At 46.7% G+C, this 288358-nt stretch overlaps 3 protein-coding genes and 1 long non-coding RNA gene across 8 annotated transcripts; 1 reads left to right on the forward strand and 3 right to left on the reverse strand.

The window, feature by feature from the left end:
- Positions 1-28377: 28377 nt before the first annotated feature.
- On the reverse strand, positions 28378-175513 carry LRRC4B (leucine rich repeat containing 4B). 3 transcript variants are annotated; one of them, XM_080976757.1, is made up of 2 exons: positions 175100-175513; positions 28378-31382 (listed from the first exon to the last, which is right to left on the reverse strand). In XM_080976757.1, the coding sequence occupies exon 2, from the start codon at positions 31326-31328 to the stop codon at positions 29385-29387; it is 1944 nt and encodes a 647-aa protein (XP_080832883.1). In that variant the 5' UTR covers positions 31329-31382; positions 175100-175513; the 3' UTR covers positions 28378-29384. The 3 variants fall into 3 exon arrangements, with proteins under 3 accessions (XP_080832883.1, XP_080832885.1, XP_080832884.1); XM_080976759.1 differs by lacking the exon at positions 175100-175513 and adding an exon at positions 171677-172141; XM_080976758.1 differs by lacking the exon at positions 175100-175513 and adding an exon at positions 96982-97205.
- A 70815-nt stretch (positions 175514-246328) lies between these two features.
- On the reverse strand, positions 246329-248328 carry LOC308460641. Of its 2 annotated transcripts, XR_013978674.1 has the most exons (3): positions 248092-248328; positions 247511-247611; positions 246329-246482 (listed from the first exon to the last, which is right to left on the reverse strand). It is a non-coding gene; the product is annotated as an uncharacterized lncRNA (long non-coding RNA). The 2 variants fall into 2 exon arrangements; XR_013978675.1 differs by having other exon boundaries at positions 246329-247611.
- A 270-nt stretch (positions 248329-248598) lies between these two features.
- Positions 248599-266970, forward strand: LOC308460344 (E3 SUMO-protein ligase ZBED1-like). 2 transcript variants are annotated; one of them, XM_080976592.1, is made up of 6 exons: positions 248599-248952; positions 249904-249973; positions 251392-251654; positions 260554-260618; positions 260962-261119; positions 263194-266970. In XM_080976592.1, the coding sequence occupies exons 1-6, from the start codon at positions 248698-248700 to the stop codon at positions 265218-265220; spliced, it is 2838 nt and encodes a 945-aa protein (XP_080832718.1). In that variant the 5' UTR covers positions 248599-248697; the 3' UTR covers positions 265221-266970. The 2 variants fall into 2 exon arrangements, with proteins under 2 accessions (XP_080832718.1, XP_080832719.1); XM_080976593.1 differs by having other exon boundaries at positions 248599-248901.
- Positions 266971-268871: 1901 nt separating this feature from the next.
- On the reverse strand, positions 268872-288191 carry CLEC11A (C-type lectin domain containing 11A). The gene is made up of 4 exons (XM_080977029.1): positions 287875-288191; positions 281482-281698; positions 270979-271170; positions 268872-269975 (listed from the first exon to the last, which is right to left on the reverse strand). The coding sequence occupies exons 1-4, from the start codon at positions 287986-287988 to the stop codon at positions 269575-269577; spliced, it is 924 nt and encodes a 307-aa protein (XP_080833155.1). The 5' UTR covers positions 287989-288191; the 3' UTR covers positions 268872-269574.
- Between the last annotated feature and the right edge of the window lie 167 nt (positions 288192-288358).

Raw genomic sequence — 288358 nt, forward strand, 5'->3', positions numbered from 1 at the left:
CATTAAGGACCATTACAGCTCTTTGCTGATGTCCTAAGCATCCGTCAAGCCACTGAGGCCCATTCATACGCTGACTGAAACAGCCCAACCTGCATTGAAACCTCCGGTAAGCATTGCAGATTTCAGACAGGAGATGGCTGACAGAGAACTCTATTTCATATGGTACACAACATAGCCATTTGCCTTGAAACCTCAAGATAAGGTAGGATGCAGACCTGCTTGGCTATTCATCCTTTCTTTGCAGATTTATGGGCAATATGATTCTCAGGATCCATGGTAGGCTACGTTAAACACTGTAACTAGAAACCGCACTGTAACCGCACAGCAGAATTGAGAACCAATGGGTAGGAAACAGCTTTCTTGAAGATGTTATTGGGTTCCAAACTCTTCATATACAGTGGTACCTCGGGTTAAGAACTTAATTCGTTCCGGAGGTCTGTTCTTAACCTGAAACTGTTCTTAACCTGAAGCACCACTTTAGCTAATGAGGCCACACACTGCTGCCGCGCCGCCGGAGCACAAGTTCTGTTCTCATCCTGAAGCAAAGTTCTTAACCCGAAGTAATATTTCTGGGTTAGCGGAGTCTGTAACCTGAAGCATATGTAACCCAAGGTGCCACTGTATATTGCATACAATATCATGGTGGAGTTGCTGCGGATACAGTTGTGTGTAGACCAGGGATAGAGATCTGGTGACACTGTTAGGACTACATCCCCCATTATCTCTGAACACTGGCTATGCAATCTGGGGCTGATGGGAGTTGGAGCCCAACCACATGAGGAGGATGCATCCCTGAGGCAAGTCACGCTCAGCTATGAAATTCTCAAGAAGGACAAAGCCATCCATATTCACCTTGGTTCTGAGGCACGCACGGGCCTCTCAGGAAGCCATGGCTGTGTGTTTGCTGCCTACTGGGAAAGGTCTGTGAGGTAGCGTCTGGGTCAGTAGCTTTGTCTGGCCTTGGTACAGCTGAATTATTTTGACCTTAAAACCGCCTCGGGGCCTCTCCTGTTCTTCTGCTCAGTCCAGAAGAAGAGAAAATGCAGCCAGAGTTTGAGGTATGGGTGAGGAAGGGAAGGGAAGGGGGAAAGTCAGAGAGAGCGAGAGCAGGGATGGATGGGAGGTTGTGACTGCTATTCTTTTAGAAGAACTGAGTGGTATTAACAGATTCAAGGGAAATAAGGCAGGGGTGGAAGAATGGGGAGAGTGGTGGGCTGAGATTTTTGGGACATCCACCAGCATAATTAAGAATAATAATTTTATCATTTATATCCCACCCATTTGAATGGGTTGCCCCAGCCACCCTGGGCAGCTTCCAACATACAGTGGTACCTTGGGTTAAGAACTTAATTCGTTCTGGAGGTCCGTTCTTAACCTGAAGTACCACTTTAAGTAATGGGGCCTCCCACTGCCCCTGTGCCGCCGCTGTGCGATTTCTGTTCTCATCCAGAAGCAAACTTCTTAACCCGAGGTACTATTTCTGGGTTAGTGGAGTCTGTAACCTGAAGCATCTGTAACCCAAGGTACCACTGTATATAAAAACATAATAAAAAGTTTCACATTAAAAGACTTCCCTATACAGGGCTGCTGTCAGTTGTCTTCTGAATGATGAGGAATGAAGTGAATCACTAACAATTGGGGAGCCAGGAGCCAGGAGGCACTTTGCCCCTGGCCCGGAAGGTTCCTTCTTAATCCTTTAAGGAGACAGGGTGTGAATACAGAGGCTGCTTCCAGACCAGTGGGGTAGTAAGGGGCGGGTGACCACAGGGGCACAGAATTGTTAGGGGTGCAATATTTTGACATCCAGTGCTGCCTCAATACTGTTGTGTGCTTCCGTTGCTGGGCTCCACTGAAAACGGCTTCTCCATGTGAACCAGGAAGTGACCTCTCCAGACAACGGTACAGCTTTTCTTTTCTTATCTCTGTGGCTGCAATTTCCGGGGTGATGTGGACACTGTAATGCAGTTGAATGTGCATGGCTACTCTGCCCATTTCCCTCCCCCCCCCACGCCCTCTGTGTGGCCCCGGGTGCTGGTAACCCACGCTAGGCCACTGTTCCAGTCTACTTGCATCCCGACTCGTTTGCGTAAAGTTTGCGGAGCGGCTAGAGGACGGCACATCGAGAAAAATGTCGCCCCACACTTTCTGCAGCATTTTCCTTGTTGCAGGGGTGAGGGGGAGTGGGGAAGTAGGTTTGTTGTAGAAAAGCTCAAAATCTGTGATTGACGTGATTAAATCTCACCCGAAAATAGGCTGCGTACTTACCAGACATTTGAAGCACCTCACCCTAAGAATCCTGGGAGCTGTAGTTTGTTAAGGGTGCTGGGAACGGTAGCTTTGTGAGGGGTAAATTACAGTTTCTCAGGATTCTTTGGAGATGTGTGCTTTAAATATGCAGCGTTGGTCCAGAAGTACCCTTAGCAGAATAAAAGAACTACCGTATGTTTTGCTCTATAAGACTCACTTTTTCCCTCCTAAAAAGTAAGGGGAAATGTGTGTGCATCTTATGGAGCGAATGCAGGCTGCGCAGCTATCCCAAAAGCCAGAACAGCAAGAGGGATCACTGCTTTCGCTACGCAGCGATCCCTCTTGCTGTTCTGGCTTCTGGGATTCAGAATATTTTTTTTCTTGTTTTCCTCCTCCAAAAACTAGGTGCGTCTTATGGTCTGGTGTGTCTTATAGAGCAAAAAATACGGTAATTAAAGACTAGCATTCCATCAGAGGAACTGAGTGGTATTAGCAAACTCATAGGAAATAAGGCAGGGGAGAGTGGGGAGAGTGATGGGCTGGGATTAGCAGAATAAAGGAACTCCTTACATCATGACTGATGAATGGAGCCCTCTGACCCTCTCTCCTCTCTCTGGGCGAGGGGTAGGCAACCTAAGGCCCAGGGGCCAGATGTGGCCCAATCGCCTTCTAAATCTGGCCCACAGACGGTCCGGGAATCAGCGTGTTTTTACATGAGTAGAATGTGTCCTTTTATTTAAAATGCATCTCTGGGTTATTTGTGGGACATAGGAATTCGTTCATTATTTTTTTCTTCTCCAAAATATAGTCCGGCCCCCCACAAGGTCTGAGGGATGGTGGACTGGCCCACGGCTGAAAAAGGTTGCTGACCCCTGCTCTGGGCCATGCTCCATGCCCTCCTCGAGTCTCAAGCGCTTTTGTCGGGCTGGAATGCATCCTTGAACTGTGGCCATGCCTTTTGTTTGTGTGGCTGGAGGATGGAAACGTGTCATGCACAAAGGTGAGAGACGCATCTAGATCTCAGTGTTTGGGCTGACCGATGTGGGTGGAGACGCTCCTTCAGGTTCCCTGTATACCTGAATGAGCATCTTCTCTCCATTGTTCAGCCCAGACACTGAGGTCCAGCTCCGAGGGCCTTCTAGCTGTTCCCTCCCTGCGAGAAATGAAGTTACAGTGGTGCCCCGCAAGACGAATGCCTCGCAAGATGAAAAACTCGCTAGACGAAAGGGTTTTTCGTTTTTTGAGCTGCTTCGCAAGACGATTTTCCCTATGGGCTTGCTTCGCAAGACGGAAACGTCTTGCAAGTTTGTTTCCTTTTTCTTAACACCGTTAATACAGTTGCGACTTGACTTCGAGGAGCAACTCATAGAACGCGGTGTGGTAGCCTTTTTTGAGGCTTTCAAAGACTTTGGTGATTTTTGACGCTTTTCCAAAACTTTCCCGACACCGTGCTTCGCAAGACGAAAAAAACTGCAAGACGACAAAACTTGCGGAACGAATTAATTTCGTCTTGCGAGGCACCACTGTACAGAGGACCAGCTCTGAGGGCCTTCTCCCATCAGATGTCAAGAAAATAAACATTATAATGTGGTTATGATTTGCTAGATAGAAGATAGGGTGCAGTGGAAGGAGATAAACAACAACTCCATGGAAAAGGGGGTGGGAAGTCGGGGAAAATATAAGAGAAAAGACGAAGTTGTGTTTTGACTGTGTGTGTTAAAAATGTTGAAACTTAATGAAATATATTTTTTTTAAAAAATAAACAGAAGCCAAGGAAATAAACAGTTATCTGATTGTTATCTGAAGGCAGCCATGTACAGGGAAGTTTTTAATGTTTGAAGGTTTACTGTAGTTTATAATTTGTTGGAAGCTGTCCAGAGTGGCTGGGGCAACCCAGTCAGGTGGGCGGAATAATAATAATAATAATAATAATAATAATAATAATAATAGGGAATGTTGCCATCAGGCGGGGGGGAAAGGTGCTGCATCTGTGCTATTGTGTCCCATATTTTAAGATCTGGTGACGAAAAATATGCTGAGTTCAAGGCTGGAATCCTAAACACAGTTTATTTACACGTACTTTGCTCTGCTCTTTCTAAGCACAGCTCTGGGCTTACCAAGTCTGTGTCCAAATGGGGTGTTGTTTTTTTCCTGGTGCATTCCCTGAGGAAACCTGAATTTTACAGCTGAATCTGAGCAAACAGAAATCCATGCAAAACCCGACTGCGGGTTGCTCCGATTCAGTAGACAAAAACACACACACACCTGTTCAGACCTCTGGAAAGCCCAGACCTGTGCCTAGAAACTGGGGACTAAAGGAGGTTTGGGTGAGTTGCATCTAGAGAGGGGTTCTAGATAGTTGCTTCTAGATAGGGGTTTCATCCTTGGTTTTGGTGAGCTAAGGTAAGCTCTCTTTGGCATGGAACAGAGGACAGAGGGAAGCATGACCTGAAACTGGGACTACAGGGGTACCTCGGGTTAAGAACGTAATTCGTTCTGGAGGTCAGTTCTTAACCTGAAACTGTTCTTAACCTGAAGTACCACTTTAGCTAATGAGGCCACACACTGCCACCGTGCCGCTGCTGCACGATTTCTGAGGTAAAGTTCTTAACCCGAGGTACTATTTATGGGTTAGCGGAGTCTGTAACCTGAATTGTCTGTAACCTGAAGCGTCTGTAACCTGAGGTACCACTGTATAGGTAATAACTGAGGCACATTTCTCAAATTCCTGGAATAAGGAATACTGGGGATCAAGCCTGGCTGCAATGGAGGCCCCTTCCCTTCCAAATCCTAAACAGGCATGGAAGGTTTGGGGTTGCTTAGCAAAGGCAGGAGAGCACTCTGGACAAAGATGTTCCCTTCATGATCATTTGGTTAGAGTGAGGTGCTGATAACGGCAAGGTTGCAGGTTCGATCCCCGTATGGGAAAGCTGCGTATTCCTGCATCGCAGGGGGCTGGACTAGATCGATCCTCAGGGTCCCTTTCAACTCTACAATTCTAGGATTCTATGTATTATTGTCACAGGTGCCCGAGCCCAGGCATAAAGCAAATGGATTTCAGGGCTATATAGTCAGATGAGTCCTGCCTCAATTTAATGGCTTACAGAGGTGGGGAGGCACTGAGTGCACCCCCAGAACTAGCTCTCTGTGAACCAGCCATTCTCTCTCTCTCTCTCTCTCTCTCACACACACACACACACACACACACACACACTTTTCTTCTTTACACTTCTCTGGCAGAGGCCTCTTTATTAATTCAGCCCCCCCTTCTCCCATCTTCTCACTCACTCACTTACTCTCCCCCCCCCCCGCCACCGCTGCACTGTTGCTGCCACCTGGAGCCTGCGGAGTTGCTATGGCAACTGGGAATCCGCAGCACTGGCGAAGTCGCCATGGCAACAAGGGATCCACAGTGCGGCTGCAAAGTTTCCATAGCGACAAGGTTTCAAGAGAGCCAAGTGGGACTGGCACCAGGCCGGGGGGGGGGCGGCGGGTTGGAGAGAGAAGAGAAGCGAGAATCAGTCAAGGTATTTCCATAATCTCAGGGTTACCCCTGCTTCCGCCCCCCCCCCCACCAAACCTCAAGGGTCAGTCCAGAGTTCTCCATTGCAGAAAAGGCAGCAACAGTTTGGATGCACCAAGCCTGACTCAAGTGAATAAGGAGTCGAAGACCGATGCACCCCCCCAAAAAAACCCACCAACGGTGGCCACATACAGTGCCCATAGGAAGGTTTACAATGGAACAGGTGCCTGGAACTCTCATTTTGTTTCATATTTTTTAAAAAAAGAATCAAGTATCTAGGCCTCATGGTACAAAGTTTGGAAACCTGAGTGTTATGGTCAGCAAACACTCTGAGGCTTCCCCTTTCTTGCCCTGCTGCTGTTTTCCTGCCCCACTACCTTACCTGCTCAATATCCACCTTGCTCCCTATATATTTGGTACTGTCATGCTGGGAGAAGAAGAGGAGGAGGAGGAGGAGGAGGAGGAGGAGGAGGAGGAGGAGTTTGGACTCAATATCCCGCCTTTCACTCCCCTTAAGGAGTCTCAAAGCGGCTAACAATCTCCTTTTCCCTTCCTCCCCCACAACAAACACTCTGTGAGGTGAGTGAGGCTGAGAGACTTCAGAGAAGTGTGACTAGCCCAAGGTCACCCAGCAGCTGCATGTGGAGGAGCAGGGAATCAAACCCGGTTCACCAGATTATGAGTCCACCGCTCTTAACTACTACACCACACTGGAGGACTTGGCTGATTCTTCTAACACAGATTCCCTTCACCCTTACCCTTCCCTTGGTGAAAACCAGCAAGTGTCTGGAGAAATCCATTTCACGGATGTGCTGGTTTCTTTCACTTTGCTCTCATCTGAAACCACGGGAAAGCCTTTCCCACTTGGATGCTCATTTCATTCACTGTCTCCCCTCTCCTGCAACCACTACAAGGCTGGAGGAAACTTCATTGACCTCTGCTTTCCTCTGCCTCCACCACTGCTTCTGCTCAGAAGAAGGGGGGCTGGTTCGAGATTTTTGTTTGCTCTTCCTTTATAAAGGATCTCCTGCGATTTACAGATAGCTCCGTCAGTAGAGCACAAGACTCTCAATCTGAGGGTTGTGAGTTCAAGCCCCATGTTGGGCAAAAGATTCCTGCATTGCAGGGAGTTGATAACCCGTGTCTCGTCCAACTCTATGATTCCATGAATGTCGGCTATCTGTACCGTACAACGCTAAATGCTATTGTGCTTCAGCTATTCGATACTGTCAAATATCAATGGTCAAATAAGAAATAATGAAGTCAAAGGTTGTTGTGTGCCAAAGGCAGACATTCAGCCCAGCCATCTAAGGAGCTATGAGGCCTACCTGAAGGTCGTGCCCCTCCAGGAATTACATTTCTCTGATGACTTTCTTTGAAGAACTTTCTTATTTTGTTCTCAGACCAGGTAACACCACAGCATTTACCCAAGGTGTCATGGGCTTTGACGATGCTTAAACTCAGGATGCAAGGGAGAAATGTGCTAAGAGGAAGGCACGCTTGGCAAACCCACACCGCGATCAACTCCTGCCCGGAAACCTATGTTCCCACTGTGGAAGGAGGTGTGGATCCAGAATTGGCCTCCACAATCACTTACTGCTAAAACTGTATTTATGGAAGACAATCTTACTCAGCTACGAGTGATCGCCAAAGAAGAAGAAGAAGACAGTTGCTCCATTTTATGTCTTGCTGTTTTGACCCAGGGCTGGCCCAAGATATTTTGCTGCCTGAGGCAAAGGACAAGATGGCTGCTCTCCCCCTTCCCACACTTCTGTTTACAAAAGCCTATCGGACTGGCAGCTGAATCTTAGGCCATGTTTGCATTTAAAGAAATCTCAAGCTGCTTTAAAGTCATGGCTTCCCTCAAAGTATCCTGGGAAAGTGTCATTTGTTAAGGGGTGCTGAGAGAGAGAGAGAGAGAGAGAGAGAGAGAGAGAGAGAGAGAGAGAGATTCTTAAGATGTCCAAATAAGGATATAAGATGAACAAACCACCATGGAATAACTCTAACAGAAAAAAAGGGTTAGGATGAAAATGAGAAAATGTAGATGCCTTTTTTTACGACTGCTCTGCAGATAAACCACATGCAGGAATCTAGGGTCATAAAAAGACCAGACAAACATTGTTCATGCTTTGTAATGGACAGATGAAAAACAAAGTTTTACAGCGGATGTTAGCAGAAGCAGAGAACACACAGCTACTTGTGGAAGCAGAGGCCGTATGAGTGAAAATTTTCCAGCAAGCCAAATTGCACAACAGCAACCACGAGTCAAGATTCATCTGGCAGCACATGCACACACAAAAACAATGCTTTCAGTTGGCTCATTAATTGTGTGTGGTACTGAATTCATTGTTTTGGCATTTAGCATTTTAAAAATCTTTGTCTTTGTGCTGCGTGTTTATAGTGCCCCTGACAAAAGATAACTGTCGAAACGCATTTGGGCTCGTCACATATTATAGTAATTTTTTATTCCTGAGCATTAGCCCTAGGCTTTGTCTTCCCCTTTTGTTTTGTTTTTGTGTTGCAGGAAGGGCACTCAAATGAAACGGATTGACGGTAAGTTCTTTCAGGACCGCTAAATTACAACGTGCAGGATAAAGCTCACAGGCAGGAGCCAGGTGGGTGGGTGGCACAGATACCTCCAGGTTGCTGCTGGTGGGAGACGTTTAGTCTTTGTTAGGGATTTTGTGGGGTTTCTATGTCTTATTATGGAAAAATCTAGGTGTGAGGCTGCTCAGTCACCCAGCTCATCGGGCACAGCCCGTGGGTCCCTGCGGAATAAAAGGAGTCCAGCCACCAACCGGAGCAAATAGCTGTAGACCAAAGTTTATTGCGCAACAGGTTCAAAGAGGAATTTTGAACCCTGAGGATGGGGTGACAAGGACTTTTTAAAGTTTCTATCTTATCCCAGCATAGAGTTCATTAAGCATCATCACTACATCATTGCTACATCAGAAAAGGGGAGGGTTATACATGATTAACAAAGAAGGAATGTGTTAGGGCAACAGGCATCAGATATGGGATATGTTTTGGGAAGTACATTCTAAGCACCTACAATGGTACCTCGGGTTAAGTACTTAATTCATTCCGGAGGTCCATTCTTAACCTGAAACTGTTCTTAACGTGAAGCACCACTTTAGTTAATGGGGCCTCCTGCTGCCACTACACCGCCGGAGCCCGATTTCTGTTCTTATCCTGAAGCAAAGTTCTTAACCTGAAGCACTATTTCTGGGTTAGCCGAGTGTGTAACCTGAAGCGTATGTAACCTGAAGTGTATGTAACCTGAGGTATCACTGTACTACAAAGGGACAACAGAACTTTGGTTTGCATAGTCTGCCACCTGGGCAAGTCCAGAGGAGTGCCTTTGCCCAGCAATTGACACCTATGAGTACCTGGTAAAGGAGCTGATTTTATATGATTTTTAAAGCTAGGTAACTTCCCTGAGCTGTCAAGTTGAAAGGATACATTTATGCATAATATTTGTAACATTTAACAACTTTAAAGATGTGCCCCCCACCATAATTTTCGTAACAGTCTCATGGGGCCAAGCAAGATTTCAGGAGGAAAGGGGACAGTAGGTCCTTTAAATGGGCTGGCCAGCTCCGCCACCAGCCTTCTCAGAGCTAGGGTCAAAATGTAAGAGGAACCCTTACAAGAGGTCTTGAGAAGATGCACATGTTCCTATCCTGAGCTCAGGTGGGCTGGGCAGGGCAGGGCACCGCTCCTCTCAGGTTACCAGCTAGATTTCAGCCACATGACATCCACCATGCTGGGTCCTTCTATGCTAGCTTACTCCCATGACAGGTGTGTCATGGGGACTAACAGATCCTGACACAATGTCATGCCAACGCCACCTACCATACTGTAACCAATAAAAGTTGTGGCCACATTTTGTTATTGTTGTTTAGCCGTGTCCGACTCCTCATGACCCCATGGACCAGAGCATGCCAGGCACTCCTGTCTTCCACTGCCTCCCACAGTTTGGTCAAACTCATGCTGGTAGCTTGAGAACACTGTCCAACCATCTCGTCCCCTGTCGTCCCCTTCTCCTTGTGTCCTCAATCTTTCCCAACATCAGGGTCTTTTCCAGGGAGTCTTCTCTTCTTGTGAGGTGGCCAAAGTACTGGAGCCTCAGCTTCACGATCTGTCCTTCCAGTGAGTACATAGAATCATATAATTGTAGAGTTGGGAGGGACCCCGAGAAATGTGGGAATCTCAACTAGATCATCCGTGACACGTGGCCATCCAACCTCTGCTTGAAAACCTCCAAGGAAGGAGAGTCCACCACCTCTCGAGGGAGACCATTCCACTGCCAAACAGATCTTGCTGTCAGAAAGTTCTTCCTGATGTTGAGTTGGAATCTCCTTTCTTGTAACTTGAATCCATTGGTTTGGGTCCTACCCACCGGAGCAGGAGGAAACAAGCTGGTTCCATCTTCCATGCGACAGCCCTTTAGATGTTTGGAGATGGCTATCAAATCTCCTCTTAGCCTCTTCTTTACCAGGTGAAACATACCCAACTCCCTCAACCGTTCCTCATAAGGCTTGGTTACCAGACCCTTTATCATCTTGGTCGCCCTCCTCTGCATGCATTTCAGCTTGTCAATATCCTTCTTAAATTGTGGCATGTAAAACGAGACACGGGTCTCCAGGAGTGGTCTGATCAAGGCAGAATAGAGTGGAACTATTACTTTCCTTGATCGGGACACTATATTTTTGTTGATGCAGCCTAGAAAAGCATTAGCTTTTCTTTTCTTTTTCTTTCTTTTTTACTGCTGTATCACCCTGATGACTCATGTTAAGTTTGTGGTCTACTAAAACCCCTAGATTCTTTTCACATGTACCACTGGCAATACAGGTGTCTCTCAACTTTTTCAGCTGGTTCTTCTTAGAATCATAGAATCATAGAGTTGGAAGAGACCACAAGGGCCATCGAGTCCAACCCCCTGCCAAGCAGGAAACACCATCAGAGCACTCCTGACATATGGTTGTCAAGCCTCTGCTTAAAGACCTCCAAAGAAGGAGACTCCACCACACTCCTTGGCAGCAAATTCCACTGTCAAACAGCTCTTACTGTCAGGAAGTTCTTCCTAATGTTTAGGTGGAATCTTCTTTCTTGTAGTTTGGATCCATTGCTCCGTGTCCGCTTCTCTGGAGCAGCAGAAAACAACCTTTCTCCCTCCTCTATGTGACATCCTTTTATATATTTGAACATGGCTATCATATCACCCCTTAACCTCCTCTTCTCCAGGCTAAACATGCCCAGCTCCCTTAGCCGTTCCTCATAAGGCATCGTTTCCAGGCCTTTGACCAATTTCAAAGGATTAATTTCACTTCTTGCCTAAGTGAAATTAATTTTGTTAGTTTGGGCCCAGTTTTCCAATCTGTTAAGATCATCTTGAATTCTGATTCCATCTTCAGTGGCATTGGCTACCTCTCTTCTTTTCGCCCACATACATGTTCTGAATTTTCTTTTTTACACCCCCAACACATGATTTGGTCTAGGTCCAGGAGGAGAAACCAACAATGTGCCTGTCACACAATAACCAATGAACTTCACTGCCAGAAGGTGTGGTAAAAGTTTGTTTTTTTAAAGGAACAGACAGATCTGTGGAAAGTTGGTGTTTGTTGCTGTACTAATGTTGCTGTACTAAACAAGAACTGTAACAGAAAAACAAAAATAACAGTATAACATAAAAAAGAAAGTTGGTGTTTGTCGCCAATTATGAGCTTTAAATAACAAATCAAGCCTCCATATGCAGGGACAGTATACCTTGGATTATCAGGTGATGCTAGGGGCAAACCGCAGGTGTAGATTGTCGTCTTCCTCTCCTGTGATTAAACTTCCAAAGGCATGAGGCTGACAACAGCTGGAGCTTAATATACAGTATATGCCTGTTTCCACCTTTGATCTACTCCATTTTTATGTATACTGCTTAGAAGCTTTTGTTAGACATATATAAATCTTCTTAAAAATATAAAATAAGCTGCAGGCTGAGGACCAAACCAGACATGATGCAAAGTGCGTTGCTCTGAAGTGGGTCACATTTTTAAAACTAATAATAATAACAGCTGTTGGGTAAAGGGGGCAATTTTCACTGGGATCCTAGCACAGCAGTGTCAGGGACTGGGCAAAGGAGGAATGGTAGAGGCTGCCACCCCAGTCTGACCCTTCCAGAGAAGAAGAAGACCGTTCAGAATTACAACAGGGGTTTGAGGGAGGCCACAGCTCAGAGGCAGATGAGGGGGAAAGCTGGGTTATAATGGGAGAGGAGGAAGAAGAAGCACGGGGGGACGGACGGACGGCAGTTGACGGACACAGTGTCTTTAGAAAGCATTCCAGACCCACCCCTCTCTCCCAGAACCCGGCAAGCATTGAAAGTAGGAGAGCAGAGGGCTCAGAGGCAGAGGGCACATCTCAGCACCTGTAGTGATGACGCATGAGAGGAAGGGGGTGAAGATTCACTCAGGGCAACGCCATTATTCTGAGAGGCTGTATTTCCAAGCCTCTCTCTGTGAATATTGAATAAAAAGCAGTTGGTAAGAACTTTTCCCTGCCTTATCCGTTCCTGCGACCTGTCGTGGGGGGTTAGATCCACTGCCGTCTGACAGGCAGGAATGATCTCAGTGAAAAGTCACCCTCCTGGTACTAAAAGCGACAATGGAAGCTTTTTTTGGGGGGTGAGTAACTAATAGCAGAATAGGGATGACTTTCAGCAGGGCAACTGATAAGTTGCTCTCACCTCCATGCCTGTTCTATTTTTAAAAAACATATTATTATTATTATTATTATTATTATTATTATTATTATTATTATAAAGCTATGCTTCAGAGTGGTGTTTTTAACATCTCACTAGCTTGGTTCTGAGCCTGGTTGCTTCTATGCTAGAGCCCTTTAGCGCTGCTAGGGCTCCGCATCCCCATAATAATTAGCTGGAATTGAAGCTGGGGTTTTTTATACTGCTATCTCATCCAGCAGTGCTTTTCCCCAGGGCCAAGAACCTTCTATAAGGTTTGCTCACACTTAAGTCCTGTTCAGCAAAGGTACTTTCCAACGTTAATGAAAACTTTCCTCTTTGTAGGTCCTGCCCTTTGATCATGGCTTGGCGGGTCGGGGGATATTCGTTAATGGTTGCCCCTCTTGGATAACAACCTCTGACACTGCAATCCTATACATGTCTACTCAGAAGTAGACTCCAGTGGGTTCAGCAGCACTTACTCTCAGAGATAGGATTGCAGCCTTCATTGCCCCAGGGTTTATTTCGGTTCACGCAACAAGATTTACTTAGTAGGAGGGAGAGAAGGGCAGGATGCAAGTTTGCCCTCTTGGTGGTGCAGCCATAAAATTGCTAGCACGTTTGCAAAGCTCAACAGGGTCTGACCCTGTCTATCTGAAGGAGCATCTCCCCCCTCCACATCGTTCAGCCCGGACACTGAGATCCAGCTCCAAGGGCCTTCAGGCAGGTCCCTCATTGCAAGAAGTGAAGTTACAGGGAACCAGGAAGAGGGCCTTCTCAGTGGTGGTGCCTGCCTTGTGGAACACCCTCTCATCAGAAGTCAAGGACATAAACATCTATCTGACTTTCAGAAGACATCTGAAGGCAGCCCTGAATAGGGAAGCTTCTAATGTTTGATGGTTGACTGTGTTTGATGTTTTAATTCGTTGGAAGCCGCCCAGAGTGGCTGGGGCAACCAAGTCATATACATTTATGATGGTGGTGTCTCAAACTGTATGGGGGATGTTGTGCTGAGATTCCTGCATTGCGGGGGGGGGGGGGGCTTGATGATCCTCGGGATCCCTTCCAACTCCACAATTCTATGGTTCTGTGAAAATCAACGAATAAATAAAAACAAAGAATTGTTCTCATCAGTCTCTCAGTCTCTGCCTGTCTTCATGAACTCTCTCCAAGCCTCCAGACACACCATGACCTCCCACTCCTGACCCTTCCTGCCACATGTTGCTGTGATCTTCTATCACCACCTGCCACTCCTCTATGCAGAAAAGGGGATGCAGAGGTGAGGTGCTAGAGGCAGATGCAGGGAGAGGATTCTCCATAGCAACCGAGCTCGCTATAGTAAAGGTGCATTGCTGCTTCCTGGTGACAATGTACATATTCTAGTGGAGGCGAGAGCATTGCTAAGGGGGATCAGCAGCAGTAGCAGTAGCAGCAAACAGCAGCATTTGCACCCTGGAAGGAGAGATCCAGGACATAACAATAGCAGGCGTTGTGGGCGAGTGCCGGAGACGGAGACAGACTGACGGATCAGATCATACATCTGCAGAGTGTCTACCTGCGTGAAATGGAACAGTCCCAGTGCATTTGTTTCTGTGGCTTGGGTATATTGGAAGAGTCTCGTCGTCTGTTTGCAGCCTCTCCTTCTGTCGAGTTCACCTTTCTCCAGCGTGAGAAAAGGCAATGCACACCCACTTAGCCGTGATGCCGGCGCATCCAGCATTACGACAATGATGTTCTTCAAGACAAGCACATCTCACAGGTGGCATGGAAGATTACAACGCGGACATAAAAACCCCTGCCTTCGCGGCCTTCGGCTGAATGGAAAGCTGTGTCCTCCTTTGAGCTGCCTGTCCATTTTGCATTTATATATACGGTATTTTTCGCTCCATAAGACACACTTTTTTCTTCCTAAAAAGTAAGGGGAAATGCCTGTGCGTTTTATGGAGCGAATGTGTGGTCCCTGGAGCCAAATTGCCCAGGGGCGAAAAGCAGATCATGCTTTTTATTTTTTGAAAGAGGGAAGTGGGTGTTGAAACAAAGCAACTGATCACAAGCGATCGCAAGCGAGATAAGGGACGCTAGCAATAAAGGAGGCTGCCTGGGAGTGGGGAGGTAAAGACAGCAAACTTGCAAGGAGAAGAAACAGGAAGACTAAATCAATGAGGAGAGAAATTAGAAGAAAAGGAGGAGCAAAAAACTGCTCCAGCTAAGGAAAAGACACTAAGGCAAACAAGAGGGAAGGGAGTGTTGAAAGGAAGAAGCTGATCGGTGGGATCGGGAGAGAGATAAGGGACACTAGCGATAAAGGAGGCTGCCTGGGAGGGGGGAGGTAAAAGCCCATGGGTCCTCAGGATTTTTACATTGGGTCACCCCAAATTCACCATCAGATCACATAGCATGTCCGTGGCTACAGCCTACACCAAAAAAATCACGCACCCACTGTTGTGTGGGGCCACAATGGCGCAAAAACATGGTTACAAAGCAGGGATCCACATGGATCCTCAGGATTTTTGCATTGGGTCACTCCAAATTCACCATCAAATCACATGTCTGTGGCCACAGCATGAACCACAAAAATCATACATCCACTGCTTCGTTCAGAATATTTTTTTTCTTGTTTTCCTCCTCTAAAAACTAGGTGTGTCTTATGGTCAGGTGCGTCTTATGGAAACAAACAAACACACACACACACACACACACACACACACACATATATATATATATATATATATATATATATATATATATATATACACAAACAGTCCTGCCACCATGGACAGCAGCCCCACTGCATAAAAATAAAAAATAAAGCAGGAATGGGTGGGTGTCAAAGGCATTTGTGTGTCTGTGAAGCCTAGCTAGTGACTTCCCTGCCAAGGTCTTTTTGAAACACAGGCCACAATCTCCAATCTGTCAGTGGTGTTGCTGCCTGTTCCTTGCTCCGCTTTCCCCTGTCTGCGGATGTTGGTACCAGCTGTGGCTCATCCAGGCCCCTGCTGACTTTCAGTGTCGGGAGGCGTCAGTTTGATAGGATTGTCCCTAATCGCTTTAATGTTGCCCTCAGGGAGCCACCAAGCCCAGAAATGGAAGACATGCGTGTCAGGAGGGGTGGGGGAAGGAGAGAAGGAAGTGGGGAAGGAGGGACAAGACAGGGGAGATACGTATCTCTGTGGTGGCTTGGGGAGTCACTGATGCCAACCTCCCCTGCAGAGATGACTTTCTCTCACATGTGCCTTCTGCAAACAGGAAGGCCCGCCTCTTATTAAAAGTGGGCCTGCAAACCGTGCATTTGTTCCAAGAACAGGAGTCAAGAGTTGGTCCCTCCACTGTCCCCACCATTGCCACAAGAGCACAAGATTATTTACTTTTTGGTCGCTATTTTGTTAATTCTGTTTCATAGATTATAAATGCTGTATTGTTAATCATATAAGAGGGCTTTTGCTTTCATTGTGACGCTGAGCTTATTCTTTAGTTGTTGCTTTGTCAACTGTGCTTTCTAGATTTGTAATTGATTTGCAGAGGATTTGTTAATTATTCTGTGTGTTTTGAGTCGTATTGGTGATGTTCTGTTCTGTTCTATTATGTTATTGTTAGTTATTGTTTGTAAGCCACTTTAGGATTCATTTCGATGAGAAGTGGCATAGAAATATAATACTGCTAATCAAATAAATCAAAGCAAATACCAGACATTTAAAGCACATGTCTTCTCCCCCCCCCCCAAAAAAAGAAGAATATTGGGAACTGTAATTTATCCCCTCACAAAGCTACCATTCTCAGTCACCTTAGGACAGGAGTCAGCAAACTTTTTCAGCAGGGGGCCGGTCCACTGTCCCTCAGACCTTGTGGGGGGCCAGACTGTATTTTGGAAGAGGAAAAAGAGAACAAATTCCTATGCCCCACAAATAACCCAGAGATGCATTTTAAATAAAAGGGCACATTCTACTCATGTAAAAACACGCTGATTCCCGGACCATCCACGGGCCGGATTTAGAAGGCAATTGGACCGGATCCGGCCCCCGGACCTTAGTTTGCCTACCCATGCCTTAAGACATGCTAGTTCCTAGGGTGCTTTGTAGGGAAGGTATGTGCTTCAAATGTGCTTTAAATGTATTGGTGTGCATTTGACCTTCGTTTAGAAAAAAGGTACACATCTCAAATAACACTTAGGGCCACTTCTATGTTTTTAGTCATTCAAGAAGGCCGCATCACCACACAAACAGCACTTGCTGTTGTTATTAATGTGCTTTCGTCTTAGCCCATTCCTCAGAGCTACCCTGAGGTAATTTTAGTTGCGATTCTGGTCTTAGTGGGCTCCCGGGGCCTCTTCAGATGGCCATGTGTATGACTTCAATTACTTTCAAATGTGGTGAGCCAGAGTCCTGCTTCACCGAGGGCAAAGTTTGGCTTCCTGAACTTCTGCAAGAGTTTCTTTGCCCTAAAGTCCTGCCCTGATGGCGTCGGCGGCGCTTTCTCTGACAACTCTCCTTTCTTCACTGCACCCCCACTGTCATTTTGCAGCGCTACAAATCTGCACCCCCATAAGGACACAAAATGCACACACCTTTTTATCGGGCTCCACACAGAAGTATCTTCCTCCAGTGGGTGTTAATTTCTCTGCTGCACAGCATGCTACGCTTTTAATATCAATTGTGATTAATTACGTTTTAAAACCACCCTTCCTCCAAGAAGCGCAAGGGAGTATGTAAGCCATATTCCACACTCCCTTCCCCCCCCCCCCGTAACGCTGAGGAGAAAGCTGAAGGAATGACAGGCCGAAGGTCAGTCCTGGTTCTGCTGGGTCTCAGCTGGTGCATCTGTCCATTTCGATTTCTCTCAGGTACCTAGTATTATATTCAGCCCTCTACATTTCTGCATCAGCTGCTATATGTTGGATTTTCAAAGCCCTCCCCAAAACTGATCAGGGATTTTAGTAAGAATTTCTCTCTCTACCCACCCGCCAAACCTCTCATTTTTTGGTATAAAATTCTGCCACATTTTTGCAAATCACTTCCCATAGCATAATGTTTATTGCTTTCCTTTTATGGATCAGTAGTCTCGTTAGATAGTAAAATTCATGTTAAATTGCTGTTTTAGGGGTTGTTTTTAAAAGTCTGGAACGGATTAATCCATTTTACATTACTTTCTATGGGAAAATGCGCCTTGGTTTTGGAACACTTTGGTTTTGGAACGGACTTCCAGAACAGATTAAGTTTGAGAGCCAAGGTACCACTGTATCCATTTAAACATTTTATAGTACCTTTTTAAAAAGTCAGTCTAAGGGGTTGGTTCTTTGTTTTGCTTTTAAAGACTTAAAACGTTGTTCCCTGACCAATGGAGTGGGAAGTAGTTTTGTGATTGCCATGAAAGCCAGCCAATCAACACTCTGCACAGCCAGATCCTCCAACTACACTAAAGGGTGCAATAGCACTGTGTTGATGGGGTATGAACAATTCACCCAGGCATGTCATTGTAACCATTTTATCCCTCTCTGCTTTTTTTTCCAAGTCATGTTTTGGAAAATGTGTACTTAACCTTTGACAATTTCACCACTATTATTTGAGTGCTTCAAATAATGTTAAAAGGTAGAAGCAAAAGTAATAAGCCCTTCCAAATACCGTATTTTTCGCCTCATAGGACGCACTTTTCCCTCTCCAAAAATGAAGGGGAAATGTGTGTGCATCCTATGGAGTGAATGAAGGCTGAAGCCTGGAGAGCGAGAGGGGTCGGTGTGCACCGACCCCTCTCACTCTCCAGGCTTCAGGAAGCTATCCGCAAGCCTGTGGAGCCCGGCGGAAACTTCCTCTGGGCTCCGCAGGCTTGCGGACAGCTGCCTGCAGCCCGAAGCCTGGGGAGCGCTGCGTTGCGCACCCCGGGTTTCAGGCAGCTGTTCGCAAGCCTGCAGAGCCCAGCGGGAGTTCCCGCCGGGCTCCGCAAGCTTGCGAACAGCTGCCTGCAGCCCGAAGCCCGGGGAGCAGCAATGAAATGCAGCAATGAAATATGCAAGTCACAAAGGCACCATGTATTTTTTTAAATGTTTTTCTGTTGTGAAGTGCCCTGGGATCTCTGGGTGAAAAGTGGTATACAAATTTTATTATTATTATTATTATTATTATTATTATTATTATTATTATTCTAAAGTACAAAAATGCTTTTCCAGCTAGGCGCTATATTTTAATTTAGAAAAATATCATTGGGGGAAAAACATTTTTAAAAATTCTTTAAAACATATCTGAAATTACACTCATAGGATATAGATATGAAGATGATGTCCCATGCATCACCACACATGTCGAGAGCATGCCTCTTTAAAAAGATGGAAGAAATAAAGCAGTCTATGCTTTTGGAGAGTGTCGTATTGTTCTGTTCCCTCCAGCCCCCGCTTGCAAGAGAGAGAAAGAGATTCTGCAATCTGAAAAGATGGAAGAACCATAAAGAACAAACAGGGGGCTTGTGATTTGAGGATGACATCCTGCTGATTGCCTATAAAAGGGGAGTGAACCTAGCGTGGCAATTCCACAGTAAATAGCCAGTTAGGGCGTCTCGATGTCCTATTTCATCAAACAGCTCCTGCTATTTCCAGCACTGCCTGAGATGGTGACCTCTTTCCTTATTCATCTTTTAAAATTCCAGGGAACCGGATATTCAGCAAAATGGGCTCCAAGGTAGCTGCTGGAAGGTGCGAATCCTCCGTTTTATTATTATTTTATTTATTTATTTCCTCCCTTCCCTTACTTAGAGCAGCTGCCTTGCAGTCAAAAATGACACAAAACGAAGCCTCAAATCTTGCCACTGGTAAAGGGTTGGACATGTTCGCATCCTCCTGTTTCTGTTTGCAGGCACATTGCATGGGGAGAGAATGGCTGCCCACATGGCGTTACCCGTAATGGCAGGCAGCCCCTTTTTAATTTCCCATACAGCATCCCTGGGGGGAAAGAAATGGCAAAACATCGTTTCTCACATCCCTTCAATTCCGGTGAAGGATCCTTTGTGGCAGCAAGTCAGGAGTTTGCCCATTTATTGAGCTAAAACGTCAAATAAAACGGCCATCGCCCTCCAATCCAATCACCATCACATCTCAAAGTAAGACCTCCCTACCTCAATGGGAATTGTGTGCCCCCCATTTATATTGAATTCTATTAGAAGGGGTGACAACGATTGAAGAACAGGGGTAATTATTAAGGGAAGGGAAATAGATTTGGAGCCGGGTTCATCTCAATGGGAAATTAACCGGAGACAAATTAATGTAAGATCAACCAACTGATTTGGGGATAGGATGCAAATAAACTGGAAGCAAATATTTGGAATGATTTGAATGGGAAATGAACTGGCTAGCCTAGGAAATTTAAATTCTGGCAATTGTTTTTACATCTGCACCTGCATGCATAAATTAGCACATGCAAATTTGTCTCCTTCTCAGTGGTGTAGTCCTTCATCTTGGCAACACGCAGCCAGCCTTCATCTTCTAGTGCAGAAGCACCGCAAATTCTCCATGCATTCACAAACAGCAGGAGAAGAGCAGTAGCCGGGCCGACTGAAAAGCAGGTAAAACTTTTGTTGCCATCTTCCTGCTTTGCTTTGGTACTGCTCTCCCCTGAAGGGAGAGGAGAGATGCTGGACCATTCCTGGAGGACAATGGACTCACCTATCTCTGATTTGTAACAGCTGGCCTTGAGACTTCCCAGTGGGGAGGTTAAAGAGGGAAAATTATGAGTTCAGTGTGAACAATTTTTGGATTAGAGGGAGGTTGAGGTTCTGTCAATTTGCTAATTAATGGGTTAGAGCATGGGTCAGCAAACTTTTTCAGCAGGGGGCCAGTCCACTGGCCCTCAGACCTTGTGGGGGGCCGGACTATATTTTTTGGAGGGAAATTCCTATGCCCCACAAATAACCCAGAGATGCATTTTAAATAAAAGCACACATTCTATTCATGTTAAAACACCAGGCAGGCCCCACAAATAACCCAGAGATGCATTTTAAATAAAAGGACACATTCTACTCATGTAAAAACATGCTGATTCCTGGACCGTCCTTGGGCTGGATTTAGGAGGTGATTGGGCCGGATCTGGGCTCCGGGCCTTAGTTTGCCTACCAATGGGTTAGAGTATTGATTTGTTTATTATCTGAGAATTGTTAATATTGTTCACTACTATTTACAGTGGTACCTCGGGTTAAGAACTTAATTCGTTCTGGAGGTCCGTCCTTAACCAGAAACTGTTCTTAACCTGTCCTTAACCTGCTACCACTTTAGCAAATGGGGCCTCCCACTGCCGTTGCGCCGCCAGAGCACGATTTCTGTTCTCATCCTGAAGCAAAGTTCTTAACCTGAGGTACTATTTCTGAGTTAGCGGAGTCTGTAACCTGAAGCATCTGTAACCTGAGGTACCACTGTATACGGCTGGCATGGAGTTTTTCAGTTTTTCCATGGATGTTATGTTGTACGGAATAGTAATGTATTACTTATTACCCAGAAGAATGGCAAGAACCAATATTCGCAAATTGGACTTCAGCAAACTCTGGAAGGTAGGACTCGAACCAATGCCTTCAAGCTCCAAGAAAGGAGATTCCGACGAAACATCAGGAAAAAGCTTTCTAACGGTAGGAGATGTTCAACAGTATCCCTCAGGAGGTTGTGGACTCTCCTTCCTTGGAGGTTTTTAAGCAGAGATTGGGTGGCCATCTGTCATATATGCTTTAGCCAAGATTCCTACATTGCAGGGGGTTGGACTAGATGACCCTTGGGGTCCCTTCCGACTCTACAATTCTATGAAACTTAACTAGATTGGTCTGTCATTGAGTGAGGAGAAGGGCAAGCTGGGATTTTGTCTTTGGTTTTTTTGTGGGTTTTTTTGCAATTGTTATATATAGGAAATTAATAAAACTATACCATTACGTATCGTATATTTTTCTTTGCTGTAAGTCGCTTGGAGACCTTTGGGTGACAGGCGGCTAATAAATTTAATAAATAATTATAATCCAAAACGTCACCATTCCCAGAAGTCTGCCATGAAAGGCTGTAAGAACCCCACTCTGATGGTAAGTGCAACAGGTCAGTCAAAGGCTGTTTTAGGGGCAGGTGAATTTAGGGGCACATCAAATGATCTTTCGAATAAAACAAAATCATGTGTCTCACACGCTGTGTACACTGCCCTTTCCCCCATTCACTCTGCATCCAGTGTGCTCCCACTGCTGAATTCAGAAATTGTTTGTGCACATTAACCACAGTTCCTAACTATCCTGGTGTTTCTGAGGAAATACAGTGGTACCTTGGGTCAAGAACTTAATTCGTTCCGCAGGTCCGTTCTTAACCTGAAACTGTTCTCAACCGGAGGTACCATTTTAGCTAATGGGGTCTCCCAATGCCGCTGCACCACCGCGCCACAATTTCTGTTCTCATCCTGAAGCAAAGTTCTTAACCCAAGGTACTATTTCTGAGTTAGTGGAGTCTTTAACCTGAAGCATCTGTAACCTGAAGCGTCTGTAACCTGACGTACCACTGTACGGCGTTTTGATGCATTCCCCCTGCAAACCAGTAATGTCTACACAACCTTACTGTGCTGGGGGGGGGGAGAGAGAGAGAGAATCACTAAGCAGCATTGTGCATTGATGTTAATCTGCTAAATTCATGGTTGCTGTTTTCCTCCTTGCCTTGCAACCACCTCTGTTTTTCAGGCAGAGAGGTTGGCTACTCAATAACTTGCCTTCCGAAAGAAGCAACGGTCGCTGCAGATTCCCTGTCAACACAACCAGCAGAAGTCGGAGAGGGATCCACCCCAAATGCCTGCGCTCAAGGTCAGGCGACAAGCCAAATGCCAATGAAGTAAATAAGAGTGGAAAGGTCTCTCTGTGCACGCCGACTTCTGGAACCGAGTAGGAAAACAGCAACGCTGCACACACACACACACACAAGAGCCTGCCGACCCCTGACAATACAGAAGAGGAGCATTTTCCTCTTAGTTCTCACAGCTATGCCTGGGCTGTACCGCTTCAGGCTGTACGTTGCAGGTGGGGCTCATATTACTGAATACTTTTCCAGACCCTCCAAGTGCCCCTATTTTCCAGGGACAGTCTCAATTTCTGATTACATCCCAGAATGTCCTTGTTTTTCCTTAAAGGTAAAGGTACCCCTGACCGTTAGGTCCAGTCACGGACGACTCTGGGGTTGCACACTCATCTCGCTCTATAGGCCAAGGGAGCCGGTGTTTGTCTGCAGACAGCTTCTGGGTCATGTGGCCAGCATGACTAAGCCGCTTCTGGCGAACCAGAGCAGCACACGGAAACGCCATTTACCTTCCCGCCGGAGCATTTACGTCCCTTTGCTTTTCCTTAGAATGACCCTATTTTCACTGGAGAAAAGTTGGAGGGTATGGTGTTATGCAACCCCCGAGCCAAGAATTAACTATACAACCTTTAGAAGACATCTGAAGGCAGCCCTGGATAGGGAAGTTTTTTTAACGTTTACAATTTAATTTAATATTATGTTTCTATATCTATTGGAAGCCGCCCAGAGTGGCTGGGGCAACCCAGGCGAGGTATTGTTGTTGTTGTTGAATAGGACATCTCTGTTTTCATCGGAGAAATGTTGGAGGGTATGTTTTTCCATAAACAGGATTATGTATAGAAAACATGGGGAAATGCTTCTAGCTTAGCTATTTCCCTGCTAAGCTGGTTTCCTTTGTGCAGGGTATGTTCCACTTGACGTGATCAGAAGAAATGCCTGCCATATAATCAGAGGAAATCCAGACAATATATTTTAAAATATTGGGGTATTATAAAGTATTCTTGGGGATTACAGGCCTAACAAAAAAGCGGTGATAAAATTGTTGGCACCCATCTGTCTTGAGAGACAACGGAAGGCACCTCCGGGGATGGGGGGAGCCAAATTCTTACATTAGCAGCACCGAATTGACGCCGCGCCCCCCCCCCCCGGGTACAAGCCTGGACAGTGTCTATGGGGGTCCTGGGCTGCCCAGATGACAAGACCCTCCCCCTCTCGACCTCGCTGACGTGGTCCCAAGGAAAGCAGAGCAATACGTTTGGCACCAGCTTGGTGGCAGGAGTTGCCGGAAGGAGGTGTATATGGCACCATCCAACTGCCTTATGGACTCCACTCTGGATTTGTGCAGGGCAGGGGTCAGCAAACATTTTCAGCAGGGGGCCGGGCCACTGTCCCTCAGACCTTGTGAGGGGCTGGACTGTATTTTGGAAAGAAAAAAAAAATAACGAATTCCTATGCCCCGCAAATAACCCAGAGATGCATTTTAAATAAAAGGACACATTCTACTCATGTAAAAACACGCTGATTCCCAGACCATCCGCAGACCAAATTTAGAAGGCGATTGGGCCGGATTTGGCCCCCGGGCCTTAGTTTGCCTACCCACGGTGTAGGGTTTACTCCTCAGCCTTTTCTTCTCCTGAAGATATCCCACAAGGCAGCGGAGGTTTAGGATCTGAGTTTTCCTTCTCCCAGATGGGCTACCTTCCCGACCTGATGAGCCCAATACTTACACTATTAACTTTCAGCTATGTAAATACACAGGGCCAATGAGGACTGAGCATGTTTGGTAGCTATAGAACGCTGAGAGTCAGCTGGGAAAGGAAAACAGACAAGTGAGCGAGGGAATGGCTGGTTGGAACTCTAAACAGGAACACTATCGTTGTGGGGAGGATCTACTGCAACATTTTGTTGCAGATCCCACTGATAACATCTCTATTGTCAACATCTTTCTGGAATGTTGGTGGCACCCATAACGGAGCACAGTGTGCCAAGTGAGGTCTTAAGCAGTGTGATTTCCCAGGGCTTGGAAACAAAGCTGCAGTTGATGCGACCTGAAATTCCACTGGCTCATAGGGTCACATTGCTAACTCATATTCAGTTCATGGCAACTTTTGGCTCCCGTGCTGCCCCTAAGCAAGTTATTTCCCATCTTGTATTCATATCTGGCTCTCTGTCTTTTTCCCCCTTCTTTTTTTTAAACTCATACAAAACAGTCTACACATGAAGAACAATTGAAATAGCAACATACACGTATTAAATAGCCTTTTTCTGTTTGGCTAGTCTACTCCGTACATCCTGGATTGACCAACATCTATAGAAAGCAGACCAAAAAAAGCAGGCCCAAATCGTGCAAAAGGTATGCAATCGTTCCGCCACCACTTGATCACTTGTGATCTCCAATGAGCACAGCCGGGATTTCCATTTGGGAGATGTGGTGGATCTTGTGGTTCTTAGCACTGGAGGCTGTGGAAAGTAGACCAGTGCAAATGATATCATACATTGGTGTCACTTCAAGCCAAATTGCTCATCGCATGGGAGATCCACAATCAAATTGCTCTACATCAGCCTTCTCCAACCTGGTTCCATCCAGATGTTGTTGGACTACAACTCCCATCAACCCCAGCCGCCAAGGTTAATGGTTGGGGATGATGGGAATTTTCTAATGCTTAAAAGCAGCCACGACTGGGCTTGGAATGACTTAAGAGCAACAGTATTGTGAGAAGGATGTCTAACCTTATGTACTGTTTTCCTGTATGAAATCACCCTCCCTATAACTCTATAGGAAGAGGGGAAACAAACAGAAATGGGGGAAAGGATTTTGACTTGGGGAAATGGGGCGGACGGACCGGCCCCACTGCCTTGGGAACTCAGCTATATAGCTGTAAATATAACATTTTAAGTGCGTTTTAAGTGCATTATTTAAATGTGACACTAGGTGGCCGTGGTGAGCTTATGGCAAATTCAATATATTTTTAAAACCTTTTTTAAAAAAGCATTTTCACAGCATTTTTTTATATGTGTCTAGATTCCACCTTGTACAGTGGTACCTCGGGTTAAGTACATAATTCGTTCCAGAGGTCCATTCTTAACCTGAAACTGTTCTTAACCTTTAGCTAATGGGGCCTCCTGCTGCTGCCGTGCTGCCAGAGCACGATTTCTGTTCTCATCCTGAAGCAAAGTTCTTAACCCGAGCTACTATTTCTGGATTAGCGGAGTCTGTAACCTGAAGCATATGTAACCTGAAGCGTATGTAACCCGAGGTACCACTGTACTAATTTGGGGTCCTCTGTGGGCTGCAGCTGCTTTTAAGATTATTATTTCTATAAACGATACGAGGATGTCCAATCATGTGTCTTAAGTGTCACATCTATTTTGGCCCTTAAAATTTAGGTGCACCTTGTCACCCACAAAAACTCTATTCGCTGGAACCATCCCCTATCCCAGGGTTATGGAACCTGTGCTTCTTTTGGTCATGCTGGCTGATGGGAGATGGGACTCCTAGAACATTTGAAGGGCCATTGGTTCCCCACCCTTGAAATAACCCCACCACAAATCTCTGGAGTGCATTCTGGTACTTCAGTATCAACAGGAACCATCCAGAGCAGCTGAAAAATAAAAGTAACCCTGAAAAGGTGGTGGGACAGGAAGAGGTGAATTCTTTTCCATCTAGTCAGTGTGCAAAAGCATTTCCAGTGGAGATTTCTGCCTTCCTGCGTTCATGTCCGTGCAGGTCCAAATCCTCATTGCACACGTGTGTTTTGAAAGAAAAGCATGTTCCAGGCGCATGTGCCCATAGGATCAAAGCTGCATCAAGTCCCCTTTTGGGAAACATACTTCAAAGCAATATAAATCCCACTGGGGAATAACGATGCATTTATGCCCTCAAATGTAATGCTGAGAGGGCATGGGAAATACTTTGCAGCTTTCATTTTCCAGCTAATGCATTTCAGCTGATGTACCCAGTTGCATTTTACTCCCAGCCTCCCCAATAAAGTCACTGATAATATTCATAGGAGAGTCTCGGCGGATCGCCCACTGAATAGGAAACAGCTTGGATCCACTAAATATAATAGTCACGTCATCTTCTAGCCAATAGCTCAACTGGATATTCCAGGCGATTTTGGGTGAAAGGTACTAGTATGCTGGGAGCAGAATCTGAGAATGTCTGAAAGCTCTTTTCAAGTTACAGGTAGGTAGCCATGTTGGTCTGCCGTAGTCGAAACAAAATAAAAAAAATCCTTCCAGTAGCACCTTAGAGACCAACTAAGTTTGTTATTGGTATGAGCTTTCGTGTGCATGCACACTTCTTCAGTGAGCCAGTGTGATGTGTGAGCCAGTGTGGTGTAGTGGTTAAGAGCAGTAGTCTCATAATCTTGTAAACCGGGTTCGCTTCCCCACTCCTCCACATGCAGCTGCTGGGTGACTTTGGGCTAGTCACACTTCTCTGAAGTCTCTCAGCCTCACTCACCTCACAGAGTGTTTGCTGTGGGGGAGGAAGGGAAAGGAGAATGTTAGCCGCTTTGAGACTCCTTCGGGGAGTGATAAAGCGGGATATCAAATCCAAACTCCTCCTCCTCTTCTTCTTCAGAAGTGTGCATGCACGCAAAAGCTCATACCAATAACAAACTTAATTGGCTTCTAAGGTGCTACGGAAAGCTCTTTTCAAGAATCTCTCAGGTTGCAGGAAATTAAATCTCCATTTGTTTCCGACAAACCAAGGTCGTAAACTGCAGCATTTTCCTGTGTATGTGCTCAGCCTGATGCATTAGACCCGTCCCTTCAAGAAATGCTTGTTGTATCTCACATACAAAAGTGTGCACATGGTCAAATCATGGCACACATCCTCCACACTCCTCAGCCCTCGCCACTGGTGGGCGGTCATGTGCCAGATTTCGGGGGGGGGGGGCTAGCCTGGCTTGGTTGGGGATAAGGCATTGGGTAGGAGGTTTTAAGCCTCTTTGTTCACTTTGCATTTTCATGCAGCCCTACCCAATTTGCCCTTCCTGAACCAACAGATGCGCTGAAACACAGCTGCCCTTCAAAATATTGTGATGCATGCCAAAATGGGCACAATGAGAACTACACTTCTCAAGCCTGCCTTTCAAAAGCCTTTCCCACCAGCTATTTTGCACTATTCTAAATCATTGTTATCGTTCATTATTAAATCCAATTTTGTTTTTAAGTATATATAGAGGGATGGGGCAGAATTGTGGGGTCGGGAAAACCTTTTGGCATCACTCGAAGGAACCTGCAGGAGCAGTTGTTTTGAGGCGGGTGGAGGTGTGTCTCGCTCCAGCGAAATAACAATTGGGAACCTGCTTTCAGCTCCCGATTTTTCCTATGGAGTGTGGCACTCATCTTGTTCATCCACAGACAACTTTCCAGGTCATGTGGCCAGCATGACTAAACCGCTTCTGGCACAATGGGACACCGTGACGGAAACCAGAGTGCACATAAACACCGTTTACTTTCCTGCCGGAGTGGTACCTATTTATCTACTTGCACCGGCGTGCTTTTGAACTGCTAGGTTGGCAGGAGCTAGGACAGAGCAACAGGAGCTCACCCCTTCGTGGGGATTCGAACTGCTGACCTTCCGATCGGCAAGCCCAAGAGGCTCAGTGGTTTAGACCACAGCACCACCCGCGTCCCTACAAATAATAACAGCACCATACTCATCAATGGGGCTATATAAATTAGCAAACAACAGAACCACATTCTAGGGTTTTTTAAAAAATAAAAAATAGCAGGCTCCGTTCTTGGGATTCCATGTAAAAAAAGGAGATTCATCAGCAGAGGCCACATTTCACTCCCTAGGGAGCAACGATATCAGTGCCAACTCCTAAACTGCCCTTCCTGTCAAAGGTATGAGATCCAGCCATGTATACAGTGTATGGTACAGCCACAGGGGTGTTCTTTGCGAGATAATGCATGTTGCAGCCTGCGTGCACATACCTCGCTGACGTCATCGCCATGGCAATCCCTCAACAAACCTGGCGCACGTGACACTCCGTTGGCGCTGAGCCACAGCAGCCTCACGATGCAAGCGGCACACTCACTTGCCCCCATCCCAAAAGAAGCACCCTAGGGAGGGTTGGAAACATCTTTATGGATTTTATTAAAATAGGAAACTCAGACCAGACCCCAAAATGCCAAGGGAATCGACAGGCCTTGATTTTTTGTGTGTGTGGCCGGAAGTGCAGCCCCCCACCAAACCCCTCATTCCCACCCCCAGATTATTACAAATTAAAAAATACCTCCACGCCCCTGTGTCTCTGGGGGGCACACCGGCCATGCCTGCCATCCCATAGTAATAATACTAGTCATAAAAAATTCCCCCCGAACCCTGTGCGCCTGGCATCCCCGCGTGCTCCAAAGGTGGGGGGGGGGACCCTGGCACCACCATGACCTTTCGTCTCTTTACTTAATTTATTTAGTTTGTATATCCCATTTGGATGAAAATAGAATTTTGACGGAAAGCGGATCAAAATAAGATTTCTTTCTTCTTTTTCATCATCTTCTTCTTCTTCTTCCCTCTCCCGTTTCCCTTGGGTTTTATTTTCCTTTCCTAAAGTTTATTCCCATGACGTCAAAAAGGAAAACAAATCGGATAGCGATCTTTCCTTATTTTGTTGTTGTTTGTTTTCTTCCTTCCTCTTTTTTTTAAAAAAAAAAATTATTAAAGTAATACAGCAGGTAGTTGGATACAGAAACAGCCCCATCTGTATAAAAAGAAAGAAAAAGAAGAAGTCTCCAATGCAGAGGGAGATCGGTAGAAAAAAGAAGAAAAGTGAGGTGGGGGGTGGAGAAAGGAAAGGGGGGGAAATGGTCAGGCCGAGGGCGAGCGTAGTACCTTGTTCTGCAAAAGGAAAATAAGAGAACTGAAAAGGCTAAAGTGGTGAGAATCAAAGGTGTCCACTCGGGCAAGGGCTCAGCATCCAAGATCTGCCACAGTGGTGGAAAGATCTGCTGATGTTTGTTTGTTTGTTTGTGGGGGGGGGAGGGCACGGAGGAGCCGTTCCTCAACTCCCCCCCCACTGCATGTACGAATCCACTTGCTCCCTCCCACCACACAAGAATTCCCCGTTGCCTGGGTCTGTTGGCCGTCATATCTGTGTCTCTTGGACATTCTCTTTCGAGCTGCTCTTGAACAAGAGAGGTTCGTGGATGGAATTGAGCATGGGGTTCTTGGAGCCGCAGGTGAGGGGTCCGCCACCGCTGTTGTTGTTGTAGTGGGCCTTGAAAGCGGCGTAGTGGTTGAGGTGGTCGTGCTCGATGGCGGGCAGAGCCAGGTGGCTGTCGCCGGGCGCCCTGGCCGAGGCGGGCAGCTCATCCTCGACGTTGATGATCTCGATGGTGCGTGTGGGGCCGTGGTGCTTGTGAAGCTGGTGCTGCTTGCGAAGCTTGTAGAAGACGATGAGCATCACGGCAGCCATGAAGGTGATGGCCACGAAGCAGCCGATGATGATCTTGGTGGTCTTCATGACGTCGTCCAGGTCCTTCATGCCGCTCTCGGTGACGTCGGTGATGGGGATGGTGAATGGCTTCTCCGTGCTGCGGGTGCTGCGAGGGGTCAGTGAGGTGGTGGAATAAGTCATGCCCCAGCCCTGAGACGGCGTCGGCCCAGGTTCCTTCTTCGTGGGGACGGATTCTTCTTGGCCCGGGTCCATGGTCTCCACGGTCACCGTTGTGAAGTAGGTGTAACCTGTGGTGGCTGGGTCCACCGCTGAGACATTGAGTGTGGCCGAAGCCGTGGTGTTGCCCGCCGAATTAGTCACCATGCAAGTGTACTGTCCCGTATCCTGGACGGTCACATTGGTGAAGTTGAGCGTGCCATCGTGGAGGACTGAGATGCGCACCCGGTAGGAACCATGCGTCATCAGCGTGCCGTTGGGCGTCAGCCAGTTGACGGATGTCATGGAGGTCCCTGTCCGGCATTTCAGCTCAGCCGCCATCCCCTCAGTCACATTAAGGTCAGTGGGAGGCTCCACTATAACTGGGGCGTAGCAGGTGAAATGGCTTTGATCCAGCTCTCCGATGTAGCGCCCTTTGAGGTTGGGTGGGGCGTGGCACCGGGCGCAGCAGGTGGTGTTGTTGGGCACCGTCTCCTTGAGCCACCAGCTGAGCCACAACACGTCGCAGTTGCAGTGCCAAGGGTTGTGGTTGAGGTGGACGCGCTCCAGGCGGTGCAAGGGGGTGAAGAGATCGTGCGGCAACGACATCAAGTTATTGTGGGAGAGGTTGAGCTCCTCCAAGGACTTGAGGTCATCGAAGGCGTTGCGTTCGATGGTAGCCACCTGGGCGTGCATCAACCACAATTTGCGGAGGCTGGTCAGCCCCTGGAAGGAGCCTGGCCGGATCATGTCCAAGCGATTCCCAGAGAGCTCCAGTTCCTCCAGCCGCACTAAGGCTGTCAAGTTAGGGATGTCCTTGAGATTGCACATGCCCAGGTTCAGGTAGCGCAGGTTGACCAAGCCTTCGAAAGCTGCCTCTGAGATGTACTCTAGCTTCTTGAGCTCTCCGAGGTCCAGCCGGCGCAAGGAAGGGACTCGGTTGAAGGCATAGGAAGGGATGCTTTCAATGGGGTTGTTCCTCAGCCACAGCTCCCGCAACTTGGAGAGGTACTCAAAGGCTTGTGTGGGGACAGTGGTCAGCCGGTTGTCAAAAAGCTCCAGCGTGTTGAGGTTGGGCAAGCCATTGAAGGCTCCCACCTCAATCTTGCGGATGAGGTTCTTGCTGAGCTGCAAAATCTCGAGGTGACGGAGGTGCTTGAAAGTGTCCGTCTTTATGACCTGGATGTTGTTCTCCTGCAGGTTGAGGTACCGCGTGTTGATGGAGATGCTCTCGGGCACCTCCACCAGCTCCCGGCGCGTACAGATGACCCGGCTGGCCTGGTTGCTGCAAGAACAAGCGGCCGGGCAGGAGGTGGGGGAGGCTCCGCCCCAAACGAGCGATGGCAGCCAGAGGAAGAAGAGGACCAGGTGCTTCCAAACCATCCTAGAGACTCCAGGCACCAGCGAAGGCTTCCGAGTGCAGCGGCGGGTGGCCATGTCCAATGTTCATGCTTCAGTGAAGAGCAGGGTGGGTGCTCAGGTCTTTAGAAACTGGAGGTGAGAAACAAGAGAAAGAGAAATCAGCCAGGAATCTGATTACTGGGGTTTTGGGTGCATGATAGCAATCAGAAGAAACAGTAATACTGGCCTCAGTAAAATGCATTTGCTGTTGGTTTAAGATAGGCATAGGGAAGTTCTCCTTTGCACAATGTATTGTGGACACATGTAAATCACTAGCACAAGGTCTGGTGATGGCTGCATACTTGTCATAAGAAGAAGAAGAAGAAGAAGAAGAAGAAGAAGAAGAAGAAGAAGAAGAAGAAGAAGAAGAATTTAATTATACCCCACCCATCTGGGCAGCTCCCAACATCATCATCATCATCATCATAATAATAATAATAATAATAATGCGATAGAACAACAAACATTAAAAACTTCCCTAAACAGGGCTGCCTTCAGATGTCTTCTAAAAGTCAGAGAGTTATTTATTTCCTTGACATCTGATAGGAGGGAGTTCATACTCCTCCTGCTCTGTCTCTACTTTCTCTCTCAGGGAGAACTATTTCGGGTGAGAGAGAGGCATGGAAATATCTGCTCAAGTAAATCTAGTCAAAACAGAGGCATTCCAGAATTTGAGCTGCCAGAGGTTAAAGAGCGGTGTCTGTAAGTGATGGTGTTGGTTGTTGGGTTTCAGAAAAAGTCGCCTTGGCTTCCATGCTATCAGTAATGGTCAAGTCTCTCTCTCTGGTCAAGTCGTTAGGAGCCTGAGATTTTACCACCCACGCCTATTATTACTATTATTATCATTATTATTATTATTATCATCATCAACATCTATGCTACCATTCATCTGAGGATCACAAAACTGTACTGCTTCAGAATACAGAGGGAGGGTTGTACAAATGAATAGTTGTATGACTCCCTGCAGAATAAAAGCTAAAACGTTAGATGTCAAAGCTAAGACCTTGACCTGCTAGTTTTCTATGTTCCAGGATCTGAACACGTGTTTTTGTGTTTCATATAATGGAAAAGTAAGGCAGCAGTCCCTCCTCTTCAGTTCTAAAGCATCACCATCCCAAGAATGCTGTGCCATGTGATTTATTTCTGGTGTTCTACACAAAAGCTGGTGCATTGCACAGAATTTGTGTTCATCTTTTTATCTTAGTACGGTTTTGAAAGCTTTCTCCTGTGATACTCTGCAAAAGCTTCATTCCTAAGGCTTAGTTTTCAAGACGTAAGTCCCATTGAACTCAGTGGAGCTTATTTCTAAGTAAACATGTTTCATATCAGGAAGAAAAACAGGGTAACATCACCTTCTGAAATGCAGTGTACTTTATAATTCCTTGCACACTGCAGGAGAGCATTGCCTCCCCAAACACAACCACGTCTGGATTGACATTGCCCTCAAGCAGTGAAAAAAAATGGATGCTCAGATTCTTATTTCATTTAACATCAACAACTTGGCTAGTTGTCAGCTGTGGAAGAAAAATAATAACAGGCATCTATGTTTATGTCAATTTATTTCTACTCACTCTAGCGAAAGAGTGGCATAGGAACCAGATTAGTAGATTATCTGTACTCTACTGGCTATGCCCAGGTGCCAAGGGAATAGCCAGCCACATTGGCAAAGCTGTAAAGTGGACATTATGGCATCAGATACTGCGGCCCCAGTCATAATTTCTTTCTCAGTTAACTCTGCATGCTGCAATTTTTATTGGCTACCACCAATGCATTAAAGCAATGTTGTGTCATTCCGTAGCCTAGTTTCTGTGGGAGTTCTGGCCACATTTTCAACCTGAGAGTTAGGCTGTTTAGAGCAACTTAAACCACCACTTGGAGCAGTGGCTTAAACGGTCAGGGAATCCTCAGCCACCTCCTCTATAAAGCCCCCCCCCCCCGGAATAATAATAATAAATAATAATAATAATAATTTATTTATTTATACCCTGCCCATCTGGCTGGGCTTCCCCAGCCACTCTGGGCGGCTTCCAAGCAAATATTAAAATACAGTCCTGCTTTTCCTTGGGACATCCCTATTTTCATCGGAAAAATGTCGGAGGGTATGGAGTTATGTGACCCCCTGAGCCAAGGAGATAAGTAATTAAACAACCTTTAGGAGACATCTGAAGGCAGCCCTGTATTGGAAAGTTTTTTTAATGTTCGATATTTTATTATGTCTTTATATCTGTTGGAAGCCACCCAGAAAGTCTGGGGCAACCCAGACAGATGAGTGAGGTGCAAATAATTAAATTATTGTTATTATGGAGTAGGACGTCCGTATTTTCGTTGGAGAAATGTTGGAGGGTATGGAGTTATGTGACCCCCTGAGCCAAGGAGATAAGTAACTAAACAACCTTTAGGAGACATCTGAAGGCAGCCCTGTATTGGAAAGTTTTTTTAATGTTCGATATTTTATTATGTTTTTACATCTGTTGGAAGCCGCCCAGAAAGTCTGGGGCAACCCAGACAGATGGGCGGGGTACAAATAATTAAATTATTGTTATTATGGAGTAGGAGGTCCGTATTTTCATTGGAGAAATGTTGGAGGGTATGGTCCCCGCTTCCAAAAGTGCAGGTAAAAGCTCAATCAAAGACTTCAGCCTAGCATTGCTTTAGACACCGAATAAAACCCCCATGATTTCACTAGGTTTTAAAAGGGTTTTAATGTGATTTGTTGCTATTTTAATCTGCTGGCTGCTTTGGCTATATTTTATTGGTGATTGCTTTGTTTTATGGCAATGGATCCAACTATGTCATACTCCAAGTAGACTCGCTGAAATCAATAGACTTATGTTAGTCATGCCCATTAATTTACTGGATACAAACCTGTGTCACTTGCACTCAGTTCCCATTGTAATCAAGTCACTGCTAACTGGATTTTCAATGGGACCTTAGCTCAATCAACTTGACCGTCTGTATCCAGCCTGTTGTTCACCTTGTGAAGAGGCTAGATATAAATATTTTTAAACCGTTGAAAAACAAAGCTGACCGCCTGCCTTTTGATTGATTAATCAAGTAAATGTAAACACACGTGTATTAGCAAAAACCCAGAGCGGACATCGTTCTGAAACACCAAAAGAAGTGTGAGATAAATGAGATGAGATGCAAATTATTTCAGTAATTTATAGCCCCCTTCTCCCATTTTCGATGAAAATGTGCAAACTGGCGTGCAGTTAAAAAGAAAGAAAGACTAAAACATCAAATTAAAATGCGACAGCTCAATGCAAAGCAAAATTCAAAAGCAACACGCTGCAGCAAAAATATTAAAATACTTAGGATGGCTAGCAGCCCAACCTATATAAGATTTACTTAGAAGATTACATCAAAATCACACATGCACAGACAATAAATAAAGATATTGACCTTGTGCCTAGAACTTAGCAAACAGGATGCCACACAGACCCCTTGCCTCACCCCAGAAAGAGTTGTCCATCGATGGAACCTCACCATTGACAATCCTCTTTCCCTAGTTACTTCTTCCCCCACCTCACTTCCTGCATTGCAGATGACCAACTCCACCCCCATCATTCTGCCCGGACACTGAGATCCAGCATCGAGGGCCTTCTAGCGGTTCCCTTACTGCAAGAAGCCAAGTTACAGGGAACCAGGCAGAGGGCCTTCTTGGTGGTGGTGCCCGCCCTGTGGAACACCCTCCCATCAGATGTCAAGGAAATAAACAACTATCTGCCTTTTAGAAGACATCTGAAGGCAACCCTGTTTAGGGAAGTTTTTAGTGACTGGTGTTTTAATGTATTTTTTATACTTTGTTGGAAGCCGTCCAGAGTGGCAGGGGAAACCCAGCCAGATGAGAGGGATATAAATAATAAATTATTATTATTATTATTATTATTATTATTATTATACAATCGTATGATTCTACCTCTGAAGGTGAGTCTCAGGAAAAGGCCTCTGAAGAAGATGCTAGCACTTGGGCATATTCTCATAGAAGCATCATACCCTCCAAATGTCCCCGATTTCCCAGGGACAGCCCCAGAATTAACGAAATCCATCCCGGCTTCTGATTTGATCCTGGAAAGTCCCTATTTCCCCTGCCAGAAGAGGCCCAGCAGGGCTGAGGTTGGTGCAGCCCAGGACGGTGAAACAAGGCTAATATTCCGGAAATCCTTGTCTTAGACTCTGTGAAAGGATTCTGTGGAAATGTAACAACCTTTCGTGTGGATTGTTGGACTCTCTGAACTGACAGGTGAAATAGACATTTTCACTAATATGGACCTCATGCATAAACTGATTAGAGAATGAACTGATCCACTGGGTCTTCTACTTTTTTCATTCAACTTTATGAGCTACTTCTGTTGAAATCTACAATTCTTAACAATGAATAGTATATATTATTTTTTCAAACGTACAGCCGGTTACGTCTTGTGTGTTTGTTGAATATGTTTCATGTAACCAGATGTTTTGTGCATCAGTTAGCAAGCATAAGTCGCCACTTGTTCTTGGAATAATTGTAGGTGTGTGCAATATGTTAAAAAAGAAAGAAGCCAAATTAGGTAATAAACCTAGTGGTAGCAGTACAACCTGCTTCCCCACTGCCCAATAAATTTTCTGCCCAATTTTCAGCTATGCCCTATCTTGAAAGGGTAAAAGGTTATCTGAAATTTTCAGTGTTAGAATGTAAGACACCTTTTCTATTTTTTGCTACCAACTGGAACCGTGATACCCTGAAACACTTTTTTTTAACGTGTTCCTTTCACTTTCAGCCCCATACTTTTAAAAAATATGACCTCCCACCAGTTAATCAACTCAGCTTCAGTTGATTAATCTACTGTCCAAAGCTTGCAGCTTTAGTTAATAGGGCTCTTGAGCAACAATTGCAATGAATTGCCATTCATGCATTAGACGTCGCCTGGAAAGAACATTAAAACTGGCTGGAGTGCGAGAAGAATTGGAGCGGGGTGGGTCAAGTGGGGTGAAAATGAGGTTGTGCTGTCAGCCTCGATAAGGCTACTCTGCAGTCCGGCAGTCCGGACAAGCAATTACATTCCTGGACACTGCTGGGCATTGGAGGAAAGGAAGGAGAGGGCAAAGTTGAAACATTCAAGAGCAGAGAATACATCTTTTGTTAATGAGACCTGGAGCAAGTACAGGAAGCCGAGGTTAGGTCAGGATCTGCAGAAAAAGCAAGAGGGGGGTGCTTTTGGATGAATAAACAAGGAGGGAGGGAACGAGGGAGGGAGGGTGGCAAGCAATTATGCTCCTTGGGACACGATGACTGGAATACTGGTGACCACTTTCTGTAAAGGCCATTGGAATGCAAGAGAAGGGATTATAGCAGAGTGTTTAAGCAAGCCTCAGAGTTCACTGAGGCCCCTGATAAAGTATAATTAGCTAAAAATAGTGCTGAACTTAACTTGCTCCCAAACGTTTCTCCTCCATGGGTTTTGATGCAGCAGATCCTCCAGATCTTCTCCTGTCAACTAAGCGCTGACCTTGCTCTGATACCCAACCAGTATTTGATTCCAATCTTTGATATTTGATACATCTGAGTTCAAGACGGGATGCCTTGACAGCTGATATTTGACAGTAGTTGGCCACCGGCACGAAACAGCATTTAGTGATTCGCGGCACTCTATAATGAATGTTGGGCGATGCTCAGCACTTTATCTTTGACACACAATGGTAATTCCACATTTGACTGCTGGAAGCTTTCCCCGATTTCAAATTTGCCATCTGTGCAAACCAAGGATGCCAGCAAGTCGAAAGGCTTCAACCCAAGATGCACATACCTGGGAGTAACCCCACTGAACTCCGAAGGGTTTACTCCTGGGTAGACACACACACAAAGAACTGCACTGTTAAAACACTTAAATTTGAGAGGAAACCTTGCAGTCGGGTTTGGAACTCTGAATTTCTATTTTGAAACGGCTCTTGTAGAACTGGCCTGACCTACGAAGAAGACAGGTTTATTTATTTATTTGACTTGCAAATGATTGCAAGAAGGTCACGCTAAAGGTCGCAACCATCGCTTAAGCACTGGCTAAAATGCAATTAAACCATGTTAACAGCCATGCGCTTGATTATCATTTGGCTCAACGGGGATCTGACAACGTTCCTTTTTTTATGAAACCTTGATCTGTGTGGATGGCAGATTATCTTTTTTAAGATTATGGCAGTGCCCTGTTTATGCTGGTCATTATCGATATTGCACCATCAATGTGCATTGCTCCTTAACAAACAGCACAGCATCCTGCCTTAAGGAATGTGCTATCTAAAATGAATTCATCGCAGGGGAGACGAAAGAGAAAAGAGGTGGAGGCTGAAGAAAACAGGAGGAAAATAAGGATTTTAGCATGGGTGGGGAACTGTGAACAACTGGAAGCATTTTAACTCCCATTTGCCCCAGCTAGCATGTAATTCAGCAACAACTACAAGACCATAGGTTCATTGTCCCTGAATTTCAGCCTATGGCTGGAAAGAAATGAACTCTGATGATGGTGGTGATGATGATGACAAGAACAGGAGAAAAGCCTGCTGGACCAAAGGCGCATCTAGTCCAGTCTACTGTTGTCAAAGTGGCCAACTAGATGCCTAACACAAGTTCCAGAGAAGGATAATGATGATAAATCTTTAAAACCAACTTTTGTTCAAAACTTGGAATGGCAAAACTGGAAACCCTACTCCATACCCTCCAACATTTCTCCTATGAAAATAGGGACTTGACTGAACCTTTCCAAGTATTTGTTTTAGCCTTTTCTTTGAGTTTCTCAACGGGGCAAATCATTGGGAACGTTGCAGCATATTCACAGATAGCCCCCCCCCAAGTGTCCCTATTTTCCAGGGACAGTCCCGGATTTACAGAAGCCGTCCCAGTTTCTGATCTGATCTTGGAATGTTCGGCTTTTCCTTAGGACATCCCTATTTTCACTGGAGAAATGTTGGAAGGTATGTGATCCCCAAGACAAGGAGATAAGTAACTAGACAACCTTTAGAAGATGCCTGAAGGCAGCCCTGTATAGGGAAGTTTTTAAAAAGTTTTAAAATGTTTGGTGTTGTATTATATGAAGATATCATAAAACATGTTTTCAACATATGTTTCCAACAAAAATGCTGGAAGCCGCCCAGAGCAATGTCAGATGGGATGGGTATAAATAACAACATTGTTGTTGTTGTTGTTGTTGTTATTGAACCGGATGTCCGTTTTCATCAGAGTAATGTTGGAGGCTATATATTCAGGGCCTGCCTAAAGTTGTTGGTGCAGGATGATGAACCAACTTCCACTGTATCAAAAGCCACGCAGTGTCTGCCTTAATGCCACAAAACGCCAAACTTCTGCTTGTTGCCCATTACAATCTGGAGCAAGTGTGAACAGATTTCAGGCTTGTAGATTTGTCATTATTATGTATCAGGTTTCTGGGGAATAGCTCAAAGGCCTGCTAGTGTGCAGCCTGGCAAAACAACCGACTGCATCTGTGGAAACTGGAACCATTGACCTCCAAGTGGGGCCTGGATGTTTACTGTACACGTGCCCCAAACATCAGGGCACTGCTATATCCATGGCTAACATCCACTGCGGTTAGAGTGTCTGACCTGGGAGATGATGATGATAATTTATTTATAGAGACGCGGGTGGCGCCGTGGGTTAAACCACAGAGCCTAGGACTTGCCGATCAGAAGGTCAGCAGTTCGAATCCCCGCAATGGGGTGAGCTCCTGTTGCTCAGTCCCTGCTCCTGCCAACCTAGCAGTTCAAAAGCATGTTAAAGTGCAAGTAGATAAATAGGTACCGCCCCGGCGGGAAGGTAAACAGCATTTCCGTGCGCTGCTCTGGTTCGCCAGAAGCGGCTTAGTCATGCTGGCCACATGACCCGGAAGCTGTACGCCGGCTCCCTCGGCCAATAAAGAGAGATGAGCGCCGCAACCCCAGAGTCGTCCGAAAGTGGACCTAATGGTCAGCGGTCCCTTTACCTTTACCTAATTTATTTATACCCCGCCCATCTGGGTGGGTTTCCCCAGCTACTCTGGGTGGCTCTCAACAGAATATTCAAAACACAATAAAACATCAAACATTAAAAACTTCCCTAGAAAGGGCTGCCTTCAGATGTCTTCTAAAAGCAAGGTAGTTGTTCATCTCCTTGACATCTGATGGCAGGGCGTTCCACAGGGCGGGTGCCACTACCAAGAAGGCCCTCTGCCTGGTTCCCTGTAACCTCACTTCTTGCAGCGAGGGAACCGCCAGAAGGCCCTCGGAGCTGGACCTCAGTGTCCGGGCTGAACAATGGGGGTGGAGACGCTCCTTCAGGTATACTGGGCTGAGGCCGTTTAGGGTTTTAAAGGTCGGCACCAACACTTTGAATTGTGCTCGGAAACATACTGGGAGCCAAGGTTCAAATCAACGGGGTGACCACCTCTCAGGGCTGTTGTGGGGGTTAAAGGAGGAGGGGGAGAACAATGTACGCCACCTTAAGCCGCTTATGCGAAAAGGCAGGGTATGACTGCAATAAATAACAAATAACTTCAGCAAGTAATGATTCAGGACCTGTCCACAATGTCACTCTGTCGATGCTCACCTGATAACTCCACTCCTGCAGGGCTGATTACAACAGCTCAGTCAGGGCTTATCAATGCGAGCTCTTTAGCACTCTATCAGAACGTTTGGGTTTTCTCTGGATTGCTGTTTGCTCTGATTTAAAGCCAAAGAGCGGACTTTCCCTGGAACGGAGCAAGGGAGAAACCGCTCACACCCTTGCCTGACTTTTAATAGTTTTAAAAGTTGTGCGTCCTTGTTTCTCAATTTGATCCTTTTACATGGTTTTGCATGTTTCGTGGTATTTTATGTATTGCGATTTCTTGTTATTTTTATTGATTATAGATTGGTAATTCTTTATTGGGGTTGATAAGTGTAAACTGTTTGATTATTATTAGCTGATGTTTAATTTTACTGTTGACTATTAGATTCTGGTGGATTGTTGAACGTTGCTTTGTTTGATATAAGTTGTTTATTTTATAAAGTCACTGTGATTCTTTATATTGGGTCAGATTGCTACTATTAATGTCTGGTGTTTTTATGTGTTGGAAGCCACCCAGAGCGGCTGGGGCAACCCAGCCAGATGGGCAGGGTATTAAAAAATATAATTATCATTGCCTAGAAAGCATGGGTCAAGCAGAAAACCACTACAGCAGCAAGACTGCTGTTAGCTAAAAATTGGAAGTCTCAAGAAATTCCAACGGTGGAAGAATGGCAGATGAAGATGTTGGACTTTTTGGAGCTAGCCGACCTGACTGGAAGAATCTGCGACCAGAAAGAAGAGGAATATTAAGAAGATTGGAAGAAATTTAAGGACTATCCGAATAAATATTGTAATTAGAAGTCACTTGAAAGTACCAAATAGGCCTAGGAATAAGTTGGGATTTAATTAAATAAATGGGATTTAGAACAGTAAGAAAAGTGAATAAGATAGATAATAATTGGAAATATTTTGTTTAAGAATGATATTGGAAAGCTGTTACATGCAGATACAATGAAATTCAAAAGGGAGGAATTTGAGGAAGTCACAATGTAAACAAAATTGGGTTTTCAAGGGATATGGGATTAAGATTACTTTTTTATTGTTGTGGTTTTGGTTCTTTTTCTTGTTGTTGTTTTTAGTATTGTATTTTTTTATATGGTATGTTTTTCTGTTTTTGTTTTTCCTTTTGTTATGTTCTATTTGTTATAATTGTGAGCGGTCCTCCTTTCAGAGACGCCAGGAGTTGAGCCAGGAACCTCATCACAGGTTGAAAATGGAATTCCAGCCTAGAGAGGCAGAAAAGGGAATAAGCGGCCAGAGCATCGGTCCCTATAACTGGCCAGCAGTATGTTGTCCCTGGATTGACCAGGCCTAACTATTAAGACTCAGAGCAGGACCTTTCGGCCTTAGCTTGTCAACAGAACTTGTGTTCTGCATTGTGTGCTGGGGGCTGCAAAGAACAAGGTTGCATTTTAAAGGAAAGGAATAGCAACACATTATTGTACGCATTGTGGCACATCATGACGGCGCAAAAACAAAACAAAAAAACTTCATACTAAAAGACATCCTGAACAAGAAAACAAATGATTGCATTTGAAAGATGCTGAAGTTCCCACCTTGGCAGATGACTAGGAGGAGAATGTTCCATAGCTCATAAGAACTATCTTTTATATGCCAATACAAAACTCCTCAATGTGTGAGCTTTTCAAGGGAGAGATTAAAGCATACAACAGTGGACAGTGAAACCTTGGTTCCCGAACAGCTTAGCTGTCGAACAAATAGGCTCCTGAATACTGCAAACCTGGAAGTGAGTATTCCAGTTTGCGAACGTTTTTCGGAAGCCGAACGTCCCACGCGGCTTCTGATTGTTCCTGCAGCCAATCGGAAGCCGTGCCTTGGATTTCGATCCATTCCAGGAGCACAATTCAAAGTGTTGGTGCTGACCTTTAAAGCCCTAAACAGCCTCAGTCCAGTATACCTGAAGGAGCGTCTCCACCTGCATCGTTCAGCCCGGACACTGAGGTCCAGCATCGTGGGCCTTCTGGCGGTTCCCTCACTGAGGGAAGCCAAGTTACAGGGAACCAGGCAGAGGGCCTTCTCAGTAGTGGCACCCGCCCTATGGAACACCCTCCCACCAGATGTCAAAGAGAACAACAACTACCAGACTTTTAGAAGACATCTGAAGGCAGCCCTGATTAGGGAAGCTTTTAATGTTTAATAGATTATTGTATTTTCATATTCTGTTGGAAGCCGCCCAGAGTGGCTGGGGAAACCCAGCCAGATGGGCGGGGTATAAATAATAAATTATTATTATTATTATGGTTTGAGAACCAAGGTACCACTGTACTTGGATGGAGCGGGTACTTAAGCAGAAGCATACCATCCTTTTCTTTTTACTTTCGAGGAGGGGGGAGTTCCCCCACAATACCGAGTTCTAGAAACTTGATCTTTTAAAAACACACACACAAAAACCTGAATGGGAAGATCCTAAGAAGGGGTAGGGAAGCACATTTTTCACAGCTCACATTCACGAAAATGCCCAGCCCCTGGATTCCGAGCAACATAGCAATCACAGTCCTTGCATGAGATGGGATACAACTGGATGCAGATCTGGGAAGCCTAGAGTGTGGCCAGGGGAAGGAGAGGGTAAAGAATGGAAGATGATTTCCCTCTGCAGGACTGATAGGATTAGGATGATCAAAATAGGATTTAAAAAAAAATAAATCTGTTGAGTGTCCAGGCACTTAACGGGGATGAGCCAGGCAACTGAGATTATGGATTAGTGGTAAAAGGGGGGGGGGGAGAGGGAGAGGGATAGAGAAATGCAATAGAGTGGACTTCACTTATAACTGTGTTTCATGAGTATTTGCGCTTTATATTTGTATCAGTATATGTCTGGCTGCTGGTCCCATCACCTCCTGGCAAATAGAAGGGGAAGAAATGGAAGCAGTGAGAGATTTTACTTTCTTGGGTTCCATGATCACTGCAGATGATGACAGCAGCCATGAAATTAAAAGACGGCTGCTTCTTGGGAGAAAAGCAATGACAAACCTAGACAGCATCTTAAAAAGCAGAGACATCACCTTGCCAGCAAAGGTCTGTATAGTTAAAGCTGTGGTTTTCCCAGTAGTGATGTAGGGAAGTGAGAGCTGGACCATAAAGAAGGCTGATCGCCGAAGAATTGATGCTTTTGAATTATGGTGCTGGAGGAGACTCTTGAGAGTCCCATGGACTGCAAGAAGATCAAACCTCTCCATTCTGAAGGAAATCAGCCCTGAGTGCTCACTGGAAGGACAGATCCTGAAGCTGAGGCTACAATACTTTGGCCACCTCATGAGAAGAGAAGACCCTGGAAAAGACCCTGATGTTGGGAAAGATGGAGGGCACAAGGAGAAGGGGACGACAGAGGACGAGATGGTTGGACAGTGTTCTCAAAGCTACCAGCATGAGTTTGACCAAACTGCGGGAGGCAGTGGAAGACAGGAGTGCCTGGCGTGCTCTGGGCTATGGGGTCAAGAAGAGTCGGACACGACTAAACGACTAAACAACAACAAAATGTCTGGCTGCTAGTGAAATGTGCGCACACACACATACACACACTGAAAAGCAGAGATCATCAAGGGCTGGGCTAGCGGAAGGCTGCATGGAGGCAGATAAGGGCGCCAGGGTCCAAATCACACAGCTCAGGTGAAAGGGGGTAGATGGGAGAGGAATGGTGACACAGGCCTTTGTGTGTCAGAGCAGAGTGTCCATGTGTCCTGTTTTACAGAGGGCAGCCCTCTTTTGAAGAGCTGTCAGGGGAAAGTCTCCCATTTGGAGAAGTCCTCTGTGTGAAGTGCTGTCAAGTCCAAATAGCATAAATAAAATCTGGGAGAAGAGAAAGCAGAGGCCACAAAGTTGTCCATCAGCAGTTAAAACTTGGGGGAGTAGGCTGAGCATCCACAGAAGTCACCTGTTCGCACAGAACTTCCTACTCATGTAAGATGCATTGTATTCCTTTTTAAATTACGGTGATACTTTGGTTCCCAAACACTTTGGTACTCAAACAACTTGGAACCTGAACATTGCAAACCCGGAAATAAGTGTTCCGGTTTGCGAACATTTTTCAGAAGCCGAACATGCTCTGGTTTGAGTGTTACGCTTCCGTTTTGAATGCCACACTTCCGTTTTGAGTGTTACGCTGAGGTCTGTCTGTTTTTGCCGTTTATTTTGCATTTTTGTGGCTCTTTTGTTTTGTTTTTGTGTGGAACCCAGTTCAGCTACTGATCGATTGATTGTGTGACTGTGGTACATTGTTTATTGCTTTCATTTTATGGATCAATGGTCTCGTTAGATAGTAAAATTCATGTTACATTGCTGTTTTAGGGGTTGTTTTTAAAAGCCTGGAACAGATTAATCCATTTTGCATTGCTTTCTATGGCAAAGCGTGCCATGGTTTTGGAATGCTTTGGTTTTGGAACGGTCTTCTGGAACGGAATAAGTTTGAGAACCAAGGTACCACTGTATAGCAATTTTGCATTGTTTTGCATCTATACATATGAATCAGCATGTGCACATTGGCAGCCTTTTTCTGTCTTTCGGTGCTCTGTGAGCGCCCACCCTGCAGCGGAGACAGGGAGAAAGGGAAAGCAGGAGATGGAAAGCAGGAAACGTAAGGAAAGAAAAAGCAAGGTGGAGGCAGGCTTTCAGCTTTCCAGCCAGGCCCCTACCTTTGCACACACACGTTTGTGTCCAAGGACCCTTCTAAGCTGCCTTGCCATCTGCCTGACTCCAAGAGAACAAGGGAGGCAGGGGCGCATATGCAGTGGTACCTCAGGTTAAGTACTTAATTCGTTCTGGAGGTCCGTTCTTAACCTGAAACTGTTCTTAACCTGAAGCACCACTTTAGCTAATGGGGCCTCCTGCTGCCGCCGCGCCACCAGAGCACGATTTCTGTTCTTATCCTGAAGCAAAGTTCTTAACCTGAAGCACTATTTCTGGGTTAGCGGAGTCTGTAACCTGAAGCGTATGTAACCGAAGGTACCACCTTATTTGATCTGCACCAGGACCAGGGGCAACCCCAAAACCAACTAGGGAGACAGATTGCCGTAGTTTTTAGCAGCTCCATAGGCAGCGAATGCAGCTGTTGTCAAACTGGCATCTGTTCTGGGCTGCCCCAGGTCGCCTGGTGACTTACTGTGATGACTTCATGGGGAGTTCTGGCACCACTTTTTCCTTGGAAAAAAAACACGGAGGGCAACTAACGGCAATTTGGGTTTCCTTGGTGGGGGGGGGGGAGGAACCTTGTCCATAGCCCAACAGGTGCTTGTTCTGTTCTCGTGTACATTCTAAGAAGCTGTTACGGAAATTACGGGGGGGGCACATCTTTAAAGTTGTTAAATGTTACAAATATTATGCATAAATGTATCCTTTCGACTTGACAGCTCAGGGAAGTTAAAAAGGTAAAGGGACCCCTGACCATTAGGTCCAGTCGTGGCCGACTCTGGGGTTGCGGCGCTCATCGCGCTTTATTGGCCGAGGGAGCCGGCGTACAGATTCTGGGTCATGTGGCCAGCATGACTAAGCCGCTTCTGGCAAACCAGAGCAGCGCACGGAAACGCCGTTTACCTTCCCACCGGAGCGGTACCTATTTATCTACTTGCACTCTAACGTGCTTTCAAACTGCTAGGTTGGCAGGAGCAGGGACCGAGCAACGGGAGCTCAACCCGTCGCGGGGATTCGAACCGCCGACCTTCTGATCGGTAAGTCCCAGGCTCTGTGGTTTAACCCACAACTTTAAAAATCATATAAAATCAACTCCTTTGCCAGTTTCCTTCATTCCAGCACCAATTTGCTTCATTGGCCAAGGACTTGGAAACCACTTGGTCTCAAGCGGGAGATCATGTATTCACAGGAACGGGCAAAGGCACTCCTCTGGACTTGCTCAGGTGCCAGACTATGCAAACCAAAGTTCTGTTGTCATCCTGTAGTAGGTGCTTAGAATGTACTTCCCAACACATATCCTGTATCCACATTCCTCCTATGTTAATCATGTATAACCCTCCCCTTTTCTGATGTAGCAATGACGTAGCAATGATGTAGTGATGATGCTTAATGAACTGTATGCTGGGATAAGATAGAAACTTTAAAAAGTCATTGTCACCCCATCCTCAAAATTCCTCTTTGAACCTGTTGCGCAATAAACTTTGGTCTACAGCTATTTGCTCCGGTTGGGGACTTCACTCCTTCCTTTATTCCACAGGGACCCACGAGGAGCTGGGTGACTGAGCAGCTTCACACCTAGGTTTTTCCGTAACAAAGCGAAGAAGGGAAGGTCAGTCGTGGAATGTGGAAAATAATGCGAAGAAGGGAAGGTCAGTCGTGGAATGTGGAAAATGATGGAAGATGTTGTGAGTGAAAAGGAAAGTTATCCTTCCTAGCAGAAAAAATATAAAACCGTTGCACTACACGCATAAGAGAGACAGGAAGATCTGCGTGCTGCAAAGGAGCCCAGAGGGTCAAAGGCCAATCAGACAAGGCTAGGGAGGGGTTGTTGGCTCAATGGGGGTGCCATACTGAGAGGTGATGAGGGATAAATTTCAAATATAGCTGCAAACTACCCAGACAGATCATGGGCTTCAATATCTAGTGCGTGTTTTTTTATGTATTCATTTTTATTTATTGCCCTGCATACTACCAAGCCTTCAGAGAAGGTTAACAGCACTATACATAAAAAAAAGAGACAATGTCCCCATCAGGAATCTAAATTAGACACCAGGCTGTTAGAATTGTGTAGGGAGAGAAGGAAAGGGGGTGGGGGTTGGAAAAACACAAGTTAATTCTCTTTTAAAATTCGTCAACATTCCTCTGGTACTTTGCTTCTCTCTTGGGAAGACGTGCTTATTCCTTTCTCATACAAACCATCTTCACAGCATGGTTCATAATTAATCGTTAGTCAGTTTGATAGTATATTCCGAATGGTAATGTTAAGAAGAAAATGAAGAAGAGAAATAATATAGGGCTTCGCATTCATGATCTAACAACCGCCCTGCGAGGTCAGTCGGTCAGCTTTGTTATCTTTATATTGCAGATGGAAGGGGGAGGTTGTGTGATAATGGCTTAACTTAGGACATTCGGTGATTTCACGGCAAATCAGAGAGTCTAACCTTGAAAAGGAAGAGAAGCTTTCACAGAGAGCAGTGCAACCCCATACATGTCTACTCAGAAGTAAGCCCCCCATTGAGTTCAATGGGGCTTCCGGGAAAGCAAGCAAGGGGTTTTTGTGGGCGCAAAACATACTCGTAAGAGTTGGAAGGGACCTCGAGGGTCATCTAGTCCAACCCCCTGCAACGCAGGAATCTTTTGCCCAATGTGGGGCTCGAACTCACAACCCTGAGATTTAGAGTCTCACGCTCTACCCACTGAGCAGCACAGCCTTGTTCTCTTGGTCACTATATAAAAGCGTGAGAAGAAACTGCACGATTAGGCCAGTGGAGCATCTAGACCAGCATTCTGTTCTCATAGTGGCCAACCAGATGCCTATGAGAAGCCACAACCAGGATCTGAACACAGCACCCCTCTCTCCTCCTGTGATTCCCAGCAACTGGCGTTCAACGCTGGAGGGAAAACACAGCCATTGGGGCTTATAGCCTGCCAAGTTGGTGGCCCCCATGACAGTTTAACTATGACCTGTGCAAAGTACTTTCTTTTGTCTGTCCTGAACCATTTAACTATGCTCCATTCCATTCTATTCCACTACACTGACTCTTATATTCTCCTAACAGCCCATATGCTAGGCTAGTAGTAATCTGATCTCGCAGGTAAGGGACTGAGGCTGGGGGTAATGGTTTATAAGGAAGGCACCATCACCCCACGCCTCTGATTATGATAGCAACACTTCTTAGCCCAGAAGCATGCTTGTTTGATCCTAGATTTGGTGCTTTTCATAGCTCTCTGCAGAAGTGTCCTTCACCTGTTCAGTGAATGCAGGGAGGAGGGATGGAGGCTGTGTCTGCTCACACACACACACACCTCCACAAATGTTAAGTTGTGGGTGAACATATATCAGACAACACAGATATTCTTCAAACAGCTCTTGTTTATTCACAGGCCAGAACAGAACTGAACTGAAGGGTTCAGCCAGCCTGCTTATATAGAGCTCCACTACAATGCAACAGTAACCATTTTCTGTAACTATCCAATCATTGAATGTCACTTTCGATCCCTTATTTGCATATGTGGACCTGAACTATCTACAGTATGCCCCTGCTGGCCCAGGGTGAGAACTTCAGTACATAACAACAAAAGTCAGTATCCTCACTGGTTCAAGCCCCTGATCTTTGCACATCCAGTAGAAAGTTGTGGATCTTTAGATTTCATTAAACTGCCCCCAACTAATTAAAAAACTATCAAGTCTGTTGGAATGAAATAGTCTAGCTCAGGACTGCCTGCACTGACTGGCAGCAGCTGCCTAAGGTTTCAGTCTGTGTCCCTCCACCCCCATCGTTCAGCCTGGAAACTGAGGTCCACCTCCGACGGCCTTCTAGTGGTTCTCTCACTGAGAGAAGTGAAGTCACAGGGGACCAGGCAGAGGGCCTTATTGGTAGTGGCCCCCGCCCTGTGGAGCGCCATCCCATCAGATGTCAAGGAGATAAAGAACTACAGTCGTACCTTGGATCTCAAATGCCTTGGCTCCCAAACAGATCGGTTCCCGAATGATTGAAACCCGGTTTTCCAATGTTCTTTTGGAAGCCAAATGTCCAACAGGGCTCCCACGGCTTCCGCTTGGCTGCAGGAGCTTCCTGCAGCTAATCAGAAGCCGCTCTTTGGCTTCGGAAGTAGAACGGATTTCCGGAACGTATTCCATTCGACTACCAAGGTACGACTGTACACAACTTTTACAAGACATCTGAAGGCAGCCCTATACAGGGGAGTTTTTAATGTTTGATGTTTTACTGTGGTTTTTTAAATTGTTGGAAGCCACGCAGAGTGGCTGGGCAACCAAGCCAGATAGGCAGAATATAAATAATAAAATTATTATTATTATTAGTATTATTATTATTATTATTCCCTGGGAGATGCCAGGGGCTGAACCTTTGATCTTTTGCATGCAAACCACACACTCTACCATTGAGCTGTGACTGAGCTGTAGACATTCAGCTTTTGGCTAAAGTCTTACTAAACATTTTTGTGGGGTTTTTTTAGTCCTACTAAAACCAAAAACATAATTACCATACAATAGATTACCAGCAGTTCAAACTACACCTTAGCAGTTGCAGTGTGTGAAATGGCCGTGGTGTCTTAAGTGTTCGTTTCTGCGCATTTATAGGCACCTGAGACATTCATTTCCTGCTCAGAGATTTCAAGTTCTAGAGAACCTGGGGAGGGAGCTAAACCCTAAAGAACGACAGCAGCTCCAGCAAGCGAGACACACAGAGAAGACACACACACACCCCCAGGGAAAAACAGGGACAGCAGTGCACCACAGCAGGTACCAGAAAATAAGGAAGTATACGGGAACAGTTGAAGCATACGCAATTCAAGAAAGAAAAGTCAATATGAAAGCAAGTATCTATCTTGTTGGTGCACAATGCAAGGGAAACAAGAAAAGTCTAGCAGGTGCAATAGAGCACAGGAGTTTGTAGCATCACTCAGTTGAAGCTCGGGAAGAGAGAATGGGTTTCACTTGTTATCTCTAGGAAACCTGGGAAACTTCAGTTCCAGGGGCCACACAAAGTCCTCTAGGCCTCTCTGTCCTTCGACTGTGACAATGGCTCTTGTGTGCCTGGATGAATGATGGAGGGGTTTGTGTATGTCACATCAATCTCTTGAGTGACATGCGCGACTGGAATGTGGTCTACTGTACAGAGGTGAAAGTCTCACCCATTCCTCCATCTACTTTTGGCTCCATCGCTGGCAAGTGGCCCCTGCCAAATTCCTCCATGAGTCTGGGGAATAAGTCTGGGGAAGGTGCTTCACCTTTGAGGTGCCACCAGATACAAGCCCCCCTCCCACCATTACTACCTGCTCTCCAGCACACGGGGTCAGGGTTGGGGAAGCTGTGTCAGCCCCAGTCAGCATGGCCAATGGGCTGGGGTGATGGGAGGTGCAGTCCATCAACACTTGCAGGGCCATAGGTCCCCTGCCCCAGTGCTAGACCAGGGCCATGTCTACACACACAGCTCATTGAGGTTGCAGCAAACTGAGCAGGTAGAATGGACTTTACCACTCCAGGTTGTTAGTAGGAAATAGCTTTTTTTAAAAAGAAAAAAAAATTAAAATACACTACTTTGCTATCATACTCTCCAACATTTCTCCGATGAAAATTGGGATGTCGTATTCCATCATCAACATCATCATCATACGGTTGGGGGGGAAGAAGAACCATATGGAGTGTAGGGTGTCATAGCGTGGCATTATGGATTTCTTTATGTTTGACTGGTGGCACTCTTGCCAAAAAGGCTGGCCACAAATGCCTTAATAGCATAAACCAGCTGTTCTCAAACATTTTCTTCTGCACACCACTTGACAAATGCGCCGACGTTGTCATCAAAACAATGCCATATTATGAAAACCACAGGCCCTAGGCCAGGCCACCGCAAAGGGCCCCTTTTAAGTAGTAAGATTCAAGGGGAAACTAGTAAACTGCAGCAGTTTTGTTAAGCCTTAGTAAAAACAGCTTTAGCTTCCACTGTCAGAAAAAAAAATCAGATGCAAGGTCAACTACAGACATTCATCTTTATTGTTCTGCTGCATACCACATGAATGCAGTTTGTGTAACACAAATGTTTGACAAACAGTAGTTTTGCACAAACATTGGTTTTTACTTTATTTTTTTCATCTTGCTCCCCAATAACCCCTACGAGGTAGATTAGTTTGATGCTGACTTGCCCAGTGAGCTTTGTAGCTAAGCAGGGTTTTGAACCTCGATTCCCCACCTCTAAACACCAGCTGCTACGTCACGCTGGCTGGCTGTTCTTAAGAGACTGGCAATGTCTTTTCCCTGAGGAGGTGCTATCTGTTAGTGATTTTTTAAATCAAGGAACTTAACAGTTGCATTCATAATGCGTTCACAGCATGCATTATGCTGTGATGTCCCGTCCCCCCTGCCACACACACACGATAATAGCGACACAAGCGCTTGCCACTTGAGACAACTGCACCCCTCTGAGGGCTTTCCAGCCCTGCAGGCCGCCATGAGAGATGTTGTACAGCGTTTATAGTATTATTTCTCTGAACACGCTGGGGAAGTGAAAGAGCTCTTCCTCAGATGCAACCTAAATAATCCTTTCTGTTAAAATGAATTTTTTTAATAAAAAAAAAACGTGTTTGCTTCTTCCTTTATCCTAAGTGGTTATACGCTGAATATCTTGCTCGATGGTTGTTATCACACCAACCCTCCCCGAGCGAGCCTTTCTTCAGGCTAAACCTGCCCGGGTCTTTCAACCTCTCTGCCGATTTTGCTCCCTAATCTTATTGTTCATCCTAAATTAATTCCCTTTCATTTCCTTTCTCGGCTCTCCACGCTGCACAAGGGGGCTCTCAAACTTTGTCAGTCATCTGAGGAGAGAAGGAGGAACAAGGTCTGCGCCTCTCCAACCACCACAAGCGGAGTATCCATACACAACATGGGGGTTTTAATCAGTTTTTAGCACTAACTGACACAACTTCTCCTGAGGGGGCCTGGGAGCTGCAACTTTTGGAGCACATGAATTCTGTTATCGTCAACCGCCGCTTCTAGATTCCTGAATGCGGGTTGCCAGTTGGAACCTAGGAAAATAGGGAGCTCCTTTATACAAGGGGAGATCGTTTGCCCATCTAACACAATACAGTGGTACCTCGGGTTAAGTACCGTATTTTTTGCTCTATAAGACTCACTTTTTCCCTCCTAAAAAGTAAGGGGAAATGTGTGTGCGTCTTATGGAGCGAATGCAGGCTGCGCAGCTATCCCAGAAGCCAGAACAGCAAGAGGGATCGCTGCTTTCGCTGCACAGCGATCCCTCTTATTGTTCTGGCTTCTGAGATTCAGAATATATTTTTTCTTGTTTTCTTCCTCCAAAAACTAGGTGTGTCTTATGGTCTGGTGCGTCTTATAAAGCGAAAAATACAGTACTTAATTCGTTCTGGAGGTCCGTTCTTAACCTGAAACTGTTCTTAACCTGAAGCACCACTTTAGCTAATGGGGTCTCCTGCTGCTGCTGCACCACCGGAGCACAATTTCTGTTCTCATCCTGAAGCAAAGTTCTTAATCCGAGGTAATATTTCTGTGTTAGCAGAGTCTGTAACCTGAAGCGTATGTAACCAGAGGTATTGTCTACTCCACAGACGAGGGACTTGTGATCCTACAGATGTTGCTGGAATACAACTTCCATTATCTCAGCCATGCTGTCAGGGACTGGTGAGAACGAGTCCCACAACGTCCGGTAGCCCACAGGTTCCCCATCCCTGGTTGTCATGGGCTGGCTGGATGCAGGGGAGTGGGGGGCAGGAACCAACTGGGGAACCCCCCCAAGGGAACCCCCAGAGGAAGAAAGCTCAGAGTCAGAGGACTGGTGGTGGGACGACGGTGAGTGGTCAGATTGAGAAGACTGGGAAACGGAGGTGTTGGAAACTGAAGAGGCAGCAAAGTTTAGTGAGCAGGAAGAGGCTGGGACAGAGAGCAGTCCAGAATCAGAGGCAGGAGAGGAGTGGGGCCAGGAGGCAGAGGTGGGGCAGGCTGCTGGAGAAGCCAGGAAGTCTCGCCCTCCTGATGTGACCAGCTCCCTTCCTTGCTGGCACCCCAGAACCAGAAGAGGAATGAAGAGGGAGGAGCCAAGAGAGACAAGACGACCGAGCCTTGGGCTGCTGGGGAAAGAACCAGGTGAACAGCCCTAGGCTGGATCTAGACGCATCAAAGAAGCATTCCAGGAAAACGCATTGTAAACTACGTATGGGAACTCGCGTTGGCAAAAATGGAACTCCACAGCGCCACCCGGTGTCACAGTGTTATAATGCATATACAACGCATATAAAACGCCTTTTCTTTACCAATCTGGCTGGGTCTGTAGAGAGCGATGGAATGGCAGGGACCTTCATTCCTCGCAACTGCCTCATTGGGGCAAGACTTACTGGGACTGGGATGGTATGCATAGGCTTCAACTTTGCTTTCTCAAAGAGGTGGCAACAGACCCGTTTAAGAAAGGATAAAAGCGATGCTTCAGAAGTGTCCCTTTTTCCAGGGACAGTCCCGGATTTACAGAAGCCATTCCAGTTTCTGATTTGATCCTGGAATATCCCACTTCTCCTCAGGATGTCCCTATTTTCATCAGAGAAATGTATGGTAGGGCATCCCTATTTTCATCAGACAAATGTGGAGGGTCAGATGGACAGGGTATAAATAGTAAAATTGTTGTTGTTGTCGTTGTTGGCTATTGAATAGGATAACCCTATTTTCACCAGAGAAATGTTGGAGGGTATGAGAAGGCATCCTCATCCCCGTTCTATAAAGGGTTATTGGTTTTGCTTTTTGAGCTTACAAAGTAGGGACAGACAGGTGAGAAAATGATAGATATACCTCTGAATTCTCATTGGCATCTCTTGTTAAATGCCATTTCCCTGACATTGAGAAGTGTTGACAGGCGTAAGCCATGGCTCAGACCAAGCCCAGAGTAACTGGAGTTCTTTAAAACTACAAGTCTGGGCAAATTCCACACAGAGATAGCAGTAAAGGCAGGCATGTCTTGCCCCTGCCCTCTACAGATTCACACATTCACACAGAGGCACACGTTAACACAAAGGCAGAAGTGCATCACTGCTGAGAATGTGTGTGTGTGTTTGTGTGTCCATTAAGCAATGCCAACAACAAGGTTGGGGTGGGAATATTCCTTGGCGATACACGATCCCTCTACAGCAGTTTTTAATACACTAGAGCATTTCAGTTCTTAGAGCTAACATGCTATTAGCTAACTTTAGCACATTAATTCTAATCGCCAAATTAAATGCCAGAGCACTGGATTGCTGTAACACTTTTTTACCTCTTGACTCATTCTCAGAGAAAGAGCTTTCCTCCCTCTCCGGCCCCTGGGAAGAACAAAACATGAACTGAATGTATTTTGGAACCTTAAGACAGACAGACAGACAGACAGACAGACAGACAGAGGAGGGACACAGTCGCCACAAGCAGGGGAATCTCCTTCCTCATGTGGCAGAAACTGGAGTTGCCATATTGCTGGCCGAGGTGAGGGACAAGATGGCGCCTCACCCCATTCCTTGTTCAAAAGCTTGGCCGTTGAATCTTACGTTGACACAGACAGCATCCTCCACTCTGAGGGCAGAAGACAAACTTTGAGGGAACAGGGCAAGCCGCATGGCACACACAGCTCTGTTCATTCCCTGGCCTAAGGTGGCTGCCTCAGCACGCCTCATGGTAGGGCCATTCCTAGGGCACATATCTCAAAGGCTGATAGGGATCTTCCCAAGAAAGGTCCCAAGAAAGGCCCTGGCGTTGCCACCTCTACATACCCTCCCACATTTCTTTGATAAAAATAGGGACATGTTGTTGCTGTTGTTGTTGTTGTTATACCCCGCCCATCTGACTGGGTTGCTCCAGCCACTCTGGGAGGCTTCCAACATATATAAAAACAGATATAAAACATTAAACATTTTTTTAAAAACTTCCCTATACAAGTTACAGATAGGTAGCCGTGTTGGTCTGCCATAGTCAAAATAAAAAAAATCCTTCCAGTAGCACCTTTAAGACCAACTAAGCTAGTTCTTGGTATGAGCTTTCGTGTGCAAGCACACTTCTTCAGATATATACAAGATTGACTTCAGAGGTCTTCTATGATTGTACAGTTATCTATCTCCTTGGCTCGAAGGCTGCGTAACTCCATACCCTCCAATATTTCTCCGATGAAAATAGGGATGTTCTACCACATTCTCCAACACTTCTCCAATGAAAATAGGGACATCCTAAGAAAAAGTGGGGCATTCCAGGATCAAATCAGAAACCAGGATGGCTTCTCTAAATCCGGGACTGTCCCTGGAAAATAGGGACACTTGCAGGGTCTGCAGGCTTCTAAATGCCATGCACTTCTATATACCATGCATATGCCTTCCTTAAATCCTGTTTTCCATTGCAAAGTTGGAAAAGTAGAGTTAGGCCACAAATGGATCCCAAAAGGTTGTGATGCTGCACACAATAACCTAAGAGTAAGACCCGCTGAGGTAAATAAGATTTACTGCGGGGGAAAATGTACTACATAACCCAAAACTGAGGTGGAGGGAAGTCAATAACTTACATGTTTGTCTTTGTGTTTTTTTGTTTGTTTGTTTGTTTGTTTTCTTATAATTAAGTTATGTTGTTCTTATTATTGTTTTTTTTGTGAAGAATTTATTTTCTGTACATATGTGTGTATATGTGTGTATGAAAATTAATAAAGAGAAATTAAAAAAAAAAAAGGTAAATAAGATTTACATCTAAGATGACATATACGGAATTGCAGAAGGACCTACCTCGGACTTACTCCTAGGTAGGCCTATAGGATCAGCAAACCAATCCTACACATGTTTACTCAGTAGCTTAGAATCCCACTGCATTCTAAGGGCTTTCTCCATAGTGAGTGAGTGCAGGATCACAGCCCAACTGCTGCAGTCCTAGATTTTATAAATACATATATAAATATATATAAATACATATATACCGTATTGGCCTGAATATAAGCCTCACTTTCTTTCCAAGTTCCGACTGCAAAAGTGCGGCTTAAATTCACAGCTTTACAGAAATTGGCTTTTAAGATATCGCTGCTGAAACAGACGTACGGTAAAACGGAACGGGTATGAGTGCCTGCGGAATTTTAAGGGAGTGGCTTATATTCGGGTATTGACTTTTTTTCTTTTCCCCCCTTGAATTTTAAAGTTGCGGCTTATATTCGGGTGCAGCTTATATTCGGGCCAATACGTACGTGTGTGTGTGTGATGGTTTTCTAATGTCCTAGCTTGAGTATCCTCCAGAAATCATTGCAAGATCTTTTTGCTTTGGCCTGGCAATTGTTGACGGATGGTAGCAATTCATTATTTAAATGAATGCATTTTATATCTCCATAGTTTAAGCACATAATCCATCAGGAAGGGTTTCCTTCTTGTGCCCTCGCGCTGCTCCCATTCATCTCAAAGGGTCTCACAGGCAGAGAAAGGCCTTCCCGCCGCACGGCACTCAATATCTTTTATTTTAAATGATTCGAGCCTCGGAACAGGCTGTCTTCAAGACCCAAATGAAGTGTTCAGCCCCTGTCAGGCAATTAAGTGGTTCTAGGAAAACATATTCAAGCGCCATTCCTGGCACTGCACAATGCCAGGTTCCCAGAGAAAGAAAGAAAGAAAGGAAAAAACTCCTCATATGTTTACTTAATGCCCCAGTAAAGAATTAATATTTCAAACACCATGAAAAATTAATTCCCTTTTTATTATTGGCAGGGAGACGAAGGAGGCTGCACTCCCAGGCACACTTATTTGCAAGCAGGTCCCAGTGATCACGCTTCTGGCAGAAGATGTATAAGCCGGGGTTCCAAATGTTGCTGCCTTAGCAGTTTGAGAGGCTGATAAAAAGTGAAATGTTACGGCCATGGAAAAAATAGTTCCCCCAAATACCCATCTCGGAGCAACCTTCCCTGCCCTGAAATGGAAGCCCTCCAGCAAAGGAACCCAAGTTCTTGTCTATAGAGTTTTTGAATATTAATACAGCTTTTGCATTCAACTTGCCCTAGGCGAGTAAGGCAAGTGGCTGGGGCGTCAGAGGCGTGCCAGATCATAAACACGTAAGAGGCCTGCTGGATCTGACCCAGTGCCCATCTAGTCCAGCACTCATTGCTCACAGTGGCTAACCAAATGCCTTATGGGAAACCTGAGTTCTGCAGTTCCCAGGAACAGGTACAGTGGTACCTCTGGTTGCAAATGGGATCCATTCCGGAGCCCCATTCACAACATGAGCAGAACGCAACCCGCGTCTGCGCATGTGTGGGTCACGATTCACTGCTTCTGTGCATGCACGTGATGTCATTTTGAGCAGCGAAACCCGGAAGTAACCCTTTTCGGTACTTCCGGGTCACCACAGGACACAACCTGAAAACACTCAACCTGAAGCAAACGTAACATGAGGTATGACTGTATTCCCCAAGGGGCAACTGTGGATACAGTTCCAATACATTTCAATATGGTTCAAAGAGGCAAAGCAGACCCACCCACTGTCCCTATTTTCCAGGGACAGTCTCAGATTTACAGAAGCTGTCCCAGTTTCTGATTTGATCCCGGAATATCCTGTTTTTCCTTAGGATGTCCTCATTTTCATCAGAGAAATGTTGGAGGGTATGGAGTTATGTGACCCCCGAGCCAAGGAGATAAGTAACTATGCAGTCATACCTTAGAAGTCGAATGGAATCCATTATGGAAGTCCGTTTGACTTCCAAAACGTTCAAAACCCCAAGCGCGGCTTCCGATTGGCTGCAGGAAGCTCCTGCAGCCAACCGGAAGCCGCAGAAGCCCCATCAGATGTTTGGCTTCCAAAAATAGTTCGCAAACCAGAACAGTTTGCAACATTCAGGAGCCAAAATGTTTGTGAACTAAGCTGTTTGACTTCCAAGGTACGATTGTACAATATTTAGAAGACATTTGAAGGCAGCTCTGTATAGGGAAGTTTTTCAATGTTTTATTGTGCTTTTAATCTTATTATGGAATAGGACATACCTGTTTTCATCAGAGAAAAATGGGAGGGAATAGAAAGCTCTTGGCTCCTACTCCTTCCAGTCCTCCTCTCTTGGTTCAGTGCCTCCTTCACCCACTGCTGTGAACTAACAGTTGGGTCTCATTCAACATCAACCGATCCTTAGTTTACAGTGGTACCTCTGGTTATGTACTTAATTCGTTCCGGAGGTCCGTTCTTAACCTGAAACTGTTCTTAACCTGAAGCACCACTTTAGCTAATGGGGCCTCCCGCCGCTGCCGCGCCGCGCTGCTGCCGCTCGATTTCTGTCCTCATCCTGAAGCAAAGTTCTTAACCCGAAGTAATATTTCTGGGTTAGCGGAGTCTGTAACCTGAAGCATCTGTAACCTGATGCGTCTGTAACCCGAGGTACTACTGTATTGGGGAAAAATTTCCTGGCATTTAAAAAAAAAAACTTTTCTTTTCTGAGCTCCTCCTGAACTGTTAGAATTTGAGTCAATTCCTGGAGAATATCCAGCGAAATGTTCTCTCCAGCCCATTTTGCCACCTGCAAGTAGCACCAAGAAGTTTAGGAGTCCTTTTTTCACTCAGTCCTACTCACAACAATCCTGCGAGGTAGGTGAGCCTGAGAGATAATGCCCACTGAGGCTGAGTGGGGAGCTGAACCTGGATTTACATAGTCCATTAGAAGATTCTACACAGGTGATATGAAATGTTGGGGCTTTGGTGTGAGCTAATGTTCCTCGCCAAAGACGTTTTGTAAAATATACCGTATTTTTTGCTCTATAAGACTTAAAAGTAAGGGGAAATGTGTGTGCGTCTTATGGAGCGAATGCAGGCTGCGCAGCTATCCAAGAAGCCAGAACAGCAAGAGGGATTGCTGCTTTCGCTGCACAGCAATCCCTCTTGTTGTTCTGGCTTCTGAGATTCAGAATATTTTTTTCTTGTTTTCCCCCTCCAAAAACTGGGTGCGTCTTATGGTCTGGTGCGTCTTATAGAGCGAAAAATACGGTAAATGCCCGACATGCAAGCAACGTGTCACAAATCTTCTATATTTGCCTCCTCTACTGCATTTTCCCCCTGAGGTTTCTATCCCTTAGGAATGACGATGGTATGGAAAATGACGCTTCTTCCATTAAATTGGACTGCGCTTAATTTAGGGGGCATCCAGAGAGGTGAAGAATGAAGCTCACGGATGAGAGAAATGAATGCATGACCTCTCCAGCCCCAACCTGTGCAAGTTGAATGCAGGCAACTTACTGTATGGTAGGGCTGGCTTATGTTTGAAATTCCCCGGGATTTGTCCATTGAAAATAGTGTCCAGGAGGAATTTCCAAAAATCGGTAAAAATGTCTGGAGAAACCTGGAAGTATGGCAACCCCTGTCGGAAGTGGGGGGGTTTTTTGTTTGTTTTTTGGTGGATTTCCTAAAAAATAGCTCTAAAACTTCAGTTCCCACCTCCCGCAACTTTTGTGTCCAGATTTTCACTTTTTGAAATATGGCAACCCTAACATAGGGTGGCCCACAAAAGGTTTAGTAGCCAACCTGGGTTTGCTACCCGTCTGCGGCTACAACAGGAATAAAAGCAGGGGATCAAGGACCTTGCAGGCCACAGCACACTGTTCTGGGGCCGCCTTACGGCTTTGCAGGCCACACATTGCAAAGGTCCACGTTAATCAAAATGGGTTCAGAGGACGGCAGTGCAAAGAAGACGGTCAGGAGTACAGAAAACAAGACCTACAAGGAAAGGTTGAAGGAACTCTGCATGCTTAGCTTGGAAAAGAGAAGACATAGTGGTGGGGTGTGGCGAGACATGATGGGGCTCAACATACCTAAGGACTTGCCCCACACAAGGGAACAATGGCTTGCTCTCTTGCTGCCCCAGACAGCTGGGCTAGATCTAGTAGGCTTAAGTTACATGACTGAAGATCTTGGATGAACAGTGTTTCCCATGCTTGGGCCTCCATTTGTTTTTGGACTGCAGTGTCCATCATCCCTGACCACTGGATCTTGCTAGCTGGGGATGATGGGAGTTGTAGTCCAAAAACAGCTGGAGACCCAAGTTTCAGAAACATTGAGCTAAAGGTGCTGGAGGTCTTCAAGCAGAGACTGAACAGCCATCTTTAGAGGATGTTCCAGCTTACTTAGAGCAGAGCGTTGGGCAAGGCCAAAATCACCAAATGACCAAGGGGGTGGAGAAACTCCCCTATGAGGAATGGGTGCAGTATCTGGGGCCTTTAGATTTAAAGAAAAGGCAAGGAGGAGGTGATAAGGTACAAGTTCATACAATTTTGGATGGCATGGAGAACATGGATGGAGAGAGAAAAATTATCCTTTTCTCATAACACTAGACATCTAATGAAGCTGAATGTTGGAGGGTTCAGGACAGAGAAAATAAAGTTCTTCACAGAGCACATAGTTCAGCTATGGAACCTGGTCTCATGGGGGCAGTGACGGCCACAGCTTTAAAAGACAATTGGATAAATTTCAGAAGTCTATCGCTAGCTGGCAGACATGATGGCTCGGCTCTGCCTCTATAGTTGGAGGCAGTAATCTTCTAAATATGGATGCTGGAAACCACGAGCATCTGCTTGGTCACTGTGAGAGTAGGATGCAGGACTAGATGGGCCTTCAGCCTGATCCAACAGGCCCTTCTTATGTCTGTAAGGCCCACTCCAAGGCTGTGGTTCTATGAAAAAGTAAAGGTAAAGGTACCCCTGACCATTAGGTCCAGTCATGGCCAACTCTGGGGTTGCGGCGCTCATCTCGTTTTATTGCCCAAGGGAGCCGGTGTACAGCTTCCGGGTCAAGTGGCCAGCATGACTAAGCCGCTTCTGGCGAACCAGAGCAGTGAACGGAAACGCCATTTACCTTCCCGCCAAAGTGGTACCTATTTATCTACTTGCACTTTGACGTGCTCTCGAACTGCTAGGTTGGCAGGAGCAGGGACCGAGCAACAGGAGCTCACCCCGTCGCGGGGATTCGAACCACCGACCTTCTGATTGGCAAGTCCTAGGCTCTGTGGTTTAGACCACAGCACCACCTGCGTCCCCTATGAAAAAGTACTGCTCCCTAAAAAGGAACAACTGAGCCCCCTCAGTGTACCACTTACAAACAAGTTTTCGGTATATCGTGGATGGAGAACCTGTTGCCTTTCCAATGTTGTTGGACTCCAACTCCCATCAGTGCTGCCTGGGGCTTGTTGGAGCTGAGAGGGCCATGGGTTCTCCATCATTGGTCAAGGTTCACCATGAAGGAAACCCCCATTCATGCTCCTTAGATCCGACAGAAACTGTAACTCTCCCCTCCCACCCACCCCCTTCCTCTCACATCCTCACATTTTTGCAATTTCCTGCACATTTTTTAAGCGTGTCAGAAATCTGGGATGGAGAAGGAGGTTGACAAGTTGAGCAGTATTCAGCAGAGAGCCACAAAATATGAGAGCCTAAAAGACAAATCCTGTGAGGAAAGGCTAAAGCAATTGGATATGTAGAGAAAAGAAGATTAAGTGGGGATATCCTGACAGTTTTCAAATATTTAAAAGCATCTCAGAGAGGAGAGGAGGAGGGGCAGGAACAATTAATCATCCTATCCACCGCAGAGAGGGCAAGAGGAAATGGCTGAGAATTTTACAGAGGCAGATCCGTGTTGAACATTATGAAGTTGACCAATGGAGCAAGTTTGTTGGGAAAGTTACAAGAACATTGTCCTTGGGGGCCTTCTAGAGAATGTTAGGCAAGCATCTGAAGTTGGGCTTGCAGCCTGAGTCGTTCCTATGGCATAGTTTATTTCCTGTCTTACAGTATGCCATTAACGAATGATTAATTACACAGGGGTGTGGGAGGTGTTAGGGGAGGAGGAGTACCTCTGGTGGGGGGCACACCATGCTCCTTCTGGGGTGGGGTGTCCACTTTTTGGCTCCCACCCTGCACTCAGCTCTCACCTGTGGCTCCCAAGGCTGTCAGCATGAGACAGCGGTCACACCTTTGGAAGGGCTTCAACTAACCAGCTAAATTAGGTGAGGGTAGACACGGGTGGCGCTGTGATCTAAACCACTGAGCCTCTTGGGCTTGTCGATCAGAAGGTCGGCGGTTCGAATCCCCACGACGGGATGAGCTCCCGTTGTTCGGTCCCAGCTCCTGCCCACCTAGCAATTCGAAAGCACATCGGTGCAAGTAGATAAATAGGTACCGCTCCGGCGGGAAGGTAAATGGCCTTTCCGTGTGCAGCTCTGGTTCGCCAGAAGCAGTTTAGTCATGCTGGCCACATGACCCAGAAGCTGTACGCCGGCTCCCTCGGCCAGTTAAACGAGATGAGCACGCAACTCCCGAGTCATCCGTGACTGAACCTAACGGTCAGGGGTACCTTTACCTTTAGCCGTTTGGTCTCAAAAGCTCAGTGAGTCAAGGACTTCCCCTGCATACGAAGACAGGCTCTGGCAGACTGAGTAGACAAGACCAAGAGTGGATCCAATGGTCCAGAAGGCAGTTTCTGCATGTGCTGTAGAGGGAAGTGAAGGGCAAGTGTGGCTCATCGACTGTGCTGGGCCCAGGGGTAACCCGTGAAACGCAGTCGAGGACCGGTCCAGAATCTGAAGGTTCCGTTAGGAGTCAGTCCGAAAGGGCCAAGGCAGGACATGAGGCAGGAAACCAGGCAACGACAGGCACAAGATATAGTTGTCAAGCCTCTGCTTAAAGACCTCCAAAGAAGGAGACTCCACCACACTCCTTGGAATTTGCTGCCAAGGAGTGTGGTGGAGTCTCCTTCTTTGGAGGTCTTTAAGCAGAGGCTTGACAACCATATGTCAGGAGTGCTCTGATGGTGTTTCCTGCTTGGCAGGGGGTTGGACTCGATGGCCCTTGTGGTCTCTTCCAACTCTATGATTCTATGATTCTAAGATCTCAGACAGGATCTGGCATACAGCAATGTTGCTCCCTGGGCAGGGTCCAACAGCCTTTTATCTTTGCCAGGGTAATGGCTGGTCCTGATCCCCCGGCAACTCACCTCCCTGTTTCACCCGAAGGCAAGCACTCCTCCTGCGAGTACTCAGGTCTCTCCTTCTCTCAGACCTTAGTCTCTGCAGCTCGGGAGACGTTGGTGGGTTACTAGACCCAGGGGCCGCCTCAGCCTCCCCTGACCAAACCAGTAGTGGAGCAGCTGTAAGTGATGGCCCAGCTGAAGGCAACGAGGTAATCCCTGCATCTGGAGCCAGGGCAGGCTCAGGCCCCTGACTCAGCCCAGCTGGTGTTTGTTGCAGGGGAACCTGTGCAGACTGGGACTCTTTGGGATCAGGCCCCAGACTTGGTTCAGATGATGCCTGAGGCAAAGGATCCGGTGCTGACTGGGACTCCTCTGGTTCTGAGTCCGAGCCTGAGTCCCAGGCCATCACATCGACCTGGGAAGGCAGCCCATCTAGGAAAAAGGAAAACTCTGGTCCTAAACCTCCGCTGTCTTGCGGGATACCTTAGAGAGAAGAAAAGGCTAAGGAGGAAACCATACACAAATCCAGAGTGGAGTGGCAAAGATGGTTGGATGGTGTCTTGTAATCCTCCTTCCAGGAACTCCTGCAGCCAAGCCGGTAACAAACATCTTGCTCTGCTTCCTTTGGACCACGCCAGCGAGGTCAAGAGGGGGGTCTTGTCGTCTGGGCAGCCCAGCACCTCCATACATACTGCCCAGGCTTGCACTGCCCTGGGGAGGTCACTTTGGTGTTGCTAACGCAGCAGTTTGACTTCACCCCGAGAGGCGCACTCCATTGTTTCTCGAGACAGATGGATACCAACAGCAAAATCAATGACAGAGTAAGTTACTGCAGGCTGGTTCAGACCATTTGTTCACTTAGCCCTATAGTGTCAACTCGGACATGGAAGTAGGGTATCCAGGGTCTCAGGCAGGGGGTCCTTCCCTTCACCTGTTACCTGATTCTTTTAAATGGAGACGCACAGAACTGAAATTGGGCCTTTCTGCATGGCAAATCATAGGCTTGACCACCGAGTAGTGTTTCTTCCCTTAATTCCACTTTACCAGCCACTATCCAAGAGTGCCCTTCTGTGGTATTGTATTGGGAGATGGAGGACACCACGGAACGAATGCTAAAACCTGGTGGTTTTATTTTGTGAGTAGACACATGAGGACATCGTGTCCGCTTTTGGCTCGTTTTTGGCTTGTTAAACCGAGACAGTTTAGAGGCTCTGTTAGTAGCTGGCAAGAAGCCCGCAATCTCTGGGGTTTAGCTCCATGTGTACCCCTTTGATTTGAACAGACTGGGCAGCTGAATGCACAAACACTGAACATGTGTTTACAGGTGGGTTGGAGCCTGATGAGAGGCAAGTATTGGTTCCAATACGCATCCAAGCTCCAAAGTGAATTCCTCCTGCATGCATCTTTTGTCTGTCCTGGCATGTTCAAACAACAAGAAGTCAAAACAAAGCAAACTGTTTTTGTTTCCCGTAGCAGTGAAATTGATTGAACCAGAAGCTGACTGCAGTCTGGTGTAGTCAATTCCAACAGTCTGGAAGCAGCTGCAATTTGGAGGTCGAGGAATAGGAAAACAGAGCAAGGAGGTTTTCCTTCCAGACCCTACTATGTCCATGCAGCTTTGAAGCTACTGTATCAAAGGTAGGGTCACATGGCCAAAAAGCCATGGGGATCCTACAGCCCTCTAGATGTTGTTGGACTCCAGGACCCATCAGCCCCAGACAGCATGGGATGATGGGAGCTGGAATCCAAAACTAACAAAATGAATTTCAGTTGGGACAAATTTAAGGTTCTGAACTTAGGCAGGAAGAACCAGCGGCACAAATATAAAATTGGGGGCACCTGGCTTCCCAGCAGTACGTGTGAAAAGGATCTAGGGGTTTAACCAGTTTAACATGATTCAACAATGTGATGTGGCAGCAAAAAAAAAGCAAATGCTATTCTAGGCTGCATCAACAGAAATATAGTGTCCTGATCAAGTAATAGTCCCACTCTGTTCTGCCTTGCTTACACTTCACCTGGAATACTGTGTCCAGTTCTGGCACCATAATTTAAGGAAGAACTTGACAAGCTGGAACGTGTGCAGAGGAGGGCAGCCAAGATGATCAAGGGTCTGGAAACCAAGGCTTATGAGGAACGGTTGAGGGAGTTGGGTATGCTTAGCCTATGAGAAAGAGAAGACTGAGAAGAGATATGGTAGCCATCTTCAAATATCTAAAAGACTGTCTTTAGATATCTGAGGAAGCTTGTTTCCTCCTGCCCTGGAGGGTAGGACCCAGACCAAAGGATTCAAGTTACAAGAAAGGTGATTCTGACTAAACATCACGAAGGACGGTAAGAGCTGTTTGACAGTGGAATGGATTCCCTCGGGAGATTGTAGACTCTCCTTCCTTGAAGGTTTTTAAGCAGATGTTGGATGGCCACCTGCTATGGATGCTTTAGCTGAGATTCCAGCAATTCCAGGGGGTTGGAGTAGATGACTCTTGGGGTCCCTTCCAACTCTACAATTCTATTATTATCATCATCATTATCATCATTTATTATTTATACCCCACCCATCTGGCTGGGTTTCCCCAGCCACTCTGGGCGGCTTCCAACCGAATATTAAAAACAATACAGCATCAGACATCTGAAGGGCCATAGTTCCCTACCCTGGCTGAAAATCTAAGGGGATAAATCATTCCCCCAGCAACCCAGAAGTAATAATCACCAGTAATCTGGCCATGAAGGTGGGGAGCTGTTGTGCAGAGAGAAACTAACTTATCCTTCACACTGTAATATGATGTCATGGTGCACAAAAATACCGTAAAGCCCTCGCCCCATCTTCGGATGGTACTTTGTGGCCTAAACTACCGCAAGCCTAATTTAAATGGGGCCGGGAGAATTTTGGAGCCGACAGCCGCAAAGATGCACAAGCTGGAAATGGGACAGAAACTGATTTCCTTCTCTTCACCCCCCTGCTGGCAAACCTTAAATCCTTCCCAGAGATCTTGCTTGCCAGGTTAAAGTACCTCTCTAATCTGATGTGGCCCGAATCATTTCTTTTCTTCTCTGGATTTCTCCACTGGGGAAACGTGATAAGAAAGAAGAACGGAACACAGACAAGAGAACAGAAAGGAAAAATGGGCACGGGGGGGGGGGGTGGAGAGAAAAATGAAGAAGCTGGCAACTTGCAAGCTGCAATTCCAGAGAGAGTTAAGTGTATTTACACCCACTGATTGTGGCATGAGATGGTTTTAGATAAGCCGCCACTCTCTCAGCTTTCCCTCTTTAGCATTTCTGGATTATAATATTGGAATTCCTTATAGTAAAGGTAAAGGGACCTCTGACTATTAGGTCCAGTCGTGACCGACTCTGGGGTTGCAGCGCTCATCTCGCTTTATTGGCCGAGGGAGCTGGCGTACAGCTTCCAGGTCATGTGGCCAGCATGACTAAGCCCTTCTGGCGAACCAGAGCAGCGCACGGAAACACCGTTTACCTTCCCGCCGGAGCGGTACCTATTTATCTACTTGCACTTTGACGTGCTTTCGAACTGCTAGGTTGGCAGGAGCAGGGACCGAGCAACGGGAGCTCACCCCGTCGCGGGGATTTGAACTGCCGACCTTCTGATCGGCAAGTCCTAGGCTCTGTGGTTTAACCCACAGCGCCACGTGCATTCCTTATAGGACTGTTGTAGTAAAAACTCAAGGTGCTTTAAGCACTTAGGGCTGATAACACGCTATATGTCTAAAGCACATTTTCCATCTACCCCAAAGAATCATGGAAGCTGTAGTTTATTAAGAGTGCTGGAAATTGTAGCTCTGTGAGGGGTAAACTACATCTCCCAGGATTCTGAAGTGCTTTAAATATACGTTGCATAGAAAACAGGTTATAAAAGAGGAGCGAGAGATCTACGGGGAAATAAAGGAGCAGGGAGGGGAAAACATAATACAGAAGAGGAAGAGAAAATCATGAAAAGTAGTTGAAAATAATGCAGGCATAATAGCTCTACCAAAAAAATTTGGAGAGAAATAATGTGGAAAAGGAGAAAAAAATAAAGGAGAAAAAAGCTAAAAAAGGTACAAAATGATTAAAAAGAGAGAAAACTACAAACATTTGAAAATCTAGATAAAATATTAATGCAAAGTCTGTTTGGTTTTTAAAAGAGAAATGACTATTTAAAAAAGCAATGGAAATAGGAAGGATGGGGAGAGCGCAGCGTATCTTGCCTTGATTGTTAAACAGCGTAATTCCAGAAAGACACGCAGAAATCTTCTGAATGCACAATAACGTTGGCAAATGTCGCAGCCTGGTGGGAAACATGCCAGCCAACTGACACTGGGTGGACACGCCAGGGAGGGCAATCTGGCGGACACTGTATGGACAGAAGCAGATCCTTACAGAGTGTGGGAATGATTTGGGAGGGAGAGGAATAGGCAAGGACAAAGGGACATCTGTAGAGCCATTTCCACAAGCTCTCTGATTTGTGGCCGAGGATACAGGGCTGACACAGAGAGCCTGGATGGAGCCAATGCAGACTCTGCCTAGGGTTGCCTGTATGAAAAGAGACATTGACTCGCATAGCACCCAACATGGTGAGGCATTCCTGAGTCTACAAGAGCTAAAGCGTTTGTTGCTCTCTTCGCCAGCAGAGTGCAAGACTCGGGGGCTTGCGAGATCTACTTTGCTTTTTACTAGAACGCCGAGATCAGGTGAAAAGACACCCAGTTAGAATGAAACAAGAGCACATTCTGAGCTTTCTTTTCAGCCGCAGAAGCGAACAGAGCTCATAGCCCTTTTACACAAAAAAGCCCAGTCCTGCTTGGCTTTATAATAATAATAATTTATTATTTATACCCCACCCATCTGGCTGGGTTTCCCCAGCTACTTTCAACAGAAATTTCAGCCTAATTTCAGACCCTGCCAGTGTGGGGCAGTTCCAGAGTTACAGAAGCTGTCCCGGTTTCTGATCTGATCCCAGAAGGTCCCACTTTTCCTTAGGACGTCCCTGTTTTCATTGGAGAAATATTGGAGGGCATGGTAGGACATCCCTATTTCCATCAAAGAAATGTTGGAGGGTATGGAGTCATCTGACCGCCAAACTGTCTGAAGACAGCCCTGTATATTTTGATTTTATATATTTTGAAAGCTGCCCAGAATGGCTGGGGCAAACCAGGCAGATGGGCAGGATATAAATTATTATTATTATTATTATTATTATTATTATTATTATTATTATTATTGAATAGGATGTCCATATTTTCATCAGGGGAATGTTGGAGGGTATGTTTAGGTCAGTCATTTTGTTCTTGCTAGTATTAAAGCAATACGGAGTCAGAAACACTTATTGATCTCAGACCCTCCAAGCGTTCCTGTTTTCCAGGGACAGTCTCGGATTTACAGAGGCTGCCCTGGTTTCGGATTTGATCCTGGAACGTCCCACCTTTCCTTGTTGTTGTTTAGTCGTGTCCAACTCTTCGTGACCCCATGGACTAGAGCATGCCAGGCACTCCTGTCTTCCACTCCCTCCCGCAGTTTGGTCAAACTCATGCTGGTAGCTTTGAGAACACTGTCCAACCATCTCATCCTCTGTCGTCCCCTTCTCCTTGTGCCCTCCATCTTTCCCAACATCAGGGTCTTTTCCAGGGAGTCTTCTCTTCTCATGAGGTGGCCAAAGTATTGGAGCCTCAGCTTCAGGATCTGTCCTTCCAGTGAGCACTCAGGGCTGATTTCCTTCAGAATGGATAGGTTTGATCTTCTTGCAGTCCATGGGACTCTCAAGAGTCTCCTCCAGCACCATAATTCAAAAGCATCCATTGTTCAGTGATCAGCCTTCTTTATGGTCCAGCTCTCACTTCCATACATCACCTTTCCTTAAGACACCTCTATTTTCATTAGAGAAATGTTGGAGAACATGGAGTTATGCGACCCCCAAGCCAAAGAGATAAGCAACTATACAACTTTTAGAAGAAAACTGAAGGCAGCCTTGCATATGGAAGTTTTTTAAAAATGTTTAATGTTTTATTATGTTTTTCTTTATGTTGGTAGCTGCCCAGTATGGCTGGGGCAACCCAGTCAGATGTGCCGGGAATAAATAAATAAAATGTTGTTATTTTTATGGAATAGGACATCCCTATTTTCATCAGAGAAGTGTTGGAGGGTATGTGATCTATTGCAAATCACCCAGAGATCTATCAGCAATTCCCAAATTTGCCTTCCACCCACTTCTACCCTACATCCACAAACTTAAGATGGGTCTTGTAGCAACATGATGGCTATGGTTTGGTCCAAGAAATCATTGGTGTTATAACTTGCTGAGGGGGTTGAGAATTCTGTTAGAATTCCTGATTTATTTAGTTAAGTAACTAATATTATATACTGCTTGTTTGTAATGAAACCTCTGAGCAGGTTACGAGAAACAGTAAAATTATCAATAAAAACAGTTACAAACCAGCAATTAAAGACATTTAAAAGATAATTAAAATAAATGGTAAAATAGTAAAACAAATCCCTAGCGCCCCCACCCTGAATCCTTATAGGATGAGCCAGCCCTAGGATACTCTTAGAGAATCATCATAAAACCAGTTTAAAGTTTGCAGTGCTGAATCATTCCAGCCCATATCAATGGGCAATTCACAATAAAAATGGGGTATTACATGTGTGTCTTGCAACAAAAGGATGTGGTTTGTCTTCACCCGCCAACCCTGTTCAGGGTTCCAACCAGCAACACGCTCCTACAGAATACAGTGGTACCTCGGGTTAAGTAGTTCATTTGTTCCGGAGGTCCATTCTTAACCTGAAACTGTTCTTAACCTGAAGCTCCACTTTAGCTAATGGGGCCTCCTGCTGCCGCCACGCTGCCGCAGCACGATTTCTGTTCTTATCCTGAAGCAAAGTTCTTAACCTGAAGCACTATTTCTGGGTTAGCGGAGTCTGTAACCTGAAGAGTATGTAACATGAAGTGTATGTAACCCGAGGTACCACTGTATTACATATGATATATGAGGCTCAGACAAGCCAATCTACTCCACCTCTAGTTATGTTTTCCAACGGTCACTCAACATTCGCTGGCTTCTGGAAGCCACTGAACATGCTTAGACCTCACTGGGAAGTTTTTAGGGCAGGGGTGTTTTTAAAATAACGTTTTGTACTTTTGTATCCCTTGAGATTTATCTGAAGCTGTTGCTAGAACCTCCCTCCGGTCAGTGGCGGAGCTTCATGCTTCAGCACCGGGGGGGCGGAGGGCAGGCAGGGGTGGGGCTGACGCGCGTCCTGGGGGCGTGGCACACCGCCCGCAGGGAAGCGGTGCTTTTCTGGGGGCATGGCGCGCTGCCTGCAGGGGCGTTGCACCCAGCGCAGGCATGAGGCAGCCACGATGGCACCCCACCAGGATCGCGCTGCCGGAGGTGGTGCGCTCCCCCCGCACTCCTCTTTCTCCGTCAGTGCCTCTGGTTTCTCAGTGGTTCCATCTTTTGCTTTGATCCTGCCAAGCCTCTTATCATACTCCCCAACATTTCTCCAATGAAAATAGGGATGTCCTGAAGAAGATTGGAAGAAATTTAAAGACTACTTACAGAAATATTGTAAAATTAATGAATGTTAGAATGATGTTGGATTGAAGTTAAGTGGTTTCTAGCTGTAATGGCATATAAGAATATGGAAAAATTGGTTTTCAATACGTAAAAACTTAATGTTATAATATATTAAGATTAAAGATCAGGATTAAAAAGGAGGGAAAGGATTTGCTGGACTAACAAATTGAATCGGAATACAAAAAAGGGAGGTATGAGGAGGTCCGGGAAACAAGTAAATGTAAGAGAAGTGATGAAAAGATGGAATTGTTTTTAACTGTTTTTTCTTTTTTGTACTTTGTATTTTTCTTTTTTCTATTGTTATTTTTTTTATCAATGTAATCTTTTTCTTTTGAAATTTTAATAAATATCATTTAAAAAAAAAGAAAAGAAAATAGGGATGTCCTTATTATTATTATTATTATTATTATTATTATTACCCCACCCATCTCACTCTTGGCAGCTTCCAACATAATAAAACATTAAACATTTAAAAACTTCCCTGTACAGGGCTGCCTTCAGATGTCTTCTAAAAATTGTATAGCCACAGTACAGTCATACCTTGGGTTACAGATGCTTCAGGTTGCGTTTTTTCAAGTTACGGTCCACCGAAACCCAGAAGTACCGGACCGGGTTTCGGCGGTCGTGCATGCGCAGAAGCACCGAATTGCAACCCATGTGTGCACAAGCGCGCCACTGCAGGTTGCGAACGTGCATCCCACACGGATCACGTTCGCAACCCGGGCATCCACTGTACTTATCTCCTTGGCTTGGGGGTCATATAACTTCATACCCTCTGATAAAAATAGGGATATCCTACCATACCCTCCATCATTTAACAAGAGATGCCAATGAGAATACAGAGGTATATCTATCATTTTCTCACCTGTCTGTCCCTACTCCGTAAGCTCAAAAAGCAAAACCAATAACCCTTTACAGAGCAGGATAAGAATGCCTTCTCACACCCTCCAACATTTCTCTGGTGAAAATAGGGTTATCCTATTCAATAGCCAATAAAAACAATTTTACTATTTGTACCATGCCCATTTGGCCCTCCACATTTGTCCAATGAAAATAGGGATGTCCTACCATACCCTCCAACATTTCTCTGATGAAAATAGGGATGTCCTAAGGAAAAGCGGGACATTCTGGTATCAAATCAGAGACTGGGATGGCTTCTGTGAATCCGGGACTGTCCCCGGAATATAGGGATACTTGGAGAGTCTGAAACCCATCTTTCCTCTGTGGAGCTTGGGATGTCAAGACTGGAATTCCCAAGCACTGACCAGACCCAAATCTGTTTAGCTTCAGCAAAGTTGTGCATCTTGTACCTTCAGATCATCTTCTATTATCCCATTACTCTCCACAGAGTGGAAGCATGATAAAGAGCTACCTCTATCGGTGACTCGTACTTTTAAACTTTTAAACCCTGCAAACCGCAAAACCGCAGAAAACCTGAATTGCTGTCTGTTTCACTTCAGCGTTAAAGAGCGAAATTTCACAAGGAAATCTCTGGAGCAACAACAAAAGTGATTGGAACATGGAGCTTCAAAGTGTGGGCTGTACCTGGAAAGCACAGGGCAGAAGCTAAGGGTGGATAAGCCCTGAGTAAACTTGGAACAGGACTGCGTCAGCAATAGAGGCGAAATTCAGGGCTGCAACTTTTAGCCAAGTAGTGGGTTAAAGGAATCCATAGAACATGTTGATGGGCTACAAAAAGGTGCCCCCAATTAACTGGCTGTCAAGTTCTAATTATTATTTTTTTTAAAAATAGATTTAATGTAAGTACGTACTTATAAAAACCATTGATGTCAAGCACCATCTTAGAGGAAAACGTTTTTTTAAGGATGTGTCTTAAGAAAAATGTTTCCCTCCTCGTATGCACATTAATACACAATTAATTGGTTGTTAAATCAAGTAAAATATGATTAATCAGCTAATATTAAGTCAGGAGGCAGCCCTGTTAAACAAGAAATGATGCAACGCACACAGTGTATGATGGATACAGAGGTAAGCACTTTTTTCTCAGCCTGGTCCTAACCGTGAATGCGATTCAACCCTCCCAGTGTAGGGAAACAGAAGACTTCTCTTTGCGCTTGTGTGGTTCAAGGAGATACAGTGCCAAGTGTCCAGTCATTATCTGCAGTGGGAGACTTGTATGAATCACCCTGTCATATATGGACAGGAAATTCCCTCCCTATATTTCCCTCACCCTGGAATTCTCTGAATGCTACCTGACTCCGCATGATGGCTGTTCACATACAATATTTCTATTTTTCTAGTTCAAAACAAGTCTGTTTCTCTATCGGCTGGAAATTTCACTCAAAGAATTAAGACGCACTTCACCAACAATGGAGGGTGGTTCCAGGGTTAGGCATTGCTGCAAATGTACACAAGATGATTGTCATTTATGTCCCAGGGTCACAAGCAGCTGCATGCAAACTACAATGGTACCTCAGGTTACAAACACCTCGGGTTAGAAACACTTCGGGTTTCAGACTCCGCTAACCCAGAAGTAGTTCCTCGGGTTAAGAACTTTGCCCCAGGATGAGAACGGAAATCGTGTGGCGGCGCGGCGGCAAAAGGAAGCCCCATTACTTAAAGTGGTACCTCAGGTTAAGAACGGACCTCCAGAACGAATTAAGTTCATAACCAGAGGTACCACTGTGCTGTCTTTGAGAAAGTACTAGGCCACAACTTATTAAATCTTCAGACACCCTACATGTGACCCCACGAGCGTAGTCCCTGATGGACGGATGTAAGAGAGCACACATTTTGCCCTGGAGGTAGTGGAAGACAGAAGTGCCTGGCGTGCTCTGGTCCATGGGGTCACAAAGAGTCGGACACAACTAAACGACTAAACAACAAAAAGGTAAAAGTAAAGGGACCCCTGACCATTAGGTCCAGTCGTGACTGACTCTGGGGTTGCGCGCTCATCTCGCTCTATAAGCCAAGGGAGCCGGCGTTTGTCCGCAGACAGCTTCCGGCTCATGTGGCCAGCATGACTAAGCCGCTTCTGGTGAGCCAGAGCAGCACACGGAAACACCGTTTACCTTCCCACCGGAGCGGTACCTATTTATCTACTTGCACTTTGACGTGCTTTCGAACTGCTAGGTTGGCAGGAGCAGGGACCGAGCAATGGGAGCTCTCCCAGTCACAGGGATTCGAACCGCCGACCTTCTGATTGGCAAGTCCTAGGATCTGTGGTTTAACCCCAGCACTGGGCACCCGCGCCTTGCAGAGAGCTGCACGAAATCTGGGCGCGCTGAGCTCAGGAATTTCGGCATGCAGGAAACTCTGCGCAAGCCGCGGGAGCCCAGCGCTGGGCTCCCACGCCTTGCGGAGAGCTGCGCGAAGCCTGGGCGTGCTGAGCTCAGCGCGCCCAGCCTTCGGCATGCAGGCAACTCTCCGCAAGCCACGGGAGCCCAGCACGGGCTCCCACGGCTTGGGAGATCTGCGTGAAGCCTGGAGAGCGAGAGGGGTCGGTGCGCACTGACCCCTCTCGCTCTCCAGGCTTCAGCGAAAGCCTGCATTCGCCCCATAGGACGCACACACATTTCCCCTTCATTTTTGGAGGGGAAAAAGTGCGTCCTATGAGGCGAAAAATACGGTATCTACTTGCACTTTGAGGTGCTTTCGAACTGCTAGGTTGGCAGGAGCTGGGACCGAGCAACGGGAGCTCACCCCGGTGCGGGGATTCGAACCGCTGACCTTCTGATCGGCAAGTCCTAGGCTCTGTGGTTTAACCCACAGCGCCACCCGCATCCCACATTATGAAGTTAGGGTTGCCATATTCCAAAATGTGAAAATCTGGACAGAAAAGTTGTTGAACTTTTTGTGGGGGTGGGGAATTTTGGCCAAATTTGAAAAAGGTGTTTAAAATAACGTTTGTAAAAAAAACCAAAACCATCCAGAATCTTTCCTTTTGGGAATTATAGGGACAGAACTACCCAAACTGTACAGAAATTTATGCAGTACAGCAGACTACAGACTACAGCAGCAAGAATGTTACTTCCCCAAAAATGGAAACAAGAAGAAGTAGTCCCTGCAAAGGAAGAATGGATACAAAAAGTTATGGAATATTCAGAAATGGCGAAACTTACAGGAAAAATATGAAATCAAAATAACAAACTTTTTATAAAAGAATGGAAACAGTTTATTGAATATTTACAAACTAATTGTAAGCAGATAAGAACACTGGCAGGATTGTTGTGATAACCTGCCGTTTCATAAGAATATATATTTAAAGTAGATGAATAAATTATCAAATTAAGTTAATTTGGATATGTAGACAATATTAAAAATAAATTTAAGGAACTGCAGAAAGAGGGGGAAGGAAGTCAAGTTTTGAAATGTTAAAGTGACTGTAAAATTATTGAAATGTATAAACCTGAAAATCATAAATAAAATATTTTTAACAACGTTGTTAAGCTTTTGTGCAAAACCTCATATATATATACACACACACACACACACACACACACACACACACACATAGTTTTTAGCTATTTTTAATCCGCACTTCCAACATGGGTTGCCATACGATCAAATTTTCCACCCAGAAAGAAATCTGGGTCAAATGCTGGCTATGTCTGTGAAATTCCAGGCATATGGCAACCTTAGCACCTGAGGCTGGGAGCTGGAGCCCAGTGCTCTCTGGAGGGCCTCAAGTTCCCAATCCCTTCCCTCTAAGGGGTGGTCAGGGGGGAAAGAACACAACTCTTGCCTAGGAATAATGCAGAATGCTTGGAGCTGCCAGCAATATGACATCACATTTGGCTGCTGAGCGCTAAGAAGAAAGGTGAGCAACTGCCACCTGCAGAAAACAAGCAGCGCAGGGAACAGGTTTGCCAAGCGACTTTCAACCCAGCCTCACCCTTTGAAGTGACAGAACTGCTGTTAACCCCATTCAGGGGTCAAGGCTCTGCAAGACTTAAATGGGGAAGTGATGCACACTTCCCCTTGTACGCTCATTTTGCGACTTTTAAAATCTCAGGTTCCCTCTAAGACAGAGGTCAGCAAACTTTTCCAGCAGGAGGCCAGTCCACTGTCCCTTAGATCTTGTGGGGGGGCAGACTATATTTTTGGGGGGGGGGGATGAACGAATTTCTATGCCCCACAAATAACCCAGAGATGCACTTTAAATAAAAGGACACATTCTACTCATGTAAAAACACGCTGATTCCTGGTCTGTCCACAGGCTGGATTTAGAAGGCGACTGGGCCGGATCCGGCCACCCGGGCCTTAGTTTGCCTACCCATGCTCTAAGAATCTCAGGCCAGCACTCAGGGACACATCTCCTGTTTCTTCCTCACAACATTCCTGTGAGTTAGATTAGGCTGGGAGGGAGGGACTGGTACACAGACACCCAGTGAGCTTCATGGTTGGTTGTGGGATCTGAACTCGGGACCCTCTCGCCTTAGTTCTGCACTCGAACCCAGCTATCCCCATCCTGCTGCCCTAGTGATGTTGGCAGACAACGATTCCCATCATGGCTGCCCTGTGGTCCCAGTCCAGACTGAGAACCAGCACCTGCAATTGACGTTTTGAAAAAGCCATTTTCACCACTGATAATTCTGGGAGTGGCCGCCAAGACCATATAACACCGGTCCTGAAAGACCTACATTGGCTTCCAGTATGTTTCCGAGCACAAGTCAAAGTGTTGGTGCTGACCTTTAAAGCCCTAAACGGCCTCGGCCCAGTATACCTGAAGGAGCGTCTCCACCCCCATCGTTCAACCCAGACACTGAGGTCCAGCGCCGAGGGCCTTCTGGCGGTTCCCTCCCTGCGAGAAGTGAGGTCACAGGGAACCAGGCAGGGGACCTTCTCGGTAGTGGCGCCCGCCCTGTGGAACGCCCTCCCGTTAGATGTCAAGGAAATAAACAACTATCTGACTTTTGGAAGACATCTGAAGGCAGCTCTGTTTACGGAAGTTTTTAATGTTTGAAGTTTTATTCTGTTTTTAGTGTTCTATTGGGAGCCATCCAGAGTGATTGGGAAACCCCAGCCAGATGGGCGGGGTATAAATAATAAAATGATGATGATGATGATGATGATGATGATGATGATGAATGCCATCTCGTCCAGTTTGGCTGTCAGGTATGAGAAGCAAGGAAATGGCACATACAAACCCTTCAATAGTTCTCTAATGAAAATAGCAACATCCTATTCAATTATTAGGGACGTGGGTGGCGCTGTGGGTTAAACCACAGATCCTAGGACTTGCCGATTGGAAGGTCGGCGGTTCGAATCCCCGCCACGGGGTGAGTGCCTGTTGCTCGGTCCCTGCTCCTGCCAACCTAGCAGTTCGAAAGCACGTCAAACTGCAAGTAGATAAATAGGTACCGATCCAGCGGGAAGGTAAACGGCGTTTCCGTGCGCTGCTCTGGTTCACCAGAAGCGGCTTAGTCATGCTGGCCACATGACCCGGAAGCTGTACACCGGCTCCCTTGACCAATAAAGCGAGATGAGCGCCGCAACCCCAGAGTTGGTCACGACTGGACCTAATGGTCAGGGGTCCCTTTACCTTTACCTTATTCAATTATTATTATTATTTTACCAATTATACCCCAGCCACTCTGGGTAGCTTCCAACATACATGAAAACATAATAAAACATTAAACATTAAATAAAAAAAACCACTATAGAGGGCTGCCTTCAGATGGCTCTGGGGTCGGATAACTCCATACCCTCCAACATTTCTCTGATAAAAATAGAGACGTCCTAAGGAAAAGCGGGACATTCCGGGATCAGATCAGAAACTAGGATGGCTTTTGTAAATCTTCTGGCAAAGGGGGATACTTGGAGGGTCTGCACATATATGGGGGGGGGGAAGGATTTGCAGAGGTATGTGATCATAGAATGAGGTATGTACGCAAGCAGCGAAAGTGAGAGCAGCATGGGTTGAGAGACTGGAGAGAGGCGCTTGTGTGAGAGAGATATGAACTGCGTGTCTGAATTTGTAAGTGGGGTGACGGCTCAGGGAGATTCTAATGGGCTGGCATTTATGCAGAATCTCATTCACGGGCTCGTGAAGAGCTGATGAAAATTCCTTGGCTTGGACGTACCCGGAGGTGTTCGTGCTGGGCAGATGAGCCGGGGAGGTCAAATGTGCAATTTGCCAGCAGCCTTTGCAGTGACAAGATATTGACGGTGAGAACAGGCCGCTCATTCGACACCGCAAGCTGTATGATATTTGGGAGGGTACGGTTGAACCAAATGTCTTAAGTCGCACATCATTAATCGGCCTTCCGTTTTCATTTCTGTGAGAATATTCAGACAATCAGCACCGGTGTCGGCAGAAGGCATCCTTGCCTGGAACCCATATATATGACACACTAAACAGTGCCTTGGCTACCATGAGTTTCCCACAATGCAGCACTCTGTAGCATTGTGGGAAATTTAAAGGATGGTCCAACAACCTGTTGCTGCTCAGGAGACTGTTACCTACTGCTGCTTCCCACTGCCAAGACGCACTGGTTTTCAGGACTGGCTGGATAATAATAATAATATAATAATAATTTTTTATTTATACCCCACCCTTCCCGGTTCAAAAGCCGGGCTCAGGGCGGCTAACTACAAATTTAAAACACTTAATTGATGCAACAAAAAACAGCATAAAATACGGTATAAAACATGAATAACGATAAATTCAGAATTCAAAAATCAATTTAGGGGGGAAATCCATCCAATAAACATTAGATGATCACCAGGGCTAGCTGGCTAAATTAGTCCTATTTGGGCCAGCATGGAGACCAGGGGAGAATTAGCTGTGGGATCCCAGAGCGGGCAATCTTCATAAAAAGGGGAGGGGGGAAGGAAGGGGAATAAAAGATCAGGCTAAGTTCAAGTTGAAAGCCAGGCAGAATAGCTCTGTCTTACAGGCCCTGCAGAAGGAAGTTAAATCCTGCAGGGCCCTGGTCTCATGGGACAGAACATTCCACCAGGTCGGAGCCATCACTGAGAAGGCCCTGGCCCTGGTGGAGGATAATCTAACTTCCTTAGGATGAGGAAGAGTGGTGGACGCCGACTGCCCTAGAGCCCCCCAGGAAGGACACAGAAGATGACTTAGAGCCCAAATCGTGGTGGTGGGACACTGGACAGCAGTCTGGGGGAGGGACCAGCTGGGAGGTGCTAGGAGAAGGTGGTTTGAGCGATCAAGCGGGGATTGGAAGGAGGAGGCCCTTCCAGGACATAGTCTCAGTGTCAGCACAGAATCAGATGGAGAGGATTCAGAGATTGCACCTGCTACCCAGCAATTGATTAGTCCCAGTCCTGATGGCTCCCTTCCTCCTCTGACTCCTGGCTCAAGGAGAGTCCTGCACATTGCTGAGCAACGAGCCAGACAGGCCCAGAGGAGGAGCCCACCCCCATTGATGCAACCTTCTTCTGCTTGGGAGGGATCCAGAGTGAGAGGCTAGAGGGGGAAAGCGGGGCCAGTGATCAGTTTCAGCAATGTGTCCGGCTAGATGATGCTGATGATTGATTTATACCCCTACGGGACCCCTACAGGACCGCCTCCCCTGGTTTGTCCCACAGAGGACCTTACGGTCTTCAAATAAAAACATCTTGGAGATCCCGGGCCACAGGGAGGTTAGGCTGGCCTCAACCAGAGCCAGGGCTTTTTCGGCCGTGGCCCCAATCTGGTGGAACGCTCTGTCACAAGAGACTAGGGCCCTGCAGAACTTAACATCTTTCCGCTGGGCCTGCAAGACAGAGCTGTTCCACCAGGCCTTTGGCCAGGGCACAGTCTGACTCCCTCCTTCTGTAATCCTCATAGAACTCTAGCCAATGGTTGCCATTAATTTGACTCTGAATTGATTTTAGAATGATTTGATTTTGGAATGTATTTCAATTAATTGATTGTGATTTTGTGTAAACTGTGTTATTTTTTACTGTTGTTAGCCGCTCTGAGACCGGCTTCGGCTGGGGAGGGCGGAATATAAATAAAATATATTATTTTTATTTTATTTTATTTTATTTTATTTTATTTTATTTTATTTTATTTTATTTTATTTATTTTATTTTATTTTATTTTATTTTATTTTATTTTATTTTATTTTATTTTATTATTATTATTATTATTACCCCACCCATATGGCTGGGTTTCCCCAGCCACTCTGGGCAGCTCACCGCAGAATATTAGTAATAATAAAAAAGCAATCAAACATCAAACATTAAAAACTTCCCTAACACGGGGCTGCCTTCAAATGTCTTCTAAAAGTCTGTGAGACGAGCCAGAGGAACTCTGCTGTGCTGTTGCTCTCTGTGAATAAAAGCAGGTTGCATTTCATGTCTCACGTTCTTTCCAGCCCTGTGGATGACCTGCGCTCACCTGATAGCTCTCTGATACTGGTTGAGGATGAGACCCACTTTGCCAAAGACACTGACCTCAAAGCTACAGCCAGTCCTGCAAATGATAGCTGGAGAGCACGTCTGGTACTGATTCCACAATGGCCGCCTTGACAAACCGTGACATGTGGTTTTGAAATTGAGAAATTTCAAAACAATGCGTTTGCCAGCTACCTCGTCACAGAACCAACTGAAGTTCCACTAGGAAGTCCCTAAAGAGAATACAGTGGTACCTCGGGTTACATATGCTTCAGGTTACAGATGCTTCAGGTTACAGACTCCGCTAACCCAGAAATAGTGCTTCAGGTTAAGAACTTTGCTTCAGAATGAGAACAGAAATCGTGCTCCGGTGGTGCGGCAGCAGCAGGAGGTCCCATTAGCTAAAGTGGTACCTCAGGTTAAGAACAGTTTCAGGTTAAGAACAGACCTCTGGAACAAATTAAGTACTTAACCTGAGGTACCACTGTACACAGAACTGTGGCTGATGCACCACCCAAGGATATCTGGCAGAGGTTTGAAGGACACGAAATCTGGACTCCGGAGTTAAACACAATGGTGGCAGCCGCCCATTGGGGACTGGTAGGGTGGAAGTCAGGGAGATCAACAGTTGGTGGAGCCAGAACTAATGACAGGCAGAGTCAGAGCCAATGACAGGTTGGCTAATTCTAGTTTGGTCCTCCTCCTCCTCCCTGCTGAGTTCCACAAGGACAACACTGGGACCGAGGAAGAGGAAACAGACAGCGTCATGTCCTGGGCTGGCTTTACGAAAGAAGGCCAACCAGATGTTCTCCAGGTGCCCAACTCTCAAGAGATTCAGGCAGCATGACCAGTGGTAAGGAAAGATGGGAGTTGTAGTCCAAAACATCTGGAAAAATGCCCCTTGAACTATAGAAATTAAGAGAACCAGTGTATTGGGTCCATCCTAGGGAAACAGGTTCAGATCTCCAGTCAGCCACAAAAATTTACTAGGTGACCTTGGTCCAGACACTCTCTCTTTCTCTCTCTCCTCCTCCTTCCCTCTCAAACCTACTTCACAGGCTTGTTGTGAGGATAAATGGCAGGAACCCCACACGTCACTCCTTGATGGAAAGGCAGGATAAAAATGAGAGGTACAATGTAAAGGTGACGACATTCAGCTCCATGCCACAAAAAGCTCCACCCAACTGTGTTATGTAATGAAGTTCTCACCCTGGGCCAGCAGGGGGATACTGCAGATAATTATGCAAATAAGGGATCGAAAGTGACATTCAGTGATTGGATAGTTTTAGAAAATTGTTACAGTTACGTTGTACTGGAGCTCTATATAAGCAGGCTGACTGAACCCTTCAGTTCATTTCTGTTCTGGCCTGTGAATAAACAAGAGCTGTTTGAAGAATTGCTGTGTCGTCTGATATGTTCACCCACAACTTAACAAACTGAATACTGTTGTCCCGTTTGCTGATCTCCACATATTGCGACCTCTGTACACACAGACTTATGCATGTACAGCATACATAAACACAAGCTCTGCAGGTGTGATCTGAGCTCTCTACCCCCCCCCAAAAAAAAAGATGGGTGCACCATGCGAAGCGCTCTTACATGCTGATAAGTTTTGCACACAGGTGGCTTAATGATATTAAAAACGTTAAAAGGTTGTATATTCCCATTATACTGGCCATTTGAATATGAAAAATTTGTCCATCAATCGTCTTCCTTCTTCACATCTTGCAGAGCGTCTGAGCTCCACAGCTGAAACTGTACCCAGCGTCCTCTTAAACCAATATAGCGTGACAATTTCCGAACGGCAATAATAATACTAATAATGTCAACCATCGCAATCAGATTAACCACATATTTGAAAGCCGCCATGTCTCCTGCGCTATGCTGGCTTAGGAGTGCACCTTCTCAGCCTCCTTGGCAGTGAGGGAAAGCATGGCTGCAGCATCTGCTAAAGACCATTTCTTATAAATGATGTTTTTGATACAATTATATTACGGTGGAACAGTGGGCTTCCTAAAGGCCAAATTTAGAGACTGAAGAGGTGAGATGATACCTCAGGAACACTAAGGTCTCTGAACATTTTCTAGCACTGAGAAATGGCTGCTGTCGGAAATTATGTGGAAGTATGTGAAATGTAACCGATATGCCTTTGTGCCTAATTGAACCATTATGTGTAATGCTGTATATAAGGAAACCATTACGATTGTAACTAACGCCTTATCTCGGTGGGGAGGGGTGTTATGTACTGAAGTTCTCACCCTGGGCCAGCAGGGGGATACTGTAGATAGTTATGCAAATAAGGGATTGAAAGTGACGTTCAGTGATTGGATAGTTTTAGAAAGTTGTTACAGTAACGTTGTACTGGAGCTCTATATAAGCAGGCTGACTGAGCTCTTCAGTTCAGTTCTGTTCTGGCCTGTGAATAAACAAGAGCTGTTTGAAGAATCACTGTGTCGTCTGATATGTTCACCCACAACTTAACACTTATAATAACAATTTACAAATATCAATATGCTGTCCATCTGACTGGGTTGCCTCAGCTCTTCCGGGAAGCTTCCAACAAATTATAAAACCACAGTAAAACATCAAACATTTAAGACTTCCCTATATAGGGCTGCCTTCAGATGTCTTCTAAAAGTCAGATAGTCACTTCTTTCCTTGATAACTGATGGGAGGGCGTTCCACGGGGGGGGGGGGGACGACTGACTGCCGACTAGACTCTCAACTAAGCATGATGTGAAAAAATAATTATTTTTCCTTTAAAAATTGTGTGCATGCACACAAAGATTGCCTGGGCACTGCCCTGTGCCTCTGCTATCTGCTTATCCACATATTGGCGCATTTCAGACATAATAACCACGGTTTATCATGACAGAAATGAGAATGTCTTCCCCTGCATGCTTCCCACTCCTCTTCTGGTATGACCACAAGCAGGTATAATGAAAACATTTACTTTCGTTTTTTTCCCCCAAACTGCAGGTCCAAAAACAACAAACTATGGGTAATCTTGTTCCAAGCAAGGTAACTGCAAACCATAGGTTATAAAGCTGGCTTGTTTAAACAAACCATGGTTTGTTTTTACATGTATAGCCAACCTTTTCTCCAAGAAGGGTATATGTGGCTCTGACTCACCCCATTCTATCCTCACAACAACCCTGAGAGGTAGGCTGAGAGGCAATGACTGGCCCAAGGTCACCCACTGAGCTTCATGGCTGAATGGGGATCTGAACCTTGCTTTCCCAAGTCCTACTCCAGCGCTCTAGCCACTACACCACAGTGACACTCGAGAAATTAGGTACAATTAAGATTAAGCACAGTTTAGGGTTTGGACATAGCACTAAAATGTGCCTACCATGTGCTGATTTTGCTGCGGGATGTGGGGAAGACTAAGGAGTCATTGTCATTTTATTCAAGCACCTCTCTTGTCTTTTGAGATTTCAGACTATCTTACACTCAAGCATATACCGTATTTTTCGCTCTATAAGACGCACCAGACCACAAGACGCACCTAGTTTTTGGAGGAGGAAAACAAGGGGAAAAAATATTCTGAATCTCAGAAGCCAGAACAGCAAGAGGGATCGCTGCGCAGCCTGCATTCGCTCCATAAGACGCACACACATTTCCCCTTACTTTTTAGGAGGGAAAAAGTGAGTCTTCTAGAGCAAAAAATACGGTATTTGCAAATCATGAGGTCCAGAAATGTCCGAAACAATTAAAATCAAGCTCCTCAGAATCCTAAAATTGTGTATCCAGGGCCATAATATTTTGCCCCCTGTCTGCATTTTCACAAGAGCGCTGAACAGCTCTGAGGAATCAGAATTCTGCATGCACAAGCTCTCAAGATTCACGGGTCTGAATCCCTGGAAAACTTCTGCCAGTCGGTGCAGACAGCAACAAGCTTGATGGGCAAATGTCAGTGTGGCATGACGTACTTATACCACAGGGGACAAAGGTCTCTCGGGGCAAATCCTCCAAATGTGCACGCTGAGCCCTGTGGTCTGTGCACGTTAACCAAGGAGCCTTTTGCTCATGGCCCACATTGTGTCCATGTTCCGTATGGTGTCAGCACACGCGTGCAAACTGCAGCCTATATATGCATAACCCTTCAACATTTTTCTGATGAAAATAATTAAAACAGAGATAGAGAATATGCAGCATAATGAGGAGGAATTCGAAAGCCATGGAAGGGTGGGGTGGGAAGTCTAGGGGTGTTAAGATAGATAAAGGTAATTAAAATATGTATGTATTAAAATTTTGGAAAACTCCTAAAGAAAAAAGAAGAAAAGAAAATATGGATGTCCTATTATTATTATTATTATTATTATCATCATCATCATCATCATCTCACCCATCTGACTGGGTGGCTACTCTGAGTGGCTTCCAACATTTATAAAAACATAAGCAAACATTAAACATTTTAAATAAAGACCTTCCTTATACAGGGCTGCCTTCAGATGTCTGCTAAAGTAGTAGTAGTAGTAATAATAATAATAAAATAATAATAATAATAATAATAATAATAATAATAATAATAATAATAATAATTTATGCCTTCCCCCAGCCACTCTGGATGGCTCCCAACAGAACTCCAAAAACACGATAAAACATCAGACATTACAAACTTCCCTAAGCAGGGCTGTCTGTATAGTCACTTATCTCCTTGGCTTGGAGATCACCTAACTCCATACCCTTCGACTTTCTCCAGTGGAAATAAGGGTGTCCTACCATACCCTCCAACATTTCTCTGGTGAAAATAGGGACATCCTAAGGGAAAGTGTGACATTCTGGGACCACATCAGAAACCGGGGCGGCTTCTGTAAATCCGGGACTGTCCCTGGAAAAGAGGGACACTTGGAGTGTCTGTATATTGTTCAGCTCATAAACTCATTGCATTGCTCCGTCGACTTGCTTGCAAGCAGAAAGTTGACGAGCTGAAGAGCTTTCAAAAGAAAAAGAGGCCTTCCAGCCAGGCGTATCCGGCCCGAGCGTGCCGTAATCGGATTTATAACCTTGTGGCTGTATCAGTTTTTAATCTCAACCATTGCTGGCAAAAGCGACGCGAGTCCCCTCCCCGCTACTAAAGGGATTGTGCCGGCACACACAGCTTTCTGACGGTTTAACTAAATCAGATTAAAGTTAAACCAAGGTAGTTGTGGGTGTCTGTGAGGCGTCATCTGCTTCTAATGCTGCTCATTCAAAGTCTAGCCGTCCGTCTGCCTCACTCCCCACCACCCGGCCCTGCCTTCGCGAGTGCCGTTCCAGCACCGAAATGGGGAAACACACTGAGCTGGAAGCCAAACAGACAAAGAGCAGGGGCCTCGTCACAAGGAGCAATTCAGAGGCAAGCAGCACAATTCAAAGTCTTGGTGCTGACCTTTAAAGCCCTAAACGGCCTCACTCCTGTATATCTGAAGGAGCGTCTCCATCCCCATCGTTCTACCCAGACACTGAGGTCCAGCTCCGAGGGCCTTCTGGCGGTTCCCTCACTGCGAGAAGTGAAGCTACAGGGAACCAGGCAGAGGGCCTTCTCGGTAGTGGCGCCCTCGCTGTGGAACGCCTTCCCACCAGATGTCAAAGAGAACAACTACTACCAGACTTTTAGAAGACATCTGAAGGCAGCCCTGTTTAGGGAAGCTTTTAATGTTTGATGTATTACAGTATTTTAATATTTTGTTGGAAGTCATCCACAGTGGCTGGGGAAGCCCAGCCAGATGGGCAGGGTATAAATAAATTATTATTATTATTATTATTATTATTATTATTATTATTATTATCAGCTGAGTGTGAGATGGGCCAGTCGCTACCGAGGAAGCCTTCGCGAGAGTGGGAATTCTTCTTATTCGAGGGATATATAGCTCGGCAGTCAAGCTTGTGAAGAAGATTCGTCTGCTTAAAAAAAGACCTCTAACAGAGTCGTAGAATTGTAGAGTTGGACCGGGACCCCCAAGAGTCATTTAGCGCAACCCCCTGTCACGCAAGAATTGCAACTAAAGCAACCCTGACAGATGGCCCTCTGACCTCTGATGTTATAAACCTCCAACGGTTTGGCCTGGCACCTAAAGATATGTGACGAAGGCGCCAGGTGAGCCTCCCTGGGGAGAGCATTCCACAAATGGGGAGCCACTGCAGAAAAGACCTGTTCTCATGTTGCCACCCCCTCCAGACCTTTCATGGACACACAAAGAAGGGCCTTCAATGATGTTCACAGGGTCTGGGTCGGTTCCTATGAGGAGAGGCGGTCCTTGAGGTATGGCAGTCCTGAGCTGTTTATGGCTTTATAGGTCAAAACCAGCACTTTGAATCGGGCCCAGAAACTAATCGGCAGCCAGTGAAGTCAGGCCAGGATTACAGTCCAGTGGAATCTTGGTTTTCGAAGGTAATCTGTTCCAGAAGACTGTTCAACTTACGAAATGATCGAAAACCGAAAACTGATAGCAGAAGCCTCAATACAATAGGGAAACTCAAAACAGAAGCCACGTGGCACGTTTGGCTTCCGAAAAATGTTCAGAAACCGAAGCAGTTACTTCCAGGTTTTTGGCGTTTGAAAGCTGAAACTTTCGTCAACTGAGACGTTCAAAAACTGAAGTTCCACTGTAATAAGTTCAAACTGTCTTGCCCCAGTGAGTAACCGAGCTGCCAAATTCAGTACCACTTGACATTTCTTAACCATCTTCAGAGGCAGCCCTATGTTTAACAGGTTATAGTAACTGAACCTTAAAAAGGTAAAGGTAAAGGACCCCTGACAGTTAAGTCCAGTTGTGAACGACTCTGGGGTTGAGGCGCTCATCTTGGCCAAGGGAGCCGAAATTTGTCCACAGTTTTTCCAGGTCATGTGGCCAGCATGACTAAGCCTCTTCTGGCGAAACCAGAGCAGCGCACAGAAACGTCGTTTACCTTCCCGCTGGAGCGGTACCTATTTATCTACTTGCACTTTGACGTGCTTTCGAATTGCTAGGTTGGCAGGAGCAGGGACCGAGCAACAGGAGCTCACCCTGTCGCGGGGATTGGAACCACCGACCTTCCAATCAGCAAGCCCTAGGCTCAGTGGTTTACACCACAGCGCCATCCGCGTACCTAGAGATTACCAAAGCATAGGCAAAAGACGAACAGGCTCTCCCTGTTCAGATAGGGGCACAGATGGGCCACCGGCCAAAGCCGATGGAAGGCATTCAACACCACTGAGGTGACCTGAGCCTCCAGCAACAGTAACGGCTCTACAAGGACACCCAAGCTGCATTCCTTTTCCTTCAGAGGAAGCGTAACCCCATCCAGAGCAGGCAACTTCCCATCCACCTCGCCTAGGGAACCACCCCTGAAAAGGCCCCGCCCATTGAGAGTGCCAATGAACGTACACCAAGAGCTGCCCATTTCTAATTCCTGCTCCAGCCACGATCCTTGGGCCAGACACCCGATCTTAGCGTAACCTCCTTTGCAAGGCTGTTGTGGAAGATAAAATGGTGGAAACTCAATGAGCTCCTTGGGAGGCAGAGAAAAGATGTCAAAGTCAAAAAGCTGCCTTATGGAAAGAAGGGTTGGCTATAATTCTTTCCTCTTTGGATACTCTAAAGTAACCACAATCACATCATCAACACTGGTCAATGGCAAATGGATTTGTAACTCTGGCCAGCGCTGAGAATAAACAGTTCCTCAGCATCTACTACCAACAAACTGGTAAGAGATCTATGGGCGCTCCTGAGGAATAATCACCTATGATCTATCTCAGTGGTTCCCCAAACTTTTTCTCCTCCTGGACCACTTGAAAATTGCTGAGGGTCTTGGTGAACTACTTAATGACCTCTCTCCCAGCTTCTTCCCCCTCTTTCTTGCTGCTTCCTTCATTCCCAAAAGGAGAGGTTGAAACTGAACTTGTATACATGCATCGCACACACTAAATGGCATCCCTGCTTTGCCATGTGTGAAATCCCCCTGTGGCATTCAAAAGCTTGGTGGAATAATAATAATAATAATAATAATAATAATAATAATAATAATTTATTTATACCCCGCCCATCTGGCTGGGTTTCCCCAGCCACTCTGGGCGGTTTCCAACAAAACACTAAAATACAATAATCTATTAAAAGCTTCCCTAAACAGGGATGCCTTTAGGTGTCTTCTAAAAGTTTGGTAGTTATTTTTCTCTTTGACATCTGGTGGGAGGGCGTTCCACAGGGCGGGTGCCACTACCGAGAAGGCCCTCTGCCTGGTTCCCTGTAACTTGGCTTCTCGCAGCGAGGGAACCGCCAGAAGGCCCACGGTGCTGGACCTCAGCGTCCAGGCAGAACGATGGGGGTGGAGACGCTCCTTCAGGTATACTGGACCGAGGCCATTTAGGACTTTAAAGGTCTATACCAACACTTTGAATTGTGCTCAGAAACATACTGGGAGCCAGTGTAGGTCTTTCAAGACTGGTGTTCTATGGTCTCGGCGGCCGCTCCCAGTCACCAGTCTAGCTGCCGCATTTTGGATTAGTTGTAGTTTCCGGGTCACCTTCAAAGGTAGCCCCACGTAGAGCGCATTGCAGTAGTCCAAGCGAGAGATAACCAGAGCATGCACCACTCTGCTGAGACAGCGGGCAGGTATGGTCTCAGCCTGCGTACCAGATGGAGCTGATAAACAGCTGACCTGGACACAGAATTGACCTGTGCCTCCATGAACAGCTGCGAGTCCGAAATTTTCTAATGGCAAGATGGGTTCTCATTTGTGGGAGGGTTTAAGCAAAGGCTGTGTGTAGCGTATACTGCAGTCCCATCCCGCATTGCAGTTCATGCACTGAGCAGGGGGTGCAATGGATGACCCCCAAACCCCTTCAAACTCTACGACGCTACAAAACAAGAGAGTCCAATGGGAGATTGGCAAGATCACATTTGCTCCTGGATGCATAAAATGCGGGAAATGACAAAACAACGACCCCAAGAGTTCCCTGGGGAGAGGGGCTGATTGTTAAACCAGCCTGGGAATTGTATATCTTGTGAGGGAACAGGGGTCTGCTAGTAACCCCCAGCGCCCTTTGTTGTTATTGTTGTTTAGTCGTTTAGTCGTGTCTGACTCTTCGTGACCCCATGGACCAGATGCCAGGCCCTCCTGTCTTCCACTGCCTCCCGCAGTTTGGTCAAACTCATGTTTGTATCTTCAAGAACACTGTCCAACCATCTTGTCCTCTGTCGTCCCCTTCTCCTTGTGCCCTCAATCTTTCCCAACATCAGGGTCTTTTCCAGGGAGTCTTCTCTTCTCATGAGGTGGCCAAAGTATTGGAGCCTCAGCTTCAGGATCTGTCCTTCCAGTGAGCACTCAGGGCTGATTTCCTTAAGAATGGATAGGTTTGATCTTCTAGCAGTCCATGGGACTCTCAAGAGTCTCCTCCAGCACCATAATTCAGCGCCCTTAACAAACTACAGTTCCCAGGATTCTTTGGGAGGAGGGAAGCAATACACATTTGAAGTGGTACGATACTGATTTTCATGTATGGTGCAGCTATGTATGGCCTGTGTGTGCTTTCCTGCCCTAGACACTTTTGGGGGATGCTTTTAATCATTCACTTGTTAGCTCAGTTGGTTAGAACATGGTGTTGATAACGCCAAGGTTGCAGGTTCGATCCCCGTCTGAGACAGCTTCATATTCCTGCATTGCAGGGGCGATGGTCCTCAGGGTCCCTTTCAACTCTTAAAATTCTCCGATTCTATGATTCCCATAAGGACTTACACAGCAGAAGGTGCTCAGAATAATTCTGAGAATTGTCCAAGAGAAACACAAGGCAAAGGATGATCCTTTTCCTATGAAGACCACCCCACAGTACAAAATGAAGTATCAGTTCTTTCGCCTTGGGGCTGCCTAGAAAAATGCTAAATCATTTATGCTGAAAAAATGAGGGGAATGCCCATTTTTTCCTCTCTCTCTCTCAAATATCCCAAGATTGTGAAATGCTTTCATTATTTTTTTCCAAAGTCCTTTCAACCCTCCCACAGGTATTTATATAGATATATAAAATAGGTTTAATTATATTCCTCATTCAGAGCAGACATGCTCCCTCCTTCCGCCAAGCCAACTGGATTCTTAATATTGTATTTTAGGCTCCATGCGGCTCCAGGGCTTACCTAGACTACAAGCGTGTATCTATTTATTAGCAAACTCAAATAACGCTTTCACCAAGTCAATGGATGGCTTTTGGGAAAACGTGACAACATTTAACCTCTAATACTCGTACAAGTGATTGTAGACTAGGACTGCGTAATGATTGTCGGCTGACCTGCGTGATGATTGTTCACTGTCTGTGATGCCTTAATTGGTGCTAATGTTTTTAAGGGTTGTTATTTTTATCTGCAATGAAGGATCTAAATGTTGCTCAGTTTCTTAAGGTTAGGGCTCACAGCCAATACAAAATAAACTCTGTTGAGTTGAATCAAAACTGTTTTATACCACTATAATATACACTCCAAAGAATCCTGGGATTTCTGATCAGGTATTATCACAGGCTCATAGCTTAGGACTCTCCAAGGCTAGCCTTCCCCAACCTGATGACCTCTTGGACTACAAATCCTATCTTCCTAGCCCATGGGCATACAGGCTGAGGCTGATGGGACTCAGAATCCATCATAATCTGGAGGAATTCAGGTTGGGGACAGTGCTAAAAACTCAGATATATAAGCTAATCACCAAATGGTACCTTAAATCTAGGTTGCAGTCACCACAACAGAATGTCTAGACGCCTTTTTTACAGGGGAGTTTGATTGCTGTTGCTGTCGTTAATTTCATTTCTATACCTCTTTATATTTTAAAGGAAAAAAATCTCAAAGCAGTTCACTATGAATTAAAAATAATAATCCAGAATAAAACAAATTCAAGCTTCAGATCCTTCTCTAAGTGACATTTTGCTTTCCCCATATTTATTTACCTACTTAATATATAGAGCTGCCCCACAGCAAAAGTACTCTAGGAAGCCAGTGTGGTGTAGTGGTTAGAGTGTCAGACTAGGACCTGGGAGATCAGGGTTCAAATCCCTACTCAGCCATGAAGTTAGCCTACCTCACAGGGTCGATGTAGGGATTAGCAGGGTTGGGGGGGGGGGGAAGCTGTGAACCATGTCTCCTTGGAGAAAAAGATGGGCTGTAAATGCAACAATAAGCTCTTCTGCTTACCAGCTTAAGAAAGCCAGAGGGGCCTGCCAGATGGAGATGTCAGTCAACAATCTGGGATCCAGAGATCCCCACGTGTTCACAATTGGATGCTTAAAAGGGTGAAGGGGACCCCTAACCATTAGGTCCAGTCGTGGCCGATTCTGGGGTTGCGGCGCTCATCTCGCTTTGTTGGCCGAGGGAGCCGGCGTACAGCTTCTGGGTCATGTGGCCAGCATGACTAAGCCGCTTCTGGCGAACCAGAGCAGCGTACGGAAACGCCGTTTACCTTCCCACTGGAGCGGTAACTGTTTATCTACTTGCACTTTGATGTGCTTTCGAACTGCTAGGTTGGCAGGAGCAGGGACTGAGCAATGGGAGCTCACCCAGTCGCGGGGATTCGAACCGCCAACCTTCTGATCGGCAAGTCCTAGGCTCTGTGGTTTAACCCACAGCGCCACCCGCGTCCCCTTGGACGCTTACTAGTCGTCAAATGTGCCTGGCACCTGGCTAATTTCTAACACTAGTTGGGGAAGTATCAATGCAGCACTTCCCATTCAGAAGAGGCAATATGCTGGGTCAGGTCAAAAGCTCAAGAAGCGGCCTTCTCCTGAGTCAGATGACCGGTCCATCTAGCTCAGGTTGTCTACACTGGCTGGTGGTGGGTCTCCAGGGTTTCTGGCAGAAGTCTCCTTCAGCCCTATCTCGGGGTGCCATGAATCAAACGTAGGATGTTCTCCATGCAAAGTAGATGCTCTAGCACTGAGCTATGGCCTTCCTCTGTCTATGCCAGCATCCTGCCTCCCACGGTATCAAAGCAGATGTTTGCCACTGCTGCTTTTCCCAAGCAGCTACAGTGAAGGGAAAAAGTATTTGATCCCCTGCTAAATTTGCCCATTTGCCCTCTGACGAAGAAACATACGGCCAAGGCAACAAAGGATTGGCTCAAGAAGAAGCATATTAAGGTCCTGGAGTGGCCTAGCCAGTCTCCGGACCTTAATCCCATTGAAAAATCTGTGTTGGGAGCTGAAGGTTCGAGTAGCTACACATCAGCCTCGAAATCTTACTGACTTGGAGAGGATCTGCAAAGAGGAGTGGGACAAAATGCCTCCCAAGATGTGTGCAATCCTGGTGGCCACCTACAAGAAACGTCTGACCGCTCTAATTGCCAACAAGGGTTTTGCCACCAAGTACTAAGTCATCTTTTGCAAAGGGATCAAATACTTATTTCGCTCATTATAATGCACATCAATCTCTGACTTTCGTCTTCCGGGTCTCTGGGGGTTTTCCTGTTGTTATTCTGTCTCTCACAGCTACAGTAAACCTACCATTAAAATTATGGACTGGTCATTTCTTCGTCAGAGGGCAAACGGGCAAATTTAGCAAGGGATCAAATACTTTCCCCCCTCACTGTAGTATTGAGAGCTAGTATTGACCTTAGAAGAGGGATGGGGAATGTGTGGCCTTCCAGGTGTTGCCAGACTACAACTCCCATCATCCTTTGGCCTTCTCAAGGCTGTAGCTCTCAACCAAAGGTGTAGCAGCAGTGTTCAAAACCAGCCAGGTGCCAGGCACATTTTGCACTTGGCTATCGGCCACTTGTGACCAAGTGAAGATGCCTGGGCGCCAAGATGGCGCCCAACATCTCCACCATCTGGAGGTACATGCCTGGGGATCATCAGATCTGGACTGTTTTCACATGACAATACCCCATCCTGTAGAATTCCATCAGTTATAATTTATCTGCACAATCAGAATGAATCTCAAGAACCAAAATGCTTTTTCTGTGCAGCCTGAGCAGGAGCAATGAACAACGTTGCAGCTAATTCTTGCTGCTTGTCTTCACTTACCCCACCCCACTGCCCAGCTCACAGTTGTGAAGAATAGCCCTACATTATGAATGGTCCATGTCACCATTAAGAAAAAGAGATAGGAATATATGTGGACTGTCCCTGGGTCAAGTGACTTTTCTTCTTTAACTTCTCAAAGTTCTTAACCTAACTCAAGGTTGTCGTTTAAACTAGCCAGATCTTTAACTGACAATCCAGTCACAGTCAGTCCATCATTTGAAAAACAAGACTTTAGAGCCGTCTTGCTCCAAAATGGCAACTAGACATTCCATTTTGGCAGCTGTAGCCTTGGTTTAAGGAGCCATTTGACACCTGGCTTATATACCTGAGTTTCTAGCACTGTGTAGCAACTGGGTACCTGAGAAGCGACTTTCCCTATTCACCCCTGAGGGCATCAGGATGGATGGTCCTTGAAGACCTCTTTGGATCATCCTGTTACATTGATAAGGAACTTGTGGCCCTACAGATGTTGACGGAACACAACATCCATCAACCCCAGCCGGCAGGTCCAATGGGGAGAGATGATGAGAGCCATAGCCCAACACCATCTGCAGGGAAACAGATTTATCATCCTTTTGGGTTAGGACATGGGCTCCATTCTTTCAAGACGAGCTTTTGCAGGACTCTACTTTCCCGGAAAGCGTGGAGTAAGGTGCTGGGAGTCCCCTTATTTTGCAGCTGCTATATACTTTTCTATATACTGCTAACATGCTGAAAGAGCTTCTAAGCAGTTCAAAAGTTTGAAATCAATTATAAAATCCATACATAATTAAAACACACAATAAAACAATTCCATCAAGTCATTAAAAGCATCCACAATTAAAACATTTTAAGTATTCCTATTTTTCAGGGGGGGAAATGATTTACATGGATTACTTGCTCCCCCTGAACCCCTGAATAATTAGAATGAGTGGGTGGTGAAAGCACCCTTAACTCTTCAAAGTTATGTAAGCTTTTTTTAAAAAAAATAAGAATGCTCATTGTTCAATTTCCCAGCCCCTAAGTGTGGGGGATGGAGGGTTGGTAGGTGCATCTAATCTTCTAGCTTGTGGAGTCTTTCTGTTAGCCGTCCTGGGCTGCTGACATTCATCGTTTTGTTTACTGTTGCATTTTATCGCCTATTCTTGTTTTAATATGTTGTTCATACTTTGGGAGCTTTGACCATTGGTCAGGCTGGCTGGGGCTGATGGGAGCTGGTGCTCAACAACATCTGCAGGGGCCACAGGTTCCCCATCTCTTGACCTACATATTTCAAACAGCCAACGCAACTAGTAGCCTGACCCTCCCGATAACTTGCCTAATTGTATTTAAAATCCATCTAAGCTAGTGGCTATCGCTACATCTTCTGGCAACCAATTCTATAAATCAATTACGAGTTGTGTGAAGAAGAGCTTCCTTTTGTCTGCTCTCTGCATCTCCTGCCAATCAGTTTCTTTGGATGACCCCTGGATGGCTCGGTTGGTTAGAGCATGCAGCAGCTTTGATCCCTGTTTGGGACATCTGCATATTCCTATAATTCTATGATCCCAAATTCTAGTATTATGAGAGGTAGGCCGAGGGCACTTATCTCTATCCTCTTTTTTCCATGTGGCGACTTATTTTACAAACTTCATCCCTCGCCTGTGAACTACGGTCACAGCTGCAAATTCAAATGGTTGTTGAGGAGGACAATCCCAGGGAATGGGACCTAGGACAGAGCGCATGATGCTCACACATTGCTATGGTAAAGCAGGTCACAGTCCAGATAGGATACAACCACTCTGTTCCACCACTCTGCACAGGAAATATGTGTGATAAATAAACCAGTTCTGCTCCAGCTCAGGAGTTACTGTGGCCTGGCGTTCATGCCCGAATACACCCCTTGTCGCTTTTATCAAGGACTGGGTGTTGTAACCTGAGTTCCATTCCTTGACCACTGATACCTCCATCCAAGGGTGACCAGAGAGGAGTTTCCTCCATCTCTTTTCAACATAGGAAATTCCGACTATTTGTCCACCTGAAGCCAGTGTTATCCACTCTGGCTGGCAGCAGAACTCTCCAGCTGAACTGTTCCCCAGACCTGCTCCCTGACCTTTTGTAGCTGGAGTCTGAGCCCAGGAACTTCTCCACTGAACTACACTTCGAAGACAGATATGGGACCCAATGTTGAAGGGGTGTGTGTGTGTGTGTGTGATGGCCTGGAACTCGGAACCAGAGGAGTCTCAGTCTGCACCGGATCCTTTGCCTCAGGCATCATCTGAACAAAGTCTGGGGCCTGATTCTGAAGAGCCCCAGTCTGCACAGGTTCTCCTGCAACAAACACCAGCTGGGCAGAGTCAGGGGTCTGAGCCTGCCCTGGCTCCAGATGCGGGGATTACCTTGTTGCCTTCAGCTGGGCAATCACTTACAGCTGCTCCAGCTACTGGTTGGGTCAGGGGAGGCTGAGGTGGCCCCTGGGTCTAGTAACGCAACGACATCTCCCGAGCTGCAGAGACTAAGGTCTGAGAGAAGGAGAGACCTGAGTACTTGCAGGAGGAGTGCTCGCCTTCGGGTGAGACAGGGAGGTGAGTCACCAGGGGATCAGGACCGGCCGCTACCCCGATAAAGATAAAAGGCTGTCAAACCCCGCCCCAGGTTCCGGGAGCAACAATGGTGTATGCTAGATCCTGCACCTGTCCTTGCCTGGTTTCCTGCCTCGTGTCCTGTCTTGGTCCTGTCGGACTGACTCCTAGCAGAACCTCCGGATTCTGGTCCGGTCCTGGACCGCGTTTCATGGGTTACCGCCAGGCCCAGCACAGTGTGTGTATACAAGAGAGGTCAAAAACTGAAGGCATGGCAAAGGGCCCCAAAGGCAGAATAAGCTGAGAGTATCATAGAATCAGAGTTGGAAGAGACTCTGAGAATCATCTAATCCAACCCCCTGAAATGCAGGACTAGGCAGATGCCTCAGATGGGGATCAAACCTGCAGCCTTGGCGTTATCAGCACAATGCTCTAACCAGCTGAGCTATCCAGGCAAATAGCTTTGTAAAAGTTACTTGCCCTGTAGTCACCAGTCTGCTGCAGGCTGGCAGAAGAAGGGCAGAGAGCGCCATCCTTATTACAGCAGCCTGACGTGTTTCTATGGTGGGTGCAGATTCTCTTCTCTTGAAGCCAGCTTTTGGCTTCCAGGCCGAGGTGGGACACAGCCATCTGCCCCTCCTGCACCAGCCTGCTTGCTCACTTGTTTGCATGCAAGTCTTTGTCCCCTACAGAGACCAGGCAAGTGCTTATTTACAAGGCTGAGATCAGAGACTGGGAAAGAGGGAGAACTGGGAGGTGTGATGCAAAGATGGTCTGGGGAGATGGACAGGGAAATTGGGGTGGTCCCTCATATCCCTTGTTACTGTTGCTACTAATCATAGAATTGTAGAGTCAGAAGGCACCCCAGGGGTCATCTAGTCCAACCCCCTGCAGTGCAGGAATAATAATAACAATTTGTACCCTACCTTTCCTCCAAAGGAGCTGAAGGTGGCGTACACAATTCCCCACTTTCACACAGCAAGTTTCATGGCCAAGTAGGGATTCGAACTCTGGACTCCCAGGCACTAGGCCAGCACTCTAGCCACTACACCACTGGCTCCCCATAGAGTCAGGAGAGGCCCAAAGGCCACTTAGAGCAACATCCACACAACAGAACCATCCATTCACCAGTCAAAACCAGATCACAATGGACAAACAGAAAGGATTTGCACTGCAGAGGATGGGGAGCAGGAGACATAGAATCATGGAATTGCAGAGTTGGAAGGGACCTCAAGAGGCATCTAGTCCAATCCTCCACAATGCAAGAATCCCTGGGTGGGCTCGAACCACCAAACTTCTGGTTAACAGCAAGACACACTGGCCCATTGTGCCACAGGGCTCTACATCTCATCAAGGTAACTCACGCCACACTACATTTTCTTAGTGCTCAGTTTGGCATGCCATCTGATCATTTCGATATGCAAGATATCACTCTAGTAAGCAAGCCAAGCCTTATTCACAATGCCTTCCCCTCCATCCTATGTCACAAGTCAGTGGGATGGGAAAGCAAGTGGGGGGCGGGCAGGGAGAGGCAGGATTCCTTTCGAAGCCCATAGGTCTCCATTCTGCCAGGACCAGAATAGCAACCCAACTGAACCACTGAATTTCACTGATGGAAATGTTTCCTAGGAGCGGGTTGGAGAGATGCAAAAGAGGGCAGGAGGCGGAGGAGGACCACAGGGTCTAGACCCCCCCCCCTTTAAGGATTTGGAGGAAGCAGGGTGAAGGAAGCAGAGGGGACTGAGAGGCAACTAGGCCCAATGTGTGTGGAGGGAAGAGGGGCTTGGCCGACTGGGGAGAGGGCATAATAAGGTGGGACGTGAGAGGGTTGGAGGGGAGGGGGAGCTGCAGATATCCACCAGTGTAGGGTTGGGGGTTCAAGGGGGTACGCTGGGGAAAGGATGCATGAGGAAGAAGCAAGTAATATACTCCGAACCGTGTGTGTGTGTGTGTGTGTGTGTGTGCAATGCTTGGATGGTGATGGAGGAGGCAAGGGGCGAAGAAGGAGGTGAGCCGAGAAGCGAGCCTCGCTGGTTCTGCTGCATCCTCTCCATCCCTGGTCCATCCATTCCTGCATCCCTGGTACCCAACTCTCTCTTCTCTCCCCCCCCCCGCCTCTTCCACCCGCGCCGCATCCCCATGGCAACCGCTCACCATCTCCTCCCTTCGCCTTTCCTCCTTCGCCACGGCTGTCGCGCGCTCTCCACCGCCATCCCCCCGCTCCGTCTCTTTCGCCGCGGCAGTGCAAAGGGGGGAGGCGGGCGGGGGGAGGAATCCGCCTTCGCCCCCTCGACGAGCGGAGCCGAGAGAAAGGGGAAGGGACTCGGCATGCAGGAGCTGCCGCGGATGGATGGATGGAGGCGGGGAGGGAAGGAAGAAGGGAGGGAGGGGGGCAGAGGCGGAAGCACGGCGCATCCTCCCAGCGGCAGCGCGGCCAGGGGAGGGGAGATGGGGATGAAGGGAGGGTGGGCTTCTCTATCCTTCTCCTTCCCCCAAGCCTTTCCGCCGCCTCCCTTTCTCTCCTCCAATTCTCCTTCCGCCTTCCCTCCTTCCTCTCCCCCTTGTATGGCTCGCTTCAGCTTTTCATCCCTCTCCCCCCCCCCCGCCACCTCTATTCCTTCCTTCCTGCCCCTTCTCCAGTTCTTCTTTCTCCTCGCCCACCCCCTCCATCCGTAAAAAATCTGCAAGCCCTACAACCCCCACCCCCCACCCCGCACTCCTTCCGAAAATGGGTATCCTTATCTCCCCTTCTCCCCAACCCCACGAATATCCCAGACGGGAAAAACCCTGCAGAAAGCAATTTGCATGTGCGATAATATTCTTCAGTGGATGCAGGTTTCAGAATTGCCAGGTGCTTACTTGGCAGAGGGACTGAGCTAGGGCCCATCGACCCTCTCCTCCAGCTCCCTGCAGCATGGTATATATGCCTTAAAACCACCCAGGTAACTTCGGGGGCTTCATATTTTACATCTCTTCTAGGCACATATGTACATTGCTATGTGCACCTCCCATTCTGCCTGCCAACCAAAAACCTGCCCCTTCCACAGGGATGCACCTCAATCAGGCGTGTACCTAGGGCTTGGATAGGTTGGCCCCTGGCAAGGGTGCAAGCCTGGGGGGGGCACAAAAATCTCGCCTCTCCACTATGTCTCGAGTGACCAGGAGTCCGCCCACCTGCTCTCCTGGCTAAGGGCTCTGAACCTCATCTGCCCTGCCAGTAGTGATGTCCACATTCGCTTCAAATAATAATAATAATAATAATAATAATAATAATAATAATAATACCACCCCACCCATCTGACTGGCTTTCCCCAGCCACCAAAAGGATACTAAAAGCACAATAAAACATCAAACATTGCAAACATCCCAATACAGAGCTGCTTTCAGATGTTTCCTAAGTGGTTTATTTCCTTGACATCTGATGGGAGGGTGTTCCACAGGGTGGGTGCCACTACCAAGAAGACCCTCTGCCTGGTTCCCTGTAACCTCACTTCTCGCAGTGAGGGAACCGCCAGAAGGCCCTCGGCGCTGGACCTCAGTGTCTGGGCTGAATGACGGAGGTGGAGACGCTCCTTCAGGTATACTGCCCTACCCACCTACCCCCCCCCCTCCATACAGGAGTGCCACAGAGGTCAGGCCCATTGCCCCTTGAGCCACCTCCTTATTCCCAGTTGATCTCTCACCCCCCCACCATCGTCCTCCTTCACTGCTCTTCTCCCCAGTCATCCTTTCTACCCCCCCCCTCCCCATTTGTCACACCCGCTTTTCCCTTCATTCTCTGGTCACCTGCCAGGAGAGCAGCTGTTTTAGTCTGTTTTAGCAAATATAACAAAGAGTTCTGGCTGCGAAAGCTAAGAAACCAATACATCTATTGCGGCTTGAGTTTCTGAAGGCAAAAGCCTAGTTTGTCGGATGCACAACGTACCGACTATGCATCTGGCCACCTGATGTCACGAAATGTCTTATCCTCCACCCAAGCAAGTAAAGAATACCAGCTCACTCTTTAACCAACATCCAAAAATTAATTCATATTTGGTATCTGTTGAATTTGTATTTAACAGGCTCGTATTCTGATGCATTTTTTCTAAGTTCGTAAGATCTTTCAGCGAAGGTAACAAAATAATTTGAGTTAATTTGGGCACGCAAGATCACACTCTTAGCCCACATGAATTAATCCAGAATAATCGCCACCCCGTGTGGTTCTCTTCTTGCAAAAATTGCATCCACTCAGTCACATGAAACAAGTTAACACACAGGGGAAGAGCGTCACCCCATGTTTCTTTAACCGCAAATTATGTTGACAAAGGGGTGGTTTAAATCCACATTTGGAGATGGGGGAAATTACAGTGAGTGTCTGGAAATCATACTACATTCACACACACACACACACACACACAGCCTTGCTGTTCTTGGTGAAACGTTTCTCTTAGAACCTAGCAAAACATGTGTCTTCAAAAAAAAAATGTCCCCAGAAATGAAAATTTAAAAATCCAGTGCTCTATCTCTCCAATCCCACTTTAGGGTTCTCGCTCTCACTTCAGGGCAAATCGATTTTACAAACTTACACTGGTCTCCAACACATTTAACTGGCTTTCCTTCAAAGGTTCCTGGAAACCAGAATTTAGTGGAGCAACTGATAACTCAATAATCATAGGAAAGGAGATAGAATGGCTGTCAAGTCACCTGTAGAATAGATTTGCAGAAGGGGGACTTGCTACAAAACACTGCAGCCTGGAATGCTCCTGCTGAGAGTGCCAGCCAGCCACGCTTCCCCCCCGCCCCATTCTATTCCCCCTCACCACCAATTTTTTCTTCCATCCCTCCCAACAGTCAGTCAGCCTTCTGTGTCCACTGAGCTCACTCAGTCCTTCACTGGGATGCTCTGGGGTTTGTTTTTAACCTCTGCAGGTTATGTGGAGCATAGTGGTGCATCCAGAAAACTGCTACCGTATTTGCAAAGCTAAGCAGGGTCTCGTGTGGTTTCTAATTGGATGGGAGACCACTGCATTGCAGGGGGTTGGACTAGATGACCCTTGGGAAGCTGTCCTACAATTCTGTGATTCTATTCTATAAAACTGGGGGTTCCCCCGCCAAGCCTGCTGATACCTCCCCTTTGGTGGATAGGTGGCACCATTTTGGTAGCAGTAGGCTTGCCATATGTCAGGAAAATTCCCAATATGCCCTGGCTTTCTGTTGTGAAAATGGGGCCATGGTCACGATGGAGTCACAATGCCCCTGTGACTCTGGACAAATAGAAGCAACAGAGCATGTGCTTCTCCAATGTCTTTATTAGAGAGACATTTGAACTAGCCTCATCTTACCATGAATGTGGAATGTATTTCAATTAATTGATTATGATTTTATGTAAACTGTGTTATTTTTACCATTGTTAGCCGCTCTGAGCCAGGCTTAGGCTGGGGAGGGTGGGATATAAATAAAAATTTATTATTATTATTATTATTATTATTATTATTATTATTATTACTACTGCGTAAGTACCCAAGGCACGCAGGACAATTCTATACCTCCCTGCTGCTTTCAGATACCAACCCTGCTACAACATGTAATGTTGCCAGATTCTGCACAGCAGCGCTCAAAATCCGTCAGATGATGACCTGTGCCACAAACCAGATATAATGAGCACTCGCATTGGAGTGCTCTGTAGGCTGATAGCTACAGTCTTATATATACTAACTTTTTACGAACTTTCACTCTTGTCTAATGTTCCTAACCCTTCTTTTAGACTCGCTTAACTTCTTTAATATAGACAGAAGAAGACAGATGATAGATAGATAGATAGATCGATAGATAGATTGATAGATATAGATTATAGAGATAGATAGAGAGATTTTCCATTTTTAACATTCACATAACATCTTATTCCTTTTTACATAACTTTTAGCTCCGCAGAATCACTCGACTTCCCTCCGTCTCATCATCTGGTTTTCACATGCTTACGTCGTATTTCTGCACATTTATATCATCACAATTCTACATTTATTCCAATATTTTTAAAACTTTAATCAAATGTTTAAAAAAAATTCTTCTAATAAACATTGCAAGATTTATTGCAGTCCTGCTAGTGTTTTTATATGTTTACAATAATTGTCTATATATTGAATGAATTTACTCCAATCTCTCTGGAATGTTGGGCTGCTCTGGTTTCAGATTTCCCCTGTCAGCTTTGCTAATTCTGCATAGTCCATCATCTTCATCTGCCATTCTTCTAGACTCACTTAGCTTCTTTAGGATTCTTATAGACTTATATACTTTCTGTTTTAACTCATTTTAGGGTTTTTTAGAACTTTTTTTTTTTTTAAGATTTTAAATGATTGTACCCCTCCTTCCTTTTGCTTCTCTATGACCATAATAAAGATTTGGTGGTGTTGTCAGGGGGAGAATTTTGCGGAAGCGGCAAAATGACAGGGAAAACCTGGATGTATGGCAACAGAATGGAAAAAGCAGCAGAAACAGCTCCAAAGGCTTAAAATCATTATGGGGGGGGGGGGAGGTTTCCCAAACAACTTGGGTTTGTTCCCAAAGAAAGCTCAACAATTTTGGTGGGTTTCTTAAAATAAATAAATTACCTTTTGAAATATGGCAACCCTAGGCAGCAGGGTGGAAGCCATTTTGGTATGTCTGCTCATAAGCAGTTGCAAATAACATCTGAAGGAAGCAAAACAAACCAAGCAACCACCACCATCACCCCCCCCCCAAAAAAACCATGGAAGGTTTCTCCCACCCATCCTCATAATTTGCTTCCTTCAGATATGTGTGGCGGGGGTGAGGAGAGAGATGGTTGTGTGTTGCCCCAGGTGGACAGGAAATATTTCTTCTGAGTCCCTAAGCTGCATGATTTGGGTAGGGTCTGGCTAGCTGCCTCTCCTGTACAAAGTGAGCAGGTTGGGATTTTGGATGGGCGCACGAACACAGGTATTTATTACATGAACAGCATACTGTTAATTTAATATGGCTTTTGAAATGTTTCTTATTAATGTCACTGTATCGATTCCTATTTGGCGCATGGTTCTGAGATGCTTTGGAATGCAAAGCAACGAGGGGGTGTTTTCTAAATAAATAAATAAATGTCAGTGGCCCCTGGCCAAAGTTTTCCTCCATCGGCGAGGCCCGGCAGGCTTACCTGACTGGTAAGGCAATGCTTCAAATTCGCACTGGGCACCTGCATCCCAGCCACCTTTTGAGTTTTCCACAATGCAACTGTTGCAGGGAATTCCCCCCCCCAATCATTCAGTTTGTACAAACACGACACACACACTCACACGACATATGTGACGTTTCTGTTATAAATTCATAGTAAATCAACCGTACATCGGATTTACACCGGTCCACTTTTATTTTGCTCCATGAAGAAAGGACTATCAAAGGGGATAGGTTTGATACAGGGTGGCCATAATCCCTTGAGCATACCAGCATGTACACAGGAGCCCTGCCCAGATGTTATGCCAACCCTGATGGTCTTAGACAGAAGACCATCAAGGTCACAAAGAACTTGCATATGGGAGTGGATTCAGTGCGGACTGGAACAAAGGACAATGATCAGCTCTTCCCTCTGGGGGCAGGAAACTGCAAGCTCCCCTTTGTCACCTGGAAAGTACTCATGAGGAGGGGGAAAGGAGGAACCAGCCAGGTGACAAAATACTCAGGTTACCTCCACAAACCCCTCCCGCAACCCCTCCTTTTTGTGATGTATCAATGATGTAGTCATGATGTAGTTCTAGGGGGATTAGTAACTAATAAAAGTTGGGATCTTCTTTTGTTCTGGGCTTCCATCTTGCTTCATCTTGTTGTGGGTGGGAGTCCTGTCGCGACAGTTTCCAATAAAGGCCAAGCCTACAGGCTGCTGTTTTGCTCCATATTGTCCTGGTTGGTGTCTTTGTTTTTTGCCCAAGGGAGCCCTCGGATTCCTCTGTTAACCCATCAGAGAAACGTTATGCAAGGGGCACTGTGTGAAACAACAATAATATAAAAAGTAGCTGGAGCCAGCTGCCTGGTGCTGCTCAGAGAGCTGGGTCAGGAAAATTGGGGGGGGGGGTTTCGCTGCATCAGCAGGGGGGCCTGCCAGGTGGTTGGGGCCGTGGCAATTCATTGCCCATGGCTGCCAGGTGCTGACACCAGGGTCTGGGAGCTGCCATGTTGCAAGAGCTGCCATGCTGCTACTGACAAGGTGTGAATATATACACCCATGGTTTAAAGATCTATTGACCCCAAACACAGCTGGTGATTTAGTCTGCCCAACCAATGCTTACCAACGTGCATCTATCTTATCAACACTGAATGAGTGCTGTCCTCTCGCTTTCAGGTTGGATTTCACAACCCATCAAAACTTTCTGGAGCCAAACCTATCTCTACCCTGGTAACAGCTCTAAAGAGAAACTACGTTGATTGGCTGAAGGACTTAGTCCATGGCTCTGGGGCCATGTGACTTTGCTGTGAGGGGAAGAAAAACCATTATAGGCTGCCTGAATTACGTGGATAAAACCTCTTTGCAGACAGAGCAGAACCATAGCTGTCAACGTTTCCCTTTTTTTAAGGGAAATTCCCTTATTCCGAATAGGATTCCTCGCAAGAAAAGGGAAAAGTTGACAGCTATGAGCAGAACAAGAGCCAAAGACAGGAAGAAGCGAGACCACCAGCCGTTGCCAAGTTGGTGCCCTTGAGATGTTTTGGACCACAGCTAAGGCTAGTCCTCCAGTGGCGGTGGCTGCTCTAGCAACACTCGCCAATTTTCACGACAGCCGACCTCATGGCGTCGGAGGGAGAGGAATGTTCAACACCCAGAAAAATGACACAGGAGATAATGATGCAAAGATGTCTAGCTAGCGACTCTCCGCTGGGAACTGATGATGGACAGCAAAGAGGAGAGGGCTGGAAAGAGGTTAATCATCTGAGGTTAAAACCTTCCACTAATTTGTCTATCACTTCCCGTTCCCAAGCCATATAATTTCCTTCTTTGCTAGGATTAAACAAAATATGAGGAAGGGGGAGAGGATAAGGGGCGGGAAGCATTTCTATGATAAATAAAAGCACCCACATACTTAATTTCTACCCTGTGGGTATTTAGGTCCTCCTAGACTGATTACAGTGTGGCGGGCGGGTGTCTTGCAACATGTCATTGATGCAGTAATAGTACATTTGTGGTGGATTTATCCTGGATCATCCACACATCAATTTGCTTTAGTAATTGCCCTGTGATGCTTCCCCAACGTTACTGCCTCACTGGCGGGGCACAACAAACGCAAAACAACAGCAACAAACATTTGTGGTATGAAAACTTGCAGGATTTCAGGAGGAGCTTAAAGGACATGCACTGAAAGGCAACAAAGCACTACGTCCACTCAAAAAGTTTCTGCAAGCGCAGGAGTGCCAGCTGGGTCCCGCAACCATGGGTGCCTGGCGCCGTGGGTGCCACTGCAGCATGGACCGAAATTTGTGGGCTCCCAGCCCCTTGGTGGGGAATTTTGTGGGTGCTTGAGCCCCCAGGGTCCCGGGGACTTGGCACCTATGTGCAGGTGTGAACAGTAATCACAGAGAGATGGCGTATAACCGCCGCAATATCATCATGGGCACCTATCATCATGAATGCACATTGAAAAGGAGGGTTTTATATCGCTCACTGGCAGGGCTGTTAACACAGGCCTGCAGCAGGGAGGTTTTCCCCCTTTGTTTCCCCCCCCCCTTAAACAAAGGGAAGACAGGGAGGAGCGGGATGGGAGTTGCATTATGCACAGTGCGCTGTTAATTCACAGCACCGGAACACACTGCAAAGGTATGGCCCTACTACAAACCACAAACGCCATTCTCCTGGCCATTTGTTGCTGCCCTCAGGTTAATGGTTAGTGTCTGAATCAAGCATGAGCACTTGGCCTCTTCCCAAGGTGATGTGAGACCAGGCAACCTCTTACACCTGGAATGAGAGCAAGAGAAGCTGGTGAAAGGGAAAATGCAATGCTCTGGGCTTTATTTGTTTGTTCTGGTACCCATTATGGGGAACTCCTTCCCTTAGGAGACTAATTAGGTTGCCTCCCTCCCAGTTTTTATAAAAGCAGCTTTCATCCCACAGGACATTTGAAGGTGGTTAAAAGCAATTGTTGGGTTTTCATCTGGTTGGTCTTAAGGCTGCCTAATATTATTACGATTTTGACCTCGTCTGCTGTCTGGTGCTATTTTTGTGTTTTGTTGCCTTTGTCGTTTGCATCACGGAGCCGGTTTTAATCTTGCATGTATTTTATATCTGAACGGTGAACTACCTTGGGAAATCCTTATGGGGGAGGAAAGATGATCCATGGATTTAATTAATAAACATATGAATAATAAAGGAGTGCATCTTTAATTGATATGAAATGGGGCGTGGGGCCAAATTGCACCTCGTGTGCACAGAATGTGGCTTTTGTGCAGACAAGTGTGGCTTGTGACAATGGGACAAATGAAAATAATTACTAAGCTACCATAGGGTGCAAAGAGGATTGGCCGGTGAATTGTCAGCCTGTTCCATGACTGTGGTTAAATATTGCCAAACATTACATGAAGCTAAGAATGCCACTGGGAATGTCCAGATAATTGTATCCTCTTCTTATTGATTTATTTAATTTAACAGGATTTATTCATCAACAAAACCTATAAGAAGATTACATAAAATATTAAAGATACATTAAAATTGCCCATAAAATCTGACAAGCTGACCTAAAAAATGTTTAAAAATATAAATAAAATCAGCAATTAAAAAAATACATTATAAAATAAATTAACATTTTAAAATACATCTCACATTTACTTTTGGCTTAATAAGTCAGGATTTGAACAAGCCTTTCACGGAAGCATAGAAGCATAGAATTGAAGGAACCACGAGGGTCATCTAGTATAATTCCCTGCAATGCAAGAATCTTTTGCCCAACATGGGGCTCAAACCCACGACCCATGCGATTAAGAGCCTCAAGCTCTGCCAACCAAGCTCCTCTTTCAATCGCTTATGCAGTCCCTTTGATTCTCTCTTCACAGTGGAAGCCAACAACCAAGAGGCCTTCCACTAGATATCATTTGCAGTTTCGTTTCAACTGGGAAACTGTGGTTAACAGTTTCAAACAGCTTCTCCTGCTCTGGAGGGTAGGACTCGAACCAATGGCAAGTCAGTAATTATGGCATAAGCTTTTATGGGCTAGAGTCCACTTCAGCAGATGTATCTAATGAAGTGGACTGTAATCTATGAACATTCATTCCAGAACAAATCCATTTGTCTTCAAGGCACCTCAAGAGTCTTCATTGTCTATGCCAATGCAATGTTGAGGACAACATCTGGAGGGTCACAGCTTCCTAATCCGAAAAAGCAACGTTTTGTGGCAAGTCCCCACTTGTTCTCTCTCTAATACCAAACTTTAGTGATGCTGTTTGGAAATGAAACAGGGCCAAAAATATATATAGTGGTTTCTGCATACTTAGGGGGACTCCCTAGGTGGGCAGAAGTACAGTGGTACCTCGGGTTAAGTACTTAATTCGTTCCGGAGGTCCGTACTTAACCTGAAACGGTTCTTAACCTGAAGCACCACTTTAGCTAATGGGGCCTCCCGCTGCTGCCACGCCGCCAGAGTACGATTTCTGTTCTCATCCTGAAGCAAAGTTCTTAACCTGAAGCACTATTTCTGGGTTAGCGGAGTCTGTAACCTGAAGCGTATGTAACCCGAGGTACCACTGTATATTCATTTGTACATTAAAATAATAACAATTAAAAAAGAAAGCATGAGTTTGAATGGCCCAGAAGGACCCATGAACAATAAGATTCTGACATCAGGAAGAACTTTCTGACAGTAAGAGCTGTTCAGCAGTGCAGTGGTCTTCCTTAGGAGGTTGTGGACTCTCCTTCCTTGGATGTTTTAAAGCAGAGGTTGGATGGCTACCTTTCTTGTATGATCAATCTAGTTGAGATTCCTGCATTGCAGGGGGTTGGACTATTTTCTGAGAATCCTCCAGAAAAATAATCTCTCAAAGGACCTGTTGATGGCATTTTACCATTGTACTGTTGAGTGTGTATTAACTTATGGTCTCTGTGTGTGGTTTGGGAGCTGCACGGTCAGGGGAAAAACAATGTTGTCCAGGGTTGTAAAGACTGCGGAGAGAATAATTGGGTGCACTCTTCCCACCTTGGATCAAATCTATGCTTCCAGGTGCCATAAGAAAGCTGCAGAGATAGTGCACACCCCAGAAATGATCTCTTTCAGCTTCTGCATTCTGGAAGAAGGTACAGGGTTATAAAGTCTAGGACTAGCCACCTGAGAAACAGTTTCTATCCAAATGCGATTTTGGTTTTAAACGCAGTGTAAGGTAGTCTTTATGTGAGTATATTGTATTCAGTTATGGAGTATCAGAATTGTTAGGTGCTAACCAGGCTAGGATAGCTGGGATAGCAGGTTTGTGGGTTTTTGAATGTCTGATGTAGATTTTTTTTCAATTTCGTTGTTCTGTATGGAACAATGACAATAAAAATTATCGTACGTATCGTATTTATCTACTTGCATTAGGATGCTTTCAAACTGCTAGGTTCAATTCTACGATTTTGTGAAACTATGACTTCATATGCTGGCTTTTTCAAAGCTGTTAGCCATTGTTTTCTGGTTCAGGAAAGAAACAGGAAACTGAAGGTAATGAATGGTTTGTTCCAGACTTCCCGGTTTGTTCACCTGCTTTGTGAAAAAGAGGAGCAAATGGCTTGCATTTGTAACCAAAGGCCTTGCTCATACCTTGACTTTTTAAGTCAAGATATGACCATCCAAATATGGTCAATGTATACGTGGCAGCACACTCTTTTTATCTCATTGTGATGTCATTTGTTAGAAAAGGCTGCTTCTCCCCGCTGCCCCCCAGCCTTGCAACAGTCAGGGGCACAGCTAGCAGTTTAGCAAAGCTCCTTCTACTGGTCAACTGCTATAACTGCAAGCAACTCCAAACAGAAAGAGGAACACAAAGGGTGGCAGTTCCTTGCTTTCTGCAAGAACCAAGGAGTAAATCTGCCATGTGATCTGGCTGGCTTCCTTTATATAGTCCCTTCGAGGGACTGGACTTGGGCCTTGAAACTTCTTTGCCGCCGAAAAGGTTGTTTTCATTATTTTGCAGTAACGGTGGACTAATTTGTTTCTGTAATTTGCATAGCTGTCAGACCTGTCCGTGATCAAAGTTCTTATTTTGCAGCTGTTCTTATCATGTTAGAACTTCAACAACAACAACAAAAGGCAATCACCGGACAACCTTTGCCCAACCAGTTGAATAAAAAAGTTTCCAACTGGTCAGATGAACAGCAATCAATGCCTGTGCTTCCAGGGAGCACAGCAGACAACTTGATATTGTTCTTCGTTCAGTAAGTGAGGAGGTGAGTTTAGTAGCAGGGAGTACTGCAGGTCCCAAATAGGATCTTTATGGAAAGGATTTTGGCATAGCTGTCAACTTACAGATTTGAAAATAAGGGACCAGCAGCCTCGAAAATAAGGGATCAGCAGCCAAAATAAGGGGCACAGGTATGTTCAACTTCTGAGCCCCTCCGAGCCAAAGGCAGAAAGCCCAGCCAGCAGCCAAAACGAAGCCTCAAGCAGTGGTTCCCACAGCGCAGCAACCTGGCAAAGGGGATGCAGCAAGGAAAACCACCGTCACCTCTCCGCTGGGAAGCGCTGAGCAAAGGCAAGTCCCCAGGCAACAGAGGGAGGGAGGGAGGGAGGGAGGGAGGGAGGGAGGGAGGGAGGGAGATGAGCTGCTTCCTTTGAAACCCAGGAAATTTAAGGGACATCATCAATAAGGGACAGCAGTGGGACACAGTGCTGGGATAAGGGAGTTTCCCGCCAAATAAGGGACAGTTGACAGCTATGGATTTTGGTTGAGTCTGGAGTAGTAGTAGGTTGGCCACATGTCATAGAGGGGGAAGTGGTAGCTATTGCAGGATGTCAGTAGTAGCAGTAATTGTCTGTCTGCCTGCCTGTCTGTTTGTTTGATTGTTCATTCGCCACCCATCTGAGTGAGTTGCCCAGCCACTCTGCGCAACTTCCAACGAACTAAAATCATTAAGCACAGTAAAAGATCAACCATTTCCCTATATAGTCGTACCTCGGAAGTTGAATGGAATCAGTTCCGGAAGTCCTTTTGACTTCCAAAATGTTCGGAAACCAAGGCGCGGCTTCCGATTGGCTGCAGGAAGTTCCTGCAGCCAATCAGGAGCTGCGGAAGCCCTATCAGGTGTTTGGCTTCCAAAAAATGTTTGCAAACTGGAACACTCACTTCCGAGTCTGCAGCGTTCAGGAGCTAAAATGTTCGAGTCGCAAAGCATTTAACCTCTGAGGTACGACTGTATTATTATTATTATTATTATTATTATTATTATTATTATTCCCTCCAACATTTCTCCATGGTTTCCAATACTGTAGATTCCCATGGATTGGGAACTCCAGATTTTACTGAACTCTGTTTCCCATCAGCCCCAGCCAGCATTTCCAACAATATCTGCAAGACTACAAATTCCCTATCCCTCGATTTGATCTTGCACTGAAAGGATTGGGTGTGGATGATTTTTCTCTGCACACCCTGGCTGTGTGGGGGTGACCTCTGCATCGAGTGATCTCGAGAGCAAGAATGCTGGGTAAAACACAAAGGTCTCTTGCCTCTTGACAGCTAGCCTGAGGTATCGTGGGTGATGAATCCTTCCTAACCACAGAGGCTATAATGATTGTGGTGAAGCTGTAAGTTGATGACACAGGCAAAATCCAAGAATAGGACTATGTAATAGGGTTCGCCAATTGTCTTGATTTTTGTCAAGGCAGTCCAAATAAAAATTCAACGTTCATGGGTTCATTAGTAAGTTCTCTCCTCACCCTATTTCACAACTCAAGGCAATGTCTGGTAGTATTAAGGTCCATACAGAAAAGAAAAACAGACTAGGACTGAACAGTGGATAAAAAGCAATAAAATAAAAAGATTATACACGCTGCTCGTGATCTGTTTGCCAGGACCAGCTCAGCAAAATGCCATCTGATAGGCTTCCCTGGTATCAGCACATCCCTGACATCAGCATCCTCTTTCCATGGACTTACTAGTGGTGGTACCACAACAATTTTTGCATCAGACAACTGTGAGGCATTTCCCCACAATGCCCCAGAATAACTTGGCTCCGGCTTGTTGTGATTGGCCACAGCATCCATAGAGCAGGGGGTGGAAGAGGGACACTTGATGTGGAATATGTCCCTATTTTCATCTGAACCAGCTAGGCTGTGGCCTAGTTGAACCACTAAGCCGGGATGCAATGGGCTAACAACAACTTCACGTGGATGCTCTGCTCTAAGGGAATAAACAAAGGATGGCAATTCCAGGGCGTAGGAGCGACCACTGAGTAACAAAAACTGTGGCAGAATAAGGGGGCCACCTCAGGCAGCTGGTTTTAGAGGTCATGAAAGGGCAGCAAAGTGTTGACTTTATTTCACAGAATCACAGAACTGTGGAGTTGGAAGGGACCCCAAAAATAATCTAATCCAGGGTTTCCCAAACTGGGGTCTCCAGCTGTTTTTGGACTACAACTCCCATCATCCCTAGCCAGCAAGACCAATGGTCAGGGACGATAGGACTTGTAGTCCAAAAACAATTCGAGAAACACTGATCCCTGCAACGCAGGAATCTGTTTGCCCAATGTGGGGCTCCAACCCACGATTCTGAGATTAAAAATCTCATGCTGTAACAACTGAGCTATTTAATTTTATTATTGTTGTGTTTTCATTCCAAAGAAGGAGAGGGGCTTGTGAGATTTTGTGCTGTAACTTGGCCCCCCTTAGGGGCTATGCCCCTTGTCTTGGAGCGTGAGGGGGGCACGTCTCATCCCAGGCCACAGAGAGGCTAGGCTGGCCTCAACTAGAGCCAGGGCTTTTTCGGCTGCGGCTCCAACCTGGTGGAACGCTCTGCCACAAGAGACTAGGGCCCTGCGGGACTTGACATCTTTCCGCAGGGCCTGCAAGACAGAGCTGTTCCACCAGGCCTTTGGTCAGGGCGCAGCCTGACTCCCTCCTTTGGCAATCTTCACAGAACTTCAGCTTAATGGTTGCCATCAATTTGATTTTCATTAATTTTTATAATGAAATGTTTTTAGAATATTGCACTATTTTATTGTTGTTAGCCGCCCTGAGCCCGGCTTCGGCTGGGGAGGGCGGGATATAAATAAAATTTATTTATTTATTTATTTATTTATTATTATTATTATTATTATTATTATTATCTGCTGTTACCCAACAGGCTGGCCCTGCTCAGCATCACCAGTGAACATAACGTCCCCCCTGCCCAAGCCCCATTTGCTTCTCAATTTTTTTTGGGGGGGGGGAACAAATGCAGTTAGGCAAACAGGTGCCACAGAAGACCAGGCTCCTCTGCCTTTAAAAGCCGTGGTGTCTGTGCCACCCACACAGCCTTCCTAAGCGAATTGTTCCCCAGCTCAACTTCTGCGCATGGAAGCCTCAGGCCACGCATATCACTGGTTGCCGAGTGAGAAGCAAAGAACTTGGCAGCTGCTTACAAACCCAGAATGTTCCCCAACCGCCACCCCTGCGCTGCAGTCCTCACAACCATCTCCAAGAATATGCAAATTGATCCAGTAACACATCGAGAACTATATTGAGATGCCAGGAATTGGGGCCATATGGAAGTCTGCATTTGAACTCCTCGGCTTGGCTTGGCCTTCGTCAGCATGGAGCGATCATGTCAGGAGTTGTAGTTTAAAACATCTGGAAAGCAGCACGTTCCTGAAAGCTGGGTTAGCACGGGCCCAGAGAAGTGGCACGCCAGGTACCTCTTAACTGGAAGTGCTGTGGGGGTTATCGGTCTGTTTGTTTTGTTCCTGTTTTTTATCATGTATTTGCGCTTTTACGTTGCATTTTTATGTTGTGGACCGCCCTGGGATCTGCAGGTGAAGGGCGGGGTACAAATTTAATAAATAAATAAATGGAACCGGGACATTCAGTATTCAAAGCACATGTTCTGTATGCAAAGCACATCCCATTAGGGATGAGGCGGGAGGGAATATCAATTTGGTTCACCTTTAAAGGCAAACCTACCAGATTTGCACTTTCTGAAATGATTTGCAAAAGAAGCCGCCCTTCAAATTTTGCACTTCTCCAAAGACTGCATGCATTTCTGCATGCAAGTTATGGTAGTGTGTGTAGATGCATATGCTGGAGCAGGCTTAGGCAAACTCGGCCCTCCAGATGTTTTGGGACTACAATTCCCATCATCCCTGACCACTGGTCCTGTTAGCTAAGGATAATGGGAGTTGTAGTCCCAAAAAATCTGGAGTTTGCCTATGCCTGTGCTAGAGTAAAGTGTGTATAGAAACTGTTAGTGAAAGGAACTTTTAAAAAAACAAAACAAAACCATTATATTAGGAGGAATTGCTTTGAAGAAATGTGCGCTCTAGACCAGAGTTGCATACAAAAAAATGTGTATATCGGGAGAAATTTGCCCTAAAATGCCAAAGGATTTTAAATAGGAGGTTGTGTTTTTTTGCGGGGAGAATTCACAAACAGATGTGGAAATGTGTTGAACTGAAGACTGGAAAAATGAGAAATGGGGGAACCGAAATCAACTAGATTTGCCCCTCCCTATCTACAGCCGAAGGGACGCGGGTGGTGCTGTGGGTTAAACCACAGAGCCTAGGACTTTCTGATCAGAAGGTCGGCAGCTCGGTCCCAGCTCCTGCCAACCTAGCAGTTCGAAAGCATGTCAAAGTGCAAGTAGATAAATAGGTACCGCTCCAGAGGGAAGGTAAACAGCGTTTCCGTGCGCTGCTCTGGTTCTCCAGAAGCGGCTTAGTCATGCTGGCCACATGACCCGGAAGCTGTACACCGGCTCCCTCGGCCAACAAAGCGAGATGAGCGCCACAACCCCAGAGTCGTCGGCGACTGGACCTAATGGTCAGGGGTCCCTTTTCCTTTTATCTACCGCCGAGTGATTTCAGTATCAGGCTATATCGTTTGCCCCCTGCCCTTTGACCTTTTAGGTTACGTTCAGATCCAACTGCTAAGTTTCCCCCAGCCGTACGAGTGCGCGTTAGACAATTCCTTTCCTTAAAAAAAAAAACACACACACACACACAAGATAATACACATAACCCCAGGAGGTAGGGAATTTGAAAAAAAAAGAACCTTCTGGGAAACAGAGAATGAAAATTGCGAGTCTGGTTAACGATGAGCAGTGCTTCCTAAGTAACAAGCTTAAGACGGCCGGTTCCTCCCACAAGTCTCTTCTGTACCTTAAAGACGTCTTGTTGGAACAATCAGTAAGTGCAATTATCCCCATGTGAGAGGTAAGGTGGAGGGGGGGGGAGGATTGCCGTGTTGGCAGAGCACACTCCTTTCATGTAGGAGGCCCCAGATTCCATCCGCAGCATCTAATGTAAAAAGAAACAACCAACCAACTTAAAAAAAAGGATTTCAGGAAGCTGCTCCTTTGTACCTGAGATGCAAACACAGAATGCACCTGTCATTTATGAGAACAAGTGCTGAAAATCACAGAACGGCCCGACAGAAGCAGGGAACACCCCCCAAGGACCAGCCGATGTTCATTGTCCATGGTACTTAACATGAAACACTGTGTCCAGAGGAAAGATGCTTTTCTGAGAATCAGAGGGTGGTAAACAAACAACATGGATGTGCATCTCTATTTTCCAGGGACAGTTCGGGAATTACAGAAGCCGTCCCAGTAAAAAATTCTTTCCTGTAGCACCTTAAAGACCAACTAAGTTAGTTCTTGGTATAAGCTTTCGTGTGCATGCACACTTCTTCTTTCGTGCATGCACACGAAAGCTTATACCAAGAACTAACTTAGTTGGTCTTTAAGGTGCTACAGGAAAGAATTTTTTACTTCGACTATGGCAGACCAACACGGCTACCCATCTGTAACAGAAGCCGTCCCAGTTTCTGATATCCCGGTTTTTCCTCCCCTCCACATGTCGGAGAAAAATTTACAGTGGTGGGCTGTGCGGGTGCAAAAACAGAGCCCTGTTTGTACTGAAAATAAAATTTCCCTGCACCAGATGAAGGAAATGGTGAAGCTTCCTATAATTTTGAAGGGAAATGTCACCAATCCACTCTAAATTCTTTCCTGCCTCAGCAGCCAGCCGTTTTTTAAAGAAACACAGGGGGTGTTTACTCCTTTATTGTAAATGGTGCCATACGCCGTCTACTCAGAAGTAAGCCCCACTGTATTCAACGAAGCTTACTCCCAGATAACAGGGACTGTGCAGCCTTACAATGCCATGCTAAGCATTTTTACTTAGAACTAAGTCCCGCTGAAGGGATGTGGGTGGCGCTGTGAGTTAAACCACAGAGCCTAGGACTTGCTGATCAGAAGGTCAAATGACCCGGAAGCTGTACGCCGGCTCCCTCGGCCAATAAAGCGAGATGAGCGCCGCAACCCCAGAGTCAGTCACGACTGGACCTAATGGTCAGGGGTCCCTTTACCTTTACCTAAGTCCTGCTGAGTTCAACAGGATTTACTCTGATATTCTCCTGATTGCCCTCACAGTTTCCATTATTATTATTATTATTATTATTATTATTATTATTATTATTTCCCATCTTTTTTTCCTGACAGGGACTCAAGGCACTTACAGCAAAAAAATTATTTCATTCCACTGATCTGTTGAAGGTGTTGTACATGATCCCTTCCCTTGCACACTTTCTCGTTGAAACAATCCTGTGAGGTTGGTTAGGCTGAGAGGTTGCAATTGCCTCAAGGTGACAGATGTATATGTGCATACAACATATATGTTTGCAACCACAAGATGTAATGCTGTAATATAATAAGGAATGCATGTCCAAAGTATAATACAAAAAATCATTAAGGAATTATAGACATTTATAGAATGTATATATAGCAATCGCGCTTAAGTAAGAGCAATGTAGAGAAGCCAGAAGAGGGTGGAAGTAAGTTAATTCGGATAAGATATAGATTGAAGGGAGAATAATATTGTTAAGCTGTGTTGTGTTTAAGATATTTGGAAAAAAATAATACAAATTATTGGGGGGGGACCCATGTTTGCAGCAAGATCAAACACGAGAGAAGCTTCCTGATGTAGAACAGAATGTCCCCATTTTCATTGGGGAAATGTTGGAGGGCATAAATCATGTTCATGTCCAGGAGGCGAGCTTCCACAGCAGTCAGCTGGACAGCTGCTGTCGGAAAGAGAATGATGGGCTGGAAAAGGGGTGGGCTATCTTTCTGCCTTCCCCTCCCACCCAAAGGCCAAATTGTCTTATTTATTTATTGTATCTATATCCCAGCCTATACCTGGAGGTCTCAGGGTGGTACACAGAAAAGCTCACAATATATAAAATAAAAATAAAAACAATAACGCAATAACACACCCCCACCCCCCAAAAAGAACCATATTTTAAAAGGGCATAGGATGTCAATCAGGTCAACCAAAAGCCTGGTTCAAAAGGAACGTTTTTGCCTGGCACCTAAAGGTGTATAATGAAGGCGCCAGGCGAACTTCCCTGGGGAGAGCATTCCACAGACGGGGAGCCACTGCAGAGAAGGCCCCGTTCTCGTGTTGCCACCCTCCGCAGCTCTCGAGGAGGAGGCACATGAAGGAGGGCCTCGGAAGATGATCTCAGGGTCCAGGTAGGTTCATATGGAAAGACGCGGCCCCTGAGGTACTGCGGTCCTGAGCCGTAATGCAGCAATCAGTGAGTGGTCAAGGTCTATATCCCAGTGAGCATGGCTGGAGACAGAGATGGGTGGGGCCTGGACCGGTGTCAAAAGAGGATAGGGCAAATTGACGGAGGGAAGGCTATCAGCCATGATGGCTATGCCTCTGCCGCCACAAAATGCTTCCCAGTATCAGTTGCTGGAAACCAGTGGCCCATCTAATCCAGAATCCTGTTCTCACAGTGGCCAGCCAGAGGCCAGTGGGAAACCTGAAAGGATGTGAGAACAAGACCACTCTTCCCTCCTGCAGTTTCCAGCAACTGGTATTCAGAAACATTCCTGTATCCAACTGTGGAGGCAAAGAACAGCCATCACAGCTAGTCGCCTCCAATAGCCTTTTCCTCTATCTAGGTCAAGGTAAAGGGACCCCTGACCATTAGGTCCAGTCGTGGCCGACTCTGGGGTTGCGGCGCTCATCTCGCTTTACTGGCCGAGGGAGCCGGCATACAGCTTCCGGGTCAAGTGGCCAGCATGACTAAGCCGCTTCTGGCAAACCAGAGCAGCGCACGGAAAGGCAATTTACCTTCACGCCAGAGCGGTACCTATTTACCTACTTGCAGTTTGACGTGTTTTCGAACCGCTAGGTTGGCAGGAGCAGGGACCGAGCAATGGGAGCTCACCCCGTCACGGGGATTCGAACCGCCGACCTTCTGATCGTCAAGCCCTAGGCTCTGTGGTTTAACCCACAGCGCCACCCGTGACCCTAGATTTCCTCCATCTATCTTTTAAAGCTGCCTAGATTGGTGGCCATCACTGCCTCCCATGGGAGCCAGTTCCGTATTTTAACCAGGAGCTGCGTAAACAACGCCTGCAAAGGATGCGGGAGGACATCCTTGGCGTTTGGTCTCCGAGCGTCACGCTATTCCATACTTCACAGCCTTGCCTCCTGCCTCCTACAATGTCACAGCAAGAAGCGTAGGCAACGCCTTACACAAGCGTGTTCAAGGGATTCGCAGCCTGGCTGTGTCCCCCCGAGGCAGAAGGCGTGAGACAGAAATGCTGAAGGACAGTGGGAGCAGGAAAGGAAAGAAAGGCTATGAAACACAGAACTGGCAAACCCCAAAGCTGTAAATATTAAGCGCTGGCAGCTCGGAGTTTGAAATATTATTTTCGAGCTTATGTGGGCAGATGCAAGTGAAACCACAGACGATGTGGGATTGGAGTGGGGGGGGGATCTCATCTCAAAGTGAGTTAATTAGGCAGCAAATTAATTATCCAGCCAATCGGCTCCCGTTGAGAGCTAAATGACCAGGGGGTGATCAGCTGGTGGGTGTGATCGATACTGAGCAAAGAGATGGTTGGGAAGGAGGCCAAGAGAGAGAGAGAACATGGAGAAAGAGAAAGAGGGAGAGACACAGAGAGAGAAATGTTGAGAGTAAGGCCCCATTACATGTGGAAGGTGTGCTGTGACCCCCCACTGTGATGCCCCCCCTTTAAGAATCTGCTCAGCTATGCTCAATCAGCATGTGCTCAATTAATCTGTGTGCAGATCAGCCTCCTGTCAGAATCCCAACTCCAGACATCACGTCCCCCCGATAGTGTGCAATCGAATGTGCATGCTAAAAGGCATATTTATACACATGCCTCCCCATCCTATATTTAGGAAGGGTAGAGAAGAAAACATGCCTGGCAATGGGATTCAGCCTGTGTCCCAATGGCTTAGTCATCACGAGAGCTCGAGACCCTTCCTAGCTGAGGCTGACCTATCTGCAGCATCAGCCAGCCAGTCAGAGAAGCCGGGCTGACGGCCAGCCTCGCGATTGGCCGCTGGTGCCTCTTAGGGGAATGAAATCCTGAGGTGTGGGTTGACACTTCAACAGCCCTGCAAGGCCAAGGAAGCAGTGGAGCATCCCCGGGCTGCTTTTTCTCAGGTCCCGTCGCTCTCGGAAGATCTGACATTTCACAGGCGAAACCAGGAGGGCGTGTTTGTAGCACAGCTCTTCTCATGCCAAGCGGCTGTCGCCGGAGTCGCGCAGCCAAACGCTCTATTCTGTCTGTTGTAGCGGTGTGTTTATTTACTCTGCAGCAATATGTCACCTGCCAGTTCAAGAGCCAAGACGGTACAAAGCATACCTGAGCACCTGTAGGGTATGAAACGGCAAGCTGTGTGCATCACGTTGCCTTGATGCCCATTAAGAGTCATTGACTTGCCTATGGGCCTTGGACACAAGGTGGTCCTAGGGTATGGTGTGAAGAACAAATGAGGCCATCACATTGCTGAAGATAAGCAGGTCAGGGTCTGGTTAGCTCAGGCATCCCCAAACTCGGCTCTCCAGATGTTTTGAGCCCTCCAGATGTTTTGAGAGCCAGTGTGGTGTAGTGGTTAAGAGCAGTGGACTCGTAATCTGGTGAACCGGGTTCGCGTCTCCACTCCTCCACATGCAGCTGCTGGGTGACCTTGGGCCAGTCACACTTCTCTGAAGTCTCTAAGACCCACTCACCTCACAGAGTGTTTGTTGTGGGGGAGGAAGGGAAAGGAGAATGTTAGCTGCTTTGAGACTCCTTAGGGTAGTGATAAAGCGGGTTATCAAATCCAAACTCTTCTATAATTCCCACCATCCCTGACCACTGTTAGCTAGAAGAGGAGTTTGGTCCTGTTAGCTAGAAGAAGAGTTTGGATTTGATATCCCGCTTTATCACTACCCTAAGGAGTTTCAAAGCGGCTAACAATCTCCTTTCCCTTCCTCAAAGCGGCTAACAATCTCCTTTCCCTTCCTACAAAATGTTGTCATTTGTGGACCTTAAGGTCCTTCGCGGGGCATACCAGGAGAGGCGGTCCTGTAGGTACGAGGGTCCTAGGTCGCATAGGGCTTTAAAGGTCAAAACCAGCACCTTAAACCTGACCCTGTACTCCACCGGGAGCCAGTGCAGTTGGTAAGGGACTGGATGAATGTGATCCCGCTGAGCGGAAGCTTCCTGGGCTTTACGAAGGAGGCGCCAGGCTTTAATATTTTAATACTCTAATTCACTAGGAACATTTAGGGGACTAGCCTAGTTCCCCTAGTCCACAGACCACATGCCGTTGCTCTATTAGAAAGTGACCTCTATTTGCAGCCTTTCAAGCAGCCAAGTTAAAGGGGCGGGGAATCATAAAGAGAGCGAGAGCAGAAGCATTGAAGTTGCCCATCAAAAGTTGGCATCTCGACAACAGACTGAGCAGGTACAGAGACTGCTCAGCACTATGGCGAGATGGACTGAATTTCTATTTAAAAACAGATTTGAAATTCACGGCATGTTGTACGCTGAAAGAGAATTATATGAAAACGATGTACCGGTGGTATTTGACTCCTAGTAAGCTAGCAAAAATGTATAAAACAAGTACAAATACCTGCTGGAAATGTAAAGAAAAAGAAGGTACCTTTTATCAAACGTGGTGGTCATGTAAGGTAATAAAAGCTTTCCGGGAAATGATATATAATGAATTTAAAAAAATGTTTTAAATAACTTTTGTTTTTTTAAAAAAAACAGAAGCTTTTTTTATTAGGAATTGTAGGCACCGATATCCCAAAGGAGCAGAAGAAACTCTCTATGTATGCAACAACAGCCGCACGGATGTTGCTAGCCCAGAGATGGAAAGAAAACAAGGTCCTGACCAGAGACTAATGGCAAACCAAGCGGATGGACTATGCTGAAATGGCAAAACCGACTGGCAAAGCTCAGAAACCAAGAAGACAAAAACTTTAAGAAAAAATGGGGGAAATTGACCATTTATTTAGGATACCACTGTAAGCAGATGAAAACAATGGCAGGATTTTAATATCACTTGTAATGTAGCTATTATTATGTACAATATGGACAGATATAAAATATGGAGTACGAAACAATATGCAGTTGAAAACATTGACAATAAGACCCATGGAGGGGATTCAGAGATTCAGAGAAATCACTAAATGTGGATGTTGATTTGGTATTGCTATAAATCTACGCTTGTAAAAATCAAATAAAAATTATCTTTGAAAAATTAATTTCTATTTAAAATTATGGTAATTATTTCTTAAATTTGCATCTATACATATAAGTACATGCAAATGTTATGCAAATCTGTACCTTGGGGGGGGGTGATCTTCTCTTTTTTGACAATGCATACATGGACACCCTAAGTAAGTGAAGCAGGGCCAGGGCCGGATTTAGGTTTGATGAGGCCCTAAGCTACTGAAGGTAATGGGGACCTTTATACGTCCAGCTGTCCTTCGTCAACAACAAATTGTCACCGGTTTTTGTGCTGAATATATGCTATATGGTAATTAATGGACCTATTAGGTATCTAAAGCCATTGGTACATGTTGCTATGCAACCAATCCATGCAGAATGTAGGCTCCCTATATATAGAAAGGAGCAAAGCAGTGATATTGTAGGGAGCAGGCTAGCAGGCGGGGCCCATGACTTACATCAGATGACCCTACACAACACAAAACACTGTTGCTCTGTGTAGGTTTTATTTTATTTGTTTTTTATCTCATAATAATAGTAATAATAATAATAATGATAATAATTTATTATTTATACCCCGCCCATCTGGCTGGGTTTCCCCAGTCACTCTGGGCGGCTTCCAACAAAATATTAAAATACTGTAATACATCAAACATTAAAAGCTTCCCTAAACAGGCCTGCCTTCAGATGTCTTCTAAAAGTCTGGTAGTTGTTGTTCTCTTTGACATCTGGTGGGAGGGCGTTCCACAGGGAGGGCGCCACTGCCGAGAAGGCCCTCTGCCTGGTTCCCTGTAACTTAGCTTCTCGCAGTGAGGGAACCGCCAGAAGGCCCTCAGCGCTGGACCTCAGTGTCCGGGCTGAACGATGGGGGTGGAGACGCTCCTTCAGGTATACTGGGCCGAGGCCATTTAGCGCTTTAAAGGTCAGCACCAACACTTTGAATTGTGCTCGGAAACATACTGGGAGCCAATGTAGGTCTTTCAAGACAGGTGTTATATGGTCTCGGCGGCCACTCCCAGGCACCAGTCTAGCTGCTACGTTCTGGATTAGTTGTAGTTTCCGGGTCACCTTCAAAGGTAGCCCCACGTAGAGCGCATTGCAGTAGTCCAAGTGGGAGATAACCAGAGCATGCACCACTCTGGCGAGGCAGTCCGCATGCAGATAGGGTCTCAGCCTACGTACCAGATGGAGCTGGTAAACAACTGCCCTGGACACAGATATTATGGAAATGTACATCCAGCTTTTTTCCCTTTAATTTTTTTGGGGGGCCCCAAGAGAGAGGGGCCCTAAGATATAGCTTGTTTAGCTTATACATAAATCTGGCACTGAGCAGGGCACATCACCATCTATAAAGGGCATGGAGAGCTTAAGATCATGGAGCCCAGATGGGCTAAAATTACCAAACTGCATCACTCCCCCCCCCCCAGTCTTAAATAGTCGAGTGCAGGAATAGCTTTGCCACATGACAAGCTGTTTGCTTAGGCTGCCTCTCACTTGCACTTGCCATAGGATTCCCTCTGCTATTTATTCATCTAGGCAGCCTCTGCATTGCTGCCCTCCAGGTCCATGTTTGCTTACCCCTGACCTTTGGTCTCTCAGGACACTGAACTCTGCTTTGGCCATCCTTTCCCCTGGCAACTGGCAAAACCCAGACCACCACCAGAAGATGACAGAATGGACCACTGCAAGCCAACAGTGAAACCAGCCATGGACACCTCGCCTGGGTATAGCTTCTGCCCGAGAGCTAGGCTGCTCTGTAGCTGAATAATCTGGCCAGGAACACGGGTTTTTCAGCAGTTCTGGCTACTGAGGCTTCAAGGATACCCTGCCAATTTTGGAAAGGATCAGATCTGGTTTTAAAATGCCATTATCCTATCCAGAGAAGAAAATCCATCAGGTTTAGTATCTGAGCAAGCAAAACAAAACAAAACGAGAGAGAGAGAGCGCGCATTTCCCCAGCGAATCTTATCACTGTGGCAATTCCGTCAAAATCCAACCTTCTAATTGTAGGTGGTGCCCTTCCACCTGTGATTATCCGTAATTACAGTTATCCCTGTTTAAATTTTACTGATGATATTAAACCATGAGTTGCCAGCATCTTCACCACAGGTGGGTTGTGAAAAGCACCCTCCGGCTGCATGTAGCCCCGAGGCAGCTTTCTGCAAACTCCTGTGAGAATCGCAGCTTTCTTTTTTAAGAAGGCTAAGTTTTTAGTCCCTGTTGTTGCTGGGATAAGCTGGAAAATGTATTGGCAAAACGCGCTGAAGGCTTAGATAGCAAGACAGCGAGCAAAAGGAGACATAAATTCAGTTTTATCTCCCCTCAGACTCAGGTTCTCAGAGGCTGTCAGATTCTCTTTTTTTCCTTGTTCTTCATATGTTTGGAGACAGAACAAGAATATTTCCAATTAAGCGTATTTAGTCAACCACCTGTGGCTTGGCATCTAGCAAAAGGCCCTGCATAGTCAGGCAACAGAACAGATTTAAGTGCTGCTCAGGGCTATTTGGCTTGCAATGCTAGACTTCAAACCTGGGTGGACAGTTTGCTGGCATGGAGAAGGGAAGAAGCATTTTAAAAATATATATATATATATTTAAATGATCGTAAAATATTTTTTGAAACTTTTTAAACCCACCTTCCATCTCAGAGCAATTTCAGAGCAGGGTGCAATTAAAATACATTTGAAATTGTACAACATGCGCACTTAAAATGGCAGCATATTAAAAGCAAGTAACATTATTATTATTACTACAGTAGCAGTAGTAGTAGTAGTATATACCACCCTATACCTGGGGGTCTCAGGGCAGTTCACAGAATAAAATCAAATTATAAGATATATCACAATGTTGAAAACTACCGTAGATATCGCCCAGCCCTACATACCACCATATCAACCAAACCTGGCGCTGAAATTCCAACAAAGGCTTGATGCGAGCAACCTGTCCTTTAACTGGTGTCGGAAATTTAATGGTGCTGGAACCATTTGTATCTCAGGAGGAATTTCCAAGGCTGGGGAGCTACCACCTAGAAGGCTCTCTCACATGTATCGAGCCTCAGGGAATAGCAGCACCCGCAACAGAGCTTCTGCAGCTGATCTTAACATGAGAGCTGGCCTACACAGCAGACAGTCTCTCAAGTAGCCATGTCCCAGGTTGTTTATGGCTGTGTACACCAGTACCAAAACTTGAAATACAAAGATTTGAAATAGCTGCTTTTACTGATAAATTTATTGTATATTCTTTCCATAAACCACTTTGAAGGTTTCTTTTAAATAATCAAGCTGTATATAAATGTTATGATTGAAAAAGATGCATTGGGTGGGGGGACAGAAAGGCTGTGGGGTTGAGCAAACATTATACAATGCTAATCTCTGGTGGAAGCCCCCCTGGGTAGGAGTAGATAAACTGCAATATAATGCCACCAAATTCGAACCCACCAAGTCACTTCAGTAGGATTCCATGGCCAATGGAACTGTAGACACTAAAATGCAAAAGTGTGTTCAACTCCTTTAGAAGCTAGGTACTTGCAAAGTGCTTTTTCCTTCCAGCAACAGAGTAGCCGAGCACTGAAACCAGTTATCTTGGCCAAAAGGCACCAGTGAGCACCTCACTTTCAAACGAAGGATGGGAACGATTTAAGGCAGAGATCGAGAACATGTGGCCCTCCAGATGTTGCTGGATTTCACCTGACCGCCAGCCTTTGTTAACTGGGGCTGATGGGAGTCAGAATCCAGCAACATCTCAGGGACCACAAATTCCTCATCCCTAGGCCAGGAGTTAAGGAGACGCAGAACCTCAACTGGAAAAGTGGAGGACAAGGAGACAGATCCTCTCCACAACAGTGGCCAGGCATCTATGACCATCTCTGCCACCACGCTGCGGAATTATGACACTTTAGGAACACCAAGATAATTTGCTCAGCTATATACCAGCTACTCGCCTTCCCTCTTGGCGGATGCAAAGTTCCCAAAGAGGTTCCATTGTAGCGAGCAGGTTGCTCGAGCCTGATTTATAACGCCACCATCCAAATCCCCAAACATGCCAGCTGCACCATTCCTCCCCACTGAATGCCATCTGTACAGCAGGCTCATTAGACATCATCAAAGAGAGGCGTCCTCGGTGCACCAACTGCACTAAATGTGCAGCCCCAGAGGTTTTTATAGGAAGTCACAGGGACAAAGGGGATGTTTCTGTTGGTTCTAGAGAGAATGTCACAGTTGGGTATCTTCTCTCTCTCTACACACACACACCTCCATTCTTCTCCAGAGACAGGATTTAAGGCCTCAAGAGCCTATTGATGCAGGACCTGCCAAGAGGGGCTGGGACGATACATTGCAATGCAAACTCGGGCTGGAACTAAACTAAGCAAACACCAAGTTCCCCTGCCTGTGTTTGCCTGGTAACAGTGTTAGAAATGCAGGTGGACAAGCTAGGCGCCAAATGGCTCCTTAAACCAAGGTTACAGTCACCAAAACAGAATGTCTAGTTGCCATTTTGGGGGGGCCAAACGGCTCTAAAGTCTTGTTGTGATGGACTAACTGTAACTGATTCCCAGTCAAACATCTGGCTGGTTCAGGTAACAACCCTGAGCTAGGTTAAGAGCTTTGCGAACTCGAAAAGTCACTTGATCCAGGACCTCTTTTTTTTAATGGGGATGGCTCCTGCTCAGGCTGCACAGGGAAAAAAAACAATTTGGTTCCAGAAATTCATTCCGATTGTGCAGATAAAATATAACTGATGTAATTCAACGGGGTGTGTTGCTAGTGTGTGAAAACAGTCTAGATTCAATGATCCCCAAGCATACAATTCCAGAGGGTGGAGATGTCAGGCATCATTCTGGCGCCCAGACATCTGGTGCCCACCCTGTGGAATGCCCTCCCATCCGATGTCAAGGAAGTAAACTACTACAGTACAGTGGTACCTCAGGTTAAGAATTTAATTCGTTCCGGAGGTCCGTTCTTAACCTGAAATTGTTCTTAACCTGAGGTACCACTTTAGCTAATGGGGCCTCCCGCTGCCGCCGCACAATTTCTGTTCTCATCCTGAAGCAAAGTTATTAACCCGAGGTACTATTTCTGGGTTAGCGGAGTCTGTAACCTGAAGTGTATGTAACCCGAAGTACCACTGTATCTGACTTTTTTTTTTTAAAAAAAAAATCATATTTATTAGAGTTTCCAATAATATAGAAATATAACAGAAAAGAAAAGATAGAATACATTTAGAGCCTTACCTTCATTATCTTCTTTCTAGGACTCCCTCCTCCCCCCCCCCCCGACTGTATTCCCCTTTCATTAATTTGGTTCCACAAGCTCTCACTCCCAGTTTAAAACTTAATATGTTTAACCCATTAACCAATTTAAATTATACAATTTTATCATCATCCCTCATCATTAACAGAAAAAGAAAAAAGATTTTTCCCCAAGATCAACCCCAATTTCCTTCCACGAATTCCCTTTTTTTTAAACATGCCAAATCAAAATACCATGATATACAAAAGTTATATAAAGAAATAGAAGATAAAAAGTATAAGAAGGTTCAAAAAGATGGTTACATTAGCCTTTGGATTCCAAAACTCCCCCTTCCCTTCCCCGGTTTGAATTCCACATGTCCATCAGTCTATATGTTGTCAGCCTGGAGGTCTCAAGTCCATGGCCAGATTTTTCCCATTCCACCTTGCCGGTTTTCTTTTAATTTGTTTATTTTAATAATGTTTAACTTCAAAAATCCAGTCTAATAGAGGCCTCTAATTTCCTTGGTCTTTGCTGCTCCTCCCATTGTTCTTTCCATGTCGTAGTTAGTCCTTTGTTCTTTTTATTCCTTACTTTCTCAGGTTTCTTGTCTTGTTCAGCTGCTAAAACGTTCTTATTCCGAAATCTGGTATCTCTACAGAGGTTTGTTGTTCAGGAACAAAAACTTATGTCCAGTCCCTTCCTTTCTTCAATAGAAAATTCTATTGTCTCCTTTTAATGTAAACACCTCTGTAGACAAAATACTATGTCAGTTTTGCAGCTTTCCCAGAAGATAAGTCCTGTGCGAATCCCAGAGTGATTTTCCACGTACGACCACTTGTAATGTCCCGAAACCCCTCTAGGGGGATTGTAGTAACTTTATATCCTCTAATCCAAAAGTCAAATTGTTGTTCCTTATTTTCCGACAGTTTATATCCATATTGTGTCAAATTGTAACAGAATTAGCCAGCAAAGTCCTTGTAACAAAGTCCTCTTTATATTCTCCAACTTTGACAGCTACTTTGACAGCTGTCAAAGTCTCCGTCTCTCTTCGCCAGGCTCCACGAATCGCCCCGGTTCCCAGGGGGGGTTGCATTTTCCCTCTCACCCTCCACTCTTCTCCTCCAGCACAATTCTTGTAATTTCCCATCGTGGAATTAATGATTTTTGTCAGCAATAAACTTCTCTTTCGATCTTGGTTACCCAGTCCTTGTTTTAGAATGTTTACAATCGGGGGGGGGGACTGACTTCCTTTTTAGATCCCCCCCGCTCGTGCCGAATCCGAAAAAAATTTCTTTTTTTCTCCTTTTGTACCCGGTTTCCCAATTACTCACGGGTTGTTGTTGATAGTCCGAATTTCCAATGGAAGAAGTCAGCGCTCTCCGTCGAATGGCATGCGGCTGCGCTCGGCAGGGGAAGCAATGGACTCAAAGCACCACGCCACTCCCCGGCACCCGATCCGAAGCCTTTAAAAAGGCTCCTTCACGAGTCGGGAGGGCGCTAGCGGTGCCAGCCGAGTCCCCATGTCCACGGGCTCCGTGCCCGTGGTTTTTGAGGGTCCCCGCATCGCCAGCGCGGTAGGACCCAGCCCCTGCCGAACAGACTCCCTCCGGAGCTCGGAGGGAGTCCGCCATTCGGCGATGGCGCCAACCCAGAAGTCCCCACTGTATCTGACTTTTAGAAGACATCTGAAGGCAGCCCTGTTTAGGGAAGTTTTTAGTGTTTGATGTTTTATTGTATTTTTAATATTTTGTTCAAAGCCACCCAGAGTGGCTGGGGGAACTCAGCCAGAAGAGCAGGGTATAAATAAATCATTATCATCATCATCATCATCATCATTATTATTATTTTTATTATTATTATTATTATTTGGTTGCAAGTGGCCAATAGTCATGTGCAAAATGTGCCATTTGCTTGCTTTGTCCTTTGAGCCCCAATCCACCCCATTGCCTGCATGACTATTAGTGTGCTAAAAGACTCCAGGGGCACCAATTTTAACACCAAATTGCTGTGGGGAGGCTCATTTTCAGAGATGGGGGAGTGTTGCAGCATGCAGGGAGGGCAGGATTTACCTTCCTAGCTGTGACTCCCCTGCTGAATATATCTCTTGCACAGCAAGCAGAGTTGATTGGTTGGTTGGTTGGTTGGTTGGTTGGTTGTTTTTAAATAAAAAAGCCTCCTAATTGCATTGTGGGACAGGGGAGGGGCAGGGCCAAGAGGGGACCTTTTTCTTCCTAATGTAACACTAATGTCTCAATAAATGAAACTGATCTGTAGAAAATGTAACTCGAAAAAAAGAGACGTTACACATACTTTTGTATTTTTTTTTAAGTTTTTTTTTAAATCATATTTATTAAAGTTTCCAAAAATATAGAAATACAAAGAAAAAAGAAAAAGAAAAAAAGATATTTAAAAACCTTGCTTTCATTGCCTACTTTCTGGGACTCCCCCCCTCCCCCCCCGACTGTATTCCCCTTTCCTTAATTTGGTTCTACAAGCTCTCACTCCCAATTTGAAGCTTAATTTGTTTAACCCACTATCCAAATTGAATTGTACAAATCTTACCACCGTCCCACATCATTAACAAGAAAAGAAAAAAGATTTTCTCCAAGATCCACCCCAGTTCCTTCCACGAATTCCCTTTTTTTAAACACGTCCAATCAAAATAAAATGACATGCGTAAGTTATGTAAAGAAATAGAAAATAAGAGATATAGAAAAATTCAAAAGATGGTTACACAGCCTTTGGATTCCAAATCTCCCCCCCCCCTTCCCCGGTTTGAATTCCCCATGTCCATCAGTCTATACATTATCAGCTTGGAAGTCTCAATTCATGACCAGATTTCTCCCCGATTCCATCTTGCCGGTTTTCTTTTAATTTATTAATTTTAATAATATTTAACTTCAAGTGTCCAATCTAACAAAGGCCTTTAATTTCCTTGATCTTTACCACTCCTCCCATTGTTCTTTCCGTGTCGTAATCAGTCCTTTGTTCTTCTTATTCCTCACTTTCTCAGGTTTCTTGTCCTGTTCAGCTGCTAAAACTTTCTAATTCAGAAATCTGGTATCTCTACAGAGGTTTGTTATTCAGGAACAAAAACTTACGTCCAGTCCCTTCCTTTCTTCAATAGAAAATTCTATTGTCTCCTTTAATGTAAATACCTCTGTAGACAAAATACTATTTCAGTTTTGCAGCTTTCCCAGAAGATAACAAGTCCTGTGCGAATCCCAAAGTATTTTTCCACTTACGACCGTTCTTGTAATGTCCCGAAACCCCTCTAGGGGGATTGTAATAACTTTGTATCCTCTAATCCAAAAGTCAAATTGTTGCTTATTTTCCAACAGTTTATATCCATATTATAGCAAATTGTAACAAAATTAACCAGCAAAGTCCTCATAACAAAGTCCTCTTTATATTCTCCAGCTTTGACAGCTACTTTGACAGCTGTCAAAGTCTCCGTCTCTCTTCACCAGGCTCCGCGAATCGCCCCGGTTCCCGGGGGGGGGTTGCATTTTTCTTCTCACCCTCCACTCTTCTCCTCCAGCACAGTTCTTATAATTTCCCATCGTGAAATTAATGATTTTTATCAGGAGTATACTTCCCTTTGGACCTTGGTTACCCAGTCCTTGTTTTGGAATGCTTACAGTAGGGGGGGGGGATTGACTTCCTTTTTAAATCGCCCCCGCTCGTGCCAAATCCGAAATTTTAAACCCGGTTTCCCAATTACTCACGGGTTGTTGTTAATAGTCCAAATTTTCAATGGGAGAAGTCAGCGCTCTCCGTCGAATGGCATGCGGCTGCGCTCGGCAGGGAAAGCAGAAGACTCAAAGCACCACGCCGCTCCCCGGCACCCGATCCGAAGCCTTTAAAAAGGCTCCTTCATGAGTCAGGAGGGCGCTAATGGTGCAAGCCGAGTCACCCATGTCCACGGACTTCGTGCCCGTGGTTTTTAAGGGTCCCCGCGTCGCCGGCGCGGTCGGACCCAGCCCCTGCCGAGCAGACTCCCTCCGGAGCTCGGAGGGAGTCCGCCATTCGGCGATGGCGCCAACCCGGAAGTGTTGCACATACTTTTGTAAATCAAGAAATCTTTAATAAAAAATATGTTGTTGTTGTTGTTTTTTTTAAAAAAAAGGCGCAACAGGAGACCTACAGCCCATCAGGGGGAAATCTGTCTCAGCTAAATTAAAGTTTTCCTCCTCCAATCCCACCACTTTTCCCTTCCTGTCATTGTTTTTCTTTTAAAAAAAAAAAAATCATCTTAAGAAACTCTTGAAAATGGGTGGATTTTTATGGGCGAACAGCAGGAACGATATGCTTCAAATAAAATGAATATACAGAATAAAAAAATAAAATATAAAAGATGGGGAGCGCCCTCCCGAAGACTGCATATAGCCCATGAGCTCGACATTCATATCCGGCCCCTCTACATGTTCACACATCCATCACTTGACGCCGCAGTTCATGAGTGATAAACTAGCACCGAGGGACTGGGGCTGGGGTGAGTAACAGAACGCATTGCTGACACAACATCACAATTCAGGGTGTAGCACCAACACTGCAAGGTGCGATGTCGCTGATGCCCTGGCAGAACATGTGCGCCTCTCCCAATTTGTGAAAGCCTAAAAGAGAGAAATTTAGACCACGTTAAAGTCCTCGCCCCCGCTGCCTGACCCGCAAAACTAAAGGAGAACTAGGACAGATGCCATGCATACTAACAGCAAACTAAGTGCTGGTTGGTCCTTAGGCCTGGCCACCAACATTTCTCCAATGAAAATAGGGGTAAAGGTAAAGGGACACCTGACCATTAGGTCCAGTCGTGGCCGACTCTGGGGTTGCAGTGCTCATCTCGCTTTATTGGCCGAGGGAGCCGGCGTACAGCTTCCGGGTCATGTGGCCAGCATGACTAAGCCCCTTCTGGCGAACCAGAGCAGTGCACGGAAATGCCGTTTACCTTCCCGCCAGAGTGATACCTATTTATCTACTTGCACTTTGACATGCTTTTGAACTGCTAGGTTGGCAGGAGCAGGGACCGAGCAACAGGAGCTCACCCCGTCGCGGGGATTCGAACCGCTGACCTTCTTATCAGCAAAACCTAGGCTCTGTGGTTTAACCGACAGCGCCAACTGCGTCCTTGAAAATAGGGGTGCCCTGGTCCAAAATAATAACAACAATGATTTTATTATTTATACCCTGCCCTACTAAGTGGCCCCAGCCACTCTGGGCAGCTTGCAACATACATAAAAGCATAATAAAACATTAACCATTTTTTAAAAAACACTTCTCAATACAGGGCTGCCTTCAGAGGTCTTCTAAAGGTTGAATAGTTACTTATCTCTTTGGCTCAGGGGTGGCATAACTCCATACGATCTATCATTCCTCCGATGAAAATAGGAACGTCCTAAGGAAAAGTGGGGCATTCTGGGATCAAATCAGAAACCGGGACGGCTTCTGTAAATCCGGGATTGTTCCCGGAAAATAGGGACACTTGGAGGTTCTGCTTATGTAGTGAAAATGGTACCATCTGTGCACTAGAGGGTGTCGCCAGTAGGCCTAGGGAGCCCTCAAGGATTTCGGAAGAACAAAAAAATAGAGAAAAGCCTTTTTGGGGGGAATCCCTGAAACAGCCCGGTGAGCGTGCTTAGTGAGCATTGAATGCTGATTGACTATTGGAGGAGAGGAAATGGAAAACCAGTGAGGAGCAGAAATGGAAGTGTCCCAGAAGGGAGTAGGCTGGCTGGAACCCCAAAGAAATGAATTTTGCACCGGAACATTTTGTTCAAGATCCCACTTGTATTTTAACATTTGTATTTATATTGACTACATATATGTTCAGTGCTTAATGTTACTATCTTTATGGCCCAACAGGAAGTCCTTGCCACACTCTGCTTGTAAAAAAAAAAGGATTTTAAGCATCACCCACTTAACCTGCTGCAAAAGGAGCTAAGCTCTGCCTGTTGTCACATCTGAGATATCCAGCAAATCTGTCTCAGCAAAAAGTGCCTCTTAAATTAACTTTCAGAAGAGCCAGTGTCTTGAATGGGAGCCTGTTTTTGCTTTTAACAAACCTGCAAATGAGCCAGCACACAAAGCATTTTGCTCGAACCTAGAACCTAGTTGTCTCTGGACAACTTGCACACCAAATGGGCAAGAAAGCATTTTTGGAAATCTCGCTCAAAAGCAAGGCTGATCTTGAATGCACAGAGTTCCAAGTGAGTTGGAAAACTGGCCGTAGACACACCTGGAATACTGTGTCCAATTCTGGGCACCACAATTTAAGAAGGATGTCGACAAGATGGAACGTGTGCAGAGGAGGGCAACCAAGATGACCAAGGGTCTGGAAACCGAGCCTTACGAGGAACAGTTGAGGGAGCTGGGTATGTTTAGCTTGGAAAAGAGGAGACTGAGAGGAGCTATGATAGCCATCTTCAGATATCTGAAGGGCTGTGACATGGAAGATGGAGCAAGCTTGTTTTCTCCTGCTCTGGAGGGTGGGACTCAAACCAATGGCTTCAGGTTACAAGAAAGGAGATTTCTACTAAACATCATGAAGAACTTTTGGACAGTAAGAGGTGTTTGACAATGGAATGGACTCCCTTGGAAGGTGGTGGACTCTCCTTCCCTGGAGGTTGGATGGCCATCTGTCACGGATGTTTGAGTTGAGATTCCTGCATTGCAGGGGGTTGGACTAGATGACCCTCAGGGTCTCTTCCAACTATACAATTCTATGATTCTATGAACTATTTGTTCAGTTTAGAAAAATGCTTCAAAAATCGGTGTGGGAACCATCGGTTAGCCATTCTTGGCAAGACAGGGCCTGTGGGCAGTCATAGATAAATGCAGACCATGTGCGTTTTGTGGTCCAGGTTCCCTGAGGTCACTTTCTGAAGCTGGAATTGCCACTGGTGAAACATTCTGCTCTATTGACCAGGTGTGGAGAGACAGCTAGGCTCCTAGTTCTGTTTATATCGGGAGTAACCAATCCAAAGGCTTTATGTTGCCTCCCTGTCACAGGAGTTGCCAATCACAGTCTTAATTCTGTTTATGCCTGCTTATCAAAGGGGCTGTTGTTCCATGGCTTCTGCTCCCAGAGGGCACCAAACATAGATAGTCCAGAAAAACTGACTCAGCAACATCCCACCTTCAGGAAACAAAATTTCCGGTTCGGGCCCTGGCATCTCTGTCAAGGGATGTCTAATGATCTCACATGTCCTAAGAATGCCCTTATTAGTAGATACATTGCCCCGTTCCAGGCTGTTATATTGTCCAGCTCTTTGCCTTGATCCCAGAAACTTGTTCAGTGACCACCACATCACATAATGCTCAGAGTTGTTGTTGTTTAATCATTTAGTCGTGTCCAACTCTTCATGACCCCATAGACCAGAGCATGCCAGGCACTCCTGTCTTCCACTGCCTCCCGCAGTTTGGTCAGACTCATGTTAGAAGCTTTGAGAACACTGTCCAACCATCTCATCCTCTGTCGTCCCCTTCTCCTTGTGCCCTCCATCTTTCCCAACATCAGGGTCTTTTCCAGGGAGTCTTCTCTTCTCATGAGGTGGCCAAAGTATTGGAGCCTCAGCTTCAGGATCTGTCCTTCCAGTGAGCACTCAGGGCTGATTTCCTTCAGAATGGGTAGGTATTTTCAGAGTACTTGAAAACAAATGTTAAGTATCATTATTAATGACGTTGTCATGCCCGGCCATCAATCCGAGTGCTTCCTCCCAACTTGCAGAGCGACTGAGTCAGCTGAGGCCATTCTGTGCCCCCTTTGAAGCTCCGGGAAATTGTAAGACACCACAGAACTCCTTTCCGACATGACCCTATTTAGAGACTTAAGCTACGCCGCTATGACCTCAAACAGCAATAAAGATGCACCACAGTATATCAGTTATCAAAGAGGGTGTGACCTCACCACAACCCCACTAGGGGGTCAGAGACTCAGCATTTCTGAAAATATTGGCATCAAGCAGGCTTTGGAACAGATAAAGGGGAGCATGAGTAAAATGGCAAATGTTCAGGGAAGTGAGCAGAAGAGATGGGAAAAGATGATCCACAACTATATCACTTTTTGGGGTGTTTTCAGGTAGGGCGACCACATGCAAAAGAGGGCGCGGCTCCTGCGTCTTTAACAGATGTGGAAAAGTTTTTTGAGGAGATTCTGCCTTGGCTGAAATTGCCTCTCCTTAAAAGATGCCCAGAAGCCCCATCCTCCTTTGAATCTGACATCTTATTTTCTAGGCCATTTGGCCAAATCAGGTTAAACTGTACCTGCACACATAAATACGCCGCTGCGAAAATGTTAATGGCAAGAAACCCACAAAACTAGGATCACACTCTTGAAAATAAGCCCTAGGCTCTGCAATCTCTGTGGCAACCTGCCAGCAACTGCTTGCCGGCGTTTCGTCCACATATCAAATGGTTAAAAATGCAGGTGGCCGCAGACTTTGAAACTGTCTCTCTCTCACACACACGTTTACTCATTCACTCTCAATCCTCGCCCCACTCCCAGAAAAAGTGTAGGCTTAAAAATGAGTGCCTGTGTGTTCTGCACACCCACGAACTCGCTGGGTAAGTGGAGAGACAGTCATCTGCTTTAGACTTGAGCATAATAAGAACCACAGCTGTATAAGAAAATAGTAAAATGAAATGAAACGCAATGAAAAAGTGCAAGTTTCTAGAATCTGCTGTTGCTGGGAAAATCTACCACCATTTTCACAGTTTAATTAATCTCTGCAAAGCGTTGTTTCATAGAATCATAGAACTGTTTAAAGGGGCCGTGAGGGTCATCTGGTTCAGCCCCCTTCAATGCAGGACTCTTTTGCTCAACATGGGGCTCAAACCCATGACCCATGTGATTAAAAGTCTCCTGTTTCACAGCAAGGAAGCAAAAGTCCACCCTATTGCTAATAGTAAAGAGGTAGTCAGGTGACTTGGGAAATTCGCAGAGTATGATGGTGGCAGCCATCCCTTCGAATCTGTTTTGCATTTAGATGTATACTGCCCCTGAACTTGGAGGTTCTATCAAAGCTACTAGACCCCAGTAGTCCTTGTCCTCCATAAAATTGCCTAAGCTTTTAATCTTGCCAGTTAATGATACTAATAATATTACTAATACTGCTACTAATAATGGGACGCGGGTGGCGCTGTGGGTAAAACCTCAGCGCCTAGGACTTGCCGATCGCATGGTCGGCGGTTGGAATCCCCGCAGCGGGGTGCGCTCCCGTCGTTCGGTCCCAGCGCCTGCCAACCTAGCAGTTCGAAAGCACCTCCGGGTGCAAGTAGATAAATAGGGACCGCTTACCAGCGGGAAGGTAAACGGCATTCCGTGTGCTGCGCTGGCTCGCCAGATGCAGCTTGTCACGCTGGCCACGTGACCCGGAAGTGTCTGCGGACAGCGCTGGCTCCCGGCCTATAGAGTGAGATGAGCGCACAACCCTAGAGTCTGGCAAGACTGGCCCGTACGGGCAGGGGTACCTTTACCTTTACTACTACTAATAATAATGTATTTATACCCCGCCCATCTGGCTGGGTTTCCCCAGCCACTCTGGGTGGCTCCCAACAGAATAGTAAAAACACGATGAAACACCAAACATTAAAAACTTCCCAAAACAGGCCTGCTTTCAGATATCTCCTAAAAGTCAGGTAGTTGTTTATTTCCTTGACATCTGCTGGGAGGGCGTTCCATTGGGCGGGGGCCACTACCAAGAAGGCCCTCTGCCTAGTTCTCTGTTACCTCACTTCTCGCAGTGAGGGAACTGCCAGAATTGTTGTCTCAAAACATCTGGAGGGCCGAGTTTGCCTATGCCTGGTTTCGGGCTTTAAAGGTCAGCACCAACACTTTGAATTGTGCTTGGAGACAATCTGGGAGCCAATGTAGGTCTTTCAGAACCGGTGTTATATGGCCTTGGTGAAGCAGGAGAGGTCAGGGGGGGGAATGCCTCCCTCAACCTGTCTGCAAATGCTCCGCTGGTTGTAGCGTGGGATGCATGCCAGGAGATGCTTCCTTCGACAAGTGGAAGCTCCCCCTACCCTACCCTACCCCACCCCCACCCCACTCGTTCCTGGGTTGCTGGTAGCAGCAAGGACTGCTGCCAACACATTTGCAAAGCTTTCAACCGCTACCATCAGTGCAAGACAGTTGGGCTGTGACATTCGGAGAGGGGGAGAAAAAAAAGAACGAAGGAAAGCCGAGATTTTTTATTTTGGTAAGATGATTCAAAATCACTGTGCCGTCCTGCTCTTGGAAGATCAGTCTCATGAAGACCTGCAGTGCTAGCACTCACCACCCAGGTTCCTAGACTGAATTATATATCCTTAGCAGGAACGACATATCTAGGTCTGGCGTCAGCACCCCCAAGTGTACCTATTTTCTATGGATAGTCCCGGATTTACAGAAGCTGTTTCAGTTTCTGATTTGATCCCGGAATATCCCTCTTTTCCTTAAAGGTAAAGGGAGCCCTGACCATTAGATCCAGTTGCAGACTACTCTAGGGTTGTGGCGCTCATCTCGCTTTATTGGCCGGGGGAGCCGGCATACAGCTTCCGGGTCATGTGGCCAGCAAGTCGCTTCTGGTGAACCAGAGCAGTGCACAGAAACCTTCCCGCCGGAGCGGTACCTATTTATCTACTTGCACTTTGTGCTTTCGAACTGCTAGGTTGGCAGGAACAGGGACCGAGCAACGGGAGCTCACCCCGTCGTAGGGATTCGAACCGCCAACCTTCTGATCGGCAAGTCCTAGGCTCTGTGGTTTAACCCACAGCGCCACCCATGTCCCTTTTCTTTTCCTTAGGATGCCCTTATTTTCATCGGAGAAATGTTGCGAGGGTATGGAGTTAGGAGATAAGTAATGAATCAACGTTTAGAAGACATCTGAAGGCAGCCCTTTAGCTTTAATGTTTATTATGTTTTTATATATGTTGTAAGCTGCCCAGAGTGGCTGGGGCCACCTAGTCAGATGGGCAGGGTATAAATAATAAAATTATTGTTATTATTAATTTAGACTGGGGCAACCAGTGGCAGCTAGACTGGTGGCTGGGAGTGGCCGCCGGGACCATATAACACAGGTCCTAAAGGATCTTCACTGGCTCCCAGTACGTTTCTCAGGGTCCCTTCCAACTCTACAATTGTATGGTTCTAGGAATCCTATGCGTATTAACTCTGAAGCAAGTCTGGCTGCATTCAGTGGGGTTTACTCACCAGTATGTGAACATATACTGATATGCCCGCTGCAACAGAGTCCCCTTCTAACCTGGTCCTCCTTTCCACTCCGCGGTCCATGGATTTTAAGACGTCAACAGTCCATTGGGAACTTGAAGTCAGGGGCACTGAATAAATTCCCTCCAGTTATTACCTGATTGATCCCACATGCACACTGTCGCTTTTTCCGAAGGACGACTTGCCTTTCTCAGACGGGGAATCTGCCTGCCTCTCTCAGCCTGACAGTTAATCATCCTTTAACACCCGGAAAAAAATATGCATTATAGAAACTGCAAGTTGGCTGGCCTTCAGACCCAGCTGCTGGGTTCTGAAGGTTCTTGTTCTGGAAAGTACAAGGCTTGGGGAAAACAGGCAGCAAGAGCGACAAAACCTTCCTAGTGTTGGGCCCCTGAAACCCCCTCGAAAGTAGAGCCCAGCACCCTAAGTCCCATGCAGACGCCTCTGTGAAGCCCAGAACCAAGCAGTGAAGGCAATAGTCCTCTCCTCCCGTTGGCCTCTATCAACTGACATTCAGAGGTATACTGCCCCTGAACATGTAGGCTCCATGAAGATCTAGGCCACCAACAGGCCTCTTTTCCACAAATTTGCCTGGTTTCCTTTAAAAACCATTTAGCCCGTGGCTAGAACTGTGTCTGGTGGCAGGAAGTTCCATAGGAATGTGTTGTGTGAGGAAGCCGGCCCTTTTGGCTGTCTTGAGTTAAACCACAGAGCCTAGGACTTGCCGATCAGAAGGTCGGCGGTTCGAATCCCCGCGACGGGGTGAGCTCCCGTTGCTCGGTCCCTGCTCCTGCCAACCTAACAGTTCAAAAGCACATCAAAGTGCAAGTAGATAAATAGGTACCGCTCCGGCAGGAAGGTGAACGGCGTTTCCATGCGCTGCCAGAAGCGGCTTAGTCATGCTGGCCACATGACCCGGAAGCTGTACGCCGGCTCCCTCGGCCAATAAAGCAAGATGTGCGCCGCAACCCCAGAGTTGGCTACGACTGGACCTAATGGTCAGGGGTCCTTTTACCTTTACTTAACTGCTTACACGTGTAAAATTGCAGCCTCAGGCCTCATCCCTGGGAAAGACCACCGTTTACTGCTGAGCAGGAACAAATGTCAACTGGGTTTTCTGCAGGCCAATATTTGTTCCGATTCAAAAAGAGGTTTTCCTGAGGAAAGTGGCAGGGTGCAAAAAGAACCTCTCGGACTCATGACTAGAAATCACAGGACGAATGGAAGAAATCATGGGTCAAACAGAGGTGTGGGTGAACTCTCAGCCTATTGCTACATAGCACCAGAACAACAATGACCATTTCTGTTTCCCTTTTTCTCTAAGGCCACCACTGAGTACTAGAACAGAGTATTCAGAGGCTAGGAAGAACAGACCAAGGCACAAACAGATGGGAGGCCAGCATTGGGAACTGGGCCCATTGGCTTTCAGCCTTGAAAATGTGAAGCACAGAAAATGTAATTTCAGCCCCGGATTGTCGTCTTCTGGTTCATGCAGCCAACAGGAATCCAGAATGGGACCGGCGCAAGGGTTTTAATATGAATTAAAGTGACACAAGAGGGACATTGCCCAGTACTCTCCAGGACATGTCACACTTTCTAGAATGTTAGGGTTAAGGATCCCTCCTGACCGTGGGCTTTGTGCAGGTATATCCTGCAGCAGGTTGTTGGCACAAAATATAATGCAATAGTGATGGGTTTATACCGGGCCATCCACACAGCACTGTGCTTTGTTAGTTGCTCTGTGATGCTTCCCCAGTGTTACTGCAATACTGACATCTGGCAGAGAATGCTTGCACTATAGTGCTATAAAAGAGGGACCAACATGAAGTGTTCGAAATTAGCCAGGCGCCAAGTGCGTTTTGTTACTGGCACAGGTCCGATGGCAACCAAGTGGAGATTTCTGGGCACCAGGCTGGCGACCACACTTAGAAAACCTCTGTCTTACTTGATAGTTACCGTAGATTCCGGCATATAAGATGACTTTTTAACCCCAGAAAAGAGGTTTAAAGTAGGGGGTCGTCTTATATGGCAGGTATGAGCAGCGGGAATCTACAGTAATACCATTTCCATTTTCACTGTGGGTGTTTCTCCTTCTTGCATTCTGGGACGAGGGAATTGTTGTAAGAGTAAGCTACAGTCAAGCAATGTAGCTGAGATCATTGAATCATAGAACTGTAGCATTGGAGGGCATCCCGAGGGTATAATAATAATAATAATAATAATAATAATAATAATTTATTATTTATACCCCACCCATCTGGCTGGGTTTCCCCAGCCACCCTGGGTGACTCCCAACAGAATATTATTATTATTAATAATAATAAGTGATAAAACATCAAACATTGAAAACTTCCCTAAACAGGGCTGCCTTCAGATGTCTTCTAAAAGTCAGGTAGTTGTTTATTTCCTTGACATCTGATGGGAGGACGTTCCACAGGACGGGTGACATTACCGAGAAGGCCTTCTGCCTGGTTCCCTATAACTTCACCGCCAGGGAACCGCCAGAAGGCCCTCAGAGCTGGACCTCAATGTCCGGGCTGAACAATGGGGGTGAAGATGCTCCTTCAGGTATACAGGTATACATCTAGTCCCCCTGGAGAATAGACATCCTGTTGTGGTGACTGCAACCTAGATTCAAGGTGCCATTTGGCGCCTAACTTATATACCTGAGTTTTAAACAGTGGGAACTCCTCCCACCCCACCCCCCAAAAAAATGTTGCATAAAAAGTTGCCAGATTTCTTCAGCAGGGCAATAAGGAACATGCCCTGATTGGAAACAAAACAGTGTGTCCACCCCAAAATGTCTGCAGGCACAATCAGCATCCAGAACAGGTTCGTGTATAACCACCGCATTACCATCGCAAGCGCAAATCATCATAAAAGTGCAGTAAAAAGGGCATCTCAAAGGCTTGTTTCCAGATGGAAAGTGGTGCCTAGTAAGGAGTGGGGTGCGGGGGGGGGGGAACAGTGGCAACCCTGAACTCCTGAATTATTTTACCAATCTGGATCACACCCTCAGCCTGTCTGTCTCTCAGTTTCACCACTGTGCTGGACAGAACGGTGCCCTCATTTTTGCTACAGGGGAGTGCAATGATCACCGCCGAGAGTAGGATCAGGGGGTGAAGAGGAGAGGGGATCTTTTTTTACTGCATCCCTCATCACTTGCAGGCAGGAGATTTCGAGAGAGACAGGAAGGGCATTGGGGTGACAGGCCATCGATAGGGGTCGGGGAGAGAAGATGAATCCAGCCCCGGGAATCAATTTCCAATCTCTCCTTCTCGTCAGCACTAATTCCTGCCAGATACACAGCAGCACCTCTGGGAGGAAGGCGCAGAGCAGGAAAGGGGACGTCTTATGTCATGGAGAGGGTGCAGAGGCAGAATCAGCATTCGGCAATGTCACTCCTTCCTGAGAGTGCTCCCCGCCATTGTGCTTCTGATCATCCCGCTTTCAAAGAATCCAGGAACCTTGGCACCGGGCAGCATTAGATTGCAAGCTGCAGCTCAGATATAGACACACCGAACTAATTATACATGGGGCTGCCTCTGAAGATGGCGGAGAAACTTCAGCTGGTGCAGAATTCGGCAGCCAGTTTGCTCACCGGGGCAAGATGGTTAGAGCATTTAACGCCAATCCTGGCCCGACTACACTGGCTGCCAATTAGTTTCCGGGTCAAACTCAGAGAGCTGCCTTAATAAAATAATAATAATAATAATAATAATAATTTATTTATACCCAACAAAGTATTAAAATACAATAGTCTGTTAAACATTAAAAGCTTCCCTAAAGAGGGCTGCCTTCAGATGTCTTCTAAAAGTCTGGTAGTTGTTCTTCTCTTTGACATCTGGTGGGAGGGCGTTCCACAGGGCGGGTGCCACTACCGAGAAGGCCCTCTGCCTGGTTCCCTGTAACTTGGCTTCTCGCAGTGAGGGAACTGCCAGAAGGCCCTTGGAGCTGGACGTCAGTGCCTGGGCTGAATGATGGAGGTGGAGACGCTCCTTCAGGTATACTGGACCTTTGACCTATAAAGCCTAAAATAGCTCAGGACCACAATAACCCAAGGACCGCCTCTCCCCATATGAACCATTCTGGACCTTGCAATGATCATCCCCAGCCCTTCTTTGTGTACCTCCTACACAAGAGGTCCAGAGGGTGGCAACAGAAGAACGGGGGCTTTTCTGTGGTTCCGTTTCTGAAACACTCTCCACAGGGAGGTTTGTTTGCTGCCTTCATTACGTATCTTTAGGCGCTGGGCAAAAATATTCCGATTCATGCAGGCCTTTGGCTGATTAAACAACCTCTGGCCTTTTAAACTGTGTGAGGGGTGAATGTTTTGTTTGTTATTATGTTATGCATTTTAGTGCTTTTATACAAAAACCACCCTGCGATTATCAGACGATGTGTTCTATTTAAATGATGATGATGATGGAATGGCCCCTTGAATCCTGGCTTTCCCCACTTTACACCTTCCAGATTCACACACAAACTGAAGATCCAACTTTTCTCTCATCCTCCAGTCCTGATTCTTATTGTCTCATCGATCCCATCCACCCCGCTGCAAAACCATCCATTGGAATTTGAACGTCCAAGTTGATGGGCTATCAACCCCTCCAACTCAACAGACCCCAGTCCATTGACCAGAAACCACAGGGACCAAAGGGGTCCTTGTTTTCCAAATATGAACTGATCTACACCTATTGCAGAAAGAAGTAGATCAGTTTTTTTAAAAACCATTAAAAAAACACCAAACCCATCCCTGTAGCGAATCAGCACATTAGACAGAATGGTTTGGCATGGCAGTCCTCTCCGTGATCAGCTAATTCATGTGGGGCCACATTGAAAAGTATGAGCTTGCCCTTAGAAGTGGTTTGATCTGTAACTCTGCCACCTCATTCTCAATAAAGCAGTGGTTCTCAAACTTTTCCTCTGGGCCACACTCTCGGAATAAGAATTTACTCGTGCTGCACTGAATTTTTTTTATTATTATTGATAAGAAATCCATCAGGAAACAGAAAGAACTCCTATCAAGTGCTTGGTTTATAACACAGAACACAAGTACTTTATAATATGATCATAGGACATCCAGAAAATATTAAACAAGGCAGCCACATAGGAACAGGAATCATTCCCAAAATATAATTATAAACAAGCCCCTTACATGTATATCTTGTATGCATACAAACTCCATGAGAGGTTTGAGCTTGCTTATGCTGGGCAGTCTCATTTCTATTAGGTCTAATTTGAGACAAAAAAAAACTCTCAACTCCTCATCCACACAAAGAAGTCTTTCTCTTTCCTCATCTTTCATATTCATCAGAGTTGAAAATCCCAGTTTGCCAATATGTCGTGGAGAACGGTAGAATAATAGCTAAGGCTCTGGAAGAGAGGCATGGGTACTGTTTCTCTCTGTCTCTCTCTTTCTGTGTGTGTGTGTGTGTGTGTGTGTGTGTGTGTGTATCTGAAATATTTAAATGTTTCTTTAATCGTCCTCGAATCTTCCCGCTACACTTGCCACCACAGAATCATAGAACTGTAGAGTCGGAAGGGACTGCAAGAGTCATCTAGCAGTCCCCCTCCCCACTTCAATGCAGGAATCTTTTCCCCAATGTTGGGCTCAAACTCACAACCCTGAGATTAAGAGTCTCGTGCTCTACTTGGCTAAATTATCGTCATTTTGCACTTGTGAATATTTGTGCACATGACTGTATTGGAGCAATTGTACACGATCTGTTTCAGTACCTTTTGCACCTGCAAAAGTTTGAGGCTGGAAGCTTTGTTTCAAATCAGTAGCTTCCTTCTGAAAGCCTGTAGTTTTCTTGTACCACGAAAGCGTGAGGGTGGGGTAGGGATGAGGCAAGGGTGTTGTCCTGCTTTTCCTGCATTTGTATCACATGCAATAATTCAATAACAATGGAGAAGTATCATAGAACAGCTGGTAAAGTGGAAAGATATCTGGACAGCTGGACAGTCCAGTGTAAGTCCACCACTGATGCACTCTTATTGTGTCCGCGACATGTTGCAGGCAGGCTATGTTAACAGAAGGGTGTTGACAAGCTGGAAGGTGCGCAGGGGAGGGCAACCAAGATGATCAGGGGTCTGGAAACCAAGCCTTATGAGGAGCTGGGTGTGTTTAGCCTGGAAAAGAGGAGACTGAGAGGAGATACGATAGCTATCTTCAAAGGCTGCCAAATGGAGGGTGGAGAAAGCTTGTTTTCTCCTGCTCTGGAGGGTGGGACTCGAACCCATGGTTTCAAGTTTAGAAGAAAGGAGATTCCGACTAAACAGCTGGAAGAACTTTCTGGCAGTAAGAGCTGTTCAGCAGTGGAATGGACTCCCTCAGGAGGTTGTATACTGACCTACCTTGGAGGTTTTTAAACAGAGGTTGAATGGCGACCTGTCATGATGCTTTAGCTGAGATTTCTGAATTGCAGGCAGTTGGACTAGATGGCCCTTGGGGTCCATTCCAACTCTGTACAGTGGTACCTCGGGTTAAGAACTTAATTCGTTCTGGAGGTCCATTCTTAACCTGAAACTGTTCTTAACCTGAGGTACCACTTTAGCTAATGGGGCCTCCCGCTGCCACTGCCGCACAATTTCTGTTCTCATCCTGAAGCAAAGTTCTTAACTGGAGGTACTATTTCTGGGTTAGCGGAGTCTGTAACCTGAAGTGTCTGTAACCCAAGGTACCACTGTAATTCTATTATTCTATACCAGCAGGAAGAGGGGAGGAAGTCTGGAGGGGCCCTCTGTCCTAGAAAGGGCAAGCCTTGCTTTGAACTCCATCTTGTCTCATGCACGAATATGACCTCATCCTGTGAAGAAACCTAGGATCCAGTTCTCCTCCTTCCCTCCACAATCTCTCCCTAGAGATTCCTGTCCTCCAAGCTCTGTTTTACCAGATCTCTAATGCCTTGGAGCTGATTTCTTACAAAGCCAGATGCCAGGGCTGACGTTTGCCTGCAAGTCACACTCTTTGACCTTGAAGCCCTCCTTTCCAATCAAGTGGTGCAAGTTAGACCATTTTAGATGCTGGACCCTTCCTTGGCGTTGGGGGGGGGACACCTTAGATGACAGAAAGTGTGCCCCCTCCCTTCCTTCAAAATGTACTAGCCCTGCTGCTTTGCGGAGCCTATCCCCACACATCTTGCTATGCAGAGCCCTGGGGTATTTGCCCCCAAAATGCTTCCCCGACATTGCCACTGCTTCTAATCCCAGATGCTTGGGGAAGAACTCTGCACCTGCTCAGAGACATGCCCATCTTTCTTCAATACTCCACACCAGGCATCCCAGGGTCGATTCCTCCAAAAAACGCTTTCCTAGAAAGCTCAGCAAGAGTCTTGCTAAATTCTCCTCCAGGTAACCCGGCTGAGGCGGGGTGGGGGCTGCGACCCTACACCCCACCCCCTTTATTCAGCCCCTGCTGTTGTGCTGACACACACCCCTCCTACCCCAGCTTCAATCCTTACTGCCTGCCTCAATGTCAGTGGCTGGAGGCTTCTGAAGGCTGCTGGCTGGGCTGGGCAAGCAGAGATATGTGAGGCGCATGGCAATGAACTGATGCAAAAGGAGGAGCCCACCGCAGAGGTCTGCCCAGTCCCCTCCAACTGTGCAGAGAAAGAGAGAGAGGGAGAGAGGGAGGGAGGCTGGTAGCAATGGGAGGGGGCCGTCGCTGCCAGCCAGAAAACATTTTCCAATGCTGATATTCTCCCCACGTTCCTTTGCCCCCACACAGAAAGAGAGAGAGATTTCAGGATGGTGGCAAGGGACTGCGCCTCTCCCCTAACATATGGGAGCGTTGGGACAAGGACACCAGAACCACCTGACCCTGGGGCTCAGGAATTTGTGGGGGGGGGTAATAAACCCCCGAGAACAATATTTTCAGGCTGCACAGTGTGTGCATGCACACACGCGTGTAAAAGGAAGACAGGGGATTGGAGGGTTGATACATTCCTCCCTTTTGGGTCCCACCATCCGTTGTAATATGTGGCCACATCCCTCCCTGCTTCAAGCTGAACTTCTTCCTTTCTTTTCTGGGTCCTTTCCTGAAACGAGTAGACATCTTTAAAGGCTCCGAATGGAGCATTAAATTAGACGCCTGCAGCAGCTGCCGCCTCCCCTCTTTGGCACGCTGGCTCCCCTTGCCTTCAAAATCAGCTTCCTCCACAAGTCCTTGCCTAGACCACTAAAAATCATTTCTTCCTGCTCTCTCTCTCTTAGACACACACACGTACCCAACCCCCAGTGCTCCCTTATCCTCACTTATTTATCAAGCCCTGTTTCGCCAATTAATTCCTCCTCGGTCCCTCCCAAAGGTCGGTTCGCACAACCAATGCATGGGTGAAGCTGCAACCCAGGACGAAAATTAATCCTCAGATTGCATTGCCTGCAATCTCTCTCAGTTAGGAACCGGGAATTCCTCCCTCGGCCTCCCCACCCCCTCCCCTAATTTTTTTTGCTCCAGTTTAAACGAGGTTGTTTCAGAATATTTCGGAAACCCTGGCTCACGGACTGTCATTTTTATCTAAAGCGACTTTTCTTGACGACTGGTGGCCTGCTGGAAAGGGTGCCATTCTCTCAAGACGTGGCGACCAACTCCCTTGGCGCTGGGAGCGCATTCCCATGGCAGTCTGATCTTGGCAACCAGAGGAGTGAGATGCAATCATCCCTGGGAAAGGTAGATGAAGGAGTTTGCAATGTACAGCGAGACATCCGTGGACCTCAGGGATGCGAGGCACTGCCAGGTATGTCATACCCTCCAATATGTCTCCGATGAAAACAGGGACACCCTATTCCATGGTGACGCTTTTATTATGATGGTGACGCTTTTATTATTTCTACCCCAGTCATCTGACTGGGTTGGCGGCTTCCAATATATATAAAAACATTATAAAATATTAAACATTTTTTAAAAGCTTCTCTATATATGGCTACCTTCAGTTGTCTCCTTAGGTTGTACAGTGGTGCCTCGCAAGATGAAATTAATTCGTTCCGCGAGTTTTGTCGTCTTGCGATTTTTTTCGTCTTGCGAAGCACGGTGTCGGGAAAGTTTTGGAAAAGCTTCAAAAATCACCAAAGTCTTTAAAAACCTCAAAAAAGGCTACCACACCGTGTTCTATGAGTTGCTCCTCGAAGTCAAGTCGCAACTGTATTAACGGTGTTAAGAAAAAGGAAACAAACTTGCAAGACGTTTCCGTCTTGCGAAGCAAGCCCATAGGGAAAATCGTCTTGCGAAGCAGCTCAAAAAACAAAAACCCTTTCGTCTAGCGAGTTTTTTGTCTTGCGAGGCATTCGTCTTGCGAGGTACCACTGTATAGCTAATTATCACCTTGGCTGGGGGGGGGGGGTCACATAACTCCATACCCTCCAACATTTCTCCAATGAAAACAGGGATGAAAACAGGGATGTCCTAAGGAAATGCAGGGCATTCCACGATCAACTCAGAAACCGGGACGGATTCTGTAAATCCGGAACAGCCCCGGGAAAATAGGGACACTTGGAGGGTCTGTAATGCCGATCGTCATCACTTTGCACACCTCCTGCAATGGGGGGCCAGCGTATTGGGGTCAGCGTGGCTTCCCAAAAGACTTGCATGGTGGCGTAATGCTTCAAAACCAGCAAAGAAGATTTCTAAGAGGTGTGGATCCAAAAGATACATGAAACAGAAGCTGTGCTAAAGCTAAGCAAGTCTAGATCTGGTGACTGCTTAGATGAAAAATGGTCTGGGAACCCTAGATCCATCTACACAAGCTCCAGAGCAGGAAGATGGAGCTATACACATAATAAAAACTACAAGGACTGCAGGACTATATAACCCAAAAGGTCCTCCCTGGTTCAGTTCCTGCTCTTGCCTCTTTTTGAAAATGATCTCCAGGAACAAGACAGGACCCAAAACTTTGGAGAGTGGGTTGCTCTGGCCTTCATAAATTTATTTATTTTTGGGTGGGAGGAACATTTATGCAATTAATCAGCCCAATGATATGACTCTGGGAACATAATAAGCTGGTTTATAACATCGTTATGGGTGCACCAGTCTCAGCATTCTCTTCCAAAGACTGGCAGCAGCCAAGTTCTGTTTGGAGATGCCAGGAACTGAATCAGAGACCTTCTGCCTGCTCTACCACTCGGCTATGGTTCCAAACCTCCATAGAGAGGTCTGGTCCAAGGAATTTTGCAACCCACCCGTTGCTTGTAAGATCGCAGGGAATGCAGGGCCACGGCTGCATGTGGCTGCATCCAAGCACCCTCTGCATCGCTGCAACAGATGCAGAGGCATGCCTCTCAGCTCGCATGCTGCTCTGCAGACGTCTTTAAAACCATGCGCCTCTTTGGCCCCGAACAGCTGCTTTCCTGACCTCGCAGCTTCTGTTTTTCTTAGCCATCTTCCCCGATCTAAATCTATCTCCGTGGCATTTAGAACACAATTCTCATCCTGCTTTCCTCAGTGGAGATGAACCCTCCTCTAGCTGCCTAGCTCCTCTAGCTTTTAAATATCACGTCCCTTAGTCTTCTTTTTCTGCAGGCTAAATCAGGGGTCTTTGACCATAGCTCACTGGTTAAAGCGCACGGTTAGCATACAAAAGGTCACAGGTTCGGTTCCCCAGCATCTCCAGTTATATACAATCAAACAGCGGGGGGTGGAAGAGGAGAGCTTGGCTGCCAGTCAAGGCAGCAGACCACCTGGTCTGACTCAGTGTTAAGGCAGCTTCCCATGTCCCTAACTCGTGGTTTGGGCTAAAAACAAAATGCCCTCTCTGACTTGGCCACCCGATTCGTAGGATTAAAACTCAGGGAGGATTCTGGTAATTTGAGGCACAGGAGTATGAAACAGGGATCACTTCCAGATGACCTGTTTATTGAACATTCGTTCTAATTTGCTCTCAGGGAGGTGAGGCTACACTGACTATTTACTGAGCATTTATTTTTCTTTCTTTTTTGCTGTTGTTTACAGGGAGGTTAGGCAGAATTGCATCAAGCAACCATTATTCCGCCCTTTCCGGTGCATTTTTCTGTCACCCCAGCTAAAGGCACTGCTTGAATTCAATTTCTGTTTGAATCCAAGGCTGCTCTGCCTCGTTCCCAGAAGGAAACGCAAACTCTGGGCGAGTGCCTGGGACCTCTGAAATCTTGCACAGCTCAGAGATTGGGGTGGCATTCCACAATATGCTTTAAATGCATGTTGGATGTGCTTTCAATGTACCTTCCTCCTTGAACTATTCCACTCTTCTTCCCAAGTCGTCCCTAAATCTGGGTGTGTTGGAGTCGTGCCCCCCTCCCCCCCTCTTTTCCCCAAAACAAACATTTCTCAAGCATCAGAAGAGTAACAGGATAGTAGGCTGCTTGCTCCCTTGTTAGCAGGGGGCTGGGGAAATCAGACAAACAGGTTCACAGGCTATGAAGGACTTGCTCACAAATTTATTGACAGCTGCATGTATTGTGATAGCTAGGAAGCGGAAGGGGCAAGCAGAATATAAAATGGAAGAATGGTACAAAAAGGTATGGGGTATAGCTATTAATGATAAATTAACACGTGCCATTAAGGTAAGACGGGAATATGCAGGAGAAACGATTTCGAGGAGATATGGAAGGTGTTTGTAGAATTACGAAAAGGGGTCAAACCATCGCAAGAGGTGTTGAAATTTTGGGAGGTTGGATAGTTACAATGGAATGTTATTGGTGGTGGGGTGCACATTTTTATTCTTATTTATTATTATTACCTTGCCAAAATAAAATAATAATAATAATAATAATAGTAATATTAATAGCAGCAGCAGCCCCTTGGATTTACATAAACTTGTAATCTCACAACATTTCAGATTTCAACGTTTCAAATCAATCAGCATGCCATGATCATGCTTCCCCCCAGTTCCCAGTGTTTCTCAGGACCTGCAAGAACATAAAAATAACTCTCTGCTCAGTTGTCCCCATCCTGTCCACCCATCTCACATTGTGGCCAAAGCTGCTGACAAAAACGCTCAAGTTTCAGTTTGGGTTTTGAGCCTATGGTGGAGGGCTTCACAGCCTGGAAGCGGCAAGGGAAGAAAGTATGGCATCGTCTTACCAGCAGTGATGATCAAGCAAACTGAGCGCTGGTGGGTGCCGTTCCCCATCCTCTCCCAACAGGGCGCCAGAGCACAAGGTACCGTCCTCGTGTTGGGGAGCAAGACCACCACGACTGCCCACTCCATGAAACCTGACGGCGCATCTCAAAAGAGGCAAAGGGGGTGCAAACCTTTGTACCCTCCCTGGAACGAACCCCAACTTCTGACCAAATATATCCAACTCCATCGTTCTGCCCAGACACTGAGGTCCAGTGCCGGGGGCCTTCCGGCGGTTCCCTCGCTACAAGAATGAGGTTACAGGGAACCAGGCAGAGGACCTTCTTGGTAGTGGCACCAGCCCTGTGGATCGCCCCCCACCAGATGTCAAAGAGAAAAACAACTACCAGACTTTTAGAAGACATCTGAAAGCAGCCCTGTTTAGGGAAGCTTTTAATGTTTAATAGGTTATTGTATTTTGGTGTTCTGTTGGAAGCTGCCCAGAGTGGCTGGGGAAACCCAGCCAGATGGGCGGGGTATAAATAATAAATTATTATTATTATTATTATTATTATTATTATTATTATTACTACATACTGCTCAGAACTTCCAGCTCAACTCCAGTTGGGACCCGTAATCAGGTCCTGCTCCGACTTAAAGTGGGTCCTTTCAGCGATATCACAGCCATTTTCTGTTTGTTTGGCTTTCTTTTTAAAAAGAAGGATACTAGCATGGAGAAAAAAGGGTGACAGATGGAAAAGAGCACAGAGTTCCTGTTTCTTTTTAACATTTGTGTAGGAGAAGATATTTTGGTAGGTGTGTGGTTTTTTTTCACCCTTGCAGGATAAGATGCACCTGACACATTGTCGCCCCTCTTCTAAGCAACTATTAAAAATATTAAGAGCCCTGCACTCATTTGCGTCTGGTCATCCTGAAGAGAGAAGGGGGGAAGCATACTTGATTAACGAAACAACCTGATTTTATTTAAGCAATTTTTTAAAAAAAAAACCTAATTGAAAAGCGGTCTCCTGTTGCAGCTAGAGATTAAAAGGTGGGTCCTCCTGGAACTGTAAAGGTTGATGACTGTTAGGCTGGACAATAACCAGGTTCCCCCATCTGTCCTCTCAAGGCTGGGCTTCCCAGCTGCTTGTCATCATTACAGCTCTCCTGCAAATTCATAGGACGGATTTATCATTGTCCAGTTATGGTGAGGTGCAACCTCGATCAGTCACTCGCTTCCAGTGTCCACGCTTGATTTGTCCCATTCTCTTCTGGACTCGGTTAAGCCGGGCAGAGGAAAGGGAAGTGCCTAGATTTCTGCGCTTCCACGTGTGGGATATTTACAACACGATCAAGCCAACGACGCATGTTTACTAGATAGGCACACGCTAGGAGCTGATGACCAGAGTCCTCTATATCCCCTAGAGAGAGTTCTCTCTAGGGACACTCCCACCGTGCCCTGTTAGCGGGAGGGCATAGTTAAAGCTATGGCTTTCCCAGTAGTGATGTATGGAAGTGAGAGCTGGACCATAAAGAAGGCTGATCGCCGAAGAATTGATGCTTTTGAATTATGGTGCTGGAGGAGACTCTTGAGAGTCCCATGGACTGCAAGAAGATCAAACCTATCTATTCTGAAGGAAATCAGCCCTGAGTGCTCACTGGAAGGACAGATCCTGAAGCTGAGGCTCCAATACTTTGGGCCACCTCCTGAGAAGAGAAGACTCCCTGGAAAAGACCCTGATGTGGGGAAAGATTGAGGGCACAACGAGAAGGGGATGACAGAGGACGAGATGGTTGGACAGTGTTCTCGAAGCTACCAGCATGAGTTTGACCAAACTGCGGGAGGCAGTGGAAGACAGGAGTGCCTGGCATGCTCTGGTCTATGGGGTCACGAAGAGTCGGACACGACTAAACGCCTAAACAACAACAACATATCCACACATGTAATCTCATCGCTTCCTCTTTGGTCTTTCAGCTTATTCTGGCAATGTGGGAATCATCTGCATGTCTGAGCTCCACTGCTCGGATGCCATTTTGAACCAGACCAAAGTATGTCTTTGTAACTGGATTGCCCTTTTAGGCCCGCCTGAACACAGCTGCTGTACCTGTTGCTCCTCGACAAGTATTCTGAGTAAGCAAATGCTGTTTTCACCCTTTACAAGACTATTTTTTGTGGTTATTGTTTTAAAGGGTAGAAAAGACCAGGAGAACTCAGTCTGCCTTAAAGGGTCCTAGGTTGCACACATCACTACACCACAAGCCTTCTGTTGTCTCACTTTGGTCCCCTCGCCTCAGTCCTTTCCTGTTGCCCTCATCACAAGACGCCCCCTCCTCAATTCCCTACAATGGCTTCCTGTCCAGTCCCAGATCCTTCTTGTCCATAGGGAAAGGGTCGCAACTCAGCAGTAGGGCATCTGAATTCCACGCAGAACATCCCAGGTTGAAACTCCTGCACTTCCAAGTCGGGCTGGAATAGACTCCTGCCTAAAATCAAGGAGAGCAATTTCTCGACAGTGTAGACCAGTGTTTCCCAAACTTAGGTCTCCGGCTGTTGTTGGACTACAACTCCCATCATCCCTAGCTCGCAGGACCAGTGGTCAGGGATGATGGGAATTGTAGTCCAAAACAGCTAGTTTGCAAAACATGGGTGTGGACAATACTGCCATTTACAAATCTGTATAAGGCAACTTCCTGTGTCCCTTCGACACCCTTCACAATTTACCTGGATAATTTTACAGCCTGGATTTAATGCTCTTTGAGCAGGGGTTGGGATGTTTAGGCAGACAATGTGCATCCCGTCAGTTGGGAAGCACACAGTTAACCTTTATTATATCCCCACCTCTCCCCACCAATGTTCCAGCACTGTTCTCTCCATCTCCAAGTTATTTTCTTTATTTTAAATATTTATCGCCTGCCCTTCTTTGCTAAAAGCAGGTCAGCTCCCAACAACAGCTCCCAAATTAAAACAATATGAAAGATTTAAAAGGAGAAATAATTAAACAAAAAATAATGAGTAATAATAAATAAAATGAGAGTTAAAGCATTACGATTTCAACAAGTCAAGGCAGAGCCGATCACATCCAACTCTTCAGGGAGATTAAAAGCTTGCTTTAAACAAAAAGGAACGAAGGAGTCTCCTAAAAGGAAGCAAGGGGGAGCAATTACAAGCTTCCGGAGGAAATTTCACAAAACTGGGGCCACCATTATAAAGGCCCTGTAACTTGCTCTGGCAGATGATACTTTGAGTGGTTTTGGCACCAAGAGCAGGACCTATCCTGATTGTCTCGGGGGGGGCAGACTCAAAAAAGGAGAAGAATGGATTATGATGCTTCTTCCTCTGATTAGTCTCTGTAAAAGTGATGGGGATGCAACAAATTGTTGCAGCATATCCCCAGATCATAACAGGAGGTCTCCAGTGTGGCAGGACCAGGAGCCTGTCTGGGGCCTGCAGGGGAGGAAGGAGGTTTCAGGAGAAGGGATACCTTCTATGAACTGTGACTCAGCTGCCCTAATCTTTATGTATGCCCTAGGAAGGTGCCCCCTGCAACGCAGAAATCTCAACTACATGACAGGTAGCCATCCAACCTCTGCTTAAAAACCTCCAAGGAAGGAGACTCCACAACCTCTCGTGGGTGCCTGTCCCACTATCGAACAGCTCTTACTGTCAGAAAGTTCTTCCTAATATTTGCTCAGAATCTTATTGTTCCTGGGTTCTTCCGGGCCATTTGAACTCATGCTTTCTTTTTTAATTGTTATTATTTTAATGCACAAACGAATATACTTCTGCCCACCTCTAAGTATGCAGAAACCACTATATATATTTTTGGCTCCATTTCATTTCCGAACAGCCAAAGTTTGGTACAGTCGCACCATGGAATCCGAACGGAAGCCATTTCGGAAGTCCATTCGACTTCCAAAACGTTCGGAAACCAAGGCGCGGCTTCCAATTGGATGCAGGAAGCTCCTTCAGCCAATCGGAAGCCACGGAAGCTACGCCAGACATTCGGGTTCCAAAAGAGCGTTCACAAACTGGAACACTCATTTCGGATTTGCGGCGTTTGGGAGCCAAAACGTTCAAATGCCAAGGCGTTTCGCATCCAAAGGTACGACTGTATTAGAGCCAGAAGAAGTGAGGACTTGCAACAAGATGTTTCTTTTTCAGATTAGGAAGCTGTGACCCCCTAAAGATGTTGCCTTCAACGTTTCATTGGCTTTATAGTCCATGAAGACTCTTGAGGCGCCTTGAAGACAAATGGATTTGTTCTGGAATGAATGTTCATAGACTACAGTCCACTTCATTAGATACATCTGTTGAAGTGGACTCTAGCCCACAAAAGCTTATGCCATAATTACTGGCTTCACTCGCTAAGGTGACACAAGACACTTTGTTGATTTTGCTGCAACAGACTAACATGGCAACCCATTTGGAAAATGACGATCTTCAGATATGTCCTCCCCCTGTTGTTTGCAAAAACCAGCGAACGAGGAGTTTCATGCTGCTTGACTCATGGGGCAGTTCGCTGTCTTAGTTCATTAGTTCCCAATCTGTAAAATGAAATCTTACCTCCCAGAATTGCTGGGAGGACGAACGTGATGAGGGCATAGCGAATTTGGGAGAAGTCACGATGCTACATCTGATGCGACGATTTCGCTAGGCACTAGCAAATAAAATCACAACCAATCACTATTTGGCTAAACGGCTTTGTCACTAAAGGCCACTGAGAGCAAGGACAAGAGAGGGCAATTAAACCAACCAAACAAACAAACAAAACATTTAGTTGTTGCAAGGAGTGCCAAACATTTGCTGGAAGAGGGAGACGTTTTTCGGAGCGATCAAAAACGTTCACGAAAATAATGGTGAATATTTTCTGCTGATTGTCCAGCTTGCAACCAATGAGCAAGCGGTAAAACTATACCAACTATTGACCAAGATGGGACAAATATACAGATTTCCTTAAAAGACATTATGACTAAAGACCAAATGCAGAATAATAATAATAATAATAATAATAATAATAATAATAAATTTTATGGGAGGCATGTTAAAAACATAAAACTACACATACGAAAATGCAACCCCATTTCTTACATTCTTGACAGGGGCAGGTATACAAGTCATTTCCATTCCACTGTGCATTAAAAAGAAGAAGAATTCATATTTGCTTTTCAGTTACTGAATATGGTGTGTGGGAGATCCTACATCTTTGGCTGCAACTAGGGACACTGAGCCAACATGATTCACCTGTTTTCAGGAACATTTCTGACAGTGCGGAAGACACCTCACTGTTTCAGCGATTTTTCAGCATGCCTCGGAAAAATATATAAATTACTCACTTATTCACTTAAATCGCCACCGCTTGCCCTGCTCTCAGTGATGTCTGCCCATGGCCAGATTCTGTTTGGTTGCCATTTTGTTTAGGAATATCGGGCGGGATCAGACAAAGTGCCATTACTTCATCCTACTAACTACGTGATTCCTGGTGGGATAGGAAGACCCATATGACGAACACAGAGAAAAGCAGTCACTAGGGGAAGCAATGGGGCTGAGAATTGTGAAAGACAATGGATGAATATCCACCAACCTGCACCTACTTTTTCTAACCCTCTGAAATCACCAGCTTTGACCCCAAAATAAATAAATAAAAATGTCTTATACTGAGACATGGAAATTGTGGTGGTCCAATAGAACTGGGCCAAGGGAAGAATCTTTTACTTAACCTCCCAATTCACACCATCAGATACAGCACAGACTCCCTTCTCTCCTTTGCTCCCCGTATTCAGTTCCTCTCCAAGGCATCTTGATTTCCCACTGATATCCCTTCTTCTCTGCTCCTTTGGAGAAAATCATTACCAGTCACTGCAAGTCACCAAGTGGGAAGAGTCTACTGCATTCCAGCTCTGGGAGATAGCTCAGTTGGTAGAGCATGAGACTCTCAGTCTCAGGGTTGTGCGTTCAAGCCCCACGTTGGGCAAAAGATTCCTGAATTGCAGAGGGTTGGACTAGATGACCCTCGCGGTCCCTTCCAACTCTATAATTCTATGTACTGGTTTGTGGGCTTCCCAAGGCATCTGGCTGATCACTGTGTGAACAAGATGGGCCTTTGGCTGGACCTGGAAGTGCTTTTTCTCACGTTCTTAATCCTAGTATATGCCCCAGCTTGTCACTTGCCTTGACCACTGCAACCCCAACTTCCATTGTCACAAATCAGCCGTCACTTCTCCTCTTCACTTGGCTGTGAAAGCCACTCACCTTCCCATTGCTGTGATCACGCGATGTCCCCTCCTTCAAATCCTACGCTGACTTCCTGTCCCTTCCTGGGTCCAGCGCCCAAACTCTGAATCAGGGGTCGGCAACCTAAGGCCCATGGGCCACAAGAGGCCCACGGGGGTTGTTTAAATGCCCCACGAGCCGCCCCCGAACCGAATCCCCCCACGCAGCGCTAAACCAGCACAGCGCAGTGCGGGGACTCACTTCCGCGACGCCGGAAATCGTGTCTACGCATGCGCCGGCAATTGCATCTGAACAGACGCAGACGCCAGAAATTGCATCTGCACGGGTGCAGGTGCTAGAAATCGTGGGGGGAGACGATCCGGCCATGGAGGGAATCTCTGCTGGAGTGCATTGCCAACCCCTGCAATCCTCACCTCTTCTTAGCAAATCTCCACACTTGTATACTTCCCCGCTGCCTCTGTGACATTCTCTCCTGCAGCTCCACCACCCTTGGCAACTTAAAGGTCTCTTGATCTCCACACAAAGAGCCTAAACGTCCTCCTTTTTCTGTCCTTTGCATAGGGCGGTCATTTACGCATCTCCCAAAGAGTGGTAAGGCATCATCAGAAAAAGAAAAGGGGGGAGAGTTGGGGGTGTTAAAAGAAGAAACAGATTTGCATAAAATTTGCAAGTGCTAATTTATATGGAGAGATAACAGATTTAGAAATAATGACTATAATTTAGGCAGAAATTCAGCATGCCTCACCCTAGTGGGGATGAAGACTGAGAAGTTGAGTTGTGTGGGCCCATTCAGACTGCTGTCCAGGTCTAACCATCGATGGGCAGCTCCAAGGTCCCAGAACTTCCTTCGTGTGGTTCCTCCTGTTTAAACCAAACTGGGAAGCCCTTCAAACCCAGGGCTGCTTCAAGCAAAAGCCTGTCCTCTAACTGCCCTTCAAAGAAAGGACTGTCCTCCCCGAAGTGGTTGGGTCACCCTATTAGTAGGGCTGGGCAATGATATCTGGTTTTGTTTGTTTTTTAAAATGATATTTATTGAAAATTTTAAAATTACAAGAAAAACAAAAAGAGAAAGAAAGAAAAAAAACAAAGGAAAAACAAACCACAAGCAAGCAATAAAAATCAAAATCAAAAAGTAACAACAAAACACATAACACATGACAATCAAAAAACAAAAATAAACCACAAAAGTTTAAAAACAAATCCAATATTCCAAAATCCTTAACTGTCATTGCCTTATTTCATCAACCTCCTCACTCCTCCCTTTTTTGTATCCTAGTTATTAATTATCACAGCAAATCCTTTCCATTTTTCATAATATTCTGTCATTAAATTACCTTAATCTATTTTAACCTTATCTTACTATAAAAGACCCTAAAACTTAAAACTTTGATCTTATTTATACCAGTTTCTCATAACCATAACTTATTCTTACATAATTCTTTTAACATTTTTGCTAAAGCCAAATAATTTCGTTCCAACATTTTTCTATCATTCATCAATTTTATAAAACAATCCTAATAATTTTTTTTTTCCCAATCTTCATCCAGCATCTCTTCCTCCTGGTCCCGGGTTTTGTCAGTCCTTTTTATCCCATCAATCTAGTTCATTAACCTGGTAATCTTATGTCCGAGGCCCTTAAGTCTCTTCCATGTCCCTTCCGCAGCTCTTCTTCATATTTATACCTGTACTTTACTTTGTCTCCTGTTCCTTTCGCTCGTGGAAACTCCAACTTGATAGTGTTTTTGACCCTTCTCGACAAATCAGCCCCTTTTCCATAGTCCACACTAAACTCCATGTGGTATTTAAAAACATGTTTCAAAATCCCTCCAGAATTAAGAGCCCCCACAACCCCAAAAATCTCACGGCCCATTGCCAGACTTGGAAAGTCAAAACATCCCTGCATAGGGGGGTCTATCCAACCCCCCATTTCCAAACCAGACAAAACTCTATCTTTCCAAGCCTGGCTTTTTCCAAGTTCATTTGTCAAATCCAACAACTCATGTTCCTGCTGGGCCACAGCTCCCTCCATCTCCGGCGCCCAAGGTCCAGCAACATCCTCTTCCCTCATCTGATCTGTCAGAGCACACTCCTGATTTAATTCCTGGGTAGTCCAAAACATCAGCATGGGGGAAGGCTGCTTTAGCACAGCTCCTTGGTCCCCATATCCCACTATAATTAAGCCTAAGTCTGTGCAACTGAAATAAACGCACATCCCCGCTCTCTCTCCTTCCTCTGTTGTCTCCCTGGTGTGTTGAATTTCAGACTGCAGGTTCCTTAAAACCTCACTGATGGAGCTAGAGAAATAAATATTGGAAAAAGCCAAGCCGTGAAGTTATCACAGTTTGCAAATCATGAGTACCTTTTTGGACATCTTCCACCATGATTACACAATCTATTTGCTGCGTATGTTCATTGAGTAGTTGGGGAAAGCCTGCCCTAGCTTTACACAGTTTGCTAATTTGAGGTAGTCTGCCAGAGAAATAGACTTTAGGCAGCAATCTCTTGCCATCCAGGCTGTTGCAAGCTTTGATTTGTATTTCCCAAGTCTTTGTCTATAGCTAGTCTTTTTAATTGTTCGCCGAGCAATTTGAACTTCAGTTATGGATCTGATGATTGCTCTGCTTGGTTAGGGGTTCCTACACCCCTGCAGAGATGTAGATTGCATTTGGGAGCTTTTGGGATAATAGCTACTAATCAAGCTAACTTATATTACCGTGACTAATGCAACTTTTTCAAAGAAATAAAATAGGAGTTATACTTGTCAAGCCGCCCACTTCAAGACAGGGCCTTCATGTGCTATATGCATAGAATCCTACGGCAGTAAGTTCCACAGGACAATCAAACTTTGCAAACAGAAAAATAATAATCCCACAGGTATTTCTAAACCGGCTGCTGTCCTGTTATCTTCAGAACCGGGCACATTCTAGATGACCTTGCACATCAACCAACACACGGTTCGAGAACCTGCACTGACTAGCTTGCTGCAAATGGCAATTTCCCTTTCAAACAGGACGGTTTCTAGACCTCATGGTCGCAAAGCAAAAAGGCTGGGACAAGTGCAAGATATATCTGTCGGAGGCTGCAGTCTTGTTGGAGCCTCCACCCACTTCCTCGTCATTCCTCACCTTCCCTGCCAAATATTTCAGATCCTGCCAAAAACAATCAATCAAAATGCATCATGAGGCTTCCATCATATAAACACACTTCGCTGTGCGTGGTGTTTAGGATAAAGAATCTGATGTTCCTTGGCATCAGATCCCAGCCGAGACTTCCCCAACATTTCCTCTCCTCTCATTACCTTTACCCGATCTTTATAACTGCCTTTGCCACAGAAACCATCAGAGAGACAGAGAGACTCAGATTTTTCTTCTTGTTCTATTTGCCCTTGCCTGTGTCGTTTTTTGCAGAGCTCTCTCTCGCTATCACCAGGAGAGCGTACGTTTTCAACGCCAGCTCCACTCACTCAAATCCATTCCCCATCGTTCCCTGGTCTTCTTCACAGGCGCTACACACCCTGAACCTCTTCCCACAACCGCCTGCTGTCTCTCTTTTTTAGACACTTCCTGCCCCCACCCCAGTTTTGTCTCTTCCGCATTAGCCAGAAGGGGTGGCAAGAGGGGACGGCACAGCCTTTTGATCACTGGGTACGAATCAGATTATCCCTTCCGCCACTTTGGAGCGGTGGGCATCACGGCATCGCAACTGCCTCTCTTTCTCGCCAAATTGCCGCTTGTAATTAACACTCTGAAAACCTAAACCTGGCAGTGCAACAGTATCAGCATCTATGGAAATTACTCCCTGATAGAATCTGGTGTTCAGCTAACAATCAAACATACAGCACACACCCAAGGGATTCCCACCCCATCCCCCCACCGCCTCTTGTTCTTGTTTTAAAATCATGGAAGCTGTGAGTTTTTTTAGAAAGGCAGTCCACATAGGCCATAGGTGGTCCCAGCCTCATTTTATGAAGCTCCTGGCACTAAGTTGTCCCCTTCTTCCATCCCATCAGAGTTCCTTCCTCCCTGTTCATTTCCTCCTTATTTTTCATTTTTGTCTACAGAAGCTGCTTTCATATGGCCTGGTGGGATTTTGTGTGTGTGTGGTTGTATATTCATCTTGATATGTTCTGCACAAAGTTTCTGGGGAGATGAGATGAAGGTAAGTGCTTGCTAGGCATTCATTCTGATTTGTTTGCGGAGTGGGGAGGGATATGATAGTTTATATGTATTATTTTGCAATAAGGTTGCTTAATCAATAGTTACTGTGGACCAAATTTTCTCAACGCATTCAGCTATAGTACAATATATGCTCTCCCGGCCCCCCGTCAAAAAAAAATGTAGCTGGTATAATCTTAGCCGCGGTTATAAGGTTCAACACTATTTCTTGATCATTTTCCGGAATAACATCTTTTAGAAAGCCAAGCAGAAATATTTTCGGTTCCAAGGGTATATCATGTCCTAACATATCAGATATATTAGCCTGAAAAGGTTTCCACAACGCTTCTTTAGACAGCAATGTGCATTAATTCACTGTCTTCAAAAACTGATAGGCCATCCCTGTTGCATTTGGGCTACTCTTGCTTATTCTGCTAAAGAGGGTAACATCCAGACCATACACGAGATAATCATCATCATCATCATCATCATCTCTCATCTCTCATCAATACTTTAGCTGAGATTCCTGCATTGCAGGGGGTTGGACTAGATGACCCTCCAAGCCCTTTCCAACACTACAATTCTATAAATCAGGGTGTCACAGTCCTGATCATGGGCAATCGAAGTCCCAGCTGAGGACGTCAGGACCGGGGGCAAGATCGCGGGGTGGAAGCAGGAACGGGAGTCCAGAAGCCAGGAAGTCAAGAGTCCGAGGGTCAGAGAGCCGGGAGTCACGAAGTCAATGGTCTGAGGATCAAGAAGCAAGGAGTCACGAAGTCAGGGGTCCGAGGGTCAGGAAGCAAGGGGTCAAGGAACCAACCACAGCAAGGCAAGAAATGTGTTGCTGTGGCAAAGAGCCAAAGGGAAATGCTGACCTTATATCCCTTCCCGGCTCTTTGCCACCAGGTGCTGAGAGTTACCAACCAGCCTCACCTGTGCGGCCACGCCTTGCCTCTTCACAACAAACTTAGGAAGGCCCCAGTCCTGCAAAGTCCTACTGGTCACAGGGCCTGGTTCCTACACACACTCCTGACACAGGGCTTTTTTCCAACCGGAACTCAGTTCTGGCACCTCTCAGGTGGACGCCATTGCCATTATAAGAAAACAAGGGAGTCGTTCATCGTGAGTTCTGGCACCTCTTTTTTCCAGAAAAACAGCACTGATGGTAATCATTTCATTATGTGTAATTAAATCGGTTGCCCCAGCCACTCTGGGCAGCTCCCAACAAAAATGTTAAAAACACAAGAAAACATCAAACATTGAAAACATTAAAAACACAAGGAGCTCTTACACCACCGACAGTCATGGCTACTGCACCCCACACAGTCCTGGGAACTTTCACTTCTTAAGGGTACCGGGAACTATAGTTCGTCAAGGGGTCTCCTAACCACCCTCAGTACCCTAACAGATTACAGCCCTGGGCTTATGCCCCAGTATCCTTTTCTGACAGCACTGTGATAAAAATTTTAAGGTATTAGATATATAATAAATGTACCAATCAAGCACGTACATAGATCAGCACAGGAAGACCGACCTGAAACCATTTTTGATTCCCAAACTGTCCCAAACTGACAAAATGTTTTCTCTGTAAGGTCAAAGGAAAATGGAAAAGCCTCCCCATTGTCTTTTCCTTCACAAATCCTGTCTTATGGGTATGTCTGTGTTTGAATAGGGTGAGCCTGTCATCTGGACTCAGGAACTAAGTATTTATCATTACAAACACTGGCCAGGCTCCACAGGCAATCCAATCAAGTGACCATTGAACAGGTAACCCGTCGGGCGAGATAAACAAGTCACTCAGATTTCTACTGTAGACCGCCCTTTCTGTGATGTTGGTATGATGTATCTGGGGAGGTGGTCTTGAGCTACACCCCTTCTGTGATGTAGGTGTTAATTTGTGGGTGAACATATCAGACGACACAGCGATTCTTCAAACAGCTCTTGTTTATTCACAGGCCAGAACAGAACAGAACTGAAGGGTTCAGCCAGCCGGCTTATATAGAGCTCCACTAGAACGCAACAGTAACCATTTTCTGTAACTATCCAATCACTGAACGTCACTTTCAATCCCTTATTTGCATATGTGGACCTGAGTGAAAACTATCTACAGTATCCCCCTGCTGGCCCAGGGTGAGAACTTCAGTACATAACAGTATGTATGGTGTTTCTGGGCAATTTCAAAAGTCTATATAAGGGCTTGCACACCATTGTGCTGGCTTCCTCCTCCCTCCTGCGTGTGGTGAGCGAGGACCCTGTTGCAACAGATCAATAAAGATCAGGCTTACTAGCTGCTTTGCTTCTCAATATTCTCTGGTTGGACTCTGTTATTTTCTCCTACCAATAGGGAACCTATGTAAGGACTCTATATGGGCTCTTGGATACCCCATAAGGGAAAAAGGGCAGATTTTTGTTTACCAACAGCACCACTGCCAGGTATCAGCATCATCACTCGCACCCTGGGTCGCAGAGAGGTTTTTCCTGCCCCGGAAGGGTGTGAGAGACCTCGTTCTCATTCCTCACTGGGAGACAGAGGCTCTCTAATCCGTATCACACAACCCGTCCATGTGCACCCAGGAAATGAGAGCTTTCTTGCGGGGCCCTAATCGTGTCAGCCTCACGGTGGTACGCCTCTCTGGATTTCTTCACTGGCAGCACAAATTGTAGGAGCGTGGATCGGAGTAAATTGGTTCCCCTCTCTTCTAACACTTGAACTCCAGGTCACAAACTGAAGTTTGAGTGGTGGAAGATTCAGGACTGGCAAAAATGAAGCTCTTTTGTCACACATGCTGAATAACTGATTTATGGAATCGTGCCTCAAGATGATGGCTAGCTTAGATGGCTTTAAAAAGAAAGAAAGGACTAGACGGCTCCACAGAAACAGGTTATTGGAATCACAGGCTTGGAAGGTACCTTAAAGGTCCCAACCTTTCTAACGGTCTCGCAATCCCCTTTCTTGCAATCTGAGCCGATCCACTTGGTTCCTGCCCTCTCAAGCAGCAGATCAAGATTTGTTCCATCTTCTGTGCAACAGAGATAAAAGGAGCCTTCATGTCCAGATGCACTCTACCTTTGAATGCAGAGGTGAGTGGGTTGGGGCAAGGCCACGGCTGTCATGCCCCGCCTGCTTTGCTTCCCAGGGGTATATTATTGGCCACTGCAGGGAGCAGGACAGATCTAGCACAAGCAGCGACCCCAGCAAAGCAACAATAAAAACGTGTCCGGCAAACTTTAGAAAAGTGGAGGCACGCAAAATTGCAATTGGCATTTCTGAACAGAAATTCAGATCAGCTCTTCACCATGGAGCGAGGGAAAGGGACGGAACTCAGTAATCTGGGCCCATGTTTCGCATGCAAAAGATGTCAGGATCAAACCCTGGCATCTGCAGGGTCTTTTTTCTAGGATCCAGTAGCAAGTGAGGGGGAAGGTCTCAACCCAGAGAGCCGCTGCCTGCCAGACTTGAAAGACAGTTTGACACGGTGTAAGGTGTTGGTGGGGGACGCGGGTGGCGCTGTGGGTTAAACCACAGAGCCTAGGACTTGCCAATCAGAAGGTCAGGGGTTCGAATCCCCGCAATGGGGTGAGCTCCCGTTGCTCGGTCCCTGCTCCTGACAACCTAGCAGTTCAAAAGCACGTCAAAGTGCAAGTAGATAAATAGGTACCACTCCATCGGGAAGGTAAACGGCCTTTCCGTGCGCTGCTCTGGTTCACCAGAAGCGGCTTAGTCATGCTGGCCACATGACCCAGAAGCTGTACGCCGGCTCCCTCGGCCAGAAAGCGAGATGAGCGCCGCAACCCCAGAGTCAGCCACGACTGGACCTAATGGTCAGGGGTCCCCTTACCCTTAAGGTGTTAGTGGACTACAATTCCCATCATCCTTGACTATTGGCCACACTGGCTGGGGCTGATGGGTGCTGGAGTTCAAGGTTATATGCAGGACAACATAGGATTTCCCTAATGCAGCAAATAGTTGCTGGGGGGTGCTTTTCATCAGAAACATGGCACAGAGGAGGAAAAGTCCTGCCCCCCTCCCCATGATCCCAAGCCAGATCATAGAATTGTAGGGTTCAAAGGGACCAGGAGGGTCATCTAATCCAACCCTCTGCAATGCAGGAACCTTTCATCCAAAGTGGGATTTGAACCCATGACCCTGATCTTAAGAGTCTCATGCTCTACCCACCAACCACCAGCAACGCTGGATTTAGGTAGGTGCCCAGGGCACAGAGTGGAGGGGGTGCAAAATAATAATAAATAAATGAGGAATTATAGTGAAAATAATAAATTGGGGGGGGGCAAATTTTGTCCATGGTCAGGACAGCATGTTACCAACAACTGTCTTAACAACTGTTATTCTTTTCATGCCTTATTTTAACCTCGTGCATTTAAAATTTTATACTGGTATAAAAACCTATTTTTTATTTTTTGTTATATATACACAAACACACCAAAACTTGCCCCTGCCATCACCCTCCTATTTTGCAAAAGTTTAAAGGAAGAGCAGGTGCCTTCAGTTATCTCTATTATCTAGTTTGGTCCTCAAAGGATGGCTGTGTTTGGTTTCCTTTCTAGCCTGGGCTTTTATTTTGAAATAGTGTTTCAAAATACAATGAGAAGGAAGAACTCACATGCCAACACAACCTCGCTAATTAAGGAGGGGGAAGGAAGCTCACTGATAACACTCCTTATTATATCATGAATAAATCTGCAAGGGCAATTAGAGTCAAACAGCCTAAGGCTGAAAATCCTAACCCAGTTTACAAGAAGGGAGGGGAGCCACACTGAATTCAATAGCATTTACACCTGAGTAGGCATGGTTAGGACTGCGCTGTACAAATACACTGCAGAGATGTTAACTCTGAAACTTAAGAGCCAAACTTTTCTTTTAAGAGCCAAGTTACACTGATGAAGGTCCACAGCATTTACACAAGTCCTGTGGTGCCAATCCCTGCTCTCTGTTCTACCCTTCTCTGCCCTGCTAATCTAGGCCTACGACTCTCCTCTCTGCCATTTGGATGCCATAAACCAGACTTGTAAACAGTAAACTGAGGCGAGGAGAGAGGCTAAGAATCAACTTGAGAGTGACTACTACCAGGTACAGGAACTGTGGTAAATGGAAACAAGCTTACTCATTTTCTCCATTTCAGCCTAGAATGACTATGACTGCACACCCACCCCAATCATTTAAAGAACCTTGGGAGCTGTAGTTTGTTAAAGGTGCTGGGAGTTATAGTTCTTTGGGTCAAAAAATGTGCTTTACAGCCAAAGGCCATGGTCGCATTGTCTTTACATACAGTGGTACCTCTAGATACGAACGGGATCCGTTCCGGAGCCCCGTTCACATCTAGAGGTAAACGTAACTAGCGACGGCACGTCTGCGCATGCGTGCGTCGCTTTCCACCGCTTCTGCGCATGCATGTGATGTCATTTTGAGCATCTGCGCATGCGCAAGCGGCAAAACCCGTAAGTAACGCGCTCCGTTACTTCCGGGTTGCCGAGGAGCGCAACTCGAACGCGCTCAACTCGAAGCATATTTAACCCGAGGTATGACTGTATATATAAAACTTGGGGAGACAGGCAAACTAATATCAGGGTACTGGAAGAAGCAAAGATCACCATTGTTGAAGTAATGATTCTTCAACATCAACTTCATTGGACTGGTCATGTTGTGCGGATGCCTGATGATCGTCTTCCAAAACAACTACTCTATTCGGAACTTTAAAATGGAGAGGGTAATGCTGGTGGTCAACAAAAGAGGTTTAAAGACTGTCTCAAGGCAAATCTAAAAAAATGTAGTATAAACACTGACAACTGGGAAACACTGGCCTCGTGCGAGCGCTGCAGTTGGAGAACAGCCTTTACCAAAGGTTTCATGGGCTTGTAGACACTCTAGCTCAGGACGCAAGGGTGAAACATACTAAGAGGAAGGCACGCTTGGCAAATCCACACCATGATCAACTCCCACCCGGAAACCGGTGTCCCCACTGTGGAAGGACATGTAGATCCAGAATTGGCCTCCACAGTCACTTACAGACTTACTGTTAAAACTGTGTTTATGGAAGACAATCTTACTCGGCTACAAGTGATTGCCAAAGAAGAAGAGAGATATATATAATTTTTATTAAATTTTCTGTTTTACAATTTAAAGTACTCATTTTTACAACCTTAAGATATCAGTGACTTCCCTTCTTCTCTTTCCATGGTTCATTTTACATATCATAAATCCCCGCTTATTTTACAGAAACTAAACCATTCAGTATTCCATTATTACATCCAACATAACCTATTTACACTGTTGAATTTATCTTAACGCTGCCAGCGTTTTCAGCTGTACGCAGTTATTTCCCATATATTCAATAAACCTTTTCCAATCTTCTCTAAATGCGTGTTCTTCTTGTTCTCTTATTCTATATGTTAAGCCTGCAAGCTGCACAGTTTATTCCGTCAGTTTAAGCTGCCATTCTTCTTTGATTGGGACCTCACTCGTTTTCCATTTTGGGGCTAACAAAACACAGACCGCAGTAGTGGCATACATAAATAACCTTTTTTAACACCTGGTCGCATTATCAATTCCTTTGGAGTAAAGACCACCAAACTCATTTGGACTCATTTTTCTGAGTAAATATGCACGGGGTCGGGTTTCATCATAGGTGGGCTCATTAAGAAAATGTTGGCTAGGGGGGACTTTGCCCCCTAAGATCTCGACTTTCGTTTTTCGCAATCTAATGTCCATTCACATTTCTCATCACACATACGCACATATTTTCTTACTCATCTTTTTCTCCAGAAAGGCTGTAGCTAAGGGGTAGATCATCTGCTCTGCACGCAGAAGGACTCAAGTTCATTCTCCCAACATCAGAATGTCCCCTGTCTAACCCTGGAAAAAAATCCTTCCAGTAGCACCTTTAAGACCAACTAAGTTAGTTCTTGGTATGAGCTTTCGTGTGCAAGCACACTTCTTCAGATACACACAGTGTGCTTGCACACGAAAGCTCATACCAAGAACTAACTTAGTTGGTCTTAAAGGTGCTACTGGAAGGATTTTTTTTTATTTTGACTATGGCAGACCAACACGGCTACCTATCTGTAACTGTAACCCTGGAAAGCCACTGATGCTCAGGGCAGATGATCCTCAGCTAAATGGACCAAAGATATTTAAGGCAGCTTCCTCCTCTTCTCTTGCCACACCCAGTTTCCTGCACCATTTCCTCTTTTGTAGTTCTTTCCTCCCCCTTCCTGCCCCCCCCCATATTTAACCCTCACACACCTACCTCACCCAAATCCTCTGAAGCCCAAACACATTTGAGGAGAAATATCCCCATCCTACTTGCACAAATATGAACTGACGCCTTTCTGATTCAAACATATATTTGCAACCATCCGAACTACAGAAGCTGCTGGGATTAGATTGCTTTGTTATTTTTAAGCCTGCAAAACACTGACCCTGACCCTCAAACCTGAGTTTCTGAAAATCAATGTTTCCACACACAAACTCCCAACATTTCCCCAAAGATTCTGCTGCTGCAAAATTTACTTCTGCCTCTACTGTCTTTTATCATATGCAGCTGATGTTCAACAACCTGTAGAACATGAGGCAGGCCCCCCCCCACTGTTTCTGCCCCCCCAAAAAAATCTCTACTCCATTTTCTGCTTCATTCAGGACTACCTGCAAATGGCATTGTCCCCCAGTTCCTTTTTTTGTCAAATGATATTTATTAGTTTTCCAAATTTTTAAAGAATCAATACTCAATTACATCAAATTTAATACAAATTTTCCCAGAAGTTGACTTCCCACTCTTCATCCTAGCATAGCTGTCAACTTTTCCCTTTTCTTGCGAGGAATCCTATTCGGAATAAGGGAATTTCCATTGAAAAAGGGGAAACATTGACAGCTATGCATCCTAGATGTGTCCCTACTTTCCCCCATTGCTGCTTGATATTACACATTTATCTCTACTTCACAGTTCATTCCTTATATTCAATTTACAATTTTTTAATTTTAAATTTTCCCCCCATGCCCCTTATCCACTAGTGACCGATTTATCAATTCCCACTCATACATTTGCATAACAATATCATATTCCTTTAGAAAGCAAAAGAGGTTTTGCATGCATTGTCCCACAGTTCCTTTCCTCCCCCCCCTCCCTGTCCCAGATAGCTGTTGCACTTGTTTTACAAAAAAAACGCAGAGGAGGCCAAGACAGAGAGGGATTTGTTTGAGGGCAGTCTATGACATGGCATGAGCTAGGATCTGAATTCAGGTCTCTGCTAAAACTGCCACTCCACAGCTCAGTTCCCCTCTCCAATACATATCCTCCAGTTTCCCTAAAGGTAAAGGTAAAGGGACCATTAGGTCCAGTCGTGGCAGACTCTGGGGTTGCGGCGCTCATCTCACTTTATTGGCCGAGGGAGCCGGCGTACAGCTTCCGGGTCACGTGGCCAGCATGACCAAGCCGCTTCTGGCGAACCAGAGCAGTGACGGAAACGCCATTTACCTTCCTGCTGGAGTGGTACCTATTTATCTACTTGCACTTTGACGTGCTTTCGAACTACTAGGTTGGCAGGAGTAGGGACCGAGCAACGGGAGCTCACCCCATCGCGGGGATTCGAACTGCCGACTTTCTGATCGGCAAGTCCTAGGCTTTGTGGTCTAACCCACAGCGCCACCTGCTCCCTACTGCCATTCGATGTCCTGTCCTTTAATCTATGTCTGGGATGGGTAACCTGTGGCCCTCCAGAATGTTATTGGACAGACGCCAGCTCCATTCAGTCCCAGCCCAGCATGGCCAATTGTCAGGGACAATGGGAGCTGTAGTCCATCATCAACATCTGGAAGTCCACAAGCTTCCCCATTCATCTTCTGCCCTGTCCCTTCTCAACAGCTGTGTGCCACCCTTCCTTCTGCCACCCACCTCACTATCTCTAACCAAACTTGGGTTTCCAGCTGTTCTTGGACTACAACTCCCATCTTCCCTTGCTAGCAGAACCAGTGGTCAGGGGTGATGGGAACTGTAGTCCAAAAACGGCTGGAGACCCAAGTTTGGGAAACCCTGCTTTAACCCCTTTCACCACTGGAGCTCTTTCGAAATGCCAAGCAATTTGCCACGCCAAGGCAATTGCTCAGGATCCCAGCTACAGCCAACGTATTCCTATGCCACTTGAGAGGGTATTTCGATTTCTTGGGACAAAGTGGAAACTAGATTTATTTTTGGGGGAGAGGGAAGGGCCCCCTGATGTTCTCTAAAGGCAACTGTGCAGGATCCAAGCAGATCCTAATGATCTGATTACGTTTGGTTTAATAGATTGCAATGACCACTTGCAAATCCTGTGACCTCTTGTGGCCACTGAGAAGGAAAGGAGCGTATTTCACTGGCCACGTGGTATCATTCTGTTTACTACGCTTTTTTCAGGGCACTTGCTCAAGGCTCAGGTGGCCTCAGTGGCCCGGAGTGCCTTCCATCAGCTTCGGCTGGTGGCCCAGCTATGCCCCTACCTGGACAGGGATAGCCTAACTACTGTTGTCTATGCTCTGGTAACTTCAAGGTTAGATTACTGCAATGCGTTATACGTGGGGCTGCCTCTGAAGACGGTTCAGAAACATCAGCTAGTGAAGAATTCAGCAGCCAGGTTGCTCACCAGAACAAGACGGTTTGAGTATATTACACCAATCCTGGTCTGACTGCACTGGCTACCAATTAGTTTCTGGGCCCGATTCAAAGTGCTGGTTTTGACCTATAAAGCCCTAAACAGCCCAGGACCGCAATACCTCAAGGTCCGCCTCTCCCGATATGAACCTGCCCGGACCCCGAAATCATCTTCTAAGGCCCTTCTTCGTGTGCCTCCTCCTCGAGAGAAGACAACACGAGAACAGGGCCTTCTCTGCAGTGGCTCCCCATTCGTGGAATGCTCTCCCCAGGGAAGTTCACCTGGCACCTTCATTATACACCTTTAGGTGCCAGGCAAAAACTTCCCTTTTTAATCAGGCCTTTGGTTGACCTGATGGACATCCTATACCCTTTTATAATGTGGCTCTTTTCAGGGGGGTGTTATTGGGTTGTTGTTTTTATTCTGATTATATATGTTGTGAACTTTTCTGTGAACCACTCTGAGACCTCTGGTTACAGGGCAGTATATAAACTCAAATAATAAAAATAATAGTAATAATGATGATGATGATGCATGTATGCACATGTACACACACACACATCCCAAAAAAACCAGTGCTACAAAATGACTAACCCATTAGGAAAATCAAGGGACCCGAGTCAGACCCAAATTCCACGTGGTGATCTTGCCATAAAGTTGATCCACAGCTCCCCATCGCAGGAAGGGATGATAATTTATAATGTATTCTAAATTCCTATGGGGTTGTATCCAACCAAGTTCTGCTCAAGGTAGACCCACTGAACTGTATGACCCCAGTTAGCTACGCCCATTAATTTCAATGGGCCTACTTCTGAGTATGACTAACATTGAATACAACCAGTTACAAATTGCTTAAGTGGCAGTCTTGCTGTGAATAACAATCAGACCTGCGGAAACGTTTCAAATTCCCAGGAGCCAGTTCTGCACGGTCCAAGGAATAAAAAACAGGTCACTTTCGTAGGCAACTGGCGTCCTGATAGCAACCGTTATCATTTCAGTTCAGAACGATTTCCATGATATAATACGTCCTTGCCATGATGGCACAAATGCTACGTACACATCTGGGAAGAACATATAAGAACATAAGAACAGCCCTGCCAGATCAGGCCAGGAGTCCCTCTAGTCATAGAATCATAGAGTTGGAAGGGACCCTAAAGGCCATCAAGTCCAACCCCTCGCAAACCAGGAATCTCAGCTAAAGCAACCTCTACTTAAGAACCTCCAGGGAAGGAGAGTCCTCAACTTCCCAAGGGAAGACCGCTCCACTGTGAAACAGCTCTTACTGTCGGAAAATTTTCCCATACGTTTAGCCGGAACGCCCTTTCTTGTAACTTGAAGCCATGGGTTTGAGTCCTACCCTCCAGAGCAGCCCTGGGGATATTGGAAGATGGCTACCAGCCTCTTCTTTTCCAGGCTAAACCTACCCAGCTCCTTCAACCACTCCTCATAAGGCTTGATTTCCAGACCCCTGATCATCACAGCAGCCTGGCATGCAGAAATAAAGCAGGGCAAGCTTTTCAACTGCTTCCAGAAATATAATAATAAATAATAATAATATAGGGACGCGGGTGGCGCTGTGGGTTAAACCACAGAGCCTAGGGCTTGCCGAACAGAAGGTCGGCAGTTCAAATCCCCACGACGGGGTGAGTTCCCGTTGCTCGGTCCCTGCTCCTGCCAACCTAGCAGTTCGAAAGCACATCAAAGTACAAGTAGATGAATAGGTACCGCTCCGACGGGGAGGTAAACGGCGTTTCCGTGCGCTGCTCTGGTTCACCAGAAGCGGCTTGGTCATGCTGGCCACATGACCCGGAAGCTGTACGCCGGCTCCCTCTGCCAGTAAAGCGAGATGAGTGCCGCAACCCCAGAGTCGGTCACGACTAGACCTAATGGTCAGGGGTCCCTTTACCCTTTACCTTTAATAATAATATAGCCCAACCCAGCCCTCCCTCTTATATTTTCATGTGCTAGGCTGTTGTGAAAGTCACTGTTTGTTTGGCTTTTTAGGACATTGCATATATCCTCCTGCCTTTCCTGCAAGGAGCGCAAGTATGGCGTTCTAACCCCCTTCACTTCATCCTTACAACCCTGAGAGGTAGGTTAGGCTGACAGATCACATGGTTCCTCCCAGACTGTCACTTTTTTCCAGACCCTCCAAGTGGTCCCTATTTTCCAGGGATAAAATTGCGGTGCTCAGAATTGGACACAGTCCATCGTCCTGTTCTCACAGTGGGCAGCTAGGTGCCTGCGGAAAGCCCCAAGCAAAGCTCCCAAACACACCAGCACTCTTCCTTCTTGCAGCATCCAGCAACTGGAGTCAGAAGGATAATAGCCTCTGGCAGCGGAGGCAGAAAGCCATCGGGGTTAGTAGCCACAGATAGCCTCCCACATTCCCTAAGGGGAGATTTGCTTAGCTAGGGGTCTCAGTAACTGCAGGTGGGTGGCTAGATTCCAAATCCTCACAGTCTAATACAAGTCACACCTCTTGGAGAAGGGGCTCCAGCTTAGTGATAAGAGAGCAAAAACTTGGCATTCTGAGGATCCCAGAATCACTCCCTGCCATTTCCAGTTAAAGAGGATCAGGGAGCAGATGATGGGAAACAGTCTCTGCCTTAGAGAGTGGCTGTCAGTCAATGTGGGCAGTCCTGCCCCCGATGGACATGTGGCCTGACCTACCACAGACCCTCCAAGTGTCCCTGTTTTCCAGGGACAGTCCCAGATTTACAGAAGCCATCCCAGTTTCCGATTTGATCCCAGAATGTCCCAGTTTTCTTTCGGGCGTCCCTATTTACATAGGAGAAATGTTGGAGGGTTATGCGTCCCCGCCCCGCCCCCAAGCCAAAGACATAAGTAACTATACAACTTTTAGAAGACATCTGAAGGCAGCCCTGTATGGGGAAGTTTTTTTAAAAAATGTTCGATGTTTTATTATGTTTCTATATGTGGTGGAAGCCACCCAGAGTGGCTAGGGCAACCCAGTTAGATGGTTGGGGTAGAAATAATAAAATTATTATCATGGAACGGGATGTCCCTATTTTTCATTGGAGAAAGGTTGTAGGGCACCTTCCTGCATTCCTATACGGCTGCCACTCCTTAACACACCACACTTTCTCCCTGTTTCTGCACCGAATAAATACAACATGGTTCCTTCCACTTCCGTCCTTTTCGCACACACTCACGCAGCGGCAGATTGTTTCCTCCGCACACCTTCTACGAGAAAGAAATTCACATCGCCCTCCCTCTTCCCCTAGTCCCACCACGGAGACTAATGCGAACTGTTTTGTACATCGGAGTAGAATTTTGGGAGGGGGGGTGGGCAGCGAAGGCAGCACACTTCTGGGGCAGAAACTAAATGGGTTCTCATTCCTTTTCCTTCCATCCCCATTCTCTTCCTTCCCATTGCCATGGTAACAGTTTCTATCAGAGCTTCTTGGCCACCTTTTCTGGCAGCTGTAGCCATGTAGAGTTTATATATGTATATAATTCTTACTCTGAATATATATTATACGCACTCACACACACACCAAAGCTGAGGGATCTAATTAAATTTACAAGTACAGGCCTAAGCTCATGGTATAAATTCGCAGTTAACAAGTCAGCTGTTTGCACTACAGATTAATCCCCAAAGCTTCATGATACCTCCCCAACTGCCTGTCCCCAACATTCTCCTGTCAACAATGAACTTGCCGGAAATTAAGGAGCAAAAGCAACATCTGCCTAGGCCTCTTTCCCCACCTGTCTTCAGCAGCAACTGATGTGTGCTCTACACAAATGCACCGCGCCGGCATCCTTCTCAAATGTGACCTTTGCCAAACGGCTTCCTTGATCTTCCATTGCCGTATTTGCACATGCACAAAGGCACAAACACGGAGCTCCCTGTTCCCTTCTGCCGAAGAGGAAGGAGAGTCGCCGTGTGCAATCATGACCCTCTTTTCCCCATCCCCGACCCCCCAGAAATCCCAGGGAACAGGAGTATGGAAGACCTGCCAGTCACATCAGAGTGTACTGCGTAAGATACACCACCTGCCTAATTAAGTCCTAGCCTGCTTCTCGTGTCTTTATTTCCCGAAATGCCCCTTGTGTTAACCTCTTTCACAGTCAACTCACACAGAAGCACATACAAAATTTCGCCGCACCCCATGCTTGCAAAACATAGCCATCCCCAAGCAATCAATTATGGGATTCCACTTTGGCAACTTCATTCTTACCTACACCTGTAGGATCCTCTAATCTGTTATCATAATCTCATTGGTACTGCAGTCACTCAAAACCAATCTCAGAGTCCACACTTCAATTAACCCTCCACTGCTTCCGGGTTATTTGTTTGCGGGGACAATTGCACATGGAATGGGCCACATCGCCAACATGCTAACTGAGCACAGAAGAGAAAAGGGAGGCATCAAAGGAGCATTGCGCTGCCAGAAAGACTCAGAGGGTGTGACGCTTCCCCCAAATGAACCCCTCAAATCCTAGCACCCGCAGCTCCTCACAAACCAGAACAGCACCTCCATATCCGCTCCTCAGTCCAAGCATCTACAGCAACCTTAAAACCCCTGCAGAGGCTCCCCCACCCACAATGTTAATGGCATCGGTTTGCAATTCCACTATCTCCAGTCCCCTCAAATTCCCTTGCACCAATATCCCACTCGCAGTCTGTAAGGTAACCATGACAACAAACAGCTTGTTCTGAGGCTTCTAGACACGTAGGCCTAGTTCCCACAAACGTGGAGGTAAACCTGTGTCTTGACTGTACCACTTCAGACTGCAGGTACAGGCCCATGTGAGTGGGTGCTCCTCCATACAAATTAGTAAGTCCCTTCATGTAGAAAACTATGGTGTCAGGGTGAAGGGTTCAGGCCTAGCTTTCTCCATTAATTTTACATACAGAAGAACTTGGGTTTATTATTATTATTTTCAGTATGGAGGAGCATTCAGCTCCTACCTGCACTTTGAAGTAGCACAGGTGACCTTCCTCACCTCCTGTTTGTAAGACAGAGGTTTCACTGTGGAAGGGGGTTGGCCACCCATACAACAACACCATGTCTCAGCAAGCTTAAATAGTTTAAGGCGAAAGGTGGATTGGTACAATGTGGGAATGCAACCCAAGGCGGCTAGGACTAGCAGGGACCGGATTGTAGATTGTGGGGTATAGGAACAGAATCGTAGGGTTTGCTGACGGGGTGGGAGCAGGGGTAGATTTCAAGGGGGGTGAGGCAGGCCCAGAGAACCTAGTTATTTTAAAAGGATAAAGGCCTACATCATTACGATTTGAGAGGCTCAGTATTTACCCTTTCGTATTTTTTATCTTTCACTCCTTCGATAAACAGAAAACAACAGAAATGTCTGGAAAATTAACTTGCTTTAAACATTGCTTTAATCAAAAGATTGCATCGCACAGCTGCCATTAAAGAGACTACGGAACCACAGATTATTATTTTTTGCCACATGTCTGTTTGACTTGCCTCGTGGCCTGAGTGCTTAATGCCGAACGGCAGGACACGAGGAGCCACAATTTGGCGGAACGTGGTTGAGTGTGAGGGGGGAAGCCTACATTTTTTTCTTGGGTCAGAATCCCACCCCCCTGGACAAGAGAAGCAGAAAGCCCACTGGCACTCCTGGAAGAGGGAAGAGGAAGAAGGACAAATAAAGGAATGGGGATAGCTGGGCTTACAAGCCAATATGCTCCCTTCCATTGGGGTACAGAGGGGTGTTGACAGAGCCCTCCGGGGAGAGGGGTTTAGGATCCTTGAAATAATTTGCACCCAGATAAGTGCATGAGGTGGGGTGGGAAGGGGTGAGGGGACACAGAAGCCAGTGGGGACCGAGATGGGAGGAGAACCAAATAGCTCAGACTGGCATGATAAGAGTTATGCAAAAGAAGTATTTAAGGGTCATCAATGGAGAGGAGGAGGAAACTCAGCAGGTGTTAAACCCAACAGTGCAGGGAAACCAGGTAGTGTTATAAGAAGGGGAGCTCAGCCCCCCCTGGAACAGGGAAGCAGGTAGGCCTCTTTTGGGGTATATACTCACTATGTGGGTGAGGTCATGCGTTCAAGAAGCTTAAACCTCATGGCAGGATTGGGGAAGGCCTAGTCTGTCAAGGTGGGAGGGCAGGTCATTAGGAATATGTTGGCACAGAATATTCTTGTGGGAATCTGTGGGTCTTGTGAATCTTGGGCGTGGGTAAGTTTAAGGGGGGAACGGAGGACCAGGAATGACTTCAAGTAGTCCCCTGTGACACATAAGTGAAGAGGGGTTTGGCCCTGAAACAGAGGGGGGGTTGCTTCAAGGAGAGAAAATAAATGAGTTGGGTCTATTGACAGTAGGGAGGGAATTCCAGAGAAAGCCAGAGGATAAGGTGAGAGGGAACCTGACTGTGGGGAGGCCTGAGGTAATGGAGGCAAGAGTGGAAAGACGCATTTATTGGAACCAGGCCTGGATGGGGATATATGGGGCTCATCAGCAGAGGAACACACACAACACACACACCCTGCCCATTGTGGAGGTGTGGCATCGGGCCTGAGTAATAAGCACAGCTTGAGGGGAAAGCGAAGTGTGTTGCTATGGGAGCAGGCAATGAAGGGGAGGGGGCTAAACCTGAGAGGGGGGCTCTTTAGAGGACATAGTAAGTGAAAGCTTGCGAAACATATTTTTGGCGACGACAACGTTAGATTAAATGGGGGCTAGTTGGACCTGGGAGAGCAGGGTACAGTGGGAGGAGGGTTAGGCTACCAGGCCAATGGGGGGGGGAGGTAGCAAAGCAGCATCTTTCTGGGGGGGGGTTTAAGATGGTGCCGTTTCCATAGCAACTTCCATCCATCATCCCCCTTACCTTTGCTCCTGTCCTATTAGTCCCACCTACCCCCCCCCCGCACTGAATCACTGTCCCAATCTCACCCCTTACTCCTCCTAAGAATCATTTGCGCGCCCCTTCCTCCTTCCATATCGTGTATGAACCGCAATGAATCCCTGCCCCAATCTAGCCTTTTCCCATCCTTCGATAGCTGAGAGCGCCCTTTCATTCGGGCTGCATATTCCCACCCCACCCCACCACCCAAAAGCCCCACCACCACCCAGCCATCCTCATCACCCCTTTACCCACACACTCACCAGAGTGGGGGTCGTCGTGGAGGCAGCATCCCCTGCGCGCTTTTCTCCGGCAACGTTGGCGCAGCTGGTTGTTCTCTCTCCTCCGCGTGCCCAGCTGGGGGGGGGGCAAAGGCGCGCGGGGGGAGGCTGCAGGCTCTCCCCCAGTCCCCTTAATGTTTGGGCTCCATACAGATCCCGGATCAGACCCAACGGGAGCCCCGCCAAGGCCTTGGGGAGGGGGCGAAGATGGAGCGGCAGCAAGCGAAGACCCACACGCAAAGCGAGCAAGCAAGCGAGCACACCCCAACCCCTCGTCCTGGCTCCGACCCGACCCGGCTGCCAAGGAAGAAGCCGACCCAACCAGCCAGCCAGCCAACCAACGGCGTCGGGAGCGCTGCAGCAAAAGCGCTCCTGCGATGAGCAGGGACGCGAGTGGAATACTAATAGTGGGAAGGAGGGGTGGGGGGAGGAAGCGGGGAGGGGGAGGGGAGAGCGAGTGAGACGGGGGGGGGGGAGAGAAAAGGAGGGTAACGCGGGGAGCGACTTAGGGAAAGAGCGAAAGCGATGGAGCGAGCAAAAGAGAGAAAGAGAGAGCGTGCGTAAAAAGGGTGATGGTGGTCAAGGCGCAGCGAGGGAGAGAAGACGGTGGCGGAGAACTGGGGCGGGAGGGGGGCAGGTGGGAGGATTAGGCGTGGTGGGCAGAATATTGATGTGGGGAAGACCCCGGAGCTGGTCCCCGTGTCTTAGAAGCAGGTGGTCTCCCTGCCTGCGCCCCTGATTGGTTTTTACCAAAAAATGCAGGGGGGAAAGGAATGGCTACGTTGCTTTGGTTGGGCCACTTATTGGAAAGCGAGGTCCTCGCGACGCCACCCCGCGCCTTCGTTCAGATCGACGTAGCGGTCATTATTCTGGAGAGGAAGACGGATCGGGCCGCTCTGGAGACGCTTGTGGTTTGGTTTGGTTTGGCTTGGCTTGGCTTGGCTTGTCTGCTCCAGGCCTTCTTCACAGCTCTCTGGCTCTCGCTCTCTTTCCCCCCGCTGCCCAATTATGGAGATTGCAAGTGTGTGTGTCTCGGGTTGGTTGGTTGGTTGGTTGGTTGTTTTGGGCCGGGAATCCGCGGGTCAGGAGGATGTCGAGGGAGCGCAGCTCTGGATAGATCCCAAGACCTGCGGCGAAAGGGGCACTGAGATGGTGCGGGGTGACCAGATAGGAGGAGAAGAGCAGGTCATCCGCCGCCCCTTTCATCATTGAGCAGACAGTCGCATCATCATCATGCTAGCCAAATAATAATAATAATAATAATAATAATAATAATAAATGCACTCAAGTGTCATTTGCGTTAAGAGATGAATGAACTAGATTAGGAACTGTCCGGACACCACAGACAGGGAAACTGTAGCCTGCCAGATATTTTTTTTGGGACAACAACTCCCATGATCCCTGACCATTGAACACAAGGTCTGAAGGTGATGGGAGTTGGAGTCCAATGAGATCTGGGAAGGTCACAGGTCCCCCATCGGTGGTTCCTAGTTAATCTCACCGCTCTTTGGGCTGTCATTTGGAGTCAGGAAAACAAAAAGCTGACAGGCTTCCTCTTCCTTCCTTAAATCTGAACTCTTACGGTTTCTGTAAGGAAGCTGCAGAGACACTGTGGCCCTTCAGATGTTGTAGGGCTACATTTCCCATCATCAGTGACCACTGGCCATGGAAGTTGGAGTCCAAGAATAGCTGGAGGGCCACGCAAGGTGTCCACCTCCGCCAGAAAGTCATGTCAGAGTCTGCTTTGGAATGAACAAGGTGCCAGTGCAGTGGGGTGGAGAAGGAGTGAGAGTTTGAGACAAAAGGAGTAAGTATTGTTTACAATAAAAAGATGTACAGTAACCCTGCAACAACTCATCTTTGCGGCTACAATCTCCTGGGTGACGCAGACGTCATTGTGCAGTTGAATGCAAATGTACTCCGTCCATTTCCTTCCTTCCCCCCTCCACGCAGCCCCGGGCACTGGCAACCCACACTATGCCACTGTGTGGCCTTCCAGATATTGTCGGACTTACTAATTCCCATCAGCCCGAGCCAGTGTGTTCAAGGTGAGGGGTGATGGGAGTTGTAGTCCAGCAATATCTGGAAGGCCATAAATTCCCTATCTTTGGCCTAACCAGTATGGAACTGACAGCCACCCCTCCAATAGTATTATTCTATGGGTGATATGACTTCTTTGTACCGCTGCTGCAACAACAGCAACCTACAACCATAATTCCTCCGTGGGCTCAGCTTGTCTTTTTCAATTTCACACTTCATCCTATGTTGATCTCACTTGTGGTCCATTAACAAGTTACTATCAGCCACAAGCCAGGACACCCTCAGCCCCATATGGTTGTAATTCAGAATTCCCACTCGGTATCCCTTTCAGCAGAGGAAAAATTAAAATTCGTATCTTCCTACCTCAACACCAAGAGGGGATATTAAATCCCACTCTGCAGTTATTTGCTTAACAACATCTTCAAATATCTCAAGGGATATTTGAGGGAACAAGCTTGTTTTCTCCTGCTTTGGTGGGTTGGACTCGAACCCATGGCTTCGAGTTAAAAGAAAGGAAATTCCAACTCAACATCTGGAACTTTCGGACAGTAAGAGCTGTTCAGTGAAAAGGTCTCCCTCGGGAGGTTGTGGAGTCTCTTTCCTTGAAGGTTTTTAAGCAGAGGTTGGATGGCCAGCTGCCGTGGATGCTTTAGCTGAGATTCCTGCATTGCAGGGGGTTGGACTAGATGACCCTCGGGGTTCCCTTCCAACTATACGATTCTATGATTCTATGAACTATTTGTTCAATTTAGAAAAATGCTTCAAAAATCAGTGTGGGAACCATCAGTTTGCCATTCTTGGCAAGACAGGGCCTGTGGTCAGCCATAGATGAATGCAGACCGTATGCGTTTTGTGGTCCAGGTTCCCTGAGGTCACTTTCTGAAATATACTCGGAGTCAAGTGTGGATTTCATGCTCTTTATTCAGCTCATAGTAGTGAGGAATGCAAGTTCCCCCAAAGTGTCTGCTTTATATACATTATTTACACAATGGGCTGCACGTGATTGGCTAATTCCGGGATTCTCCTGTAGGCCAATCAGGTTCCGGATTCACTTCCACCTGGAGCTGGATTGGGTGGCTCCTGCGGACCAATCAGATCCTATTGTTCTAGGACCAATCAGACTGCTGCATTCTGAATCCTATTGTTCTAGGGCCAATCAGACTGCTGCATTTTGGATCCTATTCAACTCAGTACATAACACTTTCTGAAGCTGGAATTGCCACCAGTGAAACCTTCTGCTGTATTGACCAGGTGTGGAGAGACAGCTAGGCTCTTAGTTCTGTTTATATCGGGAGTAACCAATCCAAAGGCTTTATGTTGCCTGCCTGTCACAGGAGTTGCCAATCACAGCCTTAATTCTGCTTATGCCTGCTTATCAAAGGGGCTGTTGTTCCATGCCTTCGGTTCCCAGAGGGCACCGAACATAGACAGTCCAGAAAAACTGACTCAGCAACGTTCCACCTCCAGGAAACAAAATTTCCAGTTCAGGCCCTGGCATCTCTGTCAAGGGATGTCTAATGATCTCACATGTCCTAAGAATGTCCTTATTAGTAGATACATTGTCCAGTTCCAGGCTCCTCTTATATTGTCCAGCTCTTTGCCTCGATCCCAGAAACTTCTTCAGTGACCACCACACCAAGCGCTGGTTTTTCGGGGTCACCCCTCCCCTGGCTGTTCTCGATATAACCACCTCCACACACCAGCTGTAAAACTGGTACCCACGCAGAGTGAGGTGTGAGTGGTAGCTGCTGCTGCTTACGCATGGCATAAATTAGCACCCAGAGCTAAGGCCCAGCAAAAATGGGTCAGAAATCCAAATGACCTGAGGCTCCCCGGTGTTAGTTGTTGCTGACAAAATATTAAAAATGTTTAAGGCCACCCAAAATTTAAATCCCCCCTTCTCTCTCTGACCCCTACTCACCAGAAGCTACATGCACACATTTTTCCATGCCTCCACGAGAAATCATACATCTCTAAACAGTGCGACACGCTGTTAGGTTGAGAGAAAAAAATGTGTGACATTTGTGGATAAAGGAAAGGCAGTCCTATCATCAGAAAAGGTGCTGAGCTGCCTTCTGAAAGGTGCTGAAAGGAGCTGCAACAGATTTTGGGAAGCAAGCAAGCATGTGCAGTTGTGCAATAAGCCAGGAGCCTCGACAAATTATGGACCAGCCACGACAGGTACGATGAGCTCGCTTGGGTGGTATCCCTATCTTCACGAAGTAGCCATATAATCCCATTATGGCACTCTGACATGACAAAATGCGTTCCAAAGAGCTTGTGGCTCCACGGCCTGGATTGATCACCTAGGGGAGGACTATAGCTCAGCAGCCTCATGATTTGCACGACAACAGTCCAGTATCTATCCCTTTCGTCTCCTGGCAGGACTGGGAAAGACCCCCTGGAATCCTGCTGTCGATCGAAAGCAAAGTAAGTGTAGTACACCACCGGGCAGGGAAACCTTTTCATCCCACATTCTGTCATGGATAGCTTTCTGGGGACCACATGTCAGTGGTGATTCGAGCCGAAGGAAGAAGTAGATGGAGCAATGAGTTGTTGTTTACTGAATTTATATACTGCCCTATACCTGGGGGTCTCAGGGCAGTTCACAGAATAAAATCAAGTTATAAAAACACAAAATAACTAATAAAAATAAAAACAACAATCCAATAGCCCCCCCCCCCAAAAAAAACACAAAATTTAAAAGGGCATAGGATGTAAAACCAGATCAACCAAAGGCCTGGTTAAAAAGGAAGGTTTTTGCCTGGCACCTAAAGGTGTATAATGAAGGCGCCAGGCAAACTTCCCTGGGGAGAGCATTCCACAGACAGGGAGCCACTGCAGAGAAGGCCCTGTTCCCGTGTTGCCACCCTCCAGACCTCTCGAGTTGACTCTGGCCTCTGTGCAGCTGGTTAAATTCCAGCCGCAGATACGTCAGAGATTCACACATACAGAGGCATTATCACCACTCAGAAGCACATTCCAGCCTGGTGAAACCATTGCACAGAGCAGAGCTTTCCTGTGGCTTAGAAAGAGTCTTGGGGGCTGGGTAGAAGGATATGGAGGGCCACATTGGATCCCCAGGGGTCCTGAGGTTCCCCACCCGTGGTCAACGCCATAGTAGACACTACTGAGATATATTTTGTTTACTGGCTTGCTCATTTACTCTGTTTATCATTCCCCCCGCAACAGCCAAAGTTCTTGAGTGACGTCCGGATTAAAACACTAAAATCACAGTTTAGAACACTGGTCGATAACAGCACAAAACACCCCATAAAACAGAACAGCCTCCAAATTGCGAGTCATCTTCATTCTCTGTGCAGACGTGGAGGAGAGGATCAGCATAAGGTGAACTCTCCCAGCTTCTTGATGTCCACGCATCCTTCTAAGGGTCTAAGTCAGTGTTTCTCAAACACTGCCACTGTTTTTAGACTACAATTCCCATCATCCCTGACTACTGGTCTTGCTCGCTTGGGATGATGGGAGTTGTACTCCCTAAAACAGCTGGAGAGGAGACCCAAGTTTGGGAAACACTCGTCTAAGTTTAGCTTACGCACGTCCAAGTTGTATGTGGGATGGTGGTGGTTTTACATTGAAATATACTCAGAGTCAAGAGTGGATTTCATGTTCTTTATTCAGCTCATAGTGGTGAGGAGGAATGAAAGTTTCCCCAAAGTATCTGCTTTATATACATTATTTACACAATGGGCTGCACGTGATTGGCTAATTCCGGAATTCTCCTGTAGACCAATCGGGTTGTGGATTCACTTCCATCTGGAGCTGGATTGGGTAGCTCCTTCAGACCAATCAGACTGCTGCATTGTTCTAGGACCAATCAGACTGCTGCATTCTGAATCCTATTGTTCTAGGACCAATCAGACTGCTGCATTTTGGATCCTATTCAACTCAGTACATAACATACATCAAGGAGCCCTGAAGAGAATGTGATTCTCCCATCTACAGTTCGAAATGGTACAATCCGTTCTAGCGCGCTAGGATATTTCCCCCTTATTTCGCTGCACATGTAGGCCAGGCCTTGGTCTAATCCTCTTTCAAAGTCACCTGAGGCCTGATCTTCTCATGCAATGAAGTGAGAGGGTAGATGTCTGAGTCATTAGAATGGACTGAACTATTTCAGACTGGCAGGGGAGGGTGATCATATTTCTGAATGCTTCTTATGTAGTAATAAAAATAAAACATCATCATCATCATCCACTGAGCTCTTCTGGGCCCATCTAACCTGCCAGCCCTGTTTCCTTGCTCTTTTACATTGTCCCACCTACTTTGGAACCCAGGAAAGCACAGCAACTGAAGTGAGAAGTCAAAATCTGGAAATGTCACATGTGAAATTGCTCATCTTTTAACTCAGATATGTATCATCACCAGAAATCGCCCTTCCCGTTTTTTGAACCAGAGGATTGGAAGATGGCCAATGGAATCAATGTTAGAGAGGGTGCCCAAACGTTTGTGTGCTGTGTTTGACATTTGCCATGCGCCAGGTGAATTTTGCACCTGGCTTTCAATCACTTTTGACCAAGTGAAGATGCCTAGGCCCTAGGATGGCGCCTGATATCTCCACCATATGGAGGTGCATGCCTGGAGATCATTGGATCTGAATTGTTTCCACGCACTAATACCCCATCCTGTAGAATTCTATCAATTATATTTTATCGGCACAACTGCAATGAATGCAGCCTGAGCAGAAGCAGTCACTATTAAGAAAAAGATTCCTTTTTTCCAACGAAAATAGGGACGTCCTAAGGAAAAGCGGGGGGCGTGGGTGGCGCTGTGGGTTAAACCACAGAGCCTAGGACTTGTCAATCAGAAGGTCGGCGGTTCGAATCCCCGCAACAGGGTGAGCTCCCGTTGCTCGGTCCCTGCTCCTGCCAACCTAGCAGTTCGACAACACGTCAAAGTGCAAGTAGATAAATAGGTACCGCTCTGTGGGAAGGTAAACGGTGTTTCCGTGCATTGCTCTGGTTCGCCAGAAGCGGCTTAGTCATGCTGGCCACATGACCCGGAAGCTGTACGCCGGCTCCCTTGGCCAGTAAAGCGAGATGAGCGCCGCAACCCCAGAGTCGTCCACAACTGGACCTAATGGTCAGGGGTCCCTTTACCTTTACCTTTACCTTTACCTTTAAGCTGCTAGGAAAGTCATTGTTTGTTTGGGTTTTCAGGACATTGCACATATCCTCCTGCTTTTCCAGCAAGGAGTGCAAGGCGGCATTCCAACCCACTTCATTTCATCCTTACAAACAACCCTGTGAGGTAGGTTAGGCTGAGAGATCACGTGGGTGCTCCCAGACTGTGGCTATTTTCAGATGCGATTCAGTCACACACAAGCAAATGAAGGCTGCGCTATTATAGTTGATTGGGATGTGCTTCCCAACAAATCCGTTTCCCCCAAAGGATTGAACTCTTCACGAGGTGGAACGTGACTGGGAAGTGCAGGGCAGGGCCGACCCAGCCATTTGGCAGGGTGAGGCCGGCGCCTCAGGCGGTAGAAACCTCCAAGGCAGCCCACAAGCACCCTGTCTGCTCTGCCATCTCCACTGGCAGCACAGAAGTGGTGTTGGTACTGGTGCCGATTTCATGTGAGATCTCACTGAAATCGCACAAGATTCTTATGAAATCTTTTCTTCTTCCTTCTACACATTTTGTGCCTTTTCTTTTTCTCTTTTTCCTTGCATCGCTTTATTTCTTTACAATAGAAACATTTTCAATAAAATATGAATACCAAAAAGAGAAAGAAATCTCACGTTATTTTGGTGAGATCTTGCCCAGAATAGCACCAAATGAGCTGTGAGGGGTGAACTACAGATCCCAGAATTCTTTTGGGGAAGTCGGGTGCTTTAAATGTGTGTTGAATGTGCTTTAAATATACGATATGGAACTAGAGATGGGTTTCTGTGGTCCTCCAGATGTTGCTAGAATATAGTTCCCTGACCATTGGACATGCTGGCTGGGGCTGAATGGTGCTGGAGCCCAAAAATATATGAAGAACTCTCTGGTTCTACATGAAGCCAAATTTTGCAGACAACGCAGGTCCAAATAAACAGCCATATTGCTGCGAAAACATTAAAATTTATATGTTGTGTACACTTGATGTTCCAAAACCTAATCATGACCATTTCCCTGGAAATTATTCATCACCCACTTTGCTTCATGAACCATGACTCTATATGTTTAACTTTATCATTCCAAGAGTTTTCGGCTATTCATCAACTGATAGCAGTTTAGATCTTTTCCATTCGCAAGCAGCTTCAATTCAAGCTGCTGTCAATGGATTTGAAATTAATTCCATGTCCTGTCTTCTCACTGTTTCTTTTTAACTACCCTAATAGAACGATTCGAGGGTCTGGGGAAATTAAATCTCTTACTGTCTCTTTGATTACCTTTATGACTTCTTCCCAATATTTTAGCGCAGGGCCGTCATTTGTGGAGAATATAAATAGGATTCAATGAAGATTTTCTTTTTTTTCCCAGCACAATACTGATCAAGATCTTGCCCCTTTTTATGACGACAATGAAATGCTTGATTCTCAGCAGCTCATGAACTTTGCAACTGAAACATCCATGCTTGGCGTGTAGTATCTGGTCCTGCAGACTTTCACGTACTGTATGTTGATTTATTTGGCAGACTTATATTCCACTTTACAACAATTGTTCACAAAGTGAGTTACAATTGAAGTGAAACAAATGTCTCATAAAAAAACATCAATAATGATCAGAATATTTGGACAGGTTGAGACAGGTATGTATTAAAACAGGGGACACCAGTTATAAAACAACAACAGACCTACAAAGTGTCCCTATTTTCCAGGGACAGTTCTAGATTTACAGAAGCTGTCCCAGTTTCTGATTTGATCCTGGAATGTCCGCTTTTCCTTAAAAGGTAACGGTAAAGGGACCCCTGACCATTAGGTCCAGTCGTGGCCGACTGGGGTTGCGGCGCTCATCTCGCTTTATTGGCCGAGGGAGCCGGCGTACAGCTTCCGGGTCATGTGGCCAGCATGACTAAGCTGCTTCTGGTGAACCAGAGCAGCACACGGAAACGCCGTTTACCTTCCCGCTTGCAATTTGACATGCTTTTGAACTGCTAGGTTGGCAGGAGCAGGGACCGAGCAACGGGAGCTCACCCCGTCATGGGGATTCGAACCACGCCGTCGTGGGGATTCGAACCAGCGCCACCCGCGTCCCAGCAGCTTAGCATGTGGAAATATAGGAGGGAGGGGTAGGTGGGCTATATTTCTGGAAGCAGTTGGAGAAGCTTGCCCTGCTTTATTTCTGCACGCCAGGCTGCTGAGAAAGGCACATGACGAAGGCCGAGCAAACGCAATTTGTTGATTATCGGCTGGGCAACTCCAGATAAGCCAGGAGAGAGAACAGCCAGGCAAATTAAGGCCCCTGCTGCGGAGCAAATTATCTGGGAGTGTCTCAGTATAGGGAACTGGCCTCCCCTATTCCACGCACAGAGCTCCTTTTGAAATCCCCAAGCAGTTGGGTATGTGTCGGCTGACGATGATGGCTTTGTCAGCAGCCTGCATGCTCCTCTGCTGCTACGGCAATGTTCACCACGCCACGGACTTCATGGCCAGCAGGAAGGACCTTCTCAGGAACGACGCCAGGAAGCCCAGGTTGCAGGGCAGATTGGTGGGCGCTGGTCCCAGAGAACTGGGTCCGAGAAGGAACTGGGGGGGGGGGGGGTTGAGTTGGCAGGAATCAGCCATCAGGCGAACAAGCCCTTCCTGCACAGCCTGGCCTGGCGTTGCTCCGCGGAAACTGACCTGGTTGTTGCCAATTGTCTCTTCCTTTCACAGAAGCTGCTAGGATGAGGCCGGCCAATGGGACTTGGCAGGTTTGGGGAAGGGCCAGCCATGTTGAAAATCCTCCTGCGCCTTGCAGGATCCAAGTTCCACAGGAGGACACTCATCCTCTGGCATGGTTCTCTACCACCACCACCACAAGAGATTTGACTCTCCAGAGGTAGAACAGGGAGGGAGGGAGAGGCGCCTGGCAGCCCTCTTTGACAACCAGCAGAAATGTGATCTCGCTGACAGACCATCAGAAACTGAGCCAAGGGAGAATGCATTCTGTTATTCTAGCTGTTTTCTGAAGCTGGGAATGTTTATCTAGGCTGCAGCATGAGACAGGGATTGGGGACTCTGCCATTTTGGGATGCAGGCAGACAAAGCCGTCGTGGGAGCGGGAGAGGCACAGGATGAATTCACATGGGGCGGGGGCTGCCACTACTGTGGCCCTCACAGGGCCAGCCCTCCTATTAGCTTCAGGCAGCAAATGTTGTGTGCCAGTAGCAACAGCAGCCCCTTCAGCTGTTCCTCCCAAGCCCCAGAATCAGTGTGTGCTGGTTTGCTAGGGCACAGCCCCAATGACCCCAGCTTGCCCCCAGGCAGTTTCACCCTTCTTACAACCAGTCAGTGGCGTAGCAAGGGGGGGCAGGGGGCGGTTGCCCTCAGCACAAAAAATTTAGGAGCACAAAATGTAAACACCCGGTGCTGCCTCAGTAAAGATGTGCACTTCCGTTGTTTGGCTCCATTGAAAACGGATACACTGGCCGTTTCCCTCTTTCCCACCCAACCCTCCGCAAGGCCCCGGGCACTGGCAACCCATGCTACACCACTGCAGCCAATTCAGTGGTTGGTTAAGGCTGTCAGCTTTCTCCTCCTTAGTCCAAGGCATTGCATTTGCAGAGCTCAGTCGAGAGGAGGAATGGAACACAGCAAGAATTAGTTGCCTCTGCCTGTCATTGGCTCTGGCGCCACCTACTGTTGGCCTCCCTGCCTTCCAGCCAATGGGCACCAGCCGGCACTGCCTCTAACTGTTAGAAATAAACTTGTGCATGCCATGTGGGCTGCCATGCACCTTCTTGCACTACAGGGGCAGTGTCGGTGGTGCTATCCTGTCATCAGTGCCAAAGCAAGTTTCAGCTGTCAGTCCAGGTGTTTTCTGAGCATGGACTCAGCCCGGGGTGTGCATGCACCATCTTGTATTTGCCTCAGGAAGCGCAATAGATCTTGAACCACATCTTTCTCCCAGGATCCACCGCCTGAGCCTGCCTCCTCCTGCTGCTTAATGGTAGAGCCGGCCCTGCAGGTCATTTTGCACAGACCTGTGTAAAATGGGGAGCATTCAGGGATGCGGTGGCGCTGTGGTCTAAACCACTGAGCCTCTTGGGCTTGCCAATCAGAAGGTTGGCGGTTCGAATCCCCGCGACAGGGTGAGCTCCCATTGCTCTGTCCCAGCTTCTGCCAGCCTAGCAGTTCAAAAACAGGCCAGGGCAAGTAGATAAATAGGTACCACTGTGGCGGGAAGGTAAATGGCATTTCTGTGCGCTCTGGTTTCCATCACGGTGTCCCGTTGTGCCAGAAGCAGTTTAGTCATGCTGGCCACATGACCCAGAAAGCTGTCTGTGGACAAACGCCAGTTCCCTCAGCCTGAAAAGCGAGATGAGCGTCGCAATGCCATAGTCGCCTTTGACTGGACTTAACCGTCCAGGGGTCCTTTACCTTTAAAAAAATAAAAATAAATAAATAATAGGAAGCACTCAGGGGGAGGAGTGCATTGCAGATATGGATGCTCGCCTGTAGGCCTGGAAATGGGTGGGAGTTTGGAAAACACCCACACACCAGCAGAGTGTTTTAGAAAAGGGAAATGCCTCATTTTTGCGTCCGCTCTTGCCAGAAAGCTCTATATTTTTGCTGTGAGGCAAGATCAGCGCTTCCTCCGCCCCTGTGATGGCGTGATAGTACAGTACTTTTCAGCAGCGTATTAATAAAGTACCAGATCTAGGAGTACCAAGAGTAATGCTGCAATCCAGCGCACCCTTGGGAACAATCCTAATAAGATGTCATGTAGAGACTGCTAGACAGCCTTGGAGTGCCTGTGAGATCCTGCGAAGATTCTCTCTGAGGGAGGATGTGTAAATCAGGGGAGTTTCTGCGACACCAGAGCAGGGACTGTCAACATGGTGCACTCCAGATGTTGTCGAACTACAACTTCCATTATCCTTGATGGGGCTAATGGGAGATGGAGTCCAAAAGCTACAATTTCCCCTGGATTATTCCAAATGTTTCCTAAGTGCTGGGTGTAGCCAAAGCGGGGCGGATGATAGCCGGTTCATGCAAGTTTGGTGTACTCAGGAATCAGCCTTCATTTGCTAGAAGGGTACAGAACAGAGGTGCTGAATTTTCTCAGAAATTGTTGTCACTTGAGGATGGTCACCAACGATATCCGCATTCTCAGCAAACAATCATTCTTAGGAAGAAGGCAGGACAGTTAAGCTGGTATAAAAGTGGTGCAGGTTTTTAGTACAGATATGTCCGTAGAAGCACAAAACACATGTCGTTTATTGTACCATCTGTTGCTGGAGAAGTCTGTTTGCTTGTTATTTATCTGTAAATGTATTTATATACCACCCTTCCGCAAAACCTTTAAAAGCACTATGGAACAATAGTTAAAATGACTGGCTACCCAGGACAGGTGGCGGAGATACTTTTGCCTTCCAGGTGCTGCTGAACTACAACTCCCATCATCCTTTGCAACTGGTCATGATGGCTGCAGCTGATGGGAGTTGTAGTTTGGCAACATCTGAAGGGCCGGCCCAGGAGAATCCCTGCTACAGGCCTGTGTTAAGAGCCCTTCTGGGCAGGGCTATTTTTCTAGAAAAAGAGGTGCCAGAACTCACAATGAACTCCTGCCTTGTTCTCTTATAATGGCAATGGCAGACAGCTGAGAAGTGCTGGAACTGAGTTCCAGTGAGTTCTGGCTTTTAAAAAGCCCTGCTTCCAGGGGAGCTGAATATATAGCTCTATTTAATAACTAACACCTGTATGGAACCTGAATGCAGCAGAAACAGCCAACACAACTCAAGACAACTGGGGCACTAACCTGCCAGATTTATGTACATTCAGATCCTACGACCAGAAAGCACACACTGACGTTTCTCCCAATGTAAGGTGCTAAACAGGATATGGCTCCTTCTACACTGATAATAAGTGCCTAGAAGGGTGAATCATTTCTCGTGCAAACTGCTGAAATGTAAGTAAAGGTCAGTGCTTTTTTCTGGGGGGGGACGCAGGGGTACTCATACCCCTAAACATTTTGTGAATCTTTGTACTTTTGTCCATTTATTGTATTTATTTTTCCTGATTTGAACTATAAAATGGTGATTTTGTACCCCTCTCCTCCTCTTCCTCCTCCTCCTCCTTTGGCGATCACTTGTAGCCAAGTAAGATTGTCTTCCATAAACACGGTTTTAACAGTGAGTCCGTAAGTGACTGTGGAGGCCAATTCTGGATCCACACATCTTTCCACAGTGGGGACACCGGTTTCCTGGCAGGAGTTGATCACGGTGTGGATTTGCCAAGCGTGCCTTCCTCTTAGCACGTTTCTCCCTTGTGTCCTGAGTTTGAGTGTCTTCAAAGCCCATGACACCTTTGGTAAAGGCTGTTCTCCAATTTGGTTATGGGATGCAGCACCCATCTTCGTTTTCAGGCTGAGGGTGTTTCCAGGTCATGTAGCCAGCATGACTAAACGCCTTCTGGTGCAACGGGACACCATGACGGAAGCCAGAGCACACAGAAACACCGTCTACTTTCCTGCCACAGCAGTACCTATTTATCTACTTGCACTGGCTTGCTTTCAAACTGCTAGGTTGGCAGGAGCTGGGAAAGAGAAACGGGAGCTCACTTCGTCACGGGGATTTGAATCACCGACCTTCCGATCGGCAAGCCCAATAGGCTCAGTGGTTTATCCCACAGCACCACCCGCGTCCTTCCAAATACTGAAATATACTCTTCTACATCAGCTATAAAAGGTGCAGAAGACCTCTTGCACCTCTCGCAAGGGGACTCGGAAGTGTTTAACTTTGGCTGCGTCTATGCCCTTGGATAGAATCAAGTGGGAAATGCAAATGTATGTTTGGTCAGCCGTGCAGGTCTGAATGTATTTACTGCTTTGAGATTTGCATGTTATTCATTTTGGATGAATGCGACAGTGGCTAGGAATCGCAAGCGAGGAAGGTATTGCGGTGCTCAGATCCTTCTTCCAGGGGTATCTGTGAGAACAGGATGGATCTGCAGGGCTCTTCTTAGGTTTTCAGGTTCCTAAAAGGGCTGCGGAAGGATAGCAGAAATCTGGAAAGTTGCATGAACGAAGACAAATCCCGCTCACAAAGGGTGCAGTTTAAACATCAAACGTAGGACTGGAATGTAGAATATAGGCATTCTATCTATCTATCTATCTATCTATGAATGAATAAAACTGGATCAATGGCTCTCTTTTTAAAAAAAAAACTATACTTTTCAGATATATACCATCATTTATTTTTGACATTTTAAAACTTGACCTCCTTCCCCCTCTTTCTGCAGTTCCTTAAATTTATTTTTAATATCTTCTGCATATCCAAATTCACTTAACTTGCTCATTTATTTATCTTCTTTAAATATATACTCTTATGTAACTGCAGGTTATTACAGTAATACTGCCAGTGTTTTTATCTGTTTACAATTTATCTGTATTCAACAAACGATTTCCACTCTTTTATAAAAAGTTTGTTATCTTGACTTCTTATTCTCCCAGTAAGTTTCACATTTTCTGCGTATTCCATAACTCTTTGTATCCATTCTTCCTTTACTGGGACTACTACTTCTATCCATTTTGGGGCAAGTAACATTCTTGCCGCTGTAGTCGCCTACCTGAATAAGTTTCTATACAATTTAGGTACTTCTGTCCCTATAATTCCCAAGAGAAAGGCTTCTGGGTTTTTTTACAAACATTATTTTGAACATCTTTTTCATTTCATTGTATATCATTTCCCACTAAGCCTTAACCTTACTGCAAGACCACCACATATGATAAAAGGAACCTTCTTTCTCTTTACATTTCCAACACTTATTTGATTTAGATTTATACATTTTTGCCAGTTTACTCAGTGTTAGAAACCATTGATACATCATTTTCATATAATTTTCTCTTAAACCAAAGCATGCTGTAAATTTTATATCCATGTTCCGGATCAATGGCTCTCGAAGATTTCAGACAGGGTTCTCTGCCAGCCCAATCTGGAGATGCCAGCGACTGAACATGGAACCTTCTTAGACAAAAGGAAATACTTCTTGACTCAGGCCATTATAGTTAATGTATGGAAGGAGGACAACACTATCTGTGGCTGCTGACCACAATGGCTGTACTCTTCTTTCACCGTCAGTGGCAGTACACCAGGGCCAGATTTAGGTTTGATGAGGCCCTAAGCTACTGAAGGTGATAGGGCCCTTTAATGTCCAGCTGTCCTTTGTCAACAACAAATCGTCACTTTTTTTGTTTCAAATATATGCCATATGGTAATTTATGGACCTAATAGGTATCTAAAGCCATTGGCACATGTTGCCATGCAACCAGTCCACGCAGAATGTAGGCACCCTATATATAGAAAAACCTAGACAGCATCACCTTGCCGACAAAGGCAGAGACATCACCTTGCCGACAAAGGTCCGTATAGTTAAAGCTATGGTTTTCCCAGTAGTGATGTATGGAAGTGAGAGCTGGACCATAAAGGAGGCTGATCGCCGAAGAATTGATGCTTTTGAATTATGGTGCTGGAGGAGACTCTTGAGAGTCCCATGGACTGCAAGAAGATCAAAGCTCTCCATTCTGAAGGAAATCAGCCCTGAGTCCTCACTGGAAGGACAGATCCTGAAGCTGAGGCTCCAATACTTTGGCCACCTCATGAGAAGAGAAGACTCCCTGGAAAAGACCCTGATGTTGGGAAAGATGGAGGGCAGAAGGAGAAGGGGACGACAGAGGACGAGATGGTTGGACAGTGTTCTCGAAGCTACCAGTATGAGTTTGACCAAACTGCGGGAGGCAGTGGGAGACAGGAGTGCCTGGCATGCTCTGGTCCATGGGGTCACGAAGAGTCGGACACGACTAAATGGCTAAACAACAACATATATGTCCCACAGAGGAACTTACGATCTTCAAACAAAAACATTTTGGAGGTCCCAGGCCACAGAGAGGTTAGGCTGGCCTCAACCAGAGCCAGGGCTTTTTCGGCTGTGGCTCCGATCTGGTGGAACGCTCTGCCACAAGAGACTAGGGCCCTGCAGGACTTGACATCTTTCCGCAGGGCCTGCAAGACAGAGCTGTTCCACCAAGCCTTTGGCCAGGGCACAGCCTGACTCCCTCCTTCACAGAACTCTAGCCCAATGGTTGCCATCAATTTGATTTGAATTAATTTTATAATGAAATGATTTTAGAACGTTGTATTAGTTCATTGTTGTTAGCCGCCCGAGCCCGGCTTCGGCTGGGGAGGGCGGGATATAAATAAAAAATTATTATTATTATTATTATTATTATTATTATTATTATATAGAAAGGAGCAAACTAGTGGTATTTTAGGGAGCAGGCCAGCAGGCGGGGCCCGTTACTTACATCGTAGGAGCCTACACAACACAAAACACTGTTGCTGTAAGTAGGTTTTATTTTATCTTTATTTTATCTTACATTTTGGAAATGTACACCCAGGGGTTTTTCCCTTTAAATTTTTTGGGGCCCTCAAGAGAGTGGGGCCCTAAGCTGTAGCTTGTTTAGCTTATACATAAATCTGGCACTGCACTACACCTCTGAATGCGAGTTCCTGGGAATCGCAAGTGGGAAGAGTGCTGTTGTGCTTGCCTCCTTATTCCAGTCTTCCCATTGGCATCTGGTTGGCCTCTGTGCAAATAGGATGCTGGGCTAGATAAGACCTTTTGCTTGATCCAACAGAGCTCTTCTCGCGTTCTTATGATGGGGCAATGCAAAAATTCCTCTTTAGTAAGATAAAGGTAAAGGGACCCCTGACCGTTAGGTCCAGTCGTGGCCGACTCTGGGGTTGTGGCACTCATCTCGCTTTATTGGCCGAGGGAGCCGGCGTACAGCTTCCGGGTCGTGTGGCCAGCATGACTAAGCCACTTCTGGCGAACCAGAGCAGAGCACAGAAACGCTGTTTACCTTCCTGCCGGAGTGGTACCTATTTATCTACTTGCACTACATGCTTTTGAACTGCTAGGCTGGCAGCAGCAGGGACTGAGCAATGGGAGCTCACCCCGTCACGGGGATTCGAACCACCGACCTTCTGATCGGCAAGTCCCAGGCTCTGTGGTTTAACCCACAGCGCCACCCGTGTCCCCTCTTTAGTAACAACAACAACAAAAACCAACCCACCCTCTTCAATCTCCCTCCCCAACCCCCCTCTGCTTTTCACTTTACAACACATGAATGAAGAAAATGTTCAGGCTATTTTCTTTGTTCTCTGAAGTGTAACAAGGCAACAAATTGACCCAGGAGGTTCGGGGAGGGTGGAGGGAGGATCACAATTGGTTTCTTCTGCCTTGGTTTCTCCAGCTTCTCTTCTCGCTTCACACACGCACAAAGCCTGCCTTCTCATTCCTCCAGCTTCTGCGCAAACTAAGATTGGCAGCTGCCACTCAGGAGAGGCAAATGCATCATGCCTTTCAGCCTGTGACTGATGTCCCAAGAGGCAGCTGCTCTGACTAGGCGTCTGTGAAAGAGCAGAGAAGGGGCCATAGCACACAGGGTCCCCGGACGTTTCACCGTCTATTGATCCCTCTGCCACCACTTTATTTCTCGCTGCCACCACCCAGGCCCTACCTGGTACAATACTGAGCCCAGTCAGGGTTAAATTGGAACATAAATTCTGTTTATTTATTGCAGTTTAACAAGCGTGTGGTTTCATAAACGGTATCGGTCCATTGCAATCACGGGGTGCCTATCCAGACCTATAACTTCCACTACCTGCTCTCACTCACTAAACCACCTCTCAGATATTTACTTGTCTTCCTAGCCCCTAACTGTTCCTGACTCAGCTTATTTCGCTACACTAACTCAACCTCCCCACAGACTCTAACCTGATTCACTCCCACTCCAACCACCCACCCAACTAACTCCTTCCTTCACACACACCCCAGAGCTGGTTTTATAGTCCCTCTGACTCCACCCCCCAGGGTTCTGATTGGGTAACCTGTTTAACTATTTCACCTCCAGCACTCTCATATGTTAACGTCACAGGCATCTCTAGGTAGGGACAGGAATATCCCCTGCATAAAAACCTTAGAGAGCTGCTGCCAGACAGTGTCAGTACTACTAGGGGGACCATTGCTCTGACTCAGTATGAGGCAGCTCCCTGCATTGCTATGCTCATAACTTAAAAAGCAATGATTAGCCTCCGTGCTGGAATGGAATAACTGTGTGATGATAATAATAATAATAATAATAATAATAATAATAATTGTCAGGGCTGCCTCAGGTCTCAGCTCACAAAAGACCAACGCCAATTTCTTCTTATATACAAAAGTGTTTATTGGAGTTCATTGTTTGCTTCACATCCGAGGCGCGCAGCCCCACGTCTGTTACGCTTAGACCGTTGAAGTCCCCTCTGAGTCAGTCCCTCCCCTGCACCAGTTTAAGAGGCTTGCGCTGCTCCACCTCTTCCTCTCTTTCCTTTTCCGCAGGGTCTTCCTGCCCGCTGGGGTTTCGCCCCTCCTGGATTCCCCTGACGCGGAATCCCCAGATTGCTCTTCCCCCCTCCTGCGGGCTTTGGGACCTGGCTCCTCCTCCGGGCTCCCTGTACTTCCGCGCGCCTCCACATTTGAACTTGGCGCGCGCGCCCAACCTCTAACCTTCCTTTTGACATTTACACTACTCCCTTCACTACTCCCCTCCCCTTCCGGGAGGGTGGCTTGCTCCGACCTCCCTCCCTTCTCTGCTGCCGGAGCTGCTTCCCCTGATACACTGGAACCTCCACCCCCTTCGCTGCACTCTGGCGGGGAGGCTGGTCCTGACGCCCAGCTGCCACTTTGGGCTCCCCCGCTGGCCCCCTGCTCCTGACACGTCCCCCCTGGGGCTCCCCTGGCCTTGACCACCGGCGCCCCCTTCTGGGAATCCTCTGATTCGCTGGAAAGACTCATGGAATCTCTTGAGTCATTGTCCTCCTCTTCCTCGCTGTCCTGGGATTCATCCCCATCGCTCTCCATCTCCTGCCTACCCTGTGCCTCTGTCCCTGAACCCCTGACAATAATAATAATAATAATTTATTTATTTATACTCCACCCATCTGGCTGAGTTTTCCCAGCCACTTTGAGCGGCTTCCAACGGAATATTAAAAGCAATATAGCATTAAATATTAAAAACTTCCCTAAACAGGGCTGCCTTCAGATGTCTTTTAAAAGTAGGATAGCTGCTTATTTACTTGACATCTGGTGGGAGGGCATTCCACAGGGCAGGCGCCACTACCGAGAAGGCTCTCTGTCTGGTTCCCTGTAACCTCACTTCTCACAATGAGGGAACCGCCAGAAGGCCCTCGGTGCTGGACCTCAGTGTCCAGGCTGAACGATGGGGGTGGAGACGCTCCTTCAGGTATACTGGGCCAAGGCCGTTTTGGGCTTTAAAGGTCAGCACCAACACTTTGAATTGTGCTCGGAAACGCACTGGGAGCCAATGCAGATCTTTCAGGACCGGTGTTATGTGGTCCCGGCAGCCACTCCCAGTCACCAGTCTAGCTGTCGCATTCTGGATTAATTGTAGTTTCCAGGTCATCTTCAAAGGTAGCCCCACGTATAGCGCATTGCAGTAGTCCAAGCGGGAGATAACTAGAGCATGCACCACTCCAGCAAGACAGTCACACACAGCCTCCAGAATCCCACTCCCTCTGGCAAGAATGGGGAACTTCACAGGCCAATTAATTGAATTCATTTGTATCCCAAGAGCTCAAGGTGGTATACATGGTTTTCCCCTCCCCATCTTACCCTCAAACAACCCTGTGAGGTAGGCTAAGAGACAGTGGCAGGCCCAAGGTCACCCAGCGAGAATCATGGCTTGTGTGGGGATTCAAACCCTGGTCTCCCAAGTCCTAGTCCAACAGCTTAACCACACTCCACCACAGTGACCTGCCAGACCTCCCTTACTTGGCTTGTGAGACCATTTAGGTCAAACCAGACACCCTCTGATGTTGTATATGTCACCCAGTGTGTGGCAGATAAAGACACTTTCAGATGGAAAGGCATCAGTTGATCATCAGGACTTACAAGTGCCTAGTTCATAGTTCATGAACTATTCAGAATTGGCAAAAATGACAGAAAGACTGAGAGAAAAAGACAACAGAGACTTTGAAAAAGATTGGGAACCATTCATACTATATTTGCAGAAACAAAGACTTGACGGCAGGATTTAAATAAACATCCACATTATTAGCATCAGAAAATGTTTGGAAGATAGTGAAATAAGATGATGTATTTAATTTTATTGTTATGTTTTTAAGGTTTGATGTTATGTTATTAATAACTTTTTCTGTTGAGAGATAGCAAAGCGGGTGAAAATATAAACAAACCAGAAACGCAAGTTGGGGGAAGTCTTGGAGGGGAGGGAGGGAGGAATATATAGTAAATGTTAAGAATTTGAGATGTATGTAATGAACGAAAATGAAAAATGAATAAAAAACTTTTTTTAAAAAAGGGACTTACAAGTGCCTTTTCCAGCAAGGTTTGATTTCAGACCATGTCAGTGGGAAATGGGCTGCCTGATGTTACTGCAATGCAGGTGATTGGCAGGTGGAACCGCTCCAGCCTGCGAGAAACCTTGCTGCAGGTCTGTGTTAAGAGCCCTGCAAGGGAGATGTATACAACCCTGTTTGATAAACCCATTATACAGACATTGCCAGCACCTGCTTGGAAGCTCATTGAGTAATCACGATTCAACACAGATGTAAGCTGCCCTGGACTTGGGACCAGTGCCGGATTTATGCATAAGCATGCGGGTGGTGCTGTGGGTTAAACCACAGAGCCTAGGACTTGCCTATCAGAAGGTCGGCGGTTTGAATCCCCGTGATGGAGTGAGCTCCCGTTGCTTGGTCCCTGCTCCTGCCAACCTAGCAGTTCGAAAGCACATCAAAGTGCAAGTAGATAAATAGGTACTGCTCCGGCGGGAAGGTAAACGGCGTTTCTGTGTGCTGCTCTGGTTCGCCAGAAGCGGCTTAGTCATGCTGGCCACATGACCCGGAAGCTGTCTGTGGACAAACGCCGGCTCCCTCGGCCTATAGAGCAAGATGAGCGTGCAACCCCAGAGTCGGTCACGACTGAACCTAATGGTCAGGGTTCCCTTTACCTTTAAACAAGTTATAGCTGAGGGCCCCACTCTCTTGGGGGACCCAAAAAAAAATCAAAGTAGAAAAACTGGATATACATTTCCAAAATATAAGATAAAAAAAAACTTCTTCATAATTGTATTTCAATTCAACAATTACTTTAATAAAATACATATTTTGTTATGTGCAAATGGCTTTAGATACTTATTAGGTCCATAAATTACCATATAGCATATATTCAACACACAAAAAACAGTGACAATTTGTTGTTGACAAAGGACAGCTGGACATAAGAGGGCCCCATTACCTTCAGTAGCTTAGGGCCTCCTCAAACCTAAATCCAGCCCTGCTTGGGACCCAGCAACGAAATATGGATCACCAGTGAGAAACAGCAGCCATTCAGGGCTTTGAGAAACCTCCCTCTGGGCTGCATTTTTCTCCGATAATTTGATTTGGGAACCTCAGGGTGGAGGAAGCCGTGTGCCTGTCCAAATATTCCCACTTCAGATCGTTGCGGAAGAGATTATCCGCTGTTCCTGTGTTCTTGGGTACCACTTGGATTGTGTCGCCATGGCAGGGGAGAACGTATCTTCTCAAATGGGGAGACTGAAATGGAAAAACAGGGTTCTTCCACTCAAGCCATGGAAAATGTGCGGGGAGTTCTTCCGCAGTGGAGAATCGCTGATTTCTACAGGTACTTGCAGATTCGTCAGTGCTGCAGCTGGGATCCCGTGAGGGCTGGGCAAACTGGGACCCAGGTGCGTCATTTTGGAACTTGCCCCTTTCCCTGATCTGGGGCTGGGAAATCCATCTGCCAAGGGTTCCAGGCAGTGCCACCAAGGACCCCTGCAGGGTTTAGCGCACCTGCTCCTCGGCTTCCCTGTTGCTCAGTTGGGGAGCAGCACCACCTTCTGGATGACTTGTTCCCTGCAGGGGAGATAACAGGACATTTTAAGTTCAGTACGTAAATCAAAGTTCTGATAGGCACCTCTCATTGCTGCTGCTGCAAGTATGAAATCTATGATGTCAGATGAATTTCTTTTAGAGTGCAGGTCAGGAAACGTGCAGACAAAGTGTGAATGTTAACAGCTTCTCTGTATATTATATAGGATGTATGTATTGATGCAAAATAAATGGGAAAGTTGATACAAAATTATTATTATTATTATTATTATTATTATTATTAGTTTCGTGGCTCTTGTCTGGTTCTTCCAAGGACTTAGGAGATTATTGGATTGTTCTTGTTTTTATTATGCATTTCATTATGTATTTTATGCTTTTATCTTGTGATTTTATTTTGCGAACCGCCCTGTATAGGGTGGTATAGAATAAGAATAAGAATAAGAATAATATAATATAGATCTAAAAAAGAGAAAGCACCACCTATTCTAGAAAAGCAAGGGAAAATAAAGGAAGAATGAGCAGAATAACTTGACACGCCCAGAGTATTTTAACCATTTTCCCAAAAGCATAGCCCTCTTAGTCTGCTGCAGCAGAAACAAATATTCTTGTGGCGCCTTAAAGACTAACGAATTATGGAATAAGTTTTCCTGGATTCAATTCACCAGATGCATGGAGTGTTATGCTAAATCGGCTAGTTTCTTTTGTACTGGTTTTTCCTCCACTGGTGTATAAGGGGGGGGGGGGAATACTAGCAGTGAGCTCAGATGGAAAGGAGATACACAAAATACAGACTGTCATGTCTGCATTAAAACTTTAGGCTTCTATCCAGTGCGAGTCACAGAGCAGACCTGTTGAAGTTAATGGTTCTTGTTGTTTAGTCGTGTCTGACTCTTCGTGACCCCATGGACCAGAGCACGCCAGGCACTCCTGTCTTCCACTGCCTCCCGCAGTTTGGTCAAACTCATGCTGGTAGCTTCGAGAACACTGCCCAACCATCTCGTCCTCTGTTGTCCCCTTCTCCTTGTGCCCTCCATCTTTTCCAACATCAGGGGCTTTTCCAGGGAGTCTTCTCTTAGATCTTTCTTCTCCACTAGGTTTCAAGAGAAGACCCAAAGTCCAGCTTGGGTTCAACACAGGGCAAGACATGTCTCTGGTTCTGCTGATTCCAGCATCTGCCTCCCACAGGAACTCTGCAACTCCATCTGCTATTCATATTGCACATTAGAAGTCAGAGCCCAAATCTCATTTAAGCATCAGCTAGGTGCTCAGTTACACACAGTGACACTCCACTGAACTTACAGCGTTAATAATAATAATAATAATAATAATGTCACTTTATCTTGCCCAAGACAACCCAAAGCAACTTTCAACCAAACAACCACTTCCATGAAGCACTCTTACACTCTTATCCAGTACTGTCCTTACCATGTCTACTCGGAAGTAAGCCTAATTGAATTCAGTAGGGCTTACTGGAGAAATACAGCCTTTACACGCCCTTTAAAAAAAGAGAAAGATTTTACATGTGATAGGACCATGGGCGTAGCCAAGGGGGGCAGCTGCTGTCCCCTAGATCAAGTAAAACAATAGAAATACTTAAATAACTGACCAATCACGTCGGTTCTGCCCCACCCCCAACAGAAATCCTGGCTACGCCCATGCTCCTGCCCCACTGATAACTCTGGCTACTTTTCTTCTGATTTGCACACATTAATAATTTGGTATTAATTTAACATTTTGAGATGTGTATTTTTGTAGCATTTTGTTTAAGCTGTCTATGGTTGCTTCCGGTTTTTTGTAGACCTTTTTAATAATATTAAGCGGTAATGATATCCTTGTAAAGAAGCTGGTAAAATGCGGTCTTGACTATGCTACCACTCAGTGGATTTGTAACTGGCTGACTGACCGAACCCAAAGGGTGCTCATCAATGGTTCCTCTTCATCCTGGAGAAGAGTGACTAGTGGGGTGCCACAGGGTTCTGTCTTGGGCCCGGTCTTATTCAACATCTTTATCAACGACTTGGATGATGGACTCAAGGGCATCCTGATCAAATTTGCAGATGACACCAAACTGGGAGGGGTGGCTAACACCCCAGAGGACAGGATCACACTTCAAAACGACCTTGACAGATTAGAGAACTGGGCCAAAACAAACAAGATGAACTTTAACAGGGAGAAATGTAAAGTATTGCACTTGGGGAAAAAAAAATGAGAGGCACAAATACAAGATGGGTGACACCTAGCTTGAGAGCAGTACATGTGAAAAGGATCTAGGAGTCTTGGTTGACCACAAACTTGACATGAGCCAACAGTGTGACACGGCAGCTAAAAAAGCCAATGCAATTCTGGGCCGCATCAATAGGAGTATAGCATCTAGATCTAGGGAAGTAATAGTGCCACTGTATTCTGTTCTGGTCAGACCTCACCTGGAGTACTGTGTCCAGTTCTGGGCACCACAGTTCAAGAGGGACACTGACAAACTGGAACGTGTCCAGAGGAGGGCAACCAAAATGGTCAAAGGCCTGGAAATGATGCCTTATGAGGAACGGCTAAGGGAGCTGGGCATGTTTAGCCTGGAGAAGAAGAGGTTAAGGGGTGATATGATAGCCATGTTCAAATATATAAAAGGATGTCATATAGAGGAGGGAGAAAGGTTGTTTTCTGCTGCTCCAGAGAAGCGGACACGGAGCAATGGATCCAAACTACAAGAAAGAAGATTCCACCTAAACATTAGGAAGAACTTCCTGACAGTAAGAGCTGTTCGACAGTGGAATTTGCTGCCAAGGAGTGTGGTGGAGTCTCCTTCTTTGGAGGTCTTTAAGCAGAGGCTTGACAACCATATGTCAGGAGTGCTCTGATGGTGTTTCCTGCTTGGCAGGGGGTTGGACTCAATGGCCCTTGTGGTCTCTTCCAACTTTATGATTCTATGATTCTATGAAAGAAATTAAATAACCAAATTGAAACCAGCAGCCATTTCCCTCTATTGGAGGACTGCATTCTGGTCAGCACGCAAAATAAATTGATTCATTCATTCAATTGCAGGACAGAGTCCACCTGCTGCCCTCAGGGGTGTTGGAGGACACTGCCCTGTTGGCAGTCTTGAAGTAAGATTTGTCGCTGCCAGTCCCCAGTCGGTTTCTGTGCTGAAAATGGTGGAAGGGCACCATCTTTGCCTCAGGCGGCAAAATGTCTTGGGCCGGCCCTGTCACTGAGAAAGGGAAAATGTATTTTTGAACTAAAATCAGTCCTCCGTTGCCTCAGTTCCTTTATTATTTTTATTTTTATGGGGGAGAAATGATACAATACAGTCACAGCAAAGAAAAGAACATGGCATTAGGTTTATGACGCCATTTTACATGGGCTTATAACATTGGAAGCCCAGATAGGTTCTCCACAGACAGGTTTGTGAGGCGGGTGGAGGAGCTTTGACTTTCGTTTCTCCTTGCATAAGAAAAAAATAGGGAGACCAGGTTATCAAGGAAAATATCTTTAATGGGCGCTGGTCTCCCTGATTCCTCTTTTCCTCACTCCTCCTCCTCTTTAGTACAGGCATAAGCAAACTCGGCCCTCCAGATGTTTTTGGGACTACAACTCCCATCATCCCTAGCTAGCTGGACCAGTGGTCAGGGATGATGGGAACTGTAGTCTCCAAAAATCTGGAGGGCCGAGTTTGCCTTTGCCTGCCTTAGTACCTCTTAGTATCTCAGTTTCATTTATACCAAAGATGGAGAACCCCAGTGTGGCGTTTGCCCTCCTATGTGTGTGACATCATACTGGCTTCATAGGGAAAGGGTTAACTAATTGTAAAATGACTAATCAATGTGAACCCAAGGGGCAGAATTAACTGTGTATAAGGTTTAAGCACAGAGAGAATTTGTTAAGAGGAGTTAGAGTTAGAGTGGTTGAGAAGACAGTCTGGAGTTAGACGAGAGAGGGAAGATAAATCCATGGGTTGGGCTAGTCTGGTGTGAGAGAGTGAGAGAATTTGTTAAGAGGATTCAGTCAAACAGCTGAGATAATCAGTCGGAAGGTATTAGGAAGGTATACAAGAAACTACGGTTAAGAAACTGACAGGAATATTATCTGAGAAACCATAAACTTGTTAATGTTTGTAAAATAAACTTGGTTTTTTTGGTTTACTTTTAAAAACTGTGTTTTACCAGAGAGTAACTGGTTGGTGGCAGCGGGGAAGCGAGCACAGTGGTGGCACAGGGATCAATAGACCGTTAAACATCCGGGGACCCTGTGTGATTGACACACCCAGGCTGTGTCCAAATATGGCCCCTCTGTCTGGCCTGTGAGACTCCTCTCAGGCCACATCCTTCTCCTCTGGCCACGTCTCTCACCAACTCTACTTTGTGTCCTCCGTGTGTGTGTGTGTCGGGTCTCCCTGAACTCTAACCATGCCTCTTCCTTGCCTGGATGGAGGACAGAGAGAGAGAGATACATGAGTTTCTGTGTGAAAAGTAACCTACTGTGAACAAAGATAAAATTCACCTCCATTGCTCCACCCTCTTTTGCCTCTGGCTCCGCCCACCACCACCATGTGGCCCCCTGGCAGTTTGCCCAGGTGGAAATTCAGCCCTCGCCCTGAACAAGGTTCCCCGCCCCTCTTTTTTGCCCTTTGGTTTCACCCATGATAAACATTCCTTCTTGGATAACTCAGCTGGTTAAGCAGGTGACTCTAAACCTCAGGGTTGTGGGTTCGAGCCCCACGTCGGGCAAAAGATTCCTGCACATAGCTGTCAACTTACAGATTTGAAAATAAGGGACCAGCAGCCTCGAAAATAAGGGATCACCAGCCAAAATAAGGGATTTTGCTTAGCTTATACAGAAATCCGGCACTGATGAAGCCATGCTGCTTTTGCTGCGACTGACTGTGTTTTGCAGGGGATTGGACTAGATGATCCTAAGGGTCTACAACTCCCACCAAAGAAGAGTGGCAGACAAACTGATGAACGACATCAAGATGGCAAAGCTTACATGCAGAATTAGAAACCAGGAAGAGGACCTCTTTAATAAAGAATGGGGAAAGTTTATAATTTATTTGAAAAGCTGTTGTCAAGAGTTACATACATTGGTAGGATTGACAGAAAACTTGTAGTAAAAATTTGAACTATGGATGGACAAATGATTTATAAAAATAGAGTTATGAAAGGGATGCAGAGGGGGAAATCACTACATTAAGATGCTGCACTGGTTGGAGGGTATGCTAAGCAGCCCGTCGGGGCTGCCGTCGTCCTGGCGCGAGGAGTTCCATCGGCCCTTCCCCGTCCGAGAGGGAGGGAGGGAGACTCTCACCCACGCCGCCCGCGAGCCCGGCATGAGGCGGTTGCGGCACCGCGGCGGCCCTGAAGTGCTGCCCTTCTGCGTCCCTCCCCATCCCCTCCTCTTCCTTCTCCCTCAGGCTGCCTCCTCAGCCGCTGCCGCCTCCGGCTTCCCCTGGCAGCGCGGCAGAAGTCTCGCAAGAGAGGGGCTGCCTGCCCGCCCGCTGCCACCTGTCTCCTCACGACGTGCCCCTGAGGGGGAAAAGGAAGAGACGGAGACGCGGCTGCTCGTGCGTGTGCTCTCTCTTACGGCGGAGGACCCCGAGCCGCTGCTTCCCTCCCGAGCCGGGCAAGCATGAGACCCGGGAAAATTAAGGGACATCATCAATAAGGGACAGCAGCAGGACACGGCGCTAGGATAAGGGAGTTTCCCGCCAAATAAGGGACGGTTGACAGCTATGTTCCTGCATTGCATGGGTTTGGACTAGATGACCCTCGAGGTCCCTTCCAACTATGATTCTAGGATTCTATTATTCTTTCCGCCTTCGCCCCCAGGTTTCCCGGGTTCAGGGGCTGCTCTTGACTAAAACAGCAACGTGGTTTGCGATTGTGAAACCAGAACTGTATGGTGTTGGTTATTCCAAAGCAATTCATCCAGATTTGAATACTCGCCATGTGCCTTGTCACAGTGAGAATAAGTGCGGCAAGGATCCCTGGTGGCTAATGGTGATACGCTTGAGAGGTCTGCCCACATTCTTGCTGCAATGTTAGTTCATTAAACTCAGAGGGGGGAGTCTTATTGCGGCTACAATTAATCCCAAAGAGAAGCAGCAAATATTGTCCCCAGTTGCTGGGAATCACGAGCCGAGATAATGTTCTTGTTCTCATGTCCTGCTTGTGGGCTTTGCATACATAGGCGTAGCCAGGGGGACAGGGGGGGGGGAGACAACCCCCTCCCCCAAATCAAGTAAATAAATAAAAAATACTTAACTAAAAGTAGAAATAATCAGAATATTTGAAATGCTCAGTGGGCTATCCATGGGCTCTGCTTACTGACTGCGCACAGAAAAACTGCATTGGAAGAAAAGGAGGAATTTGAGGTTTTCAGCAAATCCAAGAAAACTTGTTTTGGTTCAGATTTTTTAAAAACAAGAATAATAAAAGGCGCGTTCTTTGTAATTTTGCAAAATATATTCAATTACTACATAAAACCCTGGTGTTCAGGGTTGCCAAAATAAAATAAAATATTGGGGGGGGGGGCAGGAAAGCCCCAAGCACCATAATCGATCACCTGGTGCACACACACCATTTGAATGGCAATGCCTATCAATTGAGGGGGGCCTCAAATATATTTTTTTAGGGTGGGAAGACTCTTCGGACCCTATGAGTCGGCTTGTATGCTGGTGTTAATTTTTTTAATTTAACTTCCTAGTTTTCAAATGACTGAAGAGCACTGTGGTTTAAAAGAAAGTAATTCAAAAAAAGCTACTGTTGAGACATTAAGTGCCAAATCTGCTAGACAGAGCCAGACAGAGGATGATGACAGGTGGGTGTCCTGCCTCCCCCCCTCAAAAAAAACCCATAAATCCTGGTTACGCCAATGTTCCCATAGCCACCTGGTCGGCCACTGTGAGAACAGGGTGATGGACTAGATGGGCCATTGGCCTGATCCAGAAGGGCTCTTAGGTTTTTATAACCTAGGGTGGATCTACACACCGGGAGGGGGGATCACACTATAAATAAGTCAGAAATGAAATCATTATAACAAAAGGGGGAAAACACTACGGAAAATTGCGTGGATTTTTTTTTACTCTCCAGCGCCATCTGGTGTTGCATGTTTATAACCCATTCAAAACACTGTTTTTTGACTAATGTAACTGAGTCCCTAGAGACGCTGCTGGAACAATTGTGAGAACCAAGTTACAATCCGCCCCTGGAGGAGCAGGGCTCAAATCCCCACTCAGCCATGAAGCTCCCTGGGTGACCTTGAGCAAAGGTAAAGGACCCCTGGATAGTTAAGTCCAGTCAAAGGCGACTATGGGGTTGCAGCACTCATCTCGCTTTCAGGCCAAGGGAGCCGGTGTTTGTCCGCAGACAGCTTTCTGGGTCGTGTGGCCAGCAGGACTAAACCACTTCTGGTGCAACAGGACATCATGACAGAAACCGGAGCGCACGGAAACGTCGTCTAGCTTCCTGCCACAGTGGTACCTATTTATCTACTTGCACTGGCATGCTTTTGAACTACTAGGTTGGCAGGAGCTGGGACAGAGCAATGGGAGCTCACCCTATTGCGGGGATTCGAACCACCAACCTTTTGATCGGCAAGCCCAAGAGGCTCAGTGGTTAGACCACAGCACCACACACATCCCAAGGTTGACCAGTCACCATCTCTTAGCCTAACCTGCCCCTGTAAATTCTCTCTTATTTAGGAACTTTCACCTATGAGGGTGAAATGGGGAGGAGAGGAACCATATGCACCACCTTGAGATCCTTGCAAGATAAGGGTGGTATAATAATAATAATAATAATAATAATAATAATAATAATAATAATAGGTTTCCCATTGTTTCTTCACGGCTCTGCAGTGACCTAACCCTGCCTGGCTGGCTTGCATAAGCTAACCCATGATTTCCATGTCTGGCACAGTTCTGCAGCTTGTGTTTCCCCTTCATATCCCAAATATTATCTAAATACTACCGTCTTTTAGTTTCTAATATTCACTAACAGTCTCCGGTACCCCAGTTATTAATGCCAGTATTGCTGTCACTCCAAGACTCAACGTGCAGTTCCTCCTTGTGGCCACCAGAGGCTGCTCTGAGGCTGTTATTAGAAGCCAGGGGGTCTGTAAAGTAGAATTATAAGGGGTGATGCTGAGAATTTCAGATAATGGTTAATTGACAAACTCGGCATGTGTTTATATTTATCTCTTCCTCTGTGAGTACCTCCAAACACTGTGCACACACTTCAGATCCATCGAAACAAGCTATTTTGTGCAGGTTAACGGCACAAATTTGCAAATGGTTAATACAAATATCCGGGGAGAGGACAGGTGTGTGTCTGACGTTACAGAAAACAGTCTGCACCTTGTTTGTCACGGTTGCAAAAGAGAGGCCTTTGAACAGCAGCACCAGGCTGAAAAAATGTATCTCCAGGTTTGTATTTAACAGAAAACTATGGTTAGGTGGGGACGCGGGTGGCGCTGTGGGTTAAACCACAGAGCCTAGGACTTGCCGATCAGAAGGCCGGCGGTTCGAATCTCCGTAACGGGGTGAGCTCCCGTTGCTCAGTCCCTGCTCCTGCCAACCTAGCAATTCGAAAGCATGTCAAAGTGCAAGTAGATAAATAGGTACTGCTCTGGCGGGAAGGTAAACGGCGTTTCCATGCGCTGCTCTGGTTCACCAGAAGCGGCTTAGTCATGCTGGCCACATGACCTGGAAGCTGTACGCCGGCTCCCTCGGTCAGTAAAGCGAGATGAGCGCTGCAACCCCAGAGTCGGTCACGACTGGACCTAATGGTCAGGTGTCCCTTTACCTTTATGGTTAGGTGCCGAATCTTGGACTGCTCAGCTAATCATACCAAGGGCTGAGCAAAGTCACTGCAAAGGAATTCTAAAAGCAGCTTGTGGGTATCCTGGCTTGGCACTGCATGCACCCAGGGCCAAACTGGTCAAAAGATCTCAGAGAACAATTTTAGATACCCATAGCAATTGGGGAAACCTGGGTGCTGTAGCTGAGGGTCCTGCATTGCAGAGGGTTTTACTAGATTAGTGGTTCCCAACCCTTTTTTTTGGCCATGCCCCATCTAAGCATCTCTAGAATCCTGATTCCCGCCACCCATGACATATAATTCTCAGAGATTTACAACTTCTCCTAGACAACGACAGTTCTGTTTCTCAAGCTCTGGGAGGAAGACCTTTCATTGCCTACAGACAGCCACCCAATCTTAAACAACTCCTCACCCACAATAATACAGCAAGCAGACTTAACATGGACGCTGGTGCCAGAGTCTGCAATAAACCCAGATGCCTCAGAGCTGGACCTCAGTGTCTGGGTTGAACGATGGGGGTGGAGACGCTCCTTCAGGTATACTGGGCCGAGGCTGTTTAGGGCTTTAAAGGTCAGCACCAACACTTTGAATTGTGCTCAGAAACGTACTGGGAGCCAATGAAGATCTTTCAGGACCAGTGTTATATGGTCTCGGCGGCCACTCCCAGTCACCAGTCTCTCTGCTGCATTCTGGATTAGTTGTAGTTTCTGGGTCACCTTCAAAGGTAGCCCCACATAGAGCGCATTGCAGTAGTCCAAGCAGGAGATAACTAGAGCATGTGCCACTCTGGCAAGACAGTCTGCGGGCAGGTAATATAACAATTATAATAATAATAATTTATTATTTACACCCTGCCCATCTGGCTGGGTTTCCCCAGCCACTCTGGGCAGCTTCCAACAGAGCAGGGTTGAACAGGTAGGGTTTCAACAAGTACATCTGCCCACAAAATAAAACGCTCATGATTGATTTTGATTATGCTGCTTTCAGCTGTCACGGCTTACCTGAAAGAATTCTGGAAGCTGCAGTTTCATGAGGGTGCTGAATATTCAGTTAGGAAGCCCTCTTCTCCCATCACTCTTGCCGAACTATAATTCCCTGTGTTCTTTGAGCAGAGGGAATTGGCAGCAAGGGAAGGGTGAAATCTGTGACTCTCCACATACTGTTTGGACTACAACCAGGGGCACGTTTTCCAGCCGGAACTCTCCGGAACTCAGTTCTGGCACCTCTCAGGTGGGCGCTGTTGCCATTCTAAGAGAATGAGGAAGGCGTTCATGGTGAGTTCCGACACCTTTTCCCCCGGAAAAATAGCACTGACTTCAAGACCCAACACCCATGATCCCTGGCCATACTGGCTGGGGCAAACGGGAACTGGAGGAGCTCTCAGCAACACCTGGAGGGCAACAGGATACCCCAAGACGAATACAATAACTTGATTTTATCTGTCATTTCATTTTCTGTTTCTGTTTCTCTTTTTCTTCTCCCTTTTCTTTGCTCCTGTTTCCTTTTAGATTAGATTTTTTCTTTTATTGCGGTATATTTGATACTTTGCCCTGGGTATAAACTTTTGCATATCTTTTGATGAGTGTCAACAGTCCTTTTTTTTAAAAAAGGTGCCGGTAGTCACCAAGAAGTCATTACACTAAGTGCCACACTTTTAACATTGGAGGGAGGATGGGACTCGCAGTGTCCGCAGAAAAAAAGCCCTGAGTATCATATATATGGGACACGGGTGGTGCTGTGGGTTAAACCACAAAGCTTAGGACTTGCTGGTCGGAAGGTCTGCGGTTCGAATCCCCGCGACGGGGTGAGCTCCCGTTGCACGTCAAAGTGCAAGTAGATAAATAGGTACCGCTCCAGCGGGAAGGTACGCTGCTCTGGTTCGCCAGAAGCGGCTTAGTCATGCTGGCCACATGACCCGGAAACTGTATGCCGGCTCCCTCGGCCAATAAAGCGAGATGAGCGCCGCAACCCCAAAGTCGGCCACGACTGGACCTAATGGTCAGGGGTCCCTTTACCTTTACCTATCATACACACACACACACACACACACAGTGTGTGGGGAGGAATTGTATACTGGACTTCCTCCCAAAGGAGCCTAGGGTGGCAAACACGAAGTGAAAAAACAATTTTAAACAATTCCACCACATGCAAGCTTTCCACTAAATTCAACTTAGATGCAAGCTTAACAAATAGGATGCGACAAATTCATGGCAATATGCCTCTAAATCCTAGGAGCCAACTCCTAGGGGCCGTTCCCCAGTTGATAAGCACTGCCATTCAAATTGGGGGGGGGGGGATGCTTCATCCTGTGATCGATTCCAGCCGTACCTTGGTTTTCGAACAGCTCAGTTCTCAAATGTTTTGGCTCCCAAATGATTGAAACCCGGAAGTGAGTGTTCCGGTTTGAGAACTATTTTTGGAAGCTGAATGTCTGACGGGGCTTCCACAGCTTCGGATTGGCTGCAGGAGCTTACTGCAGCCAATCAGAAGCTGCGCTTTGGTTTTCAAATGTTTTGGAAGGCGAACGGACTTCCAGACAAGGGCATAGCTAGTTGCTCTGGCACCTGGAGCGGCAGGGGCAGGGTGAGCCAGCCACGGGGGCGCCGTGGCAATCCGCCCGGGGGGGCGGAGCAAGCTGCCCACGGAGACTGCCTGGTGGAGACAAGCCCCATGCTGCCATTTTGGGCGGCGCGGGGCCCCGAGCCACTGCATCACTGCCAGGAAATACCCGTGGCTCGGGCACACTGCAAGCCAGGCCCCATGGTAAGTGCCACCCCCGCGGTGTGCCATTTGGTCACCCCTCAGGGATGACACCCAGGGCGACCAGCACCCACTGAACCCCCCTGCTTCCAGAATGGATTCTGTTCAACTTCCAAGGTACAACTGTATTTGGGGTGGGACTTACCTGTCTTCCCCCCCCAAAAAAAATATTAAAATTCAAGTTGGCACCCCTGCTCTGAATACCGTTTGCTGGGCATCCAAAGTACAGTGGTACCTCGGGTTACATACGCTTCCGCTAACCCAGAAATATTACCTCAGGTTAAGAACTTTGCTTCAGGATGAGAACAGAAATCGTGCTCCGGCGGCGCGGCAACAGGAAGAGGCCCCTTTAGCTAAAGTGGTGCTTCAGGTTAAGAACAGTTTCAGGTTAAGAACGGACCTCCAGAACGAATTAAGTACTTAACCCAAGGTACCACTGTAGGGAGAGCGCTGCCCGGCTCGTGTCCTAATCCCAGGGTTCAGAGAAGCATCTGGGTTGACCACAGTGAGACCAGAATGCTGGACTGCATGTGCCACCGGCCTGATCCTTCTGTTCTTAGAAATGAATGGTGGCGATTTCGTTTGAGGACATTTCAGCTGGCTACCGTTTGTCTTCTACACTCACTGGGTGGAGAAAAAGGAGCATGGCCTCAGATCCCCTCTTTTGCAGGAAGATGCAGAGAGACGAGGCCTGCACGGATCACCCCACACGGGAAGGAGCAGCAGCTCTCATGGCATGTGAAATATTTTTAGATTCTTGCAGGCCCCCTCCTCCCCAGTCACCGGGAGCGGGGGCCGGGATGTTTTATTTTTAGCTCCCACGTGTGCCTCCACTCTCTGCCTCGGGCTCCCGCTGTATGCACTGATACAGGCTGGTCACGTTTTTGGCTGCTGATGCTGATGCTGCCTGCTTTTCCCTTCCTCCCTCTCACACATCCACACATTGATGCTGCTTATCAGTCCCCTTCCATTCACACACACACACACACACACACACACACAGAGCCTTAAAAGGGAGTGTTGTGTAATTCTAGGGGGTACCAGGGCCTAATGCCACGGGCAACTCCATCGTCTCTCTCTGTCTCTCTCTCACACACACAGACGCACACCAACGCCCCTCCTCATTGCTATGCTGGCTTTAATTCCTACACATGGCACATTCCGCACAGCTTATCCAGGCTGTTCCTGTGGGTGGGGTGAGCAGAGCCCAAAAGGGAATGAATGAAAAACGTGATGCGGAGGGAGGGAGAGAGAGAGAGAGGATGGAGGAGTGAATGAAGAGAGAAAGAGGGAAAGCATGAATGAGACACATGAGGAAGAAGGAGGCAGAATGAAAGCCAGGATTGTCTGAATGGATGGAGAGATGTGGGGTGTTTTGTGTTGTTTTTTTAAAAAAGGAAGTGTGTGTGTGTGTGTGTGTGTGTGTGTGTGTAAGTGTGTAAAATCAGTGGGGATTTCTTGTTCCTTTTTTATTTTTTTGCCAAAGTAGGAACAAAATCCATAAGGGCATTTCCCTCACCAACTCAAAGGGCTTAGAAATACTTGAACAGATTATAAGAATAACAAAAGTGAATGACAGGCAGAGAGAGAGAGAGAGAAAAGAAGGAAGGAAGGAAGGAAGGAAGGAAGGAAGGAAGGAGAGCAAAGATGAGGAGAAATGCATTTATTTATTTTAAGGGAACATCTTGCTAATTACAAAATGGAATAAAATCTCCATCTGTAAATTCTCTCATATTTAGGAACTTGCAGTTGCCCGGCTCGTTTGTTTGTTTGTTTGTTTGTTTATAAGGATAAACGTCTCCAAATGTTTTCTAAAAAAGAGAAGTATTGTTTCATCTCCTCTCCTCTCAAAGCAGCAAGTTGATTCTGACCTTATCAAAGCAGGCTTCGTTTTCCCACCTGTTCCATCAAACATTGCTACTTTGGGGTTTCCCAGAGTCTGACCCAACCAGATGGCATCTTCTATGTGCCCCCCGCCCCCCGCCCCGAATAATTCCACTTCCACTCACCCTTTCATTCACAGGAATAACATGTGTAGTTTCAGCTGGTTCTGGTTCTTTCTGACATGTTTTGCTACATTTAGGGTAGCTGTGAGGCCTTATTTATCTCACAGTGCTTCTTCCCCCATCATTTCCAAGGAAATCATTTTAGGTCCCAGTGGCACTGCTGAACATCCTCCCTGCCAGAGCACCCCCTCTCCCGACTGACATTTCCAGTGCCACTGTGCGATGCCATGTGCATTCCCTCCCCCAATGCAAAAAGTGTCAACTTCTTCGGCCATTTTGTCTTAGATGAAGCTAGCCGCTGCATCTAGCAGAGACAGCTAAACATAGTCAGCTCAGTTGGTTAGAGCATGTGGGGGGGGGGTTAGGGGAGGAGTGTTAAGGAAGGGGTAGTACCTCTGGTGGGGGACATATTGTGCTCCTTCTGGGGTAGTTTGTCCACCTTTGGCCCCCACCTTGCACCCAGCTCTTTCCTGTGGCTTCCAGGAGCTGTCATCATGCGACAGCAGCCACACCCCGGGAAACAGCTTTGACAGGCTAGCTAAACCAGGTAAGGGTAGACAGTGGGCCTCAAACCCTCAGCGAGTGAAGAACAGGCTCCAGCAGATTGAGCAGACAAGACCAAGAGTGATTCAAACGGTCAAGATGGTGGTTTCTGCACCTGATGTAGAGGGAAGTGAGGGGCAGACAGGGCTCGTCCACCTGGGAAGATGGCCCACCTAGGATAGGGTTACCAGATGTCCCCGGTTCCCGGGGACAGTCCCTGGATTTGCAAATCTGTTCCCGGGCAAATTCTGTCCCCGGAATGTCCCCAGATTTGCAAATCTGTCCCCAGGAAACGTGGCAGCGGCAGCCTCAGCAGCCCAGAGCCAGCCTGTTAGCGCAGTTGGCTCTGGCTGGCTTCAGGAGCTGCTTCCTGCCGTGGTGCCCAGCATTTTTCCTGCACCACTGCAGTGAGCAGTGAGCAGCTCCTGAAGCCAGCCAGAGCCAACTGCGCTACCAGGCTGGCCCCTCCTGGGCAACAGCCACCCGCCCATGACTCCCAAGCCTCCCCTGATCTGTCAAAACAAAGGGGGAAGGAGATCAGGGAAGGCTCAGGAGTCATGGGCAGGCGGCGCGCCGTTGCCCAGTTTTTTAAAAAATTCTGCCCATTTATGTTTCACAGGGTGCAAAAGAAGGGCTTTGCACCTTTATACAATATACATGTGTGCTTGGGCCCAGGGTCTTTTGCTTCACCATCCCCACTACTGACACCCTGTTGCTACTCTGCTTTAAAAAAATAAAAAATAAAAAGTGTCCCCGGATTCATTGAAAAAAAATCTGGTAACCATAATCTAGGAGAAGGAAAACTCTGATGCTAAACCTCCGCTGCCTTGCGGGACATCTTAGGGAGAAGAAAGGGCTGATGAGTAAACCCCACACAAATCCAGAGTGGAGTCCCTAGGATGGTTGGATGGGACTTGTTTGCCTCTTCGCAGCAACTCCTGCAGCCAAGCCGTATTCACTTAGAATGAGGCAGCTGCCTCATTCTAACTAGTGGTAAAATCATGGGTGATGCTGTGGTCTAAACCACTGAGCCTCTTGGGCTTGCCAATCAGAAGGTCAGCGGTTCAAATCCCCACGACAGGGTGAGCTCCCATTGCTCTGTCCCAGCTCCTACCAACTTAGCAGTTCAAAAGCATGACAGTGCAAGTAGATAAATAGGTACCACTGCGGCGGGAGGGTAAACGGCATTTCTGTGCGCTCTGGTTTCTGTCACGGTGTCCTGTTGCGTCAGAAGCAGTTTAGTCAAACGCCAACTTCCTCGGCCTGAAAGCGAGATGAGCACCGCAGCCCAATAGTTGCCTTTGACTGGACTTAACCATCCAGGGGTCCTTTACCTTTTCACCTTAAGGGCAGTCCTGATTTCTGTATAATTACTTCTTGGTACTCATTGTTGATGAGCATCCTGCTTTATCAATCCAAATAAATTCCTCAATGTAAGTCTCTATACGGCACAAGACCATGTAACTTAAGAGACTGCCTTGTCCCTTATCCATGCAGTGGATCAGTGTGATTTGCAGGAGAGTTCCCCTTGCAAGTTCCAAAGATCTCAGAAGTGCAGTAACTCAGAAGAGGACTTTTAGCATGGCTGCCCCTGTTCTGTGTCAAGATACAACAAGCACCTACTCTCTGCACATATCTGAAACATTTGAAGACATTCTTGTTCCAACAGGCTTTCCCAGCTGGATAAATGGGACTTTGCCATGAGCATCTATTTGGTATGGTGCTGGTTTTCTAATAGTAATAGTAGTAGTAATAATAATAATAATAATAATAATAATAATAATAATAATTCATTATTTATTATTTATACTCCACCAATCTGGCTGAGTATTCCCAGCCACTCTGGGCAGCTCCCAACAGAATATTAAAAACACGATAAAACATCAAGCATTAAAAACTTCCCTAAACAGGGCTGCCTTCAGATGTCTTCTAAAAGTCAGATAGTTCTCCTTGACATCTGCTGGTGAGGGTGTTCCACAGGGAGGGCTCCACTACTGAGAAGGCCCTCTGCCTGGTTCCCTGCAACCTCTCTTCTCTTAGTGAGTGAACTGCCAGAAGGCCCTCAGAGCTGGACCCGTGTCTGGGCTGAACATTAGGGGTGGAGATGTTCCTTCAGGTATACTGGGCCGAGGCTGTTTAGGGCTTTAAAGGTTAGGACAAACACTTTGAATTGCGCTCGGAAATGTACTGGGAGCCAATGTAGGACTTTCAGGACCGGTGTTATATAGTCTCAGCGGCCACTCCCATTCACCAGTCTTGCTGCCACATTCTGGATTAGTTGTAATTTCTGGGTCACCTTCAAAGGTAGCCCCACATAGAGCGCATTGCAGTAGTCCAAACGGGAGATAACCAGAGCATGCACCACTCTGCTGAGACAGCGGGCAGGTAGGGTCTCAGCCTAAGTACCAGATGGAACTGGTAGACAACCACCCTGGACACAGAATTAACCTGTGCCTCCATGGACAGCTGTGAGTCCAAAATGACTTCCAGGCTGTGCAGCTGGTCCTTCAGGGGCACAGTTACCCCATTCAGGACCAGGGAGTCCTCCACACCAACCCGCCCCCTGTCCCCCCAAAACAGAACTTCTGTTTTTGTCAGGATTCAACCTCAATCTGTTAGCTGCCATCCATCCTCCAATTGCTTCCAGACACTCACAGAGGACCTTCACCGCCTTCGCTTCGTTTGCTATTTTTGTATTTTTAATTAATTTTGGTGTACATCACCTTGAGATGGTTGCTTAGATGGTACTCAATAAATCAATGAGCTATGATAATTATAAGAATGTGATAAATGGGGTTAAATGTTAGAGAGATGACATTGTGTGTTGAAGGTGTTGTGGTTTGTGTGAAATGTTTCTGTGGTGAGTGCAGGGTGAATAACTTTCGGTGAAACTCACAGCCCACTCCTGTGCAATGCTTATTAAAAAGTAGGCCGTAGTGTCTTCAGTGGGGTTGACCTCCATGCGAGAGAGCAAAGGATTGTAGCCTAAAATAAGAGTGTTTTCTCCATTGCAAGAAATCCCATTGCTTCATGGATACCAATGGCTACAAGCCATGAGGACTGCATTCAATGTTCTTTGTCTTGTATTTCTATGTCGTGAACCACCCTGAGATCTATGGATGAAGGGCAGTATACACATTTAAATAATAATATAATATTGCCCTGAATTACAATCGTTGGGAGTTACAAGCTGCCATGTGGATACATAGATCTAGAGAAATATTTTTGGGGGGTTAACATTCTTCTGCCTGATTTGTATTGTAGTCTCACTCTGTACCTGTCACACCCTGTTAATGAACTTGGAGGCCAGGACTGCCCTCCTGGTCCTAGTAAACTTCCCTGATTTCCACTCGGAATGCGACTGTATTTAAACCTTCTGCTGGCAGCCAGTAGCTGCTGTGTCCCAGAGTGTTGCCTGAAAGTGCACACTATATCAGCTGTGCTGAAGCTAATCAGATCTGGGGCTGGGCAGTACTGGAGGGGGACACCACTTTGGAATCATACAGATGCCTCATTGAGTTATTTGGTGTCAGAGACCATGCTGAGGAGGGCTGCACTGAGGAGGAAGAATGGTGGGAGCCTCCCCCTCCCCCTGATTCAGATCCTGAATCTTCCCCGGAGCAGGAGGACAGTATAGATTTGGAACAGTGGTTTGCAGAGGGACATAGTTCAGAAGGCAGAAGCTGGGAAATACTGGATGGGGAGCAGCTAGGAGAAGAAACACTGGAAAGGAGAGACTCAACAGATTCAGTCTCTGGAAAGCATTCACCCCTCTTCTCCAAAATCACAGAGAGCTCAGAAAGTGGCAGAACTGAAAGCACAGAGGGTACAAGCTCAGATCACAAGACGTAGAAGTGACGTAGATTAATAGGGATGTAAGGGGGTGGAACCTCAGCCCCTAGGACTTGCTGATCGCATGGTCGGCGGTTCAAATCCCTGTGGCGGGGTGCGCTCCCGTCGTTCAGTCCCAGCGCCTGCCAACCTAGCAGTTCGAAAGCACCTCCGGGTGCAAGTAGATAAATAGGGACCGCTTACCAGCGGGAAGGTAAACGGCGTTCCGTGTGCTGCGCTGGCTCGCCAGATGCAGCTTGTCACACTGGCCACGTGACCCGGAAGTGTCTGCGGACAGCACTGGCTCCCGGCCTATAGAGTGAGATGAGCGCACAACCCTAGAGTCTGGCAAGACTGGCCCGTATGGGCAGGGGTACCTTTACCTTTACCTTTAAGGGGGTGGAATCCTTAATTGGGAGCACCGCCATTCTAGGAGATGTGCTCTTTGTTCTCTTGCTGTGATTATTAAAGTTTCTAACTGGTAAGAAGACTTCTTTTCCTTTGTTCTGCTTATCTACTGCCATGTGGGGAGGAAGCCGATTCCCTGAAGCCCGACGTTTGGAGGTATAAGTGTAATAAATAATTATAGTAGCCCACCCCCAAGTTGATGGGCATTCCCATTCAAATGGTCTGTGTGTGTGTGTGTGTGTGTGTGCGCGCACCATGTCATGTGATTGATTGTGTGGGGCGGGGCTAACCTCCCCCCATATTTTATTCAAGTTGCCCCCCCCCCCCCCGGTTGCAAGGCTATAGTGACTTGCCTGATTACATTCATGGTCCTTCCACTCAAAGAGGAGTATACTGGAATTTTAAGGCTGAGTTGGTGGTAGTAGCAACCATATGATCCCTTGGATAGAGCATCCTTTGCTCTCTGGACATGGGATGCGGGCATTTTGAGTTTTACACTGTGCTGAGAAACTACCACGCTGGGTCCATGAGGGATGGAGGTATTGGAATAGGCAGAACTAAATGGACACAGAAAATGACCCAGACACGGAAACACTGGAGAGAGCAGACGGAGGTTAAAAGCCAAGCTACACAACGAGCAGAACCATGTTGTTGTGTGTGTGTGTGTGTCTACTGCTGGACTGTACCATTCGGGTGAAAACAAATGCTTGAATACTTCCCCACTTTAAAATGAAAACAACGCCCTGCACTTTTCCCTAACATATTTGATTTCAGTGTGCAGGGATTTGAGGCAGGTGGTACAGTATGTGCAGGAACATTCAAACGTACAGTCTCCTGCCTGCAGTCTGAAGTGGTGGAACACAGCAATCGATGCAAGGTGTCTGATGTCGCTGACCATGTGTCTCAGAGCACAGTCCTGTGCAAAATGGAATAAGCCCCATTGAACGTGTTCACACTATACTTTAAAACACATGTGAAGCCCATTTCCCCATCAAAGAATTCTGGGCATTGGAGTTTGTTAAGGGTTGCTGGGAATTATAACTCGTGGGGGGGATAAACTACAGTGTCCAGAAATCTTTGAGGGGGGGGGGAATGTGCTTTGAAAATGTAGTGTGCACACGCCCGTAGTGAGACTGAGGGCCAAACAAGCCAATCCCCTAAATATGCAAAGAAGTACCTTGAATAAAATAGGGACGCGGGTGGCGCTGTGGGTTAAACCACAGAGCCTAGGACTTGCTGATCAGAAGGTCGGCGGTTCAAATCCCCGCAACGGGGTGAGCTCCCGTTGCTCAGTCCCTGCTCCTGCCAACCTAGCAGTTCGAAAGCACGTCAAAGTACAAGTAGATAAATAGGTACCACTCTGGCGGGAAGGTAAACCGCATTTCCATGCGCTGCTCTGGTTCGCCAGAAGCGGCTTAGTCATGCTGGCCACATGACCTGGAAGCTGTACGCCGGCTTCCTCGGCCAATAAAGCGAGATGAGTGCCGCAACCCCAGAGTCGGTCACGACTGGACCTAATGGTCAGGGGTCCCTTTACCTTTACCTTTACCTTGAATAAAATATGGGGGGGCAGGTAAGCCCCACTCCACACAATCGATCACATGACACAGCGTGCACGCACCATTTGAATGGCAATGTCCATCAACTGGGGGGGGGGGCTTTGGCCCCTAGGAGTTGGCTCCTATGATATGCAGCAGGTATCTCTGTATCTTGTTTGCCCATAACTAATTGCAGGCTCAGGGGCCCACGATTCTCACTGTGGAGACGGTATGCAAGCAACAGGGACTTATCTCTTCATTCCACCAAGACTGAAGTGGCCATCAGTTGATGCTGCGTCTTAGTTATGAATCAGGAAGAGGTCCCTTGTTCAAATGGCACCTCCGCCCTGAATGTGTGTGTGACTTGGCTAAAAAAAACCTTTCAATCTCAGGCCACCCCCTGATATACAGGAAAATCCTATCTACCTCACAGGGTTGCTGCTCGAAAAATAATGCGTACGAATCACTTTGAACACAGAAGTGCAAAAACAGATGCTAAGGATTTTTAAATGATTCTGTCCATATGTTGTTCTGAATCCTCATGATAGGCCTTGCTTCATTGATCCTGTGTTTTTTGTTCTGTCGGTGCAGGGCGCATACCTGATCTCTTATCTCTAAGCACCGACAGAAGAAAATTCACTGGAGGGAAATGAGAACAGATCATCTATCTGCGGGTGAGCACAGCCTATTTCTGCCTCAAGCTTAACATGGCATGCATGCATGCATAAACACACACACACACACACACACACAGGCATTACTAGCCTCTCAAAGTTCATGTCTTTTCCAGAGGACTCAAATTATGAATTAAAAAAAATCTTGCCGGCCTCGGGATTTGAACAGAGTGTAACCAAGATCAGAATGATCATAGCAAGATTGTTAGAATCATCTGCCTCCCCCCCCCCCTTGTGCTCCAGAACTTGGCTTCTAACTTCAAAACATGTATTGCGCATTGGTTGGTGAAGGCCACTTTGCACATGCTCAAATGAACATCGTTTTCAGCAATGCTACTGTAATGTCCGGTAATATGTGGGAGTTTGGGGCTGGAGGGAGGGGAAACAATGTGTAATCTGGTGCTCGAAAGAAGGCCTGATTCACAACCTCCAGTAGAAAACACTTGGGTTGGATTCTTTTGTTGTTGTTTTTAATGTTCAAAAGGGACCTTCCTTTAGTGGCGTTCAAGAGGTCTTCCTACTTGGTGCACTTCCATGCAAATCTCCCACACATTCAGTTAGATGCACCTGCAGAACCTACTGCAAAGGAAATCATAGAATTGTAGCCCCCCTCCCTGTGGATTATCTGTTCAACCCACTGCAACGCAGGAATCGCAGCTAATTTGGTACATTGAGACAAATAGCAATGGCTAAATAGCATTCTTGCCCAACAAATCCAAGTGTTTAATCATCATCATCATCTTTTTGTGATATGAAAAGTGACAAAAAAGACAGCTTGGGAAGTGTGCAAATGTGCAAAAGTTGTGAAAACATATCAGGACAATTGTTCCATCAGTTCTCTGCCTGGAAGTGACCCAAGGAGTCAAAACATCTTCTAGTGTCAATTCAGCTCAGCTGTTCCATTAAGGCTGCACTGGTATCCAGCAGGCAAAAATGGACACACCTAGATTTTGCCTCTAGGGAGACAGCAACAATGCCAGTAGATGTTCATCAACCTGAAAACTTCACGCCCAAGTTTTTATGGCCCTTGCGTCCAAATGGTCACACAGCTCCACACTCTCTTGTGGTTCCTCTGCTTCTCCCTTCTCCTGTTGCCTGTGCTTCTCTCCTGCCTCCATTCATAAAGTGCCCACCAGCGATGCCCAAGAACTGAACTAGCCACCCGAGCTTTCGCTCAAGTGTGTCAAAAGAGCCATGATCCAAAATGTCTGCCCCAGGACCCCTTGCTCTGATGCAGATATAGTGGGGTGCAAACCACAAACAGCACAACAGCAAAGATTTGTGTCCATCATTCTGTTTTTTATTTATTTCCAGTATTTCTTTGCCACCTTTCACGGCAAGGTCTCCCAAGGTGGCTTACATGCATCATCACAATTATTTTATAAATGAAATGCAACCAAAAAACCATATCATTTATGCTATAGTCGCCATTTGGATATGATGAATACTGTAGGGGCACTGGTGGTGCTGTGGTCTAAACCACTAAGCCTCTTGGGCTTGCAGATCAGAAGCCTGGCAGTTCGAATCCCCGCAACAGGGTGAGTTCCCGTTGCTCTGTCCCAGCTCCTGCCAACCTAGCAGTTTGAAAGCAAGCCAGTGCAAGTAGATAAATAGGTACCTCTCCGGCGGGAAGGTAAATGCAGTTTCTGTGCACTCTGGCACTCGTCATGCTGTTTCCATGCACTCTGGCACCAGCAGTTTCGTCATGCTGGCCACATGACCTGGAAAAGCTGTCTGCAGACAAACACCGGTCTGAAAAGTGAGATGAGTGCTGCACCCCCTAGTCGCCTTTGACTGGACTTAACTGCCCAGGGTTCCTTTACCTTTTACGTTTTTACCTTAACACTGTACAATAACATCTGAAGAGAGATGGTTATTTACTGTAATAAATGAGCCACTCTAAGTCTCAGTTGCACCCCACTCTGATGATTTCAAATTTCCAAATGAATTTTGTACTGGTTAGAATCTAGAACAGACTATACTGCCTTGAGTTTAGTGAGACAATAGGCCAGAGGTAGAGAACCTTTGGTCTTCCAGATGTTGCTGGACCACAAGTCCCATCATCCCTGACCAGTGGCCCTGCTGGCTGGGGCTGAGGGGAGTTGGTCGAGCAATATCTTGAGCGCCAGCAGTTCTCCAGCCCTGTCCTACCATGCACTACAGGCATGCTGGGATGCTCCTCTCAAACTGCATGTCGTAAGTGCTTAGGGGTAGCAACAACACTGCAAAGCTGTGCTAGAAGTACTGATCAATAGGAGCCTCTAGGAGACACTCTTATTTCATCCTAGAGAAAGTGAAGGAACACCCACAAACATTTAGAGAAACATGAAAAACCTTCCTGTTTTACAGGCATTTAATTGGTGTTTTTTTCAAGGACCATCTCCATCTGGATATTTCAGAGAACAGGTGGATCACCTTCAGTCTGCGAGGGGATCATCTTATGCACCTCTCCTAGAGCACCTTTCTTCCTGTAGGTGTGTGAGTGTGGGTAGCCTATTGCACAAGGGTAAAATGTTCATTTATTGCTCCACCTACATATGCCTCTGGACCCACCAACCTCTGACATGTGGCCCCTGGAAAGTTACCCTCAAGGGAATATGGGCCCCGGGCTGAAAAACATTCCCAGCCCCTGCCCAATAGGAACATGGGAAGCTTCCTCTTAGTGAGTCAAACCATCTGAAGGTTGGCGGTTTGAATCCCTGCGACGGGGTGAGCTCCTGTTGCTTGGTCCCTGCTCCTGCCAACCTAGCAGTTCGAAAGGATGCCAAAAGTGCAAGTAGATAAATAGGTACCACTCTGGTGGGAAGGTAATCACACTGCTCTGGTTGTACCAGAAGCGGCTTAGTCATGCTGGCCACATGACCCTGAAAAAGTGTCTGTGGACAAATGCCGGCTCCCTCGGCCTGTAAAGCGAGATGAGCGCCGCATCCTTAGAGTTGTCCGCAACTGGACTTAACTGTCAGGGGTCCTTTACTCTTTTCTCAATCTTGGTTCCCCAGATGCTGCTGGACTACAACTCCCATCATCCCTGACCACTGGTCCTGTTAGCTAAGGATGATGGGAGTTGTAGTCCATCAACATCTGGGGAACCAAGGTTGAGAAAGGCTGTTTTAAACTGCCCAGGCTATCAGACCAGGGAGTCTTTCCCGGCTCAACCTGGAGCTGCCGCGGATTGAACCTGAGACCTTCTGCATGCAATGCATGTGGATTGAGTGATACAGCAGCCCTTTCTCTTCTTTGGATGGTTTTAACATGGCTGCTGGGAGGACAGGGGCAAAGGAGACCCCGAAGCAACATCACCGCCAGCATTGCAAATTAGCAATTTCTCAAAACCAATGTTTCTCAAACTTTGGTCCCCAGCTGTTTTCGGCTTAGAGCTCCCATCATCCCTAGCTAGCAGGACCAATGGTCAGGAATGTTGAGAACTGTAGCCCCAAAACAGCTGGAGACCCACGTTTGGGAAACACTGCTCTAAACTCTGTTTAATGCAGCAGTAAAGGTAAAGGGACCCCTGACCATTAGGTCCAGTCGTGACCAACTCTGGGGTTGCAGCGCTCATCTTGCTTTATTGGCCAAGGGAGCCGGCATACAGCTTCCGGGTCATGTGGCCAGAATGACTAAGCCGCTTCTGGCGAACCAGAGCAGCACACGGAAACGCTGTTTACCTTCCCACTGGAGTGGTACCTATTTATCTACTTGCATTTTGACGTGCTTTTGAACTGCTAGGTTGGCAAGAGCAGGGACCGAGCAACGGGAGATCACCCCGTCACGGGGATTCAAACCGTCAACCTTCTGATCGGCAGGTCCTAGGCTCTGTGGTTTAACCCACAGCGCCACCAGTGCCCCTTTTAATGCAGCAAGGACTTTGCAATAATTGCCTCATTCATCCAGACAGAAATGCGGTGAAGCAGGTCACTAACTGCAGGTGGTGCAACAGAGAGGAGAGAATGGTTTGTCCAAGATTGTCCAGAGAATTCCTGCCTGTCTGAGCAATCTTGTCAGTCCACAATATCCAATACAAGCCATGGCCATATGATTGTGGATGTACTGAAAAGCCTGGAAGGAAGTGTCAATGTGTCCATTTGCCCACTCCCCAAACCAGCCATCTACTGCACTCAATGGCCTGCTAGGCCCAGGTCCTTCCCCCTCTACTGCCTGCCAGTTGCCATACGTGCATCCATGTCATTCCCAATGCCTTCTTTGGACTGGGATTGCGGGGATTGGATGTGCACATGAAAACCCGAAGTAAGGGAAGGTTTGCTTCCATCATGGGCTGAGCGAGCCCCGTTCCCTCAGAAGGCTTGGCATCACCAGTGGAGAACAAGGATGAAGTCAGGAATGATCCCAGCACCATTCGGATCACCGTGCTATTTCTGTTCCAGGTATTGCCCCAGGACAATAATTTAATAATAATAATTTTATTATTTGTATCCTGACCCATCGGACTGGGTTGCCCCAGCCACTCTGGGCAGCTCCCAACATATACAAAAACATAATAAAACATTACACATTAAACCCTATGCAAGGCTGCCTTCAGATGTCTTCTAAAAGTTATATAGTTACTCATCTCCTTGACGTCTGATGGGAGGGCATTCCACAGGGTGGGTGCCGCTACCGAAAAGGCCCTCTGCCTGGTTCCCTGTACTGCGCAAAACTTTTGCTAGGATGCTTCGAGAGCGTCGTGGGACTGTATAGAAGTATTTTAAATAAATTTAAATCCTGCACTGAACTTCCTTGGTTCCACATGTATCTATTGGTTCTACAGTGGTACTTCGGGTTAAGTACTTAATTCGTTCTGGAGGTCCGTTCTTAACCTGAAACTGTTCTTAACCTGAGGTACCACGTTAGCTAATGGGGCCTCCTGCTGCTGTCGTACCACTGGAGCACGATTTCTGTTCTCATCCTGAAGCAAAGTTCTTAACCCGAGGTACTATTTCTGGATTAGCGGAGTCTGTAACCTGAAGCATATGTGACCTGAGGTACCACTGTATTTCTGTCACACTCTTTTCCCAAGGAACTTGGACCAGCACACCTGGATCCTGAGGATACAGGGAGAGAACCCTGCCTGATACCTTGAACAGCCACCGCCAGGCGACATAGACAATACTGAGTGAGATGAATAGTTGATCTGTCTCGGTAAAAAGCAGATTCCTGAGTGCATGCTTTGTAGGCAAAAAGTCTCAGGTTCAATCAATCCCTGTCACCACCAGGAAGGGCTGGGGAAAGTCTGGAAGTCTGGGGAAGCAAGATCCTGTTTTATATAACAGTGTAATCAAATGGAAATAAGTTGTCAAATTCTTTTAAAAGCAACCGAATCATGCAGAGCCGCTGCCAGTCAGTGTATGATGTAGATCACATGGAGGTAAACAGACGCTTGTGACCTGGTTCAGCAAAAGGCAGAATGCTGTGTCCTTACAGCCGTCTGCCACCAACACCCCATTTTTATCCTCACAAGAACCCTGTGAGGCAGGTCAGGCTGCAAGATGGTGACTTGCAGCACTCTGCAGGGCTAAGTAGTGATCAGAGCCTGGGATCTCCTCAGTCCTAAGCCAGCACTCTAGCCGCAACAAGAAGCCATCTCCTGCAGAAGAGCGGATACATGGCTGGGTGTTGCCAGTGCCTCCCCATACAGAGAGGACTGCTCCCGGCTGCATTTCTGCCTCATACTCACCCACAGACATACAGAAAACACCACTGCAGATGGCACCTGGTGGATAGAGAGGAAGCAGAGGGAGGTGATGGTGGAAAGAAGTGAACATGACAAAGGAGTGTAGAAGTCATAGAATCATAAACTTGTAGAGTTGGAAGGGACCTGAGGGTCATCTAGTCCTACCCCCTGCAAGGCAGGAATTTTTTGCCCAACATGGGGCTCGAACCCACAACCCTGAGAGTCTCATGCTCTACCGACTGAGCTATCCCTGAGATTCTGCCCAGCAAGTGGTGGATATCTGAAATCTCCTGAAGCACTGTGAGTGGGGGGGGGGGCGGTCTGGGACTATGTGACCTTCCTGCTCCCTTTGGATGAAGCAAGCCGGATGAGCAAGCAATGACTTTCTGCAACTGGGAGGGTGTTCTGCCGCCATGAACACCGCTGCGGATGGCACCTGCTGTAGATAGAGAGGGAGGAGACAGAGCAGAGGAAGGGTGACGATGGAAAGGAGGGAAGGTGACAGAGGAGTGCAGAAGTCAAAAGAAGGAAAAGGAGAGAGGCAAACAACCTATCACATGCATGGGGCAGGTGGGTTCTAGATTCACTGAAGATGATCAGTGGAGCAACTCGGCACTGGGAGAGTCAAAACCAGGAGCAGCCAAACTTCCTTCCATGAGATGGTCTCACTTCCCAGAGTGGAGCATGGGGTGCAGAGAGGGGCTGTGCCTCCCGCTGACGTCAATCAGCCTCTCCCTAGACGAGGCAAGCGAAGCGGGGTTTCACTACTGCGTTGCGCGGCCGGCTCCTCCTGTGGACGCGAGCAGGAGAGAGAGAGACAGAGAGAGAGAGAGGCGGGGAGCCCGCCAGGATGGGCGACAGAGAGCAAGCCTTTCTGGGCGTCCGGTGAAGGAGCCTCCTCCGAGCCCATTGCAGCGGGAATGACCTCTCAAGGGTGCCCCCTGGTGGCGGTCCAGCGATGCCATCGTACAACCCCGGATGCTTTTTGGGGTAAGGGCTTTCTGATACGGGGGTTGGACAGACCCAGAAAGCCCAGACCGCAAAAAGACCCAGGGAAGACCTTTTCCTTTCCGTTTCCTCCCCTTCAGTTGCACGGTAGGGAAGAGCAGCTTCTGCCTGGTGGTCCCTCCAGCCTCGGATCTCCGGCATCCACCTGTTGCTCTTGGAATGCCATCTCCGCCTATATGGGGCTGCCTGCTGCCTCCCTCTTTTCTGCTGACCTCGCTGGTGGCTCGGACACTCCCTTAGCGCTGCCTGCGCCCCGACTGCAGCGCTCCCTCTCTCTCGCTTCTCCTGCCTCAGCCTTGGCTCCGCAGGCTAGGAAGGTTCTCGCTTCCTCCCTGCAGTTCTTCCGAAGCCTCTCTCGCGGGGCTGGCAGCCGGGGCTTGCACACACCGTCCCTGGGTCCCACCCAGACTCCCCGCCCCTTTCTCTAGGAGATGCCCCCACCCCCCGCCGCCTTCCTCCCATCCTTCCTTCCTGGGGAGCTCCCTGCTTCTGCCACCCACGCAGCCAGCCACCGTCTATCTGCTGTAGGTGGGGGAATCTCTCGCCATCGAGTCTCTCTCGCCCTCACCCCACCCGCCCAAAACAAAACGGGGGGGGGGCGCTTTCAAGCTCAGCTCCTTACCCTGCCCCGCCCCCAGCCTCTGCAGAAGCCCAGGGCCAAGCCCTTTTCAAAAAGCTTCCGATTAACCTCTTCCCAGTCTCCTCTCTTAAGATTTTAGGATGCCTTCCTCTTCCTCAACGCAGCCAAAACCTCATCGGGTGGATGGATCACCCCTCCCATAGTTCCCGTTCAACGCTTACTTTTCTACCTTCTCCAAGTGGGGGTGTGCCAGGTAAGGAGATGGGTTCCTTGAGCGAGTGCCCTTCCATCCCACCACTGGATGGGGCTGAGACTTTACAGGAAAGGCTCGATTCTACCTGGTAAAACTCCTAACTGACTAGCAGCGGCTGCGCATAGATGTAAAATAAGAATGATTTAGAAAACACTGAAATGAGCCACACGTCTAGAAATGGGCACCAGTGTCCAGCGTTTGTGGGCATGTTTGTGCAAGCGCACACATGCACCCAGAGCCCCAAACATACCATCTTCTTTACAGAACCCTACCTTGTCACACACCCAGACTATGTACTATGTGTGTGTATATATATATATATATATATATATATATATATATCTTCCCCTGCTTGCCCTCCCTCCCTCTGTCTCTCTTTCTCTCATGTATACACCATACCTTTCATTCACATACATACAGGCCAAGGCACACATCCAGACATGCACACATATTTTCATACCATAGGCACACACGTGCAACACTTCATCAGTGTGAATATAGAAACATATTCCATGCTGGCAAGCCTTTCTGCAAGAAGCTTGTGACATTCACTCTCTCACACACACACAACACACACACACACTTTTATACTTAAGGCTGCTTCGGATTAGACAGTTTTTCTACATAGAAAGCACATGCGCAGGAAAGAGTGTGCAAACTGTGTGTTGATTATTGCGTGTGATGATTGCACACATGCCTGTTGTAGGGTACAAACAGTGGGAAGCCACAGCCAACTGTGGCTTCTGAACCTACAGATAAAACAAAAAACTGGTGAACGAGCAATCCCCACATGCAGGCTGATCTATACATGGTTTGCATGTTCTTTCTGACATGTGTTTTCCATACAGAAAATCTGTCAAGTCAGAAGTTGACCCTCAAAGGGTGACACACACCTAGGCATACATCCTGCGCATTTTGCTCAAGTGCACACGTTCACACAACCAAACATCCTGGGATGTTTGCATACGTTAACACTCATGCACAATTCCACACATCTCTACCCCAACATGCAAATCCAGAGGAGCATATATTATTGGCTAGACAGGGAATCAAGCTCTCCACCCCAACAGCATACAGTCTTGTAAATAATGTCAAAACATGCACACACCCAAATCAGAGCTCTTAGAATGTTGCAACAAAAACAAAAAAAGGAGAGGGCTCGCACACTGGGCACAGGGGAGCAAAAATGTACAGAAACAACTGTGGCCAACGATGCATGTCATGCCTGCCTCCCCCCTTCCGGAACCAGCCATTGCCTCTCTCTCTCCTTCTCCTGCAAAACCAAAACACTAACACACTCTTTGTTTTTTTCCTGACACAGTCCTCCCTCCTTCTGCCTCCTTTTATCTCTGTGTTATATGTATGCACACATAAACACAACTGTCATGTTTCAGCCCCAGTCCAGCGTGTCCAAAAAAACCATCACATCCCTGTGCCACCCGGTACTCTCTGATCTCCTCTGGTACATTTCCAGTTTCCCACCACCATTCCCAAATTCCTCCTCTTCCTCCTCCACCGCCACTGCCCCATCATCCCCAGCCCCCTAACCTTGTCTAGATATCCCTAGAAGGGCAGGTCTACGGTGATACTCCAAAGATTCCCTTTCCACCCCGACCTCCATCTCCGTCTTTCCCTGTCTATTCCCCGTTGGGCAGAAGCTCACCTTCTCCATCGGGGCGCCCCAGAGGGTAGGAAGGCAGAAGCTGTCAATTTAGGAGAGAAGGGTAGGGGAACTGTCCAGATCGCGGAGCTGCAGAGACTGCCGAGTCCCGCCCGAGACTCCGGCAGGCGAGTCACGAATCGGGGAAGGGAACTCCGGGCCCGAGCGTGACGCATCTGCCAGGCAGTCACGAAGCGCCGCTGATTGGGGAGGGAAGAGGAGCCCTGGGGGGAGCGCAGGGCGCACTGGCGCTAGAGAAGGGAGGGCCGGCAGGTGGTGCTGGGAGGGACAGCGCCTTAGGTACCATCAGCACCATGGACAGTTCCTCGTGGATGCAAAAGCTGCTTCAGCACCTGGGACAGCTGCCCTGGCGGATGAGAAAGGACAGGCGAACTCCAGGGTCATGCCAATCGGAGTCCCTTTGTCGGAGAAGGGGCGGTGGAGGCATCGAGGGGTGCATACGAAAAATGTCATGAGCTGGTGGACTGCAGCTAATCTGCATGATATTAGCATAATGTGCATATCATTTTTATGATCCTGGACGATACCAATCAACTACTGGTGGGCACGCTGCACATATTCCTACCGTATCCTTTATCTGAAATTCTTTCCTGCTTTTTTAAAAGATTCAGTCATTGGAAAATGCTGACAAGATTGGGGGGGGGGGGTTGTTTTACAATGCAATGAATCTGGCTTCTTTACTAATATTATTTTCCCCCACTAAGATACTGTAGCTGTTTATTTTTTATTTTTTTAATCCTGTTTTCAGCTGCATCTCAGTGACCACAGAACTGGAAACTTACTTTTGTTGTTTTTGGTTTTAAATAAAACAAGGGTTTCAAAGCATTTAGGGCTGCAATCCTATGTGCACTTACCAGGGAGTAAACACCATTGAATCCAATGTGACTTACCTCTGAGTAAAAATGCATAGGACATACAATCCTTCTTAGAAATAAACCCCATTGAGTTCAACACGACTTGCTCCCAAGTAAATGTGCGTATAGGATTGCTGCCTAAGTGATTAAACAAATGATTTTCAGAGAACTGTGAGGCACATGACACATATTTTGGCATTCCAGCTTGGCATTGGTTCATGGGACAGTGCAGTGTTTTATCCTCAACCCCAGGACAATAAGGGCTCAGTTTATCAATGAGAGGTGCTGGGAATCATTCCCGTTTGGAAACAAGTATACTTAGTGACATACAGATGCCACCAAAGTCCTTAATCCTATATATCTCCTATTGAGATACGCAGCACTGTTTCCTCTTGCTCCTGTGAATATAGTTATAGAATAATAGTAGAACTGGAAGGGACCACGAGGGTCATCTAGTTCACCCCCTGAAATGGAAGAATGTTTTGCCCAACATGGGGCTTGAACCCAGGACCCTGAGATTAAGAGTCTCATGCTCTACTGCTGAACTATCTCAGGATTTCTAGGCATTACAAAAAGCAACAGAACAACTCAACACTATACAAAATGCTCTATGTTCTGATTCTTAATATACTCATACCTTCAGTCAGTGAGATGTGCAGACTTTGTTGCCTCATCTTTAATGAGTTATGGAACAAGAAGAATAATTTAGTCATTGGAACTGTAGGGGGGGAGAGAGAATTGGATCCTCTTTGCTTCAAAACCAAAATTTCCACAAAGCATGTTTGTTAAAGATAACCTGTTCAGAGATGCCACCTTCACAAGATAACTTACTTCTTGCTAAGGTTGAGCCAAAGTTACTAACTGAGCTAAAAAATTGACTTAAGACTTGAATCCATATCTCTCTCCAAAGTTCTATTTCAACACATCATCCACTAAGTCATGCCAAACCATCATGCCAAATATAACATCAGCATGGATTTCTCAGGCACTGTCTCTGAAGAGCACCCCAGATTCCTGCTGCCTGGATCTATATGATTTTCCTTTAGATTTGTATCTCATCCCAGAAAACCTCAAGGTGATCTATGAAAGTTATGCCATACTATCCTCACAACAGCAGGGCACCCTTAGAAACTGAGACACTGACTTGCCCAGAATGAATGAATGGCAATAAATGCCATTGCTATGTCAGGATCTGAACCCAGGTCTCCCCAGTCCAACATAACCACTACATCATACTAACCCTCCTTTACAGATTTGTCCCTTGCAAAATCCACTTGGATCTTTCATTGCACATGTGCACCTTCATTTCCAGAGCAACACTAGAATTAAGATAGTATTTCTGTGGGAATTGGCTGTTGTGGTAGGTCCAGGTCAGCTAAAACCACTCTGTCACAGGATCCAAGAAATGTTCTTTAAAAGACTTTCCAAGACAACCAAGAAGTCTAGGTCATCATTCTTGACTTTGCCAACCCTCCAAAGTCACTATAACACTGAAAGAGGCATGTTTCTCGAGCTACCATTGCCATCCCTAAAACTATTGCTCTGTATTTTGCTTGCTTCTTATCTAATAGTGCTGGGATACTTACAACCAGCTTTGTTTCACATTTCTACCTACAGTATTTTGCTTGATTTAGGGGAGTAAGCTCTGCTGGGTGTATGCCCATCAGAGTAAAAATGTATAGGATTGCATTGTTAATCTACTTATTTTAAGGAGTTACATATTGTCTGTTTTAGGCAGGGCCAGCCCAATTGTGAGTCATACTGAGGCACTTGTCTCAAGCAGAAGATTGGGAGAGGCAGCAGAATGAGCCCCACTTGCTTGCCACCTGCCGAAGCCCTCACAGCCATTAAAATTAGTGCACACCCTTACTGTCATACTGCTCAAGTTCCTGTTGCAGACAACTGTCCAGCAAAGCACTTTGGCGAAGCCTCACTAGACTTGTAGCAGCTTCCCTGTGATATCTACAGTAAGGTGTGGCTGCTGGTACTGCAGGTTGTGGAAGGGATGGGTCCCTCCCACCTCATCTCAGTCGGCAAAAGGGTTTGGGGTCAGCCCTGGCCTTGGGGCAGAGTCCTGCTTATTTTTGCCTGGGTAACTACAATTAATTTGTTGATTTGTGAAACTTATATCCTGCCCTTTATTGTCCAGCAATCTCAGGGCAGGAGAATACATAACAGGACACACACATGCGAACAATAATATTACAGTAATTCAAACTTACCAGAGCTTTTGTCTCCTAGACTAAGTACAAGCCAGTGCCACTAGATGACCACCTTCTCCAAAAAGAAAGGTAGAGAGGCAGAAGTGCAAAGTTTTCAGTTGGCACTGAAACGTAAGGTAGCGCCAGTGTGGTGTAATGCTTAGAGTGCTGGACTATGACCTGGGAGACCAGAGGTTCAAACCCCAATTCAGTCACTGGGTGGCTTGGGCCAGTCACCATCTCTTAGCCTAACCTGCCATAAGATCGTCGTGAGGATGAAACAGGGAGGAGGAGAACCATGTACACCACCTTCTTGGAAGATAGAGATGCTATGCAAACATAATAAATAAACAACAATAGCACTGTCTTCATATGTCATATGTCACTGCTTCCTGCCCTTTACGGCTGTCACTCCCTTCCGCAAGTTTTTGTGTCCCTTCTCAAAACTCAGGACAGCTTTTTGGGGGAGCTTTCAAGCTTAACCCAGGGGTGGGGTTGGATTACAAATCCCATCATCCCTTTAGGTCTTCATTCAAAAGGAAAGTGATGCCCAACCTGGTGATAACAGAATAAATGATGTAAGGAGGGAGCTGCAGCCCAAGATAAGAAAAGAGGTGGTACATTAAATGAATTCAGATCTCCAGGCTCTGATGAGCTGCATCCAAGGGTACTAAAGGAGCTTGCTGGTGTAATCTCAGAGCCTTTGTCTATGATCTTTGAGAATTCTTGGAGAACAAGTGAGGTCCCTGCAGACTGGAGGCAGGCAAATGTTATCCCCAGTTTCAAAAAAAAGGGGGGGGAGAGACCTAGGTAACTACCGACTGGTGAGCTTGACATTGACACCAGGAAAGGTTCTAGAACAGATAATTCAACAGTCAGTCTGTGAACACTTAGAAAAAGATGCTATGATTACCATGACCCAGCAAGGGTTTCTCAAAAAGAAGTCATGTCAGATTAATCTATTATTATTATTATTATTATTATTATTATTATTATTATTAGAGATGCAAGCTTTGTGGATCAGAGGAATGCTGTGGATGTAGTGTATCTTGATTTCAGTAAGGTTTCACAACTTGAACTTATGTACATCAGGCCAAAATGTGAGACTCTCTCTTAGCTGGAAAAGACTAGAAAAACACTTGCAAAATAAATAAATTTATGTGTCTATGTGATCGAATTATGTCTCTATTTTTGGTGCCTTTTTTCTTGGTTTTGTCATTTTAATTTTTATTATGGTCTGGGGCCTTCAAAATCTGGAAATGGCCCAGGCCTCTCTTGACCTCTGAGAGGGCTTGCTTGGGGCTGATTTCCTGGAAGCAGGCAGATTAGGGGGTGGATCTTCCCTCATTATTGGAAATCTAAACCATTGAGTACTGGGACCCTGACATTTGTGAGAAGCAGGAGGCCAATTTGGGGCCTTGAAAACACTTCTCATAAGTTGCACTCCACCATCTACGATGCTGAAACAACCATCAGCCACTGGAAGCACCACCTGAGAATTCGAAAGAACCAATTTTCGGAATTGAGGATCATTTGCTGTGAGGATCATTCAGCCCAGCTCTTGTTTCAGATATCATGCTCAAGCAGTAGAGTTATTTGAGGGAAAAAGGAGTATCTGAAAATAATGTCCCCACCCTACAGCTATTATTCAGAATCTTTAACTGCAGCCAAAACAATTGTACCCTTAAGACACAGATATAGATGCATTTAATTTCATGTTGGGCAAAGGTGCCCATACTGGAAAATTTAATACATTTCCTTGTGAATGAATGGATGGGATGGGTAAGCAGGTATAAAATGCAGGATCTAACTGAGACTACAGGCTTGGATTTGGGTGGGATACTGCAAGAACATCCCCTCCCCCTCTTCTGCTTATTCTCCCTCCCTCCCTCTCTCTCTCTTCTCTGCGGTGGGTTATTAGGATGTGAGTCGGGTGCTGCTGCTGAGAGCTGGTTACTATAAATAGCCCGGCTGCTCCACACGATCCCTTTTGCACCAGGCTGCAGTGAGCTATAAATAGCACTTGGCCACGTGTAGCAGCCTCCCCTCCCCTCCCCCCACCCGGCTCTCCTCCCCCGACATGGCCAGAGACGGCTGCTCCTCTTTCGACACAAGGGAGGCACATGTGCTCCCCTCAGCTGGAGACAGTGCCTCCCATGAATAAAGACACACAGTTTCATTCATGTTCTTTCATAACATCAGCTGGGGCACCCTTGGAGAGGGAGGGGCCGCTTCACCTGGGCAGCACACAGCGACATATGAATGGGAGAGCCCGTTTGCTCCCAGCCCTTGGGAACACAGGAAGCTGACTTATACAGAGGGCTCCCATTGAGTGTTTCAAAAGGCACAGACTGGTATTGGGACAGTTATACACCATTTGCACCTGAAAACACGTTGGGGCAGACGGACTGCTTCATATCCTATCCATGATGCCCTGTGGCTTCCTGCTGAAATCCTGCTATTTTATTTCTACCACAAAGCACTCCCTTCCCCCCCAACTGCAGGAGAAAAGAAAGAAAGAAAAATAAATGGGAGCATTTGTGGTATGAAAGGTTACAGGATTTGAGCAGGAAGCAACGGGTCGTGGAAACCAAGGAACTTTTGCAGACGCAAATAATATTGAAAATGGATTCGCATGTCGCTGCCCTGATGCACACCAATAATCATGAATGCACAATAAAAAGGATGTCTGGAAGAGCTAAGATCTTCTGGACGGTGGGGGTTGACCTGTTTTGGTAGCCCTATAGATCAAGATGTCTTAAAAAGTAGAGACATCACCTTGCCAACAAAGGTCCGTATAGTAAAAGCTATGGTTTTCCCAGTAGTGATGTATGGAAGTAAGAGCTGGACCATAAAGAAGGCTGATTGCCAAAGAATTGATGCTTTTGAATTATGGTGCTGGAGGAGACTCTTGAGAGTCCCATGGACTGCAAGAAGATCAAAGCTATCCATTCTTAAGGAAATCAGCCCTGAGTGCTCACTGGAAGGACAGATCCTGAAGCTGAGGCTCCAATACTTTGGCCACCTCATGAGAAGAGAAGACTCCCTGGAAAAGACCCTGATGTTGGGAAAGATGGAGGGCACAAGGAGAAGAGGACGACAGCGTACAAGATGGTTGGATAGTGTTCTTGAAGCTACCGACATGAAGTTGACGAAACTGTGAGAGGCAGTGCAAGACAGAAGTGCCTGGCGTGCTCTGGTCCATGGGGTCACGAAGAGTCGGACATGACTAAACGACTAAAGAACAACAACAACAACATAGATCAAGAGTGCCCCTCCAGGATGGCAATGATGCGGTAACATTGGGGAAGCATCGCTGAACAAGCAGGATGACAGTTCAGTATACTGTAAATCCATCCCTAATGAACTATTGTTGTATCAATGACAAGTTACAGAGTCTACCTGCAAACAACAACAATACCCATCTAGGGACACACTGCATCAGACCATTGAGTCTAGCTCAGTACAGCCTACACTGACTGGTAGCAACTTTGTAGGGTTTCAGACAAGAGACTTTCCCACCCTCCTGGCACCCTTTGCATGCAAAGACCGTGCTCTGCCACTGACTGACAGCTGTTCCTTAAATAAAGGGATCAGCCCTCTGCTACCCATTTGCATGGGCTTGCCTGGGATACAAACTCAACCCAAGTTTGCGGCATGCTTCTTTGATACCTGGCAACAGCAGAGAGTGGAGGAAGGGTCAGAGGACAAGGAGAGGTCAGGAAGGAACGGGAGGAAGTTAAATGTGTTTGGGTCATGGCTATGGGAATGTCTCAATGCCATAAGGTGAGCCAGGAAGTCAAGAGCCAAGAGATATACAGCCAGGAGCTACAGGTAGGTCTGTGACTAATTTACACTAGATCCATAAGGATTCTGACTCCAAATTGTCTAGCAGTAGAAAGAACAAAAAGAGCTTGTCCACCACACTTCTAAATTAAGCTGCTAAGATTCAGAAAGCTTGCTGGGAAAATCAGGTATGGAAGCTTGTGTGGTAGGACAATGAGACCAGTTCTGATCATGAAAACAATTTCCTGGGTTCAGCAGGTGCCTCCAATACATGCTGCTCCTTAAGTCTAACTGGATATCTTTTGCACCTGCCTCTGGTTGGTAGATCTTGGTTTTCTAAGAAGAAGAAGAAGAAGAAGAAGAAGAAGAAGAAGAAGAAGAAGAAGAAGATCAAACAAACCTGAAGTCTGCCCATTCCTGGGCCTTGTTGTTCAGGCAAGATCAGGGCCAGCCCTAATCTTAAACAAAGTGAGGTGGCCACCTCAGGCAGGAGATGCTGGAGGGCAGAAGAGACAGCCCCCTGGCTGTTCCTCATGAGTCCCTTGGCTGTACCCTTTTGTCAGGGGACAGAGCTGTGTATGCCATGTGGTTTGTTCTGCACCCGCAGATTCAGTCTACTTTGTTCAAGTACAGAAGAGGACACTATCTTATATTGCCAGTACAAGAACAAGCTTTGACTTGTCAGTCTAGTTGGCTTGTGTGCATGGAACAATGAGGGCACCATCTTGCCATTTGCCTCAGGCTAGCCCTGGGTGAGATCTGGGTTCAAAGAGGAAGTCTTTGTGGCCCTTCTTATCCAAGAGGGTGCAATGGTGAAGGCCAAGCCAGAGGCTCTGGGTGTTTCACTGCTTGGAAAATGCTTCAAGCTCCCTTTCTGATCATTCTTCACCACAAGGGGCAGCTGCTCATGGTCACTGAGACAACCTGTTGTTGTTGTTAGTTTTTTTACACAAAATTTGACATTTTCAATTCAATATAATAATTTCTTACATTTTGACTTCTCATCCTTACATCCACGATACCCCTATTGTAATCCTTTATCTGCTGCCATAACTACCATTTATTTTCTATTATATTATAACTTATATTACAAACATTTATTTACAGATGGGTAGCCGTGTTGGTCTGCCATAGTCGAAATAGAAAAATTCCTTCCTGTAGCACCTTAAAGACCAACTAAGTTAGTTCTTGGTATAAGCTTTCGTGTGCAAGCACACTTCTTCAGATACACTGAAACAGAAGTTACCAGATCCTTCTATATATTGAGAAGGTGGGGAGGGGTATTACTTAGAAGGGTGGTGGGAATCGGAGATTGGCAGATAGCTGAGATGAGCCTGTTGACGACTCTTAACGACTGTAATAGGTCTTACAGGAAAAGGCAAGGGGTGAGAAGGTGAGAAATGGCTTAGTCATGTATAATGAGATAAGAATCCAATGTCTTTGTTCAAACCAGGTTTCTCCATTGTTTTAAGTTTGGTAATGAGTTGTAATTCAGCAGCTTCTCTTTCCAGTCTATTTCTGAAATTCCTTTGTAGTAAAACAGCTACTTTGAGATCTTGTATAGAATGTCCTGGGAGATTGAAGTGTTCTCCTACTGGTTTCTCTGTTTTGTGATTCTTGATGTCAGATTTATGTCAGATTGATGTCAGATTTATGTTTCTGAGATAATCTCAGAAACAACCCAAACATTATAATTAAAGAAGCAGACAAAGGGGGAGCTGTCGTCATCATGAACAAAACTGACTACATTCAGGAGGCTCGCAGACAACTTTCCAATACCGCCTTTTACACAAAATTGGACTCAGACCCCACACAAGAATACAAGAAAGAACTGAACAAGATTGTTAAGGAGCTACCCCCACACATCCAAGAACAGATCCTCACCAACACACCAACAGAACCTCGACCAGGAACTTTCTATCTTCTACCTAAAATACACAAACCAGGAAATCCAGGACGCCCCATCATTTCAGGTATTGGCACTATTACAGTGGGTGTCTCCGGTTATATGGACTCTGTTCTGAAACCATATGCCATCAGTGCTCCCAGCTATGTACGTGACACCACAGATTTTCTGAGGAAAATACAATCTTTAAATAATCTTCCCAACAATACTATACTAGCTACTATGGACGTGGAATCTCTGTATACCAACATCCCACACAACGATGGTTTACAAGCTATAAGGAACACCATTTCAGATAAAACCACAGCGGACCTTGCCACCAAACTCTGCCAATTTGTCCTTACCCACAACAACTTCAAATTCGGTGATGACCTGTTCCTTCAGATCAGCGGCACAGCAATGGGCACCCGCATGGCCCCACAGTATGCCAACATCTTCATGGCAGATTTAGAACAACGTTTCCTAAACTCCTACCCACTCAAACCTCTCTTGTACCTACGATACATTGACGATATTTTTATCATCTGGACACATGGTCAACAGACCCTGGACACCTTTCACCAGAAATTCAATGATTTTCACCCCACAATCAACCTTACAATGAATCAATCTATGCAAGAAATACATTTTTTGGACACTACTATAAAAATACAGGATGGACACATAGACACCACCTTATACCGTAAACCAACTGACCGACAAACATATCTACATGCCTCTAGCTACCATCCCAAACATACCAAACAGTCCATTGTATATAGCCAGGCACTACGTTACAGCCGCATCTGTTCCAATTCTACAGACAGAGACTCTCACCTAAGAGATCTACAGCAAACCTTCTCAGAACTAAAATACCCAGCAGATGAAGTTAGACAACAGATCAACAGAGCCAGACTGATACCCAGAGAGAACTTGCTGCAAGACAGACCCAAAAAAGAAAATAACAGAACTCCACTAGTCATCACATACAGCTCCCAAGTTAAAACAGTTCAACGCATCATCAGAGATCTACAACCTCTCCTGGACAATGACAGTTCTCTTTCTCAAGCTCTGGGAGGAAGACCTTTCATTGCCTACAGACAGCCACCCAATCTTAAACAACTCCTAACCCACAATAATACTACAACCAGACTTAACACGGACACTGGCACCAGAGCCTGCAATAAACCCAGATGCCAACTTTGCTGCCACATACACCCGGACAACACCATTACTGGCCCCAACAACATCACACATACCATCTCGGGACTATTTAATTGCTCCTCGTCTAACATTGTGTATGCCATCAAATGCCAACAGTGTCCTTCAGCTCTCTATATTGGACAAACAGGCCAAACCTTACGCCAAAGAATAAACGGACATAAATCTGACATCAAGAATCACAAAACAGAGAAACCAGTAGGAGAACACTTCAATCTCCCAGGACATTCTATAAAAGATCTCAAAGTAGCTGTTTTACTACAAAGGAATTTCAGAAATAGACTGGAAAGAGAAGCTGCTGAATTACAACTCATTACCAAACTTAAAACAATGGAGAAACCTGGTTTGAACAAAGACATTGGATTCTTATCTCATTATACATGACTAAGCCATTTCTCACCTTCTCACCCCTTGCCTTTTCCTGTAAGACCTATTACAGTCGTTAAGAGTCGTCAACAGGCTCATCTCAGCTATCTGCCAATCTCCGATTCCCACCACCCTTCTAAGTAATACCCCTCCCCACCTTCTCAATATATAGAAGGATCTGGTAACTTCTGTTTCAGTGTATCTGAAGAAGTGTGCTTGCACACGAAAGCTTATACCAAGAACTAACTTAGTTGGTCTTTAAGGTGCTACAGGAAGGAATTTTTCTATTTAAACATTTATTTATTTATTCTTCTTCCCTTGCCTATAGTTCAAATCCTGCTCACAATGTCATTTGACTGTAACTTTTTCACAAATAGTCTGGAAAGAATTTCCACTCTTCGACAAAATTTCCAGCTTTTTGATCTCTTATTTCTGCAATCAGCTTCACCATATCTGCATACTTTTGTTTGTTTGTTTGTTTGTTTGTTTGTTTATATATTGCCCATCTGACTAGGTTGCCCCAGCCACTCTGGGCAGCTTTCAGCAATTAATCTTCCAGGTTCTAGCCCTGGTAGGTCTTGACAACAGTCAATAGAACAATGTGGACTACTGGCTTGTTGTGAGAAACACCCCCACACACTGCAACACACACAAGATACAGCAAAGAAAAGTGGGTGATGGAAAAGAAGCAGAGGAGACCCAGTAACACGCAAAGAAAGTCCCAGACCAAGAGTTCCAAACAGGGTACTGACAGCATCAAGGACTCAGCTCTCTATGCCTCTGTTGTCAAACCTAAGATTCAGCCTCAAAATATGATCACAAGCCAGATGCATCACAGTCTACACATCAGAATAAGATGCCTGAGTGGTCCATACCAGTTGATTCAGAATCAAAATAATCACTGGTTTCCAAGCTTCTATGACCTCTTGATGGGTTTTTTTGGTGGTGTATCAATACCCATCAGTTTAACCCAGGCTAATGTTTCCAGGGCTTACTAAGCCATTCTCTTTTCTAGGTCTCATGCCTCACCTTCAATAGAATACAAATTCTTGCTGAAAGCTACTTCCCAGCCATTCAGCCTCCATGCCCACACATGGATTATGGCTGCATTCAGGCAGCCCCCTATACTCCTTCTCCCTTCCCTTATTCCTGTCATATGCAGAGCTTAATTCGTTATATTCCTTCTGAAAACCACAGTTTACCATGACATCCAAACCAGGAAACTGCTGTTTGAGCAACCCCCCCTAAACCAGGATTACAATTTACAAACCTGGATCAAACCAAAGTTTGCAACCCTGCTTTCAAGGGACCGCTTAAACCACAGCTTGCTGGTTTGAATGTTAAAATTCGTAAGACTGTCTGAATGCAGCCTACAAAAGAAAGCCCCTCCCAACAATAAAATGGTCACAGCATCTGTGATGAAGGTGCATGCACAGAATAAAGGCAGATTAGTTCTGAATGGGAGATTATGACTGTAAAGCAGAGATGGATGTAGGAAGCCTGGGGCTGTGGGGGAGGGGGAAAAGGAATCCAAAGACTGATATAAACCAGGTCAGCCTGGCTGCTTTGTCAGCTGTGGCAACAAATATCTTGCTGCAACAAAATGGAACAAGAGAAACGCCCATCTTTCATCCTTACCCTCCCTTGATATACAGGAGCTTCTGCTGGCAGAGATTTGAGATAAGATGTGGATGGTGACTCCTTCTCTAGCACACATTCATTTACTCATATCAAGCACATCCAACTAATCACCAGCTTGTATCAGGCTCTGGGCAGGACCATGAGTATTTGGCATTAAATACATCAACAATCTGAACCAAGATAGCCCAAGTATCTCAAAGGTCATCTATCCCTATCCCTGCGCAGCAGATCTCCCGCTAATATGTTGTTGATCTTGCATCCACTCTGCCTTAGTTCTTCTGCAGCGATTATTCTGCAAGGAGTAACATTCACTCTCCAGTTATTCATTCTGCAGTATATTTTGTCTGCAATTTTTGGACTAACTTTAGGTGCATGATTCTCCAAGCCAGAGTGTAACTCTGGATTGTGGGCTGTAGTTTTGTTTTAAAAAACAAAACAAAAGATACAGTCAATAAGCAAATTTGGGTGTGAGAATGAATTCAGGATATATTTGGTGCTTTGATCAGCAGTGGGGATGCTGCTTTGTCCTAATCATTCACAATGTTTAAAAAAAGGGTGGCGGTTTCAGACCTTGGGTGGTATCCTTTAGTCTATCTTCCTAAATGGGGGGGGGCGTGAAGCGGTGACCCATGCCCCCCTTGCATCTAGTCCAGCATCCTGTTCTTCTAATGACCAATTAGAGACCTGTGGGGTACCTGCTGAGCACAATGACCGCTCCCCATATCAAATAGGGGTGCCTTTTACGTGGTTGCACGCACCCACACACAACCCACGATCCCAGTGCGACTCCTGGTAGTTCTGGCTGGCTTCCTCCTCCTCAGGCTGGATACCTGGAGGTCTCCGCCTACCTCAGCCAATCGCTCAATCCCGCCTGGGGAGGCGTTGCCAGGGGATCGGCCAGGTAAGGGGAGGGACCTTCCTGCCGGGTGGCGGTTTCAGGCCTTGGGTGGAATCCTTTAGTCTATCTTCCTAAATGGGGGGGGGGGCGTGAAGCGTTGACCCACGCCCCCCCTTGCAGCAGTGATACCAGGGTTCCCCGTTAAAGGGGTATTGCGGGGAGGCATTGGCCATACACCGAGAGGTTGTCATTGCTCTCCCCTCCAATGGCGGCGAAACGGGGGGGGGGTGTCTCTGCTTGAACATATGTTCTCCAGAGCCAGCCCAACCCCCACACATTCTGGATAGCCCTGAAGTCTCCCAGATCCCCGGCTGGGGACTGGGAAGAATAAACGCCCAGTGTCTGAGTCAAGGTGTCCCTCCAGCTGAAACTTAATAAAGTTGTGGCCAATTTTAATCCCAGAGCACGTTGTCTTGAGTCATTATTCCATTTGGGGGTCACCTGGGGTTGGGGGGACTCCGCCTGTCCACACAATAGCATTCTCCTCTGCAGTGGTTTCTAGCAACTGGTATTCAGAAGTATTACTGCCTCGGACCAGGGAGGCAGAGCATAGCCTCCATCGTGGCTTGAAGCCATTGATAAACTTATACTCCATGGATTTGTTGAATCGTCTTTTAAAGCCATCCAAGTTGGTGACTATTCGTTGACCACCCCTTACATTTTGAGTCCAAGAAGGCAAAGAATTGGGACACTTGCGGCCGCTGCTGAATGTTCCATCTTTTTCAATGAAAACACCACTTTGCCTCTGGGTCTCCTTATGTCATCGTGCCTCCTTTCCCTCCCTCCCTCCCACAGTCACATGCTCAAAAAGGCAAACAAACCAAGAGGGGAAATGAAAATTCTAGGGAGAAGAAAGCAGAGTCTAAAACATACAAACCTGAAAAGTATTTATTCCAGCTTATCCCAAACTCTTCCTTTGTGTTCAAGGCTCAGTCCTCGGGGCAAGTGGAGCCAGGCTAGAGCAGCAGGATGGAGGCTACTTGGAAAATCCCTTGTGTGGCACCATTGTAACTGCCCCACAGCTTGGTGAACCAAACTAGGGTTGTTGTGTTGCCCTGAGACTAATCCCACTGATTAGCAGGGGACGAAAAGGGAAGTGGAACATGAGCTGTGATCCTCCCATAGCTCAGGAAATTCAGTTTTCCACATTGGTTTCCACTGCCCCAGCCTCCTCCTGTGCCTTTTAACACCCGCCTGAAACATAGTGAGCGAGGTTTTTCACACTCCTTCTCTCCAGGCTAGGAAATATTGCATCTGTTTACTTTCTGGGTGTGAGACTGACTTTAAAGGTACAGGAGAAGAAGCCATTTAAGAAAGCAGCTGATCACTGCTGAGCTAGGACTGGAATCCACACCTGTCCTGTAGCTTCTTGAGAAATACTGAGTTTTGGTGTGTTTCCCCCCAAGTCGGTTTCAATCTGATTTGAAAATATAAGCCATCCACACATATCCTCTGTGCCCAGTGCTGTGGGCAGGCGCCTGGTGATTTGGAAATGCATCTAACTGCACTGATGCATGCAACGATGTACAATTGCAGTTTGAAATACAGTGTGGAGGTAATGATCTCACTGCATTTTAAGCTGGTAATGTGTGCGCCGCTAATGTTTTTTAGAGATGGGCCTCATTAGTGCATCCGTTGCTATTGCGATGGCTCTACAGAACACAATTGCACGACTGTCAAGGGAATCTACTGGACATTGTTGGTGATGCGATTCTAGACAAGCTACACAACTGAAGCCAGCCACAGCCATTCCATTTGGCGAAGTCTGTGTCAATGGGGCATAGAGATGGCAGTTACAATGTCCATGCAGTGCCTTACAGGTTTCCAAATTCTGAGATGGCTCAAACAAACTTTTGGATAAGGAAATGTTTGGACGGTATGCAATTGGACCCGTCTTCTGTTCCCCCCGCCCATTGTTAAGAAGACCCCACTTGAATCATGCCAAAGGTCCATATAGTCTAGCATCACGTTGGCCAACTGGGTGCCTCCAGGGAGCTCACAAGCATCAAGGCATGAGGGCAATGATGCTGTTTGACTGTTGCTCCTTGGCAACCAGTATTCAGAGGGGCACCCTCACTCTTTACTGCTAACCCTGGTGGGTATCTCCACTATCACAGGAAGGATGCTTCTGAATGCCAGTTGCTGGAAGCCATTGAAAGGTGCAAGGGTTGTTGCACTTAAATGCTGCTTGATCTGGGGTTTCCGTATTTGTTGAGCTCTTTTGGAGCTGTTTCCGCTGCTTTTTCCATCGCGTTGCCATACATCTGGGTTTCCCCTGACATTTTGCCCTGATGCCATTTTTACACCAGAAAACCTCAGGAATTTTCCTGACCTATGGCAAGCCTAGGCTGATCATTCTGAGAACAGGATGCTGCCCTAGATGGGCTACTGGCCTGAACAGCTACTGGCTGTTCTTATGTTCTTGTGTTACACTTGGAAGAGGGAAATGACTCTTCCAAGAGAGTATCTGCTGAATCATATACAAGCAGCACTGAAAAACAAAGAATTTCCCCCCAACCTTAAACTATTGTTTTCATTGTATGCAGATTTAACAGGTCAATTCACAGAAAACTACTTTGGTTAAGTGGCTAGGATTTCTTGAATTGGATAACAGCTGTAAAAAGAGTTGCTTTTTCATTCATATTTGAAGCACTGTTCCGTGAACCTGGAAATAGCATCTTTTTGTTCTCTGTTCTTTGTTTGTTTGTTTTGGTCCTCTGCTGCAGCAGACACTCACTCTTCAGGAGATGATGGAGAGAGAGTTCTGGTCACCTCTCTCAGGAGAAAAGGAGAGCGAGGAGAGAGAAACGGAACAGCTTTGCCATCTGGTGGAAGAAACGACAAACTACAAATATACATATGTACCCCCCACACCTGCTAATTGCTTTTGTAGCCAAAACAGCAGCACACAGGGTCCACTGAATGACAGCTGAAAAAAAAGATATGGAAACAAGAAGCCGTAATAAGGGGGCTGAAATGAATGTTCATTGAGCCCCTGGGATTCTTGAAGTCTTCAACCCAGCATGAGAGGAATGCAATAACCTGTAATTATAGTAAAGGTAAAGGGACCGCTGACTATACAGCTTCCAGGTCATGTGGCCAGCATGACTAAGCTGCTTTCTGGCGAACCAGAGCAGTGACGGAAACGCCATTTACCTTCCCGCCAGAACGGTACCTATTTATCTACTTGCACTTTGACGTGCTTTCGAACTGCTAGGTTGGCAGTACCTTCCATTTATTATTCACATATGCATGTGTGTATATACATACATAAAAAGGTAAAAATAAAGGGAACCCAGACCATTAGGTCCAGTCATGACCGACTCTGGGGTTGCGGCGCTCATCTCGCTTTATTGGCTGAGGGAGCCGGCATACAATTTCTGGGTCATGCGGCCAGCATGACTAAGCCGCTTCTGGCAAACCAGAGCAGCACACGGAAACACCGTTTACCTTCCCGCCGGAGCGGTACCTATTTATCTACTTGCACTTTGACGTGCTTTCGAACTGCAAGGTTGACAGGAGCAGGGACCGAGCAACGGGAGCTCATCCCCGTCACGGGGATTCGAACCGCCGACCTTCTGATCGGCAAGTCCTATGCTCTACCCACAGCACTACCCACGTCCCCGTATACATACATAGACACATACATATAGTTTGTTAGGGCATCTTTTCATTTATTTAAAATATTCTCTCTGCCTTTCAGTTCTGGGAGTCCTCAGGGTGCACACAAAATCAAACAAAGCACAATTTCCATTAAAGAATAAATGATAATATAACCCGAATTAAAGCAGCATAGGCAGAATTACATTTTTTCAAACCACTAAAAAACAATCAGGAACCAAATTCACCCCTTTTGGCCACTAGATGTCAGATTTGTCCCATCATTTTAGCTTTAATGTTGCCACTTCAGATGTTTCTGAGCTGATGGCAAGAGTTGCAAAGCAGGGAATTGTAAGGGGTGTGGCCCAGGAGGGGATGTGGCCTGTGGAGAGTGCCATGGACCAGAGTGTCCCGGAGGGCCACATTTGCTCCCCACGCAGGCGCAAGTTCTCCATCCCTGTTTTAGTACATGCTCCAGTCCTCTCTCTGAGGCTGCAGCACTTGGGAGGCAGTTAAGGAGCTTAATCAGTTAATCACTATTGCTAAAGGATTAGACTCCGGCAGCGGTTCTCAACCTGTGGGTCCCCAGATGTTGTTGGACTACAATTCCCATCATCCCTGAGCTCTGGCCTTGCTAGCTAGGGGTGATGGGAGTTGTAGTTCAACAACATCTGGGGACCCACAGGTTGAGAAAGGCTGGTTAGAGGAAGAAATGCTGACCATCCTCATCTGGGACTTGGGAGGGGGCCCTCTGAGAGCAGCAGAAAAAGCAGGAGTGGTTCATTACTGCTAGCCCGACCCTGGACAGAGGTGGATACTAGGCTATGTTTGTTTAAGCACTTTCCTCCTTATCCAAATTATTTCATTCACTCCCCAAGTGTGCTGCCTTTACAGAATAAAACTTAAGTGGCTGGCTTTGGCATGTTTGACTCAAGAGTAATTCCCTCAAAATAAATGAGGCTTCCTTCCTACTTAGGAAAAAAAACCCTTGCTTTTTCCATGTCCCCCACTAGCAGTCTGCTTGTATCATTGGGCTGGTTATTTTTTAGTATGTCGTAACTGCATCTGTTTGTTAAATTTATGTCTGAATCTGTAATTCTGTTGAATAGTTGTAGTTGTGAGATAGCAGAAACACAAGGCTACTTTGCTATAAAGCAAGCACAGAAAGGCAGGCTATATAAATCCATCCATCACCTCCTCTTTCTTGTAAACAATGAAACTCCATCTCCCAGCTTTTGAGTCTTTAGCGGGATCAGGAACCTGAGCCCTCCAGGCGCTGTTGGACTTCATTTCCCATCAGCCCCCACCAGCATGGCCAATGGTCTCAAACAGGAGCTGTACTCCGACAATTGGAGGGCCACAGGTTACCCACTCTTGCCTTAGCTAATCCCTGCCCATACTTCTCCAAGAATATATATCTGTAATCACAATGCCTAGATACCAATCTACTGAAGAATGAGCACATTCCACCAGCTGTGAAAAAATCTAGACCACCTTGGAACAAAACATTCACACCCTTTATTTTCTGCAACCAATTTAAATGGGTGGTTATGCCCTCTCTACTGTTACCAGTGTAATAAATGATTCCCCCACCTTTTTTTCCTGCAGTCACAACGTATTCCTCATCACATTTGTGCTGTAATTCATTTAATCTCTCATTATAATGGGGAGGCCGGGAGAAAGACCGTTCAAGTAAATGGGTGAACATTTATTGGAGAGATTGTGTTAAAGACAATTACATTGATTATGGGGGAGAGGGAAAGGGACGAGGAAACTAATGGAACAAACACCTCTTCCCTGTCATAGTCCATAGTCAGCACATTCGAAACCACCACTATAATCAGTGTAATAAAATATCACCTTCATTAGAAGTCAATGTTTAAAAACTGTGCAACTAAGATTGTGCTATGCAATCTTCCACCATCTTTTCCTTCCCCAGTTGATGCACCGCATATACACACTCCTATTCCACAGGAATTACTGTAAACAGGAAGGGACAGAACAGAAAGACAAGTCACAAGTGTCAGAAAGACTGGCAAGCCATTTTCTGCTCCAATAAATGTCCCAAATGCACCAATGGGTAGGGAAAAGTCCTTTATCTCAGCACATAGCTTCCTGTCAAAATCAGATGAGGAGAAACAGCGACAGATTGAAGGAATGGATCTGGCTTTGACAAATAGGAACCAGTGTGGTTACAGTACTGTGTGCCCTTTCTCTCAATATATCTGCAATAGATTGGCAAATAGTTAAGTTGCTGGCTAAAGCATTTTGCATTGATTGGTTGTGTTTTTTCAGAAGTGTTTTTTATTATTTTGAGCAATTGTAAAAAAGGGGGGCGTGGGTTGTTGGAAATCACTTTATGGATCTTTATATACATTCATCGCAGCTAGTTCAAGACTTTTTGCTGCCTGAGTTGTAGGACAAAGTTTCTATTTAAAGCAGTGTTTCTCAAAACTTGGGTCTCAGCTGCTTTTGAACTACAGTTCCCTTCATCCCTGACCACTGGTCCTGCTAGCTAGGGATGATGGGAGCGGTAGTCCAAAACAGCCAGAGACCCAAGTCATAGAAACCCTGATTTAAAGCATTTTTATCCTGCTCTTCAGCTAGAAAGACTCCCATCGCAGCTTACATAGAATCAATTATAAGAAGACAGTCCCACTCCAAGACAGGTTTATAGTCTGAAAAGACTCAGTTCAAAAGAACAAAGTGATGAGGAGGAAAGTGGAGAAGAAGCTTAGTCACACACCTGTTCTTAGAGCTGAATAGCTGATCTTTCATCAGAGATGTAATAGCCCCATCTCTCCCACTGCTGCAGCCTCATGGGACGGGATGTGTCTGCATGATCTTTTAGAACTACTGTGGCTCCTTTGGCATGAGCAGAATAAATACACTTAGGATCGTATCTTCCAAAAGTTGCCACTGCTTTATTTTGTAAGTATCAACAGGAACTTCCAGGTTTTACCCCTCTCCCCCAACATCAAGTACAAAAACTTGCAGTCTCACTGAGAAAGATCCCTTCCCTTGTTAATGCTATCAGCTTCATTTATATCAGCTCTGGAATGACAAATAAACACCTAATCAGTGCACCCTGCATAGAGATGGCTTCTCCCCATCCACACTCGAAGGGCAGAAATGTTTGTTTTCAAATGCATCTCAGTATGTATGAAAGCTAGTTTTTAAAAAATGTTAAAGCTGCTACAGCTTTTTAATTAATGGCTTCAAGTTTCTAATCAATACTTTTAACCACTATTTATTGTTTTAGTTGGTTGCCTCAGTTTTTATGCTTTTTTACTGAAATTTTATTGCATCGTATTCCTTTTTCAGCCACTCTGGAAACAGATATTTATGCTGAAGGGAAGGGGGTTATAAATACTGTAAAAGAAATAAACATTGCAGCCTTCAGAAAAACCAAACATTGTGTAACATCATCAGTTCTTGGATTCCTTTGTATTCAAGGCTCTGCACCTACCCTCAAATAAGAATTATTTAACACATATTTTAAATGCATTTCAGGTTTGCATCCCATGTTAGTAATAATCAAAGCAGAACCACTGAAATTAATGGGCATGACTATAACTCAGGTCCCTTAATTTAAATGGGTTTACTCTGAGTAGAACTTAATTGGCTCCAATGCCAGGTCTCAGCTCCCTCCCATCACAATAGCTCTTTTTCCCCAGCTGATAGATTTATTCCAGCAGGATTTTGCCTTCTATAGCTGATCTGCGAAAGGCATTGTTATCAATAATCTCAGCCAATGTTGCGCTCTCTCTCGCTGTGTGTGTGTGTGTTGCTCAGAGTGCCTTTTTTTCACCAGCTTCCAGGTTCTGGTAACTTCCAAACTGGTTCACTGCAATGCTCCTGGGCTGCTCTTGGAAGATGACTCAGAAACTTCAGTTGGTCCAAAACACAGCAGCCAGACTGCTGGCTGGGGTTCCATTTAGAGCTCGTGTAACCCGTTTTGAAACAGCTGCATTGGTTGCCAGTTCGGTTCCGGGCCCAATTCAAAGTGTTCACATTGGTGTTTAAAGCCCTACAACTCGGGGACCCAAACACCTGAAAAACCCGCTTCCTTCCCTACAGACCTTCCTGGGTACTGAGATAGGCAGAGGGGGCCCTCTTGGTAGTTCCTCCACCCTCAGAGGCTGAGGGCCTTCTCTGTGGTGGCCCCTAAGCTGCGGAACACCTGCAAGAACAAGAACATGCGTCTGGCACCCTCATTGTACACCTTTTGGAGAATGCCAAAGAGGAACTTTAGCCTAGCTTTTAATACTTGAGGTGTATGTTTTCAGGGCCCATCTCGCTTTTATGGTTGAAAGTTGTTTTTAAATGTTGCTTCTAATGTTGCAGCCTGCCCTGAGACATTAGGGTGAAGAGCAAGAAATACATTTATTATTATTAAACTATATATTACAGTATTGTTATTATTATTAAATGCATTTTATTATTAAAGGCATTTTCCCTGTGCATATTTTACATATTTTTATTATTTATGTATAAATATTATACATATTTTTATTATGAGGTTGTTGCCTGTATTAATATAATTTTACTTTTTTTAACTGCTGTAAGCTGCCTTGAATCATGCATGGGCACTAGAATGGAGAGGGAGTTTTATATAAGAAATAAAATACTCATTCATTCATTTCATAATATATATACACACCACTTGCTTGTAGGGAGAATGAAACCTCAAAGCAGTTTACAATAAAATAAAATAAAATAATCACTTAAAATGTTAAATTTAAAACGCTGATACTCGTCGTCCCAACCTTTCTCCCTCACCCCTCACAGCCCATTTCAAAGCTAACTGAACTGCCAACCGACGAACCTCCACTCGAGGAACACCATTGGCCGCTTTATTCACTATGACCAACCCCATTGGCCGGGAGAGCTCTGAACCCGCCTCCCCCATCCTCTGAAGCGCGGCACTTTTTTGTGGTTCCTCCCCCCACCCCACCCCTCCTTCCTCTCCTATTGGTTCTCAACGGCTTCCCTAGGCACCCGCCCCTAGAAAGGGAGGAGCGTCTCTCATTCCCCACCCCTCCCGCTCCTCGTGCCCCTCTTCTCATTGGCCGCCAACTCGGCGGAGGGGGGGGGAAAGCCCGCCTCTTCTTGCCTTCCGCGCCGATGGAAGGCGCTTCATAGGCTGGGGTGGCGGCGGAACTCTGGGCCGCGCTCTCATTGGCCGCTGACCGCCCAGCCGGTGGGAAGGGATTGGCGGGGCCGAGCGTTCCATAAGGAAAAAAGCGAGAGGGGCGGCGGAGCGCAGATGCTGCTGCGAGCGGCGGCGGCGGCCGGTGTCGCGCGGCGAGCAAGTTTGCAGAACCGGAAGCGGGAGGGAGGAGCGAGGGCGGGAAGGAAGGAGGGCGAAGGGCCGCCTCCCCGCTCCGCCCGCGCGCTCCTCGACCCTCCCTCCCACGAGGGCGCCCGCCTGGAGGAGCTGCCGCAGCGGCATCGATCCAGCTCCGCCCAGGCAGGGCGAGACTTGGCCGGCTTCTCGGGGTTCCTTCCTTTGAGGAGGGAGGTGGGGCAGGCTGAGAATAAGTGTGTGGGGGTCATTTTATTTATGCAATAAGGGTTGGGGGCGTGCAGGTGAGAGGGGAGCTGCTGCTGCTGCTATTGCAGTGACTTGCGAGGGGACGAGCATTGATTTGCAAGAGCCGGGCTTGGTGTTGCAGGTGGACGGGTGTCCGGGGGGGCTCTGCGTGCAAACGGGCTGGGGGGGGGGATGAGGCGGAGAAGCACTATAGGGGAGCCTGGATGGGGGGCGACGTCAGGTTGGGGGGCGGTGGGGAGCTGGATTTGGGGCTGAGCCCGTCCAAAGTGATTGCCTCGTTGTTTGATTGGAGCTGTTCTCCAGCGTGGTTCTGAACGGGGTAGGGGAGGCAGCCAGTATTGGGATCACAGAAGCCCCATCTAATTGTAAAACTGCATGGGGCCACGAGGGTCATCCAGTCCAACCCCCTGCGCGGCAGGAGTCTGGAGCCCAACGTGGGGCTCAAACCCACAGACCTGAGACTAAGAACCTCGTTTTACTGACGGAGCTATTTGTGGGGGACTAAGGGGAAGGAAGGTGACTGTAATCCATGGGGAAGGTGATAGGCTCTTTCTGAAGAAAGGAGGTGTTGGAGTTTGATATTAGCATGGCCAAGGTTAGAGGAAGAGGGTAGATCCAGGGTTGGGGGGGGGTCTGCTGGAAGAAGTTCTTGTTTGTGTGAAGAAGGTGGCCATTTGGGCAGAAGTTGAGGTGGGGGGGTCAGTGTTGCTCTGGGATGGGGATGGGGAACCTGTGGCAGCGCTAGATGTTATGGGACCATCGGTCCTGCTGGCTAAGGCTCATGGGAGTTGGATTCCAGCAGGATTTGGAAGGCTACCGATTCCCCTTCCCTGCTCTTTGGGAAAGGATTTAAGGTGACATGGATTTCGGGTGTGAGAAGTACCAACTCTAAACACTTCCTCCCTGTTAACATTGTAGGCTTCACGATTGTACCACACCATGCAAGTAGCTGAGGATGCCTGCACCAGTTTTGAGGATGAGCTGCTCTGTAAGTAAAAGTAAAACCTTCTTTTCTGCCCCATCCCAAACATATATGATCCCTTTCCCTTTTGTAAAGGAGCTCCTAGCCCACTTAGTCACAAATAATAAATTATTATTGTAAGTGCCTGTGTTAAGCCATTTGTCATCTTATCCTGGGAGGGAGAGGAAGAACCACCAAATTCTCTGAGGCTTTCCTGACTGGCCACCTTCAGATATTTTTTACTCGCCACAAGTGATCAGTTGAGTGGCACTTTCGCAGTCTGCCTTTGGTTCATTTCTAACCTGTGATATAAGATATATTTGATTGCCAAATGCTCAGAGAGATTGCGCTCGCATACACTCTTTTTAAACTAACCTAGCTGTCTACTGAAGGATGATGCTTTAGTGACAGCAAGTGACGCAAGCAGCACAGGCTAGGAATCCCCATTGACCTGCCTGTGTCAGTGGTTGACAAATTTTGACAGTCCTTTAGAACCAAACCAAATTTCTCATCTCTCCTGCTCTAAACCCCTGCAGAAAGCCTAGCACAACTCTAGACAGGCAGTTTTCCCCAACTGCTGTTTAAAAACAATTAAGAGTTTTTCAGTCAGCTTTGCCATCTCGGCATAATCCATCAACTTGGTTTGCCATTCTTCTCTGGTAAGGACTTCCAACTCTGGGCCAATAACATGTTGTTCTATACATAAAAAGTCTTTCCTGCTCCTTCGGAATGTCAGTACCTGTAATTCCTAATAAAAATGCTTCTTCTTTTTAAACAAAATTTATTTTAAACATTTTTTTCCATTTCATTATATACCATCTCCCAAAAAGCTTTTCTTACCTTACAAGTCTACCACACATGATAAAAGGTACCTTCTTTTTCTTTACATTTACAACAGATATTTGAACTTGTCTTGTACAGTACATTTTTGCTAACTTTGTAAGAGTCAGATACCACCGGTACATCATTTTCATATAATTTTTTTTTCAATGTAGAACACGCCATAAATTTCAAATCTGATTTCCATAACCTTTCCTGGAAAACTCAGAAACCAAGAGGATGAAAACTTTATAAAATAATGGGGAAAATTTATAAGTTATCTAGGAGACCACTGTAAGCAGATGGAAACAAGAGCAGGATTCTGACTCACTTGTAGCATAAAAAACATTATACGCTCTGATATAAAAATTGGAGTATGCAGTTGTAGACGTTTAAGATAAAACTCCATGGACAGCATGGGGGGAAGTTGTGAGATTCGGAAAATCTCTACATACAGTATGATTTTATTGATGTGTGTTTATTTGTATTTTTTTATTTGTAAAATTAATAAAATGTCTTGGGGGAAATAAAAGAATTGAGAGTAGCAGAACCTGTTGACATACCGAAAGTCAGCCTGCAATCTGTTGGTGAAACCAGATCTGCTTCCATTTCTCTTTTCCCCACAGTCTGTGAAGACTGCCGCCTTTACTTCCGGGACTCCTGCCCGCAGCACGGACCCCCTACCTTTGTGGCTGACAGACCCGTTCCAGAAAGGGCTCAGTCCCGGGCCCTGCTCTCCTTGCCAGAGGGACTTCTAGTCAAGGAGCGTTCCCAGGGGGGCCTCGGAGTCTGGAGCGCCCTCCCAGCCCTGCCTCGTGGCTGCATCTTTGGCCCCTACGAAGGGGAAGTGGTACGGGAACATGGCGACTGCACCCGGTATTCCTGGGCGGTAAGACACATGATTCTCCCATCGTTTCCCCCCACAACTTAAAACGTGTAGCCTGGCCTCCCAACTCCACCAGGCACAATAACACACCAGGCGGATCTCTCCTACGGCAAAGCACACTCGTCTCCTCCATGCTGCCTTGTTTGCTAACAGAATTTCATTTATGTACCATAGAATTATTCTTTGAGGTTAAACACAGTAAGGAAATACGAAAGCTTTCTATGCATTAACAACGCGACACTTCAAATTGGATCCAAACTAAGTTAGCTATGCTTTAGTTCAGGGATAGGGGACCTTTCTTCAAGCAGAGGGCCACTCCCCCCCCCCTTTCCCTCTCTTGTCTTCCTAATTGTTTAAACCAATTCATGAACCAATAACTTATAAATTGACCACCAATAATGAACCATATGTTGTCAATATTACTCCGCTTTTATTATGCTATTTTTGTGATACACAAATGACACGAGAAAACTTGGTACAGTGGTACCTCTGGTTACAGACGCTTCAGGTTACAGACTCCGCTAACCCAGAAATAGTGCCTCGGGTTAAGAACTTTGCTTCAGGATGAGAACAGAAATCGCACGACGGCGGCAGGAGGCCCCATTAGCTAAAGTGGTGCTTCAGGTTAAGAACAGACCTCCGGAACAAATTAAGTACATAACCAGAGGTACCACTGTATTTGCAGTGTGAGAGCATTTTTTTTCCCCTCCTTTTTGCAAATCTGGGATATTTTTGGCAAGGTTTGTTTTGTGACAAAGGATAACGGTGCACTAACTGGAACAGGATGAGATCCAGAAGGGGGAAAAAATTGAGCCGTGGTGCCAGAAAATAAAAACCTTATCTTCAGCCAAGTAAGAAATGCAGGATGGCTGATGTAGTCATACAGGCACTGGCAGGTTTTATTTCTTTGAAAAGTTTCTATCCCTTGTGGCATCACAAGCAAGCTTGCAAATATAACAGTGATGCAGCTATATTTGTTATTAAATAACGCTTAAAGTTGCGGTGTGTGGTGGATTTCATAAACATAAGGCCTGGAAACTGAAAATACAGGGTTTGGGCATTTTCTTCTGTTTTGTTTCAAAAAGCCCGGCTGCTGTGGGAAGATATATGTGTGTGTTTCATTGTGTCAAAGGCCCAATTCAGAACAGAAAAGGGGAGAGTCCACCAATCCAAAAAGAAAGGAAACTTCAAGGTGTACAAAATATTGTTTCCTTTTCACAATGCCTTTTGAGGAAAATTTTACTCTGGGCCACCATAAAACATAGCACTGTTTTCTTCCCCTCCCACCCCCCCGAGGCAGCTCCCCCCACCCCCTGAAATTTGGCAGTGGGCCAAATAAGAGTATTTGTGTCCCTGGAAGTTATTTGGCTGTTTGTTCCAAAGCCCAGTTCATACATTTCAAGAGTGAAAAACATCTTTGCAAAGATGTGCACACGAAACACTAGCCTCATATGGGCATGTGTTTGCCTTCTTCACATGGGTTTAGCATCTGCATTGTTTTGCAAACAATAAGCGGCTAAGAGGACCTGTGTTTTTCAGCTTTTAGAATGAGCACTGGCAAAGAAATTCCTTACAATTCCAGTGTAAATAATTGTGTTGTAGTGTGCGTTAGCCAGCTTCCGCGTCCGAGCAAATTAAATGCAGAAATGTTTATTTCAGGCCCTGTCTGCACTGTGCATTTAAAGCAGTATCATACCGCTTTAAACAGTTGTGACTTCCCACAGAGAACCCTGCGGTTTGTTAAGAGTGCTGAGGAAAGTTGTTAGGAAATCCCTATTACCCTTACGGAGCTACAATTCCCAGAGTGGTTTAACAACCATTCCCCTTTCCAGGGAACTCTGGGAGCTGTAGTTCTGTGAGGGAACGAGGGCTCTCCAAACAGCATCCTTAACAAACTACCATTCCCAGGATTCTTTGGGAGAAGCCATGGTTGTTTGAAGTGGTATAACACTGCTTTGAATTTAAAGTGCAGAGATGGGGCCATACATTCTTTAACATGTCTAATAATGTGTGCACCTCTTTATTCCATTTTTGAGATTTGGGGGTATTGGAGAAATTGGGGTTTCTATAAATATGTGAGGAGGGTAAGAAAGAAAGGAGGGGCGTTTGTGTTAAAGCCCTAAACGGCCTCAGTCCTGTATACCTGAAGGAGTGTCTCCACCCCCATCATCCATCAGCTGGACTGAGGTCCAGCACCGAGGGCCTTCTGGCGGTTCCCTCGCTGCAAGACGTGAGGTTACAGGGAACCAGGCAGAGGGCCTTCTTGGTGGTGGCGCCCGCCCTGTGGAACGCCCTCCCAGCAGATGTCAAGGCAATAAACAACTATTTTACTTTTAAAAGACAACTGAAGGCAGCCCTGTTTAGGGAAGTTTTTAACATCTGACGCTGTATTTTTTAAATATTTGGTTGGAAGCTGCCCAGAGTGGCTGGGGAAACCCAGCCAGATGGGTGGGGTATAAATAAATTATTATTATTATTATTATTATTATTATTATTATTATTACCAAGCATCCTTTGGCATTTGCTGAGGGCTGATGGGTGCTCAGGCCTATTCCAGTTAGGCCCAACCACCTTTCCCCCCGGTTTGATTATTCCTTGCAGTGTGTGGCTTCCAGCCACCCACCATTTTACCTTTCTACTGTGTAGAGGCATTTAGGAAACTGAAAATGGCAGATGGCTTTTTTGCTGCTGGCTGCCACTACCACCAGTAAGCAGGCAGTACTGGGTGGAGTGGGGGCATTAGGATTTGTGGGAGGGTCCTTCGTGTCAAGGCTCACAAAATGGCACTTTGCCAAGGCTCCCTCAACCCAGCTACTGGCCCTAGCAGGAGGCCATGAAAATACTGTGGTGGGTAAAGGACAACAGGAAGCTATCATGTCCTGGCTTACCTGGGCCTAGCCAGGATTTATGTTAGGAGGGCAGGCTTTAGGTTGGCAGGGGCAGAGATAGAACCGAGCTATCTGCAACACAAGTGGTCAGTTAGTTAAGCATTTTTATTTACTTACTTGATTTGGGGGGAGGCAACTTCCCCCCTGCCCCGCCCATGCAGTGGCTTATTTCTGGTTCTTTATCCGCATATCTGATAATGACGGTCACCTTTTTTAATTTTATCCCACAACCAGGAGGACCACAGACTTGCTTAAAAAGTAAAGCTGAGTTTCTCAGAAAGTTTTGCTTATCACAACATTGTGTGTCTTAGCCATTCAATACCATAGGTGACTACAGTCGTACCTCAGAAGTCGAACAGAATCCGTTCCAGAAGTCGGTTCGGCTTCCAAAACTTTTGTAAACCAAGGCACGGCTTCCAATTGGCTGCAGGAGCATTGGACTTTCGGGTTCCAAAGAACGTTCACAAACCGGAACATTCACTTCTGGGTTTGCAGTGTTTGGGAGCCAAAATGTTTGGCTCGCAAGGCTTTCGGAATCCAAGGTACAACTGTACAGTGGACGCTTGGTTTGCGAATGTGGTCCGTGCGGGATGCACGTTTGCAACCCGCGTCTGTGCATGCGCAGGTTGCAATTCGGCGCTCATGCGCAAAGCACAATTTAGCGCTTCTGCGCCTGCGTGACCGCCAAACCCCAGAAGTAACCTGTTCCGGTACTTCTGGGTTTCGGCAGTACGTAACCCAAAAAAACGCAACCTGAAGCGGTTGTAACTCGAGGTATGACTGTACAGTGGTACCTCACATACGCTTCAGGTTACATACGCTTCAGGTTACAGACTCCGCTAACCCAGAAATAGTTCTTCAGGTTAAGAACTTTGCTTCAGGATGAGAACAGAAATCGTGCTCCGACAGCACGGCGGCAGCAGGAGGCCCCATTAGCTAAAGTGGTGCTTCAGGTTAAGAACAGTTTCAGGTTAAGAACAGACCTCCAGAACGAATTAAGTACTTAAGCCGAGGTACCACTGTACTTGATCACTATAATGGCCTTTGTGGTCCACTGCAAATCTAGTAGAGAATCTAGTTGTGCAGCAGTTAGAGCCTGTACCCCCATTTGGAGGCCACAACTTCCCATCATCCCTCACTATTGGCCATGCTGACCGGAACTGGAGTCTCAAGAACATCTGTAGGGCCGCCAGTTCCCCATTCCTGGTTGTCGAACTCAGGGAGATTCCAGCTTAAATTTCCCACTCGGCCACCAAGTTGACTTGGGCCAGTTGCCGTCTCTCAGCCCAACCTACTGGGACGATAAAGGGAGTGGCAGCAGGGGTAATATCACCCTGAGTTCCTCGAGGAGAGTGGGATAAACATGTGACAAATAAAATCCCAAACCAGTTTCCTTTGGCCGCCAAGACCAAAGGGTTGAGTTGGTTGTGCCCCAAAAGGTCCCTGAAGAAAGATTCATGTTTTGACACAATGTGGAGCTCCAAAAATGTACCTTGAGGCTTCCTCCCTTTTTCCACAGATGCCATCGGTTTGCCACGAATGATAGCATTATGAAACGAAACAACAGCAACAGAAATGCCCTTGACTAAATGGTGGCTGTATTTGTGGGCACAATGATGTCATCCTTCAAAGGCATCTGTGGTTATTTGAGCACCTGATTCTGCCTAGGATCGAGCTGTAAATATGCAAAGATCAGCCTTAGATTGAGGTGCCACCTTTCAGTTTGGAGTCCCCTGTGCTTTTATGCTAACTTTGACTTGGAGTAACTGTTCAAAGCTCTGACCAAGCTACATGCAGCAATGTATGTACAGTGGTACCTCAGGTTAAGTACTTAATTCGTTCCAGAGGTCCGTTCTTAACCTGAAGCACCACTTTAGCTAATGGGGCCTCCTGCTGTTGCTGCGCCGCAGGAGCACGATTTCAGTTCTTATTCTGAAGCAAAGTTCTTAACCTGAAGCACTATTTCTGGGTTAGAGGAGTCTGTAACCTGAAGCATATGTAACCTGAAGCGTATGTAACCCGAGGTACCTCTGTATCTTTGAATTAAAGATGCCAGTTGGTTTCAAATTTTGCATAAGTTAGGGTGGGGGAGAGATTTGGAGGAGGGAAATTAACACTTTCCTCTCCTGTGGCAGTCCTGAGGAAAAAAATTCTTTAAAGGAGGCAAATCTCTCATTTATGTCAATGGGGAATTTCCCTCCAATGTAAATACTGGCTTCAGGGAAGGGATTTTCTCAGAACAGCAGCAAGGAAAGAGATGGTTAAACTCCCTCTCTGTGCTTGCTTTGATGCTATAGATTTATCACCACCCCAACTAATACCTATGCATATCTTTATTTATAATTCAAGTTAAATGCAAAGGCATTCAAGTCTAGTTTTGGCTCCAGGGGAAATATTTCCTAGCTGTGCTGAAGATCTTTTGCTCAGTCAAAACTGTGGCAATACAAAAAAATAATAATCCACAATTGGATCTCCTGCTGCGATTTCCATTTAATTTGTTTATGTTCATCATTTAGGCCATATTTCTGACCAAAGTGCTCTTTCTTCAGGAGTTGGACAATAATATAAACTGCAGAAAGTGAATTTTCCTAAAACTTTTATAAATTACAAAAATTCAAAGGGAAGCAAGAACATTTGGAAAACGCAAAACTGCCAGCGTTAAATTAATCACAGACGGCAACAACGAAGTAGAAAATCAGCAGCATATCCAATAAAACCTCATTAGTCAAAGGATACTTGAAATAGATAGGTCTGCAAATCCAGATTAAGCTACTGTTAATGATTATGATAGATAATGGCCACGGGAGGAAGGCAGCTGAATAAGAGCTCCCTGGGGAAAGGGATTGATTGTTAAACTACTCTGCGACTTGTAGTTCTGTGATAGCGGTCTCCTAGCAACGCTTGGCCCCCTTCGCAAACTACAGCTCCCAGAATTCAGTGGGGGAAGCCATGACTGCTTAAAGTGGTATGAGGCTGATGGTAGGGTTGCCATATTTCAAGAGGTAACAAAACTGAACACAAAATGTTGAGATTTTTTAGGGCAGTCACCCAATACCCCACTGCTGCTGCCACGCCAGAGCCTGAACCAGAACCACCCGTGCACACACACGAAAAAATTAAACCCCAAATCCAGGACATTTGCTTTAAAATGTAAAATTCCCCCCGGATGGGCATGTAGGACCCCCCAAAAGAGGACATGTCAGGGAATTCCAGGACATATGGCAACCCTACTCATGGGAATTGGAGCCTTAACAAATATCCAGAAGGCCACAGCTTCCCCAGACCTGCTCTAAGCCTTATAAAGACTGGTTGTGGGCTGTAGATCTTTCTGCACGTGCAATAAAAGGTTTAGTTCAGATGATCTGCAAACCCAAGCACCTTTACCCCAAGATTAGCACAAGTCCTTATTCAGTGGCAGTCAATTCTCTTCTGTCCACACTGATGAGGTGGTCGAGAGAGTTGTTTCTGTTTTTCAATGTGGTTTTTCTGCGACATTTTTAGCATTATTTTTAAACCACAGAATTGTAAAGTTGGAAGAGACCCCGAAGATCATATAGCCCAACACCCCGCAATGCAGGAATATGCAGGTGTCCCCATACGGGGATCGAACCTGCAGCCTTGGTGTTATCATCACCATGCTCTTAACCAACTGAGCTATCCAGGCTGATAGAACCTGACCAAGGCCACAGAACTTGTACCAGACTCTCTGTCCATCTCACTCAGTATTGTCTACTCTTGATAGGCAGAGAGGTCTTTCCCAGCCTGGCCAGGTAATATCAGTCATTGGACCTGGGATCTTCCGAAATCAAAGTGCATGCATGCTCTAGCAATGAGCTATTTCATCTTCCCTCTGTGTTGCCCTTGCCCTCAGTTTTGACATCTCAGCAACCCCAGGAGATCGAGAGCTAGGTAAGGCTGGGAAAAATTGTAGCATGCCCTAGCCACCCAATAAGCTTCCTGGCCGAGTGAGGATTTGAACTCTGGACTCTCCAATCTGAGCACAACACTCACCGCATTGCAGCAGCCGCTTGCATGCAATTAATCCTTCCTTTGCTTCTTCAGGTGCAATCCCAAGAGAGAGGAAGAAGATAAAGCTCTCGCTTTTAAAAATAAAATAAAATGCAGATGTGGGGAAAAGGTTATTTGTCACAAACTGCCTTCAATATCAGAGACCTCTGAGTATCAGTCGCTAGGCAGCAACAGCAAGAAGAGGGCTATTGTTGCCCTATCAAGAGGTGTCTGGTTGGCCACTGTAGGACACAGTGATGGACTAAACAGGCCTCTGGTGTGATCCAGCATGCTCTTTTCATGTTCACCTGAGCCAACATTTGCAAAATGGCAGCTTTGCTGCTGTTCAGTACATGGAAAGGCTCAAGTGGAATATTTTTCCAGGTGTGTTTTGGATACACAGTCTCCCTGCAACCCTAAAGGAGGGCAGGAAACCGGAATCCAAACCTGCTCAGCAAACTGGTCCATGTGGAAGGATGGGCAGAAGGTTGGTTGGGAATACAGTGGTACCTTGGTTCCCAAACGCCTTGGCTCCCGAACAAATCACCTTCCGAATGCTGCAAACCCGGAAGTAAGTATTCCAGTTTGTGAATGTTTTTCGGAAGCCGAACATCCTCCACAGCTTCCGATTTGAGTGCAGGAAGCCGCACCTTGGTTTTTGAATGGTTTGGGGAGTCGAACAGACTCGGAACGGATTAAGTTCGAGAACCAAGGTTCCACTATAACTGATAAGTCCTTGGATGACTTGCAGTTGATCTGCATGGGTTTCTGGCTCCCAGTTGCTCAACAAAGGCAGTTTCAAAAAGGCTGTTGGCCCTACACTCACACAAAATTGACTGGAGTAGATATTGATTTGTATTAGCTACCTGTAAATTATCTCTGTGTTTGACTTTATGGGCTGAAGGGAATGATTGGCTCCTTTTCCTGAGCTTTTCTGGATTGAGATCTCTGGGTCACTATTTTGTACCCGGCTTCAGTTAGTAGGCCCTGGGGGTAGTCTAGATAATAATTTAAAAAAAAAAAAAAATCTGAAAACTTGCTCACACCTACTTTAAGGTATTTGACGTTTTTCAGATCCACTGTAGATGGCGCTCTATTCCCTTTCGAAATGCTTTCTGGCTTGTCTCTGGCTTGCAGACCTGAAATCCACCTTAGGCTGCTGAAAGTGATGGGTTAGTGTACAGTGAGAGTGACACGCACACACACACCTGGGCCCAGATCGTGGCACACTTTTAAGCCATCCACTTGGAAGCCCAGCCCTGTCCCTTGTGGCTGGGGTGCCTGTGATGTCAGGCAAATTCTTAAGGGTGCATCGAGAACTATTTTGCAGGAGGATTTCACATTCCTACTGGGAAATTCAGATTTGCACATTTGGAGTGCAGTAAAAGCACCCGATATCACCCTAGTGCAACAAATCCACTTTAGGGGAAAAGAAATAAGACTTTTTTGTGGTTGGGAAAGTGCCAGGAAAATGCACCAGGAAGTGTGGAATGAATGAATGATCAAAGTGAGGAGGGGAGAGAGATATAAAGAGCCTGCTGGTAATTCAGGATGACCGCTTACTATCATGTAACCTCCCCATAAGCAGATCAGAATGGGTGATCAATTAAGACTGGATATAATCTAACCTTTGCACAAGTTTTGCGCAAGCAAATCTAGGATGGATGCTCTGTAAATACAGTGGTACCACGGGTTACATACACTTCAGGTTGCATACGCTTCAGGTTACACACTCCGCTAACCCAGAAATAGTGCTTCAGGTTAAGAACTTTGCTTCAGGATAAGTACAGAAATCGGGTGCGGCAGCAGCAGGAGGCCCCATTAGCTAAAGTGGTGCTTCAGGTTAAGAACAGTTTCAGGTTAAGAACGGACCTCCAGAACAAATTAAGTACTTAACCCAAGGTACCACTATACATACAGAGGAGCCTTAAGGTAGGGGTTGGGTGAGAGTGGAGCTTTTGTTTCGTTCTTCTTCTCCTTCCCTGATCTTTCCATCCCTCCTTCAGGTGCAGGACAACGGCTCCTACTTCTTTGTCGACGCGTCGGATGATTCCAGATCCAACTGGATGAGGTGAGCCCCTTGGGAAAGAGGCCCAGCAGAAGGAAGGAAGGGAATATACACCCGTCCCAGCTTAGTTGTGTACATTATATCCATGGAGCTACACAGACACACACCCCGTGATGAATTAGGTTTGGCAGCTTTTCAGCCCCCATAGGATGCTGGAGTGATCCCTGTGGTGAATGCTTGTTTAGTCATAGGGGAGTGCTTCCAGCCTCCTTGCAGACTGTGGGCTGGCTTTACCCTGGAGTCGTACTGCTGCGGCTACCGCTCGGTGCATCCACCAGCGAGTAAAGCATGACGCATGCCCCCCCCAAAAAACACAGTGTGACTCATCCCCGCTTCCTCCCTGCAGATATGTGGCGTGCGCCTCCACCGAGGAGGAGCAGAACCTGACTGTTTTCCAGTACCGGGGCTATATCTACTACCGGGTCTGCCAGACCATACCTGCCGACACAGAGCTGCTGGTGTGGATAGGGGAGGAGTATGCACGCACGCTGGGATTACGCTTAGGTAGGCAAAAAGAAGAAGAGGAGGGGAGTGGGACATGTTGCAAGGGCTCCCGTGTTCCCTTCTCCCTGCAGTCTTGTAATCACCTAAGGAAGCTGCCGAGCACCAGGTCTGACAACTGGGATACTCTTGACCGGTGGCGGTTTTTCCGGGATCTCCTGCAAACGTCCTTCCCACTCCCTGCTGCCTGGTCATTTTTAAACTAGAGGTGTCGGGAATCAAACCTGAGATCTTCACAGCAATGTGCAGTGAGCCCAGTTAGGGACAAAGCTCACCCAAGAGCCAAATGATCGGGGTTATCTTTTTAAACATACCCCATGACCCTCCCCAATGCTAACAACAGCCACAAAACATTACCCCATTGAGGAAATAGTTCCTGAGTTTCATTCCTCACATATGACCTAGAAACAGGAGATAATTTCAGCTCTGGATTTAATAGTTCTATTGTGTGGGGTTTGGGTTGGGGGTCCTCTTTGCATTGCTGTGTGCATTCCTTCACTGAATTCAAAATGGGGCAAGCCAGCCTCACTGCTTTGAGGGCTCTTCTCATTCTCCTGAGTGGGGTCGCTGGGCTTCTTGCCCCCCAAGTCTTGCCCCAGTGGTGCTACTGTATGGAATACTGTGGCATCTTGGCTTGTGGTTATATTCCTAGGCTCCCAGATTACCCATTAAAGGGTCTCTCTTTACCCCACAACTAGCCTTCATTTCCCATTATTGCCAAGTTTTTGTTGTTGTGAACGCAACATTTATTTATTTTTAAGTTTTTTCCTGCAACAGAATCAAACCAAAGCAATTCACAGTACATTCGGACCTTGGATCCCAAACACCTTGGTACTCAGACGTTTTTGCTCCCGAATGCCGCAAACCTGGAAGTAAATGTTCCAGTTTGCAAATGTTCTTTGGAACCTGAATGTTCAACGGGGCTTCCGCAGGTTCCAATTGGCTGCAGGAGCTTCCTGCAGCCATTCAGAAGCTGTGCTTTGGTTTCCAAACGTTTTGGAAGTCAAACGGACTTCCGGAACGGATTCCGTTCAACTTCCAAGGTATGACTGTACAATGTTGCTTAAATGTAGACCCAGCCTGGCACACTGTTTGAAGAGCTGGTGTACACAGCTTTGGGATGGAGTGGCAAGGGGTCATTGACTCTCCGTGTTCACCTTTGCAGCCCCTGCACTTGGGTGGGTAAGAAAGAAAACGCCTCCCTGTTCTCCCAAGCTTGGAGCCAAGGAAGGCATTCTCCCTAAGCCTTGTGCTGTGCTCAGAGCAGTTCCAAAGCTCAGCATGGCACCAGGTACAAAAGCAGGAGAAGTATAGGGTCATGGCAACTGCGCATGCGAAGTGGCTGCCACAGTTCAAAGTTTGTGGGTCCCTCCTGACCAGCCACTGGGAATAAGGAGGGACTTTGGAATTCGGGTCCGTAAGAACATGGAAAGAGCCTGCTGGATCAGGCCAAAGACCCATCTGGTGCAGCATCCTTTTCTCACAGTGGCCAACCGGATGCCTGTGGGAAACCCATAAGCAGGATCTGAGCACAAGAGCACTCTTCTCCTGCGGTTTCCAACAACTGGTACCAAGAAGCATTGCCGCCTCTTGACACTACTTCTTGGTGGGTCTGATGCGAGTTGTGGTTCATCCACACCCGGGAGGTGCAAAGGTTCCCCACACATAGAATCACAGAATTGTAGAGTTGGAAGGGACCCTGAGGATCATCCTTGCAAAGCAGGAATATGCAGCTGTCCCATACGGGGATCGAACCTGCAACCTTGGTGCTATCAGCACTATGCTGTAAGCAACTGAACTATCCAGTTTGGTCTATTTTTCCAGCAGCAGAGATGGAGGCCTCTTCAGCCATGGCCAGATTGTTGAACAGACTTAACAGGGCCCTAATCTGGGGTGTTGGTTGGGGGGAGGTGAGGGACTGTGTTGCTAAATAGCATGGGAGGAGTGGTGGTGGGGAACTCCCATGCCACAATTTGCTCACCCTACAACAGCAGAGGGACTGTTCCAGGGTTGGCTGCCTTGCATCTCTGCAGATGTAGCGGACCCTCACCTTTGCGCTGTTATCTCTCCCTTCCAGGCGAGCATTTTAAGTACGAATTTGGTGAGAAGGAGCTGCTGATGAAACTCTTCCAGGAGCTGCACCTCAAGACCCCGCCGCCGCCTCCCGCTCCCCACGCCCCTTCTTCCCGCACCCAGTACCTGTGCGGAGACGCCGCCGCCTCTCCCCTGCTGCCCCTCCACAAGCCGGGCCTCCCCCCGGGAGGAAGCCCTTTCCCGCTGCTGGAAGGGACGCAGAACCTGGTGGGGCTGGGGAGGGCGCAGAGCCGCTACTGGACTTTCTTTGGGTTCCAGGGGGATGCCTACGGCCGCATCCTGGACAAGAGCAAGATCATCTGTAAGCTGTGCGGAGTCCGCCTCAGCTACAGTGGCAACACCACCAACCTACGCCAGCACCTCATCTACAAGCACCGCTGCGAGTACAACCAGCTGGTTGGGACCCAGACGGCCACTCTGGACAAAGGGGTCCTGGGGACGGCGAGCGAGTTCGGAGCCCCCCGGCCTCCCGCCCCAGGCAGGACCACGCGGGCGGTGGCCGACTTCATCGTGCTCGACCTGATGCCAGTGGAGGTGGTGGAAGGAGAAGGGTTTGGGCAGATGTTGGGGGTCCTGGACCCCAACTACAAGCCCCCAGATGCTGCCTCCCTGGCCCACACGGTGCTGAGGGACATGCAGACCCACGTGAAGGGGAAAATCTGGGAGCTGGTGCGGACCCTGCCCCAGTGCTCGCTCAGCTTGGACATCTGGCGCCACAGCAACACTCTCACCTACCTCACTCTCACCGTGCACTACGTGGACGACTGCTTCGAAGCCCGTGCGAGGGTGCTCTCGAGCCGCCCCATCCCCGAAGAGCCCAGCGCCGACGGCCTGGCGGAGGCCCTCAGTGAGGCGGCCAAGGAGTGGGGGGTCCGTGAGAGCACCTCATACACTGTCGGAGGCCTTGGGCTCACTACCCAGCAGGCCGCAGCGGCGCTTGGTTGGACCGCCCTGCCTTGCATTGGGCAGGCCTTGCGAGCCGCCATGGAGGCTGTGCTGAGCCAGCCAGCAGTGCAGGGTGCCTTCGAGCGGCTGCGGCGCCTGGCGTCCTGGGCGCTGGCCGGGGCAGGCCGGGGCGAGAAACTGTGGGCCCAGGAGCCCCTCCTGCAAGCGCACCTCGGCCGCTTCCTGCGGGACGGGGGCAAGTGGCACAGCGCCTATGCCGTCCTGCAAGGCCTGCTGGAGCACAGCGACCCTCTGGCGGGGCTCGGCCCCGACGGGGAGGCAACGCTGCGCCCCCAGGACTGGGCTGCCCTTCGGGATGCGGCCAAGGTCCTCAAGCCCATGGCCATTGCTACCTCAACATTCACCAAAGACCCCTTTTCCAGCCTGTCCCTCGTCAAGCCCGTGCTCACCAGCCTTCTCTATAAACACCTGGTGGGCAGCGAGTGGGACTCCGCCCCGGCGCTGGAAGCCAAGGGCGCGGCCCAGAAGGAACTGAACCAGCACTTCTCCAGCCCAGACGTCAACCAAGCCCTCAACCTGGCCTGCGCCCTGGACCCGCGCTTCCGCGGCCTCGACTTCCTGAGCCACTCGGACCGCGTGGAAACCCTCCACTTGCTCAAGGCGGAAGCGTCGCGGCTGGCGGAGTCGCCGGCAGCGCAGGCCTCCGGCCCGCCGGGCATGGCCTTGCCCCCGTCGCCGCCAGCCAAGGTGCCAAAGCAAGACGCAGGCATCGAGTTCCTGCTGGGGGACCTGTGCAGCATGCGTGCCGCCTCGGGCACCAGCTCGGCGCATCAGCAGGTGGAGCAGGAGGCCAGCAGCTTCCAGTCCAGCAAGGCCTCCGCCCTCGGCCAGGATCCTCTGCAGTGGTGGAAGATGCACCACACGCAGTACCCGCTACTGGCCCGGGCAGCCCGCAAGCTGCTTGGCGTGCCTGCCACCTCGGTGCCCGCGGGCTGGCTATTCAGCAGCGCCGGCGACGCCATGCACACCAAGCGGCAGGCCCTGACGCCAGAGCACGTCGATATGCTGGTGTTCCTCCACGGCAACCGAGCCATGCTCTATTAGGACACGGGGAAAGGAAATGGGTGGCTTGGGTGGGCAGGGCACCCTTCTTTGCCTCCCCCCCCCCCCGAAGGCGCGAGGGTGGCAAAAATGCTTCCGGAGAACCCTCTTCCCTTCCTTCTTTCCTCCCTTCTCTCTCTCCCTGTGGGACAGGCTTAATGCTCTGTGTGGTTTTGAGAGAGAAGAGGGTAAAGAGGAGCAGAACAAACCATTTGGGCGCTTTTTTGGAGAGGGGTGGTGGTGCCTGTCCATCAGCCAGAAACAGCCTGGAGCGAAAAGATAATAGATATGGCCATAGTAGTCATTTTGGAGAACAGGAATGGTCCATTTTAAGGTTGGGGGGGGAGAGGAGGCTGAGGACAGAAGTGGTCCATCAAAGGGGTGGGAGGCCTGATGTGAAGGAATAGTCCACGTGCCGCAAGGGAAAAGGGGTGTGTGAACGTGAGGGAGGAGGTGCGTATGGCTTTCACAGTGCTTCTCTCGCTTGCATTGCAGCCCCATTTTTCTCTCCTGCCTGGTAGAAGATGCGCAGCAGCAAAGGACAGGGATGTTCCATGAAAGGAAAGGAAGAGGGAGCATCTGAGGACAGGAATGGCCCACAAACAAAGTGGGGGGGGAAGAGTAGAGGTGGGGCTGGAATATTCCATGCGTGTAGGGGGGGAGAGGTGGAGCTCTGACTGAGAGCGGGGAGGATTTTGGGGAGTTGGATTTGGCAGGGACTCCGATAGAGGAAACCACAGGAATTGAAAAGCAGGGGGAATGCAGAAGGAGCTCACATAGGAAGGTGGAGGAAGTGGGACAAAATAGCAGAGTGGAATATTCCAAGTGGGCTGGATTGTAATTAGCCATATATTGCAAGGGGGGTGGGGTGGAGGATTGCAATTGGGGGAGGGGAAAGAGGCAGTTTTTCCACAGTAGGTATTGTGGATTTCCAATTCCCTCCCCTTAATATATATATATATATATATATATATATATATATATAGAATATTTATGTATATTGGTGTCCAGGTGTCCTTTGAGCTTAAAGGCAGGGGATGTTGATGGTTTAATATCCCAAGCAGCAGTTTGAGGAGGGATCTAATCAGAAAACAAACTCATCTGCTCCCTTTCATTTCCTTTTTCTAGGATATTGGGCAGGGTGGGAGCATGGAGAAAATTGTGTCTGGGAAATCCCTTCAGGCCCCGAACTATCTCCCTTTGCACCTGAAATCATGTGATTGCATCTGCCTTCTTTTCTCCTCCATGGGGGTGGGGTGGGGGTCCCAGGCACAGATTAGAAAGACTCAAAAACAGAGTAAAGAAAAAAGAGGGTGTTTAGAGGACACTGGCCCTCCCCTCTTTGGGATCAGAAATGCCCCCCTTCTGGTATACCACCAACCCTTCTGGGCCAAGCAGTCAGTTAGCATAATAAACCAAAGATAGTATTAACCCATTCCTTTCTACTCTTCCCCCTCCCAACTTCATTTACATACACCCCTAGTCCGGTTTGCATGTGGCTGAAACGTGTCTCTCCAGAACATGGAGGAACAAAGCTGGAAACATGAATGCATGTCTTTTCTCTTTCCTGCCCCCTCCCCTTAATGTCACTCCCACATTGGGGGGGGGGAGGCAGCTTGGCTTGGGTTTCATTTTTTAACCTTTCCCCCCCTGCTTCCCTTTCAGTACTGGAACATGTTTTCTTTTGTGTGTGTTTTTCAAAAATTGAAATTGGTGCTTCAACAAGAAAATAAAAGTATGCTTTATTTTAAAAGGGCACTTCTGGTTTTCTTAAGAAGGGTGAACAGGAGGGGGGGGGGGGAGAGAAGCAGCTGAAGAGATTTACCCCAAGGCAGCAGGTTCATGCCCTATGGCAGTGGCAGCCTTCACCAACTGAGGCCTTCCAGATATTTTGGATTAGCACTGCTCCCTGGAGCTGATGGGAGTTGTAGTGATTGAATCATGGAAATGACCCTGAGGATCATCTAGTCCAACCCTGTCTGGGTAGCTCAGTAGTTAGAGTGCTGTGCTGATAACACCAAGGCTGTAGCTTCGATATCCGTATAGGACAGCTGCCTATTCCTGCATTGTAGGGGGGTTGGAAAAAAATTATCCTCAGGGTCCCTTCCAACTCTACAATTCTATAATCCCCTGCAATGCAAGAATATGCAGCTGTCCCATGGGGGGATCGAACCTGCAACCTTGACGTTCTGTCAGCACCACGCTGTAACCAACTGAGCTAACCAGTGATCATCTCAAAGCACCTTTTGGTGGAGGCCGCCCTAGAAAGTGGGACAGTATAAGGGAGCTGAAGGGAGCCACATACAAGAGAAAAACTCCACTGGCAACGGTGAAATTAAATTGCCATCTGACTCCACACTTCAGCCCTATGACTTCTCTCATGTGGCGTCTCTGCTTTCCCCTCATCTGCCCACACTTTTCAGGTGCCAGAGCCCTCAAGTTTTTAGCATTCCCCTCTTTGAGCTCCCAAAGTGCATTCAGCGACAGCTTATAGGCCCTGGTGAGGGAAAGAGGCACACGGTGAGGAATTTCACCTTCGTGTCTTGGTAAACGTCCTTCAGTGGGGGGAGAAAGGAAGGCCCAGCTCCCTCGGAGAGCTGGCTAGCAACATAGGGCGATAAGACACTTGAGCCTAAACTCACTTAGGCCCATAGCTGTCAACTTTCAGATTTGAAAATAAGGGATCAGCAGCCTCGAAAATAAGGGATAAGCAGTTTCGCCTGTCCCGGGGACAGTCTATGGGATATCTAACAATCCGGGGAAGCAGTGGGAAACGGCGCTGGAATAAGGGAATTTCCCGCCAAAAAAGGGAAGGTTGACAGCTATGCTTAGGCCTAAAACTCACATGCTAGGCACTATGTCCCGTTGAACTTGGTGGGGCTTACTTCTGAGTAAATGCCATGGGATGGTGCTGCACAAAAGGTCTGGGGTGCAGAGGGAAGCAGAGAATTTGAAAGCAAGTTTGTCACCCGTCAGTATTTTTGCCTATATAGGGTAGGTCTGCTGTCCCTGATTCTTTAAATATATGAATATAATTGCGTCAGAATAAAGGTTTGCCCTGCTGAGGAATTTGAGGGGGCTCAAAAAGGGGCTGATGCAGAGGAGCCATCAAGACGATCTGTGAATGAATTTGTGCAAGTCTGTTTAATTCTGAAGCAGCCATTTTGTATCCAAAGTTCCCACTCCTCATTGTAGCTTGAAGGAATGTGGTTCAGACCTGGGAAGGTATTGAGCACACTCTCCTCTTTGGACTGCTCTTCTGGTCAAATGGGAACTTTTCTTTCACTCAAGAGTAGGCCCAAGAGGGCCCGATCCATTCGAGGGAGCAGAGAGTTGACTACCACTGCCCTCATCAGTTCACTGACTCCAATGCACCAATTATTTTTCACGGAAAAATTGGCTGTGCCACCAAGGCCACACTGCGTGACAAACGCCATGTTTAGTTTGACCCTCAGAGTGGAGAGAGAGAGAGACAGCTGCGTTTTCCCCAGTCACGATGGCTTCTCGACCTGGAACTGAATGGTCTTATGTGTGCAACAGGCTTATGGGCGTAGCCAGGGGGGTAAGTAAATAAATAAAAATACGTAACTAAAAGTAGAAATTGTAGAAAGATTTCTGAACAATTGGGGTCAAAAGAAAGTCACGAAAAACAACTGTTGTTGAGACATTTCATTCTGAATCTGTTAGACAGAACCAGACAGAAGAGGATGACGGGTGGGTGCCCTGCCCCTCGTAACATAAATCCTGACTAGGCCCATGAACAGGTTTCGGCGACAGCGCCACAATTTCAACAACAAAAAATCCCCACCCTCACTTCAAGGTGTATTGCATGCCAGGCCCCCTAAAAACATTTTAGTACCCAAGAGATCCTGTTAGAATTACAATTGCCAAATCACCATGCAATAGAAAAAGCAAAACTCTGGGATATGCAGGGCATTTTTGGCAGCCGGAACCTGTGCACCTCTCCATTGCCATTTTAAGAGAACGAGGGAAGTATTCATGGTGAGTTCTGGCACCTCTCTTTCTGGGGGGGGGGACGGGGACGGGGACACTAGGGACATGGAAATTCCTGTTTGCAAGACACAGCATTTCCTCCTCTCTGAGGGGGCAAGGTGCTTTTTATTATGATGTGGGGGCTACGAAATAAGTGGGATATTTTGGCTAACAGGGCCACCAGTAAGAGTGTGTGGTGCGTGCCTTGGGGTAAGGTTGGGGGTGCGAAAAATGGGGCAGAGCACACTGCCTTCCAGAGGTTGTAGCCCCACATAGCCCAGACATGCTAACCATTGCACTGTAAGCGGAAGGATACCTATGGCGACCATGTGCACCTGGGACTGGACCTGAGACAGCCGCCCCCCTAGAGGCGGTACTCGCAGACGTAATACATCCGCCGCTCGCAGTCATTGTCCCACCATTTTCCGTCGTCTGAGCTGAGGGACACGCAGTTCTCCCGAGCGCCGCCGTTGGGTTGAGTCACCAGGAAGTCGCGGTACCAGTCGAAGATGGACACGCGCTGCCCGTTCTCGAAGAGCCACAGCCCTTCTGAGCGCCGGTCGTTGATGCCCACCCAGACAGGCCAGTTGTTAGGCTGGAAGGCGTCGTAGAGGTAGCGGCGCAGGAAGGCCAGCTCGGTGGCATCAGCTGGCATGGCCAGGTTCCCTCCCCTGAGCTCGCACAGTTTTTGCGCTGCGTCGTAGACTTCGAAGTTCTTGAAGATCAGGAAGCATTTGCCGTGGGTCCGGCGGCCTCGCAAGCAACCTTGGGATAGGGCAGAGAGTGTCATGGTTACAGTGGCAACTGCTACTACCTACAGCTTGCGATTCCATCAAGTGGAATGCAAGGAGATAAGTCTCTGCCCCAAGGAGCCTGCAGTCTGAACTTTGACACATGGGGGCAACAGAGGATGAATGGCCTTGAGAAACGCCTCCATCCTGAAGAATGGAGGCCTTTCGTGGCCTATTTTTTAAAAAAATATTACAGTCAAATGAAATCGCGGGCAGGAGGGAAAATGACAAAATAATTAGAACAGAGAAATTTTGTGATAGATAAAGATCTAATGCAGTAGAAAAGGTTTGAGTAAAAATGCTGCAGAGATGAGGGTGGGAAATAGTGTGTTTGATTTGAAGGTCAATGTGAAAACGTTTGAAAAATAAGAATAATAAATTATATAAAGATATAAAGAGAGAGAAACCCCTCCACCCTCACATCTCAACCCGAGCTCAGTGTGCTGGATTCAGACAATCCCCCTCTTTCCCTGAATAACCTTTGCTTTGATCCTTACGCTCCATCAGCCCTGAGCAGCATACGAAATCCTAACTCTCTGACACACATACACACACACACCACACAATCTTGACACCAAAAGAACGACAGCTTTTTGAGCTAAAGGAGGGATTTGGCAACTGGCGGCCTCAGGCGCTCGGTCCAGCTCTCAACATGGCTTTGCATTTCCAAGGGCTCTGCCTGTTATTGCCCTTTAGCCACTTCCTACCCTTGCAGGCTGAGGGCCAGAAGCAGACATGATGCTGGAGATCTGTGGCTGGCCTTCCTGATCCTTTTTGTCTTTAAAACAAAGCCAAAAAACACTTTACTGGAGGGATAGCTTAGTCTTAGACTCTTAATTTCAGGGTCGTGGGTTTGAGGACCACGTTAGGTGAAAGATTCCTGCATTGCAGGGAATGGAACCAATGACAGTATAGGGCTGCTCCCTGTTTTCCTAACCACTCCCAATGTGCATTGCCTCCCTGCCCCCTGTCCTCACCATCGATTCTTCCGAGCTCTTTCTGGTTGCGGGTGGCGACTTCTTTCAAGGAGTCGAGCGACTCGTGAGCCTCCGTCACGCTCCCCTTCAGTTCAGCCAGGCCTTGAGAGAACTGGGAGACCTTCACATCCATGAGGTGGAACTGCACATTGAGGCGGTGGACGGCTGCATCCAGGCTGTTCAGGCGGGAGACTGCTTGGACAACAAGGAGGGAGGAAGAAGAGGAGAAACAAAGGCAAATTTTAAGGGTCTGGAAGCAGTGGAACAGGTACAGTGTAATATTTCTAGAAAAAGAGGTGCCGGAACCCATCATGAACGCCTCCGTTGTTCTCTTGTAATGGCAATGGTGCCCACCTGACTGTTCCGGCAAGTTTCAACTGAAAAAAAGCCCTGAAAAGGAGGAATACTCTTGTAAGGATATAATCTCACAGGTGGGGAAACTGTCTCTCTATATTCTGTTGGACTCCAACTCCCATCAGCCCTGGGCAGCATGGCCAATGGCCTCAGATGATGGGAGCTGTAACCTAGCAACCTCTGGAAGGCCACAGGTTCCCCAGCCCAGCCCATAAGTTCCAATGTTCTGCTTATTTTATTTTATTTATATCCTGCCTTTCCTCCCAAGAAGCTCAAGTGGTATACGTGATTCTGGTCACCACATTTTATCCTCAGAATAACCCTATGACGTAAATTAGACAGTGGCTGGCCCAACGCTACCCAAATGAGATATTTAAAGAAGATTAGGAATGTTTTGTGGATTATTTGGAAAAATATAAGCATATTAAAAGGTTAACAGTAACGGAGTACTGTTAAACAGAGTAAATTCAGCAGTAATAACTCTGCAGATATAGAAAATGAAAAGATAGAGATCAATGAGAATATGTAGTGGAAAAGAAAATAATGAAGTGAACCATGGAAAGGACACAGGGAAGTCGAAATTAAATGTGTATTTGGTATTTGGATTACTATTTATTGTTCTTATTGTGAAATGAAAATGATAAATAATTAAAAACAACAACACATCACCCAATGAGCTTGAAGGCCATGTGGAGATTCGAACCCTAGTCTCCTGGGGCCTAGTCCAACACTCTAACCACTCTTCTTCTTTGGCAATCACTCGTAGCCGAGTAAGATTGTCATCCATGAATACAATCTTAACAGGGAGTCCGCAAGCGACTGTGGAGGCCAGTTCTGGATCCACATATCCTTCCACAGTAGAGACACATAGGTTTCCGGGCGGGATTTGATCATGGTGAGGGTTTGCCAAGTGTGTCTTCCTCTTAGCGTGTTTCTCCCTTTTGTCCTGAGTTTGAGCGTCTTCAAAGCCCATGACACCTTTGGTAAAGGCTATTCTCCAACTGGAGCGCTTGCAGGCCAGTGTTTTCCAGCTGTCAGTCTTTATACTACATTTTTTTTAGATTTGCCTTGAGAGAGTCTTTGAACCTCTTTTGTTGACCACCAGCATTACGCTTGCCATTTCTTAGTTCTGAATTGAGTAGTTGTTTTGGAAGATGATAATCAGGCATCTGAACAATGTGACCAGTCCAACGAAGCAGATGTTGAAGAATCATAGCTTCAACACTGGTGATTTTTGCTTCCTCCAGTACACTGGCATTAGTTCGCCTGTCTTCCCAAGTGATGTGTGAAATTTTTTGGAGACGCCGTTGACGGAATCTTTTGAGGAGTTGGAGATGGCATTTATAAGTTGTCCATGTTTCACACTGGGCACCTGCTCTCACAGTTGCCAGCCAAATGCCCATGGGAAGCCCATAAACAGCACACTAGAGCAACAGGCCTCTCTCCCATGGTAAATCCCCAGCGGACAGCATTTAGAGGAGCATGACCTCTGCTTCTGGAAGTAGCATATGATGCTGTCATGACTAAAGGCCATTGATTCTCCACGAATTTGTTTTATCCCCCTTTAACGTAATCTAAGAAGTCATTACAACTTCTGAGACTGAATTCCATAGTTTAACTGTGTATCGTGTAAAGAAATTCCTCCTTGTTTTTGTCCTGAATCTCCTCAACTTCATTAGATGTCAGTGGGGTCTAATATTATGAAATGAAAACTATTGCCTATCCACTTTCTCCACACAGAATTATAGAATTGCAAGTTCGAAGGGCCCCCAAATGTCACCTAGTCCAACCCCCTGCAATACAAGAATCTAAACTTTGCATAATGATATACAATTGGGGTGTGTCATTTTAGGGGGCAAAGCTCAACTTTTGCAAACTTCTTCATTGAGGGGTGTTAAAAATATGTTTTTGGGTCTGAGGAATTCAAATCTATTATTTTTTGCAACTGCACAACATTTAGCTTTGTAAGTCTACGTTTGATGAAGAAGCACATAAACTCTCTTCTGGAAAATTTTAATGTTACCTCCTGTAAATGTCAGGTAATGCTAAATAATGATTCTATAATAATATTCATATACTATATAACTACAAATACTTAGCAATCATTTATAATTATCTCTATGCAGTTTTACAAACATTTTAGGTACTAAGCAAAATGATATATTAATTTAAGCAAGATAACTTTTGGATTCCCAAGTCATGTTATAATTTTTTAGCACCCCTCAATGTTGAAATCTGAAAGGTGAAAAATTCAACATGCCTGCCACAGTTCTGCTCATCTCTTCTCTACACAGCCGCAAAAATGCTCAAAATGCTGTCGCCTTTCCTCATATAGGCAAGATGCTCCAGCCTCCAGGTCATCTCGATTGCAGTGGCGTCGCAACGGGGGGGGGGGGCGATGCGCCCTGGGTTCCACATCTGGGAGGGTGACAAGGCAGCACCCCATGGGGTGCTTGCCCTGCCGCCCCAGCCTGGGCATGGTGGCCCGAGCAGATTTGAACGCATGTGCTGTACGTAGCAAGGCCACACATGCGCTGTACATAGCGGTTTGCCGCTGGTGCCACTCGAGCGCCATACGGACGGGGGTGGGATCCCTCCGTTGCTGCTACAGCCGCAAGCAGAGGATATCGGCATCATCCATACGGCGCTGAAGTGGCGGCGGCAAGTGCGGCGGTGCTACGTACAGCGCAAGCGTCGTACGTAGCGACGCCACACATGTACCCTATATAGCGATGCCCCACCCCAGGTGTCACGGCACCTTTGTTTGCCCCTGCTCGATTGTCCTCTTCTGCACCTTCTATAACTCTACAATATCCTTTTTGAGGTGCAGCAACCAAGACTGGGTTGGGACGCAGGTGGCGCTGTGGGTTAAACCACAGAGCCTAGGACGTGCCGATCAGAAGGTCGGCGGTTCGAATCCGTGTGCCGGGGTGAGCTCCCGTTGCTCTGTCCCTGCTCCTGCCAACCTAGCAGTTTGAAAGCACGTCAAAGTGCAAGTAGATAAATAGTTACCGCTCTGGCGGGAAGGTAAACGGCATTTCCGTGCGCTGCTCTGGTTCACCAGAAGCAGCTTAGTCATGCTGGCCACATGACCCGGAAGGTTACGCCGGCTCCCTCGGCCAATAAAGCGAGATGAGCGCTGCAACCCCAGAGTCAGCCACGACTGGTCCCAATGGTCAGGGGTCCCTTTACCTTTACCTTAACCAAGACTAGACACATTATTCCAAGCGTAGTTGCATGATCAATTTGTGTAAAGGCAATATGATACTGGCAGCTTTATTTTTTTATCTTTCCCTAATGATCTCCAGCACTGAGTTTGCTCCTTCCTTTCTTTCTTCCTTCCTTCCTTCTTTCCTTTTTCATGGCAGCTACACGCATGGGTTTCCCAGCAGCTAGAGAAGAGACTGTAACCAGAGAATGGGTCTGTCGATAGGCAGCGCAAACTGCCTGGCAGTTGCGAGGCTGTTCACACTGCACTGCTAAGGAAAGACACTTTCACTGCAACCCAGCAACCAGTTCCCTGAAATCCAAATTGACTCTTAGCAAAGTGAAAATCCAATGCAATCTCTCTGCTATTCTCCTTGCACACACTCTTAAGGAGGTGGTAATGCAGTCTGAGGCTCTTTATCACTTGGAGGTATGTTCAAGCCAAGGTGCTTTCCAAGACAATGAGCAGCCAAATTTCCCATTAGTGTCCTTTGTCTGGCTGACCCACAGCAATGACCAAACCTTACCATGATGCCCCTGTAGCAGCAAAAACAGATGCCTTTGTTTGCCCCACCTGCAATAAAACATCTCTCCAATATCTGTCTCCACAGCCACAGCAGGCGCTGTAACTCTCCAACAGTTTGACTTTGCCCCTTTCACCCCGCACAAGGCCCCCTCTTCTATTGTCTCCCCAGACAAGAGGGATGTCAATAACAATTCTCTTAAGTAAGACCCTCTCTATAGGGGCCAAACCCTCCTAATGTCCCTATTTTCCAGGGACAGTGCCGGATTTACAGAAGCCATCCCAGTTTCTGATTTGATCCCGGAATGTCCCACTTTTCCTTAGGACGTCCCACTTTTCATCAGAGAAATGCATGGAGTTGTACGACCCCTGAAAAGGGACGCAGGTGGCGCTGTGGCTTAAACCACTGAGCCTAGGTTTGCCAATCAGAAGGTCGGGGGTTTGAATCCCCGTGACAGGGTGAGCTCCCATTGCTACCGCGGTCCCTGCTCCTGCCAACCTAGCAGTTTGAAAGCACGTCAAAGTGCAAGTAGATAAATAGGTACCGCTCCGGCAGGAAGGTAAACGGAGTTTCCGTGCACTGCTCTGCTTCACCAGAAGCGGCTTAGTCATGCTGGCCACATGACCCGGAAGCTGTATGCCAGCTCCCTCGGCCAATAAAGCGAGATGAGTGCCGCAACCCCAGAGTCGTCCGCGACTGGACCTAATGGTCAGGAGTCCCTTTACCTTTACCTTTATACAGCCCCTGAGCCAAGGAGATAAGTAACTAGACAACCTTTAGGAGACATCTGAAGGCAGCCCTACAGCTTCCATCTTCCCTGATTGTTGGCTATAGAGTCTAGAGCTGATGGGGGTTAGTCCAATAACATCTTCAGGGCCAGAGTTTCCCCACCCTTGAAGTAGAGCAAATGATCTGACAGCAGCTTCCCATTGAGACCATGGAGATAGCTGGTACAGCATGACTCTTGTATTCTCAGGGTTGTGGGTTCGATCCCCACATTGGGCAAAAGATTCCTGCATTACATGGGGTTGGACTAGATGACCCTCATGGTCCCTTCCAACTCCATGATTCTAAGTTGGAAACAGTTCTAAGTTGGAGACTGCCTTTACTGCCTATGTTGAGTTTCTTTAAAAGAAAATTACCTACTGCTAAGAACACGGCTCTGCTCCCTACACAAACAGTAAATTATCACATCATGGGGCCATGTTTCTTGCTGTGGTCAAATTATAAATGCAGGCAGTTCAGCTCAGCTAAGGAATGGAATGAGCAGACTGGGTAGCTTCTAAGGATTAGATTATTGGGGGGGCGTGCAAGCACATCTGTATAAGCCTCTCTGTGCAAGAGACAGATAAGAGAGGGTGGTCTGTGGGTGATGCAGGAGAGATCTAGGTGGTTGTGGTCAACTGGAGGAGGGGTGTCTGGCCTTGAATAGGCTCTGTGTGCATGTGGAGCAATTGGAAGGAAGAACTCATCAGGGCAGCCAACACCACAGGCAAGAAAGGGGTATGTTTGATGTGTGTGAGGCAGCACCTAGACACAGCCATTAAAAGATGCCTTTGCATTTCATGTGCAAATTTTCAGAAAATGCAAATTGCATCAAGGGGAAAGGCCAATCAGAGCAGACAGGCAAGGAGGGGTTTAACCCTTTCCTCCTCTGGCAGAATATCCTTCCTGTGAAAAGGGGTGCTTGCAATGGAAAGACTTTGTTGTTGTTGTTTAGTCGCGTCTGACTCTTCGTGACCCCATGGACCAGAGCACGCCAGGCACTCCTGTCTTCCACTGCCTCCCGCAGTTTGGTCAAACTCATACTGGTAGCTTCGAGAACACTGTCCAACCATCTCATCCTCTGTCATCCCCTTCTCCTTGTGCCCTCAATCTTTCCCAACATCAGGTTCTTTTCCAGGGAGTCTTCTCTTCTCATGAGGTGGCCAAAGTATTGGAGCCTCAGCTTCAGGATCTGTCCTTCCAGTGAGCACTCAGGGCTGATTTCCTTCAGAATGGATAGGTTTGATCTTCTTGCAGTCCATGGGACTCTCAAGAGTCTCCTCCAGCACCATAATTCAACAGCATCAATTCTTCGGCGATCAGCCTTCTTTATGGTCCAGCTCTCACTTCCATACATACGGTAATTCCAGTTTCGGAGAAGTAGGTTGACAAGCAGTGCCCCTCCCTGGACTGGTTCTGGCTTTGGCTTGGAGTCAATTTGATTCCCTCCCCCTCTTTCTTTTTTCCTTTCTCCTCCTATGATGAGGCTGCGTTTTAATGTTGTATTTAACCTAGTTTTTTTAAGTAGTATTGCAACTTGTTTTTATTATTGGTTGTTAGCCGTGCTGAGCCCGGCCTTGGCTGGGGAGGGCAGGGTCTAAATAAATTATTATTATTATTATTATTATTATTATTATTATTATTATTATTATTATTTCTTATCTATGCAAGAAGGCAGCCAGGTGGTGGGTGGCTGTGGTTGGTGGGACAGTGCCCCATTTGCCCTACAGACTATGTCCCCCACTGTTACCCACCCCACCCCATCACAGCTTGAACTGAAGAATCAAAACGTGTACAAAAAAACCCTAAATATATAAAGGATTCCTTCCCTGCTACCCAGTTTTTTGTCTCCCATTTTTAATATAGGGGATAATCATGCTAACCTACCTTGCAGGGTTGTTAAGATAATATCTGGGGAGTGCTCCAGTGTGCTAAATATAGTCCTTATTCATCTTCAGCTGCCGTTTTTATTTATTTGTTAAAAGCATTCCTGGATTACTTGATGGTTGAAGGAAACTGCTTAACTCAAGTTAGCTCGACTTGAGCCAAGTGCGATTGAAGTGGGAACAAAGAGCCAAGATGCGCCTTCTGTATTTTTATTTTTAAACCATCTGTGATCATTCGCAGTCTCCTTTCTTTGAACGTTTTACTTCTATGGTAACTTTCATTTCAGCCACTAAGTCTCGATGGCTTTCACAGCTACAGCTCGCCAGCAATGGAACCGACTGTGGCAGGGTTCCCCACCCCATCCTAATTTCTCTCCTAATGCTGAGAAAAAAATGTTGTGTTTCCAAGGACGGAAAAATCCACATCAGATTTCTGTGAACCTCAGTGCTAGGTAGCTGGGTGATCCCCCACCCCAGCCCCAGTATTGCGCTTTCCCAGAATCCTTTTCCAGAACAAAGGCCAAATGAAACATGGCACACCAACCAAGGTGTGCAATTTTATCCTGGTGGTGGTGGTGGTGTGTGTGTGTGTGTGTGTAAGTGTTATAAATGAAAAGAGCTGGCAGGAAGATTGGACTCTTCAGCAGAAAATGGGGGGGGGGTGCTTAACCCTTTCCCCTCCAGACATTTTTTTTAAAAAATCGAAATCAGGAGAGGAGCAACTGGGGAGGGAATTTTTGAGCAGAGGTACAGACTGAGGGGAAATAGTTGGGAAGTCTCCTTTGCCCTCTCTGCTCCCCTCTACACACACACACACACACACACACACACACACACACACTTCTTTTGCTCAAGATTCCAGCCTCCCCTGTGTGCTTTTCCTTTTAAAAAATGCCAGGGCAAAGTTACACTCAGCTTTCCATCCTGGATACTTTGGCCCTAAAGGAGTACCAATGATGCTGCGCTTCCAGCGAAAGTTACAACAGCCAATTATTTGTGATGTGAAGGATAGCTGTCGCTCTGAATTTTAAGAAAGGAGAACTGTCGCTCTGAATTACGTGTGCAACATAAACCTTGTTTCTTCTAGGGAAAAGCTTCAGAGATGAGTAAGGAGGGGGGGGGAGATGATTTAGGGTGGGAAAGTGGAGAGTGATTAACCCTTTCACCACAACACGTATTTGCAAAGGCTTGGGAGCCCCTCATGTGTAAGAATGGTTTGGGGTAAGGGCACCATAGAGCAAAAAGTGATGGGTGGGGACTGCCCCACTCCAACCTCCCTCCCTCGTGAAGCTGTTTTTCCCTGTACTAAACCGTCTTCAGAGTTTTGTTCATATGTAAACTGTACGTCTGTCTTTAGAAGTGTCCAGTGCCCAGTGCCAAAATTGTAGGCACTTGCCATCTGCACTTGACATCAGGGATATGCACAACATTTCGTAACCAGTTAAAAAGATCTCAGGTAACAGGTGATGAGCAGGATTTTTTATTTATTTTTTACTTTCTTAGACCTTGCATTACTGCTGCCTGTACGTGAATACAGTACTGAGCTAGATAGACAAATAGTCTGTCTCACTAGGCCATATACTTTTAATTCCCAAAGGAATGCTATCTGCCTCTATGCTATTCTGGTTAACTTACCAGAGGCAACTGGCTAGTGGTTTTTGCAGCACACCAAATGCTGGTCTGAATCCAGCAATGCAAAACCAATGGGCTCGTGCCATCAGCTCTATTGAGATCCCAGCTCCATGGGTCTCCTCTCAATCATTTCGTAGCAGCCATTCCATCTGGCTGCAGGAGGAGGAGGAGAGACAGGAAACAGGACCACCCCACTGTTTCAGCTGACAGCTCCCTTTGGCTCTTCCTGTCCCTGAATTCTTTCCATTGCAACTGGTCATTATGACAACCACTATGCAGCCTGGTCAACGGGCGCCTTAAAAACGGAGCTCGCTTGTTTTCCTCTCCCCTCACCATCCTTTTTCCTTTTGTGTCATGTCTCTTGTAAACTCAGCTGGCAGAAGACTGCCTTGTCTTAACAGATCTTACGTTAGTTGCTCTGGGATTCTTTTTTGGCTTGGAGAGCAGGATAAAAATACTTCAAATAAATAAATAATCTTAGCACTTACTTCCCTGTGGGATGCTTGCTGGCAGGAGAGATTGCTCTTACTGCTGTGCCTAAACTTTTGATTGCCATTGTGAATATTAGAATTCTAGAGAGGTTGTGGGTATTCCTGGCAGTGCAGCAAAGGGTGATTTCCCCCCCCCCCCCTTCTCCTTCTCCAGCCAAAAGCGGAGGTTTTTATAAAGTGAAAGGAAGTCGTTGATGGGTAGGGTTTACTGTTGCTTCCAGCCAAGACCCAAGAAATCAGGATTTATGTTAGGAATTGATTGGAGTTAGATGTAATTGGCTTCTGTGCCTGAGGACAAGCAGAAAGCAGTGGCTTCAGAAAAGAGTGGAAGATACATCATTTGGCAGCATGGGACGACAGGCGAGGGAAGGCTCGAGAAACAGGGTATGTTGAGCTTGCTCAGAACGACTGCTAAGGGAGGGTACAATAGCAGTTTTCAAATCGGCTCATGGCTGAGCTGGGATTCGAACTTGGGCCTCCCTAGAGTAAGCCCAACGACTCCAGAGAGATTACAAACAAACAAACAAACAAACAAACAAACAAACAATCCTATTAAAAATAGAGAGCCTAGGAGCTGTGAAGGAGCTGTGAAGGCTACAAGGATAGACAATGCGGAGCCCATCAGCCCCAGCCAGCATGGAACCGGTAAAAGATTATGGGAGTTGTAGTCCAACAACATCCACAGATCACCTTGTTTGCTTGCTTGCTTGCTTGCTTGCTTGTTAAATTTGTATAATATTTGTAGATCTCAGGGCTGTTCACAACATAAAATTGCAATATAACAAACACAAAATACATAATGAAAAGAACAACAAAATTAATCCAAAAATCCCCCTTCCACAACACATCAGATCAATCAGCCAAAGGCCTGGTTGAAGAGGAACGTTTTTGCCTGGTGTGCCTAAAGATGTATAATGAAGGCGCCAGGAGAACCTCCCAGGGGACAGCATTCCACAAGCAGGGAGCCACTGCAGAGAAGGCCCCATTCTCGTGTTGCCATGCTCTGGACCTCTCGTGGAAGAGGCAGACTTAGAAGGGCCTCAAGGATGATACCAGGATCTGGCTAAGTTCAAATGGAGACAGGCGGTCCTTGAGGTATTACGATCCTGAGCTGCTTCAGCAGGATCAGCGGTCAAGGGTGATGGCAATTGTGGTCCACAAACAGCTGCAGACCCAAGTTTGGGAACCCTGGTCTCGACCAAGAGCAGGGACCAAGAGAGGTGCAATTGTGGAACTCCCCTTGGGACTGCCTTCGGAGGAAACTATGGCTGTTTAAAGTGGCATGATACTGCAGCAGCAGCAACAACAACAACAATACTCCACCCATCTGGCTGGGTTTCCCCAGCCACCCTGGGCAGCTTCCAGCACATAAACAAACATAATAAAACTAAAAACATAATAAAACTTTAAATCTGTAGTGCAGATGGGGCCCAAAGAGAACTACCATACATTGCTCCCAAGCCTGGAGGGCTCCACCACGGCTAGCAGAAATCGATAGATCTATCTTCCATTCTTTTAACAAATCTCCCTTCAAAGCCAGCTAGAAGAGGATTCTCATTATGTTAACTGGGGTTGTGAAACTGCGAGGTGGGAAAGATCACCTTTTTAAAAGGAAGGGGGACCTGAGTGTTTTGCGTTACTCACACACGTAGGTGAAGTCATCCTCTTCCTCCTGCTGAGCTGGGGGTGCTGTGGTTGGGGACAGCTGTGTGGTACGGGGAGGCTCTTCTACGGGTTCCTCCTCCTCTGCATTTTTGTCTAAGATCTCCTTGCCAGCTGGGTCCCCCACCTCAGTCAGGGTGACCTCCTGCGCAGCCTCCTCTCCGGTTGTTTCTGAGAGCTCCAGAACCTCTTGCAGGTGCTGGGAAAAGGGGAGGATAGATGAGGAGGGTTAGAATAGGAACAGGCATCCTCAGGCTCAGGGGTGGGAGAACAAATGCTGCCCTCCAGGTCTCTCTGCCTAGCTCAGCAGTTCTCAACCTGTGGGTCCCCAGATGTTGTTGAACTACAACTCCCATTATCCCTGAGCTCTGGCCTTGCTAGCTAGGAGTGATGGGACTTGTAGTCCAACAACATCTGGGGACCCACAGGTTGAGAAAGCCTGGCCTAGCTCCTCTGGACTCTTCCGAAGCCATACACCCTCCCAAGCCACAGCCCTCACCAGTCCTGATTGATTTGCACCTGGAACAACTGATAGGTTCAAAATTGGGAAAGGAGTACAACAAGGCTATATATTGTCTCCCCACTTATTTAACTTATATGCAGAATTCATCATGCAAAAGGCTGGACTGGATGAATCCCAAGCCGGAATTAAGATTGCCGGAAGAAACATCAACAACCTCAGATATGCAGATGACAAAACCTTGATGGCAGAAAGTGAGGAGGAATTAAAGAACCTTTTAATGAGGGTGAAAGAGGAGAGCGCAAAATATGGTCTGAAGCTCAACATCAAAAAAACAAAGATCATGGCCACTGGGCCCATCACCTCCTGGCAAATAGAAGGGGAAGAAATGGAGGCAATGAGAGATTTTACTTTCTTGGGTTCCATGATTACTGATGGTGACAGCAGTCACGAAATTAAAAGACACCTGCTTCTTGGGAGAAAAGCAATGACAAACCTAGGCAGCATCTTAAAAAGCAGAAACATCACTTTGCAGACAAAGGTCCGTATAGTTAAAGCTATGGTTTTCCCAGTAGTGATGTATGGAAGTGAGAGCTGGACCATAAAGAAGGCTGATCGCTGAAGAATTGATGCTTTTGAATTATGGTGCTGGAGGGGACTCTTGAAAGTCCCATGGACTGCAAGAAGATCTAACCTATCCATTCTTAAGGAAATCAGCCCTGAGTGCTCACTGGAAGGACAGTTCCTGAAGCTGGGGCTCCAATACTCTGGCCACCTCATGAAAAGACAAGACTCCCTGGAAAAGACCCTGATGTTGGGAAAGATGGAGGGCACAAGGAGAAGGGGACAACAGAGGACGAGATGGTTGGACAGTGTTCTCGAAGCTACCGACATGAAGTTGACGAAACTGTGAGAGGCAGTGGAAGACAGGAGTGCCTGGCGTGCTCTGGTCCTGGGGTCACGAAGACACGACTAAACAACAAGTGTTTTTGTCTGAGCTCTGCTTTGCCTACCAGAATGGAAGACAGAAAGGGGTGTTTGCACACCCTCAAACATTTTTCCAATGAAAAGAGGGATGTGCTGATTATTATTATTATTATTATTATTATTATTATTATTATTACTCCACCCATCTGTTTGGGTTGCCCCAGCTTCTCTGGGCGGCCTCCAACATATTTAAAAACGTAATGAAACATGAAACATTAAAAAAAACCTTCCCTATACAGGTGTCTTGCCTTCAGGTGTCTTCTAAAGGCTGTATAGTTACTTATCTCCTTGGCTCAGGGTTTGCATAACTCCTTACCCTCCAACATTATTCCTACATTGCAGGGGTTTGGACTTGATGTCCCTTGGGGTCCCTTCCAACTCTACAATTCTATGATTGCTCCAATGAAAACATGGACGTCCTAAGGAAAACCAGGACATTCTGGGATCAAATCAGAACTTCCAACAACTGCTGGGGCCCCACGTTTGAGAAACGTGGATCTAGTAGTACAAGCCTGCATGATAACCCCGTAGAATGCAAGCCACTGGCCACCTCTTGCAGATTTTTGCAGCCCCATGCTGACAGCACAGCTGGAGGCAGATAGGCTACATTCAGGTTAATAATAATAATAATAATAATAATAATAATAATTTATTATTTGTACCCCGCCCATCTGGCTGGGTTTCCCCAGCCACTCTGGGCGGCTTCCATAGAAACCAAAAATACAGTAACAAGTAGATGTAACAAGGGATGTAACAAGTAGAAAAGGGCTATTGCTCAGAGAAAAGAAATGCGATATGTCCCTGGTTCAATTAATTCCCCAAGATCTCCAGGTGTGACTAGGAATGTTCCCTTTCTGAAATCCTGAAGAGCCACTGCTAGTGTCAACAGTACTGGACCCTTGTTCTGACTAGATATAAGGCAGTTTCTGATGTTCCCTAAAACAGGAGGAAGTGTAACTAAAGAGGGCATTCGAAGCATGGAAGGAGCATAAGGTGGAACCTCAGAAACCACCCAGGCAAAACTTTAGATCAGTGGCTTTCAAAGTGGGTTGTACTGCCCCCCTGGGGGGGTCATGAGATTCCCTGGGGAGGTCTCTAAGAGGCAAGGGGGTGACAGGAGGATGCTGGGGGTGTAAATGGCTATATCAGTCCTTGAAAAGCTGGTATCGCTTGCCCGAGTTTTGTTAAGTTAATTAAATTAAATAGTTTTGATTGGTGTTTGAATAAATGTGCAATTAATTGTTGCGGTTTTCAGTTTCAGAAAGCTCAGTCGGTGGAGCATGGGACTGTTAATCTCAGGGTCATGGGTTTGAACCCCATATCGGGCAAAATATTTCTGCATTGTAGGAGGTTGGACTAGATGATCCTTGTGGTCCCTTCCACCTCTACAATTCTACAATTCTCTGGTTATCTTCCTTAATGAATCATTCATGCTGCTTTTCTGAATAATGCTTTTTATAGGGTAGGGGGTGCTGGGATAGTTTTATGGAACCTTGGCCCAAAAAAGTTTGGGAACCCCTGCTTTAGAGATGCTTAAACAGTTATGTTTGTCAAGATATTAAGTAACAGAAACAGACGGAAACAGGCAGAGCAAACAGTAAGATCGCAAATGCACACTAGATAATCACTAAGCTTTGACTTGGCCATCCACGGAAGATGCTAAGCCAAGTCCCAAAACTTGGTTACTGCTTCTAAAAGAGTTCCATGTTTTAGCGTCCAAGAGGATTCAGAAATCCAGGCTTTGTTCCAGACCTCAGTCACAAGAACGCAGCAGCTTGATGGCATCTGGTCAGCTGGCAATCAAGCAAAACACAAAGCCTTGCTCAAATCGAAACATCCCTTTAAGAAGGAAAAAGCATGCAAACACCAAGTGTGGGTTTTTTGTGTTTTTTGTTTTGACATCACAGCACAGGTGAGGTCATCCTGTTCCTATCATCCTGCCCTGGATTTCCCAGGGCCTGTTAAGCGCACAAATTTCAGATGCGTGTAAGACAGAGGCCTCAACTCCTCTGCAAAAAGGAAAGAAGAGTCCGTGCAGTGAGAGCAGACTGAGTTCAATGGCTGTAGGGCTGGATGGGAGAGGACAGAATCCAAGCTGTAAGATTATTCAGATCAGGGACCCAAGAGAGGTGTTCAGGGCAAACGAAGAGTTTTGTATAAATTACTTTAGTAGGAACATGCATGTACAGTCAGACCTACCAGATTTTTTCCTGGCTGCCTGAGCGGGTCTAGCTTACAGAGAGGGAAAGAGAGAGAGCGAGAGAGTCTTAAGTAATATGTTTGGGTTGGAGGCTGGAACTGCCCCAGATCCTAGTATGTCTAAGAAAAAAACACAGAGCAGGCGTCTAAACATTACGCAACTGGAGTGGCCACGTGTCCAATTTTACAGAGGGCAGACCTCTATTTGAAAGCTGTCAGAGGAATGTCTCTTTTAAAACTGTCCTCTGTTTGAAGGACTGTCAGGTCCGGTATAAGGATAAAGAACTGTGCAGCAGTCGCCTTGAAGTTTGCCCGTCAACTGTTATCAGCTACCCTCCAACATTTCTCTGATGAAAATAGGGACATCTTATTCCATAATAATAATAATTTTATTATCTATACCCAGTCCATCTGACTGGGTTGCCCCAGCCACTCTGGGCGGTTTCCAACACATATAAAAACATAATAAAACATTTGGGACGCGGGTGGTGCTGTGGGTTAAACAACAGAGCCTAGGACTTTCTGATCAGAAGTTCGGCGGTTCGGATCCCCGCGACGGGGTGAGCTCCCGTTGCTCAGTCCCTGCTCCTGCCAACCTAGCAGTTCGAAGGCACGTCAAAGTGCAAGTAGATAAATAGGTCCTGCTCCGGTGGGAAGGTAAACGGCTGCTCTGGTTCGCCAGAAGCGGCTTAGTCATGCTGGCCACATGACCCGGAAGCTGTACACCGGCTCCCTTGGCCAATAAAGCGAGATGAGCGCCACAACCTCAGAGTTATCTGCGACTGGACCTAATGGTCAGGGGTCCCTTTACCTTTAATAAAACATTAAACTTTTTTTTTTTTTTTAAACTTCTCTATACAGGGCTGCCTTCAGATGCCTTCTAATGGTTGTACAGTTACTTATCTCATTGGCTTGGGGGGGTGTCCCATGACTCCATAACCTCCAACATAGGGGAAAAAGGGGTGTCCTAAGGAAAAGTGGGACATTCCAGAATCAAAGCAGAAACCAGGGCAGCTTCTGTAAGTCCAGGACTGTCCCTGGAAAATAGGGACACTGGTTGGGTCTGTTATCACTGACAGCAGACCTAGCAGGCACAGTGGTCACTTGGCCACATTTTTCCCCACAATGACAAGGTGGACTGTATTTTTATTTCAATTACAGTAATTATTTGCATCTAGACATATAAATTAGCATATGCAAGTTTTGTCAAAGCCTGTCCTCTTCGGTCCCCCAAAGAATTCTGGGAACTGTAGTTTGTTAAGGGTGCTGAGAGTCGTTAGGAGGCCCCTATTCCCCCTCACAGAGCTGCGGTTTCCAGAATGGTGTAACAACGGATTCTTGGAGACAACCAGGGGAAATGAATGCAATAATCGTCATGTCTGAATGTGGCATTCCCACATAGCAGTTGAGAGCGAGGTTGATGGTGGGTCCCACTCCATCCCATTTGTGTTCACTGCGGCTGCATACACACCATATATCAAAGGCATGTTTCCTTCATCCACCCAAAGAATCCTGGGAACTGTAGTTTTACACACACACACACACACAGAGCTACAATTTCCAGCGCCCCTAACAAACTACAGATCTCAGGATTCTTGGGTGAGCGGAAAATGTGGTTTAAGCATTTGGTGTGCATGAAGCCTTAATGTCGACACAGGGCTTCACTTTCCTTTGTTCGTTTCCCAGTCCAACACATTTTGCTGCCTGAAGCAAAGCCATAAATTGATTGCTTGACAGATTGCAGTGGGGAGCAGGGCAAGAGAACCCACAGTATCCTTTTGGTGTTGCCTAATGGATTCTGGGAAATGTTTGCATCTTGGATAACGGCAGGCCGGATATTCTGGAAGCAACATAGGATCTGTATGTATCTAGGGTTGCCATATTTCAAGAAGTAAAAAAATCAAGACACAAACAATTGTTGAGCTTTTTGGGGGAAAACACACAAAATGTTTTTGAGCTTTTTCTCCCCTGTTTGCGAAAACCCAGACATTTTTCTGATTTTTATACAATCTCCCCGGATGGTAATTTCAACCTTGGAATCCCAGGCATGTCCAAGAAAAAAACAGGCATATGGCAACCCTATACATATCATAGGGATGCGGGTGGCGCTGTGGGTTAAGCCACAGAGCCTAGGACTTGCCCATCAGAAGGTCGGCGGTCCCGCGACGGGGTGAGCTCCCATTGTTCGGTCCCTGCTCCTGCCAACTTAGCAGTTCGAAAGCACGTCAAAGTGCACATAGATAAATAGGATACCACTCCAGCGGGAAGGTAAACCGCGTTTCCGTGCGCTGCTCTGGTTCGCCAGAAGCGGCTTAGTCATGCTGGCCACATGACCCGGAAGCTGTACGCCGGCTCCCTTGGCCAATATAGCGAGATGAGTGCCACAACCCCAGAGTCGGTCACGACTGGACTTAATGGTCAGGGGTCCCTTTACCTTTTTATACATATCATACATCCCTTCCCCGCAAGCAGTCCTGAGGACTGTAATTTGTTAAAGGTGCTGGGAACTGTAGCTCTGTAAACTACAGTTCCCAGGATTCTTTGAGGGCTTGTGTGTTTTAAATGTATGGTTTGCACTCACACGCTGTTTCCAACATGGCAGCTGCCCCTCTTCCCCCCACCCTGGAGTCCCCTGGCAAATTGTATTGGCCCAGACCACTGTCTATGCTGCCCCTGTATTTGTCCCTGTGTTAGATGGGGTGGTGCCAGGGAAATGGAGAGTTTCTCACCTTCAGCATCAGGGCTCTTCTTTCCTCCTCAGAGCTCAGCTCATCCCTCTGTCCCTGAGCCGCCCCCAGCAGCAACCCCAAGAGCAGCAGCTGCATCAGAGGCCAAATCTCCATGGCGCTGTCTCTCTCCAACCGGGACTTGGCGTACCGGCGTTGCTGGGGGAGGGCGAGAGGTCAGTTATCCCGAATCTCCCACCCAATGAACTCAAGAACGTACTGGATCTGTCTCCCTCTCCTTCTTTTCCCTCTTTCCCTCTTGGGTTTCACGCGATGTCTGCCCACTCAGGCGATGGCTGGGGCAGAAATGGGGGGAGGGAGGGACAGAACTCCAGCCAGCCAGAAGCCGGAATGTCTAATTCAATCCAGATGCGAAAAGCAGGCCAGGCCAAAGCCTCACCCAAGTTGGATTGCGAGAGAGAACTGTGTTATGTTGGGGTTGTCACCTGGCCAGCATAAATCTGGATTAATTTATTCCGTTTTGGTT

Source organism: Podarcis pityusensis (genome assembly GCF_964106645.2).
Source record: "Podarcis pityusensis genome assembly, chromosome: 13".
Classification (NCBI taxonomy): domain Eukaryota; kingdom Metazoa; phylum Chordata; class Lepidosauria; order Squamata; family Lacertidae; genus Podarcis; species Podarcis pityusensis.

What these genes read in the sequence shown, in the direction of transcription:
- CLEC11A (XM_080977029.1), bottom strand. Translation starts at nt 287,988, where the DNA reads ATGGAGATTTGGCCTCTGATGCAGCTGCTGCTCTTGGGGTTGCTGCTG. An exon ending in GAAGAGCCCTGATGCTGAAG is followed by an intron (nt 281,699 to 287,874) that starts GTGAGAAACTCT and finishes CCCTTTTCCCAG; the next exon opens with CACCTGCAAGAGGTTCTGGA. An exon ending in AGAGCTCGGAAGAATCGATG is followed by an intron (nt 269,976 to 270,978) that starts GTGAGGACAGGG and finishes CCCTATCCCAAG; the next exon opens with GTTGCTTGCGAGGCCGCCGG.
- LRRC4B (XM_080976757.1), bottom strand. Translation starts at nt 31,328, where the DNA reads ATGGCCACCCGCCGCTGCACTCGGAAGCCTTCGCTGGTGCCTGGAGTC.
- LOC308460344 (XM_080976592.1), top strand. Translation starts at nt 248,698, where the DNA reads ATGCTGCTGCGAGCGGCGGCGGCGGCCGGTGTCGCGCGGCGAGCAAGT. An exon ending in TCCTTCCTTTGAGGAGGGAG is followed by an intron (nt 248,953 to 249,903) that starts GTGGGGCAGGCT and finishes TTAACATTGTAG; the next exon opens with GCTTCACGATTGTACCACAC. An exon ending in GCACCCGGTATTCCTGGGCG is followed by an intron (nt 251,655 to 260,553) that starts GTAAGACACATG and finishes TCCCTCCTTCAG; the next exon opens with GTGCAGGACAACGGCTCCTA.